We start from the raw sequence: 224,048 nt of genomic DNA, 5'->3' as shown, positions 1-224,048 counted from the left end.
TTAAAGTTGTGATCCCATATTAAGCTCAGAATTCCCGAAAAACGCTTCTAAAGGCCAGAAATCGCATTTTAAAGTTGTGATCCCAAATTAAGCTCAGAATCGCTGAAAAACGCTTCTAAAGGCCAGAAATCGCATTTTAAAGTTGTGATCCCAAATTAAGCTCAGAATCGCTGAAAAACGCTTCTAAAGGCCAGAAAACGCATTTTAAAGTTGTGATCCCAAATTAAGCTCAGAATCGCTGAAAAACGCTTCTAAAGGCCAGAAAACGTATTTTAAAGTTGTGATCCCAAATTAAGCTCAGAATTCCCGAAAAACGCTTCTAAAGGCCAGAAAACGCATTTTAAAGTTGTGATCCCAAATTAAGCTCAGAATCGCTGAAAAACGCTTCTAAAGGCCAGAAAACGCATTTTAAAGTTGTGATCCCAAATTAAGCTCAGAATCCCCGAAAAACGCTTCTAAAGGCCAGAAAATGCATTTTAAAGTTGTGATCCCAAATTAAGCTCAGAATCGCTGAAAAACGCTTCTAAAGGCCAGAAATCGCATTTTAAAGTTGTGATCCCATATTAAGCTCAGAATCCCCGAAAAACGCTTCTAAAGGCCAGAAAACGCATTTTAAAGTTGTGATCCCAAATTAAGCTCAGAATCCCCGAAAAACGCTTCTAAAGGCCAGAAAATGCATTTTAAAGTTGTGATCCCAAATTAAGCTCAGAATCGCTGAAAAACGCTTCTAAAGGCCAGAAAACGCATTTTAAAGTTGTGATCCCAAATTAAGCTCAGAATCCCCGAAAAACGCTTCTAAAGGCCAGACATCGCATTTTAAAGTTGTGATCCCAAATTAAGCTCAGAATCGCTGAAAAACGCTTCTAAAGGCCAGAAAACGCATTTTAAAATTGTGAACCCAAATTAAGCTCAGAATCGTTGAAAAACGCTTCTAAAGGCAAGAAAACGCATTTTAAAGTTGTGATCCCAAATTAAGCTCAGAATCCCCGAAAAACGCTTCTAAAGGCCAGAAAACGCATTTTAAAGTTGTGATCCCATATTAAGCTCAGAATTCCCGAAAAACGCTTCTAAAGGCCAGAAAACGCATTTTAAAGTTGTGATCCCAAATTAAGCTCAGAATCGCTGAAAAACGCTTCTAAAGGCCAGAAATCGCATTTTAAAGTTGTGATCCCAAATTAAGCTCAGAATCGCTGAAAAACGCTTCTAAAGGCCAGAAAACGCATTTTAAAGTTGTGATCCCAAATTAAGCTCAGAATCGCTGAAAAACGCTTCTAAAGGCCAGAAATCGCATTTTAAAGTTGTGATCCCAAATTAAGCTCAGAATCCCCGAAAAACGCTTCTAAAGGCCAGAAATCGCATTTTAAAGTTGTGATCCCAAATTAAGCTCAGAATCCCCGAAAAACGCTTCTAAAGGCCAGAAATCGCATTTTAAAGTTGTGATCCCAAATTAAGCTCAGAATCGCTGAAAAACGCTTCTAAAGGCCAGAAATCGCATTTTAAAGTTGTGATCCCAAATTAAGCTCAGAATCGCTGAAAAACGCTTCTAAAGGCCAGAAAACGCATTTTAAAGTTGTGATCCCAAATTAAGCTCAGAATCGCTGAAAAACGCTTCTAAAGGCCAGAAATCGCATTTTAAAGTTGTGATCCCAAATTAGGCTCAGAATCCCCGAAAAACGCTTCTAAAGGCCAGAAATCGCATTTTAAAGTTGTGATCCCAAATAAGGCTCAGAATCCCCGAAAAACGCTTCTAAAGGCCAGAAATCGCATTTTAAAGTTGTGATCCCAAATTAAGCTCAGAATCCCCGAAAAACGCTTCTAAAGGCCAGAAAACGCATTTTAAAGTTGCGATCCCAAATTAAGCTCAGAATCCCCGAAAAACGCTTCTAAAGGCCAGAAATCGCATTTTAAAGTTGTGATCCCAAATTAAGCTCAGAATCCCCGAAAAACGCTTCTAAAGGCCAGAAATCGCATTTTAAAGTTGTGATCCCAAATTAAGCTCAGAATCCCCGAAAAACGCTTCTAAAGGCCAGAAATCGCATTTTAAAGTTGCGATCCCAAATTAAGCTCAGAATGGCCGAAAAACGCTTCTAAAGGCCAGAAATCGCATTTTAAAGTTGTGATCCCAAATTAAGCTCAGAATCCCCGAAAAACGCTTCTAAAGGCCAGAAATCGCATTTTAAAGTTGCGATCCCAAATTAAGCTCAGAATCCCCGAAAAACGCTTCTTAAGGCCAGAAATCGCATTTTAAAGTTGCGATCCCAAATTAAGCTCAGAATGGCCGAAAAACGCTTCTAAAGGCCAGAAAACGCATTTTAAAGTTGTGATCCCAAATAAGGCTCAGAATCCCCGAAAAACGCTTCTAAAGGCCAGAAATCGCATTTTAAAGTTGCGATCCCAAATTAAGCTCAGAATCCCCGAAAAACGCTTCTAAAGGCCAGAAATCGCATTTTAAAGTTGCGATCCCAAATTAAGCTCAGAATGGCCGAAAAACGCTTCTAAAGGCCAGAAATCGCATTTTAAAGTTGTGATCCCAAATTAAGCTCAGAATCCCCGAAAAACGCTTCTAAAGGCCAGAAAACGCATTTTAAAGTTGTGATCCCAAATTAAGCTCAGAATCCCCGAAAAACGCTTCTAAAGGCCAGAAATCGCATTTTAAAGTTGTGATCCCAAATTAAGCTCAGAATCCCCGAAAAACGCTTCTAAAGGCCAGAAATCGCATTTTAAAGTTGTGATCCCAAATAAGGCTCAGAATCCCCGAAAAACGCTTCTAAAGGCCAGAAATCGCATTTTAAAGTTGTGATCCCAAATTAAGCTCAGAATCCCCGAAAAACGCTTCTAAAGGCCAGAAATCGCATTTTAAAGTTGTGATCCCAAATTAAGCTCAGAATCCCCGAAAAACGCTTCTAAAGGCCAGAAATCGCATTTTAAAGTTGTGATCCCAAATTAAGCTCAGAATCCCCGAAAAACGCTTCTAAAGGCCAGAAATCGCATTTTAAAGTTGTGATCCCAAATTAAGCTCAGAATCGCTGAAAAACGCTTCTAAAGGCCAGAAAACGCATTTTAAAGTTGTGATCCCAAATTAAGCTCAGAATCCCCGAAAAACGCTTCTAAAGGTCAGAAATCGCATTTTAAAGTTGTGATCCCAAATTAAGCTCAGAATCCCCGAAAAACGCTTCTAAAGGCCAGAAATCGCATTTTAAAGTTGTGATCCCAAATTAAGCTCAGAATCGCTGAAAAACGCTTCTAAAGGCCAGAAAACGCATTTTAAAGTTGTGATCCCAAATTAAGCTCAGAATCCCCGAAAAACGCTTCTAAAGGTCAGAAATCGCATTTTAAAGTTGTGATCCCAAATTAAGCTCAGAATCCCCGAAAAACGCTTCTAAAGGCCAGAAATCGCATTTTAAAGTTGTGATCCCAAATTAAGCTCAGAATCGCTGAAAAACGCTTCTAAAGGCCAGAAAACGCATTTTAAAGTTGTGATCCCAAATTAAGCTCAGAATCCCCGAAAAACGCTTCTAAAGGCCAGAAATCGCATTTTAAAGTTGTGATCCCAAATTAAGCTCAGAATCGCTGAAAAACGCTTCTAAAGGCCAGAAATCGCATTTTAAAGTTGTGATCCCAAATTAAGCTCAGAATCCCCGAAAAACGCTTCTAAAGGCCAGAAATCGCATTTTAAAGTTGTGATCCCAAATTAGGCTCAGAATCCCCGAAAAACGCTTCTAAAGGCCAGAAATCGCATTTTAAAGTTGTGATCCCAAATTAAGCTCAGAATCCCCGAAAAACGCTTCTAAAGGCCAGAAAGTGCATTTTAAAGTTGTGATCCCAAATTAAGCTCAGAATCGCTGAAAAACGCTTCTAAAGGCCAGAAAACGCATTTTAAAGTTGTGATCCCATATTAAGCTCAGAATCCCCGAAAAACGCTTCTAAAGGCCAGAAAACGCATTTTAAAGTTGTGATCCCAAATTAAGCTCAGAATCCCCGAAAAACGCTTCTAAAGGCCAGAAAATGCATTTTAAAGTTGTGATCCCAAATTAAGCTCAGAATCGCTGAAAAACGCTTCTAAAGGCCAGAAAACGCATTTTAAAGTTGTGATCCCAAATTAAGCTCAGAATCCCCGAAAAACGCTTCTAAAGGCCAGACATCGCATTTTAAAGTTGTGATCCCAAATTAAGCTCAGAATCGCTGAAAAACGCTTCTAAAGGCCAGAAAACGCATTTTAAAGTTGTGATCCCAAATTAAGCTCAGAATCGCTGAAAAACGCTTCTAAAGGCCAGAAAACGCATTTTAAAGTTGTGATCCCATATTAAGCTCAGAATCGCTAAAAAACGCTTCTAAAGGCCAGAAAACGCATTTTAAAATTGTGATCCCAAATTAAGCTCAGAATCGCTGAAAAACGCTTCTAAAGGCAAGAAAACGCATTTTAAAGTTGTGATCCCAAATTAAGCTCAGAATCCCCGAAAAACGCTTCTAAAGGCCAGAAAACGCATTTTAAAGTTGTGATCCCATATTAAGCTCAGAATTCCCGAAAAACGCTTCTAAAGGCCAGAAAACGCATTTTAAAGTTGTGATCCCAAATTAAGCTCAGAATCGCTGAAAAACGCTTCTAAAGGCCAGAAATCGCATTTTAAAGTTGTGATCCCAAATTAAGCTCAGAATCGCTGAAAAACGCTTCTAAAGGCCAGAAAACGCATTTTAAAGTTGTGATCCCAAATTAAGCTCAGAATCGCTGAAAAACGCTTCTAAAGGCCAGAAATCGCATTTTAAAGTTGTGATCCCAAATTAAGCTCAGAATCCCCGAAAAACGCTTCTAAAGGCCAGAAATCGCATTTTAAAGTTGTGATCCCAAATTAAGCTCAGAATCCCCGAAAAACGCTTCTAAAGGCCAGAAATCGCATTTTAAAGTTGTGATCCCAAATAAGGCTCAGAATCCCCGAAAAACGCTTCTAAAGGCCAGAAATCGCATTTTAAAGTTGTGATCCCAAATTAAGCTCAGAATCCCCGAAAAACGCTTCTAAAGGCCAGAAATCGCATTTTAAAGTTGTGATCCCAAATTAAGCTCAGAATCCCCGAAAAACGCTTCTAAAGGCCAGAAATCGCATTTTAAAGTTGTGATCCCAAATTAAGCTCAGAATCCCCGAAAAACGCTTCTAAAGGCCAGAAATCGCATTTTAAAGTTGCGATCCCAAATTAAGCTCAGAATCCCCGAAAAACGCTTCTAAAGGCCAGAAATCGCATTTTAAAGTTGCGATCCCAAATTAAGCTCAGAATCCCCGAAAAACGCTTCTAAAGGCCAGAAATCGCATTTTAAAGTTGTGATCCCAAATTAAGCTCAGAATCCCCGAAAAACGCTTCTAAAGGCCAGAAATCGCATTTTAAAGTTGCGATCCCAAATTAAGCTCAGAATCCCCGAAAAACGCTTCTTAAGGCCAGAAATCGCATTTTAAAGTTGCGATCCCAAATTAAGCTCAGAATGGCCGAAAAACGCTTCTAAAGGCCAGAAAACGCATTTTAAAGTTGTGATCCCAAATTAAGCTCAGAATCCCCGAAAAACGCTTCTAAAGGCCAGAAAACGCATTTTAAAGTTGTGATCCCAAATTAAGCTCAGAATCCCCGAAAAACGCTTCTAAAGGCCAGAAAACGCATTTTAAAGTTGTGATCCCAAATTAAGCTCAGAATCCCCGAAAAACGCTTCTAAAGGCCAGAAATCGCATTTTAAAGTTGTGATCCCAAATAAGGCTCAGAATCCCCGAAAAACGCTTCTAAAGGCCAGAAATCGCATTTTAAAGTTGTGATCCCAAATTAAGCTCAGAATCCCCGAAAAACGCTTCTAAAGGCCAGAAATCGCATTTTAAAGTTGTGATCCCAAATTAAGCTCAGAATCCCCGAAAAACGCTTCTAAAGGCCAGAAATCGCATTTTAAAGTTGTGATCCCAAATAAGGCTCAGAATCCCCGAAAAACGCTTCTAAAGGCCAGAAATCGCATTTTAAAGTTGTGATCCCAAATTAAGCTCAGAATCCCCGAAAAACGCTTCTAAAGGCCAGAAATCGCATTTTAAAGTTGTGATCCCAAATTAAGCTCAGAATCCCCGAAAAACGCTTCTAAAGGCCAGAAAACGCATTTTAAAGTTGTGATCCCAAATTAAGCTCAGAATCCCCGAAAAACGCTTCTAAAGGCCAGAAATCGCATTTTAAAGTTGTGATCCCAAATTAAGCTCAGAATGGCCGAAAAACGCTTCTAAAGGCCAGAAATCGCATTTTAAAGTTGTGATCCCAAATTAAGCTCAGAATCCCCGAAAAACGCTTCTAAAGGCCAGAAATCGCATTTTAAAGTTGTGATCCCAAATTAAGCTCAGAATCCCCGAAAAACGCTTCTAAAGGCCAGAAATCGCATTTTAAAGTTGTGATCCCAAATTAAGCTCAGAATCCCCGAAAAACGCTTCTAAAGGCCAGAAATCGCATTTTAAAGTTGTGATCCCAAATAAGGCTCAGAATCCCCGAAAAACGCTTCTAAAGGCCAGAAATCGCATTTTAAAGTTGTGATCCCAAATTAAGCTCAGAATCCCCGAAAAACGCTTCTAAAGGCCAGAAATCGCATTTTAAAGTTGTGATCCCAAATTAAGCTCAGAATCGCTGAAAAACGCTTCTAAAGGCCAGAAAACGCATTTTAAAGTTGTGATCCCAAATTAAGCTCAGAATCCCCGAAAAACGCTTCTAAAGGCCAGAAAACGCATTTTAAAGTTGTGATCCCAAATTAAGCTCAGAATCCCCGAAAAACGCTTCTAAAGGCCAGAAATCGCATTTTAAAGTTGTGATCCCAAATTAAGCTCAGAATCCCCGAAAAACGCTTCTAAAGGCCAGAAATCGCATTTTAAAGTTGTGATCCCAAATTAAGCTCAGAATCCCCGAAAAACGCTTCTAAAGGCCAGAAATCGCATTTTAAAGTTGTGATCCCAAATTAAGCTCAGAATCCCCGAAAAACGCTTCTAAAGGCCAGACATCGCATTTTAAAGTTGTGATCCCAAATTAAGCTCAGAATCCCCGAAAAACGCTTCTAAAGGCCAGAAATCGCATTTTAAAGTTGTGATCCCAAATAAGGCTCAGAATCCCCGAAAAACGCTTCTAAAGGCCAGAAATCGCATTTTAAAGTTGTGATCCCAAATTAAGCTCAGAATCCCCGAAAAACGCTTCTAAAGGCCAGAAATCGCATTTTAAAGTTGTGATCCCAAATTAAGCTCAGAATCGCTGAAAAACGCTTCTAAAGGCCAGAAAACGCATTTTAAAGTTGTGATCCCAAATTAAGCTCAGAATCCCCGAAAAACGCTTCTAAAGGCCAGAAATCGCATTTTAAAGTTGTGATCCCAAATTAAGCTCAGAATCCCCGAAAAACGCTTCTAAAGGCCAGAAATCGCATTTTAAAGTTGTGATCCCAAATAAGGCTCAGAATCCCCGAAAAACGCTTCTAAAGGCCAGAAATCGCATTTTAAAGTTGTGATCCCAAATTAAGCTCAGAATCCCCGAAAAACGCTTCTAAAGGCCAGAAATCGCATTTTAAAGTTGTGATCCCAAATTAAGCTCAGAATCCCCGAAAAACGCTTCTAAAGGCCAGAAATCGCATTTTAAAGTTGTGATCCCAAATTAGGCTCAGAATCCCCGAAAAACGCTTCTAAAGGCCAGAAATCGCATTTTAAAGTTGTGATCCCAAATTAAGCTCAGAATCCCCGAAAAACGCTTCTAAAGGCCAGAAATCGCATTTTAAAGTTGTGATCCCAAATTAAGCTCAGAATCCCCGAAAAACGCTTCTAAAGGCCAGAAAACGCATTTTAAAGTTGTGATCCCAAATTAAGCTCAGAATCCCCGAAAAACGCTTCTAAAGGCCAGAAATCGCATTTTAAAGTTGTGATCCCAAATTAAGCTCAGAATCCCCGAAAAACGCTTCTAAAGGCCAGAAATCGCATTTTAAAGTTGTGATCCCAAATAAGGCTCAGAATCCCCGAAAAACGCTTCTAAAGGCCAGAAATCGCATTTTAAAGTTGTGATCCCAAATTAAGCTCAGAATCCCCGAAAAACGCTTCTAAAGGCCAGAAATCGCATTTTAAAGTTGTGATCCCAAATTAAGCTCAGAATCCCCGAAAAACGCTTCTAAAGGCCAGAAATCGCATTTTAAAGTTGTGATCCCAAATTAAGCTCAGAATCCCCGAAAAACGCTTCTAAAGGCCAGAAATCGCATTTTAAAGTTGTGATCCCAAATTAAGCTCAGAATGGCCGAAAAACGCTTCTAAAGGCCAGAAATCGCATTTTAAAGTTGTGATCCCAAATTAAGCTCAGAATCCCCGAAAAACGCTTCTAAAGGCCAGAAATCGCATTTTAAAGTTGTGATCCCAAATTAGGCTCAGAATCCCCGAAAAACGCTTCTAAAGGCCAGAAATCGCATTTTAAAGTTGTGATCCCAAATAAGGCTCAGAATCCCCGAAAAACGCTTCTAAAGGCCAGAAATCGCATTTTAAAGTTGTGATCCCAAATTAAGCTCAGAATCCCCGAAAAACGCTTCTAAAGGCCAGAAATCGCATTTTAAAGTTGTGATCCCAAATTAAGCTCAGAATCCCCGAAAAACGCTTCTAAAGGCCAGAAATCGCATTTTAAAGTTGTGATCCCAAATTAAGCTCAGAATCCCCGAAAAACGCTTCTAAAGGCCAGAAATCGCATTTTAAAGTTGTGATCCCAAATTAAGCTCAGAATCCCCGAAAAACGCTTCTAAAGGCCAGAAATCACATTTTAAAGTTGTGATCCCAAATTAAGCTCAGAATCCCCGAAAAACGCTTCTAAAGGCCAGAAAACGCATTTTAAAGTTGTGATTCCAAATTAAGCTCAGAATCCCCGAAAAACGCTTCTAAAGGCCAGAAATCGCATTTTAAAGTTGTGATCCCAAATTAAGCTCAGAATGGCCGAAAAACGCTTCTAAAGGCCAGAAATCGCATTTTAAAGTTGTGATCCCAAATTAAGCTCAGAATCCCCGAAAAACGCTTCTAAAGGCCAGAAATCGCATTTTAAAGTTGTGATCCCAAATTAAGCTCAGAATCCCCGAAAAACGCTTCTAAAGGCCAGAAATCGCATTTTAAAGTTGTGATCCCAAATTAGGCTTAGAATCCCTGAAAAACGCTTCTAAAGGCCAGAAATCGCATTTTAAAGTTGTGATCCCAAATTAAGCTCAGAATCCCCGAAAAACGCTTCTAAAGGCCAGAAATCGCATTTTAAAGTTGCGATCCCAAATTAAGCTCAGAATCCCCGAAAAACGCTTCTAAAGGCCAGAAATCGCATTTTAAAGTTGCGATCCCAAATTAAGCTCAGAATGGCCGAAAAACGCTTCTAAAGGCCAGAAATCGCATTTTAAAGTTGTGATCCCAAATTAAGCTCAGAATCGCTGAAAAACGCTTCTAAAGGCCAGAAATCGCATTTTAAAGTTGTGATCCCAAATAAGGCTCAGAATCCCCGAAAAACGCTTCTAAAGGCCAGAAATCGCATTTTAAAGTTGTGATCCCAAATTAAGCTCAGAATCGCTGAAAAACGCTTCTAAAGGCCAGAAATCGCATTTTAAAGTTGTGATCCCAAATTAAGCTCAGAATCCCCGAAAAACGCTTCTAAAGGCCAGACATCGCATTTTAAAGTTGTGATCCCAAATTAAGCTCAGAATCGCTGAAAAACGCTTCTAAAGGCCAGAAAACGCATTTTAAAATTGTGAACCCAAATTAAGCTCAGAATCGTTGAAAAACGCTTCTAAAGGCAAGAAAACGCATTTTAAAGTTGTGATCCCAAATTAAGCTCAGAATCCCCGAAAAACGCTTCTAAAGGCCAGAAAACGCATTTTAAAGTTGTGATCCCATATTAAGCTCAGAATTCCCGAAAAACGCTTCTAAAGGCCAGAAAACGCATTTTAAAGTTGTGATCCCAAATTAAGCTCAGAATCGCTGAAAAACGCTTCTAAAGGCCAGAAATCGCATTTTAAAGTTGTGATCCCAAATTAAGCTCAGAATCGCTGAAAAACGCTTCTAAAGGCCAGAAAACGCATTTTAAAGTTGTGATCCCAAATTAAGCTCAGAATCGCTGAAAAACGCTTCTAAAGGCCAGAAATCGCATTTTAAAGTTGTGATCCCAAATTAAGCTCAGAATCCCCGAAAAACGCTTCTAAAGGCCAGAAATCGCATTTTAAAGTTGTGATCCCAAATTAAGCTCAGAATCCCCGAAAAACGCTTCTAAAGGCCAGAAATCGCATTTTAAAGTTGTGATCCCAAATTAAGCTCAGAATCGCTGAAAAACGCTTCTAAAGGCCAGAAATCGCATTTTAAAGTTGTGATCCCAAATTAAGCTCAGAATCGCTGAAAAACGCTTCTAAAGGCCAGAAAACGCATTTTAAAGTTGTGATCCCAAATTAAGCTCAGAATCGCTGAAAAACGCTTCTAAAGGCCAGAAATCGCATTTTAAAGTTGTGATCCCAAATTAGGCTCAGAATCCCCGAAAAACGCTTCTAAAGGCCAGAAATCGCATTTTAAAGTTGTGATCCCAAATAAGGCTCAGAATCCCCGAAAAACGCTTCTAAAGGCCAGAAATCGCATTTTAAAGTTGTGATCCCAAATTAAGCTCAGAATCCCCGAAAAACGCTTCTAAAGGCCAGAAAACGCATTTTAAAGTTGCGATCCCAAATTAAGCTCAGAATCCCCGAAAAACGCTTCTAAAGGCCAGAAATCGCATTTTAAAGTTGTGATCCCAAATTAAGCTCAGAATCCCCGAAAAACGCTTCTAAAGGCCAGAAATCGCATTTTAAAGTTGTGATCCCAAATTAAGCTCAGAATCCCCGAAAAACGCTTCTAAAGGCCAGAAATCGCATTTTAAAGTTGCGATCCCAAATTAAGCTCAGAATGGCCGAAAAACGCTTCTAAAGGCCAGAAATCGCATTTTAAAGTTGTGATCCCAAATTAAGCTCAGAATCCCCGAAAAACGCTTCTAAAGGCCAGAAATCGCATTTTAAAGTTGCGATCCCAAATTAAGCTCAGAATCCCCGAAAAACGCTTCTTAAGGCCAGAAATCGCATTTTAAAGTTGCGATCCCAAATTAAGCTCAGAATGGCCGAAAAACGCTTCTAAAGGCCAGAAAACGCATTTTAAAGTTGTGATCCCAAATAAGGCTCAGAATCCCCGAAAAACGCTTCTAAAGGCCAGAAATCGCATTTTAAAGTTGCGATCCCAAATTAAGCTCAGAATCCCCGAAAAACGCTTCTAAAGGCCAGAAATCGCATTTTAAAGTTGCGATCCCAAATTAAGCTCAGAATGGCCGAAAAACGCTTCTAAAGGCCAGAAATCGCATTTTAAAGTTGTGATCCCAAATTAAGCTCAGAATCCCCGAAAAACGCTTCTAAAGGCCAGAAAACGCATTTTAAAGTTGTGATCCCAAATTAAGCTCAGAATCCCCGAAAAACGCTTCTAAAGGCCAGAAATCGCATTTTAAAGTTGTGATCCCAAATTAAGCTCAGAATCCCCGAAAAACGCTTCTAAAGGCCAGAAATCGCATTTTAAAGTTGTGATCCCAAATAAGGCTCAGAATCCCCGAAAAACGCTTCTAAAGGCCAGAAATCGCATTTTAAAGTTGTGATCCCAAATTAAGCTCAGAATCCCCGAAAAACGCTTCTAAAGGCCAGAAATCGCATTTTAAAGTTGTGATCCCAAATTAAGCTCAGAATCCCCGAAAAACGCTTCTAAAGGCCAGAAATCGCATTTTAAAGTTGTGATCCCAAATTAAGCTCAGAATCCCCGAAAAACGCTTCTAAAGGCCAGAAATCGCATTTTAAAGTTGTGATCCCAAATTAAGCTCAGAATCGCTGAAAAACGCTTCTAAAGGCCAGAAAACGCATTTTAAAGTTGTGATCCCAAATTAAGCTCAGAATCCCCGAAAAACGCTTCTAAAGGTCAGAAATCGCATTTTAAAGTTGTGATCCCAAATTAAGCTCAGAATCCCCGAAAAACGCTTCTAAAGGCCAGAAATCGCATTTTAAAGTTGTGATCCCAAATTAAGCTCAGAATCGCTGAAAAACGCTTCTAAAGGCCAGAAAACGCATTTTAAAGTTGTGATCCCAAATTAAGCTCAGAATCCCCGAAAAACGCTTCTAAAGGTCAGAAATCGCATTTTAAAGTTGTGATCCCAAATTAAGCTCAGAATCCCCGAAAAACGCTTCTAAAGGCCAGAAATCGCATTTTAAAGTTGTGATCCCAAATTAAGCTCAGAATCGCTGAAAAACGCTTCTAAAGGCCAGAAAACGCATTTTAAAGTTGTGATCCCAAATTAAGCTCAGAATCCCCGAAAAACGCTTCTAAAGGCCAGAAATCGCATTTTAAAGTTGTGATCCCAAATTAAGCTCAGAATCGCTGAAAAACGCTTCTAAAGGCCAGAAATCGCATTTTAAAGTTGTGATCCCAAATTAAGCTCAGAATCCCCGAAAAACGCTTCTAAAGGCCAGAAATCGCATTTTAAAGTTGTGATCCCAAATTAGGCTCAGAATCCCCGAAAAACGCTTCTAAAGGCCAGAAATCGCATTTTAAAGTTGTGATCCCAAATTAAGCTCAGAATCCCCGAAAAACGCTTCTAAAGGCCAGAAAGTGCATTTTAAAGTTGTGATCCCAAATTAAGCTCAGAATCGCTGAAAAACGCTTCTAAAGGCCAGAAAACGCATTTTAAAGTTGTGATCCCATATTAAGCTCAGAATCCCCGAAAAACGCTTCTAAAGGCCAGAAAACGCATTTTAAAGTTGTGATCCCAAATTAAGCTCAGAATCCCCGAAAAACGCTTCTAAAGGCCAGAAAATGCATTTTAAAGTTGTGATCCCAAATTAAGCTCAGAATCGCTGAAAAACGCTTCTAAAGGCCAGAAAACGCATTTTAAAGTTGTGATCCCAAATTAAGCTCAGAATCCCCGAAAAACGCTTCTAAAGGCCAGACATCGCATTTTAAAGTTGTGATCCCAAATTAAGCTCAGAATCGCTGAAAAACGCTTCTAAAGGCCAGAAAACGCATTTTAAAGTTGTGATCCCAAATTAAGCTCAGAATCGCTGAAAAACGCTTCTAAAGGCCAGAAAACGCATTTTAAAGTTGTGATCCCATATTAAGCTCAGAATCGCTAAAAAACGCTTCTAAAGGCCAGAAAACGCATTTTAAAATTGTGATCCCAAATTAAGCTCAGAATCGCTGAAAAACGCTTCTAAAGGCAAGAAAACGCATTTTAAAGTTGTGATCCCAAATTAAGCTCAGAATCCCCGAAAAACGCTTCTAAAGGCCAGAAAACGCATTTTAAAGTTGTGATCCCATATTAAGCTCAGAATTCCCGAAAAACGCTTCTAAAGGCCAGAAAACGCATTTTAAAGTTGTGATCCCAAATTAAGCTCAGAATCGCTGAAAAACGCTTCTAAAGGCCAGAAATCGCATTTTAAAGTTGTGATCCCAAATTAAGCTCAGAATCGCTGAAAAACGCTTCTAAAGGCCAGAAAACGCATTTTAAAGTTGTGATCCCAAATTAAGCTCAGAATCGCTGAAAAACGCTTCTAAAGGCCAGAAATCGCATTTTAAAGTTGTGATCCCAAATTAAGCTCAGAATCCCCGAAAAACGCTTCTAAAGGCCAGAAATCGCATTTTAAAGTTGTGATCCCAAATTAAGCTCAGAATCCCCGAAAAACGCTTCTAAAGGCCAGAAATCGCATTTTAAAGTTGTGATCCCAAATAAGGCTCAGAATCCCCGAAAAACGCTTCTAAAGGCCAGAAATCGCATTTTAAAGTTGTGATCCCAAATTAAGCTCAGAATCCCCGAAAAACGCTTCTAAAGGCCAGAAATCGCATTTTAAAGTTGTGATCCCAAATTAAGCTCAGAATCCCCGAAAAACGCTTCTAAAGGCCAGAAATCGCATTTTAAAGTTGTGATCCCAAATTAAGCTCAGAATCCCCGAAAAACGCTTCTAAAGGCCAGAAATCGCATTTTAAAGTTGCGATCCCAAATTAAGCTCAGAATCCCCGAAAAACGCTTCTAAAGGCCAGAAATCGCATTTTAAAGTTGCGATCCCAAATTAAGCTCAGAATCCCCGAAAAACGCTTCTAAAGGCCAGAAATCGCATTTTAAAGTTGTGATCCCAAATTAAGCTCAGAATCCCCGAAAAACGCTTCTAAAGGCCAGAAATCGCATTTTAAAGTTGCGATCCCAAATTAAGCTCAGAATCCCCGAAAAACGCTTCTTAAGGCCAGAAATCGCATTTTAAAGTTGCGATCCCAAATTAAGCTCAGAATGGCCGAAAAACGCTTCTAAAGGCCAGAAAACGCATTTTAAAGTTGTGATCCCAAATTAAGCTCAGAATCCCCGAAAAACGCTTCTAAAGGCCAGAAAACGCATTTTAAAGTTGTGATCCCAAATTAAGCTCAGAATCCCCGAAAAACGCTTCTAAAGGCCAGAAATCGCATTTTAAAGTTGTGATCCCAAATTAAGCTCAGAATCCCCGAAAAACGCTTCTAAAGGCCAGAAATCGCATTTTAAAGTTGTGATCCCAAATAAGGCTCAGAATCCCCGAAAAACGCTTCTAAAGGCCAGAAATCGCATTTTAAAGTTGTGATCCCAAATTAAGCTCAGAATCCCCGAAAAACGCTTCTAAAGGCCAGAAATCGCATTTTAAAGTTGTGATCCCAAATTAAGCTCAGAATCCCCGAAAAACGCTTCTAAAGGCCAGAAATCGCATTTTAAAGTTGTGATCCCAAATAAGGCTCAGAATCCCCGAAAAACGCTTCTAAAGGCCAGAAATCGCATTTTAAAGTTGTGATCCCAAATTAAGCTCAGAATCCCCGAAAAACGCTTCTAAAGGCCAGAAATCGCATTTTAAAGTTGTGATCCCAAATTAAGCTCAGAATCCCCGAAAAACGCTTCTAAAGGCCAGAAAACGCATTTTAAAGTTGTGATCCCAAATTAAGCTCAGAATCCCCGAAAAACGCTTCTAAAGGCCAGAAATCGCATTTTAAAGTTGTGATCCCAAATTAAGCTCAGAATGGCCGAAAAACGCTTCTAAAGGCCAGAAATCGCATTTTAAAGTTGTGATCCCAAATTAAGCTCAGAATCCCCGAAAAACGCTTCTAAAGGCCAGAAATCGCATTTTAAAGTTGTGATCCCAAATTAAGCTCAGAATCCCCGAAAAACGCTTCTAAAGGCCAGAAATCGCATTTTAAAGTTGTGATCCCAAATTAAGCTCAGAATCCCCGAAAAACGCTTCTAAAGGCCAGAAATCGCATTTTAAAGTTGTGATCCCAAATAAGGCTCAGAATCCCCGAAAAACGCTTCTAAAGGCCAGAAATCGCATTTTAAAGTTGTGATCCCAAATTAAGCTCAGAATCCCCGAAAAACGCTTCTAAAGGCCAGAAATCGCATTTTAAAGTTGTGATCCCAAATTAAGCTCAGAATCGCTGAAAAACGCTTCTAAAGGCCAGAAAACGCATTTTAAAGTTGTGATCCCAAATTAAGCTCAGAATCCCCGAAAAACGCTTCTAAAGGCCAGAAAACGCATTTTAAAGTTGTGATCCCAAATTAAGCTCAGAATCCCCGAAAAACGCTTCTAAAGGCCAGAAATCGCATTTTAAAGTTGTGATCCCAAATTAAGCTCAGAATCCCCGAAAAACGCTTCTAAAGGCCAGAAATCGCATTTTAAAGTTGTGATCCCAAATTAAGCTCAGAATCCCCGAAAAACGCTTCTAAAGGCCAGAAATCGCATTTTAAAGTTGTGATCCCAAATTAAGCTCAGAATCCCCGAAAAACGCTTCTAAAGGCCAGACATCGCATTTTAAAGTTGTGATCCCAAATTAAGCTCAGAATCCCCGAAAAACGCTTCTAAAGGCCAGAAATCGCATTTTAAAGTTGTGATCCCAAATAAGGCTCAGAATCCCCGAAAAACGCTTCTAAAGGCCAGAAATCGCATTTTAAAGTTGTGATCCCAAATTAAGCTCAGAATCCCCGAAAAACGCTTCTAAAGGCCAGAAATCGCATTTTAAAGTTGTGATCCCAAATTAAGCTCAGAATCGCTGAAAAACGCTTCTAAAGGCCAGAAAACGCATTTTAAAGTTGTGATCCCAAATTAAGCTCAGAATCCCCGAAAAACGCTTCTAAAGGCCAGAAATCGCATTTTAAAGTTGTGATCCCAAATTAAGCTCAGAATCCCCGAAAAACGCTTCTAAAGGCCAGAAATCGCATTTTAAAGTTGTGATCCCAAATAAGGCTCAGAATCCCCGAAAAACGCTTCTAAAGGCCAGAAATCGCATTTTAAAGTTGTGATCCCAAATTAAGCTCAGAATCCCCGAAAAACGCTTCTAAAGGCCAGAAATCGCATTTTAAAGTTGTGATCCCAAATTAGGCTCAGAATCCCCGAAAAACGCTTCTAAAGGCCAGAAATCGCATTTTAAAGTTGTGATCCCAAATTAAGCTCAGAATCCCCGAAAAACGCTTCTAAAGGCCAGAAATCGCATTTTAAAGTTGTGATCCCAAATTAAGCTCAGAATCCCCGAAAAACGCTTCTAAAGGCCAGAAAACGCATTTTAAAGTTGTGATCCCAAATTAAGCTCAGAATCCCCGAAAAACGCTTCTAAAGGCCAGAAATCGCATTTTAAAGTTGTGATCCCAAATTAAGCTCAGAATCCCCGAAAAACGCTTCTAAAGGCCAGAAATCGCATTTTAAAGTTGTGATCCCAAATAAGGCTCAGAATCCCCGAAAAACGCTTCTAAAGGCCAGAAATCGCATTTTAAAGTTGTGATCCCAAATTAAGCTCAGAATCCCCGAAAAACGCTTCTAAAGGCCAGAAATCGCATTTTAAAGTTGTGATCCCAAATTAAGCTCAGAATCCCCGAAAAACGCTTCTAAAGGCCAGAAATCGCATTTTAAAGTTGTGATCCCAAATTAAGCTCAGAATCCCCGAAAAACGCTTCTAAAGGCCAGAAATCGCATTTTAAAGTTGTGATCCCAAATTAAGCTCAGAATGGCCGAAAAACGCTTCTAAAGGCCAGAAATCGCATTTTAAAGTTGTGATCCCAAATTAAGCTCAGAATCCCCGAAAAACGCTTCTAAAGGCCAGAAATCGCATTTTAAAGTTGTGATCCCAAATTAGGCTCAGAATCCCCGAAAAACGCTTCTAAAGGCCAGAAATCGCATTTTAAAGTTGTGATCCCAAATAAGGCTCAGAATCCCCGAAAAACGCTTCTAAAGGCCAGAAATCGCATTTTAAAGTTGTGATCCCAAATTAAGCTCAGAATCCCCGAAAAACGCTTCTAAAGGCCAGAAATCGCATTTTAAAGTTGTGATCCCAAATTAAGCTCAGAATCCCCGAAAAACGCTTCTAAAGGCCAGAAATCGCATTTTAAAGTTGTGATCCCAAATTAAGCTCAGAATCCCCGAAAAACGCTTCTAAAGGCCAGAAATCGCATTTTAAAGTTGTGATCCCAAATTAAGCTCAGAATCCCCGAAAAACGCTTCTAAAGGCCAGAAATCACATTTTAAAGTTGTGATCCCAAATTAAGCTCAGAATCCCCGAAAAACGCTTCTAAAGGCCAGAAAACGCATTTTAAAGTTGTGATTCCAAATTAAGCTCAGAATCCCCGAAAAACGCTTCTAAAGGCCAGAAATCGCATTTTAAAGTTGTGATCCCAAATTAAGCTCAGAATGGCCGAAAAACGCTTCTAAAGGCCAGAAATCGCATTTTAAAGTTGTGATCCCAAATTAAGCTCAGAATCCCCGAAAAACGCTTCTAAAGGCCAGAAATCGCATTTTAAAGTTGTGATCCCAAATTAAGCTCAGAATCCCCGAAAAACGCTTCTAAAGGCCAGAAATCGCATTTTAAAGTTGTGATCCCAAATTAGGCTTAGAATCCCTGAAAAACGCTTCTAAAGGCCAGAAATCGCATTTTAAAGTTGTGATCCCAAATTAAGCTCAGAATCCCCGAAAAACGCTTCTAAAGGCCAGAAATCGCATTTTAAAGTTGCGATCCCAAATTAAGCTCAGAATCCCCGAAAAACGCTTCTAAAGGCCAGAAATCGCATTTTAAAGTTGCGATCCCAAATTAAGCTCAGAATGGCCGAAAAACGCTTCTAAAGGCCAGAAATCGCATTTTAAAGTTGTGATCCCAAATTAAGCTCAGAATCCCCGAAAAACGCTTCTAAAGGCCAGAAATCGCATTTTAAAGTTGCGATCCCAAATTAAGCTCAGAATGGCCGAAAAACGCTTCTAAAGGCCAGAAATCGCATTTTAAAGTTGTGATCTCAAATTAAGCTCAGAATCCCCGAAAAACGCTTCTAAAGGCCAGAAATCGCATTTTAAAGTTGTGATCCCAAATTAAGCTCAGAATCCCCGAAAAACGCTTCTAAAGGCCAGAAATCGCATTTTAAAGTTGCGATCCCAAATTAAGCTCAGAATCCCCGAAAAACGCTTCTAAAGGCCAGAAATCGCATTTTAAAGTTGCGATCCCAAATTAAGCTCAGAATCCCCGAAAAACGCTTCTAAAGGCCAGAAATCGCATTTTAAAGTTGTGATCCCAAATTAAGCTCAGAATCCCCGAAAAACGCTTCTAAAGGCCAGAAATCGCATTTTAAAGTTGCGATCCCAAATTAAGCTCAGAATCCCCGAAAAACGCTTCTAAAGGCCAGAAATCGCATTTTAAAGTTGCGATCCCAAATTAAGCTCAGAATGGCCGAAAAACGCTTCTAAAGGCCAGAAATCGCATTTTAAAGTTGTGATCCCAAATTAAGCTCAGAATCCCCGAAAAACGCTTCTTAAGGCCAGAAATCGCATTTTAAAGTTGTGATCCCAAATTAGGCTTAGAATCCCCGAAAAACGCTTCTAAAGGCCAGAAATCGCATTTTAAAGTTGTGATCCCAAATTAAGCTCAGAATCCCCGAAAAACGCTTCTAAAGGCCAGAAATCGCATTTTAAAGTTGTGATCCCAAATTAGGCTTAGAATCCCCGAAAAACGCTTCTAAAGGCCAGAAATCGCATTTTAAAGTTGTGATCCCAAATTAAGCTCAGAATCCCCGAAAAACGCTTCTAAAGGCCAGAAATCGCATTTTAAAGTTGTGATCCCAAATTAAGCTCAGAATCCCCGAAAAACGCTTCTTAAGGCCAGAAATCGCATTTTAAAGTTGTGATCCCAAATTAGGCTTAGAATCCCCGAAAAACGCTTCTAAAGGCCAGAAATCGCATTTTAAAGTTGTGATCCCAAATTAAGCTCAGAATCCCCGAAAAACGCTTCTAAAGGCCAGAAATCGCATTTTAAAGTTGCGATCCCAAATTAAGCTCAGAATCCCCGAAAAACGCTTCTAAAGGCCAGAAATCGCATTTTAAAGTTGCGATCCCAAATTAAGCTCAGAATGGCCGAAAAACGCTTCTAAAGGCCAGAAATCGCATTTTAAAGTTGTGATCCCAAATTAAGCTCAGAATCCCCGAAAAACGCTTCTAAAGGCCAGAAATCGCATTTTAAAGTTGTGATCCCAAATTAGGCTTACAATCCCCGAAAAACGCTTCTAAAGGCCAGAAATCGCATTTTAAAGTTGTGATCCCAAATTAAGCTCAGAATCCCCGAAAAACGCTTCTAAAGGCCAGAAATCGCATTTTTAAGTTGTGATCCCAAATTAAGCTCAGAATCCCCGAAAAACGCTTCTAAAGGCCAGAAATCGCATTTTAAAGTTGTGATCCCAAATTAAGCTCAGAATCCCCGAAAAACGCTTCTAAAGGCCAGAAAACGCATTTTAAAGTTGTGATCCCAAATTAAGCTCAGAATCCCCGAAAAACGCTTCTAAAGGCCAGAAATCGCATTTTAAAGTTGTGATCCCAAATTAAGCTCAGAATCCCCGAAAAACGCTTCTAAAGGCCAGAAATCGCATTTTAAAGTTGTGATCCCAAATAAGGCTCAGAATCCCCGAAAAACGCTTCTAAAGGCCAGAAATCGCATTTTAAAGTTGTGATCCCAAATTAAGCTCAGAATCCCCGAAAAACGCTTCTAAAGGCCAGAAATCGCATTTTAAAGTTGTGATCCCAAATTAGGCTCAGAATCCCCGAAAAACGCTTCTAAAGGCCAGAAATCGCATTTTAAAGTTGTGATCCCAAATAAGGCTCAGAATCCCCGAAAAACGCTTCTAAAGGCCAGAAATCGCATTTTAAAGTTGTGATCCCAAATTAAGCTCAGAATCCCCGAAAAACGCTTCTAAAGGCCAGAAATCGCATTTTAAAGTTGTGATCCCAAATTAAGCTCAGAATCCCCGAAAAACGCTTCTAAAGGCCAGAAAACGCATTTTAAAGTTGTGATTCCAAATTAAGCTCAGAATCCCCGAAAAACGCTTCTAAAGGCCAGAAATCGCATTTTAAAGTTGTGATCCCAAATTAAGCTCAGAATCCCCGAAAAACGCTTCTAAAGGCCAGAAATCGCATTTTAAAGTTGTGATCCCAAATTAAGCTCAGAATCCCCGAAAAACGCTTCTAAAGGCCAGAAATCGCATTTTAAAGTTGTGATCCCAAATTAGGCTTAGAATCCCCGAAAAACGCTTCTAAAGGCCAGAAATCGCATTTTAAAGTTGTGATCCCAAATTAAGCTCAGAATCCCCGAAAAACGCTTCTAAAGGCCAGAAATCGCATTTTAAAGTTGCGATCCCAAATTAAGCTCAGAATCCCCGAAAAACGCTTCTAAAGGCCAGAAATCGCATTTTAAAGTTGCGATCCCAAATTAAGCTCAGAATGGCCGAAAAACGCTTCTAAAGGCCAGAAATCGCATTTTAAAGTTGTGATCCCAAATTAAGCTCAGAATCCCCGAAAAACGCTTCTTAAGGCCAGAAATCGCATTTTAAAGTTGTGATCCCAAATTAGGCTTAGAATCCCCGAAAAACGCTTCTAAAGGCCAGAAATCGCATTTTAAAGTTGTGATCCCAAATTAAGCTCAGAATCCCCGAAAAACGCTTCTAAAGGCCAGAAATCGCATTTTTAAGTTGTGATCCCAAATTAAGCTCAGAATCCCCGAAAAACGCTTCTAAAGGCCAGAAATCGCATTTTAAAGTTGTGATCCCAAATTAAGCTCAGAATCCCCGAAAAACGCTTCTAAAGGCCAGAAATCGCATTTTAAAGTTGTGATCCCAAATTAAGCTCAGAATCCCCGAAAAACGCTTCTAAAGGCCAGAAATCGCATTTTAAAGTTGTGATCCCAAATTAAGCTCAGAATCCCCGAAAAACGCTTCTAAAGGCCAGAAATCGCATTTTAAAGTTGTGATCCCAAATAAGGCTCAGAATCCCCGAAAAACGCTTCTAAAGGCCAGAAATCGCATTTTAAAGTTGTGATCCCAAATTAAGCTCAGAATCCCCGAAAAACGCTTCTAAAGGCCAGAAAACGCATTTTAAAGTTGTGATCCCAAATTAAGCTCAGAATCCCCGAAAAACGCTTCTAAAGGCCAGAAATCGCATTTTAAAGTTGTGAACCCAAATTAAGCTCAGAATGGCCGAAAAACGCTTCTAAAGGCCAGAAATCGCATTTTAAAGTTGTGATCCCAAATTAAGCTCAGAGTCCCCGAAAAACGCTTCTAAAGGCCAGAAATCGCATTTTAAAGTTGTGATCCCAAATTAGGCTCAGAATCCCCGAAAAACGCTTCTAAAGGCCAGAAATCGCATTTTAAAGTTGTGATCCCAAATTAAGCTCAGAATCCCCGAAAAACGCTTCTAAAGGCCAGAAATCACATTTTAAAGTTGTGATCCCAAATTAAGCTCAGAATCCCCGAAAAACGCTTCTAAAGACCAGAAAACGCATTTTAAAGTTGTGATCCCAAATTAAGCTCAGAATCCCCGAAAAACGCTTCTAAAGGCCAGAAATCGCATTTTAAAGTTGTGATCCCAAATTAAGCTCAGAATCCCCGAAAAACGCTTCTTAAGGCCAGAAATCGCATTTTAAAGTTGTGATCCCAAATTAGGCTTAGAATCCCCGAAAAACGCTTCTAAAGGCCAGAAATCGCATTTTAAAGTTGTGATCCCAAATTAAGCTCAGAATCCCCGAAAAACGCTTCTAAAGGCCAGAAATCGCATTTTAAAGTTGCGATCCCAAATTAAGCTCAGAATGGCCGAAAAACGCTTCTAAAGGCCAGAAATCGCATTTTAAAGTTGTGATCCCAAATTAAGCTCAGAATCCCCGAAAAACGCTTCTAAAGGCCAGAAATCGCATTTTAAAGTTTTGATCCCAAATTAAGCTCAGAATCCCCGAAAAACGCTAAATCCACAGTTTTCATAAGTACAATTTCTAAGTAAGAATTTTAAAGTAAAACAAGTTCAAATTTAATAATTTTTTTATAAGACACTTTACACTAGAGTAAATTTGTATACAGAAAGGTATTTTTTTTTTAGTTTTATCATAACAATTCCGTACGATCGTACAAATAAAATTTGGGATCAAGTTCGACTGAAAACAATATCAACCATCATGGATGATACATTCAAAACAGGGCTCATTCCGGAAGTTCATCATCGATCTTATTTGTTTATCCACAACAAAGCTTCGCATAAGTCAGAGGGATTTGTTACTGATATATTGTCAATACCTACCTACCATTTTCCCAAAAAAAGTCTTTCCCAAAAACGTCTCGTTCAAGCCAATAATAAGGAGCGCAACATATCCACTCCCTGATTTTTGTGTGGTCGCAACTATGGAACTGCATTTTTGTGTATATTGTATGTTTTCGGTTTCTGTTTACGGAGCAATGTTTGGGAAAGTGGGCATCATGACAACAAATAAACAGAACGATAATACGCGGGATTGAAGAAAAAACATCTTGAAATAAATAAAGCGCGCTCCCCCTCTCGAATTGCCAAGAGTCTTCCACAAATCGAATCGTGATCTTCGGATGGCTTGGAAGATGTTTCGTATGTCATGATGAGAAAGGTCCTGAAACCCGCTAAGTTGACATGAATGCAATATCAGCTCTAATGGCGTCTTCGACCGAATATCAAACGTTGAGATGAGGCCTTTTTCACATTTTGCCGACATCACTCCGGTCGGCAAAAGATGTGTGTTATAAAATTTCAAAAAATTCCAACCGAATTCGAGAATGGCACTCAAGATGTGTTGCCTGTGCCGGGATGATCATCAATTTATGACATCTAGCAATAGTCAGCAAAAAAAACTTTAGACATTTTAGGGAACACGTGTTTGAAAATCCTGTTTCCAGTAAATATTCGTAGAATCGCATTTTATTTTATAATCATTCAAATCATTATAAATCATTCAAAACTTAAAGTTCTTGAATTCTTTGGACTGATTTCCAAGCTATGAATTATTGACTTTTGAATCGTGAATTCTGTATTGCGAATCCCTAATCCGATTCTGGATTCTAAATTCAGAATGCATAATTCTGAATTCCGAGTTTGGAATTTCAGAAATTCAGAACTCCGAATTCTTTATGAATGGATCGACTGTTTTGATTGATTTTTTTTAAGGATTTTTAACGGCCATCTGTCTCAGGTTTTAAGTATAAATTAAGGAAGGACGAAGGAAATAAAACCGTTGTTTTTCCTTAAAAATCCGAGAATGATAGCCATTAAAAATCCTTAAAAATGAACTCAGAATTCAAAATTCATAAATCGGAATTCTGATTTAAGACATACAGTAAGTTTTTTTTTTACACTGATATACGTACCGCATGAAGAAAAATCCGTGTAAAAAAACCGTGTTAATTCCCGAAAACCGTGTAAAAAATGTGTGGAACAAAATGTACAAAAAATCACACTATTACACACACACTAAGATTGCAATTATTCCGCTCGGGACCAAGCTTAACTGAATTACAGGAAAACAGCTCAAAATGACACTTAAACCACTGACCATACTGACTGGACACTCGATTTCGTTTTCTGGATAATTTTTCCAGAAAAAAAAAACAAAAAAAATCATTTTTCCAACAGTACGCAATGTCGATTCCAGAGTGCGCATCGATCGATTTGAAGAAATGCTATCCCAGTTAGGCCACCCAACTTTAAAAATAAAACACGCAATTTCTACGATAAAATCGGGCTAAACAGGACCATTTTTCCTACAGGGCATTTTTTGTCAAATTTTTCAGGTTCGCCACCTGCCGTCGGTATTGCGAACCTGCAAAAGCTGACAACAAAAAATTAGACAGAAAATGGTTGAATTTTTGTTCTAAGAGTCAAGTCAGTGTGGTCAGTGCTTAAACTGTCAAAAAACAAGAGTTTTCTTGGGCCACGGGGAGATAGCCAACCAAATCTCGTGACAGTCTCTTGATCCTGAAATTCGAAGGGATTCTCCTTCGAGTGTTCAGGAAGTCGATCGAATACAGGAAAGAAATCCCCTCTCTCACGGGACGTTGCGGAAATGACAGTTGTGTTTTCACATTCGTGTTTTTTTTCGGTCATCGTTTTTTACAGCGAAACACTTCAACTCGCCATTTTCTAATTCATTTACTGTGTTTTGTAATTGCTTGGTGGTTGATACTCGCGCAGAGCATTCGGCTGAAATTACAAACTGTAATTGCGAAGAACGTGCATGTTCCAGCGAAGTTCATAAAATCATAAAATCAGTTTTGGAGAATTAGGCTGATTCGGACGCAAGATGCTTCCCCCCGTGTGAGATCTTAGGCCATCACCCCGGAACGCAAGGCATAACATGCCAGGCTCGCACGGCGCTTTGGTAAGCATAAGTGCTATCCGGCGTTTTGGTAAATAGATTAATAATTTTGTTTTATTTACAGGTGTGCTGTGTTGCGGTTATGAATATGTGTCCACATTGGTAAATAAAACTTAAAAAAGGAAAAATATGTGTTTAAACATTTGAAAATAATTTCAATATTATTGTCAAGCAATTGTGTTCGATTTTTTTATAAAAGTGCATTGGGATTAATTTTAAAAATAAAAAATGGGGGGAAGGAAACCTAAATTCATTGAAAATCTCGGGAGAAAGTCTTTTCGAACTCACAGGAAAATTTAAACAGTCCTGCAAATTACAGGAAAACACGGATGCGAAGCTACAGGTCAATTTGACAGTTGTTTTCCTGAGCATTTTTTCTGTCCCGAGATTTGTCCTGTAATTTCAGCTGTTGAAAATACAGGACAAAATCGTTCCGACCACAGGAGAAAAGATTAAGTGTGCACAAATACACTGACATCGTCTGAACTCGTCGAGCTGATTCGATAGGTACCTATGAAGGTATATTTAAGACCCATAAGGCCGGAACAAATTTCAAATCCTTCTTTTATCACTCGGAGCGAGGGGGGGGGGGGGGGCAATAAAAAATAATGCGAAAAACAAATAAACTTGAATAAATTGCACGGAAGCTTGTATGAAACAAAATTTCAAATTATATTGTTGCACAAAACCTATAAATCAAGTAATTTTTTATCGAATAATTCAATGAAATCAAGAAAACAAAATGTGAAATAACTTCATCTTCTTAAATTTAATTTTTAGTCTTGTAAACTTTCAGATATTGGAATTTTTTATTGGAATTTACATAAATTACTTCAAACTTTGTTTATTTCCCCCTTCGGGTTTTTGGAAATTTCGAAGGGGGGGTGGGGTGACAAAAGAAAAAATTGATATTTGTTTCAGTCTAATTAATGATCTCGGAAATCGACCGATAACTATATACCTTTCTGAAAGAAAGGCAAAAACCATGCTAATTGCGGAAAATCGTGTAAAAAAGACTATTAAAAATCTGCAGCTCTGAAACTTGAAACAATAAGACATGTAACTCGACACTTGAGACCTGAGACCTGAGACGTGATACCTGAGATCGGAGACTTGAGACTTGAGACTTGAGACCTTAGACTTCACACTAGAGACATGAGATCTTAGACTGCGAACTGGTACCTGAGACTTGAGACCTGACAATTGAGACAACTGATATCTAGATCTGAGACAGTTGACTTGAGACCTGAGACTTTCGACATGACACCTGAGTCCAGAGTCCTGAGACCTGATACATGAGACCTAAGACATGAGACATTAGACCTGAGACCTGAGAGTAGAGACTTGAGACATAAAACGAACTTTCGACCGGTCAAGTGGAAGGGTTTGACTTGTAGGTGACGAAAAACTAATTTCTCGCGGTACTAACACTAGTAGCTTGTACTAGCAAACTCGCGACACTACTATACACGACACCTACAACTCAAACCCTTTCACTAGAGGGGTCGAAAGTTGAAATCGGAGCTAAACTTATGTATCGCGTCACTAACACTAGTAGCTTGTCTCAGGTCTAAAGTCTCATGCCTCAGGTCTCATGTCTTATGTCTTATGTCTCAGGTGTCAGGTCTCAGGTCTCAGGTCTCAGGTCTCTGGTCCCAGGTCTCAGGTCTTAGGTCTCAGTTCTTAGGTCTCAGGTCTCATGTTTAATGGCTCATGTCTCATGCTTCAGGTCTCATGTTTATGTGTCATATCTCATGTCTCACATCTCAAGTCTCATATCTCTTGTCTAAGGTCTCAGGTCTCAGGTCTCAAGTCTCAGGTCTAATGTCTCAGGTCTTATTTATTTTTTTATTTACATAGTATTCCGTCTTACGACATAACTTGACGAACATAATTCCTAAAATTCACTCGGTCCATGGCAACCGTTCTCCAATTCCTCGAGCACCCCACGTTCGCCAGATCACGCTCCACTTGGTCTAACCACGTCGCTCGTTGCGCCCCTGCTCGTCTTGTTCCTACCGGATTCGTGGCGAACACCTGTTTTGCAGGACAGTCATCCGGCATTCTCGCAACATGTCCCGCCCAGCGTATCCGGCCAGCCTTCACCACCTTCTGGATACTGGGTTCGCCGTAGAGTCGCGCGAGCTCGTGGTTCATCCTTCGCCTCCACATTCCGTTCTCCTGTACGCCGCCAAAGATGGTTCTTAACACTCGTCGCTCGAATACTCCGAGTGTACGCAGGTCCTCCTCGAGCAATATCCATGTCTCGTGCCCGTAGAGAACAACCGGTCTAATAAGCGTCGTATACAGGTTACACTTCGTGCGAGGGCTAAGTCTTCTCGACCGCAGTTGCTTGTGGAGTCCATAGTAGGCACGACTTCCGCTGATAATTCGCCTCCGGATCTCACGGCTGGTGTCATTGTCTGCGGTCACCAGAGAGCCGAGATAGACAAAGTCTTCGACTATCTCCAGCTCGTCGCCGTCGATCGTGACCTTGTTATTACTGGACAAGCGGGTTCGGTCGGTCTCGGATCCGCAGGCCAGCATGTACTTCGTCTTGGACGTATTAATCATCAACCCAATCCTTCCTGCTTCGCGTTTCAGTTTGCGATAGATCTCCTCCACCGCCGCAGATGATCTGCCGACTATATCAATGTCATCGGCAAAGCAGATAAGTTGACTGGATCTGTTGAAAATCGTGCCCCGCATTTCGCCCACCGCTCGTCGAATAACACCTTCTAGCGCCACGTTGAACATCATGCAGGAAAGACCATCACCTTGTCGAAGCCCCCTGCGCGATTCGAATGAACTCGACAATTCACCCGAAATCCGCACACAGCACTGCGTTCCATCCATCGTCGCCTTGATCAGTCTGATCAGCTTCCCGGAAAAGCCGTTCTCGTCCATGATTTTCCATAGCTCATTACGGTCGATCGTGTCGTATGCGGCTTTGAAGTCGATGAATAGATGGTGCGTAGGGACTTGGTGTTCACGGCATTTTTGGAGGATTTGCCGTAATGTGAATATCTGGTCCGTCGTAGACCGTCCCTCCATAAAGCCGGCCTGGTGACTTCCCACGAATCTGTTTGCTTGTGGCGTTAAGCGGCGGAGTAGGATTCGGGACAACACTTTGTAGGCGGCATTGAGGACAGTGATCGCTCGGTAGTTCTCACAGTCCAATTTGTCGCCCTTCTTGTAGATGGGGCATATAACCTCCTCCTTCCACTCCTCCGGTAGCTGTTCTATGTCCCAGATCCGGATTATCAACCGGTGTAGGCAATCGGCCAACCTGTCCGGGCCCATTTTGATGAGTTCAGCTGCGATGCCATCCTTCCCAGCCGATTTGTTTCTATTCAGCTGGCGAATGGCTTCCTTAACTTCACTCATCGTTGGGAGTGGCTCGTCTTCGTCGTTGGCTACGCCGGCGATGTACCTTCCCCCACCGTCTTGATCTCCTGCATGTGCGCCGTTCAGGTGTTCATCGAAGTGCTGCTTCCACCTTTTGATCACCTCACGATTGTCCGTCAGGATACCCCCGTCCTTATCCCGGCACATTTCGGCTTGCGGCACGAAGCCTTTGCGGGATGCGTTGAGTTTCTGATAGAACTTTCGTGTTTCTTGGGAACGATGCAGCTGCTCCAGCTCCTCGAGCTCCTCCTCCTCCAGGCGGCACTTTTTCTCCTGGAAAAGTCGGACTCGCTGCCTCTTCCGCTGTCGGTGATTTTCCACATTTCGACGGGTGCCTCTCTGCACTACTGCCGCCCGCGCGGCATTCTCTTCGTCCATCACCCTCCTACACTCCTCGTCGAACCAGTCGTTCCGTCGAGATCGCTCCACATAACCGATGACATTCTCCGCAGCACTGTTGATGGCTGTTTTGATGGTATCCCAACAGTCCTCGAGAGGGGCTTCGTCAAGCTCGCCCTCTGCCGGCAGCGCTGCTTCGACCGATTGCGCGTAGTCTGCCGCGACCTCAGGTTGCTTCAGTTGCGCGATATTTAACCGAGGCGGGCGCCGGTTTCGCGTGTTGTTCACTACGGAGAGTTTTGGGCGCATCTTCACCATCACCAGATAATGGTCCGACTCGATGTCTCAGGTCGGTGGTCTCAAGTATCAGGTCCTTGGTCCCATGTATCACGTCCCAAGCAACCAGAATTCCCTTAAAAAGGTTCCATAGAAGCTTAATCAGCTTTCGTTTGTGTCTGAAGAGAATGCTAATCAGCCCAAAATTCAAGTTCTTAAAGCTACTTTCAAGTTCGTTTAGGTGGCTGTAGAGAACGCTATACAGCTTCTAAGAGAATGTCAAGAAACTTCTACGCGCCGAAAAAAAAATCCGATTGACAGATTGCTCTGACAACCAGATGTCAGATTGCTAGGTTGCCGGTCTATCATGGTCTATCTCATTGATTTTAATTATATTGTTTTGATTAAGAAAGCTGCCTACATGCCTAGAGAATTGAACCGCTGCTCTCTAAGTTGCAATGAAACTCACCAGCCTCTCGACCAATCCAGCAATAGTTAATTGCCCAGTGTTACAAATATTCGTTTCAATCATTGAAAGCCGAGCGCAACACAAGCTCAAAGTCGCGCAACATTTATTCCTGACAAAATGAAGCTTTTCGACTTTCAAGCTCGCATGAAGCCGTCATTGCTGTCAGTCTTTTCCAATTTAACGAATACTAGCCCGGCTTTCAGTCCAATAGGAATGAAAGCTGGAAACCGCCTTTCAATTTTCGATGACTGTGTGCGCTGTTCATATTCACATTCATTTGAAAGGCAGACATTTTCAGTCATGCAGGATTGAAAGAGCGCCAGAGACATGCGGCGGCAACGCTATTCAAACCGTATGGAGCACATCTTTCAGATTTCCCCTGTTTTTCCCCTCGTTTTGACAGATTTAAGCTTTTTTCCTCAGATTTAAGCTTTCGTCTCCTATGCTCTCAAGGCAAAAAAAGCTTAAATCTGAGGAAAAAAAGATTAAAAACGAGATTCACGAGCACATATTCAAAAGATGTTGGTCACACGATACATAGACAAATCGTGTAACGTTCAGGGATCTGGCCAGAGAACGCTTGAATACAGCAACAACAACAAACACTAACGCGTGCGGCGGTGTAAAGGACATGATGCGGTGTATGCAAATTCGATTGCACACAAAATTGTTGTTGTGTGTTCGTTGCTTTCAGTGATTATCTTGGAATTAAGGATTGTTTTGGCATACACATTCGTATATCTTTCCAATTCTAGTTATATTTCATTGAAATTCAAAACATAAACAAAAAAACATTAAACCAATTTTTGGTTATCTTTCGTTTTGAAAAACAATTATCTTCAAACTATGTCCTCAATAGACGACGAACTACGCGATTTCGATTACAGCTATCATATAAAACATATCGTAGTGCCTATTGATTCTGAATATGAAGAAAAAAAATATTCAGGAAGCGAATTTTTCATCAAGGACCTGCAAAAATATTCATGAACAAAAACATCAATCATTTTCAATTGAATATGACTGGACCGGCTTTCAAATGAATTTGAAAGGATTTTGACAGGAAATGAATACGGTAAAAAGCTCCTTTACTTTGAAAGCTACAAATATAAAAGCTATGGGCGATGGGCGCGCTCGCAACCCGGGTATACGAATTTCTCGTGTGTTAGACAGAGAAAGCAATAGCCTTCACTCCGATTAGCTGTCATTCTTATGGAAATCTGTGTAAGAGTAAAGAGCAAGCTTTATTCTTTGGCGTCGTACACAAATTACGTAACGCAAAAAAACTAGAATTTAGACCCCCTCCCCTCCCATATGTAACAATAAGTAACGTTTGATAGGACCCCCCTTCTATAGTTACGTAACGCTATATACCCCCTCCCCCTCCCCATATTCAATTTTGAAATTAAAAGTAAAAGTACACAAAAGTTTATTTGATGCATTCCCAAGCAACCAAAAGTCGCGTTTTTACTTAAAGATGGAACTCCGAAGTTCACATTTGGCTGAAAAAATGTTTTACGGGAACTTCAGGTGACTCTTGTCGCGTAAAAGTTACTCAGGAACTTCCATCGCCCTTTGAAAGGTTAAACTATCGATAACAGAACTTCTAGGCGCTTTTAAAGAACCTATATCGGAATTCTAAGCGACATGTCATAAATGTTTTTCAAGAAGGTCGATAACGTTCGCGTAACATTCTAAGGCGCACCATTAAGATACTTGAAGGTGTTTTAAAGAACCTATATGGGAATTCTAAGCGACATGTCAAAAATGTCTGTCAATTTTTTGTCATGGTATTTGTTTTGTTTATATCTGTACTGATATTTACAAATGGAATTCAAGATTTTTTCGAATTTTTCTTATAAATGTTAAATAAGATATTCGAATAAATTTTGATGATGCGAATTTTTGTTTTGATTCATATTGTGTACTGAAAGTCCTTTGAACGAAATAAGGTACCTTCTATTGACCAACCCACTCAATCATCTCAAATGACATTAAGTTTAAATACTAATCATTACAGTGGCAATTAGCTATTGATGGATTGGTCGAGAGGCTGATGAGTTTCATTGCAAACTAGAGAGCAGCGGTTCAATTCTCTAGGCGTGTAAGCAGCTTTTGTAATCAAAACAATATAATAAAAATCAATGAGATAGACCATGATAGACCGGCAACCTAGCAATCTGACATGTGGTTGTCAGAGCAATCTGTCACTCGGATTTTTTTTCGGCGCGTAGAAGTTTCTTGACATTCTCTTAGAAGCTGAATAGCGTTCTCTACAGCCACCTAAACGAACTTGAAAGTAGCTTTAAGAACTTAAATTTTGGGCTGATTAGCATTCTCTTCAGACACAAACGAGAGCTGATTAAGCTTCTATGGAACCTTTTTAAGGGAATTCTGGTTGCTTGGGTTTTTATTCTGAAACGTTCTTATACTACAGTGAAAAATATGAAAAGAAAAAAAAATGAAAAACAGCATCGGTCCAAGTTGGATTCATGTGTTCATCAACTGTGACGACAGGGAAGGTATTCAAACTTTATTTACAAAATATTCAACCACCATTGACGGTTCCGAACAAGGGGTGCGTAGATTTGCTCGCCAAAAAAAGAAAATTACAATTCTTTTCTTTATGTTTTTCCATTAATTTGTTACGTAACTGAACCAAGTACCCCCCCCCTCCCCCTATGTAACAGCAAGTAACGCAGACTCAACCCCCCTCCCCCCCTACATGCGTTACGTAATTTGTGTACGACGCCTTTTTAGCAGGCCCAATCCCAATTTCAAAGCTTTGACTTTGACAGAGAGGATGCTGTCAGTTGAGTGAAGATTGAGCTTTGACTGTGAAAATTTTGAACGCTGATTGCCACTGTAATGATTTAGTATTTAAACTCAATAGATTGTATCTTATTTCGTTCAAAGGACTTTCAGTACACAATATGAATCATAACAAAAATTCGCATCATCAAAAATTTATTCGAATATCTTAACATTTATAAGAAAAATTAGAAAAAATTTTGAATTCCATTTGTAAATATCAGTACAGATATAAACAGAACAAATACCATGACAAGAAATTGACAGACATTTTTGACATGTCGCTTAGAATTCCCATATAGGTTCTTTAAAACACCTTCAAGTATCTTAATGGAGCGCTTGAAAAACATTTTTGACATGTCGCTTAGAATTCCCATATAGGTTCTTTAAAACACTTTCAAGTATCTTAATGGTACGCTTTAGAATGTTACGCGAACGTTATCGACCTTCTTGAAAAACATTTTTGACATGTCGCTTAGATTTCCCATATACACACAAAAAAAAAGCATAGTAAAATTACTAGATCCGTGGTTTAAATGAACAACACGCAACCATATTTTTGAGTCAATAATGTTTTGTTCTTGATATTACCATGCACATAGTAATTTTACTTTGTGTTAATTTTGGCTGCGCATAGTAATTTTGACTACGTTCATAGTAAAATTGTCAATGATAGAATGAGCTCTTTAACTTCGAGCATAGTAAAATTGCAATTTTCCATTATCGTAATAACACATTAAAATGGGTACCCTATCATGATATACATCACAAAATTACCATGCGGCATTGTATAAAGACCTCGAAATAAAATTCATTTGTTACAAATTAAAATTTTTATTTATTTTAATTATTTTTCATTAACTTCAATTCATGGTGGTAGCACCACCCACGAATGAGGCACAGGGGTTGCATCACACTTAGCGTCTGAAATAAAAATGAAAAAAAAGGGAAACAATTAATTATAGGAAATACGAAAACGTACAAAAACTGTTCAGTTTGCTTGTTCAACAAGCAGTAAAAAAAATTAGAAAATAAAAACACAATTTCACTCACCTGAAAGCCTGCATTTAACGGCCCGGCAGATGTACTGAAATTGCGTTCCGCAAACAGTGCGCCAGCTCACCGGTTAGCAGCTTTCGTCACAATGTCCTCCGAAGTTGTCCAATATCCGAAATCGAGGGAGGTTGAGGAGCTCGAGCGCATTCGCCGACACAAAATAAATTAAGAAAAAACAGTATCACACATGGAATTGAAAAAAATGGTAAATTCGCCTATCCGCTGGTGAATAAAATAGAACTAAATTTCACTAACCTGAAAAATTTCCGACCAGACTAATATGCTGTCCCGCTCCGGGAGCGTTGGTTCAAAGGCTCGTTGAGGCCCTTTCCAGCTGGTCGACGACACAATCTGGGAAATCTTTCGACAACAATATAGGAAAATTGTTCTGTTAGCATATTTCATAAGCAGTTAATTGGAAGTAACAAAAAAAAACACAATTTACTCACCTGAGGAAATAATTTTCCCCATCCGACAAACCGACAATCCGATAATTTTGTTCGCGTTCCGAAATCGCGAACGGCTGGCCCGTAAAAAACAAACACTCGAATGAAGCACATAGTAAAATTACTATGAATTATAATGAGCATAGTATTTTCGACAACACAAATGACGGTGTTTCAACATTACCATGGGCATAGTAATTTCAAGAACACGAATTGTGTAATATCCGAATATCATGCGCATGGTAATTAAGCCACGAGGAAATTACTATGAGCTGTCAAAGTTCGCATAGTAAAAATACTATGTCGTAGTATTATCGCCCAGATTTTCGGTAAAAAATACTAAATCATGGTTGAAAATACTAAATGATGGATATAGTAAAACTATCATGACTCTGTATTCGAAAAGCCCATGCAATTTTTTTCCGTGTAGGTTCTTTAAAACACCTTCAAGTATCTTAATGGTGCGTTTTGGAATGTTACGCGAACGTTATCGACCTTCTTGAAAGAAGTTCCATTAAAAGCGCTTAGAAGTTCCGTTATCGATAGTTAAACCTATCAAAGGGCGAGGGAAGTTCCTGAGTAACTTTTACGCGACAAGAGTCACCTGAAGTTCCCGTAGAACATTTTTTCAGCCAAATGTGAACTTCGGAGTTCCATCTTTAAGTAAAAACGCGACTTTTGGTTGCTTGGGGTTTCAGTCTCAGAACTAAGATTCTCCCAACTTCATTAAGATTCTACACGCAGAAAAAGAACGGGGGATGGTTTCAATAAAACGGTTTTGTTATTATATTTTACTTTTCCAATGCATTTTTTCCAGTGGTTTTCATAAAAAAGTCGAATGAAGTTCGTAAAAAAATTTTGTTATTTGCACACTCACATTTTTTATTACTCAAAAATAAAATTTGGTTTAATTTTAAACAAAAACAGATTTATTTCAATGAAAGTGTAGCTTCAAAACGATAACTACAAAACTGAAAAAAAGAAAAAAAAAAGGAAATTCTTAGAACAACAACAGTGATAAAATCATCGGAGGCCGCCTGGCCATGGCCCTGGCGAAGTATTTTCCCGAAAAACAACGGCATGTCGATCATAGTATTCATCGGCTAGCAGCTATCCAGGTAAGTTTCGAAATTTTTAAAAAGTCAGAAAACAGTCCATACCCGTCCACGAGAACAAAGATATTCTACAGCAAAGTGAAATTAATTATTCCAACATTTTTTTTTCAGATGCTACGACCCGAGATAGCCACCGAAATATTTCCGATGCACGTTCCGGACTCATTGGCTGTAGCCCGTCTGAAATTTGAACGACCGGCATGGCATGGTAATTCCGAAAATAAATAAATTAAAATTATATTCGTGTTTCCATTTTTTACTTTCCGATAATTCCACAAAAAACAAATTAAAAACCATTTTAATTTAAATTGGAAAAACTGAATTCCTTAAAACCTAAAGATTGTAGTTAATGTGATGTACATTTTGTTCATACTTTCGAATCAATGCATTTTTATGTGTTTTACCCAAAATTTTATTATTTTGATAAGAATCATGCATCATTTTCAAAAAGGGTGTATTTTATTTTAAATCAAACGATAAGTTTAAATTGAATCGATATTTTTAATCAGTGTGACCAGAAATATATTTGTGCTTTTTCCCAACCAAAATTTTTATTATTTTTGGTCGAAATCTTATTGTTTCTAAAATAAATTTTTCTGCGTGAAGTGTTTTCCTTTGAAAAGGACTTATTTTCTCTCAAAAACCGTGTTAATTCGCTAAATCCGTGTAAAAAAAACCGTGTTAATTCCCGAAAACCATGTAAAAAAGCCATGTGAAAAAACCGTGTAAAAAATCGCCAAAAAAAACCTTAGTGTGTATATGAATTCCGAAGCCAGATACAGATTTCTTTCTGGAATTGTGCATTACACCAAATTTTTAGTTTCATAATTTTCAGTCTACACATGACACATTTTTATTTTTCAAATCTCAGTTTGAAGTTAATGATTATTTTACACAGTGGAACAGTAGTTTTAGTGGTTTTAGTGCCTTTGTTTCAATAACTGATTTTTGCAGATTAAGGCGTCCTGAACACGAATATGTTGTCAGATTTTGTCTATCACCTCTAGTTATGGCGTTGAGAAATTTCGAAATAAATCAGTTTTGAGTATTGTCAATTGCATGAAATTTTAGACTATTGAGAGAATCTGATTTGACAGGTAACAATTCCGCACTCACTAACACCATCACATTCTTTATATAAACTATCATGTGCTAAAAGTTGAAAAGGGACTACATATATGAAAAAAGGAGCAACATCAGAGTTCAGTTACTTCAAATTATTTCTACCAAAAATCAACTTTCATACGCACCGTTGCCGTCTTCAACAAACTGCGCAGATTGCACCTATTTAGACCCCCGTGCAAATAATTTGCGCGCAGTAAAATCTGCTCACAGACCTATATATAGACAATGACAAATATCGATATTCTCTACATCTTAGGATAAAATTGAATTAAAAACAATTGCGACTGGTGTGTCAGTAAAAATTGTCAGTGAATCCATAATTTTTTGGCTAATTTTTCAGTAATTCGAAAAACGCCCGAATAATGCATGATTTATTTGTTCCACTTACATTCTTGTACCCGAATGTACAGAATGCATTCTGTTTTCTGTTCGTTTCTTTTCATTTGTTGATCGGTCAATTTTCGTTATTAAACTCCTTGGTTTGCTTTCATAATAATTTTCGCCAAAACAATAACGATTATGCCGTTTGGAAATGTGATTCGAAAATCAGAAGCGAGCAACGGCTGATTTGAAAAACTGACACGGGCTGTCTATGTGTGCGTCAGTGCGAAAATATTTCTGCGTGGAAATAATTTGCACAGGAGTCTAAATAGGTGCAATTTCCGCAATAAAATCAATCTTTAATATGAGTTTTTCGTCTTAAGTTAGAGAGTTTTCAAAATATAAAGTAAGGTATTTCCGGCAAACTCAAATAAAGCTTTGAGAAATACCTACCTCTATTAGAAAATGTAACGGTCAACTCAAAGAAAGGCATCTATTCGTTTTATTTCCCTTTTAGAGCTTTTCATCTGGAACCGTTAAGCTTGATAACTTTTCCGCACAGTGCCCACGAAAAGCTTCGAGTCCAGCACTGGATCAACTGTCAAAATCGGTTTCGCCAAGTTTTCGCCCGCCCGAAGAGCGAGAGCCGAACAACGGCAGTGGAGCCAATTCGCCCGATTTCATACCCAAAAACAGAGAGCGAAAGAAAGTTTTCGAACTACGGGAGAAGTGACTCATGCAAAGCACACCATCAACGAAACGACGACGGCGAAGAAAAAAAGTTTTTCTGGAAACCACAGTCGAACGGGCTCGTTCGTTCGTTTGATTTCAAGCAGCGGGTCAGTTTAGTAGCGAGAAACTCGTCCCACGAGAGAGAACCGTCCGTGTGTTCCGTAGTGTCGTGTTACGTGAAACTTCAATGCGTCGCCGCCGTTCCTCTTTAACTGCTGCTTCTGGTTACTAGTATCGTCATTAGTAGTGTGTAGTGTGTTATTTGCTGTTTTTGTGTTCCCGGGTGTCCTTCGGGAAGTGGAATCGCCCCTTTCTATCAGTGTACTGATCGGAATCTTTTGATTCCTGCTGATGGTCGATCTTTCTCGATCCCACAATCCTCTTCCAGCCAGCTAGCCGTGGCGTCAGTTGTGCGAATAGGTCGTGGTGCACCCTCATACATCAAGAAGAAATAACGCAACGTTGCAGCACGAGTTGGTTGACTGCTACCGCTGGTGATATTCAACAAGTGTGAACCCGGGTGAGGCCAAAGTTGACAACGTCCATAGTCTCTCGGGGGGGAACTTCAGGAATTTGGTCCTCTGAAGGTGCAAAACAGGGCGTTTCAAAGGTTCTTCGAACGAAGGGAAGGTTCAGCAGAAGAGAAAAGCGAGTGAAATTTTCAGTGCGTCTAGTGTCTGCTGCTGGAGTAAGTAGCTGAGTGTGATTTGAAGAAAACGAAGAAGAAGAATCAAAAGCAGAGTAATAGGTGCTCTAGAGGTGAAAGAAGCCGATCAAGTGGTGGTGAATCAAAATGGGTTGTGCAGTGAGTAGAGATAAGGAAGCCATCGAGCGGTCAAAAAACATTGACCGAGCGCTGCGTGCCGATGGAGAACGGGCTGCGAGCGAAGTCAAGCTGCTTCTTCTGGGTAAGTTCCATCCATTCCCCCCGAAACGGGCTACCGGAATTTGGTTTCCTGTTCCGGAATCGTGTCTTCTGCAGATCCCCCGAAATGGGAAGACCGACCGACCAACTGCGATACACACCCATTCACACATAACAACGAACAGACGCACACAAACAAACCGGAAGACGCATAATCAAACGGGTGAATCTCAGGGGGTGGAAGTGTTGCCAATCTGTCTGTAACGTATTCGGATTAGAACTTTATTGTTATTGTACCTAATTACAATTGCACGGAAAATTAAAAAAAAAGGTAAAATTTACCGAGAAGCTAGGTGATTTTTTCCACCCAGCTTTCTCGGTAAATTTTACCTTTTTTTAATTCACCTAGAAAAAAGGTAAATTTTACCTTATTCGCATTCACCTAGCAAAATAGTAAATAATACCGTTATCTCATATTTATTTATTTATTTATTTATTTATTTATTATTATTAATTCATCGAACAATTGTGTTTAAATGAATAACTTAACGATCACAAAGAATTAAACAATCTTGATTGGTGTAACCGACGAACAAAACGACTTGATGGCTCTCCGAACTGATGTAAGTGCTCAACATCCTGGAATATGCGCATCATTGCGCTGATTGGTTCATTGTAACCGTAGGATGTCCTATGAGTTCGACTCGACAGCAGCGAATGAGATCGTGACATTCTCGACGGAGCCCTAAAGCTGATCATCCTAAGCAGGTTTGGTGATTGTACTTCTCCGTTCAAAATTTTAGCGACAAATGTGGCCTGTTGAGTTTTTCGACGACATTCGAGAGAATCTAGTCCTAAAAGCTGGCACCGATGAGGATAAGGGGGTAGATCTTCGGGATGGTTCCACGGCAGATGACGTAAGGCGGATCTGATAAACCGCTTTTGCACTCGTTCGATTCGTAAGATCCAGCTTAGCTGGTATGGGGCCCATACGATTGAAGCGTGCTCAAGAATAGATCGGACAAGTGCGCAGTACAGTGACTTTAAGCAATACGGATCTGTAAATTCTCGCGCTATTTTCAAGATAAAGCCGAGTTGTTTATTGGCTTTATTGATGACAGCAGTACGTTTATTGTTGAAGGTGAGCTGATCATCCAGGATACACCAAGATCATTAACTTCGAATACTCTATTTATGTGCTCATTTCCGATGTAGTAGTTATGTAGAACAGGCGATTTTTTCCGGTGAAAAGTTATGACCGAACACTTTGAGACACTAACAGATAATTTGTTACGTCTACACCATTCATCAAAGTTGTCTAACAACGATTGAAGGTATTCACAATCTGCAGCGCATTCTATTGGAACGAATATTTTAAGATCGTCTGCATATGCAATTTTTGTTCCATTATCTAAGCTGGCAATCAAGTCGTTGAAAAACAAAGCAAACAACAAAGGTCCCAAATTGCTGCCTTGAGGGACGCCGGATCGGTTTGTAAACGGAAAAGAGATGCTATCATCAATCTTAATCCTTATGCACCTGTCAGTTAAAAATGACTTCAGCCAATGAATCATATTGTTGTGGACACCGAGCTTAGCAAGCTTTGCAAGTAGAATTCGATGATCAATCGCGTCAAATGCGGCTTTAATGTCGGTATAAACAGCATCAACTTGCTTCTTATTCTCTAGTTGATTCAAACAGAAAGACGTGTATTCTAAAAGGTTCGTACATACCGATCTTCCAGACATAAACCCATGTTGTTCCGATGAAATGTACTGCGAAGAAGCTACTAGTAAGGCTTGGCTAACTACAATTTCGAACAGTTTTGATCCAGCAGACAAGCTTGTTATTCCACGGTATTGTTTCACGTTTCGACGTTCGCCAGTTTTAAAAATCGGAAACAAAAACGAAGTTTTCCACAGCTCTGGAAATTTCCGTTGTTGGAAGGATCGGTTGAAAATTCGAGCCAAAGGAGATGATACTGCTTCGATACATCGACAATAAATAACTGAAGGGATTCCGTCAGGTCCTGGGGCAAAGGAGCTTTTTAGTTTTTTAGCAGCAACTTCGACGACTTCTTGATTGACTTCAAAGGTGTTAAAGTCTATGGCATCGATAGGAATATGGCGAATGGCGTCGATACACTCGCGTTCTGAGGAGGTCTTGTCCGAGAAAACTGACCGAAAATACTTAGCAAACAAATCGCAACACGTTTGTGGGGAGTTAGCCTCAGGCTGATGTCATGCTGAAGCAACTAGCAACGCAACGCAACGCAACGTTCCAATAAGATTGCGTTGCAACGCATTGGTATGTCATGCTGGCGCGACCTGTCACTTTGAAATTCCCTACAAATCATCACTTCTCTACATCTGATAATGCTTTGAATCGTCTCCTTTCTTTCGGGAGCCATCAAAAACTCATCAAATCACGACCCGGATTGCAAGAATGCCGAAAATTGAACAGACTAAATTCCTTGTTTTTTTGCCGGAACTAAGAATTCATGAAAATTTTCTCGCCGATTAAGATATTTTTTAGTTTATTATCACAAGTTCGGACAGATCTTCGTACTATTGTGCTTAAAACCCGGAATCACTGCTTCAAATCGAGAAAAAAACAATATTCCTATTGGATTTCCTACTAGTCGCGCTACAAAACACATTGGCATCAGATTGGTCGCGCTATACAAAGCGACCAGTATGACAGGTCTGCGCGATTTCCATGGAGATCAAATGAGAGCTGGTTAGTCGTGTGAACGTTGCGTTGTAGGTCGCGTTGCTAGTTGCTTCAGCATGACATCAGCCTCAGTCTCATGGAAGAACACTGACGAAGGAATAGCGTTGGATTTCCGTTTTGAGTTAACAAACTTCCAAAAACGTCGAGGATTACTGCGCAGACCGGATTGTAAACGCATCACATGAAGTTTGTAGAGAGAGGTATTGAGTCGACGATATACTGTGCTAGCTATTCTAAACTGCGCTTGACAGTCTTCTGTCCGATTCTTGCGAAGTCTACGCAAACAAACATTTCTTTCACGCCGTAGTTGTCGGAGTGTAGGTGTGCTCCAAGCAGGCGATACAGGTGGCTTGAATCTTGGAACATGCATATTCAACCAGTTTCTGATTAAGCTACAAAACGTTTCAGTCATGTTATCAATCGATGAGGCATCTAAAACTGCATCCCAATCAATGCCTCTCAGATAGTGCGAAAGAAGCGCAAAATTTGTCTTCCGAAAATTTAGAGGTCTTATTCTACCTATCGACTGATTCGGTAAAACTTCTCTGGCGGTTGAAGCAATAGGTAAATCGAAAACAATGGGAGGGTGATGCAAATCAATCGGTACTAAAACATCAGGAGCGCTACTAACATCAAACTTCTCCTCACTCGGGCCGAAAACTAGATCCAATGTTCTCCCAGTGTGATTCCTGACTGCATTAAACTGAGAAAGATTTAATGAGTTGGTGCCATCGATCAAGCAAGCAGCAGCAGTACTAAGAGGTGTCACGTTCAACAGTTCAGCTCCGATGTCGCATTTTTCCCACATCAAACGAGGCTGGTTATAGTCGCCACAAACCAGAACGGATTCATCACGAGAAGCCCTTGCGCACAATTCACGAATAGAGGCCACGTGGGACTCAACAATTTGGGCACAGCAGCTCTTATCAGGTGGGATATAAACAGCACAGAATAGGAATCTTTTTCCATTTATTGTGGCAGCAACACAAACTTGTTCTAGCTCATTACCATTTTCCGTGTCGACAAAACTGCTGGCGTGGCATTGTTTTACTGCGATCAGGACACCTCCAAAGCATTTTTTGACACTGTTTAGAGGACTACGATCACAGCGAAAAACAGCGTATTCATTTCCAAAAATCTGGGCCGAATCGAAGGAGTCAGTCAGACCGGTTTCAGTCAGAATGACGACGTCATAACTGCAATCATTCGTTGCCAGATACAATTCTTCGGTTTTGGTGCGTAAGCCACGGACGTTTTGGTAGTAGCACCATGCTTCATCATTTGAACGGCTCGATGAAACAATTCTAGATGATTGGTCTGGCACACTCTGGGTGGAACTAGAAAGCAGAGATGCGTGACTAGGTGATATGGTCAAAAATGACGAATACTTGCCGTTGCATGGCAATTGGAAGTCTCCCCCTGAGCCACCTGACCGAGAAACGGGACGACTTAATTCAGGAACAGTCGGTCGTTGGTGGCCAGAGTAGAGAACTTCCGAATTGGCATGATTGGTGCGTCCCGGTGTCCAGTTAGATGTCGATGAAACATTACTGCTGGCCGAGATATCGTGAATTGAACGCTGCAGCACTACGTTGATATCAGCATTGGAATGAGTAGCCGGTGCATCGCTAGAAGGCAGAGATGGGTGACTAGACGAAGAGTTCGATAAAAGCAGATACTTGCCATGACATGGCAATTGGAAGCCTCCCCCTCAGCACTGGAACAGGCGTGGCAGGTGGCTTAGTGCACATTAATTTTATTTCAGAGCGAAGTTCTGAAATAGCTTCGGTAAGTTGTGCTACTCCTGTCTGCTGAGGAGGTGGTGCAAAAGCAAGGTTTCGAAAATGGGAATTTTCAAAAAGATCAGCGCAATCATCGCACATCCAGTACACATTTTTAGACAGTGATTTTAAGGATCGGGCTGCGGTATTGCTTATGCTGACACAGCTGAGATGGAACTCTTTTCCACAAATGCCACGACAAATCATAAACTCTATTCCGCTGATCGTACCGGAGCAACTTGAGCACGTCTTTGCCATATTAGCCCGGTGGGTATGCAACACACGGTTCAACAACAGAGTAGTTATAAAATTTTCCGTAGGATGTCGCTTTAGTTGCAAAAACGAAACAAGTGAGCTTGGAAAGCGCAACACTTTTTTTTATATTCGCAAGATGTCGTTTCTGCCCGTTCAACTCTCCATAGACGGTTGGCGATGAAATCAATGTCACAAAAACTCTGCTCCAAGCGTAAATTTTCGACTCGAGATTCGCACAGTTCACCAGTTCACAGTAGAAAACTAAAATATACTTAAGCCGAACTCGCACAGCGAGATTATAACAGACGCAAAAAAAGGAATTTTAGATATCAGATTTCATAAAAAAACGGATGATTCAAAATGATCACAGAAAAATGTTAACAACAAAATAAGCAGTGTTGCCAAGAATAGTAAGGGGCAAAATACAGTGTCCAAATTATTTCTTTTCCATTTTTTATATTTTTCTGGTTAAAACTCAACGAAAACACATCGTAATCATTTTTAAAATATTATTTATTATTCAAGTTTTGTTAATCCAGTGCAAGGTTAAAAAAAATCATTTTCTGATAGAAAAAACAGTTAATATTCAAAAAAAAAACGGGCAAAATAAAGTGTCCAGCCAGATCAGTACAGCTTCAAATAAATCAAACTGAAGCCAAACAATAACGATTGAATAATGGGTATGGCTTCCTTTAGCCTTTAACACCTCCTGCACGCTCTTTTTTTTTAACTCAAAATTAAGTAGTTTTGGTTCAAAACAGCACTTTGGTGGCTTCCCTCAACTTTGAGTTTGACTGGGCAATAGCAAAACTAAGTTCTGATAGGCATACTCAATACTAAGTTCGGCAGCCGAACTCGGATTTATCCTTTTTTTCGAGGGTAGCTGATTTTCAGGGAATTAAAGGATGATTAAAATTTGTTGTAACCGGATGTTGCTGTTCCGGTACATTGCATTGCAATTACAGAGCGGTGGAAAGTTTTGACATTCCCGGTCAAAGAAAACTTCCAGATGGTACTTCCCACGGGAAGTAAACAACATCCGGAAGTTCCCGGACATTCCAAGCCGCTCACCATATGATGACAACGACGGACAGAATTTTACGCTGACACGGTGAACATGCATTTCATTCTGAAGTTCCTTCATAGTCTTCCGGTAATTGTTCCGGAACGACATAATTTTGCGACGTGTTCGTTGGTTGCTGTTCCGGTTCGGACTGAACTCGCTAAGTGTTTTCAGTTCAACAAAGAGAGTTCAATTTTTAGTTCATAAGATCGAACTCAGTTTTGATCCCTCGCCGAAGGAAAAAAATGGATCAATTTTGAGTTCGCAGTTCGAACTCCGTTTTGATCCATTGCAAGGAGGAAAACAGGGTACTTAACTTTAAGTTCATAGAATCGAATTATGTTTTGAACCTCGGTCATACTTAATTTTGAGTTAAAAAAAAAGAGCGTGTGCAAGCGCTTCGGCATACTTTCAACAAGGTTGTGCAAGTGTTGTTGGTCGAGTTCTTCCCACGTACGCTCCAGGGCATCAAAATAAGTATTTTTATTTGTCACACCAGTCTTATCAATCCGCGCATCAAGGATGGCCCACAGATTTTCGATGGAGTTCAGATCAGGACTTTTTGAGGGCCATTGAATGGGTTTGATGCGACAGGAACGGAAAAATGACTTCGTCAGATTGCCCGTATGCTTCGGATCGTTATCCTGTAAAACGAAGCGTTTTTCGAGGCCCGTCTCGATGAGGGATACCTCGAGGTTTTCCCGCAGGATATAGCAATATGACTCAGCTGTCATGATTCCGTCTATTTTTACCAAACTCAGTTTGGCAAACTGCCTACCCCACCCCAAGAAAAGCACCCTCACACAGGGTTGCCAACATATATTTTCAATAATCAGGGAACAGGTGAAATAAAAATCAGGCAAAATCAGGCTACATAAGTAACGGAAATTCCTCTAAAAGTGATGACCTTTTTTTTTTTTTTTTTGATCATCACTCTCTACATTTTTACTGTGTTGTGGGCCTACTTGGTTCTACTTAATCAAAGCCGGAAGATTCCTTTTCATTCCCTTTTTAAGATATGAATTAATGGGAATCTTTCGATTGGTTTCATTTCGCCACATTTTCACTTTTTAACTTTAGCAATGGTGCCTAATTTAGTTCCTTACTACCCATTTTTCATCACATTCGCAAAATTAGGCGAAATCAGGCATTTTTTGAAAAATCAGGGAAATTCAATGGCTTTTCAGGTTGTTAGGCAGAGCCTCGAAAAATCAGGCAATCCCTGAAAAATCAGGCATATTGGCATCTCTGCCCTCACACCATCACGTTACCTCCTCCGTGCTTGACTGTTCCTCGGATATGGTGGTCTTGGAGCTCCTCACCCGACTTGCGCCACACACGATCCCGCTTTTTCCGCTTGAATAGCTCGAATTGGGATTCGTCAGTCCACAACACTGTTTTCCAGTATTCGAGCGGCATGTTCCTTGGCGAACTTGAGCCGCTTAGCCTTGTTCACCTGGATGATGAAAGGCCTTCTCACTACGATCTTGCTATGGTAGTCCTTCGCATGGATGCGGTGACGGACAGTACGATGCAATACCGAAAGTTGGAGCTCTTCCTGTATCTGCCGGATAGTACTTTTTGGGTTTTTCTTCACCTCAAGAATGATTTTCTTGTCCGTTCTGGCATCTGTCTTGGGCTTCAGTCCTCTTCCCGGGCGATTCACCACCGATCCGAACGTTTTCATCTTCTTCATGATTTTTGGTACCGCTGCCTTGCTGATTTCGTAGTCCACATGGCCACTTCCCGGTGCGTTTGACCGTTATTGACATCACGAAAAACCAGTTTCCGGATGGACAACGGAATGGAACCAAATTTTTTTTTGCGTTCTCCATATTTTACAACTTATTCGAATGTAGACACCTGTTTGAATACTCCAGAGCTAAGCCAGTTGCTTATAAAACGTCAAAATACACAAAACAAACAAATTCGAGGTGCCTCGCGATGGAAACTTATCGAAATTATATTGATTTTTGAGTTGAACCCTTTATTTGCCCATTATTTTTTTGGAACATTAACTGTTTTTTTTTTCAATCAGAAAAAATTTCTTTTTTACCAGCGCAACATTAACAAAAATTGAAATGAACATAATAAACAATATTTTAAAAATGACTACGATGCGTTTTCGTTGAATTTTAACCAGAAAATTACAAGAAATGATAAAAAAATAATTTGACGCGTTATTTTGCCCCTCATTGTACTCTGATTTAAATAGGTAAATGTACTGGTTTGGTTGGTTTCTTCAATAAAAATAAAACAAAAACAAAATTCGTTCGAAAATTGATATTTATTTATAAATAATAGGGACTTTACCTAATAAATAATGTTGACATGCATGTTGGCTGGTAAACGGTGGATAATGTGCAACACGAGACCCCATAGTGGTCATATCACCTCTTATTCACAACTCCTATCTCTACCTCCCCGCGGTGCCGGCTGGGGTGCGAGTAACCTAAGCAGAGATCGGGTACCCAACCCCGGTGGATGCTTTGGTCGCATGCAGACTGAGAAGGTGGCCGCACGCGTCTGTTCCCCAGGTCAGGGGCGGCGTGCAACAACAACCGAGCGTCTGTTCTCCAGGTCAGGGGCGGCTCAAACAGCGTCTGTCTTGCAGCAAGCGGCTGAATTTATGAAATGCGGCTCCCGCCAGCTAAGTCCAAGATGGCAGCCCCATCGCGGGATAGGGACTTTAGGCTAACAACCTACTGCTCCTGAAATCTTTTATTGTTACAGAAACTGAGAGAAGAAATAACCGAATTGGAACTTTGGCAACGACTTTTAGCATGAAAACACGGACTAGAATTGGAACTTGGAATGTTTTGACCCTTGCCCAGCCAGGAAAGCTGGCTCAACTTGCTAGAGAAGCTAGCCGCCTCAAGCTAGAGATATTGGGACTGAGCGAAGTCCGTTGGCCTAACACTGGAGAACACAAGACGCAGTCCGGGCAAGTACTGCTTTACTCTGGCATACGAGGAGAACATGCTACTCGGGAACGAGGAGCTGGACCCTTAGGTAGGTAGGTACATGCAGCATCGTCGTGTTTATAAAAAAAATATTGTTGAGCCGAGTCCAGGCTAACTTTCTTCACCAGGCTCGTGGCAATCCGGCTCATTCATGTCCTCATTCGATTAATCCGGTCACGTCCGGCTTTTCCGGAATAATCTAGGGGGATGTTCCGGAATGACGTGGAAAACAATTGGGAGCTCTGTCGGCCAATCTGTAACAAGCGCAAAGTATATCGTCATAACCAGCACAACTAAAGAAATCTAAGAAAACATTTACCATTATGTTCCGATTTTGACATATTGGACACCAAGCAAAACTTGTTCCTGAATGACTAAAAAGCTAAACGGGTTTGGCAAATTGTTACCTTTCTTCGAGATGAATTGTACCGTTTTGTTTAGCTAAATCCAGGTCAACTTCACCTCGCTACGAAGCAAGTTCTACCTTTTTAGATTCACCTTTAAAAATTAAACTTTTTTTAAATTCACCTTTTTCTCGGTCAATTGTACCTTTTTTCCAGCTCGATTCAGGTAAACTTTACCTCGCTGTGAGGTGAGTTTCATCTCGAAGAGGTAGAAGTTACCTTTTTACCTTTCACGAGCGTTCACCTTGCTATCTCGGTAAATTTCACCTTTTTATTTTTTCCGTGTGTAATTTAATTGAGTAACGAATTACAACTCTGTTTTCAAATAATTCGCTTTTGTAAATTTCTGGCAGCCTTTATCCTCGAGGTATAGTTCCTTCTAATTTAGCAAATTGAAGTGTTCAACTTTGGGATCACAACTCCTTATGTTTCAATTACTGGATTTGGAATATTGCAGTATGTATCTATTTTGTGATGAAATGCATGACCAATTTTTGAACATGAATACAAATATTACAAATTTATACACAATTTATTTCAACTGCCTTCAGCCTTCGTTCTGCCTAGCATTTTTTTAAAGGTTTTATTAATGACACTTTACCATCCTTGTGGCATTCGTGTCTTGTTCTGCCTAGCATGGGCATCAATGTTTCAAATATATGTCTGTTGTGACGAATGGTGCCAACACCAATTTGTTGTACTTAGTTCAAGCTTCAATGTGATTTATTAGTTTTAAAAAATCCACTTGCACGTTTTTGCAATAAACGCTCGTTAAGTTGAGAAAAAATAAAACAAAGTTGCAATAAGGTAACTTTTAAAACAATTTTTAAATAACTTTCAAAATAAAACCTTTATAACTATGCTCTGAAAAGAGATAGAGTTTTGATGTTTTCAACAAAGTCTCATATTTTCACGTATTCTACAACTTTGTAGTATAAAGTAAAGCTCTATCTATTGAAATTAAAAAGTAAGAGTTTTCAATTTTTTATAGTGGACTTTGACTAACTTTGATGCTTCCAAGTTATGAAGCATGTTTAAAGGAGCAAATGTTCTGAAGACACTTATGTGATCAAATGATAAAGACAAGTTCCACTTTTAGCCCTTTCGGACCACTGTGCATTGGTTTATGCCAAAACGCTCAACAATAACTAACTTTGCTAATAAATGACAAACCGATCTGTCTTCAGCATTCGACAAGGTGAACCATGTAATTGCCATCGGAAAGCTCGGACGTCTAGGATTTTGTGGATCCCTTCTTGGCTAATTCCGCAGTTACTGAACTGGAGGTAAATTAACAGTTTGTACGGGTGATCGTTTCTACAGGCAGTTTTCAGTTTCTCTGGCGTACCCCATGGAAGTAGATTAAGACCAATAGTATTCCTGGTCTATATTAAGGACGTGCTGCTGCTGCTCGATGGATCAAAATTAGCGTATGCCTACGAACGAATGTTAACTTACTGCAGTAATCTCTTCGCCTCCTGGTGTGATGCTGATCGCCTACCTTTGTAGTGTCCTCCAGAATGCAAAAAAGAGAGCTGGACTAAAGGGTGATACGGTCAAAATTTGGTCAAGGGAAAACGCGTGTAAATTGGTGAAATCGTTTATTTAAAAAATCAAATTAAATTTCATTTTCAAGTTCAATTAGTATAAAATTCAGGAAAAATATTTAGTTAGGCTTCTTCTTTTCCAAATCCGAATTGCCGGGCCTTACGCTTAACCCCTCCCATCAGATTTTGTACACCCACCTTTTCCAGCTTCTTCGCCGCAGAAAGCCAGTTTGCCTTGGACTGCTGCTCGTCCTTAGCAGTTTTTTTGGTCTTCTTTAGGTTCCGCTTGACAATAGCCCAGTATTTCTCAATTGGGCGGAGCTCTTGCGTGTTGGGAGGGTTCTTGTCCTTGGGAACCACCTGCACGTTGTTGGCGGCATACCACTCCATGGCCTTTTTACCGTAATGGCAAGATGCCAAATCCGGCCAAAACAGTACGGAACAACCGTGTTTCTTCAGAAAAGGCAGCATACGTTTATTCAAACACTCTTTCACGTAAATTTCTTGGTTGACAGTCCCGGAAGCTATGAAAATGCTGCTTTTCAAGCCACAGGTACAGATGGCTCGACAAACCAGATATTTCTTCGCGAACTTTGACAGTTTCATGTGCTTGAAAATATCTGCTACCCTTTCCCCTTCCTTTTGCCGTATAAAACTCCTGTCCCGGAAGCTGCTTGTAGTCGGCTTTGACGTACGTTTCGTCGTCCATTACCACGCAGTCAAACTTCGTCAGCATCGTCGTGTACAGCCTCCGGGATCGCGCTTTGGCCGTCGTATTTTGTTTATCATCGCGATTTGGAGTCACTACCTTCTTGTAAGTCGATAGTCCGGCTCGTTTTTTGGCTCCATGCACGGTTGTAGACGATACACCCAGCTTATTTGCGGCATCTCGGAGAGAGAGGTTAGGGTTTCACTTGGAACTACCGGCAACTCTCTCTGTCGTCTCAGCGGCTTCCAGTTTTCGACTTCCCCCCGATCCAGACTTCCTGGCTGTCGACAAACGTTTCCCAAACACTTTAATTACATTTGTAACGGTTGATTTGGCAACTTTTAGCGATTTTGCCAGCTTTGCGTGCGAGCAGCTCGGATTTTCGCAATGCGCGAGCAAAATTTTGATACACTGCTTTTCTTCCTTGGACGGCATTTGGACAACTGAAGATTGAATTCCAAAATCAATATAAGAGCAACATTCTACACACACAGACCTTCAAAATGAGGGGTGTTCAGGTTTTTTAAATGCAAAATTTAAAGAAATACGTCAAGTTGATATTGACCAAATTTTGACCGTATCACCCTTTACCTACATACCAGGTACAGAACTTCCCAAACCCAACAATCGACGGCTAAAACTCGGGCACGGAAGCTCTTCGAGAAGATACTGACAAAATATGGCTACTGTGTGATGGACGACGAAACGTATACAAAAGCCGATTTTAAGCAAATTCCAGGGTTGTAGTTTTTACCGGCCGGCAAGAGCAAGTTTGATGTGGACGACAAATTTAAGAAGAAGAAAATATCAAAGTTCACCTCCAAATATCCCGTTTGGCAAGCCATCTGCTCTTGCGGACTGAGGAGTGAGCCTTTCGTGAAAAAGGACACAGTAAATGGCAATTTCTACATTCTTTTGCCGTTCTTGCAGCAGCACGACGAAGCTTCGCTATTTTGGCCAGATTTGGCATCACGTCACTATTCTTAAAACATCCTAGAGTGGCATGAGACCAATTCTGTCCATTTTGTTTCAAAGGCCATGAATTCACTAAACTGTCCGGAGCTGCGCCCGGTGGAGCAGGACTGGGCAATAATGAAAAAATTCGAAAGAGCAAGAAGACAGTCAAAGACGAGAAGGACATGTTAAGAAAATGGAAAAAAAACTGAGAAACTGTTACCGGACTCTATAAAGACTGTGAGGGGGCATCAAGCGAAAATGCTTTCAATTTTACACTCAAGGCTCCATCGATTAACTTTTCTTTTGATTTTTGTAGTAACTATATGTAGAAAACTACCCTAAAATTTTGGTTTGATTCTAAACATTATTAGACAATTGGCATGTCATTTTCGATGTCGCAATAATTTCGTGTTCGTCAGATGTAGAAAAGAGACAATTCGTAATAAAATTCAAAGCACCAGTATGGCATACCAATGCTTTGCTTTCTTATTGGAACGCAGAATGCAAAGGAATTCTTTGTCGACCCAGCATGACATCAACCTAAGGCAATATAAAGCTGCGAGTTGTCAACAAGCCATCAAAGATTAGAAGTAGACTTGGTGATACTCTTGAGTCTTAATCTTCTCCAGAATAGTTTCCTTCCCCAAAATTCGCTCGGAAGTTGCTATCTGCAGTTTTAAAATGTTTTTACGTAATGAAACTTCGAAAACACTTCAAGTTAGATGTTCATCGACTCCCGGTTAAAACCTCTAACTAAATAAATTCGACAAAAAAAACACTCGTCACTCAAATTACTCGTCATACAGTGGTCAAGCTGTATTGTTTCGTAAATCTGAGTGTGACTTTCAAAGTTATTCAATTAAAATGTTTTCGGATTCAAATTCCATCTTACCGAGAGCATTCCCCAAAGGTCACCAATGTTTCGCTACTGCAAACCGCAAAAACTCATTTATGGGTGCACTGGCACTAATCGTCACGCAATCTCGCCGTAGCAACGTTCATAGACACACACACAAACAAAAACATCAGCAAAAAGAGCAAACACCAGTCCGTGGATGGAAGAGCAAACACGAAAAAGTAACAACACAACACCAAACAGAAAACGCGTCAGTTGGCACGTCAGAAGTAGGTACTGCCTGCTGCCCGTATTCGGTCAATCGAGAAGAGGGAAACGGAGAAGGCTCGACGATAGGGTGAAAGCAAAAACACCAACAAACAACAACCAGCAGCAGAGAGAATATTGGAAGTGTAACATGAGATAGCAAGAGGTTCCTTCCTTGAGATGAGCTTTCGTCGGATGGTTACAAAAATCCAACGACAGAAGGGAACTTCCGTTGCAATTAGTTAGCAATGAATCCTCACGTGCGAGAATTCCGTTAGACAATCGCATTCTCGGATTGTGTCTTGTGTGTGACACATACCTACCTACCTACACAGAGCTAATCTACTTGGCGCCTGAATGAAACTAAGGTCGAATTCACAGTGAGCGCGGTGCGAAGTGCGAAGCGAATTTCCAATTCGCGCGAAAAACCGCTTCTCATTGAAACACGTTGAAAAAAACATCGACCGGCCACAGTGCAAGCGAATTTTCGTGCGAACACCTGGCTGGATCGCGCGAATTCATCCTGTTCATCCGGACATACACTGAAAATATTCTCTCGGATATTTTTTATCGTAAAATGATTTATCAAAAAAATTTTTTTCAAAAGTTTATTTATTTAATTATCATTGCCGTTTCTGTTTTGGTAATGAAAAATGCACGGTTTTTTAGCGCGGATTTTCGAAACAAACGCGGTTTCAGTCTTTTTCTATTGAAACAAATTATAACTGGCAATAAACGACCGGTGGCATGAAAGCCCCACAATATGTGTATAGGGTGAAGGGGCTGAACGGATAGAAGTTGGAATTTGTTATCCGACGCCATCTTGAAATCCAATATGGCCCCTTTCACTCAACTTTAAAATGCTGGAAGTGACTGAAAAGCACATGAAACTCCCACAATATGGGTATTGGATGAAAGTACTCAATAGAAGTCGAATTTGGCTGTCCGACGCCATTTTGAAATACAAGATGGCGGTTTCCGCTTAATTCAAAATGCAATAAATAACTGAAAATCGTAAGGTCCATCCACAATATAAGAAATCAGTAAAAGGGATAAAAAAGTAGATGAAAAATTACTGACAAAAATTTAACAAAAATTTTGAGAGAACTGCAAAAAAGCACTGAAAAGAATAAACAAAAATATAACAAGTGTTATAAAACTAAAGTAATATTGACAAAAATAATACAAAACTGTGGGAAAATATGAATAACTATTACTAAAATTAAAAAATAGTGACAAATGACAAAACTTTGGATAAAACACGCCAAATGTGGTTAAATAATTAAGCCAAAAAATATGACAAATATTACAAAATTAGACAAAAATATGAGAAAAAAATCACAGAAATGGCAAAACTATGACAAATGAGAAAAAAAAAATTTATGATAAAATTATAATCAAAATTTGATAATGAAATGACCTGACAGAACTAATATAAGGACCAATATTTGACAATAAATTTACAAAAATGACAAAATAATAACAACAAATTTACAATAAAATCACAAAAATCTGACAAAAAATAAGGCAAAATGGCTAGAATATGATAAAGTTTTGAAAAAAATATGACAAAAAATTGTCAAAAATAATGACAATAATCTAACAAAATTATGAAAAATGAGATAAAAATATGACAAAATACTTTCAAATATATGTAAGAAAAATGACAAAATGATGACAAATACGACATAAAAATCACAAAATTAAAAAAAAAAAAGACAAATCCAAACATATAATAATAATAATAATAATTTATTAATGATGAATATGTAAAAAATATATCGCAAATACGACGAAAAAATGACACAATCTATAAAAATCTATGGGCTTGTGATATGTGTAACTCAGTTGGCATGTTAGTTCCCTCCTAAGCCAATGTCCGTGAGTTCAAATACAAGAGTAATCATCGAATGCATTTGTACTGGAAAAGACTTTCAGTATGAAGAGAAGGTGGTAAAACGAATATAATCGAACGAAAAAAGACAAAACTATAAAAAAAACTTACAATCAAATGAACAAAAAATCTGACAGAACTATGACAAAAATATGACAAACGAAAACATGACAAAATTATAACAAAAATTAAAATAAAATGACAAAAATCTTACAGTACTATGACAACCTTTGTCAATTGTCATAGTTTTGTTTTATCATAGTTTTGTAATATTTTTTCATACTTTTGTTGCATATATTTTTATCACATTTGTAAGATTTTGGTCATAGTATTGCCAGATTTATGTTATTTTATTTCAAAATTTTGTCATACAGACCCCGCTTGATTTTGGCAACATCCGAGCAAAAACCGTTCGTTTTTGGCAACATCCAAAAAAGACGTTTTTTTGTCTTTTTTTTATTTTTTATTTTCATTTTAAACAAATAAAAATTAATGTAAAACGTAATATTAGCATGAAATTTTTTCATTCGGCTTAATTATGATAGTTTTAAACAGTAAAAACATGATTTTTTCCATGTTTAATGCTCATAACTAATATAATTGAGTCAAATTGAAAAATTGTATGCTAATATAAGGTTTTACATAAATTTTGACTAATTTGAATTAAAAATCAAAAATGAAAAAGTGTCAAAAAAAACCGTTCGATTTTGGCAACATAAAATTTTCGGGCGTGTTGCCAAAAACGAACGGGGTCTGTATTTGTAATTTTTGATTAGTTATTATATTTGTCATATTTTTATTTCATTTTTCATATTTTCCATAATGTTGTCAAATATTTGTCAAAGTTTTTAATTTCGAGTTTTGGCATTATTACTAATTTGTTGTTATTATTCAGTCAACTTTTATTAATTTTTGTCAGTTTTTTTTTTAAATTTGGTCATGGCTTTGCCATTTCAATGTCAAATTTATCATAGAATTGGTATATTTTTCTAATATTTTTGTAATATTTTTATCACCATTGCCATATTTTTATTAAAGTTTTGTCAGCGTTTCGTAATATTTGTTATTATTATATTGTATTTTTTTTTCAAAATTTTGTTATATTTATGTCATAGTTTTAGAAGATTTTTTTTGCGATTTTCAGTCATTAAAATTATTTTAAAGTTGAACGGAAGCCGCCGTATTGGATTTTAAGATGGCGTTTCATAGCGTCAGAAAAATTCGACTGTTACTAATTGATTGAGTTTTTCGGAATAAACGCGGATTGGTTTTTTTTTTGCGCGGTGCGTATCCCTCGCTCACAGTTTTGTTAATTTGCAAAGATTTTTTCACATGTGATTAATTTTTGCAACACCGAAGGTTTTTTTCAGTGTTGAACCACTTTGCAATTCGCGTGCACTGTGGCCGGCCTTCAAAAGCGAACTTGCGAAATTCATCCGGTGAATGAATATTTCGCTTCGCAGTTCGCTTCGCGCTCACTGTGTTCGTACCCTAACGAATGATGTTTTCGAGGCGAATGTCAACAAAGGCTGTTGAATCATATTTCCTGGAGCTGGAATATTCATATTTTCCGAAGAAGTAGAGGCAGTTGTTGATACTGATCTACTTTAATTGTGTTTTCAGTACAAAAATGTTTGAAAGTTCGTATAAGACAAATAATGATGAATCTACTTAAATTATCTTCAAACAATTAAAAACTGAACCCCGGTAAACACAGGTTTTTTATAAGCATATTTATGAAAATGCTGCTTAAAGTTCATATTAAGCTTCTTAGTTAATGTTCAATGCATGCTTTGTCTAAATACCATAAATTCTCAAACCTAAAAAAACTGCAGATCCATCGAACATTGAACTCTCTTTGTTGGCCTGAAAACACTTAGCGAGTTCAGTCCGAACCGGAACAGCAACCAACGAACACGTCGCAAAATTATGTCGTTCCGGAACAATTATCGGAAGACTATGAAGGAACTTCATAATGATAAGCATTTTCACCGTGTCAGCGTAAAATTCTGTCCGTCATTGTCATCATATGGTGAGCGGCTTGGAATGTCCGGAAACTTCCGGATGTTGTTTACTTCCCGTGGACAGTAACATCCGAAAGTTTTCTTTGACCGGGAATGTCAAAACTTTCCACCGCTCTGTAATTGCAATACCGGAACAGCAGCATCCGGGTACAACAAATTTTAATCATCCTTTAATTCCCTGAAAATCAGCTACCCTCGAAAAAAAAGGATAAATTCGAGTTCGGCTGCCGAACTTAGTATTGAGTATGCCTATCAGAACTTAGTTTTGCTATTGCCCAGTCAAACTCAAAGTTGAGGGAAGCCACCCAAGTGCTGTTTTGAACCAAAACTACTTAATTTTGAGTTTAAAAAAAATAGCGTGTAAATTCTCAAACCTAAAAAAAACTGCAGATCCATCAAACTATCAACTGATAACTTTGGTTCCTTCATAAAGTAAAGTTTTTGAGAAAGTTGTTTTGAATTTAAAGATGATTTACCATAATTAGCAGTTTGGTTTTCGTCACCATGGGTATTCCACTAGTGATCAACTTTTGAGTATTACAAATGTGATAAACGTTAGCAAATCAAAAAGTTACTCAACTGCAAGGAATATTTAAATAAGGTAGTGCCGAGAGCCATATTGGATTTTTTTTGTGACGTCACAAAAACGATTGTATCGAAAATTTTTATGAGAATGGTAGGAATTTCAAAGAAAAAAACGTTTTGGAACGAAAATTAAATCCAATATCATTTCGATTAGGTTTGTAAGGCCTCTATTTCACTATGTTATGAAGTTTTTTGGTCCTTTGAAGATTGCATTACGATTTTTTCTTATTTTATTAGTGAGTGCAATGTCGCCTTGACGCTAAAACGTGAAAAAATGAAGGAAAAATCAGCTTTAAAAAAGTCTAGCTGGTAGATATTGAGTGTTCAGCTGATTGTCATGATTTTAATCCAATTGGTTTACCATATACACAGTAAACAAAAATTACCGAGTTCGGTATTTTTTTTACCGAAATCCTAACATGTGTAAATCGTTGAACTGTTCGGTAATTTTTTCGGTAAAAAATAAACGAACATCGGTAAATCGACTCTTCATTTACCGATGTTTGTTTATTTTTTACCGAAAAAATTACCGAACAGTTTAACGATTTACACATGTTAGGATTTCGGTAAAAAAAAATACCGAACTCGGTAATTTTCGTTTACTATGTAAAATTCTTATGAAGAACAATTAACATCAATAAATGATCGTTAACTCAGTTTACAAAAATGCCAATAAAAGATTGTGGTTTTGTATAAAAATTTGTGTTTTGATCACTTTATTATAATGAGGAGCTTAAACTGCACTGACTTGAACAATTTCATGTAAGAATTTAAAATAGTTTTAAAGTTTTGCAAATTTCAGTGGAAAAAATCCACCATTTTTTCTAACTTCTATGGGCTATTTTATAGAAATTTTTTTTCGAAAATGCAACTTTTTTCGTACCGATCTTGAAGAGCAAGAATCCTTCTACAATAACATATTTTCAAAGTGGAAAGTTTCTAGCACTTTCTTCAAATTATCGACGAAAAAGATAAATTTCCTAGTAAATTAACAGATTTTGCGTGATTGTGACGTCTCAGCCTGTACCAATACTAGAGCAAGGCTGCCTGGACACTACCTTGTTTAAATATTCCTTGACTCAACTGGTTTTACCCTTCTAGAAATCGACATAAGCATTCGAAGATGCTTGGCACAAAGATTGAGTTGAAAATAAACTACAGTGATTTTGTTTTATTAGTATATTTTTCTAGAATCTTTCTGAATTATTTAAACGAGAGTACTTAATTTTCGATTTTTAAGCCAGATAAAGGTACGCGATACGCTTTTTCTCGTAGATTGTTACGGTTTTGGTTTTACTTTCCTTCCGTGAGATCCGGACATTTTTCGATATATTTACCTGAAAAAAGTTATATAGTCTCTAACAGAGTAAAAAACTCAATAAAACTTCCAATGCAAACTATATATAATATTTGCAGGGTGGCCAGCGAACTGGAAAAATTACGTAGTGAAAACCGGGATAACTATTTCGGATCGTTTTTCTCATACTATTTCTCATTTTTATAAAATTTTAAAATTCATTCATTTCATCATGACTAAATTTTTTCTCAGAAGCGCGTAAAACTGTTTGTTTAAAATTGCACGAGGAAAATGGAACGTCTGGAATTCCTTCAAAAACCGGCCAGATTAGCCATGGCCAGGAACCAGATGTCCCCGAATCACTTCTTCCAGGGTTGCTAGCCGGAAATGCCGGGAATACCGGGAAAAACTTTGGAATTTCAACTCGTCACCGGGAAACCGGGAATTTCGGCACCTCATCGGGAAGATTGTCATGTTTAAAATTTTTTCACGAAATTGTAAAAATATTTTTATAAATTATTTCTAAGAATAATTTTTGACAATCTCTGAATAGATTTATTTCATAAACGCTTATTTTCGTTCATTAGTGAACAAACGAAGTTTAAATTACTTTTTTTAACTAATTGCGGAGCAATATATATGAGATCTCTTATTTTTTCGCTCTCTGCAAGTTACTCACAAGAATAACTAAAATGTTATAAATTTAATAATGAAACTATTTTAGACAAAACTTATCACAAAACGTTTGGTAGCTCAGAGATAACAAGTTTGTACAACTGGTTCCAGTGGTCTCTGATAGATATATGGAATGTCGAATTTCGATGTTTCTCGGCATAGATTATCTAGTTTCCGACTACATACCAGTTAGTTTTCGACGTCAAGTGATTCAGTGTTCGATATACATGTTTAATAAAACTATTTTATGGTAAAACCAAATATTTTAGCATCGTGAGACTTTTTTAAGCAGAGTTACATGTCTTTCACCAGGAAAAGGTCTTGTTTTTTTTTGTTATTTTGTATTTCGTTGGAATTGGCCTGAGGAACGAAGCCTTGTATCGCAAGGGTTTTGTTTCTCATTCTTCCTACGTTAAACTTTTGCTTAAAGTTTTCTACGCTGGAATTTATGTCTTATGTAAAAATTGTGTCGAAAACAAGCTCCTGTTCAAATATAAGGTTTTAACCCGGATACAAAATAATATCTTACATTCAAATGATTAAAATTCAGCCCTGTCTAATAAACGATTTTCTATATTTTGACGAATCTATAGTTAAAATGACTAGAACACTACCAAAATTATTCATTGTTTTGGGTAAAAAAGAACAATTGTTACTTCAACATGTCTTTGGATTTGTTCAAAAAATATAACTGCATTCAGAAAATAACTAAATATGTATTTTCCTGCAATCTGATGATTTTAGGTTTTATAAAACAAATCCCCACTATAGAATTTTTTCTACAACTCTACAAATTCTAGAAAATTTTACAGTGGCTCAAACGTACTATATTATTGATCAAGTAAACCGGACTTGTTCATGCTAAATTTTTGAAATTGTGGAGGGAAACAATGAATAGATGCCAATTTCGTTAGATTCGTTTCAAAAAATCATTAAAACCTGTCAATTTGATACAAAAATACTACTTGTTGAAAGACGTTGAAGTATTTGTTTTGATTTCTTACCGGTTAACAAGTTTGGGATACAATTACTAGACATTTGAGGCCTTTACATTGAATTTTTTAATCGCGATGGTTTTATAATAAAAAACGAGTATAATAAATATTGGGAAAATTATCATTTATAACCGGGAAAATCTATCTTCTATCAATTTTCATCATATTCAGATCAAGAGCTTTCTATTCATGTGTCGCAAGTTAAAATCTGATCATTTTAATTTTTCGGATTCCGGAACCGGTCAGATTGACCGCGGCCGATGAACTTCATGACCATCAAAATCATGACTTTTTTTTAACTTTTTCATTCTGTTGTGTTGTGAGCCTACTTGGTTGATCGAAAGATTCCTTTTAATTCAACCACGGTAAATGAAAAGTTCATATACCGGTATTTCGATAGCAACTTTCTACCTTCTTCAGTGAGCGTTTTCGATTGAATCGCTAGTAAGTTGCTATCGAAATACTGGTATATGAACTTTTCATTTACCGTGGTTGAATTAAAAGGAATCTTTCGATTGCTTTGATTCAATTTTTTCATGGTAGTCACGAAATTTAACATTCAAAATAGACATACCGACAGTCAGAGAACCAACAGAATCTTCGACTGTTACAAGTCAAAAATGTTATCGAGATGAATTATTCGATGACATTTTTTTGAGCGACTGTCATTGCCAAACTGAATAACATTTTCCTCAGTCGCTTAACTTTTTTTTTTTGGATGACCGGCAATGTCAATGGGATCTTTTCGAATGTCATTGGAAAATTTTATGCGACTGTTGCGATCCCGACTGTCTTTTGGATGACATTCGCATCACTGCGCTTGACATTTGATGAAATTGAAGCAGGATTGAAAGAGTTAGATTTCGGAAAATCATCTGGTCCCGAATGGTATACCAAATATTTATGTTGCTGAAGGCTTGATGCAATGAGATGAAGTGTTCTCTCGTTTTGCTATTAAATGCGTTCCTAAGTACCGGATCTTTCCCATCGATTTGAAAAATATCGCGAGTTACTCCTAACATATTCACAAGAAAGGTTCCAACACGTTAGCTGAAAACTACCGAAGAGTGGCCATTAGATCGCTGCAAGCTTTGTATGGAAATTTTAAATTTTTAAAATTATTGCACTTCCCATGACTTTTTTCGGCTGTTGTGATTACTGAAAATAGCAATAAAAATTTTGGATGCGATTAATTGCATCCTCAATTAACGCAACGAGTTTTAATTTTGTTTGGAAATTTGTATGGGAAACATAATTTCTCATTCAAAAATCACCAAAGATGTACTGGAAGTTCGGAAAAATACAACTTTGGATGATTAATATTTCTTAATTCTTGCAGTAAATTTCATGTAAACAAACTAAAAATCTGTTATGAACCCCAGAAAATATATTCGAAGGTATGCATTATTATTATTATTTATTTAATTTGGGACATTTTACCAACTTTTTGGCATTCGTGTCCGAATCATCGAAGGTATACAAAAAAGTGTTTTTCCAAATGTATTTTTTTAAATTTAGCATTTTTGGCTGCATATTTGAAAGCGATTTTACTGTAGGATGAAAATAATAAAAATACAAAAAACTGCCTTACATAGCCAATTAGTATGTTGATTTATATAAACTTGGAAAAAATATTTCATGAAATTATCGTAAACCTTAGAAAACAAAGACTTCCATTTTTGAACACTTTTCAATGGATTCAGATATTTTATTTTGAAATGGTTATAACTTTTTCCATGAATTACTAAGCTTCTTTTCATGTTAGCAAAAAATAAAGCTTAAGAATATGCAAAACCATTCATTAAAGACAATCTGCATTTCAAGCTTATTTGAATTTTCAGGATGAATTTATATGCATTCTCCCATTCAAATTTCCATGCAAAATTGAACCGCGTTGCGCTATTTCAGAAATCAACCAATTCATCTCAAAGTTTACACTGATGCTTGATGACCCAAAAGACATCGAAAAAACATAAACTATTTTCCGAAACTCTTTGAAAAGTTGATATATCAACGGTTGTATCCAATCTTGGGAAATAAAATTTCATCATGTCAACAAGGATTTTCTAAGAGAAGCTCGGTGGTAACAAACCTTTGCGAGTTCACTACCCGCGTTCTGGATTGGATGGTGAAAGGATTTCAAGTAGACTGCATTAAAACGGACATGTCGAAAACTTTCGATGTAGCAGGAATAAAAAAAAATCTGGAAGCATCATCGAATGTTGGTATAGGAGGAAATATCCTTCATTAGATAAAATCCTATTTAAAGAGTAGGCCTCAATATGTTTCCGTAAATTCGGCTGTATCTGCATTCTATAAAGCGTTCTCTGGAGTGCCGCAAGGTAGCCACTTGGGTCCACTTCTCTTTATTTTGTTAATGAACAATTTACCTGACTTTCTAAACGATTCATTCGTTCTGATCTACGCTGATGATGTGAAGTTATTTTTAAGCGTAGAAAAGATGGAAGATTGTAAGAAACAACGCGTTCTCTGCTTTCGTGAAAGGAGTTACCAGCGTATTGGACTAAGGCGTCACTTTGGATTCCGGATTAAGTATCAGAAACCACATCAATAACTTGGTATCGAATGGACTTGCACTTTTCGGTTTAGTGCGTCGCTTTGCTGGGAAATTGGAAGATTCATATACCATCGAGAGCCTGTATGTCAGTTCAGTGAGATCTAGATTTAATTTCGCGAATATAGTCTGGTGGCCAATATACAATACTAGCTGATCCCATACGAACTCCGTTTCGCTTTGAACTTGGAATATGTCAGGAACAGTTTGTATGAAAGTAAATTCCCGAAAATTTTCCAGATGCACTTTCGAATTCACTGTAATAGTTGCAAAAATATTGGACGATTATTTTTTCTGTCGTCTGCTACTAAATTTGAAACAAAAAGGACGACCCCTGTCGTCGACCCCATGGCAAAACATTTGACATCTGAAATCGATTGACCGTCCCCGAAAACTACTGTGTGCAAATTTTCATCCCAATCCGATGTATAATAACGACGATATTGCAAAAATATTGAAAGGTTAATATGGACGACCACTTTGGCGGCCCCTTACGCTGAATTTAATACCTGAAATCCATTGCTCGTCCCTCAAAACTCTCGAGTACCAATTTTCATCTGAACCCGATGTATAATAACGACAATATCGCATTAACAGTGAATAGTTAATATGGACGACCCCTTTGGCTGACCCTGACTTTAATTTTTAAAAGTGACATAAATTGTTTGTCCCTAATAACTCCTATTATGTGCAAATTTTCATCCCAATCTGATGTCAATATCACTAAGATATTGAATACATATGTGCAAATTTTGCTCCCAATCCGATGTCAATATCACTTAGATATTGAATATTTGATATGGACGACCCCTTTTGCCGGCCCCTTACACAGAATTTGACACCTCAAATCGATTGCACGTCACTCAAAACTATCGTAGACTAATTTTCAGCTGAATACGATGTATAATAACGTCAATATCGCAAAAACAGCGAACAGTTAATATGGACGACCCCTTTAGCTGACCCCTTAGACACACCTTGACACCTGAAATCGTTTGCCCGTCTTTCAAAACACTCATTGAATTCAAGATCTTTTTTATACTGATGTAGCGTTTTGCTTCATATTTTTAAGAAAAAATACAGATAAATTTATTCGTCACGGTTTCAAAGGAATTCTCGATTTTTTCCTGTAACCCGGATCATTAGGCGGCGCACACCTTCTTCGTCCATCATTTAAGCTATCAGGTCTTCATCTGATTGATGTCTTTGACAACCTTTCCCTTTGCCTTGAGTCTTCTCATCATGATTGTCCAGTATTTCTCAATAGGGCGGAACTGGGGGCAGATGGGTGAGTTAAGGTTTTTTTTTGGAACAAACTGGACCTCACTCTCTGCACACCATTCTTGAACACCTTTAATGTAATGACAGCTTGCCAAATCAGGCCAAAACATTACGGGATGGTCGTGGGATCGAATGAACGGCAAAATTCGTTTCCACACTCTTTTTGGTTTAGTTCCGACGTCATTACCTTATTTACAACAAAAACTTCCGTTTTTTTGCCACAGCTGTAAATGCCCTGCTAAATCATAAATTTTCGTGCAAATTTGTCGGCTAAAAAAAATTTAAATTTGGCTGGAACATCCCCCGAGCCGTTGCCTGGTAAAATTTTTGACCTAGGATTTAGCCTCGACATAGAAGACACCCGCAAAACTTGGTCAGCACCTGGTCGTATAGCTTCCGAAAACGGATTTTGCCACACTATTCTGTTTTATGGTTCGATTTGGCTGTTTGCTAGCTCGATACGACGTGGTTCCTTCCCGGAGTCAAATTCCTCCGTTTGATAACGCGCCATACGGTTAAAATAACTGTGCACAATTTTTTCCCTTCTTTCGGCTTCCATGTTGATTGTTTACAAAGTACAGTCGATTTGCGGATAAAAAATACTTACGTGAAGCTAAAAAAAATTCCCGATACGTGGGCACCAAAAACTTCCAAATCTGCCCACCAGGAGAGCCACAATTTGAGCAAAAATTTGTTCCAATTCTAAAGGAAGTAAGCTATACTTGACTTGACTTTAAAATTGTTCAAGTTGTTTCGTATTTCATTCAGTTTTTATAAGAGAACTCGCTCATCACTCTCCTTTCTTTCTAGAAGAGTTGTTTTATTTATATGTAAAGCCTTTTACTTTGTCAAAGTCAAAAAGTATTTGTCTCCAACTTAAGGCAATCAATAAAAATAGTTTTATTTGTATTATATTTTTGTGTAGTTTACCTTACTAAAAAATCCAATGAACAAAAATATGTACAAAAGCCTTTTTGCCAAAGCGGAAAGTTCTTTTTAAAAAGATTTTTTTCTATTGTATGTCCAACTTGATGGAAAATATTTCAAGTATGTTTCGCATGAGAAACAGACCCCTTTTCTTTGTCAGGGTTTTAGCAGATCTTTAGATCCTTTAAACATAGATAAACCGATAAGTTTTGAACTCCTTTACAATTTCTGATTAGGAATCCTTCTTTCGAAACGTCACTAAAAAAAAATGACATAAAGTAAAATAGGAAGCACATATCAAGTTATTGTCAAAGTTCTTGCATTATGCAGTTACGATCCCGATTCAAAAATGCTTATAAACTGGGTGTCAGCCAATATCGTCGTCGTCGTTGTCGTTTGCTCTCCAGAACCGGGCCAAGAAATTGCTCCTCGGGGTTGAGTGAGCTCCCCTCTTTTTGTGTAACTACACTTGAATGGCAGCAGTAGTTCATTCAGTTTGGATCAGTGACTAATGCACTAACTAAAGCGGGGTTTGCGATGTCGATTTATATGTACACTGGCACAGCTCGGCGCGAGTGATATTGCCAATCATAAAATTGATGAGTGGAATGCTGGCTGGCTGGCTGACGTGACGCGATGACACATGTGAATGGGATGAGGCAAGGGTACGTTCCGATTTTTTTTACGGTCAGTGCACTCTATTGGTTCTAGTTTAGTACCCAAAGCTCTTCAAGCAGATTTGGGTTTATTTGCTCTGTTTACTGGTCTAGAATCCCAATAAGAATATCATAAAAAAGCCGGTTATTGACTACATTCCAGAAAAGCATTTCGCTTAAATTGAAAAAAAATATTGCTCATTAACCAGCTGGCAGCTGATCATCTATTCTGATGTGCTGATATGAATGGAAACGATAATAAACGCTCGAGAGTGTGTGCGCCAATATATTAGACCGTGGATTTTGCTTCATTTTTTCTTATTCTATGACTTTTGCATTAACCTATTGGAATTTGCTTAACGTGCAATCCAGATTTATGTATATCCAAGCCGGGAATCGAGATTGATTTTTGACAATTATTTTTTTATTTTTCTATATCAACTAAAAAAATGCATCAAGATTTCTAACCGAGAACATTTCATGAAGGATGATTGTCTTTTCGATATTCTCTTAAATTCTCATTTACATTAAATGCTTTTATTTTGATTTTTCACGAATTCGGAAATCCTTTTGAAACCTTATTAACTATACTGCAAAGCTGAGGATCTAGCTTAGAAAGCATGACACTGCGATATTTGGTTATGTAGGTATGTACTTTATTTTTAATCGATAAAATGACAGCTTGGGTATTTGCGCTTCAATCAGTTCAAATGTGTTTGATTTTTGATAAAACGAAATGAGTTAATGGAACGACGATTCAGTTGCCGTGATATTTATTCGTAACCTAAACATTTTAAAAAGGCTTTAGTTGCTTGTCATTGCTATGTTTTTTTTTCAACCGACAGAAGGACGATCGTAAATATTAAAAAGAGAACAACTTTTGAATATCGATAATGCTTTTTTATTCTTGAAGTGTAAATCTTCTTTGTAACCGGAAGATACTGGGATCAAAATCGCTGTTTTTTTTCCTCTCTTCCAAACTTCCAATGTAAAGGGTGATACGGTCAAAATTTGGTCAAGGGAAAACGCGTGTAAATCGATGAAATCGTTTATTTAAAAAAATCAAATTAAATTTCTTTTTCAAGTTTGATCAGTATAAAATTCAGGAAAAATATTCAGTTAGGCTTCCGCTTTTTCAAATACGAATTGCCGGGCCTTACGCTTAAACCCTGCCATCAGATTTTGTACAGACACCCTGTCCACCTTCTTCGCCGCAGAGAACCAGTTTGCCTTGAACTGCTGCTCGTCCTTAGCAGTTTTTTTTGGTCTTCTTTAGGTTCCGCTTGACAATAGCCCAGTATTTCTCAATTGGGCGGAGCTCTGGCGTGTTGGGCGGGTTCTTGTCCTTGGGAACCACCTGCATGCTGTTGGCGGCGTACCACTCCATGGCCTTTTTACCGTAATGGCAAGATGCCAAATCCGGCCAAAACAGTACGGAACATCCGTGTTTCTTCAGGAAAGGCAGCAGACGTTTATTCAAAATTTCTTCGCGAACTTTGACAGTTTCATGTGCTTGAAAATATCTGCTACCTTTCCCCTTCCTTTTGCCGTATAAAACTCCTGTCCCGGAAGCTGCGTGTAGTCGGCTTTGACGTAGGTTTCGTCGTCCATTACCACGCAGTCAAACTTCGTCAGCATCGTCGTGTACAGCCTCCGGTATCGCGCTTTGGCCGTCGTATTTTGTTTATCATCGCGATTTGGAGTCACTACCTTCTTGTAAGTCGATAGCCCGGCTCGTTTTTTGGCTCGATGCACGGTTGTAGACGATACACCCAGCTTATTGGCGGCATCTCGGAGAGAGAGGTTAGGGTTTCGCTTGAAACTACCGGCAACTCTCTTTGTCGTCTCAGCGGCTTCCGGTTTTCGATTTCCTCCCGATCCAGACTTCCTGGCTGTCGACAAACGTTCCCCAAACACTTTAATTACATTTGTAATGGTTAATTTGGCAACTTTTAGCGATTTTGCCAGCTTTAGGTGCGATTAGCTCGGATTTTTGCGATACGCGAGCAAAGTTTTGATACGCTGCTCTTCTTCCTTGGACGGCATTTTGACAACTGAAGAGTGAATTCCAAAATCAAAATAGGAGCAACATTCTACACCCAAAATAATCTGCACGTAGCTGCTACGTGAAAAACTACATATTTTTTATCCAATTGATATTCACGTAACTTGTACGAATGAAATAAATAAACGCTCCCCTAATAGGAATTTTCGCTCTTTGAACATCACGTACAACTTACGTTAATTCCTAGTACGTTCAACATGTTATGAGGATGGAAGTTACGAAAAATTTGTTTAGCTATTAAATGATATTTGGATCTCTTCTACTAATTTTTAAGTATTTATTCTGGGCAGTAAAATGAAAATAAAATGAATTTATCGTAAATAAAATTTATTTTTATTATCTTTCGCCACACACTATACTTAATTCTCAATCTAAACAAAATGCGGGACCTTTGGCCGGCGAGTTGCTTTGTGGGATCCTGTAGAAAATAGAAAAAAAAAATCAATAATAAAAATAGAATTAATGATATTGATAAATAATTTACCTTGCATAATTTCGTTGCGTTTAACCCGGACATCCTACGATGGGACTCGAACCAAAGAACGAATGACCACCACCAGTTCCAACGAAAGGGCACTTGCAGTCACAGCGATTACTGAAAGATGTTAAATCAAAAATAAAATAGTTATAATTTAGTATCATTTGCACTTACCAGAAGACATATGCAAGATTCAAGACGATTGAAAACAAATTCCTTTGTCAACTGACAAAAACATTTTTAACGACGGCTAACAAAATCAACTGGCTGACAAATGCTTTTTCTAATAAGAATTTTCAACCATACGCTTGAGAAAAATGAAAAAATTGAATTCACTAAGACTTTACGTGAATTTCATGTGTCGTCTATGAGGAAGGAATGAAGGTATTACAAAATCATCATACAAAATCAAAATCAGATGCAACACAATCTTCGTTTACGTGAAAAATACCGTAGAATAAATTTCTAAATTATTTTGGGTGTACACACACACACACCTTCAAAATGAGGGGTGATTGGGTTTTTAAATGCAAAATTGAAAGAAATACGCCAAGTTGATATTGACCAAATTTTGACCGTATCACCCTTTAATTTGTATAAAGCAAACAAAATTTACAATTTGATAAGATTTCCAGTCATTTATAACAGATTTACTTCTAAATATTTACCCCAAACCAATCTCATTTGAAAATATGATTTGAATAACTGACTACCTATATAATTGGCAAAGTGACTTCGTTTGTGTATGAACAGGGGTCAGCATACGGATTTGAAGTTTTTATTAGACAGTCTTTGAAACCCTGTATAGAAATTATTTTTATTACTGTTTAGTTTTTCGAAAATAACATAATTAAAGCAATAATTCAAAAAAATGCAGTTGGCCCCTTAGGCACACAATGGGTAGCACCAATGCTGCTGCTGCAAAACTAATTCTTCATCTCACCAATCAGAGCAATTTTGCATTGGTTGATCTGTGTATCTTCCACGGGATGGAAATTGGTTGCAGCAGTTTTGCACTTTGAGACGCTAATAAGGTTTATTGTAACGTTTGTTTCCATCGTATCGTTTAAAAAATCTAACACTTCTGAAAATTTCCAATAAAAAAATATTTTAAAGCTGAACGTTAGCTAACATTCAGAAAACCTTACACTTTTTTTTAACAATTAGTGCTTGATTTTGGTTTCCACACGGCAAAAGCAATCCAAACTTTTCTTCACTTCGCTTCGTGAATCATCTGCCAAGAAGCATACTCACAAACGAATTGAAGAATTTTGTGAGGAATTGAGTTAGTTACCATGAACCTATGGATAAAAACAGAGTGATGATTGTTTGATGGTTACCGATAGTTACTTAATAAATAACAGGTCACTGAAGAGTGAAAAAAAAACCACAAACAGAGTATTCTTTGCTTAGGAATAGTTTGAATGAAGAGAAAAGCCTTTAAACGTAGGGGAAGAAATTCGTTGGCAACTATGATTAGAGCAAGTTCACTGGTGTTGGGAAAAAGGGGTAGAAATTTTGCACATTTTGAAAAGTTTTTCCACAACACGTAGGTATATCGCAAGATATACGTACATCTATGTTGACAGCAATCATCGTATAAGACGTCATAAAAAAGCGTATACCTACCAAAAGTAGAGGCGATATACGTACATGTTTTGATTATTTTCTGATTTACGACTTCGACAGCACCATATAAGATCGTATTACGATGTTTGATATACTTTGGTACTTTATGTTGCATTGATAGTTTGTTATACGTCACTTTAAACGAGTCGATCGCTACAAATTTACGATTCCGAGCGGTTTGAAATTAAAAATTACTGTTTATACGATGTGTATAGAACTCTTGTACGATTTGAATAAATCCGACGATCGATTGGCGATTTAAGTCACCCTTCATGCAAGGTGTATTGCAATGTTATACGATGTTCAGAGATTTGAACATCGATTGACAACATAAGTCACACTTTATACGAGGTGTGTTGTCCTCTTGAACGATATGAAGTAATTTGACATTCGATAGACTTTTCAAGCGACACTTTATGCGAGGTGTTATGCAGTTTAATGCGATGGGAACCACGAAACGATTTTATGAACCTCTGTATGTAGCATTTTAAGTGTAATATCGTGATGGAAATGCGATTCTAATAAGAAACAAAAATTATTTTTATGATTTATATTCTCACAAATATTTTGATACACTGAAATGTGCCTTGTATAATGTACGATATAATTAGGCTATTTGAAACTCGTGTTGGAACCTGATCTTGTCCCGTTGGCCGTCATCACCACCACCACTATCAGGGCTTCCTTCACCGTGTGCTGAACATTTTTTATGTCTTCTTCGTTGGATGCAGACCAGTTAGAATTTTCATTTTTGTGCTGGGAAAACTATTCCCGATGAGAGGCGAGTGCAGGGATCTCTACCCAACGATTGGTGCTTTTGAATAATTCCTGATGGTTGAAAGAAAATAGAAAAAAAAGTTAGTTACATATATTCACAACCATCAAAAAATGCCAATTAATCAACAGCTAAACTGCTTGGGAACAAGCTGTCAGAAACTATCGTCGTTATAAGTTTTTTTTAAATTTAACTATTAAAACTGAACCAAGCAATTGTTTGAGTTGTATAATTGCTTTTCAAATTTACCCTGACTTACACAGTTGTAAATTAAGATTTATGCCGCGTAGAACGTATGGTTGAGCAGCAATCATTTGCGACTTTCGTTGGTTAAATTCGACCGAATCCTTCTTAGAGCTTCTTATGAGATTCCTCCGCTCTTCTCTGTCGCATTATCTTCCCTGAGCTTATCGAATTTCGCATGGAACTGCGAAGAAGTAGAACGTTTGAATTATGATAAGAACATCAATAGATGGTTCCAATAACTCACCTTTTTTTTCATTTTCCTCCACTTCGTTCTTCTAAACGCGGACCACAAGCAATTCCCTAATTTCGTTATCCTTAACTGCCACCTATTCTTAAAGTCAGTAGAAATAGTCATGTTTAGGGAGGGGCCTCAAGTAACCATAAGAACTAAAGCTTTGCATTTTTAGAGCTTTATACCAGCATTCAAGTGCTAAAATATACTATATCAGCACATAAATTTATACCACTCTTTGGAAATGCAACTTGCATTTAATCAGCTTTGCACAATGCTTTTGAAATGCAACATAGCTCAAAATCAAAATGAAAAATGCTATATTTTCTTAGCATTAAATTTGCATTATTAAGCTTGCCTTAATGCTTTTTTGCACTATGTAAGCACTACAGTGGCATTAGGCCAAAGCACATTATCATTGATTGATGCTGAATTTATGTAAATTTAGGGCACCGGTTGCCAGAAATTTGATTCAAATAGGGCTTTTCTTCAAAGATTTAACGCGGACCCGATAGGTCCACAAGCAGAATTACTGAAAAATGTCCGGTTCATGGATGTCATGAGTTTGCTTCCAGGTCATCTTCACCCGAAAAAAAAACCATGTAAAAAAACCCGAGAGATCTCCTTAATATGCATAAGCGAATATCAACATAAGCCAAATTAATTATCATGGCAGAAAAAATTGAGCCAAAAAAAAAACGATTTTTTTTAATCACATGGTTGTACCTCATATCTTGAAAAAAAGCCTACTCATTTCGGATAACATTTAAACAGCTGATTTCTGCTGTGTGTTATTGTTTACAGTTCAACTTAAAACTCCGTGTATCGTGAGCTCCAGTTTTCTTAATTTTCGTGAAAATGATAAGCATTTTCCGCGGAAAAGCGCAAAAATATCCTGCACAAATGGTGTACTTTACCCAACATTTCGAGGAGTCCGTTAGCGAAAATGGAAGAAGTGAGCATTGGAGCGGTCCGGTGGACAAAACTTTGGACCGGAAAGTCATGCGTGCTTACGCAGTTTATGTTGGTGAGACTTTAACTGCTGTTATTTCTCTCAAGGACTGCTTTAAAGAAAGGTCCAATTTTCTCAAATATTTTGGAGTAAGCTTTGTCATAGGCGTAATTTTACAGGTTCCGAGCTTTAAAACCTCCTCTTCTAGGATTAAATTTCTTTCATGGGATTTTGTTTCCATTACTCAACAAATGATAATATTTGAGTGATTTATGTATTAATCAGCGACTGTAAAGGAAACTATTAATCAATCGTAAAGTCAATTTGACGCTGTTAACACCTAAATCTGTGATTTCAAAACGCACCGGACGTCAGTTTTCTTTCTTATCACTGAATAAGAGAAAAAAAATCATTGATTCTGAAATTAATTACGAAATTTTTGTAAACAATCTTCGTCTTGACTGCAACAAACGTACTGCGATGAGAGGAAGAAAAAAAAATAGGTGATAATCAGCTCGTTATCGGAAACAATTAGAATCCCATTGGGACTCACACATCGAAACCCAGCTATGAACTGGACAATAATCTACCGGCACCTCTTATCGGCACATTGTATTCAATTGTCCATCATTTGTGCCCCGTCTTTTCTTCAGAACGAAAGGCAGCCGGCATGGCCTTTCGGTGACCTTTTTCCACTTTACTTCGATCCCGTTTAACATACACATATGCCCGTCATCAGCAGCAGCCGACTCGCGAATGCGAAACTGGAACGGCGTATGTGATATTTACTTTCGAAAGCTGAATCCTTCGACAAAATAAGCTTCAGGATAATTATTCTCCTGTTTTGTAAATCATGGTATCAGTAGTAGATATGTGATTTTTCAACAAATTTTGATTGAACATTCGTCTCGCGTAATGTTTACACCACATTTACAACTTGCCATTGTGCTCCATATTGGCACCCTTAATTGCAAAATAAGTGAATGAAACTTCTGAATGATTTGCAATCACTACCAGTAGTAGAACGTTCTGCTCGTTTTTGCGAGTCTCGAGCGTTTTTCTTAACAAGCTTTTTTATTCCAAATCCCATAAACATCGGCTTATTGTATGTTACGTTTGGATGTTGTTTTTCAATCAAAACCAAAGGGAGAGAAAAACAATGTTAGCTTGTGCATTATGATTTGTTGGATCTTTTTTTTGTGTTGTTGTGTTGGTTAAAAACCATGAATATAAGCCCCTTGTTCAACAGCTATAATTAATATTTTACATCACCATCTGCCTTCGATTCTGCTGACCAACCACCAACAACGTGGCGCTGAAATCCTGTTATCAGGCAAAGGTCCAGCACAATTAATTCCACCTGTTCTTGCTCTTGTGCTTTGCCAGGTATGTAGAAGGAGCACTTAACAGGCGATGAGACGTTCCGGTAAGATTGATTGATTAAATTTATGCTTATGTCTGCTGATGGTCTAACGGTTGAGGTTCTAGTTTGCAAAAAGCGGAGGAAGCAAACGATTAGGTGTCTAGCATTTTCTCCTGAAGATCTGGAAGTGACAACGGAGCTTTGAATAATTAAGTTTCTGATTCGATGTCAACAATACTGAATGTTAAAATTCAGCCTTCAAACATAGATTTCTCCCTGAGTTAAAAAAAACCATAACGTTTCCCAAAAACGATTTTCAATTTATACTAATTTCCGTTTTTCAGCATTTCAGAAAATGCTCCAGGAACACTTTTAAACCTAATTTCGAATACCTGATGGTTGTGTTTTACAAGTTCTTTAAAAAACATTCATAAAACACCTAGAAGGGTAAGAAGACTTTTCTAGAAGACATTTTTCGTTGTAAATGGTTTTCTAAAGCTAACGAACTCAAAAATCCTCAGAGAAGATTTAAGAAACCCTATTCTCAAACAATAGCTGTCTTGTATTAGAATAAGGATGAGTACGAAAAAATCAATCAATCAATTCAATTTGATTCATTGTCCAAAATTTGCCTCTCTGCAGCCCTCAGTTCTCCGAAATAGTAAATTTTTCCTCGTATAGTTTTTTTTCTAATAGCTTTAATAAACCCTTTTAAGACTTGTTTAAACAAAAAGCACAAAACTTAAAGCCAAAAATACTCGAAAATCTCATGACTTTAAAAACTCTGTAAAGTCAAAAGGAATCATAGAGTTTTTTTTTATCTTCCAATTACACTTTTTTAACCCTTTTTTTTAGAAGAGTGAAGTAGGCCTTGGTGCAATGAGCAGCAAGATTTTTTTCCTCTAATAAAATTCTTAAAATTTATTCGATGTGTTGTGATAAATTGTGAAAAATTATAGATCGTGTAGAATTCAATGTGCATCACTAGCAACCTGCTATCGGTTAGTTCTGACCATTCTGTCAACGTTCCGGATTTGTGGAAATCTCTGAGGAAGATAAAGAAGAGATTACGGCTTTCCAACTTCCAAGCTCTGCCGGAAAATGTATTTTATGAAAAGCTAAGTATTTTTTATCTTTTTAAATCCTTTTTAATCTAATAATATTTATGATGAATATAACAAGAAACATTGAAGGGATAATCACATTCGCGTTACGAAATCTAAAAATAAATTATTTTTATTTTGATGCCTAATGTCTTAGAAATGCATAAAACGTTGAGATCTGATGCTATATCGAGAAAAAAAATTTGGCCAAAAATCAACCTTCTGGGACTTTTTCGGAAAACCAGCCGCCCACTCCTAAAAAGTCGATTTTTGGCCAATTTTTTGGCTTGATTTTTGGATTAAATTTTTGAAATCTTAAAGTCGATTTGTGACTAAAAAAACGAAATAACACTAGATTTAGACGTTTTATGCAGTTTTAAGTCGTTTGACATAAAAATTAAAATTTTGATTTTTCCGATTTCCTTGGTGCTTTGCAACACCTACAAATCAAGTTATTTTTTTATCGAAAAATTTAATAAAATCAAGAATACAAAAGGTGAAATAACTCTTTTCTTCCAAAATTTAGTTTTTTGGTCTTGTAATCTTTCGGATACTTGATTTTTTTTCGAAATTTTCAAAAAATACTTCAAACTTTATTTATTTCCCCCTTCAGGTTTTTTTGAAAATTTCGAAGGGGGGGTGACAAAAAAAGAAATTTATATTTGTTCCAGCCTAATTGATAGAAATAATCTTGATCTTGATTGATAATCTAAGTTGTCTAGAATCTCGACGTAACTTGAAGGTTTGTAGCACTGATCGCACTTAAAAATCAATTAGAACAAAAATTCGATCATTTGCTGGCTATTTTTTTGTCAAATTTTGCAGGTTCGCAATACCGAGACGGTAGGTGGCGAACCTTTTTTCTAATGCCCTGTAAGAAAAATGTACTTGTTTAGCCCGATTTTATCGTATGAGTTGCCTATTTATTTTGCAAGTTGGATGGCTTTTTCTAACTGAGATAGCATTTATTCAAATCGATCAATGCGCACTCTGGAATCGATATTGCGTGTTGTTGGAAAAATTACCAACAAAGAAAATCGAGTGTCCAGTCAGTGTAGTCAGTGACTTGTAGGATGATGGAGTCACCCTTTGGAAAAAAGAAGGGTTCTTAAACTTAACAAATAAACACTTCAAATAAAAAAAAATCGCTCCTTTTAGAAGCGGGAGGAGTATTCAAATATAGGCAATTTTGAACATAATCAAAAAGGTTGCTAATTTTTTTGAAAACAATATGACATTGGTTTTTTTTTAAGTATATGTATTTTCCATTTATTGAATATGAGGGTCTTCATTTATGAAAATGGGAAGCGTCTATCAATATAATATATCATCAAATTTTGTTAAAGCTTTTTTGTCAATTCAAAACATCATCTCATCATAACAAAACATCTACGTTTATCAATTTTAACCAAAATTCTTCGAAGATTGTTTAGATTTTGTCAATTCTAGTTAATATTTTATGGGACCCCTTTTTAGATTTCGAAGGTTTTGAAAGTATTATAGAAACCATTCCCAGTCTTCAAAACGACTACACATCAAATTTCACATTTGTCGGTTGAGAAATTCCCGAAAATTGTTCGAATTGTGTCAAATTTTTGTTAATTTTGTATGGGAGTACCCCCTTTTTGGATTCGAAGAGGTTTGAAAGTATTATAAAAACCATACACGGTCTTCAAAATGGCTACACACCAAGTTGCGCGTTGACTGGTGCTCCTGAGAATTGTTCCAATTGAGTAAAATTGTTATTAATTTTGTATGGGAGCCCCCCCTTTATTAAGTCGGAGGGGTTTGTAAGTACAAACCCCGTTCGTTTTTGGCAACACGCCCGTAAATTTTATTTTTTTTTTTTTGTTTCGATTATAGTCGTTTTACCATCATTATGGCATTCGCGACTTTATCAACGTTACAGTTGGCGAATCGTTATTGAAAAACTTATCCGGTACAACTGTGTTCGATGTTTACTCTTGGGCTCGAACTCGCGGACATCTGCTCAGGAGGCAACAGACTTGCCAACTGAGCTATATCACAAGCCCTATAAATTTGATGTTGTCATATAATAATAAGCTTTATAATAAGTTCGTGAGCCACCCCAGCCAACAAAATCTAAAGAAAAAAAGTTCGTGAGCCCTTCCCACTTTGGAAGAGGGAAAGGATGGAGAATCCATGCCAACAAAACATACATTATGGCAAAATTTATTTATTTATTAAGTCAAACTATGTAGACTACATGAATGCACTCATGAAACTTACAACACTGATAAATCATTTCACACATTTTGTAAAATATTCCACACATTATCGGCAAATATATGGAGCTGTCAAACCGTTTTGTAATTTTTACACACCATGCAGATTCGAAATTTGCACATTATCCGGATCAGTCTTTATAAAATAAAAGTAAACTTCGTCGAAAAATTTATACGGCGTCGTAACAAATCGGAGGAAAGTTGGTTGTTATTCAAACTTTAAACATCAACCTAATAATTTATTATGATCCTTTTTTTCTAGATTTCGGATTCAGCCCGCTGATTGCTGACGGTGCCAATGGAGAAATAGTTTGGCAAAAACTAAAGAGGAGTTTCCCCATAAACCGATAAATGATGAAAATCTTGAGTTTAATGAATAAAAGAACTTTTAAAAACCAGCAGCATTCTATCCGGTTCCAATCATTCATTAAAATAGCGGCCCTCTTCCATATTTCTTGATTTTACACATTTTCCTTTCTAAGAACTTCATTATTTCACACATTTTCCCATTTGAAACGCTTTTTGCATAATGTGTGAAACGCTCAAATTTCGTTTCATATGCGGTGTTTCACAAAAATGTGCAGCAGTACCTTCACACATTTAATGTGTTGGTCTACTTATTTCCAAAATGTGTGAAATTTCACACACACATTATTTTGTCAGTGAAAAGCAAAATAAAAATTTCAGATTTTGAAAAACCAATTTAAAGATCAAGTTTTACTAAATAAGATGAAATCATCTCCAGCAGCAATTCTCATTTTAAATGGATGTTTACCTACAAAAAGAATTAAAATATTTTTTAAAAATTTTGTTAATTTTCGAAAGGTGTAGCAAAGAACACCGAGTTAGCTTGTTAACTTATAAATCTTCTTTCATTGAGTTTTCAACATTCTCAGTGAACTAGGAATGAAGATACCGATATTTAAGTAGAGGTAGTGGAAATGAAGATAACCTCAAAAATTAGCCGTAAGATGGTCAAATATCATGTTATTATCTCATAATTTGGCTAATCTTCACTAAAATAAGTACATGCTTTTTAGTAGAGATGTACCGAATATTCGGTCGGCCGAATATTCGGCGCCGAATACCGCCGAAAAACCGTTAAGCCGAATATTCGGCTCACCGAATAGTTGAGCTAAGTATTCGGCCGAATAGGCCGAATACGCCGAATATCTACTACAGTCTTGTAAATTTTTCAATTTTTTTCGGATAATTTATAAAATATCCAAAAGTGATGCTGTAAAAGCCACACAATCATTGAAAACTTATGGTTTCAGCAGTTATTTACGAGGAAGAATGACTTTAAGTGTGTTAAATTCCTATAAAAAAAGGAAAAACATGGTTTCAGTAAAACATCTAAGGTGTATCCGCGAATCTTTCACTGAAGATCGTGCAGGAGAATGCTGAACGGTATCGTTTTATACTTTGATTATAGTTTATTCCAGATTTTCTGGATTTTTCTGGCTTGCTCATAAATCCAGTTAAGAATCCATATAAGCCAAATCTGGCCGGGATGTCCAGATATTGTTTAAAACTTTCCGAGTTTTGCTCGGGTTTATTCAGATTATTTGCTTAATCAAATAAAAAACTCAAAATCCTCTTTAAAATTTTTTAAACTTTGTGTTCAATAACGATTTTTCAAATATTTCAAAATGTACATAAATTTTGCTCTTTTTGATTTTTTTTTCAAAAATCATCCTGAATGCCTGACCGTGTGGATACGTGTTGTTGATAGTATGGTATGCTTAAAGTTAAAGATCATCTATTTTTTCAACAACTATTTTGAAGATATCTTACTCAAACTCGACCTTCATCTAATTCAATATCAGAGATGCAATTTCAAAAAGCTTGGAATCTGTTTCGACACGTTTTATCCCAGATTTCACAGGAGCGCAATCTCTTTGGTGATAAACGCCCTAGAAGCGACGAGTCATCTGATGTCTTTTCAGTTTTTTGTTATTGGTGACATTTTAAAAATCTGAAAGACCCCTACTCAAAAAATATCTTGTAATACATCATCCGATAATATCATATGGTTGAAAATTATCGACTAAAAACATGAGGGGTATTAATATGGAAGAAATAGAAAGCATTGAAATAAGCGCTTAAGTTTTTTTTTAAATCAATGGAACATTCGACCGAATATTCGGCCGAATATTCATTTGGCCGAATAGTTGAAAAGGTCAATATTCGGTATTCGGCCGTTCGCCGAATACCACTATTCGGTACATCTCTACTTCTTAGTATCTGGCCAAATTTTATCAAAATCAATTACGGCGATCAAAATTTAAAGCGGTTTGAGTACGAGGTCGGTTTAGGGGTAGGCGATTTCATTTCCTACGTCAACCTTTTTCTGGTATGCCTCATGTTTGTATAAAAGTAGTAGAAAAAATATGTTTTGTTGGAAAGACAAGTGATGTGAAACCTTTTCTGGCGGTTCCAAGTTACAGTTTAATACAAAAATAAATTGATTTCTCCAAAAAACAAAAACTACATATAGTAATTGCTTTGACAGTGCTATGTTTACCAGAAAAATCTGTCATCAAATGCACCGGAGGGAGGTCTAATAAATGCGCAACCCCTTCCGTTATTTCCTATCCTGCACATGACTTAATTCAACTGGTTCATTCTAGCTAGTAACACCAGAACCACACAATGTGCAATGTGATACCGGTTGTTGTTAATGGATGGGTTGTGGTGTGTGGTCTGGTGTGGTGTCGAACAAATTGCTCTACAACTGTCCAGTTTACCCCCGACAGGCAGCCAGGGAAGGCCAAATGGCACGAACAACGATCTGGCATCGCAGTCGGTCTCCCTAAAAGCTTTGTTCTGCGGCCAATTACTCTATCGCACACGTCCATCTATTAGCTGGCAGCTTTACATCTCCCCCTCCTCATCCTCATTTTATTGGTAGTAACTACTGCTAGGGGTCAATGGGGGATCTAAATATATACAATAACAAACAGAAAGAGACTTTATGACAACCCCAACGGTTGACAACAATAATCCTGTCGAATAATTTTGCACATAACATTTGTTTGCAAACGATTGCCCTTTTCTGATGTCCAACAATTCGACATTTGTTACCAACTTTAGTATTTTATGTTTACATCTTTGGTTGAACTAATGGAACCCAAACGTTCCTAATCTTTACCTACATAATTCGAAAAATGTTACTGGTTAATTAAAAGGCCCAGATTATGCGCCTCAAATAGCAAACCGAAAGCACCTTAACCATTAGGCAATCCAACACAACCTTGGAAAACGAGACGCGATTAAAGAGACATTGCTGATGCTGCGTTGATGATTGTCGGTTTCTTTCGTTTCCTCTGGGTTTGGTTTGGTTTGGTTTCGTTTGTTGGAGCTTTGATTAGGAACGGCAACCGAAATAACAATTAGGTTTCGTAACAGTGCGAAAACTGTGGAAACAAAATAATCTTTGCAGTCTGTCTTCGTGCGATATTTGCCGGTATGGTTTTCCTACCCGATTTTTGTGAATAAGAAAAAAAAATAGTGATGGAGTTCGAATTTACGAGATGTAGATTGAAAAATTTGGCACAAATATATTTTTTCAACATATTAAATTGCGCCCATTCGAGAAGGGTTCTATCCAGTTCACAAACTATTTGACTTGAGCCACACTCAAATGGGCTTTTTCCCTCCACAAGAGACACTCGTCCAACAGCCAGCTGAGCCTTAAAACAAAGAAAAATAAATTCTAAGTTTAAAAAAATGGACTAAGTAATTTAAAAAAAACCCCTTTAAAACCCTGAAGTGGGGTCCTGAAGTGTCAATTTGACGCTCCTGACTTCTGACTAAACTCGCTTTATCTCTTTTGTTTGCTAAGCGATTTAGATAAAATTTATAGTTTTGGAAAACTTGTAGTCAGAGTTGTTGGAAATTGACAACGTTTAAAAGGGCTACTGGTTTTTTTTTCAATCATCATCACTTTCCAAAACTACAACTAGGCACTGAGTCACTTTCAGCCATCATATCCACGAGTTTTGTAATAACTGATGTCCTTGTGTTCGTTTATTAATTCAGAAGTCCACTAGTTTTGTCCGAGGTTTGATTTGAACCTCAAGCAGGCGGTTGCAACCCGTGGAAGTTGTCAGTGTTGGGGGTGAGCATCAGGGTGAGTGTAGCAACTAGCAACCATATATTTGTATCGTCCCGGGTGACGATTTTGTTTGTTTACTAAGAAATGTATGCCAGCGTGCCAGTGGAGAAAACGAAAACGCTAATAGTAGGGGAGAGTGGGGATACTTGATCCCATTTTCTTATTTTCACCATATCTTTTTGGAAAAATTTAGCAACTCGCCGTCTTTGACATTTTCTGACAGCTTGTAACTTCAAGTTTCTATCCTCCAAAAATTAGAACGATACTTGAACCCGTTGATGAACTAGAAGCATTTTCGTGGGAGTAGAAAAATTGCGATTTTTCTGAAGTTAGGGGAGACTTGATCTTTTATTCAGGAAGCCCTAATCCTTGTAAAAAAATCAAACAAAACCCGAAGATAGAATGTTAATTGACTATTTTGGTCATGTTTGTTCTCATTTCGCAATTTATAGCAGACATAAGAAGAAAATTCTATAACTTTGTCTAAACGCTAATAACGTTGCATACTTAAAGGCGCTATTTTTTATAATTAAGAGAAAATTAATTTTTTTGCGCTTTTCTTCAGACAATTGTTTGATAAATATTAGTTTTTGTATAAATATTAGTAATTTCGTAATCAGCAACCATAACGATCAATCCAGAAGAAGAATATGCCGTTTGGAAGGGGGATCAATTGTACCCATAATCAACATTTTAGAAAACTTGAAATTAGAAAAGTTGAGAGTTTTCCATTGCTTTGAAAATATGGCATTATGAAGTTCATTTTACGCTCGAACGATTGATACATTGGAACAAATATTTTTTTCATAATTTTCCCATGTAAGGAATATTTTAAAGTGATGAAAAAAGATTTTCAAGTTACATTTTGTGAAGTTTTTTAAACAAAGTTCAATTACTCAAACAATTATTTTGTTAAATTTTTTTTTTAACCACAAGCATTGTTATTTTGCTCATTTTGGCACATTTTTCTAGAACATTTGATCTTTGTAAGACATTCCAGTTTCGAGATATAGCTTAGGAATCAAGTATCCCCAGGGATCAAGTATCCTCACTCTCCCCTAAACATTAAATATCATTGGTTTCCATTGAGATGGTAGTCTGCTAAAATTTCGCCGGTTGTTTATAAAAGGAAGTTTCAAATCAGTAAAATTTGGTTTATTTTTGAAGATTGTCAGTAAACAATTTAATTTCAAAATGTTAAAACATATATATTTTTAAGGTGCGTAAACAAACACCTCTCTTGATATAATCAAAGCATTTAGAAACAAATGGTTTCGCTTCATGTGAAAGTTCAACTTTTCCCCTTTGTCTATGTAAAGTTGTAGCGTTATTTTTCTATATGTATCTACCGTAAAACAAAGTAACATTGATCACCGAGGTAATTTTGATCAACATGAAATTTATCCAAATAATCATCAATAACTAAGTCTAAAGTTAAATATATCAAAACTTTTTTCTACGTTTTAAACCCTATAAGTTGAGTTTCAAATTGGAAAAAAACTTGGTATGTTTTTTTAATTTCAAATTTGAGCAAAAATATAATTTAAAAAACTTTAAATATCTATTTTTTAAAGGCTCTCAAACAAACACCCTTACTGATGAAAACAAAGCGTTTAGAAGCAAACAGGTTGGTTTATGTTTTTGTTTTTGATATTTGAAAAATGGGGACATATTCCAAGAGTAAGCCAATCTAGGACGAAAGGCTAGAAACCCTATAAAAAGGTAAAGTTTGAAGAAAAAAATAAAAGGGGAAAAGTGGATCACATTGTTTTTTTTTTGGACCGCGAAGAAATCTAAACCAAGAAACACAGAAATTCAGAAGGTGTTTTGTATGTTTTATTATCATGAAAACTCGTTCAAACTGTCAAAACGGAGACTTATCAATGTTACCCCAAAGCTTAAAATTTTGAACAGAAACGAGATCGATTTTCAAATAAAATTTAAAGTAGTCTTATTAATTTCTGCAACCATGTTTTACATTCATAGGAGTCAGTACTGGTTTTAAAAAAAATGAAACATGCCACATTCCCCTTAACAGAAAAAATAATCGTAAAATATTGAAAAAAGTAATCAATCTTACCCCGGATTACGGTATGTATGTTTTATCCATCAGTGGCTGGTAGTTCTTTCGTCCAGAGTCGGTACGGAAAGTCTCGATCGTACATTCAAATATTGTTCATGCTTAACTCATCAACAATATTATGCAGCACTACCAAAGGGTCCGTTACCACTGGCTTGGAACTGGTTTGACTCATCTTACTCCCTTCCAACCGTTCGAAAAAAATAAAGAATTTGAAAAGGTATCTTAGTAACTTACTCATTATTCCGAATTTGTCGAGATACTTCGACAGGCTTGAACCCTGGCTCGTATGATGTCCTGGCCAACCCTCCCACAAATCCCCAATAACAGAGTTTAGCTATTAAATATTCTATCATTGCATAGTTTTTCCTCATGTTTGAATCTTACTTTGAAACAATTCCAAATTAATAAGAATTTTGGAAGAAATAAAATGTAAAAAAAGTACTTAGCTGAATTTTCTGAATCTTGATATACGCCGATTAAAAAAAAAAATCTACACAGTAACATCGTAATCCATGTACTGTTGAGCAGGATAGCTAGATTCCTTAAGTATACTACTCCGTTACAAGCATATGTATTAGTGAGCCAACCAAAAAACAGTTATAGAAATTCCACATAAATGTATGAAAATTTAAAAAATATTAGTTCTCTAGAAAAACTACTTGTTTTAAAATTCTACAAAAAATATAAGAATGTTCACGAAAGTATCTAATTATTTAATATTAGGCGCTTATGTAGAAGGAAAAAAGTATTTTTACGTGGATTTTTTATCAAGTTAAACAAATTGCTTTTCGCCAAATTCACTGTAACTGATTTTTTTTAATTTTCCAAGATATAAAATAAAGTATCATTCATAACAAGTTGTACGTCTCGGTGGTCGAGTGGTTAGCGTGGTAAGACGGTAATCGCTGGTCCACTGATGGCATGGGTTCGATTCCCATCTCGGTACTGGGTGTTAAATGTTAATCTTAAGTTGTCCACGTCATTTATTCAGTCTGTAAAGCCTAAATCGGCTAAGACGGTGTATGTCTTTTAACAAGTCAAGTTTTTAGCATATTTTTACAACTATTTTGAAAAAAAAATGCTTTCCGAAATTCAAATATTTAGCTGCAATACACTAAGGTTTTTTTACGTTGTATGAATTCCGTCATTAACGTATTATGGCATATTTTCGCTCAAAAACGTGTTGATTCGCGAGAGCCGTGTAGAAGAATCGTATCCAAAAAACCTTAGTGTACTGCTAAATTTCCAGAAAAAAACTGTCTCGTAGTCAGAATATTGAAAGCTTTCGAACATAAATTTTACTTATTGCTGCACAAGTTATTTCAATGAATGCGATTGATTACCAATAAGAACAATAAGACCCATCAATTTTCCATAAATTGTAATTTTGTTTCAAATCCCATGCAAATCGTTCAAAATTTCATAACTATTTTAGACCCTGCGTTTACACGACTATGTCGATCGACGTTAAGCGCAATGTTATACCTTACATTTTTTACCTTTTTTTCATTGCAATGTAAGGTTCCGCTCATATATGCTTTTTCCGAAAACCACAATTTCTCGAATTATTTTCTTTTTCCGGTGATCACACATGCAAAACATTAGAAAAAACTCATAACATTGTGGAAATCACGATTCCCTACCAGCGCTGGAAATTTACTTTTTTTCTTAAACCTCAACATTTTTGTTCCTGTCACAAAAAGCACAATCAGGGAACTTTAGTAAAATTAGTGAAAGATTTCCCTTTTCGTCACGATTTGAAAGGATCCGAAATTCAAATCGACTGAGATTCCTTTATCTTGCACTTTGCAGAACGTGCATTTTCTTCTCAGATCTACACAAATGCAACTTAGAATCCAGTATTGAACGTCATAGTTGGGAACCTAAATAAAAATTGACATTGAATAAATACGCCGATCATAACTCGATTGCGGTGAAAGAATTCACTGCCCTGTCAAACTTATTAAAACTGTTGTCAAACTTATTAAAATTTTATCATGAAGGTTGTAGTATCTTCAACCTCTAGCTTCGACAATCGAACTAATAATAATCTTAAATTGACAGAAGATAAATTGTATCGAAAAAAACATGTCTACTTAGAGCAAGTTCACTGGTGTTGGGGGAAAGTGGTAGACATTTTGACATTTTGAAAATTTTACCATGCAAAAATGTTCTCAAGATCTTTGGGCGTTGTATTTTTTTTACAACACTGTTTCTATTTCAGCCGAATGTGATAGAAATATTGCTATTTTCGCATCACAGCATGCGAAAATACAACACGTGTTGTAAAAAAACTAGAAGGCCACAGATCTTGAAAATGTTTTTGCATGGCAAAATTTTCAAAATGTGCCGTAAGTGTCGAAATTTCTACCACTCTTTCCCAACACCAGTGAACTTGCTCTTAGATACTACATTCTCTCCCTTTTTCTATTAGTTTTGGAATAGATATTCGGAAAACAAATTTTGTTTCCTTTGTTTTCCATAACCCTATAGCCAAACTCTGTTTTCCCACAATTTTTCCAGCTTGCGACTTGTTTAACATTTGTGTAATTCAGTTCATTAAAAAAAAGTTGGAAAATTAAAAATTGCTCTCAGACGTATGATTTTCTTTCAAACAGAGCCGAATTTTTTAGCAACAATTAAATGAACTTTCTGTAGCGATTTAAGTAGTGAATCCAACTATAATAAACATCGAGCATGAGCACGATTCACGCTTTCCTTATTGTTTTTTTATTATTTGTGGGAAAATTTCGAGTTTTCCATCCCTATCCTAACGATGGAGCGACATCTATGTTTGTAGTTCTAAAGTAAAAAGAAACAAAATTCGATTCAGCAATGCATCCTAATTGAAAATGTGTCGAATATGAATCTTCCTTTTATTTTTATTATCTACATTCTCTTCAGTCAGGCTTTACACTCGGCTGCATGGTAAAAAAATACAACACTTTGGGCAGCCAAAAGCTTCCACATTTCGAGAACCGTGTACTGATTTGCCTCCAGCCAAGGATTTATTCTCGACTGCATGAAAACATTGAATTCCGAAATTCCCAGCTTCCTAGGTCTCGGCACTAGATCCAACAATTCAAAGACCCGTGCTGTGTCTGAGGCATTTCCGGCACCACTAGTCAGAAGTCAAAATTTCATCAAACATTGAAAATACTACAAAGGTAATGAAAAACATTCAAAGAATAACGAAGCAAAGCGCGACCACGGAAATATATTTTCTAAGGAGTAAGCCTGTATAGGACAAAACCTTATCAAATAGTTACAAAAAAAAAGAAAGTGGGAAAAGTAGGGGGCCTAGCAAATTGTATGAAGGTAAAATTTTATTTGTTTTTGTAGAAAAAAATATTTATTGGGTTGCTAGCGAACCAGAAATTTCGGAATACGGGATTGCAGGGGAATACTTTGGAATTTCATCGCGTCACTGGGAAACCAGGAAAATGTTTGAAAATTTTTCACGAAATTTCAAAAATATTTTTAAAATAATTTTTAGATGTAAGAGTAGTTTTCAACTGTAACACTAGGTTTGAGGTCATTTTTGAATTTCTCAAACCATGAGGTCTAAAAACTTTCGTTCTGGTTCAAAAGTCATCCAAGATTTTCTGCCGAATTTTTTAGTAACGTTTATATGAGTAAATCTGAGCGTTTAGGTTTGTATGGGAAAATGTAATATTTTGTATTGAACACTCAACATAATTTTTGTTTTCTCTGTGGAACCGAGCCTGCTTATGGTTTTTGTGCCAATTTATAAATTCTCTGAAGGAAATTTTCTGTACAATCCTATAAGCTCAAATTTACTCATGTAAACGTTACTTAAAAATTCTGCAAAAAATCATGGATGAGTTTTGAACCAAAACGAAGCTTTTAAGATCCCAGGGTTTGAGAAATTCAAAAATGACCTCAAATCGACTCCAGTCTACTGTAACACAACTATCACTCTCCCCAAGTGTGCTACACTTACAATCTTAACTCAAATATTATAAATTTAATATTAAAACTATATTTGGAAAAACTAAACACAAAACGTTTGCTAGCTCAGTGATAGTAAGTTTTGGCAGCGTTAGACGTTTTTTTTAGTGTTGTGTTTTTCGTTCAGATTGGCTTGATGAACGAAGCGTCATATCATATTTTTCATTCGTCCTACGTTGAACTGTTGCTTAAAGTTTCCTGAGCTTAAAAGTATATCTTATGTCAAAATTGTGTCGAAAACAAGCTCCTGTCGAAATCTAAGGTCCTGACAACAAGATAATATATTCAGGTATCAGGTTAAAAGTTAAGCCCTGAATTATTCACGATTTGCTATATTTTCACGAATCTTCATCAAGTTATGTCGTGAGACGGAAAACTATTTAAAATAAAAAAATCTTCTAATCTTTAGTGCAAATGAATTAAGGCATACAAATGTTATTCAGTTTTTTTTTTTTGTATAAAAAAGAAAACATTTTTTTCTAAAACATGTTTTTGGATTTGTTCAAAACATATAAATACACTCATAAAGGGTGCCCCATTATGTTTGAGGACGATTTTGATACAACCATGCTCTTTCCGGATGACGTTTGGACAGCTGTTTTCTGATGGGTGTTGTTGTTTACAGTTTAACTTAAAACTCTGTGTATCGTAAGCTTCTGTTTTCATATTTTGAAAATAAGGAACATTTCCCTAAAAAAAAATCGTGCACAAATGGTGTACTATTTATCCCTAATATTTCGCTGAGTCAGTTGTAGAAAATCGAAGAAGTAGGCATTGGAGCGGTCTGAATTTCGATTCGGAAGTATGGAGAGGAAAGCAGCTTCGTTGGCAAAAAAAACTAGGCGGAAACCGGGTCCGGTGGACAAAACTTTGGACCGAAAAGTCATGCGCGTTAACGCCAGTAAGAAAACAGCCATTCTATCGAAAACTTCGCAAAAGACTGGGAAAGTGAGACCAAAAACATCGCATATCATTCTGTACTGAAGCTAATGAGCAGTCTTGGATCAAAAATAAGATCACTGGCCTACGATTAACCGGAATCTAATTTTTTATTGATTCACTGTCAAGGATTGAAAAACTCATTCAAACGAGCGACGGAGCCTGCATCGCTCCGATTTTTGCTCATGAAAATGCCCTGGAACGCGAATGAGGTGTGAGCAAGAATCTCCTGTTCTCACGAATCAAGCCCGACCAAAGCGAAAACACGACCAAGGCTCCTGATTCCTTTTTGCCTTGTTTCCTTCTCCGCACACAAAATCTAGCATCAACCTGACGATTGCGTAGCAGCGAGCCGATTCATGAAACTTATTACCAACCCGCTCATGAGTCGTGTTAGTAATGGTATTATTCTTTCCCGTGGAAAAATGTTCGTCCCTTTGCAAAGCTTGAGCTTGAACAAACACTAACAGCAACAAAGATGACGCCAAGCCGTTTTGGCCAAAGGAATCGAAAATAAGAAGAACAGTGTGCATACGGCCGGCACATCCAATCCATTTTGATGATGTTATTATTCTTTTCAGGCAAATATGCCGAGCCAAAAGAATTGTTTGCTTCTTGTTAGTGCTGTTATTATTGCTTTCTAAGAAAGAATGTGCGTCAATTTTTGAAGCTACGAGCTTGAAGGAACATCAATAACATCAACAGCAACGGTGTGCACTTGTGTAGGCCAAGCCAATCTTTAAACGATCGGTGCCCGGACGGTTTGTCTCTGAGAAGGACGAGCCGAAAGATTCTTTTTTCTTTTTTTTTTCTTCCTACTTTTTTCTTCTGAACTGGCGTACTTTTTTCCCTAAACAGACAGCAAGCTCGGTATCAAAATTCTCATGAACCAAATTCGAGTCTCTCGTGATCCCGTTTCTCAGACTCGTTCATGAATTTTTTTTAATACGAGCAACATAGAAACCGTCATCGTAGAATCGTTTTTGTTGCTGTTCGTGATTGTATTGAACACAAACGAATAGTGAGCCGGCGGCGAAGCATTTTCGTGTGCGTTTCGAGGAGTGAGCGATTTTTATAGTCCTTGTTCACTGTAGAAGAAGACTATAGAGAACATAAAAGAGGAAAAAAATTGCTCTTAAATTGTGAGAAATATTCTCGGGATACGAAATAGGGGAAGTTTAGGTAGATTGTTTACATAAATGAGAAAGATTAATGGGCTTAATTTGCTTCCTTGATGCACTCCTACGGTTATAGGTGACTTTAGCATTTCTAGTATTATTGATTTTTTCGATTCCTTATACTTGTAACCTTTTTAAGTAATAAATTGTGATCTATCGTGGCGAATGCCTCGGAACGATCGAAAAACAGAGTCGCCGGAATTTTCTTTTTTTCCTGTCTAGTTGTGTGAAATACTTTCAACCAACTATGAGACACCGATCTCAAGGATCCGTGATGATATTTATACAAGAAGCTCTGACCTGGAAGACATTCTTTCAGCATTGGAAACATTTTCTTAGTTGAAGAGGCAAAACCATCGTTTAAATTTTGTGCTGACGTAAGCTTGACGACCAGGGATCGATTGCCACCGCCTCAAACATTTGACTAAGCTGATTTCTAAATCCTACTAAATAAATCTCATAAGTAAAAACAGAAATTCTAATCAAATAGTAATGTAGTTATTTCTGATACTGGATCATAAAACAAGCCTACCATACCAAAAATAGCATCGGCGGCAAGAAAGAACGTGAAATCATATTGGATGCTAGATGAATGAGAAATGTTTTGTTAAGACAAAGTTGTTGTCTTCAAACAGATTTTTTTCTGATGCGCAGGTAATTGTTCGAGAAGACAATTATTCAAATTATATTTTGTGGAAAACTAAATTACTAGAAGCATGTCACTTGAGATTTCCTCTATTTTCCACACCACTAGGTAGTCCTGACAAAGGACATACGACCTCTCGATGTAAAACTTACACCGACTTCCCACAGCAAAACATTCTCTCCTTTCGAAAATCACCCCATCTGAGGCTGGCCAAACGACCTTAACCCCACCATATGTAAATGTAATTGGGATCGGATTTAAATTTCAAATTCCAACCAGGCAGCCAGAGCATCGGTATAGTAATTCAGCTCATCCGAAACGACTACTGATGGATATACGATCTGTTGTTTCAACTCGAGTGCATCGAGTCAAGGAAAAGCAAACAGAAACACCCCATCCTTCGTCTACCTTTTAATTTACTTTGTCTTCGAACCCCCCTCCCCAAAAGAGGGTTTCTAGATAGACTAAATTCGCTGATAGCCATGAACGAACACATCACATCAGCCATTCCAATTAAAAACCACCACCAGACCGACCCCATTATGTATGTATCAATACTGGAAATGATAGACAAGTTCAAGGATTAAACCGAACTGGGCAATTCAATTTACGAAATTGAACTTTAAAATTTTACTTTCGGATTTTGACTTTTAAATAAAAAATACACAAACTTCCTTTAATTTGTAAAATTAAGATCTGTAAAAAATTTTTTTTCTCAAATTTGTTTCAAAATAAAAAAAAGTGCGAATTTGAACCACACATTCTTGGACAAATTTTATTGCACCCGCTCACTCATCCATCGTATTTGGATGTCACCTTTCGGGTGGCTGGTCATTCAATCTAAACAAATGGATTCAACCATCTGTATTTGTTACTCACTTTTAGCGCATACCCCAAGAACCTCAAACAAAAGCATCACGTTGGGGTTCTATCTGGGATTGTGAGGGAGTTTTTTTTTATTATTTTTAAATGTACAACTTTTTTAACAATATTACACATCCTTTGTTGATCTATAACTGCCTCTATCAATCAGTAACTAACTAGAAATGTTTTTCCCCTTTTTCTTCACATTCCAGGTGCCGGTGAATCTGGCAAATCGACAATCGTCAAACAGATGAAAATTATCCACGAAACCGGCTACTCACAGGAAGAATGCGAACAGTATCGGCCAGTAGTTTACAGCAACACAATTCAAAGCCTGATGGCCATCATCCGGGCGATGGGCCAACTCCGGATCGATTTTGCCGATCCCAGCAAGACAGTAAGTCCGCATATTGTTTGATTTTTTTTTTAAATTTTACTTCTGGTTAGAAAACTATGGGTAATGTCCTAGAAAAATGTACTAAATAGAGCAAAACAACTTTGCTGTTGAAAAATTAAAAATGTATATTTTGAGTTATTTAACTTTGTTAGAATTTTTTTTACAAAATGTGACTTAAAAATATTTTTTCATAAATCCTTCTCAACCCGAAGAAAAAGTGACAAAATGATCTATTCAATATGCCAGTTGTTGGAGAATCATATAAACTTCATAACGCCATATTTTGAGAGCAGTGGTTAACTATAAATATTTTTGAAAACAAGTCTTCAGTCTCTGGGTAACATGACATCCCTAACGAAATACTAATGTTTTCATAGCTCGAAAACCGATCAAACGAAAGGAACCATGGAACTTGTCTCGTTAAGATATTTCAAACCGTATATTGCTCATCTGTGTTCATTCGAAAACCAAATTGCCCATCCTTATTTAACCAAATTTGACATGGGAGGGTAAAGGGTGTTAGGTTAACAAAGTGTCGCCGTATTGTTTATAATCATTCATATAAAAAATCTGAACATCCCTCATTTTGGAGGTGTATGTGTGTGTTGAAAGATGATTCTATTTGAATTTTGACATTAGGTCTTTAGTTTTCAAAATGGCGTCCAAGCAAGAGGAGCACGAATCAAAATTTTGTACATGCGTCGTGAATTTCGGGAATTTCGGCACCTCACCGGAAAAATGGTCATGTTTGAAATTTTTTCTCGGAAGATAAAAAATATGTTTTGATATTATTTCTAAATTTCAGAGTAGTTTTTGACAGTCTCGATATAGATTTATCTCCTAATGCTTTTTCTCATTCATTAGTAAACAAACGAAAATTGAATCGCTTTATTAACTTATTGCAAAGCAATATGAGATATGTATCTCATTTTTTCGCTTTCCGCAAGTGTGCTACACTTACAAGCATAACTTAAATGTTATGAATTTAATAATGAAACTATTTTCGAACAAAACTAACTGCAAAATAATATCTTACATTCGAACGATTAAAGTTCAGCGCTATCTTATACATTTTCTCTATTTTCACGAATCTTTAGTTCAAATCGCTAGCGCACTACTGAAGTTTTTCATTGTTTTGTATTTAAAAAAAAACATTTTTTCTAAAACATGTCTTTGGATTTGTACAAAAAAATAAATTTAGAAAATAACCAAATATTTTTCTGCAATCTGATTCAGTTTTGTAAGACAATTTTTTTTCTAGAAGTTATAAAGATTCTAGAAAGTGTTACAGTGGCTGAAAAGTACTACACTATAGTTTCAAGATCAATTTAACCAGACTTATTTTTGCAAAATTGTTGAAACTGTGGAGCAAAACATCGAATAGATGCCAATTTTGTTAGAAAAGTTAAAAAAATCATGAAAACCTGTCAAATTAATACGAAAAGACGCTGAAATATTTGTCATGATTTCTAACCGGTTAACAAGTTTTGGAATACATTTGTTAGAAATTTGAGGCTCTTTACATTGAAATTCAAGAAACGGGGATAATAAATATCGGTAAAATCATCATTCATATCCGGGTGTTCGCTACGAATCCGGTAGGAACGAGACGAGCAGGGGCGCAATGATCGATGTGGTTAGGTTAGACCAAGTGGAGCGTGATCTGGCGAATGTGGGATGTCCGAGAAATTGGAGAACGGTTGCCATGGACTGAGTGAATTTTAGGAATTATGTTTGTCAAGTTATGTCGTAAGGCGGAATGCTACGAAAACAAAATAATTATATCCGGGAAAAACTTTGGAATTTCAAAACGAAAAATCACCAGCAACCCTGGTTCAGGGAACGTATTTCGAAAACTAGGAAGCCGGGATCTGGGAGAAATCGAAATCCGGCAGCCGCAGCGACAAACAGAAGTGTGGCTAGCATTTTTAAGCGAAACTCTAATCTCTCTGTTCGCCAATAAGTTGACAACCGTGCATGAAGCCTTTAACGATCCGGACTATCGACGTATAACAAGCTAGTGACTTCTAATCGCAATGAAAAGCAAAATCTTATGGCAAAAACAAGATTTCGGAATCTGTATACAACATTGTTGACAAAGTTTTATTGCGTGGTAATGGACAACGAAACCTACGCCAAGGCGGACTTCAGACAGCTTCCTGGACAAGAGTATTATACAGCAACCGGAAGAAGAAAGGTGGCAGATATTTTCAAGCATATCAATTTAAATTTGTTGAGCACAATTAAGTATTTTAATGTAGGAGAACATTCTGTAATAAACCTAAAACTAAAAACATCAAAAATTAAACTAATTGTATGGAGAACGAATCTCTGCGATGGAAGACTGCATCGATTTGCCTTTGAAGTTAGAAATAATTTAGTTGGACAACCTTCCGATCGATTCGCCTTCCGCAATCCGATGAAGATCTTTAGTGCTGTGCCAAGGTGGAAGCCGCAAAATCATTTTTAGAACCTTGTTCTGAATCCTCTGGATGGCTTTCTTCCTCGTCGCGCAGCAGCTAGACTAAGGTTGCCAGATTTTTTTTCAGCATCTATACGGGCCGGATAAACCATGGCAATTTTATCAAAAACCTGGAAAATCCAGGTTTTTTTTTCAAAATTGTCGACCAAAAATCCGCGAAATACCCGTCAAATTTGCTTAAAACCCAGGAATTACTCAACAAAAATCAAGAAAAAAAACTTGAAATATTTTTTTTTATCAAAATTTATCAGTTTATTCAATATTGTATTTTTTACATCCAAAAAATCATTCAAGATTACATTTATGAAAATTGATGAGAAAATTTCGATTTGGATGCATATATAAAAAGAATGTGCAACACAATTGTTTTTTTTTTGTTTTTTTTTATCAAAATTTTTCAGTTTATTCAATATTGTATTTTTTACATCCAAAAAATCATTCAAGATTATATTTATGAAAATTGATTTGGATGCATATATAAAAAAAAAAGTGCAACACAATTGTTTTTTTTTTTTTTTTTTTTTTTTGTTTCATTTGACAGATAAAGTGAATAAATCCGGGCTGTTTTGTATGAAACCGGGCAACCGGGACGGACCGGACTTTTCCCAAATGTTGTATTAAATATCCGAGCAAACTTGGATAAAACCGGGTAATCTGGCAACCTTAAGCTAGACCAAATCGGAACTGCATACAAGATCGCTGGTCGTAACACCTGTTTGTAGATAAGCATCTTATTTCTCAGGCACAATTTGGATTGCGAAGACCCCAAAAACTGTAAGCAGCGAGAAGTGGATAAGGTGACTGTACAAAATCTGATGACAAGCGTCAAACGAAGGTCTCGCCAATTTGGACTAGGCCGGCCGGAATCTTAACTGAGTATTTTTACCGTCTTTTATACATATTGAACTTAAAAAAGAAAGCTACTTTAATTTTTCTTATAAACACATAGTCATCTTACACGCAATTTAGTTTGACCACTTTTTGATCCGAACACCCTTTAAATGGGTACGAGAAACGTTTTTATAAATCTTTTTTTCTTATCCTTCATTCAAATGAGGAAGGATAGGTACCTCTTATATTTGGCATGAGAGAGTATTCAAATACGAGAAATATTTCTATGATTATTTGAGACTCCTTCTCTTCTTTCATTGGGAAAATAGGAAGGGAGGAGTGTGGCTTTCATACAATTGTTATATTGCATAACTCGAATACTATTCGAACAAGTGGAGCCAAGTTTGGCATGGAAGAGTTTTTGAGCACGAAAAAGGTTTTTATTGATATTTGGTACCAATCTCTCTTTCCAGTGGAGATATCGACAAAGAAATTTTTTGCACAGCCAGAGAACTTACCTGAATATTATTTTGTTGTATAGCTTAAGAACTTATCAACCAATGGAACCAAATTTGCCATGACAGAGGTTTTTGGGAACCAAATAATGGGTATGATTATTAGAAATGGCTACCTCCTTCAAGTAGTGGGGGATGGGTAGTTAAAAATGGGGTCAAGACTCCCATATAAGTTTTTTTCCCCATTAATCGAGAACTTATTAAGCAAAAGGGACCTTATTTTATAAAAGAAGTTGTTTGCGTACGAAATTTTGGCATAACTCGAGAACTTGTGACATAAATGGAGCCAAATGTGGCATGTGACGTTATTTAGATACTATTGTTGAAATCCGAAGTTTTCGCGCTGGTGCTTGGCAACCTTTACAACCAGCGACGATGAAAAACTCATCAAACACCTCGGAAATCGGCAATCGTTTCGTTTGTTTGGTTCCGACACTTGAAAGGTGTTTGATAGATGTCTGGTCAACAAGAAATCAGCGACAATAAAAATGTATTTATGGTGAAGGGTGATACAGTCAAAATTTGGTCAATATCAACTTGACGTATTTCTTTCAATTTTGCATTTAAAAAACCTGAACACCACTTATTTTTAGGTGTGTGTGTGTGTGTGTGTGTGTGTGTGTGTGTGTGTGTGTGTGTGTGTGTGTGTGTGTGCGACACTCCGCGACACGCGACAATCCGAGATACTCGCACGCAAAGCTGGCAAAATCACTAAAAGTTGCCAAATCAACCGTAACAAATATAATTAAAGTGTTTGGGGAACGTTTGTCGACAGCCAGAAAGTCTGGATCAAGGGGAATCGAAAACCGGAAGCCGCTGAAACGACAAAGAGAGTTGCCGGTAGTTTCAAGCGAAACCCTAACCTCTCCTTCCGAGATGCCGCAAATAAGCTGGGTTTATCGTCTACAACCGTGCAGCATCGAGCCAAAAAACGAGGCGGACTATCGACTTACAAGAAGGTAGTGACTCCAAATCGCGATGATAAAAAACACGACGGCCAAAGCGCGATCCCGGAGGCTGTACATGACGATGCTGACGAAGTTTGACTGCGTGGTAATGGACGACGAAACCTACGTCAAAGCCGACTACAAGCAGCTTCAGGGACAGGAGTTTTATACGGCAAAAGGAAGGGGAAAGGTTCATAGCTTCCGGGACTGTCAACCAAGAAATTTACGTGAAAGAGTGTTTGAATGAACATCTGCTACCTTTCCTGAAGAAACACGGTTGTTCCGGCCGGATTTGGCATCTTGCCATTACGGTAAAAAAGGCCATGGAGTGGTACGCCGCCAACAACGTACAGGTGGTTCCCAAGGACAAGAACCCTCCCAACACGCCAGAGCTCCGCCCAATTGAGAAATACTGGGCTATTGTCAAGCGGAACCTAAAGAAGACCAAAAAACTGCTAAGGACGAGCAGCAGTTCAAGACAAACTGGCTTTCTGCGGCGAAGAAGGTGGTCAAGGTGACTGTACAAAATCTGATGGCAGGGGTTAAGCGTAAGGCAAAAAGCGGAAGCTTAACCCGATCAAGAGGGAAAAACTATATTATATCAAGATGAGATATTTTGATACTAATATTTTCCTATCTAAATGAGTTATTATTCAGTACTCGTAGGATGTTAAAATATCTCAAATTGTATTAAAAAATCTATGTGATCATAGCTAAATTATACCAATTTTAGATATGCTGCTTACAAGATTATATCTCGTTCAGATAGCATAGTTTGATATTGGACAGAACAAAACCTATCAAAATTATAATTTATCAAGATATGAGTGCTTCGAGAAAATTTTCTAGTGGAATGTCAATAAACCACATTATTTGCTAAAACCATGCCCCATTTTTGGTTTCCCAAAACTTGGATTCAATTTTATGAATCTGTTGAGCGAAACTTATAAACGTACGGTTTGGGCCGTTGACTTCGATGTCCGTGTTTCAGAAAAAGTTGTACGTATATCAAAATAAGATATAATCATTTTATTTAAGGACAATCCGAAAAAAAATTTGATCATTGAAAATGAGCTCAACCCCATTCAAGTCTGTCAATCAGAATAAGATATAATTCAGATTGGAGAAACTTAAAATCGAAAATTGGGAGTATTTAATTATAACTTAATCAGATTTAAATATCTTGGTGAGATAAGCTTGAGTTATTATTTTGATATGCTCTCCTGATCGGGTTAACGGAATATTTTTCCTGAATTTTATACTAATTAAACTTGAAAAAGAAATTTAATTTGATTTTTTAAATAAACGATTTCACCGATTTACACGCGTTTTCCCTTGACCAAATTTTGACCGATCACCCTTTAGTAGGTGAGCTTTTCCCACTTTAGAAAAGGGGAAGGGTGACAGTGAAACGTGTACGGAGGGGTTTCGGTGAAACGTACATTTAGGCATAAATAAAACACTCATGATAAAAACAAAAAAAATTTCAGATCTTGAATAACTGGTTTAGAGATAAATTTAAAGTAAATATTTTTAAAGTTGTTGGTTCTGAATCTTGTTGAAATTTGATTTAAAATGATACCCTCAGAGGTTATCACCGTAAATTTTTTATTTTATGAAATTATTTTATCGGCTATATCGGTGAAATTTTATATTCCTTGAGAAAGAATATTTAAGAATTGAAAGAATATAGATGGATAGAAGAAGACGGGCCTACTGAGGAACAAATGATGAAATGTGATGAAAAGAATACACTATTTTTGGAAGTACGCTGTACAGCTAGTTACTTACTTAGATATTTCAGCTGTGACATGGAAACCAATATAGCCAAAACTATTCAATATTTAGACATTTTATGTACCGATTTTGCTTAATTTTTGATGAATGAATGAATGAACGTCCCCTGAACAAAGGATCAAGTTTAATGAAATAGGATCAGGTCTCATTTAACCTTCCTTTGCGGTTAGGGTCTATATGACCTGAACTGTACTTTGTCGAAGCGATATCTCAGGAGCGGTTAAAGCTAGATTCATGGAAATTTCTGACTAATCCTAAAATGAGAAGCTTCAAAATTTATCATTTTTAAATTTTTGGATAGGTTTATAAACTGTACCATTTTGAAATCGTCTAAATGTCTGCTATCACATGTTTCCTAAAAATATAAGTTTTTATTTTTGTGGTCTTCAGAAAACGATCATAAAGCCGAAAAGTCTTTAAAAAATTGATGTTTTGTATCCCAAAACTTATTTAGTTGAATTGAAAAACTTTAGATTGATATGAATCCAGATAGATTGAAAGCTCATATTGAAATCATAAAAGTGCTTGGTTTTACAAACCACAGCTGGTAATTTGAAAAATTCATAGAAAAAAAATCTCTACGATTTACGATATTTTCATGAGGATCAAGCAATTTAGATGAAAATTTTTTCGTTCTGTTCAATTACATTCAATTTCAACCGATAGTGATGAATTAATAATGAAGAGACTGATAGGTGTCGTAAACCTAGGATATTCCGTCACCTTTATTTGCCGTCTTCTTTGATGTCTCGTTGTTCGCACTTTAAAATCCGAATTAAGAATGACCTTTCCGCAAGTTTTTTTTTTTTTTTTTTTCAAGTTTAATGTTTTTTATTTCCAGTATTTTCAGTTTTATCTGCTAATTTTACATGTTAAGTGGTAAGCCAGAAAGGCCCGTCAGCTTTATTTTATCTAATCATACTAAACATCTGTATTAGTTTTATTTTAGGGTGTCCAAACAAATTTGAGATTTCTCTTGCACGAAGAGTATTAGAGTTTCAATTTAATTAATTTGATAACCTACCTAACTAGGGTGATTTGCCAATCGTTGCACAGCTAAGCACATGATTTTGGTGTTTATGCTGTATTTTAGTCATTTCAACCAAATTCACTCGATTTTTTTTGTCGATGCTCTAATACAGGATTGGCCAACAAGATCCAAAAGTTCAAGTGTTTGAATAAAGTCCCATAAAAATTTAAAAAATCATTTAAAACAGCTTGTCTGTGCCCAATAGTTGCACAGGCAAATTTTGTGTCGTGCATAATGTTGTCCGATTTTTTCCAATGGTTGCACATTTTAAAAATCAGCCACCATGAGGTCGAATAGGCTGATATTTGTTACGAAAGCTTATTATGAGAACTTCTAGTTCAAATGCAATCTAATTTTTAGACGGCCCCTTGTGTGGGGGGGGAGCGGGGGGAGGGGGGTGAATGTCTTCCATATAAACCGTCCAATGCACTTTCCAATTCCAATTCGGCCCAAAAAAACAAAAAGCTGCTGGTTTGAGTGTCTGGAATAATATTTATCACACGTGAAGTTTTCTCAGAAACTCAAATCCAGTGTTATTTAACCTAATTTGCCCAGTGTTGAGCCTTTTTCTTTATATGTCCTACCAACATAAAATGTTAAGTTTTTAAAATCCCATAGAATGAACTGAAAGGTATTTAATGCTTAATTTTTAAGTGGCTATTAACAGGTGAAAAGGTTAGAGAACGTGATCTGTTTTGCCCCCTTTTACCCCTATGAAGAATATGCCATTTTATAAAACAAATGTATTAGGACTCACTTGTAAGTCGATCGATTTTTACATAATGAATCTCAATTTAATACTTAAAAATGGACACAATCACGCCCAATGTTCCAGATCGTTTACTGATTTATGCTCATGATATACCATTTTGTACAAGAATTTTTTTTCGAAAAGTTAATTGATTTAAATATCTTTTTCATATAAGTGGGTTTATTTGTAATTAATGTAACTTCTACAGCATTTCATCATTCTTCAGGAAACAATCACATAACATAGAAATGCTTCCCAAGAGTTTTCTGGCTGAAAAACTGTTTTGGATCAAACTAAGTTTCACAAAGCTATGACTGTTTATTTTTCTGGATAATAAGGGCCAAATAAAGCTTCATACAGATGTCTCCAGTGACGGCAACTCGACGGCAGATTCGAATTCCTTAGAAAATTGCACGTCAGATAAGTAATATTTCGGGTCTTCCAACTTTCGACTTCTAGTTTTTGGGATTTAGGGTCGTAGTTTTCCTCCTGTACAATTTTCTGACAATATGAATATCAATATCAAGGGTTTTTTTTGTTTGTTTTTCTGGGATCGCTGTTGACATGGAATAAAATTCTTTTAGATTTGTCGTCACGAAACTAGAGAAGCATTTTTTTTTCAGAACAGCTTTTAGATTTTTTGCATGAAATGTTGAGTAAATGGTCGCGATAAAGGATTTCAAAATAAATCTGATAAAAAAGTAGTTTCTCAAAGCCAATGCAGTTGAGTTGACTTTGACACTTTTCAGACAATGCAAATTGCCCGACTTTCATACATATGTACATAAGTTTTTTTCGCGAGTTTAATAATTTCAAAACTTCATTTTTAATATTTGACGGTAGAAAAAATAAACTTAAAAATATTAAGTGTCTTTGAATTATTGAATTAATTATTAAAAATCAACATTGAGTGCAAAAAATGTGAAAATTCTGAATGAAAAGTAATTAGTTAAAGCACATAATTTACTAAAATTACTAGTCAAACGTATATATCCACTTATTCAGAAAAAAACATGTCATATCAATAGACAATTCGAGTTGTTTCAGTTGCATGAAGTCAATGAACGTGTTCAATTTTGTATGACAATTTGTATGCAAGAAAAACTTTACGCATATACAAGAAATTCAAATAAGTTTGAAATGAATTTATATTATTGATTTTGCCCATTCCTAAGATTAATTGCATGCATGTGAAGAAGCAAAGTATTTCATGAAAAAAAGTTATAACCATTTCGAAATAAAAAATCGTAATCCATTCACAAGTATTGTAAAATTGCAGGATTTGCTTTCTGAAGCTTTCAATAATTTCATGACATGTTTTTACGAAAGTTTTAAATCATCACACTTATTGGGTATGCAAAGCAGTATAATGCGATTCTTATTTTCATCCGGTTAACCAGCTTTCAAATTAGCTGTCAAAACACTAAAATTAAAAAATATTTACCTATTTGAAATTTTTTGTATGGCAACGAATATCATTTCTGGGATAATTCTTGTTCACATGCAATGTATTGCAAGAACCAAGCAATATTTTAAAAATACAAAATTATGCTTTTTGAACTTTCAGTACATCTCTGATGGTTTTTGAATGAAACTTTGGATTTTTCTGTACAAGCATCCTTACTAATTCAAAACACGTTGTTATAATTCAGGACTTAATGAATCGCTTCCAAAATTTTTATTGCTATTTTTAGCTGTAAAAACAACCAAACAAAGTTATTGGAGGTATACGAATTTATAAATTTGAAATTTCTTAACAAATTTTGCAGCAGAATTATGTACAACAATGGGGCAGGAGGAGATTGAGCGGACCAATTGTTGCACGATCCAACATATTTTCAGGTTAAGTATGGATCATAATTTTTTTTCAAAATCATGGAGTTAAAATTGTCTAACAAACGTTTCGTATAGAAAACTGATACGAAAAAAGTTTTGTTCTGACGTAAAACCTTATTTGCCGTAGAAGGAATGTTAAGGTTTTTGTTAACAATTAGCACAAAAACCGCACGAAAAAAAACAAGAAAAATTAAAACTGTCGTAAGATACACACTTACCTGCAGAAAATATCACAAAACCATCATTTCATCAGAAAACATTCCGAATTACATGATCCAGTATTATATTTGAGGAAATGTTGAAAAACAGCTGAAATATTGAAAGTTTAAGTCATGCTGTGCAACAATGGGTTAGGGGACAACGATTGGCAAATCACCCTACTACTATAAATTCTTAAGACTAAACTAGCAGATCATTTATGATCTGATGACTGGATCTAGCGCATGACTCTCTAAATCTAGACAGGACTATTGATTTCCGTTCTCCCAACATCTGAAGATTAGCTAGTTGGTGGATTTCAGAGTTTCTAGTTCTTGGGGGACTGTTTAGAATCATTCGAAGGAAGTTATTCTGGATGATTTGCAGCCTAGAATGGTGGGTATTAGCGCATGTCTCCCAGACTGGCAACGCATACTCGATTAAGGGAAGGATTATTTGCTTGTAGACTGCAAGTCTATTTTTAAGGGTAAGGGAAGATTTTCTGTTTATAAGGGGATAAAGAGATCGTTTCATGATTGTACATTTTGTAGATATTTTATCTACATGGGATCTGAATAGCAATTTGCTGTCAAGGGTTAGACCAAGGTAAACTACTTCACTCGACCATTCAATGGGAGTGTTGGCAAGATGAATTTTTAAATGATCAGGTGGAACAAGCCGAGGTGATTTTGAGTGTGGAAATAAGATAGTTTGTGTTTTGGCCGCGTTGATACAAATCTTCCAGCTGTTATAGTAGTTGGATAGAAAATCTAGACCTTCTTGTAGTTTTCGTGTCAGAGCTCGAATCACTCGACCCTTATAGATGATGGCTGTATCATCTGCAAACATAGATATTATGCCACCACCCGGAAGGGGAGGAACGTCTGAGGTTTTTTTTTTTTTATTAGTTGATCACCCAGGTGGTAAATCCTTTTTACGGATTGCATTCCAAGGCACGGCGAGCCACCGCGTCCCCCCAGTTTGCTACTCTGGGTCCATGGGTGCAATTGGACGACTCATGATACTATGTACCCCTACGCCATAAAATCCACCTGGGGCCTCTGGCCATAATTCCCATCCGGACCTAGCAACGAAGGCTTTACCCATGATGGGAGACCATACTCGCGCAATGCGCTCCACGGCAAATACTCGTTTTATTCGTACTACACCAGCAATCTCAACCACTCTTTGTCACGATTCACGACTAACGGGTTGGCAGTCCGTTCGCCGCTACTCGTGACTCGAGTCCCACATGCGGCCTCTTGTCGCAATTCGTGACGTCATGACCCGCCTCTCCTCACGACTCGAGACCCTCTCACACTCATCCTCTTGACACGTTTCGAGGCGACTCTACCACCTCTCCTCGTGTCTCGAGAGCCCTCAATCGTTCCGTCTCTTGACCCAATTCGAGACGAGAACAACTCGCCTCTCCTCGGGTCTGGAGATAACCACACATATCCCTTTTTCTCCATCTCGACTCTTCGAGACCCAACCTGAGGCCCATCCACTGGGCGCCACATGTTACGGCACAAGGCCCCTCTGTCTGTCGTGAGTCGATCGTATCCGCGAATCGGGGCCATAACGTCTGAGGTGTAGATATTAAAAAGGATAGGTCCTAGGAGGCTTCCTTGTGGAACTCCTGCATCTACGATGAATGTTTCAGATTGAGAGCCGCTCAAGAAGACCTGAAACTTTCTATCCGCAAGATAGTTTTTAATTATTTTCACGATGTAGATGGGGAAGTTGGATTGGTGCAGCTTATATACAAGACCATCATGCCAAACATTATCGAACGCCTTTTCGATATCCAGAAAGGCCATGGCAGATGTTTTTGATACGGACTTGTTCCGCCTTAAGATGTTGGTAACCCTAAGCAACTGATGGACTGTGGAATAACCTTTTCTAAATCCGAACTGTTCTGGGAGAAATATGTTATTCTGGTTTGAGAACTCAAGAATACGGTTAAGAATCAGCTTTTCAAATAACTTCGAGATGGAGGACAGTAAACTGATGGGTCGATAGCTTTTAGCACTTGTGGGGTCTTTGCCGGGCTTATGAATTGGTATAATTTTTGCTAGCTTCCAACGAGATGGGAAATAACCAAGCTCAAGGCATTTGTTGAAGACCATACTTAGGTGAGCAAAGAATGTCGTACTCAAATTTTTCAACTCCAGGTTGAAAACACCATCAAAACCAGGGGCTTTCATATTTTTTGCTACTTTGATTGAAGCTATCACCTCATCAGCAGTTATTCTTGACTCTACAGGGATTTCTACGGGAGTATCAGCGACGCTAGACATTACCATTTGAACGGCAGACTCGTGCGGACTGATTATGGCACGGCCTAAATTGTGGGAAGCTACGAAATGTTGGCCAAGAGCGTTGGCTTTTTCGACAGGGGTTAGTAAAATCGTAGAGTTTTGGTTGGGAGAGGAAAGGGGAGGGATAGGTCTAGGTTTGTTTTTCAAAATCTTAGTCATCTTCCAAAATGGTTTGCTGTAATCTGGGAGAGAACGAAGGTGGTTTGCAAAATCTCGATTTCGTTGTTCCATGATTCTGACTTGAATAATTTTTTTGAGACGGTTCATGTTAGTCTTCAGATGAGGGAGACCAGAACGTTGATATTGACGACGATATATATTACGGAGCCGGATGAGATATTTAGTAGACCTGTCTAAATTTAAAGAGTTACTCACCAATCTGGAGGCTGGCACATGTTGATCCCGGGCTGCAGATATCGCTTCGTCGATTTCTTGTAGGCACTGGTCGATGTCTTCAGATGATTGCGGCTGGGTGTGGTAGTTTATGTAGGAGTCAACGCACAGTTGAAATTGGACCCAATCAGTACGATGATAATTCCGTCGCAGGATTTGATGTCGGTTCACGAGGGAGCCCACTTTCGCCACCACTGGGTAGTGGTCAGAGCTAAGGTCTTGGATGGTCATAGGATCGGAAACGTTCCTCATGTTGGTGATGAAGATGTCGATGGTTGAGTGGATCCCGGAGCGACTCAATCGGGTGGGAGAATCAGGACTCAGGATTATGTTATGACCTTCCTCAAGAACTTGTTGGACGATGGTTCCGTTGCTATTCCGTCGAGTATTACCCCAGGATTGGTGCTTTGCGTTGAGGTCACCAGCAATAATGTATTGCCCACGTCGTCGAGATAGTTTCATGATGTCTTGGCGAAATGCTGCAGCCGATCCGTCGTGAATGGTTGATTGCTTGGGGCAATAAGCTGCGATGATGGTGATTGGGCCGACCGCAGTGTCAATTTCAACTCCTATCGCTTCGATGATTCCAAGCCCAAAGCTGGGCAACAGCCGACAGTTAATGTTGCACCGCGAAATGATGGCAACACCTCCGCCCCCCGATTGGTTGCGATCCATCCTGGCAATGCGGAAACCAGGGATGTAGAGATTCACATCAGGTTTGAGGTGAGTTTCTGTGATGGCAGCGATGTCTATTTTTTGGTTTTCAAGGAAATCGGCGAGCTCTAGGGTTTTGTTCTTGATTGAACAAGCATTCCAGTTGAGGATGTTGATGCTTTCTTCAGGGCCCATATTGACTCATGAAGTTTAGCAACACTCTAGTTGCGGCTTGGATTTGCTGTTCCTTAGATCGGCATTGGCTGAGTCCTTTGTACATTGCTTGGACAAATTCCATCATCTGGTCTGGAGAAAAAAGAGTGTCATCAGCAGAGGGAAAGGTCGACGAACCTGAGTTTCCCCAGGTTGACGGGGGAACTTGAAGCGCTGATGGTTCTGCGGCAGCGTTGGTTATTCGATGTTGTGCAGAGAAGGTTGATTGTAGGTTTTTTCTAGGTTGGTTCAGCTGGAGGGGTGGCAGATTCGGCACGTTGTACCGAAGAGGAGGGAAATTTTCCTCTGTGTTTGGCGGGGGGGAGTTTCGACGACGATTGTGACTATTCTGATTCCTGGTGGACGCTTTTCTCCTGATTTCAATAAATTCAGCTCTTTTGGGACAGGCACGGTTGAACCCTTCGTGATTAGCCCCACAGTTGGCGCACTTCGGTTCTGATGTTTCGACCATTTGTTCACAGCTCGATATTTCATGCGCACCGGCACATCTGCCGCAGCGGGGATTCATGTGGCAGTTCCTCGTCCCGTGACCGAAGGAAAGGCATTTTACACATTGCGTGACGTCGCGTTTCTTAGGGTGGTAAGACTCCCACTCAACAATAATGTTGAAGAGAGCTCGCACTTTGCGGAGGTCGTTCATTTTAATGGAACCTTTCTCAAGATGGGCCAGATACAGCAGGTCTCGATGATTTCCTGTTTCAGCACGTTTCATGGGGAACACTTTGATCGGCTTGAGGTTTAGGTGTTTCAGCTCCATCACGATGTCTTCCGGTTTAATTTCTGGCAGTCCTCGAATAACGACCTTCAATGGCTTGTTTCCCGGGGAGTCATGGGTAAAGTACTCGAGCTGCTTGGTTTTGAGATACTGTCGGGTTTTGTTAAAGTCGTCTTCAGTCGAACAAACTATTTTGGTGCCCACGCTGCAAAGCTTGAATAAGGGATGGATTTGAGAAGCTGCGAGCTCGTTCCGGAGGGAGGCGATCTCTTTATTAGTTGTGAAAAGCGGCGGTACTTTCGCCTTTTTCAGAATAATCTGATCGGGAGCGGCTTGTACCGGAAGAGAGGCAAAACTGTTTCTGGCCAACAGTCTGGCATTGTGGTCCGATGGGCAGGAATCTTCTTCACTTCGAGGTCGTTTTGAACCACTGGATTGAGAGCTACTTTCAGCTGGGCGGCGGCTTGAGGCAGGTGCTTTTTTGTTGCGCGTCATTTCAGCGGCAACTGGTGGCGACGGGTTAAAAGCGAAATTTTGCAGCTTATTTTTAATACTAGCCACCTCTAGAAGGTGGCCAAGCGACGAAGAAACAATACTAGGACCCGAAATCGCGATACGTACTTTCGAGCTTTACAATTGAAAAAACGCGGGAAAGAAAATAATCCGAAAGAAAACTGCAATCTATTTGCAACGGGAAAACACGTCTGTTCTGCTCGAGAGGCAAATAGCGAATGCCATGACCTTTCCGCACGAACGCTGTTCTTTTTAAAGGAAATTTGTCCGCGCATTTCGCTGAAAATATGCAACAATCTAAGCAATCCGTGCTTTCCGATTATCTCATTTTATCTGTCCGTCAGATGGTCCCAAAACAGAATCAAAATCCATAAACTTTTGCCTCTGCTCTTTTCACTGCCTAATCTGTATCCTACAATAGGGTGACCAGTTCTAGTATTAAATCAAAGAATTACAACATTTTGAGGACCAAATCTGAGGAATATCGACATTTACTTTTCGCTTTTTGTTACCCTGAGCTCAACTACTCTTAAAAGTTTATTTTTACATCATAGAAATCAAATTCAACACTTAAATCCACTCAAGAATGCACATTTAATCCATTTTATGTTTAAATACGGCTCAGCGAGTTTCTGAAATCTCTCGTTGTATGTTTTTCGCGGTTCTTCATGTAATAAATATCACAAAAAAAGTAAAATTTATTTAATTTCCAGCGGTTTTCATGTTTTCATATCAATTTAGTGAAAAAAAAAAACAATGGTTTTCAAGAAGAAAATTAATGATTTTTCATTTTTCGTTATATGTATTTCCATTCATGACATATGACATCGGAAACCATTTTTTTTTACTTTAAATTTTACACTTAATACCAAAGTTTAGCAGACATAGGGAAATTTCATTATTCCAACCGGGATGGTCACGATCTTTGTTCAAAACGCCATCTTTTTCGGCCATATTTTGTTTCGGCTCAAGTTTCAGACACCAACGAAACTAAAGCATGGATCACTACAAATCTGGACGCATTAAAACGGGTCTATCTCGGAGCTATGTAAACGAAATAAAAATGTTTTGAACTTGAAATGTAGGGTTTTTATTGCACTTTAAAGGAAAAATAATAAAAAAATTATTCCGATGTTGTTTTGATGAATTTTCGAACTTTTCGTTAAGTATCACTCATTATAGTTTGAACACCCTATTCGCTGACCTCAGCGGCCATTTTGTTCCACAATCTCTTCATCTCTGTTGCATCCCGAGTCGTCCTTCCATTCTTCTTCATCTTCTGCTTGACAATTGCCCAAAATTTCTCGATAGGGCGGAATTGAGGGCAGTTGGGTGGGTTGATGTCCTTTCCGACAAAATCCACCCGTTGGCCCAATACCACTGTAGAACCTCCTAGCTGTAGTGGCAGCTTGCCAAATCTGGCGAAAACTTAACTAGTGCTTTGTGAGATCTAATGTACGAATAAAAAGTTTTTCAGGCATTCCTCCTTGTAAATTTCGGAGTCCATGGTCTTATTTTTCACAAAAACCGGAATTTTTCGTCCGCAGCTGCAAATACCTTGCCAGATCAAACACTTTCTTGCAAACTTATCAGCAAAAACGAATTTGAAGTTGCCGGGGACATCACCATGACCAGTGCAGTGCACCACTGCAGTGGCTTTACATAATTTTTGGCCAGAAAGCTGCCCAAAATCCATCTTCACATACGTTTCGTCATCCATGAGGATGCATCCGTCGAACTTCGTTGGAATCTTCTTGTATAACTTGCGGGCACGTCCTTTGGCTACTAAATTCTGCTTCGATGTCCGGTTTGGTTGCTTACTGGTCCGATAGGATCGTATTCCTTCGCGTAGACGAATTCTGCTGACGGTTCACCGGTCGGCGTTGAATTTCTTGGCAATGGCATAGTCCGACTTTTCCTTGATCGTTCTCAACACCTTCAAATGCAGTTTCTGATCCTTAATTCCACTATGACGCTTGGTATGAACCTGCCGATCTATAGTACGCATCTCACAGACCCGTTTGAGAACGCTACACACGGTTGATTTGACCATTTTTAACGATTTCGCGATTTTTGAACCCGACCACGTCGGGTTTTTGACGTGGTTGTTCAAAATTTATTTTCATCTCGCGGCTTCCGTCACGTGTAACTTTTTCGAAACAAAACGAATCGTAATGAAATTTTCAGCACTGGTAGAAGAAACATTCCTCTACAAAGTGCTGCCAAAACATTCCAGATCCGACAACTAGGAGCACTATGATAAAATAAATAGTGCGTGCAGATTTGTAGTGATCCATGCTTTATAATGATTTTTTTTGCTTCATAAATAGTTAGTGAACATTCCGATTCCAAAATGGTATAATATATGAAAATGGGTTCCGTAACCCTAACCTGCTAATTGTCTTTTTTCCGTAAAGGAAGGTTGACTCAAAAAGATAACTTTTTTTCGCTTCACTAATACTTCTATGCGTCTTTGGAATCAAGTGTCGTCCTGGTTTTGCAACATAGAAACTCGGTATTTCATGCTGTCAGAGCTCATATAAAATCCCTGTCAAAGTTTGATTTATCATCCCACCTTTGGTGGCATATTTTTGCATTTCGAAGTGCAACTTTTTGTACCGTTTCTTTACCCTGGGCGTGGTGGGGGGTTAAATTTTTTTTTTATTTTATTTTTGTTTGTTTGTTATATTACACTACACAGCGTTATATATCGTAAAGTCCAAACTGCAACACTTTATATATTGAATAGTTTAATCCCTTTGCTGCCGCTTAAAAACCTTTTTAAACCTTTTTGTACAGCCAACTATTTGAAATCTTTTTTTTTATCATTAGTTTAAGAGAGTCACTAGCCGCGATAAAAGGCGATATTTCAGAATCGAATATTTCAGCATTCTAATGTTTGTCAGCTTTTGAATGACATCTTTCGTTCTTGATTGGAAGTTTTAACCCCACGATGAGAAATTAAATAGAGAATTAGTCTATACATATATTGTTATACTTTATAAAAAAAAACAATTGAAATGATCAGTTCAGCCCCCCGGGGCTTGTGATATAGCTCAGTTGGCAAGTCCGTTGCCTCCTGAACCGATGTCCGCGAGTTCGAGCCCAAGAGTAAATATCGAACACAGTTGTATCGGATGAGTTTTTCAATAACGATTCCCCAACTGCAACGTTGATATAAGTCGCGAATGCCATAAAGATGGTAAACGACTATAATCGAAACAAAAAAAAGTTCAGCCCTTATTTACATTAAGCTATTTTGAGGAATTTCGTACAGCCGGTCTCCGCATAACAAATCATCACATGTGCTGCATTTCCCTTCCCTGTATCGACTACACGGACTTGGCCGGCGTCGATATTGGTTCATGTAAAAGATTTAAATTCATAAAACTGTACAGTGAAATTGTATTGCTTGTTACCAACAATCTTTCATTTGGTTCATTATGCAATTTTTATTACCTCGAACCAATCACGGAGTGCAACCGTTATGCCATTGGCCAGCAGGGAGCGCAGCAGCTCACTAGTTCAAGTAGTCTAATCTTTGACCGGGGGCAACTCTCTCTTATTCCTCCTAATCCCCTGGTTATCGGTAAAGTGATCAGATGCCATGGTTCTGTATTAATCAAACTTAAATAGGTTGAATTGCCTTTTTGTCTGCAATTTTCCTAGAAACGAAAACAATTTCACTTTAAATTGTACAAATCACATTTTGAATTTTCCTTGATCTGTTCCAACCATTTACTGTAGTTGAAACCCCACTCATCGATCCGTACTATTCTTTTCTCCCCCGCAGGACATCGCCCGCCAGTTTTTCACATACGCCTCGGCCACCGAGGAAGGCGAACTGACGCCGGAGCTGGTCTCGCTAATGAAGAAACTGTGGACCGATCCGGGCGTGCAGCTTTGCTTTTCCCGATCCCGGGAGTACCAGCTCAACGATTCCGCCGCCTACTACCTGAACTCGCTGGACCGGATCTCCCAGCACAGCTACATTCCCACCCAGCAGGACGTGCTTCGGACACGGGTCAAAACGACCGGCATCGTCGAGACGCACTTCAGCTTCAAAGGCATTCACTTCAAGTGGGTATCCCGAACGTTGAAGATTTCGGTCGAGCGTTTTTCGTTGGACATAATTTTATTTGTTTGCTAACTTACCTTTTCTTTTCTCCTTTTCCCTACACCCCCAGAATGTTCGATGTGGGAGGCCAACGTTCGGAACGGAAGAAATGGATACACTGCTTCGAAGGTGTAACGGCAATTATTTTCTGCGTAGCGCTTTCCGGTAAGATTTTCGAGATTTCTCGTTTCCGCAGGGGAAAAATCAATCCATCGGACATGGTGGGTTCGTTCCCCGAAAAATAAAACAAAAATCAAATTACCCCGGCTGACTTTCGCTGGATCTAACCAAGCGATGATAAGTCAGTCAATCAATATCGACAGAACGGGTTTTCTGATAAGTTTCCTTCTCTTTCGATTCAAAAGGATACGATCTGGTGCTGGCAGAGGACGAAGAGATGAATCGGATGATTGAATCGATGAAGCTGTTCGATTCGATATGCAACTCCAAGTGGTTCGTCGATACCTCCATCATACTGTTCCTCAACAAGAAGGATCTGTTCGAGGAGAAAATCAACCGATCCCCGCTGACCATCTGCTTCCCGGAGTACAGTGGTGAGTAGATTCTTTTTAAATTTGTTTTACGAAATTTGACCTACATCGCGAACGGATAGTAAACAGTAATCAATGTAAAAAAATGCAAAAAATCCCTCATTCAATTACCTAAAAATGATCATTAAATTTAGAAAATATTTCAACTACACTTAGAAGCTTTCAAAATACAAAATTAGATAATAAAATTCAGATAGAATTGTGAACATATGTTTGAAACGATAAAAAAAATATAAAAAATCTGTTATAATGACTTGAAATTATTAGCGACACCATGTCCTCAATTGTATTTAGATTAATTGGGAAGATTTTGTGAAGCTTAAGCCATACATTTTTTCCTAGCTACAAAACGTCAAACATTCACCTGGCATCGCAAATACTACTTTTGCGAAATAAGCAGATTTTACGCAACCAGAACCAGAGATACAAAATAAACTTTATTAAAACGAACAATTATAAAAAAAAAACTTTGAAGTGGACTTATGCCGATAAACTGGTGTATGATAATGTGCGCGTTCGAATTTATTTAACCATTTATGTTTGAAAAATAACCATTATTGACCTTTTCCCACGTTGTGTAATTTTATGACTTCTCTTCGAGAACCCATAAAATGAATTTTCGGCGAGAAGTTCAAATATGCACCCTAGAAGTAAGAAAATGGTTATTTTAGTTTAGTTTATTATTTGAAATTACGGTAGCCTCAATGATACATAAAACTGTTGTAGGGGAGATGAGGGCATAACGAGCACCCGAGGCATAATGAGAACTACGCTTTTCTACGAAAGTGCGTATTTTCTTAAATAAATTTTCATGAGGATTTGTTTCGTACTTCCTATAGTATTAATTTTTCACAAAAAAAGGAATCTCCTTATCATCTTTACAGAGATATTTAAAAAAAACTAGCTTGGTTCTAAAGTTACGAAAATATTATAATTTTTGAGCACCACGAAATAAGCTCTTATGATCTTAAAATAACCTTGATCAATAATGTACGCACTGCAACATGATGTACACATTGTTTCTCAATTTTTACCATCATAAAATTTTTGATTTTTCACTTTTATCAATTTTAAAACACGTTTTTACTTAAATTTGTTGACTAGGGGCATATAGAGCACCATATTATCGAGGCATAATGAGCATTTTCTGCCGTAGAATCTAGCAGCGAAAAAAAATTGATGTAAAGCGCCACACTTTGACTAGTTTTCATCCGACAATTTAGCCTATTGGTAAGGTGTCGGAGAGGTAATCAAAAGACTAGAGTTAGATTTCTGTTCGAGGGGATTTTTTTTTCCATTCACAATTCATGATCAATTTTTTTATTGTTACATTATACGGCTAGTAGCATCATCCTCCGAACAAAGCACTTAATGTATGAGCGTGCGTGAATTGTTTGTATTCTACAAACAGACCTAGATTATTTTGTTATTGTTTTGTTTGATGAATCTACGACTCACCTGACTTCATCGAATTGAATTCGCTGCTAGATTCCCCGGCAAAAACGCACATCTTGCTCTGATTAATGGTGCTCATACTGCCTCAGGGGGGGTTCTCATTATGCCTCCACAGTAGCTGGTTTTCAGCTTTTGACAAATTTTTTTAAAATGCATTTTTTAACGTTTTCTTCTAGTTTTTCACGTTTCAGCCCGTTAGGGAATAGGCTTTTCAAGTGTCTGAACACGAAACAATAATGTAACCTCCATATTATAGCTATTTTCTATGGTTAACTAACCGTTTTCCTTAAGGTGGCCATTATGCCCCCATCTCCCCTACAAGGTCAAGGGATGTTTCGCATCCCGCTTGATGCGAACCTTCCGTTGTGCCACGATGGTGATCTCCTGCAACGGAATCTTCTCGGAATGGCGTATTTCTTCATGTTCGACTGGTTTTCTTTGGATGTTGTCAAAATCAACACAGAGGGATGGCCTGTTTCTGTACCACTTTTGTCCACTGTTTGCTGAAAAGGAAGTATTTCCAACATGGGCATTATTCCAAGTTGTTACGTAAATGAAATACAAGAAATCGAATACAAGAAAAATTACCAGTTCCTAAGCGTTAAATCAAAGATCCCCAAGTATCAAGATAGTCGGGCTGTTGTTTTTTCGAACAAATCGTTGGCGTCACCTACACAATGCTTATGGTGCTGCCGCCCGGCGAGATGGGATCCAAGCTTTGCAGCTTTGCATGCAAGCTTTGAGTGGAAGCACATCATCACACTGATACTTAGAAAATCAAGCGCAACTTCCCTCACACACAGATGGCTGCAACGTTACACGATTTGTCTATGTATCGTGTGACCAACATCTTTTAAATAAGTGGTCGTGAATCTCGTTTTTAAGCTTTTTTCCTCAGATTTAAGCTTTTTTTTTGCCTTGAGAGCATAGGAGACGAAAGCTTAAATCTGAGGAAAAAAGCTTAAATCTGTCAAAAAAGGGGAAATCTGAGATATGTGCTCCATACGGTTTGAATAGCGTTGCCGCCGCCTGCTCACACAATGTTTATGATGATATTGTTCACAACAGTGCAATTTGCACTGGCGCATGTGTGTGTTCATTCTCGAGGTTGGATCTCAACCCGTCAACCCTCATTTGGCGCTAGTGGTTTGTCGACAGAATTCCGTGGAAGCCGATAGCGGTTAAATGCACCTGGGAGGTTCCTGTTGAGGCAGCGGTAGCACAGATTCTATGTTCATCCGACATGATAAAATTATCATGAAACGCGTTCTGCTTGCTTCACGGCAACTTTCAAAGTGTCGTAGAAAAAAACTTCATGTTTTTCAACCTTTTTTGGTTAATATATGAGAACTACCAAAATGATTACAATTTCGCTAAATTTTTTTTTAAAGGTAACCATATTGATAGATTTGGAGAAAAAGCCAGAAAATGATATAAAATTGAGCGTGTGTTTCTAAAACGTGTCTCGAAGACAGTACTCCTACAACAAAGCTCCTACATGACAAAGATGACGACTTCCTTCAGTGTGACATCTGTCACATGATGAGTCACCGATGGGTAACCTTGGTTCAGATGAGGGGTCCATCCAACACCTCCCCTTTTTATTACAGCCGATACGGCTCATAATGCACTGGCGTTCTTCTGTTCCTCGAAGAGTGGCGAGGTATGGGCGGATTAGGTGGGTGAGGCTGCCTACGATGTTGGCTTGTAATTGATTCTATTTCCTGTTTTCCGAGAGCAGGTATTAAACCAGAGTTAATTAGAACTTCGTTGTTGTCTTCTGGAACCGAATTCGACTCGGACAAACCCCAAGAATCGAGTAAAATAGATAGTGGGATTCTGGCCGAGGACTTGGACTTGATTGATTCATCAGCAGACTCGCACCGTTGCCTCATCTGGTTGCAGTGCCATTCGAGTTAGTTTTAATTTCTGTGGGAGTCATATATTGTAGATAACATTTCCTACTCGTTCTAAAACTTGACCCGTTTCCTAACACCAGGAGTTATTTTCGTAGACTTTTGACCAGACCAGGTCCTGACGTTCATAGCTGAACTGCTGATCTTGCTTGCTGGTATTCGAAATATACTGGGACGGTGGTTTGAGTAAGTTGAGAGACGTGCGCACTGACCTACCCAAAAGAATTTCAGCTGACGTTTTTCCATCCGGTGCACCGCGACACGGGGTGGAGCGATAACAAAGAAGAAAAGTGTCGATGGCTTATGCTATTTAGGACCTCTCCCCTGCCGTTGGAAGCATAATTGTCACATGTTACAAAAAGGCGAAGCGAGAAAAACGCAATCAAAGTTTCACAAAAACACTTCGCTGTTATCGCACAGTTTCGCAATTTTTGTTGACTCCAATGCCGTAGATCTCTAAAGTATACTCCTATCATATGAGCCTCGATCAAATTTTTCAAAAATGAACTGTTTTTTCAGTGAAAATCCGTGTGTGACATTTATGCCGCGAAATTCTATGAATAGTCGAAAAATGGACGCATATTTGTCACACCACGAACATTTTCCCAGTAGTTGTTTGGTTTGGTATTTCGTGTGTGGCTCTTGTGTTTTATTTGTGAATGGAAGCTTAAATTGAAAAAAAATATGTCTGAATCAGATTATTTGAAAGCATACATAATCTGGTGATAAACACGAAGTCTTAAACGCGTTCGATAAATAAAACGGCACGGAGGAGCAATTTGCGGCAGCTCCTTTACTTAACAGGAAGCAACATTTCATCAATTAATTGTCAGCTGCCGTGCTGAAAATGTCGCAACCACGAGAGAAGCGATACCAGAAGAGGACAATCAATCCGTTTGAATTGAATACGGTCCTGGGACAAGTTCCGGATGATGTAACTCTGACGGAATAGCTCGTAAACATTAAAAACAGACATCTTCGGTATTTTGCGAAGTGCGCCAAAATCAAAAACTCAAAGCAAAACAAAAAAAATGGTCTGCTAAAACCACCGACAATCACGTATGGCCATCCTGGACAATTGTGGATTACAGTAACACGGCGCCGGAAGAGTAATAATTTGACTAATGCAGCGAAGCGGGTACGTTTACATGCACTCTTCCAAGCGCCAGCAACGAACCCGAAGCAGTTTGCAGAGTTTTTCTTACACATGCTGAGATGTCGCGAAAACAGTGACCCTCCCCCTCTTCATATCTCCGTGATCCCTTCCCGACTATCAAGGACACGTATGCCAAGTTTGGTGAAATTCTATTCAGACGTTCCGAAGTTATAACACGTTCATTTCTTGAGTGTGACAAATATGCGTCCAATCGTCTCAGTGTGACAATTATGCGTCCATTTGTCCCAGTGTGACAAATTGACTTTGAATTTTTCTTGAAATTTCTAGAATAAACTTCATGTTTTGACAAAGAATTTCAATAAAACGTATCAAATTATGACGATTGGTGTCAAAAAGAGAAAATGGTCGAAATGTCACATGTGACAATTATGCGTCCAACGGCAGTCCCTCTGCTGTAATTTTCTTCATTGTCCTTTGGAACGTGTCAACAAAACGTTCAGCAAGTTCGTTAGACTGCGGGTGGCGGGTGGTTAGTTTTCAGAGGCAAAATTCCATTCACTTCGCAAGATTACTCGAATTCTTCGCTGACCAATTGCCGACCGTTGTCGCTAACCCGGGTTTCCGGCATGTCGAATCTGGCAAAAATAATACGAAGGATGATTATAGTATCTGCCGTAATGATACGTTTTGTTGGGACTACCTCGGGCCGCTTGCTGAATGCGTCGACGAGAATCATAGAATACATACCATGGACTAGCCCGGCATAGTCGATGTGAATCCTTTGTCAGGGTTTGGTAAGAGCTGGCCAGGATTCAAGAGTTGTTTTTTTTTTTTTTGTTGGTTTTGGCTACACAAGCGCACTCGGTGCAGGCGCGAACAAGTCGAGCGATGCTGTCGTCGATACCAGGCCAATACACGTAATTTCTGGAGACCGAACGTATTCGATCTACACCAGGGTGGCCTTTGTGCAGCTGATGGAGAATTTTCTTGTAGAATTTTGCTGGAATAACTAACCTTTCTCCATAGGTCAGGCACCCCGACGAAGTAAACAGACCATCGCTGGAATTGCTGGAGTTGTGTTTCGCTGAGATCCGATTTGCTTTTCGGCCACCCTTGCTGGAATTTGTCGCATATTGAACCTGCACTTTTCAATGCGAATCGTGAAAGCGTTGTCCTGGAGTCGGCTTAGAATCGGGTGTACGTTTCGGTTCAGTTCGTGCTCCGATTTTCCTCCAACCAGAAGATCATCCAAGTAGTCACGAGTGCACTGAAGTTCGCTTAGCATGCCATCTGCTGCTGGAATTATCTGCTGGAATAGGGCTTTTGCTACACACACACATATAAGAGGTCTGTTTGGCACACATAAGAAGATTTATATGCGGCGAAAGCAAAATGCAACTAAAATTTTATTTTTTCCTGGAATATTAGCGCTTTTTGATTTCTTAACAAAAAAAGAGTGATATAGTAAATTTTAAATCATCTGCTATAAAATGGATACGATTATTTGGATTTTAGATAGAATAACAGTACGAAACCAATCAGAGCAAAATTGAAAAAAAAGGAAATTATCATTGCAAGGCATTAGAAACGTTTCCACCATATCCTTTGACAACGGACTCTGATCTATTTTATAGGATTTTGAACCAAGACGATGAAGTTAAGAGCTTCCGTCGTGAAATTTGGCGAGAATTATCATCAATTTTTGTTCTGCTTCCACTGAAAACTTAACAGAATCTTTATTTTCTCAGAATATCTCATTCGAAATCAGACATCAAATTTTCAACAAGTTGACAAATGAACCAGAAGGCTTTTCAAAAATGTGCTATTCAATAAAAATATTTTTCTATTTATCAAAAAAACAACTTTTTATCGTTGACTTCTATTCAATTTACATGAAGCTGTCACTTTTGTTTGCCCAACGGCTTACTTATACTAATACACTGTGCAAAAGCCCTATGCTCGCTGGGCAGATTTGATACCCGGAGAAAGTCGTGTGAAGCGGAACAAACCTTTGTGGGTATTTATGGTGAGGAGATGCTGGCTATTTTCGTCCACCTGGACCTGGAAATAGGCGTCCGAAAGGTCGATGTGAGTGCAAAATCGACACACGGACATGCTGGTGAATATATCCTCTGGCAGAGGAAGTGGATTTTGATTTGCTTCCAGCACACTATTGAGTCCTGTGGAGAAGTCGGCACAGATGCGAACGGTACCGTTTGGTTTGCGGACGCTCATAATCGGCGCGGCCCAGTCCGAAAAATCGACCGGTTGTAGGACGCCAAGATTGACTAAGCGCTGGTTTTCATCCTCAACAACACCTTTCATGCTGTAGGGAATAGGGCGTTTACCACGGAACACTGGTTTGGAATTTCCACGGAGTGACAACTGCACTTCGGTCTTCGTACACAACCCCATACGACTGGTGAACACTTCGGAGAACTTTGATTGCTGATCTGCCACAGTTTTGGACGATGGATCTTTGCTGCTGGTTACTTGTTTGCAGAACGTGTTATACGGGACGTCTAACAAACCAAACATCTCCATCCAATCGGTGCCCAGTACGGATAGGTTCACTTTCGGAGAAGCGACGTAACGTAAACCTCGTTTGGAAGTGCCGTTAATGTTTACATCATACCAGAATTCCGAAGCGAGCGGCAGAGCATCGCCCGATGCTGTTATCGCCTGGTGGGTTGGTGGCAGGTTTGCCGATTTTTTTTCTTTTTCATAGGAATTTAACCCATTAAGGTCATTTCTACACTTTTTTTGTTTTCCAGCCGATTTCCCAAGAAAGCAATCACAGTAGCCTTCCCTGTGGCCTTTTTAATTTTGTTTGGCGACAAGTGTCCAACTCTTCCCAGTATCGTTTATGCTGGTTAGAGGACCAAGTTTGAATTTTGTTTCTGAACCAACATGGCGATATTGGGGCAGCCGGCTCTGGTCCGTAAAATTGCTTTTCCGATCCAACTCTAGCGAGTTCGTCGGCGCATTCGTTTCCAAAAATTCCCTTATGTCCGGGTACCCATAGAAGTGAAGGTTTAATCCATTGCCTTCCGCAAGTTCTTCGATTGCTTTCCGGCATGCGATTACCAGTTTTGATCTAGAACTTGAAGCACTAAGTGATTTGATAGCTGCTTGGCTATATGAACAGAAATAAATTGTTCTGAACATAATTTTCTTTTGATGTGCAACTTGCACTCCATACATAATAGCATATAGCTCAGCCTGAAAGACTGTACAATATTTTCCTAGAGGTGGAGCATGTTCTATGTTCAACTCGTGACAGTAAATTCCTACACCTGCACGGCCGTTTGATAATGAACCGTCAGTATAGAATACAATATGAGAGGACATTTGGTCCTCTACGAAACCTGATAACCATTCTTGAGGAGAAGGAAATATGACTTTTAACCCCATGTAGGGAAAACTATTCGAGAGTGTTAAATCGTTTGGCGCTAAATTAAACTCGTTTAATCTAACTTATTCAGGCCACACATTTGTATGACTCGATGATCTTTCGATATTTCCTGACAGCCAGAGACCAACTGCCTGTAGACGAAAAGCACATGAGAAGGCTTCCTGTTTTAGGAACAAGTGTGGATGTTTGATAGAAAACAGAGCTTCTAGTGCTGCAGTAGGAGTCGTAGTGAACGATCCGGACATACCTAAGAGACACATTCTTTGAAGGTGATTAAGTTTTGTCCAAACTGTTGCAACTTCTCCTTACTGCCACCACACTAGACACCCATAGACCAGAATTGGTCTTACTATTGTGGAGTAAATCCAGTGAATATTGTTGCTGATTTTATACATTGTTACTAATTTCATACATTGGAAGAGGCGAATTTGCAAACTAAGAGACGCTCAATTAAAAGGTAATGCCCATCAAAACATAAACGGAATGAGATTTCATTTTGCACATATTATCAGCACAACAAAGATAAGGCCACTTACATGTCTCTGGATGCTGTTCCTTGATGTGGGCAGGTTGCCCTGTTCCGCTTCTCATAGGTCATCATGCAGACATTTGGGATGCAAGGCGTGTGAAGCCCTTGTGTTGGTGGCCGAGATCTTCCTACTGCACCATTTGCACCTTCCCACGTCTTCACCTTTCTGGAACTACTTCCTCGGCACACTGCCCAATGGGCGACCAACAGGTTTTCGGCAATCACACCACCGGGTGCTGTTTCCTTCGACTCGACACGTGAGTATGCCGCACAAGTCCATATAGGCTTCCCGAGCCCGCCTTTCCAAACCCTGATGGATTTGTATCATCAGCTGGTTCGCTGGCTTCTGCCGCAACTTCCGCTCCAACCACTTTCTGTTCGAAGAGGTTCGCTGATTTGCCTAACGAGATGTTTCCCGCGTGCTCGGACTCTGATGAGCTTCCGGATTCTGATCGTACCCGATGACGGCCTGGAGGGGCCCCGTACCGATGAACTTGAACTTTCTCCTGACACACGACTTGACCTCGTTTATCTTTGTTATCCACCCGAGGATACCAACCAGGTGTTCAGGAACCGGACCTCTGAAGCCTTGTGGCGTTTTGTTGCTGAAGACGAATGCCTTTCTAGGCGGTGATCCGTAGCTAGGCTCGATTACAGGCACCGAGGCTACCAACAGCAGCAGCTTTGGGAGAACTGCGCCAAGCAAAAAAACAACCCTGAGGACGAAGCGGGGTTTGTTACCTCTCTATGCTCTGCTTTTTATTTGTTCTTACCCAATATTGGGGCTGTTTCTTTCTTTCCACGGTCATGTTCTTCCCTCGCCAAATCTGCGCTGTGGTGAATTGGGGCTGACACCGGGAAGGTGTTCGCTTTTTTTTGTTCTGGTTTTGCGGAAGCGAACGACTCGACCGGGATGCCTTCTCTCGGAACTTTTTATTCCTGGCTACCAACAGAGACGTTCGATAGCACCGGATCGCAATCCAACGGATTAATCAGAATTTGGCAAAGGTTTGCTAGCTTTCTATCCGGTAAAATTGATTCCTTCGGATGGTGGTTCCGATGATCCGGTCTGCCTTAAGATTGGCCAGGAACGCCTCGTCGAGCCAGCTAGTCACGCATTTCAAAACGCAAGTCACTTCCACGTCAAAAGATTTGCGCGTTATTTTTCTTTTTTTTTTTTCGTTCGCCTTACACTGGAGCAAATCGGGTTTTCAATTTTGCTTGACGTCTGAGTTGACCGAGGGGTGCAACAATTTAAAGTCCACACTGAGTGGATTATGTGATTCTATTTTTTGGCCTTGACATGAACAAATGTGTGCTGATATATGCTTACTATAATAACTGAACTGTTACAATATGTTTGGGTTTGAGTCCCCAGTTTTTCCCGATTGCACGTCGGCATTGTCCGAAGGCCATGCATGCTTTTTTGATTCTGAATTCGATGTGATCTGACCAGTTTAATTTGGAGTCAAGGATGACACCCAAATATTTAACTTAATCAGACACGGTGATTCGAGTGCTTTTAATAGAAATGAACTTAGACTAATAGGACGAAAGCTTTTGGCTTCATCGTATGATGACCGTGCCCCTTTAGGGATGAATTTCACGGCTATCTGCCGCCAAAGTTTAGGTTCAGTGTCGGACAAATAGAATAGGACCACAGCTCAATCCAAAACAGAAAGTGACAAAACTTTGAGGAAAAAATTTCCATTTAAGTGCATCAAACCATTTACAAATTGTAAATTCCATTCTGCGAAGAAATTAAAATCATCCGTAGTTAAAACAATTGTCCTTTTTTTGAAAATGCGTTTTAAGCATACTAACTGACTAAAATAACGCGACATAAAATAGGACCGCTTTAAAATTCATGGTAAAAAAAAATTGAAAAAAAGGAAATTCATACCATGGTCTATTTGCAGGGTTAGTACGTGGTGGTATAACCCTTATTACGCATCACTTCTCGCCCCGAGTGGGCAAAGGACCCAACTCTTTCCGTCCGAGCCGATGAGGTTCACTTTGGTCTCATCCGACCACAGCATATTTCTCCATAGTTTCTCCTTTTCCGGACCGACCCAATCGAAGTGGTCCTTCGCATACTTAAGCCGCGCCTCCAAGTGCTTCAGCGTCAGCATCGGCACCTTCCGGGGACGTTTGTCGGTGCTGTGAAGCGCGTTGAAAACGAAAGTTTTCGACCTTCCTAAGTAGTCGGCAATCTCGCGTTGGCTTTTGCCAGCCTTGTACAGATTCCGGATGATCGCTCGCTAGACCTCCGTGCAGTGCTGTGCAGAGTAGGAGGAAGGAAATCTTTATTTTTTGTTTTTTTTTTCATGATTTACATGATTAATTTTATGGGAAATACTTACTAGGACTCGAAAATGAACAAACAACGCCGAAAACAACACCTTTTCTTCAAATCTAGAGCGCTGAAAATGCCGGAACAGCCGAACCGATGAGGGTCTTATTTTATGACGCGACTTTTTTCACCCTCTGACAGCTTTATGGTCGAGTAGAACAAACGGGTTGCTTTGATTGCAACAAACGTGTAGTGAACCTTCATATAAGAGAAGCGACATCTGATCCCTCTTAAAATAAAATATGTGGCAACATCGCCGAAATATTGGACAAAAAAATCCCCAGCACTGTTTTCTGGCTCAATGTTCAAGCTCTAAAGTGAACGCTCCTTCAATCCAACAAAACAACATTGAACTCGATGCCCGAAGGATCGCGATAAACGGTATGAATGACTTGAATTTCGTTAATAATCAGTTAGTTTTCTAACTAGAAACACGATTCACCAAAGCATTGACAAAAATTGCACCTAATCATAAATTCATATGGCCAGCTAAAAAATTATCTGTTTGAACTATAACAACAATCGCAATACCTTCCTTGGTTGATTTTTCAATAAGAAAGGTAAATGCTCTGCGACAAAATGCTCGGATCGATTGGAATCGATTTTGACAGTTCTTTTGCTCGATTGGAATTTTGTGTTTCAGATGTCACTTCTCTTATATACAGGTTCACTACAAACGTGCAGTATACAAAGTTGGCATACTACAATAAAGGCAGAAACACAATACAGCGTCGGTCGTCGCGTCACGTCAGCGGTCAACGCTGTCGATAAGTACTAAAACGCGGACGCGACGCACCCGACGATTTTTGCATCACAATTCAGCGTCAAGAGACATCTTAGATGTCTGAGATGCAAAAATCGTCGGGTGCGTCGCGTCCGCGTTTTAGTACTTATCGACAGCGTTGACCGCTGCCGCTGACGTGACGCGACGACCGACGCTGTATTGTGTTTCTGCCTTAAGTGCTTGCCGCTAGGTGTCGCATATTATAATATTTGAATAATTAGAGCGGTCCTATTCTATTGTCCGACACTGTGTCAAGTGCCAAAAACGCCTAGAACGGTTTAAAATGTATAGCAAAGTAGCATAGAAAAATTTTAATGGCCTTAAATTAAGCTAGAGCCACAAACAAATTACTGTGAATTCGGCTTACTCGAAATGTATTAATGTACTAAAATATGCTCAAGGATAAAAAGATTGCGAAAACCGTTCAAAATCTCAAGATTAAAAATATTTGAAAAATAAGATTGAAATTTAGACACCAGCATATATATTTCTCGTTACATTCCAGGTTCCAACACGTACGAAGAGGCCTCCAGCTACATCCGGATGAAGTTCGAGAATCTGAACAAGCGAAAAGATCAGAAGGAGATCTACACCCACCTAACGTGCGCCACCGACACCAGCAACATCCAGTTTGTGTTCGACGCCGTATCGGACGTCATCATCAAAAACAACCTCAAGGACTGCGGTCTATTCTAAACAGATAAAGAAGATCGGAGGAAAGTTTCAGAGCGGAAGGCTGCAACAAACAACTACAACAAGAATCGAAACCGAAGTTCAATCACGCACACAGAATACCGGGCAACTCAAAACCAAATTTCCCAAATCATGAAAACATCATTTAGTATGCATAATAATAATGTATCCTGTTAAAGGAAGTGTGTGGTCACGTAAAAAGTCCAAGTCACATACAATTGCAAGGTGTCTGTTTTTCTCAGTGTTGTGAATGCGCCTGCCAGGTAGGCAACCTACCAAACAGCTTCCGCCAAAAAACGATTTAATGCAAGCGAAGTAAAAAAAACTTGGACGAGCTAGCAAACTACATAGCTGCTGCAAGAAGAAGAGAGTATTGTAAATCCGTGAGGTTTTTGCTATTGTTGTTGTTAAATTGCGATCGAGCTTTCAACGTAAATGAAATCAGTAGGAGCTAGTTGACTATAAGAAGCGAACTAAAAAAAATGGATAAAACTGTTAATGAGAGTTATGCTCTAAACAGTGAGAAAACAACGAGATTGTGTCGTCTGCCAAAATAAGAAAACTACTACTTCCGAGTCGCGCACTAACTTCCTATAATCCTAAAAACAGGCACAAATCATAACTGAAAACTTCAAATCCAACGGACAAGTTTCGAACGCACAGTGGCGTGTTCTGAAAAGTTAGAGCTTGAGCTTGAGCTTGAGCTTGGATAAACCGTACATTTCAGTAGTTGCTACTCCGTGATTGACAAGAACCATCAAAATTGCACATAGATCCAAATAAATGGGGCTTGGGATTAGCTTACCATTTTCTGTGTGCACGTTTCGAAGGTTCCTTATCTTATATGGTCAATAACGGCGCCGGCCACGTCCTTACGGTTCATCGGGGAAAGGGAAGGATTGTTAGTTCGACTTCCGTTGCTACTAGAGACCGAATACACCTCTAAATCTCCACGGTCGTCACAGGAAGGGTGGTTTGTTAGTGAGTAAGGTAAATAAGATCTGGATTCCCTTTGGGAAGGGATGTGATCAAAGCAAAGTTAAAAATCGTCGCGTCGCACACTATCGAGTACATCGCGTTTTTATACGTCCTAAATAACTTAGTACTTAGCACCGGCGTAACTCACCGAATTTTACCGCGCGCTTAAGACGAAAAGAGCAAAGCGTCCTAACGTGGCACTTTTATACACGTGCAATGCACTTGGCAACGATGCAACTCACCGAATTTTATCACGCGTTTAAAGTTTAAAACGAGAAGAGCAAGAACGATCTAGCGAGCAAAAAACGAACACCGAACCAACCGATCACGTCAATTATCCCCACACAAACACACACAACGAACCGACCCTACTGACGAAAAAATGATCCATTACCGAACACTGCACAAGCCTTTGATTAGACCGGAGACTTAAAAAAAAATGAAAACGCAAATTAACTCTTGCAAAAACTCAGAATAAAAGCTTTACAAAGCTACCATTTGTTTGTAACACGAAAACTAACATTACATTGATTTTTCTTTTTCTGAATTTACAAAATCTTTAGATTTAGAAATTTTTACGATTTTTCATATTCATCGATGAACGTCAAAAGAAACACGAAACTAGTTTTAATCTAAACTTTCAATGAACACCCCAACAAAAGCTCTGATATTTTCGAAATATCTGTGTAGTATAGAAAAAAAAAATCACTACATTGATATTCAGAACTAAAGCGATTTAGTGTTATTCATTTCCGTAATAGGAGGTAAAAAGTACCTGTCAAATTTAAAATTCACTGTTTAAAAAATTTAGGTAACATAAATGCTTCGAAAATCCGAAATTGGGAAAATGGCGACAATAAAACAAAAAACTCTTTTTTTTGCTGTAGTGATATTGAAAATTTGCCGACCAAACTCACTATCCTATTCGCCCCGCCCCCCTCCCCCCAACACACACACACACACACACACACACACACACACACACACACACACACACACACACACACACACACACACACAACCTCTACATTATCGTCTAAATAAAAACAAAACCACTTAGCTGAAATCCACGGTGCCGTTTTCCAATCTGTCACCAGCATTTACACCGTACAAAAATCCTATTGGAAAAGCTCCTGTCATCATTCTGACCCCATATCACGTGCAATGTTGCATTCAACTATTAGAACACAACGCTCTTCAAGTAACGCCAGTTACACCCGTTACAAACTTTATGAGCTTTTTCTCACAAGCCCTTGAACAAAAGCCTGTATAACCGGTTCTTCTTTTCGACGCCATTTACAATATGCACTTTTCTTCCGGCACAACACAAACATTTATAGCGCAGAAAAACCACCGAATCACAAAATTCAATTAGAAATTGCACTTTCCCCATCGACAACCAATCACCGTGCGACCGGACAACTACTTTAAAAGATTTAACTGTACGTATTTCACCAGAAATAAGTAAAATTGCGGAACCGACTCGAGATAAACGATGTATGCTTGGCAATGTTGCCAGCTTCTTCAGTGGCGTGTTCTGAAAAGTTAGGGAAAAAAACTAACCCACAAACACACATACATACATACATACATGAACAAAACACGCTTATAAATATTACATATTAGTTATTTTTTTGAAATAACGATTCTTTTTTATACGTATAAAAACTTGAGAGAGCATTGTTGTGTGCGCGCAAGTGTAGTTTGGGCGTAATTTTTTTTAACTTTTACAAAGAAATAATCAGAAAAAAGCCAGGCTTCTATCTTAGCCACCGAAAGTTTTTAGAAAACAAAACGCATCAGGAAATTCAAAGAAATTGATGTCTATTATGGTTAAACACTAATCCAAATCTGGTGGTAAAATCAACAGCAGAAAAATTCGAAAACACAGTGAGTAGTTATATTTTTATATCCAGTAAGCAGAAGCAGAAAATATACCTATATATGAATGGAATTTACTGTACGTTGTTCAATTAAAACGAAGAGAAACACTAAGTAATATAAAAGCTGTATTCGCCTTGTTGTTAAGAAATGCTATTGAATATTATAGAAAAACTAGAAAACGAAACAGTTGAAAACATTAACAAACTAGCATTTGCAAGTTACTGACGAGTCCTCCAGAGACTTGAAGGCATCGTAAAAAGTGAGACAGATTGGATATCACGAGGGACTCCTCAATATAGAAGAGGACATTGAAAAACATCATATTTATATCTTATTATTGTTAGATATAACTGAAACGGAGAAGAGGCGAGATGTGTTTGTAAAAATATTAACGAATTTAATCGACGGTAGAACAGCGCAAAAGTATAAGTAAGTGAAGGAAGAATGCAGGAACCATCATAACGCCATAAGACTCTGGTAATTTTGTAGGCGAGCAAAAATGCTTAGTTTAAATTTTGTTTGTTTGAAGGTTTGTCTTTTGTTAGATTTCCTTTTTTCAAATTCAAAGACTGTTCGAAATTATTTTAAAACAGTTTGAGGGTTCTTGGAAAATATTTTTGATTTGATACTTTCAATTTTTTTTATTTAAGCTTTTAGTGTTAAAAGATGTGTAAATTCGGAATTATTTGTAATTTCTCGATCATTGGTTTTCGATTTGATTTCTTTGCTTGACTTTGTATTCAAAATATTGATTATTTTCCAATAATTATCAGGTTTCATCAATTTTACAAAGACGGATAAATCTTCAAACCAGCAAAAAAAGTTCTACTTGTGTGTGATTAGTTAAACTAGATTAACTCCTTGTGCTATTTATTTCCTCGTTTAGTTTAGGTATTCAAAAATATGTTTATAATTTAAACGCACTTATTGCTTCAAGCATTTTTTGTATATCAGTAACGCCCATTCCAACTAAAAAACGATTTGTAAGAACAAACTGACTCGAACCAACTCCCAAAAATGGCTCTTTTCTTTTCATTTTTTTACCCAAAAGTAAGTTTACCAGTAGCAAAGCATATCATGCGACCCTTCGAAAGCATCAATTGAATTACATACCTACCATTGTTAGGAAAATCTTTCGAACAAACAAAATCCATAGAAAGAAAAATTGGAAACATTTCTAAGACTGATGAACTCCTCACCAATTTGAGAGTCGCACTCAAAGTTTACAGGCATAGTAAAACAAAAAAAAACTACCTACCAATGAAACGCGGAAGTCTTTCTCCAAAAAATGAAACAGAATTGATTGTTTTCTTTTAGTTTTCGATCATTTTTTTAACAGCTAATATATCAAAACTGGTTGAACAAGACTTGAATGCAACGATAAGAATTTTGTCAATAAGAAAAAACTAAACTAAAATAATAACTTCCTGAGATAGAAAGAAAAAAAACCTAAACACTTTTGAAACAGATGAGACCTAAAACTAAACCTAGCAGAGCGGAAGAAAAAGAAAAAGCTTAAGCAAAGCAAAACGTACAGATCAGTGTTACTAAGTAAATTGTAAGTTGCCGAAAATTTAAAAAAAAAACAAACATACCTACAAATGTTGAAATTTATCACCTCTAGGCTAAAACAGAACAAAACAAAAATGTATAATTAACAGATAACAAGTTGATTTGAATGTCATAACGCTAACCTGATGAAAGTAAGAGCAAGAAATATTACGAAAAAACTATTTTAAAAGCAGGTAAACTCAATCATTTACTATTATGTATTAATTTTGTATATTGAATTTGAATAGAAGAAGTACTGCGAACAAAACGTGTGTAACCTAAAGACCTGTTTCGACACCTACCTAATTACATTACTATTTTACAAAGTTAGACGAAACTCCAACACAAATTGAAGTGAGAGAATCCACAACTGCAGAGCTCCTACCATTACTTTTTTCACAACTCATTTTTTTTTTTTAAACATACTTATCAATAAGTTTTCTAGAAACAAAATGTATCATTTCTCATCTGCTCTAGTAATCATAAACCTCCAACATACATTATTGCAGTTGTATTTTTGTCTCATCATTTTTATTGTTTTCTGGAAAATCAAATTATTAATGCGCGTGTGCGTGCGCGCGCCTAATAATTTATGTCCTCGGCTCGTCGGTGGAATCGGTGATTTTTGCCGAAAGTTAAGAAAAATTAAACCTGCGTGGAGTGAAAGAGGACAGGCAGGCAGGCAGATCATGGTTTTGATAAGATATACATATATTTAAAATATAAACATTTCTTATTTGATATCGGTCGTTGTTGATTTGTTTCGTTCCTTCGAAAACCCCCTAATTTTTAGCCAAAATTCACCTAACAGATCGCAATCCAGGGAGCATTTTTAACAACAAACATCGTATAAGCTTCGAAAACCCATCTGAATAAAAATTTCTTTCTCGAAACGCATGGACAGTAGAATCCCGCTGAGCCGAGGTAGCCGGTGGAAGGTCCACGTGAAATCACGTGGTCAACACTTGTTTTTTTTTTCAATTACGAAGTCCGAAAGTGTAGCTGCGACTAGACAGATATGTAAGAACGCATTCATTGTTTTTTAGTTTGTCCCAAACAATATCGCATGCACTGTCGACCCTAATCTATTGACAAATTTACAATTTTTGATTGGTTGATTAAGATTAGAATAGCCAATATCTCGACCCGACTGATGGTCTGGACGGGCGATGATGATTTAGCAGTTGATGAAAACTGGTTAACCCAGTCGGGGAAGAAATGCGTCTTCGGATGTACCGTTGCTCGAACCTTTACTTCTACGTTGCCTTTGGGCTGATACTATCAGGTGCGTAACGATAATGAAAGTTTTGGAGTTTGAACATTAATTATGGTCGTGGTTTCAGCTAAATGGATTTTCGCCCAAAACATGCTCACCAATCGGTTGATAATGAACGGGTTCATCTTTCCGTCAACCGTTACGGTGGCCGTGGGAGAAATTGTGCATCTGAAGATTCTCGTTACCATGAATGAAAACGATCGCTGTTTCTATAGGATGCCCGGGTCTGCCGATGATATCGATGTCCACGATGCGGGGAATACCTTCAGGATCTCTCGAGCAACTAATCAGACGCGATCTCGCCTGCAGCAGACTGAGGAGCAGCAATCAGGAGTGCCGCGAAACGGGAACGATAACGAATGTGGTATCAACATTCACAACGTCAACCGTGATGATGCGGGATTCTGGCGTCTCACTTTAATACGTGAATCCACCCTGATTCGGGGAGTGTCCATGGTGAACGTGATCGATGTTCCAACCATTCCGGACACCAGTGATCGTGATTCGATAACCGAGCTGGATGAGATCACTCCCGAGGGTACCGATTATTGTTACATGCTGCGAGACTCCGGAAGCCAGAACCGTGACGTGCCGATGTACGAGACGTGTATGCTGCAGGCGTCGGGTTTGGATCCTACCGGAAATGGACACTGGAACGTGATAGCCGGGGTCCAGGGACACATGCGGGAAATAAATTTCGCCATCAATATAGAACAGAAGGGTGAGTTGAAGCAATTCGATAAGATAAGGATGTTTACGCTGCATTCGGGGTCATTGTAAACGTTGCAGTTTTTTAGATGTATTCATTCAATCCGCAGTTTAAAGATTACTTCAATAAGAGTACACGATAAAAAATCTTAGAAACGAAGTATCCAAATATCAGCTCCATTTTCGATACTGTATCGTCAAACTCGATAGTTTTACCCAACTTTTAACATAATTTTTGTATTACCAAGAGCGTTTGGTAATTCGCTTATTTTGTAAAAATTTACCGAATGCTTCCACTTCTTACGGTTACCTTTGAAGCTTGGTATATTGATTGGAGGGTCCTACGCCGTTTGGCCTAAAGTCATTTGGCATAAAGCCGTTTGGCATAACGTCGTTTGTCATAAAAGTCGTTTGGCATAAAGTCGTTTGGCATAATGGCCGTTTGGCATAATGGACGTTTGGCATAATGGTCATTCGGCATAATGTCCGTTTGGCATAATGGCCGTTTGGCATAAAAATATAAAAAATTATAAGGTAACATAAAATGTTGCTAAACATTAAAATACATAAGTTTTTTTCAATTTACCGATTTTCTAGGTTTAATCAAATCCCTAGGAAGGCCCCGTGTTTCTAGGTTTACCCAAAGCTAGGGACAATCCCCTAGCCCGGTCCGCAACGCGAAGCGTAAGGACCATACTTCATTTTAGTTCGAACACGAAGCGTGAGGAGGCTTCCTCGAAATTTTGATCCATCATTTTAGGACGGCCACGTCTTTCTAGGTTTATTCAAAGCCCTAGGAAGGCCCCGTGTTTCTAGGTTTACCTAAAGCTAGGGGGACAATCCCCTAGCCCGGTCCGCAACGCGAAGCGTAAGGACCATATTTTATTTTAGTTCGAACGCGAAGCGTGAGTAGGCTTCCTCGAAATTTTTATCCATCATTTTATGCCAAACGGCCATTATGCCAAACGGCCATTATGCCAAATGACCATTATGCCAAACGACCATTATGCCAAACGGCCATTATGCCAAACGACTTTATGCCAAACGACTTTTATGCCAAACGGCGTTATGCCAAACGGCTTTATGCCAAATGACTTTATGCCAATCGGTATACAATCGATTGGAGGCAATCTACGTTCAGCTGTTGGTCCCGGGATGTACACCAAGGAATACAATCTGTCGCATTTCGTTGAGCAAAACAGTTGACTCGTTGGTTCGATAAACTGTAAATAGCTGCTTGGTTGGACAGAAGCACCAAGTTTCGATCGCATACTTGAACCCTAGACTGGAATTGCTCTTGCTTATGTCGGAAGAATTATCCAATCCTGTGTAAATCGCCTTGGTGTACTAACTATCATAAATCTTGAAGTATGGGGTTCCGCAGAGTCTTGGAAGATTGAAGTTGATTTGCGAATGTTAAAAAAAACATAAGAGCTAATGACATTGGAGTATCTCGATTGCTGTGATTAGTTTCACCTAAGATCGGCCTACTCCAACACTCCTCCTCGATCGGTTGATTCTAATCCAGCGTCGATCCCCAACTTCTTGAGTCGTGTAGCCGAAAGGGGTTTCGTCAATAGATCGGCTACCATGTCTTCAGTCGGTCAATAGACGACGTCGATCTCCTTGTTCTGCTTGAGGTCTCGAACGAAATTATATTTTGTGGCGATGTGCTTCGTCCGATTATTCAACTTTTCAGCATCCAGCATATTAAGTGGTATAAATAAGAAAATAGCAATTGCTTCGATAGTTTTTACTTAGCTCGAACTTTAGAATGGCAAAATTTGAGAGCATTTGCTCAACTAGATGAGAAAAAGCAGAGTAGAACATTTACTTTCAACCAGCTCCGGATTAAAAATATGCATGCCATTCGAAGTATCTGACGCACAAATCTGCTCGAAAATAGCAAAAGCAATTACTAGAGCTTTATTCATATCAGCCATTGAGACAACTCTGGTTGTCCTCATTGATTGTAACGTCTTCATTCTCATCCATATCGGCCAACAAACGGGTCAGCCAGATTGCTTCCTGTGACGCCTCTGATAATGCGATGAATTCGGCCTCCACTGGTGATAAGGAAACGCACGTTTGCTTCTTGCAGCTCCAGCTTATGGTACCTCCGCAAAACTTGAAGACTTGGCCACTGTTGTCTTCAATGTTCTCCGCCCAATCTGAGTAAGCATATCCTATCAGTCCGGACCTATCTCCAGCTCTGCTCAATCGAAGACGATAGTGGCTGGTTCCCTTCAGGCAGCGGATTACCCTTCGGACCTCGTTCCAATCTACTTGCGTGGGGCAGCTGGTATGGCGACTCAGAATGGACACCGATGCTGATATGTCCGAACGGGTGTTGACTGAAAGGTAGAGAAGTTGACCAATTACCTTTTGGTACGATTGATTATCAGACAACGGCGCCTTTTTCCGTTCCTTCTTGATACATCCCGGATCCAACGGAATTTTGGAGTCCTTGGCATCCGCCATACCCGAATGATACTTTCGAATGATTTGATCGATGTACTGCTGCTGGTTCACGAAGAAATCGCCTTTTTCGTCTCGCTGAACCTCAATTCCTCAATCAAAGTTTCGCAAAGCTAAATTTACTCGCTAGCTACTACCAAGTCGGCAACGTACGTAACAGGCTTTTCCGTCCTTCACCTTCCGATAGAGACATGCATCCGCTTTGCAACGCTGGAAACCCTGCTTGCAAAGCGCGGAATGCAGCTTGGAATTCCATGCCCTGGCAGTTTGTTTCAGACCGTAGAGGCTCTTCCTTAGACTGCACACCTTGTGTTCTACTCCTTCTGCTATGAAACCAGATGGTTGCCGCATGTATATCTCCTCCTTAAGATCGCCGTGGAGAAATGCGGTCTTGATATCGTACTGCTCGACCACCATTTTCCTCTTAGCGGCAACGACCAACTACGTGCGAAAGGTAGTGTGGCGCACCACCGGTGCGAATACTTCGTCGTAGTCGCATCCAAACTTCTGTGTGAACCCTTGGGCTACTAGGCCGGCTTTGTAGCGAATGATGGTTCCTCGTTCGTTCTGTATGTCCACTTGCAGCCAACGACCTTTCGACTTTTCGGCGGATCGTCCAATTCCCAGTTTCCGTTTTTCATCAGCGCGTCGTACTCTTCCTGCATTGCAGCCGACCAACGATCGCCGTCATCACTGCCAAGGGCCTCTCGGGGGGTTTGTTTGACCGTTTGGATTTATTGGCTCGTTTGGAATTGCGACACTTCACCACCAGTCCCTGCTTGGACTCGGATGCCGGAGCGTTACCACCAGTTGGCTTGTGGCGACCAGATCTGCTTGACTCGTGCGATGAAGCTGAAATATCACGAGCAGGTATACTACCTTTGGAACCAATCAAATAGTCAAGCAACTTGCCTGGAACTGCGCGCTCCTGTCCGCTGCGCCTCAACACCTGTGACACAGGTGGATTTGGAGTAGAGTGCGGGGGTAGCGCAGTGGGAATAGTCACGTCAAGTAAAGGATGTAGTTGTCGGTTCTTCATCTGATTCGTCATCGGTAAGGATATCTTCCATCGATTTGGGACCCTCGAATTGCGGAACGTTTCGTGCAGGATGCTGAACCACCGGTTCCTCAAAGTCCAGCTGTATGTACACCGGCTGAGGATGTTGAACCCTGATGACACCCGATGCTGATTGCGAATTTGATCTTCCATCATCCAGAAACGTAACATCCCGGACCTTTATCATAGAGCGTGTCTTGATGTTGTACACTCTATACGCCTTGAAGTCTTCCTCATAGCCAAGAACAAGGACGCACTCTTCAGCTTTGGCGTCCCATTTGCGTCGTTTTTGTTTCGGAACGTGACCCATTACCGTAATTCCGAAAATTCTCAGATGCGATAAATCCGGCTTTCTTCCTGACCAGATTTCCTCAGGCGTCTTGGTGTGACCCTTGGTTGGTGACCGATTCAACAGGTAAACGGACCCAGAAGCGCTTCGGCTGACCAGCTTCAAAGAGTAAACACCGGGCCCGTTCTACGATAGACCTGTTGACTCGCTCCGCTAAGCCATTTTGCTCCGGGGTGTAATCGGTGGTTGTTTGGTGTTTGATGCCAAGTCGTTTAAAAAACTTTGGAAACCTCGATTTGTGTACCCCTTCCCATTGTCCGTTCGAATGGTCTTGATCTTGCAACCCTGTTGTCTTTCGGCCATACTGTGGAAGGACTGGAACGCTTTTAGCACTTCGGACACGGACTTCGTCGCCAAAAAATAGACGAAGATCTTCCTGGATTTATCGTCCACAAACGTGATGTATAGTACCGATTCTTCCCAATCGAAGGTTCCTCCATCGGCCCGCAAACGTCTGAATGGACCACCTTGACAACCTCCTTCGCTCGTAAACCGTCTTTGCTGAAAGGTAAACGGGTTTGTTTTCCAAGGGGACAAATCTTACAGGCATCACCATCGTCATCTTGAAATTAGACTCCGGATACCAGGCCATTTCGGAGTTGCTTCAGACTTCTTATGTTTAGGTGACCTATTCTGCTGTGCCAAATCGATTGAGTTCCACCGGACGAGCAAGTTGTGTTCGAAGATGACCTTGTTCCCGTTCTCGACAATTTGGCTAACAGAAAGTAAGAACGGGACATTTCGAACGTTGATTTCACCTGGGTTGAGTTGTGACTTCAGCTTCGCCTCTCCGATGGACACAACATCCACCGCTTCTTGATTGGCAGTAACCACTGTACCACTGCCTCGGCGCCGATTCTCGAGCAGATTTTCGTCGTTGGTTAAATAGGATGTGGCCCCTGAGTCGAAGTACCACTCACCACCGTCGACAGCACCGTGCAAAACGCGTTGTTCTTTCTGACTCCTTTCCGGTTCCTCTTCGGACAATTCCTGGCAATGTGTCCGACCTTCAAACACGCATGGCATCTCGGACCCTTCGGCTCTTCGTTGTGGGACTTCGATTCATGATGACTTTTCGGTTGGGTTTGAGAATTGTGTTGGACCTTCCAGTAGTTCTTGGTAACGAGTGCAGAACCGCCGGATCCTCGAATTCTTGCAGCAGCTTGGTTCTGATGAGATCGCCGGACGATACTCGGTGGGAAAGCCAGCAAGCAGCAATACTCCAACCCATTCGTCGCTAACGTCGAATCCGATGCCTCTCAGTTGGTGGGACGTTGACATGATTCGATTAACGTACTCGGACATCGATCCACAGTTCTCGAGCTTCGTGTTGATTAAGTTTCTGAGCAAACCAACCTTGCGTTCCGTGCCGAAGTCTTCAAACGCTCTCTCCAGATTTGACCAGACCTCCTCCAATTCCAGGTATGTGCGCATGGCAAACTTCCAACTAGACCAGTTTTCGCGCCCTGTTAGCTTTTGGATTCCTGGTAGACTTGAGATTGAAATTCGTTTTTGGAGACTGTCCTTTTGGTATAGTTTTCGACGTCATTGTTTTATTTGTAACGAAAACTTACGTTTTTTTGCCACAGCTGCAAATGCCCCGTCAATTCACAAATTTTCGTACAAACTTGTCGTCAAAAACAAAATTAAGCGCCCTATTACATGAGACGAGTCGAGTAACTCGACTCGACTCCAGTCACTGTCGAGTCGAGCGAAATCTCGTATTACGGTAGTCCAGTGAAACAGCTGAGTCACGAACCTTCAAGCAGTCGACTCAGTCGAGCTACTCGACTGAAATTCGACTCGACTCGACTTCTGTAATACCAAAATAGCTCACTCGAGTAAAATAACTCGTGACTTGTCTTATGTAATAGGGCCCTAAATTTGGCTGGAACTTCCCTCGGGCCGTTGCCAAGTAAAATTTTTGACCTAGGATTTGCTCGAAGTCAGCTTTGACATAGATTTAATCGTCCATCAGAAGACACCCGTCGAACTTGCTCAGCACCTGGTCGTATAGCTTCCGAGCACGGATTTTGGTCGCACTATTCTGTTTTATGGTCCGATTTGGCTGTTAGCTAGCTTGATACGACTTGATTTCTTCCTGGAATCCAATTATGTTCACAGTACTGTGTGTTAGGGCGCGAAACACCCTACAAACGTTTCTTACAAACGATCATTGCTTCAAACTTTAAGTTCCAAAACCTTTAAATCGTTTAAGCCTAATTCTCTAGAATGTCTCTAGAATAACCTTTAATTTTTCGAATGTTACTTCGATCCCAAAAGATAGCTACTCTAAATATTTCAATAAAATTTCGGCCATGCTTTTTTGAAATTGTGTTTCTTTCCAGACGAACAAATTCTGACCTCGGTGAACCATGGGCCGGACTACCAGGTGCTGATGTGCAACCTGCGCTACTCCCAGCTAAGGATGAAATTTTGCCGTTTTCTCCGGCTGGCTGACAATCTGGGCTTCAACATGCTGGAAGGGGTAGGCTGGGATCGATACCGCTACTATGGGGATGGTTTTGGTACCGGCAATTGTGGGCTGGAAATCGAAGAACCGGACACGGTCGATAGAGGCCTGTGGAAGTGTGTGATTGGATATGGCGACGAGTCAATTATGAAGGTTTCGGGGGCTATTCTGGACAGTAGCGAGACGGATCAGGAACTGGCGATTATCGAAGCGGGTGATGTGAATGCTTTGAAAGGGACGGAAATGACCTTACGGTGTAATGCTAACAAACCGTTGGATTACTGCTGGTTTAGAGATCCGGAAGGGATGATCTACTCAGTGTCGGAACATTTGGAACAGGATGACGACCTAAAATATTGGTACAGTGGAGTGGCCTTGTCGATGGGGGATTGTGGCATGAGGGTGAGAGTGATTTCTGAAGAGGTAGCAGGGCAATGGAGTTGTCACGTGGGAAGTTCGGCACACTCGGCTCTGGAGGTTTCCCGCACAATACAAGTAAGGGTTAGCGAGTCCCAAATCATTGGTTCCACGGACAGGGTCGAAACAAGCTTAGACACAGCGTTGTCTATCGAATGCAGTTCGATTCCTGCCAATACGCCGTTGCAGTATTGCCGCTTTGTTTCTCCTTCTGGTGATGCTTTCAGTTTGAACGAAGGGATTACCTCGGACAACGCTATCTTGGGTAATTATTACTCCAATCCAGCGCATGATCCGAAGAAAGGGTTTTGTTCAGTTATAATTAGGAATGTGCGTACCGCAGACATTGGTCTTTGGATTTGTGCTGGTAAAATTGCTGGTCACACTATGGAACATTATTCGGTGATAGAAGTGGCGCTTCCGCAGATTTCAACAGAACTAACTACAGCTTCGATCATCGGCATGGCCATTGGAGGTGCTGCCTTACTCTTGATTGGTTTAAGTTTGGGATATTACAATTTCAGGCGTCGAATGAAAAATGAAGTGTCCGCGGTCAATAGAGAAATCGAAATGTCAGAGAGAGCTGCCGAGCATTCCAGATACAGTATCGCAAGTAGAACAAGTGACTCTAGTCACGATAGTCGAAACAGTGATATTCAACTACGAGCGACAGCCAACTAGATAATTCTGGTTTCGACGACAAATATAAGTTTATTAAATACTCATTGAGCCAAAAAATTGAAAACATAAGTAAAGAGGTTACTTACAGTGTAATACTATCTTTTCGCATTTGTATGTTACGAAATAGGCATAAGTCAGACATCGCAAACTGCCTACCAGAGGCTGTATTCAGATCATATAATCTGGAAAAGAAAAAGGATTATTTAAATAAAAATATATTTAAAAAAAAACAGTTGTTAACTTACTTCAAAAGAAATCCCACCGTCATATCATCCGATGCAATAATCTTCATCATGCTTTGAACCAGCCCATTCGGGATCAGCTTCAGCACCGGTTTGATGCGTTCCCGACCCACCTCGACGAGCAGCGATATGAACTGGAAAATGAAGAACATCTTCGGTGACAGTTCGTCGGAAACGATGTACTGCGAGAAAGTTTTGAACAAAGCCTGCAGGCAGCTCTGCAGCGGCTCCTTCAGGGTGCTCGGTGCATCCCGATAGGCGAGGGCCTGTTCCAGCATGAACTCGCTGGAGCTGGAATCGCACGAATCCGAACCCATCTTGCGCATCTTGGGCGTCGGGCAGAGCGCATCCATGTCCACATCGCCTTCGCTGGCCGCGGTGCGGGAACGTTTCTTGCTCGGTGCCATCGGTGCCTCCATCGTCGCGATGATACAGTACACGCACAGCTTGGCCAGCACCCGCGAAAATGGGTCCACGATTTCGGAAATTCTGAAATGAATGTCATAAGTAAATCATAGGTAGGTTTTTACGGAAAAAAGCTGATTTCAAAGATGAACCAGTTTAAAAACAAGGATTTTAAGCACGATGTCTAGCGTGTAACTTCTGTTTTCAACAGATTACAAATGTTTATGTTCTTTTATGTTATGTTAAGTTTTGCTCCTCCCTTCTGAATTCAAATGTGTGTAGGTTAGAGTGCCCCAAATGACAAGACATTTGAAAAAGTTATGCACTGCAGGATTAAATTGATCCTAGGCCTAGTACAAGGTCTCATGTCAAATTTGAGCCAGATCGAATCACGGGAAGGGGTCGCTCAACCAGCCTAAAGTTTGTATGGGATTTTGAAACATTTTGTTCGAGAGTAACATGAAAATCCAGTTTTTCATGAATAACTTTTATTCCCTTCAGCCGATTTCTTTTGAAAACGGTTTTTCTTAAAACCTATACTATGACAAATATTTCATTCCAAGACTGCATTTCGACTCGAGTTAAGATAAAACAGTTATAAGACTTCAAAAATGGGGTAACTTTTTACAGGGTGATCTTCACCACTATTAATGAGAGACACTGCTTCGAGCATATTGACTCAGCATTAACAGTGATGAATATCACCCTGATAAAATTTACCCCTTTTTTAAGTCTTATAACTTTTTTATCAAAATTCAAATTGAAATGCAGTCTTCTAATGAAATATTTGTCATAGTTTAGGTTTTAAGAAAAACCGTTTTCAAAAGAAATCGACCGAAGCGGACTAAGGTTATTCATGAAAAACCGGGTTTTCATGTTTCTCTCAAACAAAATGTCTCAAAATCTCATACAAATTTCAGGCTCGTTGAGCGACCCCTTCCCGTAATCCGATTTGGCCCAAATTTGGCATGAGATCTTGTACTAGGACTAGGATCAATTTTGGCCTGCAGCGCATAACATTTCACATGTTTTGAATTTCCCATACAAATTTGGGGCAGTCTATTGTACATCAACTTTTACGTATTTTCAATTAATCCTTTTTTTTAAGTTGTCCCTGTTGATGGGACCGCTAAGGCCAGTGTTGGCCCAACTTACGTAATTAATCCTTTTAGCAAGTTATTTACTTGATGATGTCATGATTTCATACCTAAGAAATCCTAATTTGCATTCCATTATACACTTTTAGGACTCTTAGATAACATGCTGGACTTACTAGCCTACCGTTCGGCTTTAATATAAATACCAACAGCTTCCAGAGAAAAATGATGGAAGCAATCATCATTCTCTGGAAGCTGTTGAGACTTATATTGAACCCGAACGGGAGTCTTATAAGTTCGGTTATAAGTGGTTTTCCCCCTGTATTTATCTACAACACATTGTTGTCCAAACTTTAGGTTCAGACGGTATTCTCTATGTTACGGCGAAGGCCGCCATCAGATGACCCATCTGCATACCGGCCGATTTGTCGTCTGGATACAGAGTACTGGAAAAGTGATCTATAAGCGGATGCAGAAATAGGAGTCCGCTTCTAGATCGTGTAGGGTGAAGGCAGACTTTCCGATAAACTGTTGGTTTTTGGAAAGGTCATAGAACGGTGGACGCTATCCACAACTTTCAGTGTCCATCCGAATCATCCGAATGGCGAAACATCCTACGAGTGAGATCAAAAGGCCTATGCGCCTTGATAGGTAAGAAATCCCAAGTCCAACAAGTTCAACGTATCCGGTAGCTATTCTTATCGGAGGATAAACGACTCCAGATCGTAACACGTCTCGGCGAATGAAGCAGAACTCGAGTCGTTGAGATGGTCAACATGAGTCATAACGAGGAGAGGTCGGAGCCTGATTCGTTTGACCTTAAGTCGTTGAGAAGAAAGCCCAGACAACCATTTGGTGGGTATTTCGAATTTGCAACGCAAATATACGTGCAAATATACGTGTAAACATATCGTATATAATGTAGCAAAACCAGTATATACATATAATTTTGGAGGCCATATAGGTGCATTTGCAAACATATTCTTGATTTGGATTGTATTAAATTACGATTTGCACGACTTATCATGCGTCATTTACGACTACCCTGATTCTTTTTGGAATATACTATGACAATTTACATCATCATATAGAAGATTGAGGTTGTAACATACGACATTTTTCGTAACAATATGGAAAGTTTGACGACTTATTTGGTCGTCTTTTGCGACTTGAGTGCAGGGCTCTCATTTTCCGTCAGTTGAATAAAAATAAGATTATTATTTTTTTTTGTACTTTAAACCAATTGGTTTGTTCATCTTCAAAAATAATAAAAATAAAATTATTTCAAAGAAATGCGTTTTTTGCTGTCAAATTCAAGTTTATATCGTACAAATTTATTATTTGCCTGATTGCTGATTTTTTTCAACGTTCATGAAGTTATTGTTAGTACCTGGACTTGATCCCCTGACCATACGATCTGCAGCTCATGATGGTTCCTCGACGCTATCTGGAATATATAATTTCAAGGGGATTTGCTTCAAAGGCATTAAACCAAAAGCAAATCGTATATTTTTATAACTTAAATCTTTTAAATCGTCGAACACGTCATCGATGATCTAAAAATAGACCAATATTTTGAAGTCTCCTTTAATACGATCCAAATCATCGATGTCCCATTATCATAAACGATTTTGTTGAACTTTTTTGTATTCTTTTACGATTGCCTGCAAATACGTTTAACGAAAATCAGACATGCGAATTAATTTGCAAAGGTTTACGATTGCATGCACATTATTACGAATCAATGCAGTTATATACGTTTTTTATTTCGAATTATTTTATGCATAGCACGACAAAATCTCTCAGTCACGGCTGATCACCGTATATCGGTCGTTTCACTGATTTTTTGCGAATTGTCGTACACAAAGGTCGAGTTCATATGTACATAAATACGAGTCTCTCTTTTTGTCGTAATTAAATCATGCAATGCTTTTAAATACGATAAAGAATATGCATGGACCGCACATTGTAGGTGCAGATATACGAAAATGAGTATAAATAACATTCTATACGATGTAATCTGTAAGAGAAAATACGACTTCTGGTTGTCTGGGAGGTCATAAATGAGTGTGTGTTGAATGAGAATTTTTTTCGTGTGTTTTTCCCTAGAGCGCACTAGCACTAGATCACTAATATGACCTATCAATTCGAAGTAAAGATTCAACTTTGCTCTAAATGGGAACAAGTTTTGAGGTAGTTTTAGGGCGTAGTGAATATGCATATGAACGTGCGTGGTAAATCAGTGGTAAATCACCCTTAGTATCACCTGTAGATGTAAGGAAAGTTGAGCTTACGGACTTCAAATTGGTCGTCATCAACCTTGCGCCATCTTGGGCTTCAGTCAAGTAAAGACGCAAATTGACTTTAACAGTTCGGTTTAAATCAGACCGAAGAATCGACGGACTGCGTTCTCGCAACTGTATTTGGACACAAACTCCATCACTTAGTCTTTTCTGAATCATTGCTTCCAGATACTTCTAAGCTTATTACAGAGATGGTAAAAACGGTTATGGAAAGCATTTTACTTAGCTTTGCTATTAAGAATGATACCATCATACTTCTGCTGGAACCATTTCATGGCGTCTTCCTTCGTGAGACGATGGATGAAACCAATCTTACCAGTCTTGCGTCGTCTCTGGGCAACGTTATAGCCTGGTCGTCCCAAAACGACGTAGAAATCCAATCCGTAGATTCCGATCGACGGATCGTACTTGATACCCAGATCAATATGTGTTCCTGAATACCGAAGCCGAAGTTGCCCGTCTGGGATAAGTTGTCCCGACGCAGTTCGTACTCCCGCACCTTCAATCCCCGCTCGAGAATTTCCTCAGCCTTGGCACCGCCGACCATGCAGTGAACCGCAATCTTTTCGTTCCGCCGAATGCCGAACGAACGCACAGTATAACGGGCTTTGGAGTACATCGGAGTTTGACCGGTGAGCTGTTCCAGCACCTTGGCGGCTCGAGTCAACCTGTCACCAGATTCGCCGATACAAATATTCAAACACAACTTGCGGATCCGGAGATCACGCATAATGTTTTTGGACTTATCCTTACCGGCGGTTTTGGTGACCATATTGGAAATTTACGCGGTTCGGTTTAAAATGTGTTCACCAAACAACATAAGATTCTTATGTATTTCGAACGCTAATATGTTTTCCCTTCCAACTTCTGCTCTTTTAGACCAATAATCAAGCGATCGAGTCACTATCACTTTGCTTTTAGTATTTTTTTTTAGAGAAACCTAATATTTTTTAACACAAATCCGACTATGCCGCATAAAATTGCTTCGGGTATGTTTCTATACCAACAGATTATTATATCGGTTTCCGTTTCGATCGGGTAGATCCTTGATAAATATCGGGAAACTAACAGAAGCTGGGGTCTTTTTAACTGTACTGTAGGAGTATAGACGGTCTCACCAAGGTATTTAAGAGAATCTAGGTGGGGTCTCATCATAAACCCATGCATGGGTCTTCAAGAATCCGTGCGTGAGAGATGTGTTGGAATCAGGAGAGGAGTGTTTAGATTTTCAATTGATTTCCTAAATAGGTGTGGCATTTGTCTATTTTTATTTCACTCGTTGAGTGAGGTATTTAATTTTTATAAATCGAATATCCGAATATTACTTCTCAAATTTTAGATGAATAGAGTAGAAGCAGAAAATGTGGAAGATGATATAAATAGATGATTAAAGAATTTTTTTTAGAAACTTCTAGCCGTACATGATAATTGATCAGAATCGATAGGCCGATATTATGTTGATATGTACCTACAATCACCTATGGATGAATTGAAGCACAGGTTTTGTACTCGAAGCTGACAAGAAGATACAATGCATCACTGGCTCGTGTCAAGTTTTTTGTTGCGAATGCCAGTTCAGTGTTAACTGTTTTGGGAAATCCCACGACCCAATTTTTGTTTCTCACATTATATAATCAAGTAGCGTGGAGGTTAAAATAAACTTCAACTTACTGCAATTTGTTGAGCAACATCATCGGAACCAGCTGGGAAAGCAGAGAAATGGTGCAACGCTCGATATCCAGGTGCATTATTGCAAACACAATATCCATGGTTTTGTTCATTTCCTGCAATAAATAGTTCAATCATTATTCCTCTAAACTATAAATCAATCATGTTTAAAATTTGTTCTCACCCTGATATATTTACAGTGGAAAATTTCCTGAACCAATTTGTCAACCAGCCAAAATGGACCACAAGATTGGACCAAATTGTCCAACACCAAGGTAGCCTCGATCGGCAGCCAACCCCTATCCAGAACGCTTTTCCAAACTTCCTCGAACTGTTCCTCCAGCGGTGCCTGGGAGACCAAACTCTGTGACTGAAGCATGGCTCGCATTTTGGGACTACCACCCGAAGGTAGCCGTTGGAAGTCCTGCTGCATCCGACGAACTATTTGAACCGTCAATCCAAATCGTTCCTTAAAATTGTCCTGCTGCATCATTTCGTCCGTCCCGGTTGCCGTCAGGAACTGCTGAACCATGTTCATCGGTTTTTGCAGCTCGTCCTGCCGAACGATTTGCATGTAAGCACAGAGCCAAGAGGCAGCGCAAATGGAAAACGAACAAAAGCGGGATTTTAAACTGTCCAAAAACTTTTTAATCTCAACGGTCGACAAGGTTTCGTTTTCCCAGGCAAGTAGAACCTGGTGCAGCAGTCCGGGAATGTTGGCACAAATCTCTTGCCACTTTAACGAACTGGCCTTTAATCCCTCAGGCGAGTTCAAGCTTACAATCAACTCTTCTACTTTGGCCGGGTCGCACGCCTTGACCATGGCCATGGCTGATTTGGACTTGTTCCGTTCTACCATCGATTCGCGGATCCACTTTTCAAAAAATGAATCGCTACCGGACTCAGACAGACCCACAACATCGGGTCCGTACGTTTGCACGATAAACGACAGCATCAGGAAGGAAACGTCGAAAAGGGTAGCCCGGGTTAGGGCCGGTTTGCCCATTTCTCCCGGGACCTGTTTCGAGTTTTCGTTGCATTTGATCAATCCGGACACGAAAGTTTTCAATTTCCCCTCGACGGTGGCGACCGATAGAATCAACTCGAAACTGTTGCCTGGAGAGGAAAAATAATTTAAAGAATCGTAATCGATTGTTTATAAGATTTTATCTTACCAGACAGAACTTGGCAAAGCATTCCGAGTAGAGCTTCCTGTACTTTACTGTAATCGGCACTCAAGGTCTTCAGGATACCGACCAGCGGTGGCTCAGCGCGGAAGACAAACTTGACAATCGAAGGTTGATTTGGGTTAAGGTCCAACAACTGCAGCCCGGCAGTAATCATTTCCCGTTTGGTGGCCAACACCTCCATGTACTGCTCGTTGATGAGATGGTGCTTCAGCATCTCGGTCAGCAAACATTGGATCGTATTACAGGCGCACTTAGCATCCATGAAATCCAGTATGGGTGAGTCTTGTAACAGCAACTCGAACGCTTCGACGATTTCCGGTGAATAATCTAGCTTGTCTTCGAAGTCGTTTGGATTCAGGACCCGGGATTGGATGTGAATCTGGCGCAGAATGTGCGGTACCTTGATGAAGGTAAATGCACAGATGAACGATTCACGAGGCGTTCCGTTGACATTGTTAAGAGAAACTAAACAGGCGCGAATAATTTCACAATACAATCTGGACAGTGGGTAACGTTTGAGACGTTGGATCGATAAAAACTCGCTTACGAAAGTTTGCGTATCGCAATTCGGGTTCAGCAAGATGTCAATCGCAATCAAAGGTTGCATACAGTATGTAATGGGTTCGACGCCTTTTCCATCAAACTCTTTCATCTCCAAACTATCGCTATCTATAAGCGCTAGCTTTCTCAGATAGTCATTAATGGTGACATTTTTCTGACCAATAGTGGGCGCAACAAACCCGGAAGCAACGGTCAAATTATTGATCCTATCGCTTTTCTTCGTCAGCATCGCAAACATTTCTGGATCTTCGAACTTTCCAACGTAGACCACTCCCAGAAGGTACTGACTTTGGACAACTTTCTCCAGCACGTTACCCATCTTTTCGAGCACATCATGCTGATCTCCGTTTAGCGAGCGCTGCTCGTTAAACGTTTCAATAGCGTGCTCGTAGATTTGAACTAGCCAATAGACCAACGAAAGCATAGCCCTAGTGAGGGAACCTTCTTCCTGTTTGCTCCGACAGGTTACCCCTTCGATGATCTGCTCCAAGAATTCCAGCAGAGCAATTACGCAATGGTCCATATCATAGTGATCATACTTCGCAATCCGACTGAGTACCGCACCGTGCGAAATGAGATGGGTGCAGAGAGAATGTTTCAGATAGGACAGGAAAAGCTGTAAGAGACATGTGATTTGAGTATATTTTATCCTTTTAAAATAACTTAGGATGGTAGAATACTTACGGCATTTGCTCCGGAACCAACAATAGCCTGTTGGAAAATGCAATCCGCCAGGTTGTACACATCTCCACTAACTCCTCTAGTTAAAATCTGCGGAATAAAAGTGATAAATGTAACAATCGTAATGAACAAAACATTGTTTTCTCAAATTCTAGACGAGTGGTTTTTATCGACTGTTATATAAAAAATAAAGTGTTTAAACTCTATCTATGGGTTATTATCCCGAAAGCTGCGCAATTTTAATATAGTCTTCGGTATAAAATTCTACCAGTAATTGACCTGACCTGACCCACCAAGTCTGATATTGCTTGAAGTGCATGGGTCCAGGTAGTAAATGCAACCATTCTATATTTTCCCGTCTCAAATTAACGCCACAACAAAACCAAAAAGCTCACCGTTTTGACGTTGATTCCCCACTGGCAATCGGTCCAGCGCTCCTTCCAGGCACGCATCAGCATCAGTTTCAGCAGTGTCGTTTTGCTGGTACTTTTCTGATTATCGATAATCATCGCTCAAGCTCGGCAGACGACTTTTTCCTCTCGAATGCACTAGTAGCCAAGTAGGTACCTAAAATACTGTGAAAGATGTTTCAAAATTGATATTAAAATACAATCAATCATATTGAGTAGATTGCATTGAATAAGTTTACCTTAAGTGGAAGGATTACTTTTTTGAGTTTCACTGATTTTTTCGATAATTATTATAGGAATTTTCAGCAAAGCCAACACACAAACTGAAGACGCGGCCTCCACAGAAAGCAAAACAAATTCACCGTTGTTTTGAAAACATTGACAACTTTTGTTTGAAGCAGTGTTGCTAAAGATTTTTCTCACTACCTCTGCACGCTAAATACAGTCGACCTTTGCTAATTTGGATGTTTGAGTTGACAGCCATTTTTTAAAGGTCGAATAAAAAAAGCTGTGTTTTTATGGAACCATCATTATCAAGAAAGAGCATGCACATTGCCACTGTTACCCGTGGGAACCCAGGGTACGGAGAAAGTGTGTTGTGATTTTTTGTTTTAAATAGACCAAAACACAATTAACATACTTTCTCTTACTAAAATATTAATTTATACCGTATTTGTTTTCTCCCCTCGATCAGTGTTCCACCGTACCCGACAAAAACAAACACAAATCGTCGCCAGTGTATTGCTTCCTCACTCACTCACACGCTCTCTCGCAACACTGGCAAAATTATCGGTGGGCCACCGTCCGTAAGCAGAACTCCGACAGGTCAAAACCAGTGCAACACCGTCCGAATAAACAAACAGTTTGACAGCACCACCAGTGCAACACTAGTGCAACACTCGGCATAAACAAATGCGGTATTAGATAAAACTATTTCGCCATAGAGCCTCAACAGGAATAAGTTTGATTTAATTTTATTTAACCAGACCTTAAGTTTCAGTGCAATCATCGTTGTTCGTAGATGGGTAACATTTAACTCTATTTTCAGATTCCGGCAAAAAGCGTGTACTGTCTCTCAACTTTTGGCTGTCATTTTTTCAGGGATTTTTCCCTGCGCGCTTGTAGTGGTGTTCGCATCAAAAAAATCTATTGTTGATTGAGTGCAGTGCAGAAAAATATATAGCTGGTGGATTCACTTTTTTTTGGAGGAGGAAGCAGCAGCCTGCCAGCAGAAAAGTGGAATTCCGTGGCCATCAGCGACACCACAGAGCAGAGAAAACGGGGCCACCTAGTTGCGCCGTACCAGCAAGTTTTGCGTTCATCGTTTTCGACTGACCACCGATATTGGTTCCGTTTTGGTACGGCTCGTTTTGTTTTTCATTATTTGGATCTACTCGGAACTACCCTTGGGTAAGAAAGTGAAATTTTATTTTGCAATCGAACTTCGTATGACGGAATAAGCGTCATATGCCAAGACGAATTATATTTGGAGGTCGATTCTATTGTCTGGGAGAAGTTGCGAAACGTTGTGACTTCCGGTTTGTTTTCGCAGGTGGATCTACAAAATTTTCGTCGTTCCGGATTAGAGTGCCGTATTTCCCCCTTAGCGACTTACCATCCCAAACAACAACGTAACCGAACAGAAGCAAACATGATCAAACTATTTTCGTTGAAGCAGCAGAAAAAGGACGGTGAAGCACCCCGATCCGGTCCCCAGAAGAAAGCTTTCACGGCAGCTCAACTCCGGATTACCAAGGGTAACTTTATTTTGATCAAAATAACACCATCAAAAATTAATGATGACCCTTTTGTCCGTGTCCTTTTTTTGTAGATATTAACGAACTGAATCTTCCCAAGACCTGTGCTACCGAATTTCCGGATCCGGATGATCTGCTCAACTTCAAACTGATCATTTGCCCGGACGAAGGTTTCTACAAGGGCGGACGGTTTGTCTTCAACTTTAAGGTAGGGTTTTTTTTTATTTCGATTTTCTATGGAAGGTGCATACTTTCGATAAACTCTCATTGGAAAAAATGAATCTATTGTAGCATAATAGAGAGATTAGTTTCAAATTTTCCGTATTGGTTTATATGCTCCTTTCTAAACAATATTTAGTTCTGAAAACTTAGATATTAAAATGTTTATGGCTCTTCAAAACAGTTATTCAATTGTTATTCTTAAACCTGTTCATCCTGAATTTTAAAATGGTATTGCTGTTGGCTTGCCACTTTCAGAGTGTTCCGGATTGATTTCCGAAATTTGAAGATGATTTTTTTCTTCTCTAAACCAAAAGATAAAGTTTTTGAAAAGCAACAAACGATTTAATAATACATACCTACAAATAATTTAATAATACCTACCTGCTATAAATTAACATATCAATACTTTATTAATGGGAACAGGATAACTGAATATGTAGTTTTTATCAGCAGCTAAAACTTCTCGTATATTTAGTCAAATCTTTATTAAAAATTTGGAACATCAACTGATATAAATTTGATTGACATTCTACTAGCTCATGTCTAAATCAAATTTCAACATTTTATAATCTGAAATTTTGATACACTCAATAAATTTTTTTTTATTTGATTGTTTTGCAAGACTTAGGAATATTTGGTTATGAATATCATGTGAATTTCTATTGATTGATCTAAGATTATGATACTATTGTATATCGAACTGGTCGTACAAAAGGTTGTTCTAATCTGTTCTAAAAAATAGTTGAAACTGGCATGATGAAGTAGAGAGTGGTCATTTCCAAGGGAAAGAGGACAAAACGATCAAGTCAGACAGTTTAGGATATTTGTAAATCGGGTACGACTATTTAAAACCTAATTTTGCCAAGATGTCTCGAATTGGAACTCAATTTAGTTTACTTTGGGCCCTAAGGGTATCCAGTAGCCAAGCCCTCGATCGATCAAACCGTCCACACCACATGATCAATGTCATGGGAGCCATCCCCACAATTACAAACATCGTTCGTAACTAGATGTATAAGAAACGAATGCGCGTCAAGCCGGTAGTGATTTGACATGAGCCGAGATAACACGCACGCGAATGAAATCGGGACTCATGTTGAAATGCTTAAACCATGCCTTCGTTCGAGCCTTAGGGATAATCGAATCGTATGGAGCAAACATCCCAGTGTGCCATTATCCCAGCTGCCTAGCGTTGATTGCTGAATTGCGAGGTATTGAAAAATATTCGTTGTAAGTTATTATCCTCTTTAAGATTTTACTTGTAACGCGCCCGCCTTAGCCAATGAGTCCGCATTCTCATTGCCTTGAATAAGACAATAAAGGGCATCCAAGCTATTTTCGATCAGAGCGCCCAATACCCCTGTAATTTTCAGTAGAAAATTGGAAGAGCGCTTCATCAGTTTCATCGATCGGATCGCCTCAACGGATTTTTTTTTTCTTTTTCTCGGGATTTTCATCCCGAAGGATGATTCATCCCTCGCCTCAACGGAGCTGAGACTATCCGAGTAGATGAAATAGTGGTCTACGGGGAGTGTGCGAATGAGTTCCAAGGTAAAATAAATTGCGGCTAGTTCGGCAACGTAAACGGAGCATGGCTCTTGAAGCTTGAACGAAGCTTCAAAGCGTTCATTATACACTGCGAAAACAGTCGCGCCGTCGATTCTAGAACCACCAATAAAGAACATTTTTGTAGGATCAATTTCACGTACTTTTGATGCAAAGATAGAAGGAATGACGTTGGGTCGAACGTGATCTGAAATTCCACGGATGTCATCGGTCATGGACAGATCGAATTTTATCAAGGAACTGCTAATCCGGTAAAAGTGACGCACTGACGGCTCAAAAAGAAACTGTGGTAAGGTCGGATGCGGTGTTCACGACGGAATATCCTACAGGAGCTTGGGGCTCCCCTCTAAGTGTACAGTCTTTAGTTCCGAAGCATTTGCTTTGTTAAATGCCGTTGAGAATTCGAGTCGAAACTCTGTCATCTTCTCTGAGAGTTGTGATTTTTTTGCTGCTAATTTACTCCTGGAAAAAAAGGTGTACAAGCATTATTTATTGCCAAAATTGGTGAATGATGTCTACTGGTCGCTGCAACAAATGGAGCCGGTGCCAGAGCTGATTGGAAATGACGAAGAACCTTGTACTGAGAGCATCGAGTGTCTACACATAACGACCGATGAATCATAAAAAAAGCTCAAGGAAAAGTACATTTCCAGGAACGTTGTTTTTAGCGATGAACTCGGGAACAAATTTGGGGTACGAAGTGAAAAGTGGCGAATGGGATTTTACCGGAGTAGGAGAACAGGAGTCACTGGTTCAAAAATACTGATGGAAGAGATCAGCGTCCCAGACTGCCTGGATAAGCGTCTACCTAAGAAGTTTCTGGTGAGATCAATCCATTTTTTTGTTTTTATTTCTGATTTCAACTGTACATTTTAAACATCATCACTTTATAATCAAATCCTACATAATCATAAGAAGCGTTTGGCAGGGAACTCCACGCTTCATCTCTCCCTTGTTCCTGTATCTTTTGCGTTTTCATCACATGGTTGGCCTGGCCGTAGTAGTATCTGCAATGCATGTTCTATGTATCAGATACTCTGTTGAAAAAAAAATGACGAACGCAAGTTTTTCATTTTCCAGGATGCATACAAGTTTTGGCCATGTTGGTGTTAGAAGAAGAAGAAGAAGAAACTCTGTCATCTTCTCTGACTCGGCAAGCGTTTTAACCACCTTAGCCGCTGACAACCTGAAACATCCATGGGTATACTCCATCTCCCAACAGCCCCCCGCAAGAACATCACCATTTATTGGATACCTGGTCACTCGGGTATTCCAGGTAATTTTTTTTTTTTTTTAGTTGGTAACCACAGGTGGTAAATCCCGGTTTACGGATTGTATTCCAAGGCACGGCGAGCCACCGCGTCCCCCCAGTTTGCTACTCTGGGTCCATGGGTACAATGGGCAGACTCATGATATACTCCGTGTATACCCCCTACTCCCTAAACTCCACCTGGGGCCGCAGACCTGGTTCCCACCTCGAACTGTTTAGTACACTATGCTTCAATAGTGGGAGGTCTATTCGCGCTAATGCGCTCAAAGGCAATACTCATTAACGAGACCACTTTCAGCAAAACCTCTCATCCTTACGACTCGACGCCTGAACTCTCCTCTAACGACTTGAGAACCGACATCTCCTCGCAATGACTCGAGATTCCCACACAAACCTCTCCTCTTCGCGACTTGAGGCCTGATCTCTCCTCTAACGACTTGAGATCCGACCCCTCCTCGCATCGACTCGAGGTTTACCTCTCCTCTGCACGATTCAAGGCCCGATCTCTCCTCTAACGACTTGAAATCTGACTCCCCTCCTCTTGTTGGTAAGGGGCCTGATCCCTCCTCTTACGACTCGGGACCCGACCTCCTATCATAAAGACTCGGGGTTTCACACAAACCTCTCCGCCTGAAGGTTTGAGGCCTGACCTCTCCTCTAACGACTCGAAGCCCGACCTCTTATCTTCAGGTTTCGAAGTTTGCCACCTTGCCCGTCGTGTGCCAGATCGAGAGCAGCTTATCCTGGACTCGCGCCTGTCACGGCAAGCTCGGATACCCCCCGACACTGGGGTATCCTACACACGTTCGCGGCGCACCCCTGACCTCCGCTACGCAGAAGATGATGCCTTATCTTTGTAGCTTCGATCAGGGGATCGGACGCACACTACTCAGATGCTCCCCGCCGATGGAGTCATCCTACACCGTTCGCGGACTGCCGTTGGTTCCAGCTCCTCTGCAGGGCAGTCATGATCCGGGTGAACCCATCGCTGACCGCATGCCAAGTGTTGGAATCCGCACACATCCTCTGTACAACGTTGTCTGCTGTCGTGTCAGGCCCACAGGCGGCAAATATGGAAGTACGTACCGCTGCAAACCTCGGACAGACAAACACCACATGTTCGGGTGTTTCCTCTACGTCACCACAATCTGGGCAATATGGCGAAGCCACATGTCCAAACCGGTAGTGGTACTTCATGAAGCATCCATGACCAGTCAGCAATTGCGTCATATAGAAGTCCACTTCACCGTGCCTTCTTCCGATCCAGCTCCCGATGTGCGGGATCAGACGATGGGTCCACCTTCCTCTCGTTGAGCTGTCCCACAGCTGCTGCCAGTTGGACATCGAGTCCTCATTGGCGAAATCTCGTACATTGGGCGTGTCTTGTGGGCGTGTTGTCGTAGCAATAGACATCCTCCTCAAGCAAAACCGAGATGGGTATGACTCCCGCTACTACACAGGCGGCTTTCGGACGACATGGTCCGGTATCCGCTGATAACCCGCAGGTTCATCAGCCGCTGAACGCTGCTAAGTCGCTGCAGGTTACAGTTTCTTCCTAGGGCCTGCCTCCAGGCCGCTGCTCCGTACCGCAAGATCGATGTGGTCACACTTGCCAGGATCCTCCTTTTGCTACTTCGGATGGCCGAGGAGTTCGGCATCATCCGTGTGAGTACGGCCGTGGCCATTGCCGCTCTCTTGCACACGTAATCGACATGGCTCGTAAAGCTGAGCCTGTCATCTATCATCACCCCTAGGTACTTGATTTCGCGTTAGGACACGATATTACACGGTCCAACGGCAATGGTATCTGTTTGAGGTGAGATCAGGTTGGTGATTAGCACGGTTTGTGGTGGGCTAGACGCAGGACACTTGGAGAACATCCAGCTTTCCACTGCCTGGATAGCTACCTTGTCCAGTAGCTCCGCTGTTGAGGAGCCTCTCGCCAAGAGGACTACATCATCCGCAAATCCTACGAGTTCAGCCCCCGATGGGAGGCTCGTTCGTAGGAGTTCGTCGTAAGTGATGTTCCACAGAACCGGGTCGAGTATTGACCCCCGCGGAACACCCGTCGAAACCTCTTGTGGTCGCAAACCCTCGCCGGTCATATACTGCAGTTCGCGATTGTGGAAGTAACTTTCCACAAGCCTATACAGATATAACCATGGTATAACCTGATGAGGTCCTATGGATGAGCACCCCACCAGGTTCCAGTAATCGTTCGAAGAAAATTGATTCTCTTTTGGTATTTTTGATTCAAGTACCTAACATGTTTCCCCACAGGAATTTAGAGTCGAACCAGACACCCAAATATTTGAAACTAAGTGATAGAGTTAGAGTTCTACCCATCATAAGGAGTTCTGTTTTCGGATTGGAATGCTTCCTTGAATAAACTACAAACTCGGTTTTACTAGGCGAAAACTCGATGACTAGATTCCTGGTCCAATGTGATAAATTAGTTAGAGTTTATTGTAACGGAGGTTTTATTTGAATGCCTGTTTTACCTGTGATGTGAAAAACACAGTCATCCGCAAGCTGTCTAAGCGTGCAATTTTGTACCATACAACTATCGATTTCTCGGACATAAAAGTTGTATAGCACGCGGCTTAAACATGAGCCTTGGGGTAGACCCATATTCGTTCAACTTTGGTTTCTCCATGGCTAAGATGCATGATTTTTTCAGAAAACATATTATATAGAAATTTGTTCAAAATTGGTAAAAGTCCGCAAGAGTTAAGATTCCTAGAAAGCACTTCTATGGACACCGAACCGAATTTAGCTGCTGCGCGACGAGATAGAAAGCTATCCAGAGATTTTGCGGCTTCCACCTTGGCACAGCACCGAAGATCTTCATCGGATTGCGGGCATTGAATCGATCGAAGAGATGGCCAAAAAATCATCTCTAACTTCAGACGCAAATCGATGCACTCTTTCATCGCACAGATTCGTTCTCTTTATAATTAGATTAATTTTAGGATAGTTTTTAGTATTAGTTCAAAATATTTTTGCCATTACAGGATGTTCTCCTACATTAAAACTGTTGAGGATTCAGGGGGGTAGCTTACCGGGTTCTGTGATCGGAGGTTTACTATTTGCTGCTTCCGTGGCAGCAATCAACATCAAAGCAGCGGGTGCACCTCGGGTCGGTCAAAATTAGCGCTATTGATTCGTTGCTAGCAGTCGATGGGTCAGGAGGAAAGTTTTGTTGCACTTAATCAAGTCTGCACACAACACAGAGCACAAATCTTGCTGTTCTGATTTTCGGATGCGAATTAGAACGCAATAGACGACCGATTTATCAAAACTAAAACACCACTTTATTAATTTTAACTCGACCGACGGAACAAAACAATCCACAAGCACGGAGCTGATGTTGCCACTTCGAGATTTATTTCAGACTGGTTGGTGAGTTACCGTTTCAAAACAATTCATCCGGTAACTCACTGCTATGCTATTTCTTATACTAGGTTGGTTCAATATTTTACGTTTTACAATAATTGAAAATAATTAAAGGAAATTTCACACACATCATATACAATAGGTTTGGTCACAAACATTCCGGCCACCTTGAAATGGCACGGACATTTGAATACTAGCTTCGGTTTTAATTGGAGAGCCTTCATCGGTTTCCTTCGTCTTCGACTACGTGGACCAATAGGACGCATCATGGCACCAGGGGAAGCAGGAGGAGCGATTGGAACTGGGCGGTACGGACACCATCTGGAGCTTTGTTTTCTGTGGAACAAAGAGGATCCCAGTAGACCAACAAACATACAAATAAAGGATTGGAACCGCAATCACCTGGTGCTTATGGTTGTCATACAGGAGCTAACTTAGAGTGTAGCTCTACTCATTAAAGCTGCGACCACTGACTACTGCTTTCAATCAGCCGGTGCTATGAGTATTCGATGGGAGGGGATGTCCACCACATGGAGCCGGAAACGATGAAAGTGCGACCACACTCGGAGCGTTGATTTCTGCGGAGCAAGAAGGAACCCAGTAGCCCAAAAAACAAAATATGGGGATATTGGAATCGCAATCACCTGATTTTCAAAATTGATGTACAGGAGCAAACTTAGAGTGTAGCTCTACTCATTCAGACTGCAATCTGCGACTACTGGTTCTGGAAGGTCCGCAATATACAGGCGGAGACGACGACAAGTGGTTCTGGGAAGCAAAAGGGAACCAAGTAGACCAACAAACGAAATGTAAAACTATTGGAACCGCAATCACCTGATCCATAAAATTCTGTGCAGGAGCTGTCTTAGAGTGCAGCTCTACTCATGGTTATTTTCAGGAACTGCGGTGACCGGTTCTCCAACGGGTTGCCCATCAGCTGGATCGCTTGTTCTGGTACGGGTTCTGTGCAACTCTTTGTTTGCACCTCGGAACGCAGTGCCATGGATCTCGTGGGGACAGTTTCGGCGGGCAGAAAATCGGCGAAGAGCAGCGATGAAGACCGGCGTGGAGAGTTCAGACACCAACTCGATGTGGACAGCACGTGTGGTAAAGCAAACGAAGATCCAAATGTATGCTTTCGTTGGGCCTCGGTTTTGGGTGGGAGACGTGATGTAAACTGGTCCACAATAGTCTACACCGGAAACGGCAAACGGTCTTCGGGGCGCAACACGCGACGTAGGCAAATCTACGATGCTTTGCTGGATCATCTTCGGTCTGCATCGGAAACACGTGTGGCATTCATGGAATGTGCGGCAGACTAGGTTGCGTCCACCAATGATCCAATATTTTTGACGGATCGTGGCGAGCATTAGTTGTGGGCCGGCGTGAAATAAATTCCCGTGATAGTACTTCGCCAACAGTTTTGAAAGTGGGTGTTTCGCGAGCAGAACAATTTGATGCATCGTAGCTTCTGGAACGGTTGCGTTGGCCAGAACTCTTCTAATCCGAATAACTCCATCCAAATCCAGTTTTGTGCGGATGTACCCCACTGCGATGAAGATGGAAGACGGCCGGTCGATGCAAGGGTAACTAAAAATGGTGAGTTGTCCAGGTGCAGTTGTATTTGGCGGTACATCTTCTCAATGTCGGCTACGAGTGCGATTGGGTGGGTTCGGAAGCGCATAATGATCGACAGTAGATCGTCCTGGATAGTAGGTCCCAACAACTGCATATCGTTGATGGAGTAACCGGTTGATGTCTTGCACGAAGCGTCAAAAACAACACGGACCTTGGTGCTTGTGCTTGACTCCTTGAAGACTGGATGATGTGGTAGATAGCAGTGGGGGACAGAGTCGTCCACTGGATCAGTCAACTTGATCATGTGACCCAAACGTTCGTAGTCGTCCATGAAACAAACGTAGGCTTCTCGAGTGGCAGGATCTCGCTTAAGTCTCCTCTCTAGACTTTGGAAGCGGCGCTCGGCGATGGATCTGGATTCTTCAACACGTACCAGGGGATCACTAGTGAGTGGCAATCTAAAAACGAAACGACCGGACGAATCGCGAGTGGTGGTAGCACTGAACACTTCTTCGCACTTGATTTCTTCAGCTGACAGAGCTTGAGACGGCAAAAGAGATTCGAGTTCCCAGAACCTTTCGATGGGTTGTTCTTGGTCTCGATCGATGGTCGTAAGATGGCATAACCGAGGAGTTTCGGAGGAATTTATTGGAACCGATCCGGATATAGCCCATCCAAACACGCAGTCTCAACTAGAGTCGGCATTTCATTGCCAAGGGAAATCTTGCCGCCGCCGTGAAGTTCGTGGTACACTTCTCCGCCAACGATGAGATCAATGTCCGCAGGAATGAAGAAATGGGGATCAGCCAGGTCAACGTCGGGAATTTTCCAAGCAGAAACATCAATTTTCACAGTCGGTAGGCAGACTGTTGGCCTTTTCAGGATCAAGAAATCTAGCTCCGTTGCGTACTTGGTTACGGTTGAACGAATCTTCGCTCTTAATTGGCGCTTGATCTGCTTGGATGACTCACCAATCCCTGAAACGGCAATGTCAACGGTAGAACGGCGGAGATCGAGAGTGTTGGCCAACTTCTTCGTCATGGAGCTGCACATACTAGCAGAATCCAGTAGCGCTCGCGCCGGAATTTCCTTCCCCGTACTGTCAACCACCAAAAGCATCACCGTTTCTAGCAAAACTGTACTGTTTAATGCCTGAACAGTCATACAGACTTGTTGGCTCGAAGTTGATGGTTGCGGATCTGCATCTGGAGGAGCGGTACTGCGCTGCGGAGTTGGTAGGGGCGAATTCGACAATAGCGACGTTGGTTCCGGTAGCGAATTGAAAAAGGTGGTCTTGATTGCATCGTGGAGGAGAGAGTGATGCTTTCCATTGCAGAAACGACAAGTGTGTCGAGAAGAACAGGTTCTTGCTAAATATCCAAAATTGAAACAATTCCAACACAAACGGTGCGATGTGACAACTTGACGACGGTTGTTTGGAGAGACTCTGGCGAATTTCCTACAGCGAAATAGATGGTGTCGTTCGGAACATACTACGCACACGGGTAAATCGGGTTTTGTATCAGACGCAACAGGATTGGCCACTAATCGAAACGCCTTCTTCGTTTGGGATCCCGTCATCCTCGCTGAAATTGTTTGCAGGTTGCGCTGCTCTTCTGAAACGATCGTCTTCAGCATCATCGCTCGAGAATACAAGAAATCGATCAACTCTTGGTAAGTGATGTCTCAGGTCGCTTGTTTTCTCCTGCCAGGCTCGAAGTGTCGTTGGATCCAGTTTGTAGCACAGTAGATTCACTAGTGGAGTATCCCAGTAACCTACCGGCTCACCCAGTTTAGCCATGGCCTTCACATGGCGGTCAAAATCATCAGTCAACGTATGAAGATCTTTTGAAGACCCTTTCCTTAAAGGTTGGATGTCGTACATTGCCCTGAAGAGCTGTCGTTTCAGGTACCGCTGGTTATCATACCGCTTCATCAACGCGTCCCAAGTTATAAGATAGTTGTCAGCCTCAACGTTCACGGACTCGAAAGGTTTCTTGGCTTCGCCTTCCAAACTCTGAAGCAGGTACTGCAGCTTTGCAACCGCTGGAACATCTGGGTTCGAGTGCACCATGGACTTGAACGTGTCTCGGAACGACAACCATCGCGAAAAATCACCATCGAACCTCGGCAAATCTATTTTGGGCAGGCGTAGGTGAAACATAGCTGTGCTGGCTGGAACAGTCGGCTCGATTGATGTAGAACTGCTCAACCTTTCCGGGATGTTGTTCAACAGGAATGCTTTCACCTCACAAAACCTATCCTCGATGGTCGATCTCTCAGCCAAACGCATTTCGAGCCGGTCTGGCCCATCCCACTTCTCGATGACGGTTTGCGCCTTTTGAAACTGGTCGTAGATCCGATCAACTAAATCTTGTCGAACTTGAAGGCGCCCTGTGTCTCGATCAACGTTGAATTCCTTTGTAAACCTCTCAACATCCGACAGGTTTGTCAAAATAGCCTTGCGACGAATAATGGCATCCTCCACCCTTTCGTCGGATTTGGTTTTCGGCATATTGGAATTCACTGACACTTGTTACCACCACTGTACGATAACGAAAACACAGCACAAAAAACGCAAACGAAATCCTTCCCGAACCGATGTACTGGTTTTTAACACGACGGCGGAAGTGTAAACCAATCGAACGATTAAATCCTTCCCGTCGCGGATTTACACTTCTACGCGACGAAGAATGATACAAATCGTACGATTCAATCCTTCCCGTGTCGCGGTGTATCAATCTTAACACGAAACGAAACCGAGAATTGTGTGTTAAAATCGACGAAAAAATCCTTCCCGACGCGACAAACAATTCTTTCGCGAAGACTGCCACCCACTCACACCCAATCGCATATAATATTAATCAATATTGCCAATATATAAGCCTCAGGTGCAAAAGGACTGAATTAGACCTGGAATTTGACCTGGCCAATTAGTTTTATACTTTCACTAAGTACTACTTACTATTCAGGCTAGAATTGACTTCCCAATTTCTGTTTCCAGGTTGGACCGAACTATCCTCACGAGCCGCCGAAGGTGAAGTGCGAAACCCAGGTCTACCATCCGAACATTGACCTGGAGGGCAACGTGTGTCTGAACATCCTGCGAGAAGACTGGAAACCGGTGCTGACGATCAACTCGATCGTGTACGGACTACAGTATCTCTTCTTGGTAAGTGATTGATCAAATTTTTAAAAGCCTGGTGTAAGATGTTGATATGTGTTTTCTTGCTGAATAGGAACCCAACCCGGAGGATCCGCTGAACCGGGAGGCCGCCGAAGTGTTACAGACGAATCGACGCCTTTTCGAACATAACGTATTCAAGGCAATGCGCGGCAGCTACATTGGCGAAACCTATTTTGAGCGTTGTCTTAAGTGATATATAAATTCGACACTCACTCTTAAATGTTGCGTTTATTTAATTATTCTAACGATCGGAGGACGTTACTACATAGATTTTAAGTATAACTGAAATGTGAAGTTGGAAAAAACATGAAAACAAAAATCGAATGCGACGATTTGTGTTGTCGGGGGGGAAAAGTGGGGACACAGGGACATTGCAACTACGAAATATAAACAAAAAACCGGAAAACCAGAGTGACAGTTAAAAATAGAAACGAAGATTTGTATTACTTGCCCGGGGTATCAGACAGTGATGGATTGTTAAAACAAGCTTCGGAAGGTCAGTTTGAAACAAAAATGCACAGGTAAGTTGAAAACAGTAAAAGCGAAAAGAGTAAAACAGTATCTTGGCGATCTTATATCTCTTACTATGACAAAATAAATCAACCAATAAAAATAAATTATGCTAGCAAACAAACAGAATCAAATAACTAGAAATGCCAAACAGCTAGGCAAGAGAATTATCCATTTCATTCTCATCAGATCGAGGTATCTAAATAAAAGTCTCGTCGAAGACATCCGCATGGTGACAACGCATACACAACATTCACACGACGAAGTTAAATCACAAAAACAGAAAATGTAAAAAAAACACAAAAAGCGAAGTTAAAAATTTGAAGATCTTAGTTTAATTTAATCAAAATCTACCTAATAATGCAAATTACTAATAAATGATTAAAGAAAACCAACCTGATACTCTGATTGACTTTGTTTCACAACACCCACAAATTCAAACATGTAAATGAGCAAAACTATCTATAAAATTCTATATGAACGTCAGAAGCAAATAACGAAAAAATAATACCGGAGTGCAGCAGCGATACAAAGCCAACAGTATAAGAAGAAAGCTATGGGAAACTGTGAAGTTGACCATTCAGAGAGAAAATTTCACAACCAAACACACACAAAAGTTGAAACGTTGTACTGAAAGAGAAAATCGAAGTAAAACAAAATCGATAAGCCAGAATTAAATAGAAATACCTTTTATCCGAGCAAGTCATTCCTATTTTTCGCTTCGAAATTATCCAAAACTTTAAGCTTTTTACTTCTCCAATGCGGTCTCCTTCAACATACATCCACTGACCATACTGACTGGACACTCGATTTAGTTTTCTGGATAATTTTTCCAACAGTACGCAATATCGATTCCAGAGTGCGCATCGATCGATTTGAAGAAATGCTATCCCAGTTATGAAATGCCACCCAACTTTTAGAAAAAACAGACATTTTCTAAAATCGGACTAAACAGGTACATTTTTCCTACAGCGAATTTTTTGTCATATTTTTCAGGTTCGCCACCTGCCGTCGGTATTGCGAACCTACAAAATCTGACAAAATAAATCAGACAGAAAACGGTTGAATTTTTGTTCTAAGTGTCATGTCAGTGTGATCAGTGATACATCTTTCAAGTATAGGCAGACAAACCAAGGTACAAGGCCACAGGCAAGTCCGAAGACATAGAGGTTAAGCAAGCCTTTTAAGAAAAGGAAATAGTAAACATCACCGTCCACGGTACACAGTAAATGAAAATTACCGAGTTCGGTAATTTTTTTACCGAAATCCTAACATGTGGAAATCGTTAAACCGTTCGGTAATTTATTTCATGGCAGAGAAGTGACAGCTGTCAAATATTACAAACCTATTTCGGTAAAAATGATCGAAACTCGGCTAATCATTTCTTACATTATCTGTCAAAATTTTGACAGTTGTCAACGTGGTAGCTCGTAACATTACCGAACAACCGGTATTGTAGAACCGAAATGCCTGTAATTATTACCGAAATACCTGTAATTTTTATTGATATATCTATAAATATTACCGAAATACCGTGACTTTTTTTACCGAAAACCTGTAAAAATTCGTAAATATTTACCGAACAAGCGGTATATTTTACCGAAATATTTTTAATTATTACCGAAATACCGGTAAATTTCATCAAAAAATTTGAAAATAGCCGGTAAAATTTACCGAACCATCGGTTAAATTTACCGATGGTTCGGTAAAATTTAACGAAATACTCGCAATAATTACCGAAAAACCGGTATTAATTACCGAGTAAATAAAAAAATCCGGTAATTTTTACCGAAAATTCAGTATTATTACAGAATGTTCTTTAATTATTACCGAAATGCCGGTAATATTTACCGAAAACAGTAAAGTTTTCGGTAATGTTAATCAATTTATTGGCTTTATCGGTGAAATTTATGTTCTTTAAATAAGTGCATTTCAAAATTATGAAAAAGAAAGACGGATAAAAAGTAAGAATGTATGAAGACGTTGAAAATGAAAAAGCAGAATTTTATATAGAAGCCTTTTCAGCACGTCATCGATTTGTTTAGCACCGATCAACTATTTTGAAGTGGTTTTGTCATATAGAGTTGACCCCACCACTCCAAAGTAATTCACAAAGTGTGTCTCTCTCAGCAAGTGTAGCTGGCAGTGAGAACGAATGTCCGTTGATGACGTGTGATGAAAATACTTCTGAATAAAATTCTTCTCGCTCATTTTCAAAGTCTTTTGATTTCTTCTAATTTCGTATCCGTCTATGGTTTTCATAATCTTGAAATGTTCTTTATACAGGAACATAACTTTAATCGATAAAACCAATAAATTGATTAACATAACCAAAAATTTTACAGTTTCCGGAAAATACCACCGCTATTTCAGTAATAATTACAAAAAGAATCGGTATAAACTACGCGTTATGTAAAATAAAACTTATGGTTATGTTTATGAATAAACACTTGCCTTTATTTATGATGTCTGTTGAATTATTATTATCACATTTTAACTTTATTATCACATTATAAGACTTAATTAAAGATTCAATCTAAATTCAATTCTAATGAACAGATGGGCATTAAATGTTCAGTCAAAATTTTTAACAAATTAATAGTCTTAATACGTGTATTTGTATTTGTAGTTCAACTTGAAATATATTTTTTGATTAAATATTTTTTAAATAAATTAACCAAGACATTATTAAATCAATTACTGCTTTTGATTGATAAAGTGAATAAAAAATTAGATTTGGTTCAAATTGCTTAACAGATAAAAATTTAAGTTTAAACGGCTGACGCATGCCTAGTTAATTTCGATTAAGTAGCATACTGCACGCAATACAGATCGAATACCTTATAAATTTCAATGTTGCATTCGGTTGACGAACGAAGAAAAGAACTTTGGCATCGAATCTCCAGCCTGGGTAAAGTCGTTGGTGGTCTATTGTCCGCTAAGATGCTCGGTGCGAACCGATTTCAGCACGTTCTGGACAGCCTTGAAAATCACCTGGTCCTCAGCAAAGACAGACGTGTACACTGTAAGATGAAAGATAAACAATATGACGACATCGTGTAACATTTCTTAAAACTTATTCAAATAAACTTAATTTGTTTTAAGGGTTTGAAGCGAAAAAATCAAATAAAGTACCCAAGGGCAAGTGCCAACGGATAGTTTAACCACAGGTTTAACTTTCATATGCCCTCGGAAATCGTTAAACGTTACCAGTTATCATTCGACGCGTTACAAAAGTAGTTTTAATAAATTACTATTTAACAAAAATAAAAATTTATGGCAAAAATAAATCCCACTTTGTGAAAAAAAAAATTAAGTTTGCACGTTCCCTGTTGGTGGGTGCAAAGTTTTTCAGAAAATTCAGCTAACTCTTGTAAGTTTATATTGCAGGCTGATAGGTACCAGTATGAGCGATTATTAAAAATAAATAAATTCAAATCGTGACTCAGTCTTCTCCACTTACCGGTTCAAAAACAGCCTGCTCAGCCGAGCTTAAGCAACTAAACCGGAAGCGATATTGTCGAGAAAGTTTCCGTACAAATTCTGGGAATCTCGAACTGATTCGGGTTGCAAACAGGCTGCATTGTGGAGTTGTCCAACAATCATCTTCTCAAAGTTAATACGTCGGTACAATTAACTGCTCTGAAACGTTAATGAGAGTTGATAAGTACACTCAGCAACAATCGTCGAATAACATTGCACTTAAGATTAAGTTTACATATTTAAGAAAAAAAGACTCACCACAAATCCTTCAACTTTGGTCTTCAAACAGCGTCGTTTTAAGGGTAAATCCGGATTGCAGCTAGGATGACTTAGTGGTAACAATTGGGGGAAGGTGAAATCGAATTGCGAACTTTCCACCCGTATGGCCGTCAGTCATTCCACATTCCGACTGAAAATAAGTTGCTAGCAGTTTTCTCCAGAAAGGCTAGAGGACCCTGGAGGTTTTTTCTTGATTGGAATCCGACATCAGCAACTACGCCTTCGCCTCGACTACCAGCAGGATTGAATCCCAGTGGCAACGATTGCATTTGCTGCTGCATCTGTTGTGATTAGAGCCGTTCTCGGAATGGGTTAATGCCGTTCGACAACTGGAACCTGCGTGCGATAGCTTTGGTGACCTTTGTGCAGGAGACGTCATGGAGATCTAACCGTCGACGGTGTCTTCCGAATGGGCACTGGAGCTGCACTGTTTAAGCTGCAACAACTAAACATCAATAAGCGTCAGGGAAAACACAAGTTATTAACATTAAAACTTACCCAATTATCGGAGAAACCGGAATGTAAACGCCGTAACAGGATGGGATGAAATGTCCGGTGAACTGCCGAGTACAAGTCCCTGTGCTGCTGGTGTTGCTGTTAGTGCTGTGCCAACCGTCTGATCCGAGGAACCGCAATGTTTACCGATGCCGAGATTTATTATTTTTATTTATGATTGTTCGCAATGGGACGGTTTAGACCAATACTATCTAACCTGCCTTGAAGACTGGATGGACTAAGTCTAAAAATAATTTATTATTTATGTTTTTTTATTGATTTGCACATTTTGCTGCTTTCGGTCGACACGACCTGCTGGGCCTCCGGACGATAGTCACGTCCAGTTTCGCTGGCACTTATTGGTAATTTTGTGACAACCAAAAGGGCGGGTTCATTTCAATAAATTTAAATTTGCATCCTGACATCTGGAGTGTTGGTACTGACGGAACTGAAAATAGCTATACAGTGAAAAGCAATTATTTTCATCATTTGTCGTAGAATTCACCTGGCTCATTAATCATAATCATGAAACCACCGGTATTTTGGCAGATAGCGCTCCGTTCCGACTTTCGGAATGATGACAAAATCCACCTGTAAACATAAGCGATTTTGAATTTAGTGCGCTATGATTAAAGGTCGCGGTACACCTCAGGTGAAAATGAAAATGAAAAATCTTATTTTATTAAAAACTCAAAAAAGTGACACATATTGGCTTTGTAACATGGTGGAATCGTTGGGGAATAGTTAAAAGCTGAATTTTGAACCGGTCTCGGAGTTTAAAACTTCTTAAAAACGGTTTTATTTCGATTCCCCCAACATGAGGAAATTTTCACGGTGAAAATCAAGAGAATCGAAAATAAAACATTTTAAAGAGGTTTTGAACACCGAGGCCAGTTCAATATTCATCTTTTAACTATTCCCCAACGATTCCACCATGTTACAAAGCCAATATGTGTCACTTTTTAGAGTTTTTGATAAAATAAGATTTTTCATTTTCATTTTCACCTGAGGTGTACCGCGACCTTAATAAATCAATGCTGAATAATTAAAAATACAAATGGTGGCATCGACTTACCCATATCGAATGTTCTATTCAGGCTTACGGGTTATTTATTTCCTGTAGAATCTTGTGTACACTACCTGATAGACTGTCCTCGCTTAGCAAACGATAACTGAACAAAAAATGTTGAAAAAACACTAATTTTTCACTTATTTTTAGTAAAATTAAAGATTTTTCACTACGCCGAAACGAAAAAAAATGGCAGTGAAACGTTTCCTATTCGACTTTGCCTTTTTTACAGAGCAAGCGGGATGCCACTAATACATCGTGTTTATCAGAGAAAGATAGTTGCACTCAAGGTTGCGAGAAAAGGACGCTCGAAATTTGACGTTTGTGTTGAGATTGATTTACAGATTTCGGTGTTTTTTACCGAAAATTTTTGGCAAAGCGATTTGTTTACACAAAAATAAACGAACTTCGGCAAATCAAGAACTGATTTACCGAACTCGGTAAAAACAATACGTCAAATTGATCAATTACCGAAAATTTTCGAATTACAGACGTGGTTCTGTAAAATAAATTACCGAACTCGGTAATTTTCGTTTACTGTGTACCACCAAACAAGGCCGAGTTTTCATTTCATCCAACCGTTACTTCCATAGGACCTCAGACATCTGAATGAACGACTTCAAGAAGATCGCCTGCTCTTCAACCTTGGTTTGTAAATTAGGATCTGCTATGTTTTCCCATTGCGCAAACTGCACAATCGCACGAGTTCTTGTTGGACAAGTTAAAACCTATTGCCAAGCCATCGGATAGTTTCTCAACTGCAGTTTTGTGTAGATGTCTCATGCGACGATACCTACCATATGTCCAAGCTTGATGTGGTGGTGGACACTAGAGCACTGAACGTTTCTTCATGTTGTTCCAACTTGAAAAGTTCATTGGCGCGCGTTCCAGTATCAACAAATTATAAAAAAAAAACACCCGAATCATAAAAAACCATTCGCTGTCGCTGTCGCTTGAGGATGTGAATGTTGACAGTACGGTGCAGAGCGCTTCAACCTTCTTGTTGCTTCTGTATTCCTTGGCAATTTGGCCGTGTTGTACACATTTCCTGCATTTTGTTCCTTTTCATGATGAATGTCCTTTTTTGCCTTTTGCCAGTAACGCTACATCTGCTGTTGGTACTTGGAATTCCTGCAACAGTTTCGTTTTGATGGCGTCTCCTGTGATTGCAACGCCGGAATTCTCCAAGGCCATTGTATTCCTCGGGTAGACCACATAACAGCAGCGCAACAACCCATTCTTCAGAAATTGCGAAATTGATCCCATTTAACTGATGGGCTCTCGATATCATTGGGTTGACATATTCCGGCATTGATGAGCAGCTTGCAAAATCCGTTTTGATTAGTTTCCGGAGTAAAACAATACGCCGTGCCAATCCTGTGTCATCGAACGCCTTTTCCAAATTCGCCCACACTTCTTTGCCCGTTGTAACATTCTGGACGTGGACGTAATTTTTCGGATCGAGCAAGAGGATAATCTTTTTCCTCTATGCCCGGAAGTTTTGAAATTCCGTGAGAAGCCATATCTTGAGGACAAAATCTTCTAAAGGGTCCATAACCATTTGTAAAAAGAATGACTTGTTCGTTTGATGGTTGGGGATAGAATAACAAAATGTATTTTCAACTTTATATGTCATCGGTTATCACCGCTTACTACAACCATTTGTAGTTTAGATACTAAGCAAATATTTATTTATTTATTTATTTATTTTTAATCCATCGAACGACTAGTCTAAATGGATGGGATGGGAAAAGCACAAGGCATAAAAACCCATCGATGAATGTAGCAAATACAATACATGAACGATACAATAGTTTGTCAGGATATTTAAAATTAGTTTTAGGGATTTTACATAACACATTTAATATAGTGGATCACAAAATAAAAGTAACGATAAGATCAAGTACTACAATAAAACGATATCATCTTAACATTGAAGCTCGTAAGGCTCGTTCTGGCCGTAAAGTGTACGATGAAAACCAAGCCGAAGGAATTCACGACTTCTTAGTTGTCTAGGCATCACGTTGAAGTCAATCCTCTCAAGAATGTTTGGTGCATCAATGCTTCCGAGCAGCAATTTTCCAACGAAGGCCGCTTTCATGTATTCTCGTCGATCAGCAAGGGTATCCAGTTCCAACCAAGAGCATCGTTGCGTATATGAGGAAGATTGTTCCGGAATTGGCCACGGGCGAAGCCGTAGTACTGAGCAGGTGAACTTAGATTGAACGGATTCGATTCTGTGAATCCAGTTGGCGTGACTAGGGCTCCAGATGACTGCCGCTGACTCAAGATGCGGGCGAACCAAGGCACGATACAAAGTCCGTAGGCAGCGTAATTTGGTAAATTCTCTGGTAGTTCGCAAAATAAAACCCAAATTCCGGTTCGCCTTAGCTACTACATGGCTCAAGTGATGTTCAAATGTCATTTTGGAGTCCAGTATTACACCTAGATCCTTTATTACAGGAACTCGTTCAAGTGGGGAACCTTGGAGTGTGTAATTCCAAATCTCCGGATTCTTCTTCCGTATAAAGCTGATGACGTTACATTTCTCCACACTGACTGTTAAGCAATTCAGATCGCACCACACCATGAATTTGCTCAACAAATGCTGCAACTCCAAGCAATCGCTAAAGCTTTCAATCTTTCGATAAATTTTCAGGTCATCAGCGTAAAGCATTCTGCAGCCCGATGGAAGAGCATATGTGACGTCGTTGAAATAAATGCAGAACAGGAGCGGTCCGATATTGCTTCCTTGGGGCACTCCGGAGTTATTCTGGAACACGAAAGACTCTTCATTGCCCAGCCGAACAGTGAGAGAACGATTAATCAGGAATGATCAGTGATGGTAAATTTCGCCCGTCACGCTTGACCCGACTAGTTTTGCTTCATCAAACGACTGGTACTGTTCTCAATTGACGGAGCCTCACTACTCGCATGACGGATAAAGCACGACAACAATACTCCATCATCGACTGGCGAAGCTCCTACACATGGTCAAAATTTCTCCTGGCAAATCTCTTCACACTTCGATCGGCTGCTGACGGCAGGTACAACTAATTGAACGACTTGCTGGCAGAGAGCAACAATAGCAACAAAAAACTGAAAACGAGCTTGCTGGCAGGAGCAACAATAATAATAAATGCTTTTCTTGTTCGTCTTCGGTCGTCTTCGGCTTGCTGGCAGGAGCAACAATAATAATAAATGCGTTTCTTTTTCGTCATCGGTCGTTTGAATGCGATTGCTTGACTAGGTTATTATTTTAGCTTCAAATGACTGGGGAATGAATGACTGGCAAACGAAGTGACTGGTCGTTAAGGAACGGTCAATTGAGTTTGACGGACCAAGAGGCTTCACAATCACAGCTTCACGCCTCATGACGATGACTTTTGCCAAGCCTGGGAATGATTCGAACCAACGACCAAGGCCTTCACCAAGCCCATAATATTGAAGTTTCGCTAGGAGCAAACGGTGGTCAATTCGATCGAATGCGGCTTTGAGATCAGTGTACACTGTATCAACTTGACCCCCTTTATCCATAGTGCGGATGCATAATGAAGTAAACTCCAATAGGTTCGTGTTTATCGAACGCCCAGTAAAAAAACCGTGTTGATCAATCGAAATGTAAGACTTTGCAGCGGTGAAAAGTCTTTGTGACACCAAAATTTCTAGCACTTTCGAACAGGCACACAGGGATGTGATTCCTCTATACACAGCAAAAAATTTCTAAAAGTATACGCAATCTAAAATACGAGTGATCTACTTTTTGACCAGTTTAATTCAAAACTGATGTAATTTTACACTCTTTTTGATCTATTTTTGAATCGTTGGTATAAACTTAATTTTGTATGATGTATGTTTACACGTCCTGATCTAAAAAATATATCTCAATATAAAATTACATCGAAAACAATGTAAAACACGACAGATCCATTGTTTTCCTTTTTTTCGCGGCATAAATTGTTCTGTTTTTATCCGAGATGGTGGTTTATTGTGTGAAAAGAAAAAAAATTCGCTTCCGCTGTTAATTTTGTATTAAAACCGAACTAAATTCTTTCAGAAATGAATTAAAAAAATGGTAGGTTATAGTTTTAGACGAAATGAAAAAAATGGAACTTCAAATTCTCTTTCGATTGCAGAAATTGCAGTTTTATAAATGCCCGCATAAATGAGGATTGTAGCCAAACATTTTCTTTAATAGTCAAACGACTATTTGATGAAGTGTAAAAAAACGTTTAGCAAACGCTTATTCAAACTGTGAAATATATTGGTTGAATCGTCAATTCCGAAGTCACATTATTTTTAATATGTCGTTAGGTTATGTAATTGTTAAAAACTGTTAAATACTTGTATGGGAGAACTGTTCTACAAACAGTTCGATTAAAGTCCAAAAACCAATTGTGGAAAACGTATTAAGAACATCGAACTGTAATCGTTATAGTTTGTTTTGTGGATCTCTTGCATCTAAACATTTAAGGTTATAGTTCTGCTACAATTTGACTTAACTAAATTCCAACGATATGCAAACTATTTTAGGGACCGTTCAGGAAAAAGCACGCACACAAACGCAAAAACTTAATGCAAATTTGAAAATTTTCGGATAAAGAATAGCATTCAATGGCTTGAATATCATCATTTTATTGAATTATTTACCTATTTTGTAAATGATACCAACTAGCTTGCTCCAGGTACCTATTTTTGTTCTGCTTTATCCTGTTGCAAATTTTTTTCAGCATGCATGCATTGTAGAATGTTCCGGCGCCAGCCAATTTTTGTGGGTAAATTATCCGTGAAGATTTTCGTCGACATCGATTAAATTGCTGAAACATTAGAAACGGAATTATCGGATTTGTTGTAAAAAGATTTTATTTTCACTTACCAGGTACAAACAGTAATGTCCTCGGGTGTTCGGCGAGATGATTGCTCGCCTCTTCCGGCAGCAAGTTTAGGGAGAAACGACCAGGAATCTATGCGAATGTGCTACTCGATAACGAGAACAAAATTTTAAACTTCCGGGGGTAACAAAACAATGCAACAACACCGTTGGCTTCAGTGGTGCCAGGTGCGATGTTTCATCGATATTTGTACAAATATTGAGATGCGAAATGTCAATGTAAATGTTACAGCTGTATATCATCTAGAATAGAATGATCATGCCTGATAATTAATAATAAGCTTAAGAATTCTACGATAACATCAATAAATTCGTCTTAAAAATTCCATTCAAAACCGGTCAAAGTTTTGAATCGAGAATACCAACGCAAATTGGATGTTTCTATGTCGCCTGTTTGTAATTATGATAGCTATTATACAAAACATCCAAAGTATAATATAATATTTTATCAGTGTCCGGCATTAAAGCGCTAATCGCTAATTAGTCCGTTACTTTTATGATGACAAATTTATTTTCTAATGGGATTTCTGTTGGAATAATGGACATAAAAACTCCACTAGGTGCAATTATTCAAGCAGGAATGCTGTTCAATGTTATTTTCTATAAAGTGGTGCAGTTTTTTGAGCCGTAAGTTCTCCAAAAATAAAGTTAAAAAATAAATAACCAAACAAAAATGTTCTGGACTAACTAGCGAATAGCGTTTTAATGCCGACCTCTGTATTTTATTATATTTAAACCTGTAATACCTGTAACCTGAAATCAAATATTGTGTCGCCAGTCCAGCGCTGTAAATTCAGTTGAGCGACAATGGATTTTTCTCAGAGTAGGTAAGTTAAACCTAACGTCGGAAGTAGTGCGCTGGAATCGTACGGTGACCCGCCATCCAGCGCACTACTTCCGACGTTAGGTTTAACTTACCTACTCCGAGAAAAATCCATTGTCGCTTAACTGATTTTACAGTTTTTCCCTGAAACGTCAATATATGAGAACCGCCACGTATGTTAATCTTACTAAAATAACAAAATGAACTAAAATTGTGATCAAGTGCAGATGAATTCTTACATACGCTCAAGATTAATTAACATGAATAAAGTCACTTAAAATGTTGTTAAAAGAATAACGTAAAATTAGAACTAATGTATGAATCATATTAAAAAAAGAAATTTACTTAAGAGATTTTCCTAAATGTGTATAGTTTTTTATGCAAAACCATCTGGCATCTCTGACCGGCGTTTCGTTCATTTTTGACAGCAAGAATGAACGGTATGGGTAATGGTTCGAGATAATTTTTACGATTAAAGAAAAGTTGACGGAAACCGTTCATACAATTCTATCACCTTTAGAGATACCGTCACTCATTCATTAAAACGTTTATGTTCCGTTCTTATCGTTGTTCTAATACGGTTCAACATACACTGAACCTCGAAAATACCCAAACTTGAGAACTTTCCCCGCCAACCCGAATGAAACTCCCTCCCTACAGGTTTGGCTATTGGTGGCATAGCTCAAAGTTAAGCTCTTAAAGGAGAACTCATCCCCCAAAATCTGATACCGCAATAAAATGGAAATCAAAATAAAAAAAAAATTAATCGCGAGGTACAGGAATCAAATCCATACCTGCAATGGCTCTGCGATTATCATCTCAGGATGCTAACCGCTCGACCACCGGAGAGTTGTTGAGAGAGGCAGCTACATCACCGTATATGCGAGACTTTCTGCGAATGAAGCGGGAATAAAAGTTATCCCCCAAAAAAAACAGTTCTTCGCTTTGAACTTACCCCCCAAACCTAAATCTGCCACGATGGAGGTAACAGAATCAGATGCGCTTACAACAAAAACCCCCCAAAAAAACAGTTCTCCGCTTGAAGGACAAGTTTGGCGTATTGGCAAGCTGTGATTTTTTCACAAACTTAAGTTGTCAATCTAGAACTTAGGTTTGGCGGGTGTCAGTTCTCAAGTTTGGGTATTTTCGATTTTCAGTGTAACAGCTGCGTTTACAGAGACAATCACTTTTTCTGAAGCTGTTGATGTATCGTTTAGACTATTTTAGATATAGTTTTTTAGTATGCGGGTGGATCAAAGGCCGAATCAATGTTGAATGTTTCTGATGTTTAGGGAATTCCGATTACTATGCTGTTCCGGAAGGATTCAAGAATGCCTGAAGCTGATCGACAAAACATCGCCCTGCTGGGGATCATCGGACACAACCACAATTCCTGCTGCCAGTGATGGTGGATGTTTTTTGAGTTTGCAGTGTATCGGAAATATATGTTAAATAAAATGACACATGTGGCGTATTTATTCATAAACAACACCCAAAATCTGATTATTTAAAAAAGATTTGTAATATTAACGGTAATATGTTTTGAAATTTACATCATTGTGTATTTTTACACGACGGTTTATGTCATCCGTTTTCGTGCATTGTTTTCGATCTAAACTTACACGCCTCAAAAATTACATTGTTGAGAAAAATACACCGTGGTAGAATTTTATATCAAAATCGATGTTCCGTTTTCGTGCATCGTTTTCGATCTAAATTTACACGATTTTTTCTTGCTGTGTAGTTCAATACGTTGTTCTTGTTGCCTTTCTTGTGAACAGGGAACATCAATGACTTTTTCCAAGCACTTGGAAATTTTCCAGTTCGAATAGACAGGTTGAAGATCACTAACAGTGACATCCATAGGGCATCGATACAGTTTTTCAAGATGTTGGCCGGAATTCCATCGGGCCCTACAGTAGACGACAATTTAAGCTTTGCTATAGCCGCTTTAACTTCTTCCTCCGAGAAATGGATTGATACTAGATTAACCATATTGCTGGGAACGTTACGTAAGGCTCTTTCAATTTTAGAAGATGTGGCCTGCGATGAACTGAATACGCCAGCAAAGTGTTCGGCAAAAAGGTTACATGTTTGTCCCAAATTCGTCGATTTACGCTCGCCTAGAAGCATCTCCGTAGGTAATCCTGTTTCCTTTCGCTTCTCGTTGACAAACGAGCAAAAACGTTTTGGGTTATGCTTGAGCATACTTTGCATGCGCTCAATGTGTTGGGAATATCTTATTCGATTGTAGCGCTTATAATTACTGCTTGCAATGTTGAATTTATTGATTACTTTTTTTGCACGGGAAAAACGTTGGATTGCGGTAGCTCTTTTCCGTTTCAGCAAACGCAAATGTGCATCGGACCAAGGAGGTTTACGAATAGGTCGCTTCAGAGGAACGTGTTCACGAAATGATTCGTGCAATGCAGAAGTAAAGAAATGTACAGCCTCATCAATGTCAGTAGCGCTTTCGATAAACGACCAGTTTTTCTGAAATAGTATTTCGGATATTTGTGCGAAGTTCGCTCTATGGAAGTTCAATGAGCATGTGTCAGTTGTGCTTTGGAACGGAGTAAAACGAGAGCAGGCTAGAGCAACAAGTAATGGTGGGTGATGAAGATCCGTCTCGATCAGTGGCTCCATCGCAGTCGTGACGGTACAGCTATCTACAGCAAACTCGTTCAAAAAGACCAAATCACGGATGCGACCACGAGAGTTTGTGACCAGGTTCATCTGTCGGTTACCCAAAAAATCCATCGCATCTAAGAGAGCGGAGGAGATAATGGAGAATGACGAAGTCGCCGGGTCTGGGTACGTGAAATTTTCAGAATGCTTTATCCAATTCAGAAGGGGCTGATTATAGTCGCCCAACAGGATGCGCCGATCGTTGGAACGTAAAGAATCCGCTACAGTGGCCGCTGATTTGAGGTGAGCATCGACAATTAAAGGATCGCTTGCCTCGTCTGGGCCATTCAGCCATTATTAGAGCAAGTTCACTGGTGTTGGGAAAAAGTGGTAGAAATTTTGACATTTTGAAAATTTTACTATGCAAAAATTGTTTTCAAGATCTTGGGGCGTTGTATTTTTTAACAACACTGTTTCTATTTCAGCCGTATGTGATAGAAATATTGCTATTTTTGTATCACAGCAGGCGAAAATACAACACGTGTTGTAAAAAAATTAGAAGGCCACAGATCTTGAAAATGATTTTGCATGGCAAAATTTTCAAAATGTGCTGTAAGTGTCGAAATTTCTACCACTTTTTCCCAACCCCAGTGGACTTGCTCTTAAAAATTGAAAGAATCATTAAATTTAAATCCAATGTTTCGTATTAACAAAAACGAAGGTAGGTATATGTAGAAATAAGAATTGAAAAAAAAAAACCAAAAAAAAAATAATCTAAAACATCGGTTGAAATGGTTAGTTTAATTATTTTCTTTACACTCAGCCGAAAAGGACACGTTAATTCACCTATATTTTCACGTAGGCACTCATTACGTGAATTTTTTCTTGGTTTACGTGAAGCACGTAGAAGCTAATACGAATTCACTTAATCCTTACGTGAAATTCCTATAGTTGTCATGCTTTCAAAACAAAGTCACGTTTGATTTACGTGAAATTCCAGTGAACAGCCAATCACAAGCGGGTTTGTTGAATTCTATGTGATGTTCACGTAGCTCTGAATGGCTCAATTTAGTAAAATCTATGTGAAAGGCAAAAGGTACCCAATAAGGCGCGCGTGAATCCAAGTTCTATCGGCTGCCAAAAAGAGAAGTTTTTTTTTTGTGATGGAGAAGCTGTAAATTCGTAAGTAGTAAAAAATATCATTGTTTGGTTGTTATTTATATATTTTGCCATTTCAACAGGATGCGGAATTGGAGCAGCTGGAACGATCAGCCAACTGCTATAGGGGGCCGAATTGAATACAATTTTTCGAAGACGTTGTGAAGTGATTTTAATGAAAGGTGAAGTAAAATTGTGAATACAGTTAAGTGTAACTATGAATGATGTGAAAGTAATTCATGTAGGTAAATAAAATCTTCTCTTCGAATAAAATGTTTCATTGATGCGAAATACAATACAAAACGTTAACATTTAAATTAAATCTACGTGAAAAGTATGCAGTAGATCGAATCCTTATTCACATCCGATCTAAATTATTCTCACGTACGCTTCACCTACAACTCATATGAAAATTACGTGAATTCTGCTTGCTGCGCGGGCTCTGTTAGCTACCTGAAATTCACGTAAGTTTCACGTGATTTTCATGGTGGCAAAAATCTATGTATATTTTCACGTAGCGTTAATGTGAAAAGTTTTTTCGGTGTACCTTAGGCCTCAACAAATTTCAAATCCTTCACCCAAAATAATTTAGAAATTAAATATACGGGATTTTTCACGTAAACTGAGCTTTTGATGCAGCACATCGATTCTACGTGTGATTTGTAGTAGATACTCTACTTCCATGTAACTGACACATGAATTTCACGTAAAGTCTAAGTGGATGGATTGAAATCATTTTTTCGCATTTTTTCAAGCGTGTAGTAGTAAATTCTTGTTGGAAAATTGAATGCAGTCAAACGGCCCTGGATGGAAGTTAGTTATTCATCGGCCGCTGAAGCAGTATCGCTTCCATCGTTGGAAATTTAAGCTGCCCGGTTCCAAGGAAATTACCGGATACATATATAGGGTCCATTGATGCAAAAAGAAACAATCCATTGATCCTAACCAGGTAAACTATTTATCATTCTGATAATCTTATTTATATTATTAGTTATCTTCAACTTTTACAGGATTCAACAACCAACTCGCTGGTAAGACCACGTAAGACGTCCCGAAAATTTAGTTTTCATTAGAACTGATAATGTAAGTAAAAGTGTTGTGACGATGTGAACATAAACGATAATAAAAATAAATTTTATTTAGGATTGGATTGAATTTGTTTTCATTTTTTGATTACCGCAAGTAAAAACAAAAATAAATAAAAATAATAGAAAAGATCCAAATATTATTTCTATACTAAACACATTTCACGTAGCTTTCATCATCACATCGCATTGAACATACTAAAAATTCACGTAAGTTGCACTTGATGTTCACCAAGCAAAAATTCCTATTAGGGGAGCGTTTACCTATTTTATTCGTACAATTTACGTGAAAATCAATTGGATAAAAATTATGTAGTTTTTCACGTAGCAGCTATGTGCAAATTATTTTGGGTGTTCTTCTGTCACTCGGAGTTGGAACACTCAGAATCAAAACAACCCAAAAATAAGAACGCCAGCGCATCAAAACAAAGTTCGCCTGGCGTTCTTGATTTTGGGCTGTTGTCAATACACCAAAATCAAAGTTCGAAGCTCGAACTGACCACCCCAAAAAAATTTCCCTTTATTTTCAGTTAGTTTTTTTCTTGTAAGCAAAACAAAGTCAGTCGCATCGAATAGAATCTCTGGTAAAATGCTTTGAATTTGACGAAATTTAATCATGCTTTATTCATTTTAATTTATAGATTTCCAGAAAACGATTATTCATCGATTATTTTTAAAAAACATCTACCCAGAACATTATCATTATCATGCCTCCAGCGAATTTCCGGAAGGAACCGGAAAGAAGCGGAGGACGATCTGGAACAATTGCAGCAGCAACCTACTAAAACGGGAGCGTCGGATAGCACTATGCTAGGAAGTCTCAAGGTTGTGAGGACACGTGACGTTCCTAAACGGTACCAATCGCCAGTTTTCGACATGACATATGAATTCGGCTGTTCTGCATATCAATCGCAGCCGTGGATACTATCCACTGGATAGTCAACGCTAGTGACGATTGCAGCCTGGTTTTCCTTCCGGGTGCATCCTACAGGTCAGACCCATTGATTTTTAAAGTAAAATGTAAGCTTTAACTTCCGTTCTTTATGACGGCAGCAGAACTCTGTAATTCCCGATCGAATTCATTGAGAATTGCTCCGGGATAAATCAAGCTCGGGTTTCTTGAATTACCATTTTCGAAAACTTCTGCCGAGGTCAGTCAATTTAGAAAAAAGTATTATTGAAAATAAAATTAAAAATGGAATTATGAAAAAAAATATTGTCTTTACTAAAATTTTATAATCCCTTTTGATATTTGGTGCATCAAATGAAAAAATCCCAAAAAAAATCCCTGCCGCATGACATGCCCCAAAATTAAGTTGCAAAAATGACGTTTATTCTCAAGTTTGGGAAAGCCCCCTCGAAGTCATTTTCGTCGGGAGCCAGTTTCATCCGATTTTGCGGCATTTCAACTTGGTTTTGGGTTGTACCGGCCTAGAGTGAACATCAAGAGGGTGGGGTGTGTTTTTTTTATCGAAAAAATCAATAGAATCAAGAATACAAATGGTGATAAAACTTCCATTTTCCACAATTTGAATTTTTTTTGTACTTGTAATCTTACGGATATTTGATATTTTTTCGAAATTTCCATAAAATACTTCAAAATTTATTTTTCTCCCCTTCGGGATTCTTGAAAATTTCGACGGTGACGAAAGAAGAAATTGATATTTGTTCCGGCCTTATTTCTAATTATTTAATCAAATGACAAGGTAGAAATCTGTAAAGACGGCCCAACGTGAAAATATGAGCCCCTACCCTAACCGTTTATCGAAATTTAAATTCCATCCGACCCGCTCCACTGACCACGTGGCCAACGCGTATGCATAGTCATGTCCTGTGTGCAGGCAGCCACGTTTAGCATAATTGTGCAACGTTCTTTCAACTCGATAATCCCCCTCTACATATTTGGGTGGGCAAAAGGCAAATTTCAAAAACATAGCTGGCAAGCAAAAAGGAAGTATGTAATCAAGGGTTGAACTTCGTTGCCTGAGCAACACACCTCGATTGTATTCTCATAGCGAGAGAACCACCGAAAATTCTGTTTGTTCCGTATAAACAGAATTTTGCAGTTCGTTCCCTGTGCAGTCGTTCCGAAATGGCCACCGCAGAATGTAACGAAAAGTTAAAGCTAGAACCGGCTGCGATCATCGGATTCGATGGTAGGTCTTGTTATTTAACCTTAGAATGAAATCTTTAACTTTTCTCTTCATACAGGACACGTTATTTCCGGGCTGCGGGTCCATCCGGATCAGAAGCATCTGGTTTTTCCGTTGGGGAATGAAATTTCCGTGTACGAGCTGGCCACCAATAAGCAGACTTTTCTGCGGGGTCACACCAATACCATAGCGACCCTGGACATTTCCAGTTCCGGTCGGATGGTAGCTTCCGGTCAGACCAACTACATGGGCTTCCGGGCGTACGTCATCATCTGGGACTGGGAATCGCGGCAGGAAATCTCCCGGCACGAGCTGCACCGGGTGCGGGTCCAGTCGCTGTGTTTCAGCTCCAACGAACAGTATCTGATCAGCTTGGGTGGAAAGGATTGTGGATCGATTATCGTGTGGGATATTGAGCAAAAGTGCGTTGGTTTTTGAAATGTTGCTTTTTTTTTTAATTTGACATTGATTGATTCTGTTATTTTCAGCATGGCTATTTGTGGGACCATAGCAACTAAGGAAACCACCGGAGATGCCTTGAAAGTGTGCGGACTCAACCATCGATGGACGACATTCGTTTCCGGTGGAGATCGTAAGTCTATAAAGTTTTAAATTTGTCTTCAATTTATCCCCTCCTTATTTGTTTAACCGACGAAATGACAAAAGTTTTTGATCGGTTTCTCGTAAATTTCGATGTAGGTACTTATAATATAAATACCTACATAATATATACATAGGTAAATATGATAAAAAGTAAATTAACCGAAACTAACTAATTAAACTAACCGAAGAGTACTTCACCCAGATGGGTTTTTTAATTAGCTACACACTATCAAAAAATCTGTAAAATTACATCACATATGATGTAAATAAAAAGAAGCATCATATATGACGGTATTTTCAGTGCAAGTTGGATATTACACACCTGTAAAATTTTACAGACGTGTAATTTAAAAGTGATGAAATTTTTACACCACTGAATTAAAAAAACGTTCCAATTAGATTTTTTTGTTTAATTTCTAGTAATATGATTCAAAGAAGATCTCTCATCTCTCAATGAAAAAAAAACAATCTTTATGTGCACACCAGATTACATTTATTTTAAACCTATTTTTTAAACTGTGTATATATAAACTGTAATATATAAAAATAGTGTTTCTTTCAACAAACTTCTCTTTCGTAAAAATTGATTGCTGGTCCCATCGTGTTTAAACCTCAGAAATTTAATTAACCTCCACAATACCTTGCCCGACATTTGAAATTGCCTGCCACTTTTGCCACTTTTTTTTTATCTGACACTTTTGCCAATCATAGCTACGATAGTCACAATTTCCATCTGGCGGAGCCTTTCCCGGGACGGACTTTGCGAATCTGTTAGAATGAAAACAAATTGTTTGAAGCATATTTAGCTTTATCTAACCACTTATTCTAAGCACTTACCATTCCACAATAAACGAACAATCAAACAACACGGCAGCGCATACATCCGACAGGTCAAAAAACTTACGACTTGCTTTCGTGTTTTTTTTTTTCATTTTCAGTGCTGTCAAGGATTCAATCATTTCAAATTTACAATAGAAAATCGTGTTCCTTGTCATGTAAGATTCAATTCTTCATTCTTCAGAGTTGTTAAGGATTCAGTTTTTGTAATTTTCTGTGACATGTAATATTTCGCACTACGAAACAATCTGTAAAATTATATCACATATGATGTAAATAAAAAGAAGCATCATAAGTGACGGAAATTTACAGTATGAAATCGCGTTCTATGTCATGTAATATTAAGGGATTTCAATTTCAGTGCTTTTAAGGATTCAGATTTTTTTTCTGGGCACACTACGAAAAAAATCTGTAAAATCACATCACATGTGATGTAAATAAAAAGAAGCATCATATATGACGGAATTTTCAGTACTAGTTGGAAATTACACGCCAGTAAAATTTTACAACGTGTAAAATAAAAGTGATGTAAAATTTTGCAACGTGTAAAATCAAAATGATGTAAATTATAAAATCACTGAATACTGGAATAAAAACTTTCCAATTGGAATTTGTTTTATTTAATTTATCGTTAACCTTCCAAAGCCGTTCGCAAAATTTCCGTACAAATCTATTTTTGTTAAATTTGACCTGCAGTTTACGAACGTTCTCCTGGCCGCAAATATTGACCGATTTCGATGAATTTTAATTCATTGTATAGATAATTTATTCTAGTTTCTCAATATTGAAAAATAAAGTCGAAATATTTAACGAAATCACCAGTAGCTGATTCCGAATGAAAAAAGTCCCGAAAAAGAGCTCTTTTTAGAATGCCTATAACTTGAGACATGTTCCAAATATTGCGCTGATTTTATAATATTTGGAATTGTCAAGAATAAATCTATCCATGGATGTATAAATTTTTGGTGGTCCAAAGGAAGTTTTGGCCACTATCCTGGAACTACCGGTAGAAAAAATTCTTACTTCAAAAAAGTCACCCAATTTTGGCTTTGCATTGCTGTATCTCGGTTACCAATGGATCGATTCTCTAAATTTAAATTTTAGTTTTTTTTCGTTAACTTTATTATTATTTTCGTACAACATAGTTGGTTCCTTAAAAATCTCAGTTGTTCAGTATATGGTAATGAAACTCACATCTTTTTTGTCATTTTTCAAACTCCCCCTCGTGTCGGTGGGTTTACGCGATTTTGTTAGCGTGATTTCTCTAAAATTTGAACTCAAATTGGTCACTTTTTATATACCTAGAGATTCATTAGAATCTCCTCTTTCGATTGACATACATTTTGTGTGGTGTTTTGAAAATTTGTAGCAACGTTTTTCGAATTTACTGAAAGCGGCCAGATTTCAACCAGTTTGGTCCACGTTTTCAACAGGTTGGTGTACAAATCTCGCACCCCTCACGTAGCTGCGGGAGAAACAAATCCTGTAGCTCTCTTTTTGTCGCTCACCAAATCTACCCACCCAACCCAGCAGCAGGAGGAACTGCCGTCTCGCCGCGTGGTTTGTTGATTGATTGTGCTGATGCTGATAACGAAATGAATGCTTTATTGTTGTAGGAATTGCTTGAATCTTTTTTTATTTAATATTTTAATGGATGGGCAACATTTCTAAAGTTCACGTCCATGATTTCAGATTCAGATTATAGATTTCAGATTGCAGATTTCAGATTTCAGATTCAGATATCAGATTTAAATTTCAAGATCCGATTTTAGATTCAGATTTCAGATTCAGATTCAGATCTCAGATTTCAGATTCAGATTCAGATTCAGATTTCAGATTCAGATTTCAGATTCAGATTTCAGATTCAGATTTCAGATTCAGATTCAGATTTCAGATTCAGATTTCAAATTCAGATTTCAGATTCAGATTTCAGATTCAGATTTCAGATTTCAGATTCAGATTTCAGATTCAGATTCAGATTTCAGATTCAGATTTCAGATTCAGATTTCAGATTCAGATTTCAGATTCAGATTTCAGATTCAGATTTCAGATTCAGATTTCAGATTCAGATTTCAGATTCAGATTTCAGATACAGATTTCAGATTCAGATTTCAGATTCAGATTTCAGATTCAGATTTCAGATTCAGATTTCAGATTCAGATTTCAGATTCAGATTTCAGATTCAGATTTCAGATTCAGATTTCAGATTCAGATTTCAGATTCAGATTTCAGATTCAGATTTCAGATTCAGATTTCAGATTCAGATTTCAGATTCAGATTTAAGATTCAGATTTCAGATTCAGATTTCAGATTCAGATTTCAGATTCAGATTTCAGATTCAGATTTCAGATTTCAGATTTCAGATTCAGATTTCAGATTCAGATTTCAGATTCAGATTTCAGATTCAGATTTCAGATTCAGATTTCAGATTCAGATTTCAGATTCAGATTTCAGATTCAGATTTCAGATTTCGATTTGAGATTCAGATTCCATTTCAAATTTCAGACTCTAATTTCAGATTCCGATTTCTGATAAAAGTTTCTGATTAAAATTTCAGAATATTTGTAACTTGAATCATAGATTTTGTGTCTCCTGCTTGAAATAAAAGAAAAGAATCATGATAACATTCAAAACAAATGTATCACTGAAGAATTCTAATGATAAAATATCTAAAAAGATTCAAGAAGCTAATTTCAATTTGGAAAAATAACCTTTCTCTATTTTAAAATCAAAACATTTACTACGCAAAGAGGCATCAGCATCAGCACAACCAATCAACAAACCACGCGGCGAGACGGCAGTTCCTCCTGCTGCTGGGTTGGGTGGTAGATTTGGTGAGCGACAAAAAGAGAGCTACAGGATTTGTTTCTCCCGCAGCTACGTGAGGGGTGCGAGATTTGTACACCAACCTGTTGAAAACGTGGACCAAACTGGTTGAAATCTGGCAGCTTTCAGTAAATTCAAAAAACGTTGCTACAAAATTTCAAAACACCACACAAAATGTATGTCAATCGAAAGAGGAGATTCTAATGAATCTCTAGGTATATAAAAAGTGACCAATTTGAGTTCAAATTTTAGAGAAATCACGCTAACAAAATCGCGTAAACCCACCGACACGAGGGGGAGTTTGAAAAATGACAAAAAAGATGTGAGTTTCATTACCATATACTGAACAACTGAGATTTTTAAGGAACCAACTATGTTGTACGAAAATAATAATAAAGTTAGCGAAAAAAAACTAAAATTTAAATTTAGAGAATCGATCCATTGGTAACCGAGATACAGCAATGCAAAGCCAAAATTGGGTGACTTTTTTGAAGTAAGAATTTTTTCTACCGGTAGTTCCAGGATAGTGGCCAAAACTTCCTTTGGACCACCAAAAATTTATACATCCATGGATAGATTTATTCTTAACAATTCCAAATATTATAAAATCAGCGCAATATTTGGAACATGTCTCAAGTTATAGGCATTCTAAAAAGAGCTCTTTTTCGGGACTTTTTTCATTCGGAATCAGCTACTGGTGATTTCGTAAAATATTTCGACTTTATTTTTCAATATTGAGAAACTAGAATAAATTATCTAAACAATGAATTAAAATTCATCGAAATCGGTCAATATTTGCGGCCAGGGGAACTTACGCAAACTCTCGGGTCATATAGACCCGAACAGCCTAATTACGGATTTTTTTGAGGGAGCACTTCCGGTGGTCACAGGAAGTTGTCTGGTACTACAGATTGTGTATTTCGTGATTCTCCAGGGAGGTTTTTAAAATCAAATTTTTGCGATTTTTTCTCGAAGAGTTATGATGATTTTAATGTGCGCTTCGGGTCATATTGACCCGAACGACTTTGGAAGGTTAAAGGGCAAGAAAATTCAAATAAAATTTAGATTTTTATTTCTAGGTTTCCTGCGTAAGCTGGAAGCCCTATTCTTCTAGGATCATCTTGAAAGTAATTTTTTGAGATCTACATTATTTTCAACAATCTTGGGGAACTTTTATGGGAATGTTCGAATCAACCCCACAATTGGTTCAAATTAGTTTAAATTAATTTTCTTCCTTTTTTGGCCAAAATCATGTTTAAAGAATTCTTCACAATACCACACAGAAAATAATAAAAAGGTGAAATTCACCGAGATAAAAAGGTGAATGCTTGTGAAATCCATAAAGGTAACTTTTACCTAACCGAGGTGAAACTCACCTCACAACGAGGTTAAGTTTACCTGAATCGAGCAGACAAAAAAGGTAGAATTCACCTAAAAAAAGGTAAATCCAAAAAGGTACTTTCTACCTCTTCGAGGTAAAGCTTACCTCGAAGCGAGGTGAAGTTTGACCTGGATTGCGCTGAACAAAACGGTACAATTCACTTCGAAACAAAGGAAACTATTTTCCGAACCCGTTTATTGTTGTTTTTTTCATTCAGGAAGTTTTGTTTCGTGCGCAACACGTGAAGAAACAGAGAGGTAAATTTAGCATTAGGTTTCATTTTGCTGTGCTGGTTCTCATCATAAAACTATATTACAGATGGGCCTACTGAGCTACGAATAAGTGTTTTACTCATCATTCCGGAACAGCCAACATTATCCCCCAGCTGGCCGGATGAGTCGAACGGAGAAGGGACGAAATGTGCTAATTGTTGGAGGATTCAGCGGCCATGGTGGACACGGAAAAGGCAGCGTTGATGAGCGAGGATGCAATATAGTATTTTCCTCCGACAAAACGGAACATTCGAGGAAACGGAGAACATTATTAAAAAACGGAGAACATTATTAAAAAACGGAGAACATTATTAAAACATAAATTCCCAAAACATTAATGACATAGGTAATGAAAAATAATAATAAAATCTTGAATGAATTTGTGTCTTTGTTTCATTTAATTTAGTGAATAACCAGAACAGTGGAAAAAACCCCTTTAGATAGTGAATGGGAAACCGGTAGAATGTACCTTTTTGCTCAGTGAATCCCAAAAAGGTAAAATTTACCTTTTTTCTAGGTGAAAACGGTACAATTCCCCTTTTTGCTAGGTGAATGAAAAAATGGTAAAATTTACCTCAAAAGAGGGGTGGAAAAAAGTACCTCGCTGCTCGGTAAATTTTACCTTTATATTATTTTCCGTGCAATATTGTAGACATGTCACATCACTATCAAAAGTGATGCCAAACAATACATGGTCATGGTATCAGGGATGCCAGGTGTTAAGGATAAAAATCTGGGCAATTTTGAAAAAAAGTCTGTGTGTGTCTGTGCATAAGGAAAATCACAAATTTGGTACTAAACAAGACATTAAATTTGACGAATCGTGTGAGTGGGGGCGGAGGGGGGTGGGGTTTTTTTTGGTGTTCGGGTTATTTTCGAGTTTATAATTATCTAACAAACACTGCCATAACTATATGACAAACACTCCTTCCACGTACCATGCTGATTTTATTTAAAAAAAATATGTTTAATGAATGATTGGTCAAATACCAATGAATACAAGCCAGACTTCAGTTCAATCTGCCACTTACGGATCAAATCCGATACATGAATATTCATTTTATCACTCAATTTTGAAAATCTGTAAAATCTGGGCACTCTCAGCAAAAATCTGGACAAAATCTGTGTCTGACCAATATCTGGACGAAGGGTCAAAAGTCTTGGTTTTACAGACAAATCTGAGCACCCGGCAACTCAGCATGGTATTAAATTTGGCGAATGTATTACGCTTAAAAAAAATTGATTTATTCAAATAACATGAAGTAAATAAAATTTATATTTTTTTGCGCAATATATCTAGAAAAGTTTTGGTCCTGAAAGGAGAAAAAATAATGTGTAGAATGCTTAATATTGAGATCACTACATTTTTTCCCATTTTTTTCCCGTTTCACCTTCATGCCTTCATTCACCCAATTTTACGGTACATAATTTAGCTGAAAATTACAAATTTAAGGTAGAGCTTAAGTTGATTTGGCATCTTTTTAATGGAAAAAAACCAGGTTTTTATTTTTTTTAAATCATCACCATGATTGATTTTCAATGAAAAATACTTTTTGTAATTTTCCTGCAAAACAAATTGCAGGGACCTCCATATTTCTGTATTGTTGAACATTGTTAATATTGCAGTATTTTTCAAAAGCAAAATTTTAAACTAAAATCTAGAATTTGAATAAGTTCGCAAGAATCAGATTTGAACCGCATTTGAACCGCTATGCTGAAATGAAATAAGCTAAACTCATCAAATTTTATAGCAAATTTGAAAATTCAAAGCCTATTTTGTTAATAAAAGAATCCTTATATAAATATAGCCCACCATTTCAAAGATTTGAGGATGTATTTTCGAAAGTTTCTATACAATACGAAAAACTGTGTATGTAATAGAACTTTAAAATGAATAATAAAATATGTAAAAAAAAATTTTCTTTATATAATTCAAGAATTGTTTGAGCAAGAATATCATAATTAGAAATTGGTGACCAAACCAAAACGCCGAAGTGTTCTACTAAATGTTCAAATTTTAAATTCTTAATCAAATTTTGATGATTGAGTAAGGTTATTCAAGATTAAAATCTTAACTCAGGACCAAAACCTCGAAAACTAATCCCAGATTCAGAATTCTGCAACAGATTTCAAAAGTTTTCTCACTTGATGATAGAAATTCATTTATGGATACTAAACTTTAATAGATTAAACTCATGTCGGGGTTCTTTTTTCCTATTCTGGGTTCTGATTCCCTATTATAACAATCTAAAATGTATTTCTGTCTTCATACTTCGTACTATGTATCATGTTTAGGGTTCTTGCTTTTCAGTGGCATTATCGTTATAAAATAGAATTGAAAAGGTGTTTTCAAAATTTCAAAATTCAAATTTCAATTCAAAATTCGTTTCGCATTTTATTCGAAATTTTATCCAAAATTTTTGAAACTCATCTGCATTAAATTTTTTTTTCCTAATATGAAAAAAAACACAATATTAAGGCTAAATCATTTAGAATCCGGGCAGTTACAAAAGCGTATATTTTAAAAACTACTCGTTTGATTAAAAACATTCTGGTGAGTCTCCTAATATTTCTTATCAATTTGGGTCAAAAAAAAATTCAGAAAAAACTATCAGTCCATGAGTCAACAAGGAGAGATTTCTAAAGTGATTGTGCAAAAAAATTTTACTATGTTTTTTTTTTCATCGTAAATTTGACAAAAACACGTTAACTAGACATCAGGAAAAAAGGCTAGAAAGTCCTTTTCATAACCAACTTATTTTTGCCAAAATTTTGCACACTCGGGCTCTAGGAATATAATTATCACCGAAATGAAGTGCCCGGTCTCTAAATGCTCATAGCTTTAGAAACCATCCAGAGTTTTTGTTTCATATTCAGTTCAAAAGTTCTTAAACTTAATTCTTTTGCATGCTAAAATTCAAAAATTCAAAATGGCGATCTACAATTGAAAACTCAAAATAAGATTCACCATTCGAAATTCATATTTAAATTCAGATTAAAAATAAAATAAGGAAATAATGAATTGAGATTTAAACCCAAGACATGAAATACTAGCTATATCCCTTAAAGCTCTGTAACAAATTTCAATTCTTGGCTTATATCGAAATTTTGATCTGGAATCTCAAATCAGAAATCGTTTTTTTAACATTTTAGAAATCATATTGAAACTCAGAAAAAGATCCAAAATTCAAATTTCATAGTAAGTAATCTTGATAATTTTAACGTATTTATGAGCTTAATCTAAGTTATTAATATAAATGCTATATTAATATTCAGGTTCAGGATTCAGATACAGATTTAATTGTTATTTAAAATTCAGATAACCAATTTCAAGAGATCACAGGCTTATAATTTTGATTGTTATTTCAATTTCAAAATTTCAAATTTGTAAAAAAAGGATTTTATTAAAGGAATTTATTTTTACGAATAGTATTAGCGGATAAAGAAGTCCCGTAAACAATTAATTATATTATTCTTGCAGTTACACCAAGAGACAAATTTTAAACTTAAACTTTAATTTGGATCGAGATTGCAAGTTTCAGGTTTACATAATATTCTTTATTAAAATTTATGTTTTCTTCTCACTGTTTTACAAAATTTTCCTCCATTTGCAGAAAATCTCCGCGTTTGGCACATCGACCGGGACCGAAAGCGCTTGGACGTTCAAGACGTTGCCGTCGGAAAGCTTCGTCGAGAGTTCACCGGCATGCGGGTGACACCGAACGATGAAATCCTGTACGTTGGCACCATGAGCGGAGATGTGGTCAAGATACGCCTCAATATCAGTAACAATCCCAATGCTCCGGTTCAGGATAAGATTCCGGTGCTATTGGGATGTTTCGGGAAGCACAATCCGCGAAAACCACCCGGGAAAGATTGCGAAAAGTATCACTACGGGGTGCGGGATCTGTTGATTTTGCCCGAAGGCAAGCTGATCATCGGAGCCGGTGATGGAACGATCGATTTGGTGCAGGAGCGTAATGTAAGCTTCAAGAATTATAATAGTCCTACTTGGCCGAATTTGAAACTGGTGAGAGAGAGGTTGTTGTTTGTTATTCGATTATTTAGTTAAATAAATTAAATTTTCAGCTACAAAAGACCAAGGTTGGAGGTGTGATCACATCTCTGCAGTTAGTAAATCAATGTACACTGCTGATTGGAACAGAGAGTTGTGAGATATATTCGCTGGAAGTCTTGAACTTTGCTACAACACTGAAATTGCTAAAGACCTGCCACACGAATGCGGTTTATGATATTGCTTTTCCTTAGTAAGGTTTAAATAAATTTCAAATTTTTTTGGGTGTCCTTCTAACTGAAAAAAATCTCTAATTCCAGCAACTTCTCTCTGGTTTTTGCTACCGCTAGCCACGAATCGATCCGCATCTGGTCTACCTCGCGAATGCAGGAACTTCTGCGCATCGTGGTGCCCAACTTTGCTTCCTCCTCGATCGTGTTCAGCCGGGATGGTAAGAGTATAATATCGGCCTGGAACGACGGTGTGATCCGAGCGTTCACCCCGCTAACCGGCCGGTTGATCTACGCCATACCGAATGCCCACAACAAGGGTTGCTCATCGGTGGCGGTAACCAGTAACGGCAAGATGCTGGTTAGCGGCGGTATCGAGGGTCAAGTTCGGGTGTGGAAAATCGAGCCGTACGTGCAGAGCATGATCGGAGTGTTGAAGGAGCATTATGGACCGATCGAGTCGGTGCACATCAATACCTTTGATACGGAAGTGGTGTCGGCTTCGCGAGATGGTAGCTGCGTGATATGGGATCTGATTCGCTTAACCAGGAAACATGTGATCTTTGCTCATACGCAATTCATTGCAGCTCAGTACTATCCAACTGGAGTACAGATATTGACTGCCGGATCGGACAAATTGATTGGTTATTGGGAAGCTTTCGATGGAAGTTTGGTCCGGGAGGTTGAGGGATCCAAATCCGGACCGGTTAATGCAATAGATATGAATATGACGGGAGATTACTTTGTATCGGCTGGTACCGATCAGTTGGTTCGTTTGTGGGACTACCAGCTGGGCGTCGAAGTTGCTATCGGAATCGGACATGCTAGTTCCATAACATCTGCTAGGTACAGTCCGAACGGAAAGTTTCTTGTTACCGGATCCAGCGACGGAGGCATTTTTGTTTGGTCGGTGCCAGAGGTAAGTAGATTTTTGGGTTCAAATATTCAGGGGCTTATGCTGCGAGTCTGCTGATGTGACTCGCTGAATTTCTCCTCGTAGTCCTGACTTTGGAAGGCAGTTCGGACAAGAAACGTTTGTTCGAAAGAACTCCGATGGGTATTCTGAGCTTAATGTGTTACTGGAGTCATTATGAAGTTCGTGTCCAGTTCCAGTCCTTTAGCATATAACGAGAGTGTTGGCTGTTTCTGCACAACTGTTCTGCCGCTCATAGCAAGTCCGTCCCATTTGCGTTTTTGTTGAAATGAGAAAAACGGCATTGAAAAATCGTAAAAAGTCCAACGGTAAATCAGCACTTGGATGCGTTTATATACGAAATAATCAACAGAATCTGTCACTGCAACGGCCAATGAAAGATTTTCACTTTATAATGATAATTTTTGTTGTTTTGATTCTGTTGAAAATCATTTGCTGGGCCCTTATGGCTGTGGGACTGACATGCTATGATTTATGCCATATGGGACCGACTTGCGATCATTTGTTCAATGGGACAAAATTACTTGAGGTTTTTTTCAATGTTCATCAGAACAAAGTACTGAAAACAAAGTTTTCTCTTGAAACTATAGATAAAATTAAAGTGATTCCAGCGATAAACTGAAAAATGATGAAAATGCAAATGGGACGGACTTGCTATGAGCGGCAGTGTTCCAGTTCAACTATTCGAAATTTAAGTGTTGGCCATCTCAGCTTTACTTTTAGATTTCCAAATGTTGACTGTCCCAGTTCATCTAGTCGACATTCAAATTTTGGCGGTCAGTTCAACTGTTCGACTTTCAAGTGTTGGTGGCCTCAGCTCAACTGTTCTAAATTCAAATGTTAGCTGTCCCAGTTCAACTGTTCAATATTCAAGTATTCGTTATCTCAGTTCAACTGTTAGAATTCCGAATATTGGCTAACCTAATTCAACTGTTCGACATTCAAATGTTGGCTGCCTCAGCTCAACTGTTCGACATTAAAGCGTTGGCTGCCTAGCTTAACTGTTCGTCATTCAAGTATTGGCTTTCCCAGCTCAACTGTTCTAAAATCAGATGTTGACTGCCCCGTTCAACTGTTCGACATTTCAGTGTTGACTTTCTCAGTTTGAATGTTCGACTCTGGTTGGATGTCCCGCACTTCTGTTCGAAATCCAGATGCTAACTCTCTCAGCTCAAGTGTCATCTAAATGTTGGCTGTCCCAGTTCAACCGTTCGACATTCAAATGAAACCTGTTTCTCTTAACCTTTGAAAAGAAGCTACAGAAATTTCCTTGACGTTCATTTTTTTACAGAGCTTCCACATCAAAGTACCGCCTTGTCCTGAACCAAAACCGTCGGTAGAGAAGAAGATATCAAGTCGCCCGCTGGGAACCCGGGTGTCTAACGAAAACGTTCGAGAGTTGGAATCAGCCCGCTCGAGCCGGTCCCGATCTTCGGTGAAGATTTCCAACTGCCCGGAGGTGGATCGCAAGGCCCAACCAACAATCGATCCTCGGGTGGACACGGCATCGCTGGCCGACGATGCCGATCTGCAGGACCGAATGGAAACACGCTCGGTTAAATCCTTGGCCCAGGAGAATCAAGGAAATAATCTGGATTCGCAATCGGTTCGGTCGGTAAACATCGGGCAACCTCATCCGCAGCCACAGCAACCGGAAGAGCAGCAGCAGCAGCAGAACTCGGAACAGCAGCCGTCGCTGCAACAGAAACCATCTCAAGAGCAGCAGGTTCAGTCACCAGTCAATGAAGTCGATACGAAGCCAGAAATTAAATCTGTTTACTCACGGGGGTCTCAGATATTTTAGGAGGCCATTTTTAAACTATGTATTTATATATTTAATAAAATGTAATGAAACAATACTCATTTAAAATTCGCGGAAATTTGCGTTTTTGAGAAAAAACAAGTTTGATTGTTGCTGTTTTTTTTATTAATCTAATTTTAACAATAAACAGAAAAACTCCAGACTCAAATTTTAAAACTGTCTTCAAATTTCAGTTTCCAGAAGTAGGTATCCTCATCAATCGACATGCTGATCCAACAGAGATCCGATAAAGGCGACAATCCGTTCCCGAGCCTCCTTCAGCTGTGGGAAATCGTCCTCCTTGGGTTCGTACATGTTGGCACAGTGGGCGGTTCCCTCGATGTAGATCGTCGGCTGCTGGATGCTGTTAGATTCGGTCAGCCCTAGGGCGTGCCAAGGATCGATGGAACCGTGTACGTACAGCACGTTGGTGGTCGAAGGATTCAGGGCTCCGTAGATGGTGTTGGTACGCTCCACGGCTCGGATCAACGTTTGCTCACTGTACTGGGGCCCGTAGATGTCGGCACATTGACGCACGAAGAAATCCGCCGGGAAGCGGTCTCCGAAAACGGAACCGGTCTGGCCCGAGGTCTGGTAGAAGCCGAACTCGTTACACGTTTGGAAGGTCCATTGGCGAGCTGCAAAATTTTGAATTTCAGTTTTTAGAACTCCAGACTATGCTAAAAAAAGATTCATTTTTCAACTTAAGAAATCACTTAGCGCCATTGTCAGATTTCAGACTTCAGATTCAGACTTTAGATCCAGATTTCAGATTTAGATTGCAGATTCAGATTCAGATTTCAGATTCAGATTTCAGATTAAAATTTCAGATTCAGATTTCTGATTCAGATTTCATATTTCAGAATTCAGATTCAGATTTCAAATTCAGATTTCAGACGCGGACTTCAGATCCAGATTTCAGACGCGGTCTTCAGATCCAGATTTCAGATTCAGATTTCAGATTCAGATTCAGATTTCAGATTCCGATTTCAGATTCAGATTTCAGATTCAGATTTCAGATTCAAATTTCAGATTCAGATTTCAGATTCAGATTGCAGATTCAGATTGCAGATTCAGATTTCAGATTCAGATTCAGATTCAGATTCAGATTCAGATTTCAGATTCAGATTTCAGATTTAGATTTCAGATCCAGATTTCAGATTTCAGATTTCAGATTCAGATTTCAGATTCAGATTTCAGATTCAGATTTCAGATTCAGATTTCAGATTCAGATTTCAGATTCAGATTTCAGATTCAGATTTCAGATTCAGATTTCAGATTCAGATTTCAGATTCAGATTTCAGATTCAGATTTCAGATTCAGATTTCAGATTCAGATTTCAGATTCAGATTTCAGATTCAGATTTCAGATTCAGATTTCAGATTCAGATTTCAGATTCAGATTTCAGATTCAGATTTCAGATTTCAGATTCAGATTTCAGATTCAGATTTCAGATTCAGATTTCAGATTCAGATTTCAGATTCAGATTTCAGATTCAGATTTCAGATTCAGATTTCAGATTCAGATTTCAGATTCAGATTTCAGATTCAGATTTCAGATTCAGATTTCAGATTCAGATTTCAGATTCAGATTTCAGATTTCAGATTTCAGATTCAGATTTCAGATTCAGATTTCAGATTCAGATTTCAGATTCAGATTTCAGATTCAGATTTCAGATTCAGATTCAGATTTCAGATTCAAATTTCTGCTGAGTCTTTCCGTACCCTAGGCTGTAATGGGTCACGGCGACGGCGTGCATTACTGTGTTTATGGAAGTTGAAGGTTTGGAAACATACTCTAAACTAACATAAACCTGAGAGGGCGGTTGCACGTAGCCTTATTCGATATGAGATCATAGAAAATAAATTAAAAGGTGATTGAATATCGTATACTTTTTCTTTGATGATCCATGTTGATAAGGTGAATGGGAGTTGAAACACTTGCCCTCCCTTCCGTTGGACAACAACAGCATTGCGCAGTGGAAATATCACAATTTGTTGTTTTAATGCTGATATTTCCACTTTTCCATTATGCGCAAGTTAGATTAGAATAGACAGTATTGTAAATGAATGATAACTGCCAAAATTAGATAGGCAATTTAATTGTACAAGAATTAGATGGATGAGGATGTTAACAATTGGCATGGTTAGGTATTCAATGTTCAATGTGCTACTAGGCAAGGTAAAGTAACAGTTTCCTTCTCCCCAATGCTCTAGTAAGTGTGCATTTGCGGTTTATGAATTTCGAAGGCTTATTATTAAATCAAGCATTTTACAAGAACTAGAGGCTTATTGGATTAAGGTGCTGTTTAGATAGTTCTCTGTCAAAAATATTTCCTTTGCGTTTCGAAACTTTTTGATAGAATTGTCTATTTTTTGGTTTGGTATGAAATTCAAATAATGAAGTAAAAGATAGATGATAGCACAGCAAAATAATATTGGAGATTTATAAATAGGAGTGTAATTTATTTCATCCGAAAAAGATTGAAGAAAGTTGTTCTGTGAAGTTGTAAATGTTCGAGATTTTAGAAGAACAGCATAGTTCTTTCTCGTTTTAATACTTTTTTATTGTAGTTCGATCTTATAGCTTGATTAGGTTTGAAATTAAAATAAGGAATGTAGAAGATAGAAGGTATGATTCTGATAAACAAGAACCTACTCGTCCAGGAAAATAATATCGGGGTTTTAAAAATTGACATTCATTTTAACCAAACCAAAGATTGAGGAAAGTTGTTTGAGAAGTTGTTCTAAATTAGCAATGAGGTTTTAGAAGAACAGCATCGCTATTTGCATTATGGTTTAAATCCTATTATTTTGATAAGTCAATGATAGTACAAAAGATATTGAACATGCAATTCATAATTGTATCTCTATATTATTTTTTAATTTCCAAAACATTTGGTACAATTATTATTTGTGTTTAGCGAAATTCTATTAATTGCTGCATTGAGAGATAGCTTCTTATTTAGATGTTTTGTTCTGAATTCGAAAAATATGTTTTTTTAGTCAATCTAAAACGATAATAAATTCAAAGTTATTGCATCGAGTAAGGTTAGGTGGCAGGTAGGGATAACTCAACTACGGTAAGATAGTGAACCCTTCTGACAATGATATCGAGACGTAAGCATATGATAACTTTTGCTACCATACTGTTACTGCTCGGTTGAATTGGAGGTTGGGTTAACTCGAAGCTCATGTAGGGCCCAATTGTCCCAGTCCGTCGAGCACTATCTTAACGCTTCCCTAAACTGGTGCTTCAGAACCCTCGGGCTCTGTTGCCGCTATCCTACTCTAAGCTATTCTACTCTCATGTAAATTTTCCTCTTCTGTCCTCCGATCTGTTTTTCCTTTCCGGGTCAGCCAGGTAGCTCATAAACCCATACAAAAAAAAAAAAAAAAATTCTGCTGAGTCTTTAGATTTCAGATTCAAGTTTTAAATTTCAGACCTGCACTTTCACAGATTTCAGATTCATTGATTGGATTCAAAGTTCAGAGCTCGAATTCACATTCAGCATTCTCTCATTCAAAATTTTTAAAATGAATTCTGAATCTGAAATTTTAAGTCTGAATTCTGGATCTGAATTCTGAGTCTAAATTTTGAATCTGAATTCTGATTTTGAATTCGATATTCTGAATCTGAATTTCAAATCTGAATTCTGAACCTAAATTATGAATCTGAATTCTGGATCTGAATTCTGAATCTGAATTCTGAATCTGAATTCCGAATTCTGAATCTGAATTCCGAATTCTGAATCTGAATTCCGAATTCTGAATCTGAATTCCGAATTCTGAATCTGAATTCCGAATTTTGAATCTGAATTCCGAATTCTGAATTCTTAGTCCTGAACTCTGAATTATTAGCTTTGAATCCTGAGTTCTGCTTTCTGAGTTCTAAATCTGAATCCTGTGTTCTCAATACTGAGTTCTAAATTCTAAGATCTGAATTTCAGGTACCAAATTTTTCAGTTCTCTAAATTCTTAGTTCTGAACTCTGCGTTCTTGATTCAGAATTCTGAGTTCTATATTTTTATTCTGAGTTATAAATTCTGAGCTCTGAATTCGGGCTCTGAATTTAGAGCACTAAACTCTGACTTTTGGAGTCTGAGTTCTAGGTTCTGGATTCGGAATTTTGGATTTTTAATTTAAATTTTCAATCTAACTTCCGAGCTGAATTCCAAATCTGGATTTTTAATCTGAATTTTTAATCTAACTTCCAAACTGAATTCTAAATCCGTATACTTTATCTGAATTCCGAAACCCGAGTTTCGGGTCTCAAATTTCAGACTCACATTCAGACTTCAGAAATCGAAATTAGAGAAAAATTTAGAAAAAAAAACTTTCTCACCTCCATTGGCCACACCCGATTCCCAGGACTCGTTCTGCATCTGCTTGATCGTCTTGCTGTACACGTAATCCAGGCAGGTCACGTTATCCTGCTTCATGACCATGGCGTTGACGGCGGCCAGACGAGTAACTGGTGGTCCAATGGTCTGGTTGGCCATCACGTCGCAAACCTGATCGATGGTGATCTTGGCATGGGGGCTGTTATCCTTGTTGTACTGAACCACGCCGGCAAAGTTGCCGGCCACCGTCTCGAAAAGGCTCTGGATGTCCAGGGGGTTCGAGATGGACTTTTCCACCGGATCGCAAAGTTTGAATTTATCGCTCAGGCTGCGCTGACCGACCATGTGTTTCAGCATAGTTTCGATCTGGGTCATTGCCGTTTGGATGTATCCGGTACAATCCTTTGAATAACTCTGTAGGGAGGCAATGACCACCTGGAAGTATTCTTTGAAATCGATCTTGGCCAGCAGTGGTCCACTGCTACTGATGGATCCGTGGATAAGATGCGGATATTTCTCCCGGAGCCATGCGGCCAGTGATCCTGGGTAAGATCCACCGAATGAGATCCAGCGGTTTTCGGGAGTCAGATTGTACTTTCGGTTCATCGACTCGATGAAGTACGACAAATCAGCCAAGGCCTGTTCCGAAGTCAGGTAAGTAAGGTTACGAGTTGACAGATCCGCCGTTGGCTTGCTTTTGCCGTAGAATCTATGCTCCAGCTGGAAACAGAGGGCGTTGAACTTTTCAGCGTAGTGAATCCACGCACCCTCGGACATCCATCTGGCCGTTGCTTCTCCCTCACCACCAATCATCAAAAACACCGGCCCATTCTGATCGGGTTTGAAGAATTTGTCATTCACATAGTACCGTTGCTTCCAAGTTGTCGGATTAGTAGCATCATTATGGTCCAACAATTGATCGAACCATAAAGTCTGCACATTCTGATCCAAACCGGAAGAATACAATTTGGTATCACGACTCGGTTCATCTTTGGTAAACTTTCGACCACGCCAAAATCTTTTCCAAGCAAAGGCCGGTTCCAGCAGCAAAACACTTCCCACCAGAAGCCACAGGACTATGGTGCTGGCGGAGGACATTATGCTTAAGTGTACTATGTGACCACTATTTAAGAACTTTCACTGTTTGAAACCGTTAGAAATGATCTTTCGCGATCGGCTTCCCGAATCGGACTGAGCTTCAGTTTTTGTTCGTCAATCGGTTAGTATGGCGATAATAAATATACGAACGAGGCGGAGGCATTTGACCTCTTGCTTGATACTTATGTCCTATTGTTGATATCAGCATTATTTACAAATATAAACCAGTAGGTACCTAAATGGATGTGTTGGGTATTGGTCACAAATTTCTTAGAATGCACTTTCCATGGGAGCGCATAATTATTGCTCGCAAGGAACATAAAAAAAATTGCTTTCGTTTGCGCGTTTGCTCTTTTAAATGTGTGCTAAATGGGGGGGAGAGGTGAGGGTTTAAAGAAGAAACGATTCCAATTGTTCAGCATTCCTTTTTCGTGATCACGTTTTGGCTATTTCTTTTTTTTTTTGTGTCTCTCTTGGTTTAAAAAAAAGGAAGGAATGTGTGTTAGCTTATCGAAGGGACTATCCTATTATTCCAGATTCTTGGCAGGTACTTTCCCAAACAACCGAAAACACTTTCAATGTTTTCATATGCATGTTAAGCTCAAAATTTAGATTCCAGTTGATACATTCAAGCTTCGAAACAATATTAAAGTGAATGTTATGAGATACATATCACATTTTCTCGATATGCAGAATTTCAAGTGCACTTTAAGAGAATTAGAACCTTTATTCAGCCAAAATGGAACATTCAAGGCAAAATTACTATTTTTGAGGGTTTGAAATAATAAAAACTCGCTCATTTCTTTGAGCCATTTTTTTTTTGTTTTCCAGAAAATTATCAAAAGATTAAAATTATTGTGGAATGTAACTCATACGTTTTTAAATCGCTGACCCATGTTACTCTTTTTTTCATAAGGACGTACACGGAAAAAAATTGCATGGGTTTTTCAAATACGGCGTCATGATAATTTTACTATATCCAGCATTTAGTATTTTCTACCAAAAATCTTGGCGATAATACTACAACATAGTATTTTTACTATGAGAGATTTGACAGGTCATAGTATTTTTCTCGTGTCTTAATTACCATGCGCTTGATATTCCGATAGAACACGATTCGTGTTCTTGCATTTACTATGAGCATGATAATTTGGACACATCGTCCTTCATGTTGTAGGAAACACTTTACTCAGGGTAATTTCATCATTGTTGCATACATTTATATTATAAATACTACGTGCATAGTAATGTTACGCTCAGATCTATTATTTTTACTACTTAGTATCTTGAATTTGTTAAATATTGTCAGTTGGTTTCAATTTCGGTACGCGGAAAAACAAATTTGGCCCCATAAGTACGTCAATAAAGTGGCCGTTTTGCCACTTTATTGACGTACTTGTCCCAAAAAAAGGCATAGTATAATTGAACAACACACAACCATATTTTTGAGTCAATAATGTTTTGAAAATTATAGACGGATAGATTAGATTAGGAAGCATGAAAGGTGTTGAAAATGTTTTCATTACTTTCATTTTAAATTCTTCCTGTTAGAATGTATACCACACCGAAATGCCATTAATCATTAAATTAAAATCATTTTTCATTATTGTGAATTTTATGATTTTTGTCATTTTTTTCATTTAGGTAACATTTTTGTTAATTTTCAATATTTTTTTTCTTTGTTATAATTTTATTCATTTTGATGATTTTATTTAGTTTTTTTTATCATTTTTATTATTTTTGTAAACGTTGTCATTTTTTTATATTTCTGTCATTTTGATAATTTTTGCCATTGTATTTTTTTATATTTTTTGTAAATTTTCAATTTGTCATTTTTTTGCAAATTTTGTCATTTTACGTCACTTTGTGTTTTGATCATTTTTCTTATCCATTTGTCATTTTTATAATTTTTGTTTTTTTTAATTATTTTTTCCAATTTTACTCGATTTTGTTAGTTTTATCATTTTTTTTTTTGTCATTTTGCTCGTTTTTTTCAGTTTTGTCACTTTTGGTATTCATGTTGGATTGAACATCCCTAGTTCAACTTATAAGCCGCTATCGAATAAGAACCCGACCGACAGTGTTCTTTAGTTGTTGATCGGGATCGGTCCTACAGTAGCGTTAGGTGGAATAAAGTGAATTCCCTGTAAATCGCGTTCGTTGTCATTTCTATCCGAAAAGTGGTATTCGGTGTGGTTGTCTGCGGGTTTCTCGTGTGCTCCAGATCCCGGAATCTACAAATTTGGGGGCTCAACCGGGATGCACAAACCGCATGACCCAGAATAGACTGGTCCCGAGTGAAAGTTTAATGATAAATTAAACTGCATAAAGAAGTGATAATATTACGTGAATTTTATCACCAAAGTGTAAACCTGTGTGGCTAGCAGGCTGTGTAGCCGAAGGTCATTAAAACCCCTGTGTGGAGTTTTGCTCTGACACAATAGAATTTTATTGTGTGCCACAATTGAAGTGATCAAAACTAGACTGCAAATCGTCTGTGCCGTGTGGCAAGTTTCGAACAGAAATGTACCCCTCCGGGTTTGACCCCCGTACTCCACCTCCCATCAGACCAGCAGCAATGTGGACTCCAAATGGAATCGAGTTTGCCCGCCTCATCGATCAACTGAATTTCTCGAACGTGTCCCTCGCTAATGTGTCTCATCAACTCAACGAGATTCGTAGTGAGATGCATGAGTTACGTGCCGAAAATAGCCGCTTGCACAGTGTGATTGATGAGCTACGAGCATATCCTTCGCGCAGTACGCCTCGCCACGAATCATACGCCAACAATTTTGGTCGAGATTCTATGGGAAGCTCTCCGAATAATACCGTCGCGTGTGAAACCGCAAAGCTGACCGTGTCGGAAATCGAATCAGCTTTTAACGAATTCTCGGGCTCAGACTGCTACTCAGTGCAAAAGTGGATCCGTGATTTCGATGAAATGGCCGAAGCCATCGGACTTTCCGAGTTGCGCAAGTATGTTGTCGCGAAGAAGAAAATAATAGGATTGGCTAGATCCTCAGTGAACACCGTAAGCCACATCACTAGTTGGAATGCGCTGAAAGAGTTTTTGACACGGGAGTTCGATTGTGTGGAGAACAGTACCGTGGTGCATGATAAGTTGCGTGTATGCAAAAAATCGGCTTCAGAATCTGTTCTCGAGTATTATATTTTGATGCGTGAAATGGGAGCTAAGGCTAATCTCAAGCCAGAAGCAATTATTGCTCATACCGTAAATGGAATTATTGATTACGGCCCCGACAAAACCGTTTTGTATGGTGCCAAATCAACTGAAGAATTCAAAGAAAAATTGAGAGTGTACCAGCACATAAAAAATGCGAGAGGCTTCGACGAAGTGGGGGTGGTTGACAACATCAGTGATGGATCGAGCAAACAACGTGGAACTGCGCAGCCAAAGTCTTGCTTCAGATGCCAAGATACAGGGCACCTTATCAAAGATTGCCCGGGAGAGAAAAATAGTGTGATGATGTGTTGTGTTAATTCGGTTGTCGAAAACGGAACATATTTCGCTGTTCAAGTGAACGATGTGCCAACAAAAGCATTTTTTGACTGTGGCGCTGCTGTGTCTCTAGTTCGTTTGGATTTTTGTGAAGAACTAGGTTCACAATTAAACGTAAATGAAAAACAAAATCTAATAACTATCAGTGGTTCAGTGATGACCTTGGGCACTACGATGCTGCAGGTTGTAATCGACGGTGTGAAGATGGTATTAAAGTTCGGTGTAATCTCAAACAAAAATATGGATATGCGGCTGCTGATTGGGCGAAATTTGTTGCTGCATGGCGACGTTAAGGTTTCGGTCGTTGGAACACGATTTTTGGCGAAGAGAAAGCATCCACAACTATCATCGCTTGAAAAACAAGTCGTGCAGTTCGATGGCAGCAGCGTTGTGCATTCCTACAAAAAAGATGGGCCCAAGAGTTTCCACGAAGTACTTGCTCCGGTTCGTGGTAGACGACGCCGGCGAAGAAGAAAAAGGAGAAGTCAGGTTAGATACGATGAAGAAAACACCTGGATCGATATTGTTAGCAATGGTAAGGCAATTCAGCAGAAAACGATGTCAACCGGGCCGGTTGAAGGTCAGGACGGCCGAATGTTGGATTGAACATCCCTAGTTCAACTTATAAGCCGCTATCGAATAAGAACCCGACCGACAGTGTTCTTTAGTTGTTGATCGGGATCGGTCCTACAGTAGCGTTAGGTGGAATAAAGTGAATTCCCTGTAAATCGCGTTCGTTGTCATTTCTATCCGAAAAGTGGTATTCGGTGTGGTTGTCTGCGGGTTTCTCGTGTGCTCCAGATCCCGGAATCTACATTCATGACATTCTTGTTATTTTTACAATATTTTTGTCATCATTTTTAAGTTCTTGTAATGTTTGCCAATTTTTATTTTTTGAATTTTTGCCTTAGAATGAAAGAGAATACATTCTTTTAGCTTATCGTTTAGGACATTTTTGCCATTTTTGTTTCGATTTTCGATCGTTTTTGTCATTTTTAATTTGTTTTTTTGTTATTCTTGTCGAATAGTTATTTTTAGATATTTCGGTCATTTTTGTCATTTGCGTTTTTTAATAATTTTTTTTTAAATTTTTTCGATTGTATCGTTTTTGTCATTTTGTCTTTTGTCATTGTTTTTATTTTTGTCTTTTTAACCATTTTTGTCAAGTTTTTTTTTATCATTTTTGTTATTTTTGTTGTTTATTCCATCTTTGTCGTTTTTGTTAAACTTGATCATATCATATCATATGTATTCGTCTTTTTTGTGATTTTTTTCGTTTTTGTCATTTTTGACATTCATGACATTTTTTTCTGGTGATTGTATAGTTTTTGTTTAGTTTATCATTTTAGTAATTTTTCTTCTTTTATTTTACTCTTTTTTTTGCCATCTAGATGATAAGCTTATGACTTTTTTCCATTTTTGTGAGTTATGCAATATTTAATTTTGTTTTTTTTTGTGTTGTTTTTTTAAATTTAGGAAAATATCGTAATTCTTGTCATGTTTGTCATGTTAGTCTTTTTTATTATTTGTCTATTTTTTGCCATTTTTGTCATCTTATATATTTTAGAAGTTTTGTCATTTTGAAATTCTAATAAATTTCGCAAACTTTGATTTTTTTGATTTTTCTTAACATTTCTGTCATTCTTTTTTTTTCAAATTTGTCATTTTATATTGCTTATCCGTGTGGTACATCTGAAAACCAAATTGCCCATTCTTCTTTATCCAGCTATTCATGAAAAAACGTAGAAAAAATCGGGGGGAATGAGGCTGTCAGAGCAATCTGATCTAAAAACGGTTTAGTCCATTCGATGTTTCGCATTTTCCGCATAAGAAATGATGGTTTACAACAACTTATTCGCGGGGTCCTTGAAAACGATATCGAATTATCGATGGGTACTTTTTTGATCGAAATTCCGCATAGCGCAACGTGTGCCAACATGAGTAATTTGAGACCACTCGAAACCGAATTTCTAGATTCAGTAATAAAATTTAAGATTTCGAATTCAATTTCAGAATACAGATTCAAAATAATCTTCGAAATTAAGATTCGGTTACGGTATTGCAATTGTAAGTTTAGAAGTCATGTTCAAGATTCAGTACTTCATAATTTCGAATCCAGAACCCGAAAACCTTAAATTAGGCGAAATTAAAATAAAGCGTTATAATAATAAAAAAAATAACTACTATGACATAAACCTGATCCTGCAGTTGCATTATCACGTGTTTTGTGTCAGGTTGCACGAAAAAAAAACGGACGAATCCGTCGCATTGGCTCTTATACTGCGCGCACGTAAAGTGAGGATAGTCGAGTAACCGGAGTCACTCGATTCCAGGAGTCGTTTCAGGTGAGGAACGTCGCAGAATAAGAGCCATTGACTGTTTTTATGCTCTGAAAATGTTCGAAAATGTTTCAGTCCTCCTGTAACTAACGTTTCATACCAATTTATCAATTTAACTTACCGTTATCAAAAATGAGCACATGTTCATGCTAAGTAGCTTTCGAATTTATATTGTTTTAAGTCTTTTAATCACAGACACTACACAAACGAACAAAACTTAGAACCATTCTAGGGACAACGAAAATAACTTTTGTTTTTACCGGTATATTGAAATGTTTAAAATAACGAGGAAAATTCGAATGAAATTTTGCGATGCTTCACAACTTTCGTTTGTTTATGTTTTCCAACAATCTCAAACGCTATGTCTGAAGAACAATAATTTAATAACTTGTCGAGTAGCTTTTGCTTTCAAAAGCTGTTCATTAGGATGAGTCATGTAGAGTTTTGGGCAAATTTTTTTTTCGAGATAACATCTATCATCTATATTGCAAGAAATGGACTAGGGTTGTTCTCAAGCGTGGCTAGATCAACGGATTTTGATAACTTTTACTCAGATCTAAGGATCGATAGTCGAAATCTGCAAATTTTTAGCGTTTCCTATCGATTTCTACGAATTATAGAAAATTGTAAGGGAATTGTACGGACAAACGAAAACTCTACCTAACGCCCAGAAACAGATTGTAAAGTTTCATTTCAACAAAATCCATACATTTTTAATTTTTCGTCAAATCTAGAGTTTTGAGTGGTTCGAGTGGTTCGCAATCTGGCAACGCTGTTGCTGAGTGTGCAGTGTGCATCAGAGAGAAGATTAGAGATTTTCTCATTTATTTTATTTTCTCGTTTATTTTCTCGTTGCACTCACACAGCGCCACCGCCTTTTCCTGCGTAGAGAGAGAGCGTAGAGAAGAGGTTTATGAAATCTTGAATGAAAAAATAATCATCACACTCTCTCGGTCTATATCTCTGAAACCGGGCGGCTGTAACACTGAAAATCGAAAATACCCAAACTTGAGAACTGCCACCCGCCAAACCTAAGTTCAAGATTGACAACTTAAGTTTGTGAAAAAATCACAGCTTGCTTATAAGCCAAACTTGTCCTTCAAGCGAAGAACTGTTTTTTTGGGGGGTTTTTGTTGTAAGCGCATTTGATTCTGTTACCTCCATCGTGGCAGATTTAGGTTTGGGGGGTAAGTTCAAAGCGAAGAACTGTTTTTTTGGGGGATAACTTTTATTCCCGCTTCATTCGCAGAAAGTCTCACATATACGATGATGTAGCTGCCTCTCTCAACAACTCTTCGGTGGTCGAGCGGTTAGCATCCTGAGGTGGTAATCGCAAAGCCATTGTAGGTATGGGTGTGATTCCTGAACCTGGCGATATTTTTTTTTTATTTTGATTTCCATTTTATTGTGGTATCAGATTTTGGGGGATAAGTTCTCCTTTAAGAGCTTAACTTTGAGCTATGCCACCAATAGCCAAACCTGTAGGGAGGGAGTTTCATTCGGGTTGGCGGGGAAAGTTCTCAAGTTTGGGCATTTTCGAGGTTAAGTGAAAGTTTCAATTTCCATCATCATCAAAAACTTGAAATCCTATAGAAATACCTATACTTAATTCATCAGATGAAATGAAACGAATGAAATAGCCGCTGTTGTGTATTTGAAAAGTGAATCGAGCCTGAATTCCAAAACATACTCCGGTGTAATCGTGCGCTGCGTGAGTCAGATTGACAGGAAGTCAGCCGCTTTGAAGGGAATACGAAGTTGCACTAAAACAATTAAAAACAACAAAGTATATTTTTTTTAATCTTTTAAATGTTTTGAAAGAAAACAGAAATAACTTTGCTTTTGTCCTAGCATAAATGCATTTGTTTGAAAAAAAAATGTTTTTCACGAAAGGTGTTGTTAACTTTTTTTTGGTAATCTGACAAACAACTTTGGGTGCATGCAAAGTAAACTATGGATGTGTGATGGTAGTGGTGTGCACAGAAATCATCTGCTCACCAACACACCTGAGCAGTTGCAACTCGAAGAAAAAAGAGAGACAGAGAAGAGTGAGATGAGAATTGATTAGCAAGCAGCACTTGAGAAACTGGTTAATCGCATCGCAACTCGCAACGCAACGCCGTCGAGTCGATCGAAAGTAGTGTTGAATAGAGTGTTGTCGTCGATTGTTGAGTTTTCTGGAGTACCCGCGCCGCGCCGAATAAGAATCTTGAATTGCTGTTTAGCAACAGGGTTCCTCCTATCGTGTGGTATAAATCAGTGATTGGTGTTATCGTGATCTGCGTATCTACGAGGGCCACTGCCGCACAGATTAACGCAGCAGAAATCAACCGTATTCTTCTGTCTGAGGTAGCGTATAGTCTAATTCAATGCAAATATGAGAAAAAGCTAAAAGAGCGCAGTTCAAGAAGATGGATAGGGTGGTTAGCATGGTTAGCACCAGCAATAATTGGCTATGGGAGTTATTAGCGACACCATGCCCTCCTCAGTAGAGTTAGGAAGCTTTTGGGAACAGCCCATACATTTTCTTATAACTACAGAACGTGAAACATTTACCTGGTATCGCGAAATGTCGCAGTAGTTTAGTCAGTTTAGTAGATTAGAAGATGCAACGAAGTGTTAAGTGCCAGATAATTTGTTCGTTGTTTTTTTTTAGTTGAATCCGTTGAATGGAGTGCCGTTGCGTTGTGGTGTGTTTGTGTGTTAAAACAGCAACAGGAGAGGGGTGTTCTCCGCGTATAGTGGTTCCAATTTATTCGCGGTCGATTCGAGATAAAGTCCAGGCGCAACTCGCGAAGTGAGTGTATGACGTGAGAATTGAAGGGAAAAAAAATTTACTGGAAAAATTCGGTCGCCATCGATAACATTTTGCGAAGAATTCTGCCGTCTTCGGGATTAGTGCGTTGAAAATCGAGATTCCACTGAGCCCGTGTTAATTGTGGTGAAAAGAATCGCTAGAGTCAGTGCCGTGGAATTCGAATCGAAACGGGAAAAGCAGTGATCCGACTTGGTGGGTAAATCAATTGGAAGTTCCTGTGGGGGGAAAACTTCCCACAACCCTCCCTACCGAACGAAACCCCTTTCCGAAGATCATCCCCAACAGTGATTTTATTCGTGAAAAGCTTTCGATCGAGGTAGAAAAATTAATCCCCCCAACGAAAAAGTTGAAAACTGGTAAAAAAATATGCCCATGAAACCCAAAAGGAAGTCACTTGGTGAAGTTTGTGCGGGGAAGGTCATCAGCGAGTGGAAAACATAGGAGGAATCTTCCATCGTCGAAGATTCCGGCGACTGTTGGGTTGGGTTGTGTGAGAGGGGAAATAATTATAGGGATGTGGTGTGGATTGGCTTATAGGCGAGACGGGTTTGTCAGGGGAAGCGCACGGAGCGGAGCGAAAACTTCAATGACGAACATTTGGGCGGCTGTATTGAGGGTATTGTGTGTGAGTGAGACCGAGACGGCTATCTTCATGGCGAACACCACGGCGGCTGTACGAGACCTGAGTGCTGATGATATGCCTGTTCAATGAAGTCTAGTCGAAACGGGTCGAAACAAGTAGAAATGGATTGACAGTTGATCATCTGTCTCTTTCCAATTGATTTCGACCGATTTCTACCAAGTCGAAACTAATCCTGCTGCCGAGCTGGATTGGTTTCGACTAGTTTCAACTTGCTCCATTGAACAACGACCTGACTAGTTTCGACCAAAACATTGGCTCTTTGAACATCTTTCAGTTGACAGAAACCAGTTGAAACCGATTTTTACTAACGATTGAACGAAGCTATCAGATCAGCTATTACAGATATACTCGGGTCGGGGTGCCCCTGTGTAAAAGGAAGAATACCTCGAATACCCCTACTCGGATGTAGCACAACTACCAGGAAGGGATCATCATATCAGTGTGGAATCGCCCTAAAGTGGTTCAGAAGGCTTGAGATTGTTTGGGGGACTTTTAAAAATACATTGTTTATCTGTTAAAATCGTTTACTTTTAAATAATTTTGAGTCATTCAAAGTCTTTTTTGGGAATTTTTACTTGTTTACATTAATCATTATTTGACTGTGTATATCTTGATATCCATCAGCAAAAACTACTCGTAAATTATTTTTATTTTCATAAGATGCATTAAATCTGAATTTTAAGTTTAAGCACGTTTAAGTTAGAACAAAATTTCAATCAAAAGGTATTTAAAAAGAGTCATTCATGGATCAAATCCAGTCTATCGTAGGTTCCTTGAACGGTAGAACTCGATCACCTGCCTTTTTGAAATATTTATAAAATATGTACATTTATGATTATTGTTGTTTAAAACTGAAGTAACATGTTGGTCAAGTAAGTTCAATTCTCTCACTTTTTTTCAAAAACATCCATACTTATAGCATGGGACTTGTTTTAAAATTCGAAATATTGTATTGAACCAAGAATTAAAACCGTCTCCAGGAAGCCGGAATGAAATGCGTAATCGAGAATTCAATCATGTTGATTTCCAACAACTACAGTACTCGCCCATTAATAGAACACTTTTTAATCAGATATTTTTGGGTGCTGTTTTACTTCATAATAGAACGTTTTGTTGAAATCAAACCTAAAAATCGAAGATATTTTTTTCTAAATTTCAAATGTTTCCCAAATCGGACGCTTTCCTTTTCATTAATCGATGCATTTTGTGCTCAGCTATGTCATTAGGCAATATTGTTGTTTTCATATATTTTTTCCCACAAATGTTTGTAGGTCTTATAGCTCATTCGATTCAGTTTTTCTCTCTACTAGCTACTCAAACTTCAATAATATATCAATTATTGTTTTGATTTTTTGAAAAACATCATTTTTAGTCAAAAATTCCGATGGCAAGGCACCCTCAGTAGTGCTGCGTCCCACTGTGTCCCAACAGTGTCCGATAAACAAGCGAGTACTGTATTTTCGGGGATAAATAAACCACTAAACCGTTGCTTCGAAGCCGAACCTGTCATACGGCTTATAACTCAACTCTCCATTCAGGATTTTTTTAAATTTAAAAAAAATCATTTTAAACTGTTATAAATAGTGTCTACATCGAGATTTTTTTTTTTTAATACGATTTTCCACTCTTTTTATATAACTTGTTATCTTGCAAATTTTTTATGACACGAAAATTAAAGGCCACTATCCATTTTCAAATTAGTCTATTTTGTAGGGATATCAAAATTTTTGATTAAAAAAATGTTACAATATAAAAAAAACATTCACATCAAATTAATTAAATTTCCAAATCATAGGTGGAATAGATTCTTTTCATAAACACTCGAATACAGATGAGTTATAAATTTTATTCCCAATCTTTTCATTATTGATCCTCCAAATTTTATATCCCCGTATGAGTCCTATACTAGAAAGGGTGATATGGTCAAAAGTTAGTCGAGGAAAAACGCGTGTAAATCGGTGCAATCGTTCATTTAAAAAAAACAAATTAAATTTCTTTTTCAAGTTTAATTAGTATAAAATTCAGGAAAAATATTCAGTTAGGCTTCCGCTTTTCCAAATCCGAATTGCCGGGCCTTACGCTTAACCCCTGCCATCAGATTTTGTACAGCCACCTTGTCCACATTCTTCGCCGCAGAAAGCTAGTTTGCCTTGAACTGCTGCTCGTCCTTAGCAGTTTTTTTGGTCTTCTTTAGGTTCCGCTTGACAATAGCCCAGTATTTCTCAATTGGGCGGAGCTCTGGCGTGTTGGGAGGGTTCTTGTCCTTGGGAACCACCTGCACGTTGTTGGCGGCGTACCACTCCATGGCCTTTTTACCGTAATGGCAAGATGCCAAATCCGGCCAAAACAGTACGGAACAACCGTGTTTCTCCAGGAAAGGCAGCAGACGTTTATTCAAACACTCTTTCACGTAAATTTCTTGGTTGACAGTCCCGGAAGCTATGAAAATGCTGCTTTTCAAGCCACAGGTACAGATGGCTTGCCAAACCAGATACTTCTTCGCGAACTTTGACAGTTTCATGTGGTTGAAAATATCTGCTACCTTTCCCCTTCCTTTTGCCGTATAAAGCTCCTGTCCCGGAAACTGCTTGTAGTCGGCTTTGACGTAGGTTTCGTCGTCCATTACCACGCAGTCAAACTTCGTCAGCATCGTCGTGTACGTGATTTGGAGTCTCTACCTTCTTGTAAGTCGATAGTCCGACTCGTTTTTTGGCTCGATGCACGGTTGTAGACGATACACCCAGCTTATTTGCGGCATCTCGAAGAGAGAGGTTAGGGTTTCGCTTGAAACTACCAGCAACTCTCTTTGTCGTCTCAGCGGCTTCAGGTTTTCGATGTCCCCCCGATCCAGACTTCCTGGCTGTCGACAAACGTTCCCCAAACACTTAAATTACATTTTTAACGGTTGATTTGGTAACTTTTAGCGATTTTGCCAGCTTTGCGTGCGAGTAGTTCGGATTTTCGCGAAGCGCGAGCAAAATTTAGATCCGCTACTCTTCCTCCTTGGACGTCATTTTGACAACTGAGGAGTGAATTCGAAAATCAAAATAGGAGCAACATTCTACACACACACACCTTCAAAATGACATTTTTATGGTGTTCAGGATTTTTTAATGCAAAATTGAAAGAAATACGTCAAGTTGATATTGACCAAATTTTGACCGTATCACCTTTAATTCTTATTCGTTTTTAGTGTAGATATACGTATTTATTGATTTCGCCTACCTTCTTTGAAAAGAGGAATTTTTTAAGTTGTTGTTTTAACTCTGATCCATCCCAGATGTTATTTGCCATTAAAGTTCCACTTCATACAAAACAATGTAACTATCAATGATAGGGCCGTCAGGTGGGCCTGCGGTTCATTTCAGATCCGTTCAATTCTTCACTGATGGATCAAAAATGGATAAAAGAACTGAGGCAGGGGTGTTCGGACCTAGACTCAGGATCTCAATTCCTATGGAAAACTAGCCAACCAATTCTAGAACGCCCTTAAGCCTGTTTGAAAAGAGGATACAGGTACACAAGTATCTGCATATTCTCTGACACCCAGTCCGCTCTATTTTTTAGTTGGTAACCACAGGTGGTAGATCCCGGTAGACTATGCTTCAATAGTGGGAGGTCTATTCGAGCTAGTGCGCTCCAAGGCAATACTCATTGACGAGATCACTTTCAGCAAAACCTCTCATCCTTACGACTCGACGTCCGAACTCTCCTCTAACGACTTGAAAACCGATATGTCCTCGCAATGACTCGGGATTCCCACACAAACCTCTCCCCTCCTCGCATATACTCGAGGTTGATTTCTCCTCTACATGATTCAAGATCGGATCTCTCTTCTAGCGACTCGAGATCTGACCTCTCCTCGTAATGACTCGATATGACCACTTATACACCTCCTCTTGTTGATTAAAGGCTAATTTCTCCTCTTGCGACTCGAAACCTGACCCCTTATCGTAAAGGCTCGGGGTTAACCACACAAAACTTTTCTCCTAAGATTCGAGCTCTGATCACTCCTCTCACGACCCGACCTCTTATCTCCAGGATTCGAGGTTTGCCACCTTTATGCCCGTCGTGTGCCGATCGAGAGCAGGTTATCCTAGACTCGCGCCTGGCACAGCACCCGTGCGAAACTTAACGCAACTACTCGAATGACTCCCGACGAAGACGGCAATCGCCTCTCTCCTCTCCCTGACGCGCCGTTTGCGTCTATGGGGTCAAGGTTTGTTTTTTTTTTTGTCTCCATTCTTGCGCGATACCGTTTGCTACCGACTCAAATGGCTCACCCGACGTCGAGAGCCATTCAACCCGTGGCCCGATCGTGGAATAATCCTTCCCCAGGTCAAGTCTTATCCCCACAGCTTCGGTCGTTTTGAACCCCACTCCCCAAAGGTGGAGCATCCTACGCACGAACGCGGCGTACCCACGGCATCCGCTACGCAGAAGATGTTGCCTTATCTTTGTAGCTTCAAACCGTGGGGTCGGACGCACACTTCTCGACAGCCCCGATGGGGTCAGTCTACTCCGACCGTTGTCCGGTTTTCTTTTATCGCTTTTTCTGGCAACCATAGGATTTTTATGCGCGTCGTGTGCCAAATCGAGAGCAGCTTGTCCTGGACTCGCACCTGTCACGGCACACATTCGGGACTTTGAACGCTACGACTCGGATGTTTCTCCACTGTGACGACATTCTACACCGACTCGAGGGGCTCGCCCGGCATCGAGAACATCTCCACCCGTGGGTATCCCCCGACAGTGGTTCCTGCGAAGTCCGCTACAAGGAAGGTATAGTCTTATCCTCGCAGTTTCCCCCTTAGGAAGCGGCACTACTAGGATACTCCCCGTCAGTGGGATATTCTAAACACGTTCGCGGCGCACCCGTGTCCAGCGCTACGCAGAAGCTGATGCGTTATCTTTGTATCTTCGATCAAAGGACCGGACGCACACTACTCAGATGCTACCCGTCGATGGAGTCATCCTAAATACACCGTTCGCGGACTTCCGATGACTGCAGCTGCTTTGCAGGGCAGTCATGATCCGGGTGAACTCATCGCTGACCGCATACCAAATGTTGAAGTCCATACACATCCTCTGCACCACGTTGTCTGCTGTTGTGCATTCCAGTTCTAGGGGGGCCATTACTCAACCGGACCGACATCTGGTTCAAGCGAATTTTACACTGCTCGACCAAAGCCACCCGCAGTTCCTCCTCCGTTTTGACCTCGTCCAGGTTTTTCATCCGGATGGTCACTTCTTTACAGAGGGCCCGTACCTCGGCCTTGTTATCAAGAACTTCGGCCGCCTGAGCCGTAAAGGTTACGCTAGAGTTTCCGGCGCCACGCTTTAGCTCCAGGATCATCTCACCGGTGCGGGTCCGAAGGATTCTCCGGACGTTATCGCCGAGATCGGCGAGGCTCACGTCTGTACGCATCGGTCATAGGACATCTGCGTACGTATCCTCGGGTGCCTTGACAAAATTCGCGTCGTTGGGTCGGGATTTGGCTTTTTTAGTCTCCGTATCCCTGGGCCTCTCCTTCTTGCGCGATACCGTCTGCCACCCGGTATTTCCGCTCGTAGGATCACCTGCATTCCCTACAGAGCCTTCTTCCCTCCTTCTTGCGCTGGTCACCAGGATCCTGCTGGACAGACGGCTCTTTTCTTACGACTCGCTAGCCTCCTAGGCTCATCAGCTCGGCAGCACACCTTGGCCAAATGGAGTCGTTTTCCTATAGAGTACATGATCATAGTCAACGTTGTTTGTGGGGGTCTTCATAAAGGTGGGGGGGCGTGTAATGCAAACACGTTTCCACTCTGCACCACGGGGAGAACTACTTCGCAGAGCACCCAGGCCACTCTTAGAGCACTAAGTACGTTCACATGTGACTCGCAAATTAGTAAATATGGGAGTGTATTGTTGCACTAAGAAACCTGGCCATAAAGAACAGAGTATTTTATTCTGGGTACCAGGCCCCCGCCTGTATCCTAGAGAACGAAGAAGCAAACCAGCTAACGTTAAATAAAAAATGAGAATTTTTTCAATCACATATAAAAAATTGTTATTTTCTTTTCATCGATTTCAGGATTTTTTTTTAATAACATAATGTATTTTCTTCAAAAAAATGTCAGTGAATGTTTGAGTAAGGGCCGTGGTCTGATGTTCGACGCAACTTTGTCGCGATGCTCTCACAAGAACGTTGTACGGCACTTACGTCTATTTTCCGGATACAATTCGGGATTCTTGTAGTCAGTTGCTTCGTGTCCTTGGGCCTCCAATTGTTTTTATACACTAGAGCACTGAGTGAGCTAAAGAAATACTCTATTGGGCGGCACTGGGGCAAGTTTGTTGGGTTACGATCTTTCGGCACGAACGGTATCTTTTTCTCCTCAAGGTACGCCAGCGTCTTCTTGGCGTAATGGGAAGACGCCTTGTCCGGCCAGAAGACGTACTTCCCATCCGCGTGATGCTTGTTCAGGAACGGCAGCAGGATTTTTTCGAGGCACTCTTCTTGATAGATTTGTTGGTTGATTGCCAGACCGCTCGGCTTAAACCAAGGCTTTGAAATGCCCCGGTCGGAAACGGCGATGTACAACATAACCTTTTTTTCAAACTTGTGCTTGAACTTGTATTTCACTTCAGGCGGTGTGGATGACTTGTCGCTGGAGTAGTAATTATTATTTCCTGAAATATGCGTTTTGGACAGCGGAAAATAGCTTTCGTCATCCAGAACGAATGACGTCCCGCGGTTTTTTTGGTCATCCACCGACACTGTGATTTAACCATCTCAATCTGCTCCTCCGTGTACTCCGGCGACCTCGTCTTCTTCCTGCAGACGATTTCCTTCCATCTTGAGGGTGCGATGGATCAATACGTGGGAGCCGCCATATCTCCGACCGGCGTCACGCAGGCTGGTTGCGTCCTTGTTGTCAAACAGCTTCTTTAATGATGTCTTCCTCTGCTTCGTCATTATCGTCACCGGACGACCACTTCCGACCTTCCGCTCTACGTTCAGAGAACCCAGGATACGATATACCGTACTGACAGGTACATTTTCTTCCTTAAAATGTGCCACCGTGAACTTTTTCCCTTGCTGAAAAGGCGTTTCGTAGAACCGTACAATGCGTTCGCGGAGCACGTGCTGTTTCGACGCCATCTTTGCTTTGACTAAATGCAAACTAGCAAAACCAAACACGCCTACTGTTTCTAGGGAGCCCAAAAAACAATTTTCTTGGAGAAAGAAAATTTTACGCTCTTTATTTAAGTTACTGAAAGGTATTGAAAACATTCTCATTTTTTATTTAACACTCGTCTAGGGAAAGATTTCAGAGACTGTTGATTGGACCTGAACCTTTCTGCGGAGTATCGAGGAGTGCCTAGATTAAATATAGAGCATAGAACTGGGAAAGCACCACTATTGTTTCCAACTGAAAAACAATAAAAAGCATCATTGAACCAAGCGCACGACTCTCCATAAACATGTTGAACTTAAGTAACCACGATTTAGTACTTATATAGGTCTCTTGATCGGACATTTATCAACAAAACAGCATCTCAATAGGATAATCATTAATCTTGAAAGTTTATCGAACTTATAAGAACTTATTAATTTTGAGTTAAAAAAAATGCTATACATGCTTAAATCTGGACTGAGTAAACTTTTAAGAGCTCTCAATCATAATTCTTGAAACACTAATTTAAATAAGGTCATGAAATTTTTGGATGTTTCTAGTTATACGGTTTTATCATTTCGAAAGTTCATCTCTCACGTGATTCAAGGCCTTCGAAATTTATTTAAATAATTTTAATAAATTTAATGATAATTTCATCGTCGAACTGCGTATCGATCCATGTACAATTGTACCACTCTAAGGCGGATTCCCACACCCAATCAGCCTCTATAATACGCAGATCGAATCGGTCTGCGCTGGCAGGCGGCTACAAAAACCGTAATAATACAGCCAGTCAGCCAACCAACTGTTCCAGTAAAGCCGTACATAAGTATAGGCAACGATCGAGCGTGAAATATATTCCCCATTTGCCTTGATGAAGTAATGGGCGAAACTCGGTAATCGGTACTCTACCTCTGACTGGCCGCAGCAGCCGCCTTTTCGTCGTCGATTCGTTGCAGTTCCGTTCTGTTCCGTTCCGTGTGCCCCGAACAATATGGCTACGTTTCTATCCAGGGATGCACTAAAACAGTGTTGGTAGTGGAGTTGGTTTGATTGTTGATCTTTTTTTTCTTTCGTAGTCGATTGGATTGAGGGTTGCAAAAAGTGTGGGTGAATCTTGAATACATTTCTTCAGTATATAGCACATTATTGTTGCGAAGATCTTAACAAGATTAGTGCCTAGAGTGTGTTATCTTATCAGTTTCCATACATTGTAGGGTTTGCATAACGGTGATCGCTTTAAGGCGGTGGCAAACTGCCGAAGAAAAAAAGGAGCATCCGTTTGGAAGTGCTAAACGAAAATGAATGAAATCGATGCTCTGCGGGCTGAGGCCGAACAGCTAAAAAATGCGATACGGGATGCCCGGAAGGTGGCCTGTGACACAACGATCCTGCAAGCAACAAATCATTTGGAGGCGGTAGGACGAATCCAGCTCCGCACACGACGCACCCTGCGTGGCCATCTGGCTAAAATCTATGCCATGCACTGGGGAAGTGATAGTCGATATCTGGTATCAGCTTCACAAGATGGCAAACTTATCGTTTGGGATTCGTACACAACCAACAAAGTTCACGCAATACCTTTAAGATCTTCATGGGTTATGACCTGCGCGTATGCTCCTTCTGGCAACTATGTGGCCTGTGGAGGGCTCGACAACATTTGTTCCATCTACAATCTCAAAACGCGAGAAGGAAATGTGCGGATCGCTCGCGAACTCGGAGGCCATACGGGGTACCTGTCCTGTTGTCGATTTATAGACGACAATCAAATTGTGACGAGCTCCGGTGATATGTCCTGTGCCCTTTGGGATATCGAAACTGGCCAGCAGTCCACTTCATTCCAAGGCCACACGGGTGACGTGATGGCCCTTTCCCTGTCGCCCCAGCGTCAAGTGTTCGTTTCGGGAGCGTGTGACGCCACTGCCAAATTGTGGGACGTACGGGATGGCCAATGCAAGCAAACGTTCCCCGGCCACGAAAGTGACATCAACGCTGTTGCGTTCTTCCCCAGTGGACAGGCTTTCGCTACCGGTTCCGACGATGCCACCTGCCGGCTGTTCGACATCCGAGCAGATCAGGAATTGGCCATGTACTCGCACGACAACATCATCTGTGGCATAACGTCGGTAGCGTTCTCGAAATCCGGTCGCCTCCTGCTAGCCGGATACGATGATTTCAACTGCAATGTGTGGGACACGATGAAGGCGGAACGGGCCGGAATCCTGGCCGGTCACGATAACAGGGTGTCCTGTTTAGGTGTTACGGATAACGGAATGGCGGTGGCGACAGGTTCCTGGGATTCATTCCTGCGCGTTTGGAATTAGGTAAGTCACGATTATTTATTGTTTTTAGAAGAATAAAGACCAGCAGGATCACTAAAGCATCAAATAGGATAGGGCACAAGGACAACATTTTAAATTAAATTTTTAACGAGGACGATTTTTGTCAGGGTAATGACGCTATTGAGAAGAACTGACTATGATTAGCTTGCAACATAAGAAAAGATAATTTTCTGTAACTTTGACCCTTACTTACATTACAGTATCAAAAAAAAACTTCACAAGATTACACAAGATACACTAAATGAGCACGAGCCGCAAATGGCCCACGAGAACCTTTTGTGCGACCCGCGAAGTTTTTTTCAAATTTTATGCATTAATTTTTTTTCTACAATGGATTATTAGGATATTATATGACTTGATCAAATATGCACTTATCTGCATTTGCCACACAATCATTAAATTGTTAACTTTTTTCTTGCATTATAAGCATTTATTATGTTCTGTTCAAGGCATAAATGCAACATTGTTTATTGGAATAACGTTATATTAGGTTTTTTTCTTAATTCACTATACATTTTTCCTAATTATTTAACTCCAACCACTTTGAAAAGCAAAATCCATGAAAGTGAGTCGGAAGTGCAGCCAAAATCGGAAGCTACACATGATCAAAGGAATTTCGAAGTCATTATTTTAGTTTCAAGCAAAAATAAAGTTGTATGATAAAAGATATGCTCAACCTTTATGAACAAAAGGTTTTGACTAGACTTAGAATCGGCCACTGTCGACTTACTCATGACTATCTTCTTACTCCTTATTCGTCTCCTCCTATCTGTTCTAATTGTAAAATCTATCTTACTGTTGCCAATATCTTCATGGAGTGCACCATGTTACTTCCAAAAATGCGATTGTTGAAACTTAGTAATTCTATTGAATTACCTTATATTGAAAAATTAGAAACAACAAAAAGACAAAGTTATTAAATTTCTTAAGGATGTTGATTTGTTTAAACTGATATAAAATTGTAATAGGTTAGGAAATATAAAAAAATATGAATAATGTATTATTTTTTGTATATTGTGATAAATAAAACAGAGACGCGAAAGACCTATAGCTAAATAGGTTAAATGCGTCTATTAAAATTTAAAAAAAAAGCTCAGCTCAGCAGATTTTTTTTAAAATTATTCTATCCAACTCGGCAAAAAGGCTTGTTCTGATAGCATTAAAATACTGGCAAAAAAATTAAACCAAAACCTTGTGAAATATTTTTTTTATTTCTGAATATTGACGAAAATTACGAAAGATTACAACATGAATCAGCCGTCATCAAAGTACTGACAAAAATTATAAGTTGATAAGTATAAGTTGATAAAAACTATAGATATCTAAAATTCTGTGATGGAGCTCAAAAGGTCTTTTACGATTATCTGCGATGCCTTTTCAGAAATTTGTCTTATAATTCGCATTCCACATCACCAAAATAATAAAATAGCTTTAGAAATCCTATCCCAATGATTCTATAAAAAAAAGAGGATAAAACTTCTAGAATCAAGAATGTAGTTTTGAAGATAGTTGCTTTAAAATATGTGAAATTGAACTTTTTTTTGCGTTTTCGACAACCTTGCTCAACACCTCAATGCTATGATCCAATACAGAACTTCAATTAAAAAACATGAGATTTTTACCGTTTTTTAGACAAAAAAATCTCGGCCTCGAGGACAAGTTTTAATTTTAAAAGGAAAAAATCGCAGAAAGTCAATTAGCGATTCAACGTTCAACGCTAAGAAGACGCTGATTTTTTAAATACATATGTATATACTTTTCACATTCTTAGTTATCACTGTGGCTAGCTCCAGAAGTTATCTTTGTTATCTTTCCTTTTACAGATTTGTTTTCGGCAAAAAATTGTAGTAATAAAAAATGACGTGAAGCTCTGCTAATTATTTAAAAAAAAGTCATTTTATGCTCGGCCCGCCGACAAGATGTCAAATTTTATTTGTCCCATTGGTTCAAAGAGTCGCTCACCCCTGCACTAAATAACTATTAATTATTTTACCAAAACTTTGGCCAAATTCAGACTGATGCTCTTGTGTATTACTTGAGAACGTGTCCAATAAATAACGATGTGCTACATGCTACATGAGGTGCAGCACATTGGCCAGTCGAGAATGTCCTATCCAAATTCTGGTGATGAGCCGTTGCTCTTCACGGTGTGAAAGGTCCCATTTGGTCCCCCAGTCCTTGAAGTTTTTTGGAATTGGAATTAATTTTTTTTATTGAACTTTGGCTGTGGCTGTTCCGGAATGATATGGAAAACACAGGGTTGCTAGCTAACCTGGAAAACCGGGAATACCGGGAAAAACTGTTGAATTTCATCGTGTCACCGGGAAAAAACCGAGAATTTCGGCACCTCACCGGAAAAACTGTCATGTTTCAAAATTTTGCATGGATTTTCAAAAATATTTTTTAATTAATTTCTAAATGTAAGAGTAGTTTTTGAGAATCTCGATATAGATTTACCTTTTAAACGCTTATTTTCGTTAATTAGTAAACAAACGATGTTTATATCGCTTTTAATTAATTGCAGTACAATTTCGTTGAATTCGTTAAAAATTTTTATTAAAACCTGTCAATTTGATACAAAGAGACCACGTGTTAAAATACGTCGAAATAAACTTCATGATTTCTTACCGATTAACAATTTTTGGGGAACAATTGTTGTCAACGGCTCAACCTCACTGAACAGCTTCGGCAAAAAGCTACCTTTTTGCTAGTTGAATTGAACTAGTACTGTTTTATTTTTTTCAATCGCTGCGAGATAAGCTTTTCTTCGAAGAGGTCGATGCCGAAGGTACCTTTTTTCTAGATGAATTGTACCTTTTTATTCAGCTCAATTCAGATGCACTTTACCTAGCTACGACGTAAGATTTACCTTTTTGGATTTGGGTTTTTTCTCGATGAATTGTTACTTTTTTTTTAATCTCTCTGTACAGGTAGACTTTACTTCGCTACGAGGTTAGTTTCACCACTGACTATTCTGACATGGCACTTAGCACGAAATTCCGGCTACACACTAAACAATTTATAAAATTCTACGGGCCAGAAACGTTTAAACACTAATTTAATTAACGCGCCAGATTTGAACCGTTGTTTGAAAAAAAAATACCCTTTTTTGTTCGAACTGATGCGATGGTATTTCTCGTGATCCCTTTTATATAAAATTTTCATAGAGCTTAACCATAGCGTTTTGTTTTCTGTGCCCTTTTACGAATAGTTTTTTTTACAATTCCTTTATGTTCTGTCGTGAAGCCTCGTTTTTTTCTATAAACAGGTTTTTTTTTAATTTGAACTTCTGTATAAAATAATTGCATTGAGATGTTGAGCAAGGTTTGAAAATGCTACAGTTTACATTTTTGATTCTAGAAAATTTTCGAGGAATTCATAAATTTTAAATTTGATTTAGATACCTCTGGGATTGGCTTTCTAAGGCAAAATCATGAAAATCTTATGACTTTGGTAATGTGGATTGCAATTTGGAAGTAAAATGACTCAATTTAATCAATGTTTGGCATGGTCTGCCTATGAATTTTCTGAAAATAGCATCACTTATACCACAAGACAACCGAATTCAATTTTTTTCCTAGGTGCAAGGAATCTGATTTTGATTTATTCAGGGGCACTGAACCCAAACATCAAATTAGTTTATTTTGTGAGCTCTAGTTTTCGAGATAACTTCTAAAAATAGGTAAAAATTAGTTATTTTATTTGTGTACCTTTTTGACAAATCTGTATGATACAAATACTTATTGATTCAATGATCAACTTTCCAATACTTTTCAATTCTGATGAAAAAAGTTATGGAAGTTTTCTTTTTCTTATTTTTTTTCCAAATCTGCAAAAAACGAGAATTTTTACGAAATTTTTAAGAAAAAATGAAACTTAATTGAATCCTTGATATTTTAAAAACCATAAGTCTAATCATTTCACAGTCCTCAACAAAGATGTTGAATGAATTAAAATCTTTATTATTCAATATTCAATAACTTGCTTTAATGATGTCAGAAAAAGTTGTAATCTTATTTTTTGGAATTTCTATAAATTGTAGAATTCAAGTTTTTAATATAAAATGGAAATATTTTTTCACCATGGATGCACGGAATCATCTCATTTTTGCATAGTTGACGAATGCGTGTATGTCATAAAATGAATATTTCAAATAATTATCCAAAAATTAAAACACATTATCTATTTAATTACGAAATCATGTAAGATGGCTATGGGTATTGACCATGAGTGCACGGTTTCACTTCAATTTTGTTTTAGTAGATATTTTCAAGCATCCATCGCTCTGAAATTTTTCAACACGTTACCTATAAATTATACCTGGTATTGTAGGTTTTGAAGCATATTTTTTCTATAAGTAGAGCAATTTACCATGCGTGCACGGATTCACCGCCATTCATCCAAAATTAACTTTTAAGCATGCTAAAGGTAAAGAATAAAGACTTTTATAGATTCAAAAAAAATTGTGTTATATACATGGTTTTTCACTATGGGTGCACGGATTCACCGCATTTTAATCAAATATTGGACTTTTTGCAAATTACTAAAAAGCATTTAGACAAATCTTAACTAAACCAAAATCGAAACCATGTCTTTCATGTTGAGACATAACGATTTAAATAACGATTTTTATTTTAAGTGCCGTTTTTTTTCCTTCCTGGAAAAGAAATATTTCAATTATATCTGGAAATAATAAATTTGTTTATTCATCATTAAAATACAGGTTTTTGCAATCGTATATTTATTTGATAAGATCTGATCATCATCCAAGAAATTGGAAAACGGTTACCATGGACCGAGTGAACTTTAGGAATTATGTGCATCAAGTAATGTCGTGCGACGGACAACAGTGAAAATAAAAATAACGAATCATCATTGCTATACGTACACGTTGATTTGTTTTTCCTTAAAAGTTTTTCGATTGACCAATATTGCATTTCAAATACCTGTCGTATCTGACTCAATAATATTTTGTGTTCTGAAGCAAGTTGAAAACTATTTCTTTCAATATAATCTACAACGACAAATTTGCAGCCATTCCGTGCACCCATGTTGAAATATCTTAGCGCCGACGTGGTCTAGCAGATAGGCTGGCGCGAGTCTGGTCTTGATATGCCAGGCGTACTGGGTTCGATTCCCGGTATCGGCAAGAAAACTTTTGGGTTCAAACCCCTATAAGTTGCCGACAGGTAAGATGTGTTTCCTCTTATAATAAGAATTTTCAATAAGAATGTTCAATCAGTTGCCAGCTAACCACGGTGTGTTTCGTAGAAGGACTTAAAGAAAAAAAATACAGTAACGCTAATTTTTGCATGGGTAGAAAGTAGAGCCTCTTCCGGTTCATTTTCACCGAAAATTAAAATATTTTGTCGGTGACCCCCCATACAAAATATTTTTTTGAAAATTTTCTATTTGAAATTTTTAAAAAATAAATATATTTTTAGTGTTTTATAATTTCAGAGGAGCTAATTTTCTTAGTTTTTACTTTTAATACCTTTGAATTAAACTCAACAATGTCATTAAAAACTTTGAAAAATTTTCAAATTTTTTAAAACTAGTTACAGAGCTGTTTAACATAAAAAAATGCTTAAAAAGTATCTTCGTATCCTAAAAAAAAATTAAAAATTGGCTGGCAAATCCTGTCAGTAGTCTGAGAGGGTCAAATTATCTTAAATTATTAGAATTATCTAAAATAATATGAATCCATTTGAATCCTTATTTTTTTAGATTTTTTGATTGTGGCAACACTGGAGGAAATTTTATTGAAAAAAAGCTCAATGTATAAGAAAATTAGTAAACACTAGGTATCGCTATAACTTTTTTATGATAACTCTTATCGTAATGCGCTCAGGAGTAGAAACGTTTGCCTTAATTTAAGCTTTGAAAAAAATATTACGATAATGAATTTTGGAAAGTTAACGATACGTTAAAAGACATCTTTGATGAGAAATTCGTTTTTATACTTCTTCTGAGTTAAATGTCTCAAAACTCCAATCGCACTTCAGACTCAATGCAAATCGCAACAGCAGTTCAATCTAGCTTAAATTTTGCTTGTTTCTGTCTTTTGATACAATTATCATTATAAGCCTGGAGCTTGCTTAAACTTTTTTATTTTTATAATTTTCTAGCCCAAGTTTTGTAACCCTGCTGCACTCTGTGATTCTTCCATTTTATTTTTACTGTAAAGATTAAATAATCTTAGCTTCCACGATTTCCAAACCACTATATTATTTAAATCATCTCTTAAATTCATTGTTTTAAATAAAATTTTACAGTTTTTTTGAAATAAATTTATTTTATGGATGAATCTAGTCTAAAACTGTGATAAATTTGGAATTTTTCTAAAAAAAATGCATTTCAATGTTTTTGTCGATCTTACATGTACAAAAATTATCAGTATTGTTGGCAAAAGCGAATTGCAGATTATCGATAGCAAACTAGCCTGCAGCGCGTCGAATTCATCATATTTTGTTCATCCCTTACTTATTTTAATTATTCTACTGTACACTGAAGGTCTCTTTATTAAATAGAATCATAATGAAGCATTTATGTTACAGTAAAACAATCATAACTTCTACAATTGTATACCAATTATGGCAAAAAGTATAGAAATCATTGATTTGAATAAACCATAGAAATTCATAAAAACAAAAAAAATAAAACGCATAAATCAGGTCCAAAACCGTCGATAAAATAGAAACTTTTCTAGAAAAAAAATCGTTTTTCATCGTTTTGTTGATCATGAATATGAAAATATCAGCAGTACTTCAATTTTTAAGCAAAAGTGAAGTTCAAATGACTAATAGAAAATTTATTCACCATCAATATGAGAAAAAGAAATTTAAAATAGATGTTATGTAGCGGAAGATAAGCAGATTTCAGTGAGAGTACTTTAACTTTTAACAAAATTTTATTGAAAACTGGTCTTCTTAGATATGTTTAAATCTAATATTTATCTTTAAATTTATTTTAAAAATGCCGTAAACGAGTGACATCATCCAAAATTAAATTTTTGGTTTTAAAAGTGCGTACCCATATGCATCAGAGCCTGCAAATATTGTGGAAATATAGCAAAGAACAATTTTAAAAAAAAATAAAATATTTTTAGTATTTTGTTGTAAACAAATCAAATGGTGTTAGACTGTTCTTATTCATGTATCATAACATTTTTTTTTAACCAGAATTAGTTCTCCAAGATACACACATATAAATATAAATTCTTGTTACATTTGGATAACACCAATAATAACAAGGATATTCCAAAAAATAAAATTTAAAATAAAATGTTCATATAAAAATAAGTTTTTCAGGAAGTCCAAATCACTTATCTTTCCAGGCGTTGAAATTTTTTATTGTTTCAGAATGACAAAATATTTCAGTAAAAATAAAAAAAAAATAAGTTTTCCACGAAAAAAGTTACTATTCCATTGCATTGGAATGAATTTACAGGTAATAATTTCTAAATATAGACTACAAATCTTCAAAAAAATAAAACGTATGAGGACTCACCGACCAAATATTTTAATTTTGCCTGAAAATGATTCAGAAAAGGCTAAATTTTTCATTTCTGAAAAAATTAGAGTTACTGTATTTTTTCTTTTAAACATCTTCTATAAAAGCACCGTGTAACCAGATATATACACGGGTGCCAGAATACCTGTTTTTTTTTTCCTGTTGGGGAGAGAGTCCACTGCGACCATTAAGTTGATCTATTGTGGTATTACCCCGCGTTACTATTTTTACTTTGCTATGCTACTTGACACCCCTGCACTATTGGTTGAAGCTGCAGTTGTTTACCGGTAGCACTACGAGCACACACATATCAAGGTAGGATCTCCAAGTGCAATCTAAGTTCCCTTGAAAAGATCCATCCACATGCATGTGCTGCATTATTGAGGCGTACAATTCCAAGGTATACACGGCTAGCATTTCACTAATGCTATAACCGCCAACCTTCATCATACTATGTGTGCCAGGTTATGTCACGACCGGGATTCGATCTCATGAACGTTGGCTTAGAAGACAAGTATGCTATCCACTAGGCCACGATCTGCTGGCCAGAATACCTGTAAGTGAACTTGCATTGAAAATTTGTCGAACCTAATAATCTTAGAATGCTTGTGAATACATACTTGGGCAACTGCGGTGAATCCGTGCACCCATGGTGGATAACCAACATATAAAAATATTCCGTTCACCCATGTTGAAATATCATTTAAACTATTCAGTTTCATAGCTGATGTCTTCAAATTTGAATGAATGAGTACACAATTCATAATTATTTTACTCATAGGTACTTGTTTAGTATAAAACATTGTTGAGGATTCAGGGGGTAGCTTACCGCTTTTGATTCGAATCGGAGGTTTTACTTTCCGTTGCTCGCCAACGGTGTAGGAAAGTAGCACCATAGAACGGGGGTCGAACAATTCCTTCCGCGCTGGCCAGTCGGTTCATTTGCTCCACTTATTCGCTGTTTACTCACTGCTGCTAGCGGGTCGGGGGAAAAGTTTTCGGTGCACTTAATCAAGTCCGCACACAATTCACAGCACTTATCTTGCTGTTCCGGGTTTCGGATGTGCTTTTGAAACACTAATAGACGACCGATTTACAAGGACAAAACGAATGAAAACACCACTTTATTAACTTTAATACTCGACCGACGGTACAAACAAACAATAGTACGGACTACGGAGCCGTTGTTGCCGCTACGAGACTTTATTTCAACTAACTTATGCTGACTTTGTTGTTGCTTTGTCAGCTGGTTGGTGAGTTACCGTTTCCAAACAGTTCATTCGGTAACTCACTGGTATGTTGTTTCTTATACTAGACTGGTTCAATATTTTAAGTTTCAACATTAATACAATAATTTAAAGAAATTTAACATTTAACAAATAATTGAATCTAGGTTGTGTATGGTGTTACTTTTCGTTACGGTATAGGGACAGGTATTGAATTCTAGGTTTGGTTACAAACATTCCGGCCACCTTGAAATGGCACGGACATTTCAACACTCGCTTCGGTATCATTGGGGAGCCTTCATCGGTTGCCTTCATCTTCGACTAAATACGTGGACCAACAGGACGCAGCACGGAACCAGGTGAGCAGGAGGAGTGATTGGTACTGGGCGGTACGGACACCATCTGGAGCTTTGCCTTCTGGAACAAAGAGGAACCCAGTAGACCAACAAACATACAGTAAAACGATTGGAACCGCAATCACCTGGTGCTTATGGTTGTCATACAGGAGCTAACTTAGAGTGTAGCTCTACTCATTGAAGCTGCGACCACCGATACTGCCTTCAAACAGCCGGTGCTAGGAATTCGATGGGAAAGGATGTCCACCACACGAAGCCGGAAACGATGAAGTGCGACCACACTCGGAGCGTTGATTCTGCGGAGCAAGAAGGAACCCAGTAGCCCAACAAACAAAATATGGGAATATTGGAGTTGCAATCACCTGATTTTCAAAATTGTCGTACAGGAGCTAACTTAGAGTGTAGCTCTACTCATTCAGGCTGCAATCGGCGACTACTGGTTCTAGGAGGTCCGCAATGTACAGGCGGAGACGACGACAAGTGGTTCTGGGAAGCAAAAGGGAACCAAGTAGACCAACAAACAACGTTTAAAAATATTGGAACCGCAATCACCTGATCCATGAAATTTCGTACAGGAGCTGTCTTAGAGTGCAGCTCTACTCATTGGTTGTTTTCAGGAACTGCGGTGACCGGTTCTCCAACGGGCTGCTCATCAGCTGGATTGGGTTCGGGTTGTTCTGGTACGGGTAACAGAGCAAGTTTGTTGACACACCTGGAAACGACATCTCGCTTCGCAGTGCGTAAGGTGACCACTCGTACGACGCCGTCTTTCCCAGGATGAACGGCTGTGATGATCCCTAGTGGCCATTGGGCTGGCGGAAGCAGATCGTCTTGGATGATCACCATTTGGTTGGGCTGGATTACAGTTGATGGTCTACGGTGCTTGGTGGCTCGGGCTTGAAGCTGCTGCAGATATTCTGGGTACCATCTACGCCAGATTCGTTGGAACCGTTTCTGCGTGAGCTTCCAATGCGACAGTTGATTGTCCGGAACAGTTGCGACGTCTTCTTCGGGTGGAGATCGCAGGCTTTCACCGACAAGGAAATGTCCAGGTGTCAGGGCTTCTAACTCGTCGGATTCGGTTGGCATCGGAATCAAGGGTCTGGAGTTCAGACACATCTCCACCTCGGCTAGTAACGTCGTCATGTCTTCGTAGGAAATGTTGGAGTGGCCTATTTCTCTCAATAGATGGTGCTTCGCTGATTTCACTGCTGCTTCCCATAGACCTCCGAAATGGGGCGATCGAGGTGGTATGAAATGCCACGCAACTCCAGATTCTGCACACCAATCCAGGATGTTCTTGCGTCCTCCGTGTTCGGTTTTCAGCATCTGGTAAATTCTGTGCAACTCGTTGTTTGCACCTCGGAACGCAGTGCCATTGTCGCTGTGGATCTCGTGGGGAAAGTTTCGGCGGGCAGAAAATCGGCGAAGAGCAGCGATGAAGGCCGGCGTGGAGAGATCAGACACCAACTCGATGTGAACGGCACGTGTGGTAAAGCAAACGAAGATGCAAACGTATACCTTCGTTGGGCCTCGGTTACGGACGAGAGACTTGATGTAAACTGGTCCGCAATAGTCCACACCAGAAACGGCAAACGGTCTTCGGGGCGCAACACGGGACGTAGGCAAATCTGCGATACTTTGCTGGATCATCTTTGGTCTGCATCGGAAACATTTGTGGCACTCATGGAATGTGCGGCGCACTAGATTGCGTCCACCAATGATCCAGTACTTTTGACGGATCGTGGCGAGCATTAGTTGTGGGCCGGCGTGAAGTAAATTCCCATGATAATACTTCGCCAACAGTTTTGAAAGTGGGTGTTTCGCGAGCAGAACAATTTGATGCTTCGTAGCTTCTGGAACGATTGCATTGGCCAGAACTCCTCTAATCCGAATGACTCCATCCGAATCCAGTTTTGTGCGAATGTACTTCAACTGCGATGAAGATGGAAGGCGGCCGGTCGATGCTAGGGTGGCTAACTCCTCAGGAAAACTCTGTTTCTGGGCAAGACGACAAAGTGTCAAATCTGCTTCATGCAGATCGGCGGTGGTAAGCGCTTGGAATGGGTCCATTTTCGTCTTCCGTGCAGCAGCTTTCAACAAGCGGAAGTATCGCATGCAGTGAGCGATGGAGCGCCTAAGTTTTTGGTAACTGGAGTACATTCCAAAGATACGATCTGCAAACTCGTCATCCTTCACGACAGCTGGAAGCGCAGCAACTGGAACTCTCATCTCACTCGTCGAACTGGTTTGGCAGGCTGACAACTCGGTTCGTGGCCACTGCGAAGGCGGTAACTGG

General features: G+C 38.9%; 9 protein-coding genes and 3 long non-coding RNA genes across 23 annotated transcripts; 6 read left to right on the top strand and 6 right to left on the bottom strand.

Annotated features, from left to right (window-relative positions):
• Nucleotides 1-32,910: 32,910 nt before the first annotated feature.
• On the bottom strand, nucleotides 32,911-33,658 carry LOC129751107 (uncharacterized). Its single transcript, XR_008738602.1, has 3 exons — nucleotides 33,519-33,658; nucleotides 33,067-33,429; nucleotides 32,911-32,937 (listed from the first exon to the last, which is right to left on the bottom strand). It is a non-coding gene; the product is annotated as an uncharacterized LOC129751107 (long non-coding RNA).
• Nucleotides 33,659-34,499: 841 nt separating this feature from the next.
• Nucleotides 34,500-34,868, top strand: LOC129755866 (uncharacterized). The gene is made up of 2 exons (XR_008739342.1): nucleotides 34,500-34,633; nucleotides 34,742-34,868. It is a non-coding gene; the product is annotated as an uncharacterized LOC129755866 (long non-coding RNA).
• Nucleotides 34,869-36,899: 2,031 nt separating this feature from the next.
• LOC129751690 (G protein alpha i subunit) lies at nucleotides 36,900-126,685 on the top strand. The gene is made up of 6 exons (XM_055747353.1): nucleotides 36,900-37,716; nucleotides 89,200-89,384; nucleotides 108,395-108,681; nucleotides 108,789-108,883; nucleotides 109,084-109,272; nucleotides 121,344-126,685. Exons 1-6 carry the CDS (start codon nucleotides 37,602-37,604, stop codon nucleotides 121,532-121,534), a joined length of 1,062 nt encoding a protein of 353 aa, XP_055603328.1. The 5' UTR covers nucleotides 36,900-37,601; the 3' UTR covers nucleotides 121,535-126,685.
• A 453-nt stretch (nucleotides 126,686-127,138) lies between these two features.
• On the top strand, nucleotides 127,139-135,592 carry LOC129751020 (uncharacterized). Its single transcript, XM_055746265.1, has 3 exons — nucleotides 127,139-127,229; nucleotides 127,288-127,941; nucleotides 134,161-135,592. Exons 1-3 carry the CDS (start codon nucleotides 127,163-127,165, stop codon nucleotides 135,381-135,383), a joined length of 1,944 nt encoding a protein of 647 aa, XP_055602240.1. The 5' UTR covers nucleotides 127,139-127,162; the 3' UTR covers nucleotides 135,384-135,592.
• On the bottom strand, nucleotides 135,388-144,299 carry LOC129751019 (mediator of RNA polymerase II transcription subunit 24). Of its 2 annotated transcripts, none has more exons than XM_055746263.1 (8): nucleotides 144,180-144,299; nucleotides 143,926-144,105; nucleotides 143,534-143,620; nucleotides 142,274-143,465; nucleotides 141,283-142,214; nucleotides 141,102-141,214; nucleotides 135,629-136,114; nucleotides 135,388-135,565 (listed from the first exon to the last, which is right to left on the bottom strand). In XM_055746263.1, exons 2-8 carry the CDS (start codon nucleotides 144,037-144,039, stop codon nucleotides 135,466-135,468), a joined length of 3,024 nt encoding a protein of 1,007 aa, XP_055602238.1. In that variant the 5' UTR covers nucleotides 144,040-144,105; nucleotides 144,180-144,299; the 3' UTR covers nucleotides 135,388-135,465. The 2 variants fall into 2 exon arrangements, with proteins under 2 accessions (XP_055602238.1, XP_055602239.1); XM_055746264.1 differs by having other exon boundaries at nucleotides 143,926-144,097; nucleotides 144,180-144,274.
• LOC129751022 (60S ribosomal protein L11-like) lies at nucleotides 139,623-140,248 on the bottom strand. The gene is given in 2 exon segments (XM_055746266.1): nucleotides 139,623-139,858; nucleotides 139,861-140,248. Coding segments are annotated over 2 exon segments (552 nt in total). The 5' UTR covers nucleotides 140,203-140,248; the 3' UTR covers nucleotides 139,623-139,648.
• A 779-nt stretch (nucleotides 144,300-145,078) lies between the features above and the next one.
• Nucleotides 145,079-158,124, top strand: LOC129751023 (NEDD8-conjugating enzyme Ubc12). The gene is made up of 5 exons (XM_055746267.1): nucleotides 145,079-145,350; nucleotides 145,493-145,697; nucleotides 145,772-145,905; nucleotides 156,734-156,901; nucleotides 156,969-158,124. The coding sequence occupies exons 2-5, from the start codon at nucleotides 145,592-145,594 to the stop codon at nucleotides 157,107-157,109; spliced, it is 549 nt and encodes a 182-aa protein (XP_055602242.1). The 5' UTR covers nucleotides 145,079-145,350; nucleotides 145,493-145,591; the 3' UTR covers nucleotides 157,110-158,124.
• A 1,759-nt stretch (nucleotides 158,125-159,883) lies between these two features.
• On the bottom strand, nucleotides 159,884-163,204 carry LOC129751024 (uncharacterized). Of its 6 annotated transcripts, XR_008738562.1 has the most exons (6): nucleotides 162,759-163,204; nucleotides 162,189-162,274; nucleotides 161,687-162,131; nucleotides 161,168-161,633; nucleotides 160,890-161,068; nucleotides 159,884-160,449 (listed from the first exon to the last, which is right to left on the bottom strand). It is a non-coding gene; the product is annotated as an uncharacterized LOC129751024 (long non-coding RNA). The 6 variants fall into 6 exon arrangements; XR_008738561.1 differs by having other exon boundaries at nucleotides 161,687-162,274; XR_008738564.1 differs by lacking the exon at nucleotides 162,759-163,204 and having other exon boundaries at nucleotides 161,687-161,927; nucleotides 161,996-162,610.
• An 11,740-nt stretch (nucleotides 163,205-174,944) lies between these two features.
• On the top strand, nucleotides 174,945-188,434 carry LOC129756741 (cilia- and flagella-associated protein 52). Its single transcript, XM_055753736.1, has 7 exons — nucleotides 174,945-175,493; nucleotides 175,549-175,912; nucleotides 175,979-176,082; nucleotides 185,024-185,439; nucleotides 185,499-185,677; nucleotides 185,745-186,573; nucleotides 187,880-188,434. Exons 1-7 carry the CDS (start codon nucleotides 175,430-175,432, stop codon nucleotides 188,390-188,392), a joined length of 2,469 nt encoding a protein of 822 aa, XP_055609711.1. The 5' UTR covers nucleotides 174,945-175,429; the 3' UTR covers nucleotides 188,393-188,434.
• A 59-nt stretch (nucleotides 188,435-188,493) lies between these two features.
• Nucleotides 188,494-193,954, bottom strand: LOC129756742 (putative serine protease K12H4.7). Its single transcript, XM_055753737.1, has 2 exons — nucleotides 192,734-193,954; nucleotides 188,494-189,027 (listed from the first exon to the last, which is right to left on the bottom strand). The coding sequence occupies exons 1-2, from the start codon at nucleotides 193,827-193,829 to the stop codon at nucleotides 188,606-188,608; spliced, it is 1,518 nt and encodes a 505-aa protein (XP_055609712.1). The 5' UTR covers nucleotides 193,830-193,954; the 3' UTR covers nucleotides 188,494-188,605.
• A 7,827-nt stretch (nucleotides 193,955-201,781) lies between these two features.
• LOC129755386 (guanine nucleotide-binding protein subunit beta-1-like) lies at nucleotides 201,782-212,674 on the top strand. Of its 6 annotated transcripts, XM_055751838.1 has the most exons (4): nucleotides 201,782-202,037; nucleotides 202,345-202,698; nucleotides 211,393-211,419; nucleotides 211,531-212,674. In XM_055751838.1, exon 4 carries the CDS (start codon nucleotides 211,615-211,617, stop codon nucleotides 212,635-212,637), a length of 1,023 nt encoding a protein of 340 aa, XP_055607813.1. In that variant the 5' UTR covers nucleotides 201,782-202,037; nucleotides 202,345-202,698; nucleotides 211,393-211,419; nucleotides 211,531-211,614; the 3' UTR covers nucleotides 212,638-212,674. The 6 variants fall into 6 exon arrangements, with proteins under 6 accessions (XP_055607813.1, XP_055607816.1, XP_055607811.1 ...); XM_055751841.1 differs by lacking the exon at nucleotides 202,345-202,698; XM_055751836.1 differs by lacking the exon at nucleotides 211,393-211,419.
• An 8,316-nt stretch (nucleotides 212,675-220,990) lies between these two features.
• LOC129752195 (uncharacterized) lies at nucleotides 220,991-223,981 on the bottom strand. Its single transcript, XM_055747984.1, has 2 exons — nucleotides 222,112-223,981; nucleotides 220,991-222,045 (listed from the first exon to the last, which is right to left on the bottom strand). Exon 1 carries the CDS (start codon nucleotides 223,979-223,981, stop codon nucleotides 222,350-222,352), a length of 1,632 nt encoding a protein of 543 aa, XP_055603959.1. The 3' UTR covers nucleotides 220,991-222,045; nucleotides 222,112-222,349.
• Nucleotides 223,982-224,048: the final 67 nt, after the last annotated feature.

Source organism: Uranotaenia lowii, chromosome 3 (genome assembly GCF_029784155.1).
Source record: "Uranotaenia lowii strain MFRU-FL chromosome 3, ASM2978415v1, whole genome shotgun sequence".
NCBI classification, from domain to species: Eukaryota; Metazoa; Arthropoda; class Insecta; order Diptera; family Culicidae; genus Uranotaenia; species Uranotaenia lowii.
The sequence above is the reverse complement of the archived record's forward strand: the minus strand, read 5'-3'. Positions and strand labels throughout refer to the sequence as shown.

Excerpts from the sequence above, each read along its gene's own strand:
- LOC129751690 (XM_055747353.1), top strand. The coding sequence starts at position 37,602 with ATGGGTTGTGCAGTGAGTAGAGATAAGGAAGCCATCGAGCGGTCAAAA. Across the intron at positions 108,682-108,788 it reads TTCAAAGGCATTCACTTCAA|AATGTTCGATGTGGGAGGCC; the intron begins GTGGGTATCCCG and ends CTACACCCCCAG. Across the intron at positions 108,884-109,083 it reads TTTCTGCGTAGCGCTTTCCG|GATACGATCTGGTGCTGGCA; the intron begins GTAAGATTTTCG and ends TCGATTCAAAAG.
- LOC129751020 (XM_055746265.1), top strand. The coding sequence starts at position 127,163 with ATGCGTCTTCGGATGTACCGTTGCTCGAACCTTTACTTCTACGTTGCC. Across the intron at positions 127,230-127,287 it reads CTTTGGGCTGATACTATCAG|CTAAATGGATTTTCGCCCAA; the intron begins GTGCGTAACGAT and ends TCGTGGTTTCAG. Across the intron at positions 127,942-134,160 it reads CATCAATATAGAACAGAAGG|ACGAACAAATTCTGACCTCG; the intron begins GTGAGTTGAAGC and ends GTTTCTTTCCAG.
- LOC129751019 (XM_055746263.1), bottom strand. The coding sequence starts at position 144,039 with ATGATTATCGATAATCAGAAAAGTACCAGCAAAACGACACTGCTGAAA. Across the intron at positions 142,215-142,273 it reads GCTTTGCCAAGTTCTGTCTG|GCAACAGTTTCGAGTTGATT; the intron begins GTAAGATAAAAT and ends TTTCCTCTCCAG. Across the intron at positions 135,566-135,628 it reads ACGGTGGGATTTCTTTTGAA|ATTATATGATCTGAATACAG; the intron begins GTAAGTTAACAA and ends TTTCTTTTCCAG.
- LOC129751023 (XM_055746267.1), top strand. The coding sequence starts at position 145,592 with ATGATCAAACTATTTTCGTTGAAGCAGCAGAAAAAGGACGGTGAAGCA. Across the intron at positions 145,698-145,771 it reads TCAACTCCGGATTACCAAGG|ATATTAACGAACTGAATCTT; the intron begins GTAACTTTATTT and ends CTTTTTTTGTAG. Across the intron at positions 145,906-156,733 it reads GGTTTGTCTTCAACTTTAAG|GTTGGACCGAACTATCCTCA; the intron begins GTAGGGTTTTTT and ends TTCTGTTTCCAG.
- LOC129756741 (XM_055753736.1), top strand. The coding sequence starts at position 175,430 with ATGGCCACCGCAGAATGTAACGAAAAGTTAAAGCTAGAACCGGCTGCG. Across the intron at positions 185,440-185,498 it reads CTTGGCCGAATTTGAAACTG|CTACAAAAGACCAAGGTTGG; the intron begins GTGAGAGAGAGG and ends TTAAATTTTCAG. Across the intron at positions 186,574-187,879 it reads TTGTTTGGTCGGTGCCAGAG|AGCTTCCACATCAAAGTACC; the intron begins GTAAGTAGATTT and ends ATTTTTTTACAG.
- LOC129756742 (XM_055753737.1), bottom strand. The coding sequence starts at position 193,829 with ATGTCCTCCGCCAGCACCATAGTCCTGTGGCTTCTGGTGGGAAGTGTT. Across the intron at positions 189,028-192,733 it reads ATCGGGTGTGGCCAATGGAG|CTCGCCAATGGACCTTCCAA; the intron begins GTGAGAAAGTTT and ends AAAATTTTGCAG.
- LOC129755386 (XM_055751837.1), top strand. The coding sequence starts at position 211,615 with ATGAATGAAATCGATGCTCTGCGGGCTGAGGCCGAACAGCTAAAAAAT.
- LOC129752195 (XM_055747984.1), bottom strand. The coding sequence starts at position 223,981 with ATGAGAGTTCCAGTTGCTGCGCTTCCAGCTGTCGTGAAGGATGACGAG.